Source organism: Ochotona princeps, chromosome 24 (assembly GCF_030435755.1).
Source record: "Ochotona princeps isolate mOchPri1 chromosome 24, mOchPri1.hap1, whole genome shotgun sequence".
Taxonomy (NCBI): domain Eukaryota; kingdom Metazoa; phylum Chordata; class Mammalia; order Lagomorpha; family Ochotonidae; genus Ochotona; species Ochotona princeps.
The window spans coordinates 28,111,990-28,386,948 of record NC_080855.1 but is presented as its reverse complement, the minus strand read 5'-3'; the positions used below and the strand labels follow the sequence as shown (position 1 = coordinate 28,386,948).

The following is a 274,959-nucleotide window of genomic DNA, read 5'->3' as shown; positions in this document are numbered from 1 at the left end:
CAGGTGGAGGGATGCTCCAGAAGTCTATAAACAAGGGACTAACTTGAAGCAGCCACAGAGCCTCAGGTTTGGCTGCCTTGATGGGAGATGGGGGGCACAGGTGAAGATGGAGAACTGGCATCTTACAGATGAGTAGGTGGCACCTGTGCCAGGAATGCTTGGCAGACTCAGTCCTTGGGACTCCTGATCTGCCACCTCCTGGCTCTGCCTCTCTCTTTCTCTGTCCCTGCCTCTCGATTCAGTGAAAAGAATTCTTTACATAAATAAATAGATTTAGTCAAGATTTAAGACAACCTTAGGATCAGCCGGTGTTTGGCCTGGCAACTTAGAGATTTCCACTCCCCATAGCAGAGGATCCAGGTTCAAGTCTCACCACCTCCAGCTTCCTGCTATCACAGACCCTGGAAGGCACCTGTGATGGCTCAAGCGCTTGGACCCTTGTCATCCACTTGGGAGACCCAGATGGACTTCCTGGTCCTTGGCTGTGGCCCGGCCCAGCCCTGGCTGCTGTGGGCATTTGGGGAGTGAACCAGTCCACACAAGACTCAATAACTGAATTCAAAGTGAAAGACTCCCCCCACCGTGGCAATGTCAGCTCAGATGCCACAGGGGTGGGGACAAGGCCTGGGACTCTTGCTCTAGCACACAAACCCCCCAGTTTTTCCCATGCACACACGAATGTGGGGCACCACCAGCCTTTGTGTTCTTGCGGAATTGTCTGGGCTGGGGCGTTGGAGATTAGATCACAGCCATTCCCATGGCTGCAAGGAGCCAGTGGCTCACCAGGTCAGAGACATGATGACCTACAGTTGCGCCCCACCAACCCCAGAGTTTCTCTGCTGTACCCCCACTGCCCCAGAGCAAGGCACCCCACAGTCTCCTTCCCACCCCAACCTCCTATTCCCCCTGCCCAAGGAGGCCTCAGAATCAAAGCTTTTATTTTGAAAGATTTATTGGGCTAAAGTCCTTGCCTTGAACGCCCTGGGATCCCATATGGGCGCCGGTTCTAATCCCGGCAGCTCCACTTCCCATCCAGCTCCCTGCTTGTGCCCTGGGAGAGCAGTCAAGGACGGCCCAGAGCTTTGGGACCCTGCACCTGTGTGGGAGACCTGGGGGAGGTTCCTGGTTCCTGGCTTCAGATCGGCACAGCACCGGCCGTGGCGGCTCACTTGGGGAGTGAATCATCGGATGGAAGATCTTCCTCTCTGTCTCTCCTCCTCTCTGTATATCTAACTTTGTAATAAAATAAATAAATCTTAAAAAAAAGAGAAAGATTTATTTATTTGAAAGGCAGAGTTTAAAGAGAGAAGAAAAGACAGAGAGAGAGAGAGAGAGAGACCCTTTCCATTCACTGGTTCACTTTCCCCAAAAGCTGCAACAGCCAGCCCTGGAACAAGCCAAAGAGGAGCTTGGAACTCCACCTCTCCATCTCGCATGTGAGTGTAGGAGCCCAAACATTTGGACCATCTTCTGCTGCCTTCTCAGGCGCTTTATCAGGGAGCCGGATTGACAATAGAGCAGCCATAGGTGCTTGGAACCAAGTCTGTTTTCCACTGGTGAGTGGGTGTGGCCCCTGCACACTGAATCCTCTCACCCACTCTCGTCGAGGGCCCAGCCTTCCTGATCATCCTGGCCGGGCTGCCTGCTGACCCAGGCTTATAGAGCCTCTTGGCTCCTGGGAGAAGCCGGCCCTGGGGAGACTGCTTGAATGAGTGACTGGTGCCTGTCTGACTTACCCGCTGCTGTGTTTTGCATGTGGTCTTGAACTTGAGTGCCCCCAGGGCTCACGTTCAACCCTCCTTGTAGTAAGAGGCTGGAAACACCACTCCACTGGTGTTTCAGGGGTGAGGGCTGTGATCATGAGGGTGGTGTCCCAGGCATATCCCCACACACACACACACACACACATATGCTCCCTGCCATGTGATGCCCTGTGAAGTCTCAAAGATGCCATCACCAGGTGCCACCGCTTGTATCTCCAGAGCTGTTGGCTGCATGAACTTTTTTCCTTGATAAAGTTTCCCAGGCTGGGGACTCTCATCTAGGGAACACAAATGAGCTCATTCAGCTCTAAGATCCCTGGGAGCACAGGCTGGGGGTGTGAGCCCTGAGGTCAACAAACCATGAGACTGCAGACTGTGGATGCACAGACAGGTGGGTGGACAGACTGGTGGACGAAGGGATGAGTGGATGGAGGGAGAGACAGATAAATGAAAGGTGAGTGAAAGGATGGATGATGGATAATGGATAGATGGTGGATGATGAATGGATGGTTGGGTGGGTGGTGGATGAATGGATGGATGGATGGATAGATGGTGGATGATGGGTGGGTGGGTGGTGGATGGATGGATGGATGGATGGATGAATGGATGGATGAATGGATGGATGGGTTGGTGGACATACAATAGATGGAACAATGGACAGACAGATGAAAGAATAAATGGAAGGATGGATAAAGGGTGACTGACGGATGGATGAGTACATGATACATGGATGGAAGCATGGACAGACGGGAGGACAAGAGGGTAAATAGGGGAATGGACAACTGGGTGAATGGATGGATGTTTGCATAGATGGATGGGTGAACTACAGATGGGTAGAAGGATGGACTTGTGAATAAGGAATAGAACATGGGCCTCTCTCTGCTATCAGGAAATGACATGAGTCTCCATCTTCCCCTCTTTCTATCAGTTTCTTCTGATGTAGCTCTTTCCAGTAACTGTGTGTGTGTGTGTGTGTGTGTGTGTGTGTGCACTTCTAGCCCCTGTTTCTGCCCTGGCCCCTATTTCTCTCCTTGCACTTACTCTGTCCAGCCATTACCCCAGCCCATGCCCACCACCCCATTCTCTCTGTCCCTCTCCCTTGCTCCTCCACGGTGTGTCTCCCACTGTGAGCCGTGTCTCTCCCAGCTCTCCGGGATCTGTTCTCTCTCTGGGTCTCTCTCTCCCTCTGGGTGAATCCTGCTCCCCATCTCTGCCAGGGTGGAGAACTGTCATCCCCCTCCACCCTGAGCCTCTATCTCCGGCGTTGTCTCTCTCTCCTCTCCCCCATCTCCTGCCTCTCCACCACTGCCTCCTCTCCTCCCCGCTCTCCTCCGCTGGAATCTTTAAAGAACAGAGAGAGGCGTGTAATTGAGCCGGGGCCGTCTCCATGGTTGCAGCTGTGGAGTAACTGAAAGATCAATTTGGAACTACCGGCTCCGTAATAATTGCACCTTAACAGTTTGTGGCGAGGCAAGCACAGGGGGGCTCTGTGTGTGGTGGTTGGGGGACAGCCCCCGGACGCTGACGGGAAACACCACCTGTAGCCGTCCAGGAGTCCGGGGCCAGGCCTCCGGAGGGGCAGCTGGGCCTGAGTCAGCCGGCAGGAGGGAGAAGGAGGGAGGCCCGTCTCAGCCCTCCGCAGCGGCGCCGCCGTCCTGGTGTGTCTGCCTCCTGCCCCTCCCCACGGCGCCCTGCTCCTGTTTATAATTTATGCTCGCGATCGGAATTATCAGCAATAATGATAACATGATTATAATTGCCAAGCTGCCTGGCTCAATTGCAGCTCTGTTGGTAAATGTTATGATAGGGGAAAGCGCGAGGCCACTGCCTCCCAGAGCTGGGACGAGCGTGGTGGGGGGATGGGAGGGCTGACCCAGGGAGGGGGGGGTTCCACACCCTCCCCCACAACGCTGAACTCACGTCCCCTCCCCCACTTCACGCCATTTCCCAGGGAAGTTGCTGCTGGACCCTTGTTGCCTCGCTTTAGATATCCCCACCACCCTCCCTGTGTCTAACCTAAGCGGCTCCTGCTTTAGGCTCAGCAGGGGCCATTTAGCAGCCTGCTGGAACTGGTGGGGGGAGGGGGCGCTGGGGCATCTGACCCCCTCCCCCCCCACACACACGCATAGGAGGGCACTAGCCTGTGGCCTGGGAAGCACCTGGGGCTGAGAGCAGGACAGAACTGGTGCTTCGGGCACAGTTCCTGGGAGCGGAGCCATCTTAGGCCTGCCGAGGTCTCCCCTGCTTCTTGCCCAGGGTAGGTACAGCCAGCCTAGAAAACGGACCCTTGGGGCAGGTGTCTGGCATGCCCTAAGGTGCTGCTTAGTACTCCTCCTCTTGAACTGCCCAGATTTGTGTCTCAGATCCACTTCCACTTCCGGCTGCTTGCTCGTGTCTGTCCTGGGAGGCGGCAGGTGGGGGGCTCAATGTTTGTGCCCCTGCCACCCACATGGGAGACCCGGATGGAGCTCTGGGCTCCTGACTTCAGCCTGGCCCAGCCCTGGCTGTTGCAGGCATTTGGGGTGTGAACCAGGGGATAGAAATTCTTTCTTGGGGCTCCTGGTCTCTCTGGCCTTTCGAATAAAATGAAGACAATGCTTTTTAATGCCCCTTCCCCATTTTTATTGGAAAGGTAGACCTGCAGAGAGAAGGAGAGACCAAGAGAAAGATCTTCTGTCCACCGATTTGCTTCCCAGATGACTTCAATAGTCAGAGCTGAGCTATCCAAAACCAGGAGCTTATTCCTGGTTTACTGTGTGGTACAGGGTCCCAAGGTCTTGAGTTATCCTCTACTGCTTTCCCAGTCCACAGGCAGGGAGCTTAATGGGAAGTGGAGCAGCTAGGACATGATCCAGCGCCCCTAGGGCATCCTGGCACTCAGAGGTGGAGGATTTGCTTGTTCAGCCACAGTGCCAGCCCCAATGGCCCCCCAACTGAGGTCAACACAAACCCACTTCTGTCACCCACTGTCCAGCTCAGGGCATGCCCTGTTCTACTCTGATGCGCCTGGGGCCCTTGCTGGGCTGTACTCTCTGGCTGCCACATCTCCCGATCTGTCTACAGGGTGCTTGACACAAGCTTGCTAGAACCTGGAAGCCCATTCGGAAGTCAGTGGATCCATGCCTGGGGCCAGGACTCAGTGCTTCCCTATTGCAGCCGGGAATGCTGAAGCTCCAAGGGTCTGACCTCAACCACAGAGCAGCGAGGAGCAGGGCCCACTCCGTGTGGCGGGCAGGAGCCTTTCCCAGGACAGCATGAGCCCAGCATGGCCCCCTGGCAGTCTGTGGCTGCATTCTTCCTGAGCCACAAAATAGTATGGCAGATCTGCTTTCTCAAGCTGGAAATATGTGAGTGAAGGAAAATGCACCTGCACATGGAGGTGATGGGACTGCGGCACCTGCTAGCAGCCCTGGGGAAGCTCACAGATGCCTCTACACCAGGCACCCCTAGAGGGCAGGGACAGAAAGCTGGGTTGGCAAACTAGACTGATCTGGGGCCAGCCCGGCCTCCCTGCCCTAGTGCAAAGTCAACCACCACCACTTCCCTGCCTCCCACGGGACCCTGGTCCCTCTGGAACTAGGAAGTTGTTCAGGGCCCAGAGGAAGCCCCTTCAGCTACTGGGAGGGGTTAACACATGAAGTATCATCCCAGAAACACATGGAAAATACACAAGCAAGGAGCTTGAACAGGCAAGGCCACCAAAGAAAATCATCTCTTCACCTTGTATTCATGTGAACTTTTGCTTGGCAGGTTTTTTGTTTGGTTTTGCTTTTTAAATCCTAAGAGAGGCACAGCACTCCCTTCTTCAAGGCCCAGGAAGTGTCCCCACAGATGTAGTCTCCTTGATCCCCCAGCTTCCTCTGCCTTTGGCGGGTACCTGTGACACAGAAGACCTTCATGCAGACAGATGACCTGGAACCCCACAGGAGACAGGGATCCCATGAAAAGGAGAAAATAAGGGGGTGGCTGGTGTGTGGCTGCCTGTGACACTGTATCCCACATGGGCGCTGGTTCCAGTCCCGCAGCTCCACTTCCAATCCAGCTTCCTGCTAATGCACTTGAGAAAGCAGGAGAAGATGGCCCCCAGTTTGGGCCCTTGGGCTCCTGGCTTCAGTGTGTCCCCACTCTGGCTATTGTAACCATTTAAGTAGTGAATGAGTGGATGGAAGCTCTCTCTCTCTTGCCTTTCAAATGCATCAATAAATCTTAAAAAAATAAAAAATAAAAAAGCCGGTAACGTGAAAAGGAGAAAAAGCTTTTTTTGGTGGGAGTGTTAGAAAAAGCCACAGGAACATAAGTGTCTTCCCCATCCCAGAGTCCTTCCCAGAAGAGGTCCAAGTGGGAAATGTCAGTTAAACTGAAACTACTGTTTCAAAGACCAGGACTCCAGACCAAGGTCACGGACGAGGGTGTGGCTTGCAAACAGCAGGAGGGCAAAGGAGAACTGTATGGGTCCCAGCATGATGGCTCAATTGGCTAATCCTCTCCTGGTAAGCACTGTCAGCATCCCATATGGGCACTGGTTCGTGTCCTGGCTACTCCACTTCCCATTCAGCTCCTTGCTTATGGCCTTGGAAAGTAGAGGAGGCTGACTCAGGTCCTTGTGATTTTGCACCTGCGTTGGAAACCTGGAAGAAGCTCTTGGCTCCTGGCTTCAGGTTCACTTTGGCTGTCTCTGTCTCTCCTTTTCTCTGTAAATCTGCCTTTCCAACAAAAATAAAGCTTTATTTTATTTTTTTTAAAGGAGAGCTGGCATTAGAAGATCAGGGAGGCGGTCAGGGAGGGGGCAGGACGGTTAAAGAAATCAGTCAGCTCTCCGTCCAGATCCCCCTAGTTCCAGAGGGGCTGTGATACTGGAAAGAGGGTGGAGACAAGGGGAACCAGGATCCTCCCCTCTCCTGAGGGTCTTCTAAGGCTGAAGACCCTCAGAGAGCTCAGACAGGGAGGGTCCAGAAAACAGTGAAGATCTAGAGTTGCTGTGCAACCGCAGGCAAGGGCCTTTCCCTCTCCGAGCCCTCTGTTCCTCATGTTGGCAACCGGAGAGGCTTCTCCAGCATTTTAAGGCATTTCCCTCATCTTTGCCAAGAATGGCGTTTTGTTAAAAGGAAAGCAGACCAGTGCAGTGACTCAACAGGTGAATCCTCCACCGACAGGTGACAGCATCTCATATGGGTGCCGATTCATGTCCTGGCTGCTCCACTTCCCATCCAGCTCCCTGCTTGTGACCTGGGAAAACAATGGAGGGACGGCCCAAGTCCTTGGGACCCTGAACCCGCGTGGGAGAGCCGGGTGGAGTTCACGTTTCTGGCTTTGGCCTGGCCAGGCCTTGGCTGTTGTGGCCATTTGGGGAGTGAACCTGAAGATGGAAGAGCGATCTCTCTCTCTCTCCCCCTCTCTCTCACTCTATTCATAACCATTACCTCCAGATCAGGGTCTCTGCCCCCACCTGCCAATGACCTGCAGCTCCTCTTGCTTCCCCAGTCCCACCTCCCACCCCTACCCCTGCTGCCCACCAGCAACACCACCTTGGGGTGTCACCTCCCCCACCCTGGCACTCTGTTTCCCCGAGGTGGGTGGGGCACAGCAGAGGTACTGTGGGCCCACACCTCTCTGAGTCACCTCTTTGTCTCCTGTCCACCCCTTTGCCACATCTGGCCATGTGAGAACCTTCACAGCTCTGGGTCACGGGCTGCTCAGGCCAGGGTGGGGTGGGGTATGAGTGCTGTAAGTCTCCCAGCATGCCATTCCCCCTGCCCTGGCTGGCGTCTCTGTTCTCGCAGCCCGTGCTGGCGTTCTGCTGGATTTAGGTCAGGCCTATTTTAATTCCGCTGGGGACCAGGGCTGCACTGAGATCTCCTTCCGGGGCTGACCCGGAGCGGTGCTGGATTCTGTGGGGGCCGGAGGGGTTGTAGGGGAGATAGGGCAGGCAGAGGGGAGAGGGAGGTGTGGAGGAAGGCAGAAAAGGCAGGTGCCTTGGCTCCCAAGTCCTGTCCCATGTGCACCCCTCCTTCTCTGTGCCTTTCTGCCAGGGTGCCTCCCCATGAGGCACACGTGCACACGTGCAGTTTCAGATTTCTGGCAAGCACCTCAGGGGTACAGGCCACATCTCCATAGCCTGAGTGTGACTGCAGCCCTTGCCTGCCATGCTTCCCCATGCATGTCACCAGGGGTGGCTTTGAGGGTATCAGGCCACTAGTCCAGGACCCTGTCTGTGTGTCTGTCCTTTGCAGTTAAAAGCGGAGTGGACGGTGGGCATTGTAGTGCAGTGAGGTAAACAACTGCAAGCCGCCCCAGCATCCCATATGAACAGCAGTCCTGGCTGCTCCACTTCTGGTCCAGCTCCCTGCTAATGTACCCAGGAAGGCAGTAGAAGATGACCCACCTTGCATCCACGTGGGAGACTTGGACGGAGCTCCTGGCTCCTGGTTTCGAACTGGCTCAGCCCCATGGCCAGTTAGAGAATGAACCAGTGGGTAAAAGACCTATGTTTCCCTCTCTTTATAACTCTGCTTTTCAGAAATATAAACACATCTTAAAAATGGGAGAGGGGGCACTGGCACTGCACCTACTGGCTGCGTGACACCGCCACCCACCTCCAAGTGGCCATGCCTCTCTGCGTTCTGCAAAGTCCTCAGCTACAAAATGGGGATGAGAGGAGCCACATGGGGGCAGGCACCTGCTGGGTGTGGGCGAGAGGTGTCTGGGGATGTGAATGCTATTTCCATCTCCAAGGGCGCTCTCTTGCAGTCCCCACTCCCCCACCTCGGAGTCTGTTGCTCACTTCTCTTGTAGCCACAACGAATCTTCCCGGGGCTGAGTCACCCCAGCCAGCCCGTGTCTATCTCCAGATCTGGTCATTAATACCCTTGACGGTTTTTATTGGAATGAAGCAGGACCTGCACATGACTTGCTTTTTAATTAATAACCAGCCTCCCTCGGCTGTCCTTGAGGACAGGCTAACAGTGGACAAGAGGGTGGCAGAGGGAGGCCGTCCCGTGGCCTTCCACCTTCTCTGTGTGGCCTGGAGGAGCTGACTGTGAGTAGGGCCAGGCCAGGTAATTACAGCGACCACGCTGGCCCCTGACGTCAGGATCGGCAGGGATGGGGAGTGGAGCCAACAAGCTCACAAACACATCTGGATCTCCAGAGCAGGTGCTAGAGAAGTTTCCGGAAGGTGCGGAAGAGGTGGGGAGTGGAGCCAACAAGCTCACAAACACATCTGGATCTCCAGAGCAGGTGCTAGAGAAGTTTCCGGAAGGTGCGGAAGAGGTGGGGAGAGCAAAACCAGAGCTGACTAGTGTGGAACAGCGGTACCGGTGTTTTAAGATGCTGTTGCCCGTTCTTGCTGTTCCAGGTGGCCTCTGTGAAGGCTTAGAGGCAGGGTGGGACTGTGGTCATCAGATTGGAGGTCCTTCCTGCCCCCCAGGCTGGAACATGGGGCTAAGAGCTGAGCCGATGAGAGAGAGAGAGATGGCAAGTTTCCATGTACTGGTTTACTCCCCAAACGCCTACCACAGGCAGAGCTGGGCCAGGCTGAAACTGGCAGCTGGGAACTCCATCTGGGTCTCCCATGCAGGTGGCAGGGACCCAAGGACTTGAGCCCCCTCCCAGGATGCGCATCAGCAGGGAACTGAGTCAGAAGCAACGGAGACACAGGTGATGGGACGCCAGCCCAGCACCTGCCGCTCTACTCTCAGAGTTCTGGCTTGAGGGTCCAGGGTGTGAAAGGCACAGGGCTGCAGGGGTCTCGGCTTTTGCAGCTGGAGCCCAGCTCGAGCCATGGCCCCCTTCCCCCCCAAAAGCCCCTCAGCTCGCCTCGCTCCAGCCCGACAGGGGCGGCTTCCTCCTGCTGTTTCTAAGGTCGCCACCTTGTGGAGGTTCAGGTGAACGTCCCATCCAGCTCCCTGCCTGTGGCCTGGGAAAGCAGTCAAGGACGGCCCAAAGCTGTGGGACCCTGCACCTATGTGTGGGGCCTGGAGGAGGTTCCTGGCTCCTGGCTTCAGATTGGCACAGCACCAGCCATTGTAGCTGCTTGGGGAGTGAGCCAAAAGATGGAAGATCTTTCTCTTGGTTTCTCCTCCTCTCTTGTATATCTGACTTTGCAATAAAACAAAAACAAAAAACAAAACTTATTTTAACCATGACCATTTTTCTAATGTGATGTATTTCCTTATTTTACATTTTCTTTAAAAAGTTCTACAACTTTATTTTTCACACCTTGTTCTTTAATTCAGCTGGAGTTGATTATCACTTATGTGGGAGGTGAGAATCTAATTTTATTCTTTTTCCATATGGACAGCTAATTGTCCTAGCACCAGTGCTTGAGTACATCCAAACAAAACACGAGGTTCTTTGGAATAAATTTACAAAATAATAAATTTGGAAAAATGCTACTGAGGGACTTTATAGATTACGTTGTAACATTAAGTTAGGGATTTATTCATTTATTTATTTATATTGGAAATGCAGATTTACAGAGAGGAGAGACAGAGAAACAGATTTTCTGTCCAATGATTCACTCCCCAAGTGACCACAGCAGCCAGAGTTTAGCCGATCCAAAGCCAGGAGCCAGGAGTTTCTTCTCAGTCTCCCATGCAGGTACAGGGTCCCAAGGCTTTGGGCCGTTCTCGACTGCTTTCCCAGGTCACAAGCAGGGAGCTGGTGGGAAACAGAGCCGCCAGGATTAGAACCAGCATCCCTATGGGATGTTAGCACTGCAATGTGGAGGATTAGCCAGTGGGTTATTATGTCAACCCTATTTAAAAAAAAAAAAATAAAAAGATTTGTATTTTTTGAAACCCAGAGAGAGAGAGAGAGTTGGTTTACTCCCTAAGCAACTATAGCAACCTGAGCTGGTCTGATCTGAAAGCAGGACTTCTCCTGTGTCTCCCGCAAGGGTGCAGGGACCCCAGCATTTACACCGTCTTCTGCTGCTTCCCCAGGTGCCTTAGCAGGGAGCTGGATGGGGAGTGAAGCAGCTGAGACACAAGCTGGTGCCCACATGGGATGCCAGCATCCCAGGCAGTGGTTTTACCTGCTACGCCGACTTTTTCTGTTCTTTACGGACTGGGATGAGTGGGGCGAGGGGGAGGGGACCATGCTGGGGTTGGCCCCACGTGCAGTAGCCACAGGGGTTCCCTAAGGTGAGTGCTCCTTGTGGGACCAGCAGTCCACAGGAGAGTCCTCGCTTCAGTGGGATCTGTACGCACAAGGTGGCGCCCCCTCCTCCCCGGAGGTGTGCACAGTAGCATGCCTGTCTGTGCACAGCTGTGCCACAAACAGGGCTGAGGGCCCGGCACCATAGCCTAGTGGTGAAATCTTTGCCTTGCATGCCCCGGAATCCTATGTGTGGGTATCAGTTCGAGTCCCAGCTGCTCCACTTCCCATCCAGCTCCCTGCTTGCAACCTGGGAAAGCAGTCAAGGGTGGCTCCAAGCCTTGGGACCCGGCACCCACATGGGAGACTGGGAGGAAGCTCCTGGCTCCTGGCTGTGGATTGGTTCAGCTCGGGTTGTTGTGGCCACTTGGGAAGTGAACCAGCGGATGGAAGATCTTTTTCTCTCTCTCTCCTTCTCTCTCTAAACCTGCCTTTCCAATAAAAATAAATCTATACTTTTTCTTTTTCCACTTTTTTATTATATTTTTGACAATCTTTAATTAGGGTAAAAAGGTTCAAGAGCTACAGGAAAGTGGGTAAGACTATTATTTCCATATTGTTTCCTTCGTGTAAAAATAAATATTTTTTAAAAAATAACAATAATAAAGTAGTAACAGGGCTGAGCCACGCGGGCAGTGTCATAGCAGCCAGGCCCAGAGCTGCCCCGGCCTGTGTTAGCCTCCCTCAGAGCAACCATCAGGACTCTAGCAGCAGGTGGGCCTGGGGCTGTCCCCTGGAGCAGGTGCACTCTGTGACCTTTCGCCCAACAGTCCCTTTCCCCTCCCCATCTCCCATGGCTGTGTCAGAGCAGCAGGTTCACAAGAGGCCAGGCAGCCGTAGTTAGTAATTCAAGGACGAGCCTGCCTTCCCAATAAAAAATAGATACACTTTTTTTAAAGAAGCAAAACTAGTAAAGAAGAAAGTCAAAACCAGCAGGAAGGAAATGAACAAACGATAAGAAAGAAGGTGAGAGCATAATACCGAGTGGAAATTGGCAAATAAACGTAGGAGGATGGGCCACAAATGACACTTAAGGGAGCAAAGTTAGGAGGCTGAAAGGGATGAGGACGGTGAAGGAATGTGATGTGAGCAGGCAGAATATCCGAGCCTGGAGTGCGGATGCAAAGATGAAAGACACCAGGATCCAATTTGATGCAGACGGCCACCCACAAGGGGATGAGAAGGCTCCGGGAGCATGGTCCCATAGCCAGCGCTAAGAAGGTGGGCATCACATGCATTTGCTAAACAAGGTAAAAACTGTCCCATAAAGGGGGCTGCAGGAAAACCTGGCTTTCAAAAACCATGTTTGCAAATATTTATTTACTTTCATCTGAGAGAGACCACCCATCCAATGGCTCACTCCCCAAATGCCTGCCATAGCCCAGGCAAAACCCAGGAGCTGCATCCGGGTCTCCCATGTGCATAGCAGGCGCCCAAGCACTTGAACTGCCTCCCAGGGTGTGCGTGAGCAGGAAGCTGGGACGGAAGCAGAGCCGGGACTCTGCGCCCAGGGACTCTGGTATGACCGTGGGCATCCCACGCTGGGTCCCTGCTGCTGTGCTGCGTGACCACCCCAAAGAACCTATTTGAAACAGAGCAAATGCCAACAGCATCACAATTTCAGACAAACGTGGCTGAATCAGCTTGGAGCGGCCCACACAGGGGAATAGATTGAAGGAAGATTTTTTTGTTTGTTTGTTTTATAACACACGGGAACCTGGGAGTGGTGGGAGTCCAGGAAGGGTGTGGCCCAGGGGAGGTTTAGTTGTGCTCACATATATATGCACATGTGTAACCTCATGGAGGGGCCAGTGATGAGGCACAGCGGGTTAAACTGTTGCCTGGGACATACCATCCCACATCACAGCGCCAGGTAGATCTTCCTCGATTCTCTGCCGACACACTGGGGCAGGCAGCCAGCGCTGGCCCAAGGCCTGGGGCCCCTGCACCCAAGTGGGAGACCCGGATCCGGAGTTCCCGGCTCCTGCTCTCGGCATGGCGTAGCCCTGGTTGTTGCAGCCACTTGTAAGGTGAATCAAGGAATGAAAGATCTCTCTGTTAGTTAGAAAAGGCAGATCCTGAACAGCAAGAGTGGAGCTGAGGGGTGTGCCTCTGGAATGAGGCTGGTGAGGTCTCCTGGGTAGGTCCACATCCAGGGCTTCCAGCAAACAGGTAGGGTTGTCATGTGCAGTGCAGGGGAGGGAGGGCGCCAGGGGCTCCCAGCAGGTGCTCCTCTTCCTCAGCGGCTTGCTTTAGCAGCCTTGCCCAAACTTCCAAGGAAGGTTCTAGAACTCTTCTGGTTGCCTCCTATAGTCACACGAGACCCAACCTTAGTTATTTCTTCCTTCCTTCCTTTCTTTCTTCTTTCCTTTCTTTAGATTGATGTATTTAGAACTGCTGAGTTACATAGAGCGCTTCCACCAGCTGGGTTCACTCCCTCAAATGACCACAATGTCCAGGGCATCTGGGTCTCCCGTGTGGGTGCAGGAACCCAAGCACTGGGGCATTTTCCACTGATTTTCCAGACACATTAGCAGGGAGCTGGGTCAGAAGTAGAGCAGTCAGGACTCGAACTGGTGCCCAAATCAGATGCAGACACTGAAGGTGGAAGATTGACTTGTACTGGGCTGTGAACTTGGCCTAAGCAGAAGGGCCAGCTGGTGGACCAGAGCAGCAGCAGAGCAAGGGCCCAGCGTGCCACCTGGTGGTAAGCTAGCGGAATCACAGTCAAGACGGCTTTGTCTCCTGGGAGAGGGGTGCCAGGTGTCGCCCCAAAAACTGCTGCTCTTCACTTTCACGCAAAGTTCCTTTGGGTGGAGCAGACCCTGACCAGGCGGCCAATGTCTTCTGGGGCAGACAGGGCCGAGAGAGGAAGAGGGACCGGAAGGGCAGGATGCGTCCCAGCCTCTGCGCCTCGAAACTGGGGGTGGGGGCGTCTTTGTCTCAACAGCCCTGGCCGGCACCTCCCTCTTTCCTCAATGCCACCACCATCCGGGACAGGTCAGGGGACCATGCCACATGCAGGAGATGAGCGAGCAGAGCGGAGCGCGGCTCAGGCCAAACCCCTCTGCCCTAGTCTGTTCTGTCATTCTGGCTGCTAGCGGTTCAGGCATGTCCATTGTCAGGATGGAGCCGGTGCTCAGTTCTGGCCCCCCGCTGGTAACCGCCACCATGCCCTGCCCCCAGGACCCTAAGATGCACAACCGCTCCCAGCTGAGGGCTCCCAGCTTCCGGTTGAGGTGGGGGCGTCTCTGAGAAGACCCTTGGGGTGATGTCTGGGCCAGTGGTGAAGAAGTTGTTGGGGGGCAGGGGAGGTGCCATGCTGTGGCATACAGTGGAAAGTCGCCACTTGCAGCATCAGCTTCCCACATGGTTTGAGTTCTGGCTGCTCCACTTCCAATCCAGCCCCCTGCTAATGTGCCTGGAGAAGCAGCAGAGGATAATCCAAGTGCTTAGGCCCTTGCACCCGCATAGAAGACCTGAAGAAAGCTCCTGGCTTTTGGTATTAGACCAGCCAGGCTCCAGCTCCCTGCTAACGCACCCTGGAAGGCAGTGAAGGGCTCTCTAGGTACATACGCCCTTGCCATCCATGTGGAAGACCCCGATGGAGTTCCTGGCTTTAGGTGGGCCCATCCTTGGCCCTTGTGACCATTTGGAGAGTGGACTTGTTGCTGAAAATTCTCTCTCTTTACTGCTTTGCCTTTCAAATACATAAATCTTAGAAATAAAACTCGGGGGGAGTGGCTGGTACAGTGGCATAATAGGCTAATCTTACACCTATAGCACGGGCATTCTGTGTTGGCACTGGTTCAAGTCCTGGCTGCTCCACTTCCAGTCCAGATGCCTGTTAATGTGCCTAGGAAAGCAGCAGAGGATGGCTCAAGTTCATGGGCCCCTGAACTCAAGTGGGAGACCAGAAGAAGCTCCTGGGTCCTGGCTTCGGATTGGCTGTAATGCCCATTTGGAGAGTGAACAAGTGGATGAAAAATCTGTCCCTCCTGGGGGCCCAGCATGGGCTAAAGTCCTCACCTTGAACGCGTCAGGATCCCATACGGGCGCTGGTTCTAATCCCAGTGGCCCCGCTTCCCATCCAGCTCCCTGTTTGTGGCCTGGGAAAGCAGCTGAGAACGGCCCAAAGCTTTGGGACCCTGCACCCGCGTGGAAGACCTGGAAGAGGCTCCTGGCTCCTGGTTTGGGACTGGCTCAGCTCCAGCCATTGCGGTCATTTGGGGAGTGAATCATCGGACAAAGATCTTTCTATCTCTCCTCCCCTGTATATCTGCCTTTCCAATAACATTAAATCAATCTTTTTAAAAAAATCTGTCCCTCCTTATGGACTCACAATGTGTTCACAGGACACTCTGCTCTTCCCACTCCAAGATGCCCCCCAGATTTTCCTACCCTAGAGGTTTGCAGGCAAGGGCTGTGTGTCAGCAACCTCTCCACATCCACTTTCTGTCCCCGCCTTCTACCCTGAGCCTCCTGGACACCAAGCCCGGGGCAGATGAAGGCTCAGGGTGCAGGCCTGGCCTTGTGCCTCGGGGTCCTCGGGTGACAGTCAGCCGGCCTTGTGTTCCAGCCTGTCCCCAGGCTGGTGGTGACAATGAGGCCTTCCTCCCCAGCCCCCTCCTCTTCATGGCTGTCCACACTGCGCCACACCTGCACGAAGTGACTGTGACCAGGGAGGCACTGTTCACCCATCCTCCTGTGGGCATGTGTGAGCTGGCATCTGGCTCTCCTCCTCTCCCATGTCCCCAGCACCCTTGGCCATGGCCTTCATTGTACAGGTGACTGGGCCAACCCGGTGCTGGGGGCCACGGGTCATAGAGGAGAGAGTCCCATGTGTGGACACCGTTAGAACACCGGATGGTGGGCTGTCCGGAGGAAGTGCTGTCCACGCCCTCCATGGCTCTGCTTAAGATGCTGCGGGAAGGGCGAGAGGGATGAGGGGGGTGGGTCGGGGATGACTGAGCTACCCCTCGGGGAGCAGAGTTGGGGAATCCCTCCTCCTGTGCTCTCCTCTGCCCCTCTCCCACGCCTTGTCTTCCTGTACTTTTAAAATGTGCAAACTCCGCCTTACCCTTCAACAGCTGCACATCTCAGCACGGGCTCATCAACCCGGGTGATCAGCTTCTTCCCCCCCAACCCCTTTCCCTCTGGGGTCACCACAGCTGGTGACCTTCACCTGACTGCGACCCGGCACCCAGGGCCCCTCGCCATCACCATGTGGATCTTCATCCACTGAGAGGGCAGATGCCGCAGCCGACCTGGGGGAGGGAGGAGGGCAGGCGGGGGTGGCCACACCTGCCAGTTCTGCTTCCAGGAACAACAGCCCCTTAACAGCCCCTGGGCCATCTGCACTACCTCCTCCAGGATGCGGCTCCTACAGGGTCCTATTTAGGGCCCACGGCCCCCTGGTCCATCTCTCCGCAGAGCCTCCACCTGCCACGTGTAGAAGCAGGTGCCTTGCACCTGCTCTGGAGAGAACTTGGGAGGACAGAAGTGGAACTCACTCTCCAACGGGAAGCACTCTCCTCCAAGGGGGCACTTGTTTTTGCTGTGTGTCAACAACCCTGGGCAGATGAGGGCACAGGGTGCAGGCCTGGCCTTGCTCCTTGGGGGTCATCAGATGACCCTTCTCCACGCCTAGGCTCTCATTTAGCCCGGATTCAAGGGCAAAGCCAGGCAGCTCTGGCCCATTCTGCCCTGGGAGACCTTCATAGGACATTCACACCCATACAGGGGTTAGGGGACAGCTGAGAGCCGCCTCTGCGCTGGGTGGCAACTTCCCTGGGGGGCGGGAAGAGAAGCTAGGAATTCAGGAATCCTGCCTCAGTCACAAGCTTTATTGTCCCGAAATGGACTCGCCACACTTCAACAATTCCACTGTGTAGGAGGGAGGGACTGGGGGAGGGGCTCAGAGGGAGCGAGGCCGAGCTGACCCGGGGAAGCAGTGTACACCTGCCATCTGCCCGTGGTGGGTGGACTTCGGCTGTAAAAATTGCCTCCTGACTTTGCAGACAGAAGCCACAGGGCTCGGCTGGGTTAGGCCAACGAGCATCGTTTCTAGGTTGCTGTTAGTAACACTGCAAGCGACAACTACCGATAAGCCAGTGGGCTGCGTGGGGCATGTGGCAGCGTGAGGCGCCTCGCCTGGGCACACCTGATGAAGGGGACTGCGGAGGGCGCAGTCGGGGTCCCCCACACGCCCTCTCAGGCCTAAGGTGGAAGTAGCCGCGGTTCCAGGAGTGCCCTCAGGATGCCGGGGTAGGCAGTTTGATTTCTCAGGCTGGGCCATGCTTCCAGGCCCTATAGGTTGCCCCCTGGCTCGGGGATAGTGAGGACCAATGCTTGAAAAGAGTTGCAAGGGCCCTGGTGAACCATTAGCACTGAGATGCTGGCAGGTGTCTCCCGCGCGGTTCATGGTGGCTGCACATCCACCCCTGGTCCCTATGAATGTGTCACTGTAGTGTGTATGTTGGGGTCATAGTTTGGAGCCATCTGATCCACCCAGGGTGGGGCCACCTCAGCTGGGCCTGCCTTGGCCAGGGATCATCAAGTTGGGGGTAGGGCTTAAGGGAGGGGGTTCCCAAAACTTGCGTAACACTGTGACTCCGGGCCTTGGTGACCACCCTCTGGTCAGCAGTTCGGAGGTGCTGGTGTTGAGGGACAGGAAGAAGGTCACTGTCCCCCAACACCCTGAGCCTGGGGGCCTCACTGAAGAAAGCTCAGGATGGGGGCATGGAGCCTCGGGCAGGAAGCGGCTGGAGAACCAGGGGTCCCCGCTCAGGCCCCGCAGGAGCTGGCCCTTCTCAGCGCTCCCGACACACGCAAACTCCGCAAGCTTCTGGGGATGTTCAAGCTGCCGGCTCTGGGACAGGCTGGGGCTGTGCTGCTGTCCTGGTCCAGCAGGCAGTCCATGGTGGACAGGCAGCGTTGTGTCCACAGGCGGCAAGGATGCTCATGGTACACTGTCTGATGTCCCCGGAGACAGTCCTGGCTTCTGCCTGGAGGAGGCGCCGCTGGGCAGCCTGGGTGGGCTTGCTGTGGACAGGGCCGCTCGGCGGTGTTCTCCCAGGGTCAGTGCTTGTCCTAGAAAGAGCAGGGGCCGAGTCACCAAGAGTCTCCAAGGCGTGGAGGGACAAGGAGGCGCAGACAGCACATGCCAAGGTCCTGGGGCGGGTGTGTGTGTGTGGGGAGCCTGCTGTGTCTGGGGTGGGTGGGTGGGTGAGCTGCTGGTGGGAAGGGGTGGTGGAGTGGGGTCCCCAAGAGCTTGGAGCACCCAGAAATGGAAACTGGAGGACCCAAGCCTCAATGTTCCCACCTGCAAAATGGGTTTGGCATGTGCCATGGCATTGGCCTTCCTGGACCCTCCCCTCCCCGACAGGCTTGGTAGTCCCACACATGGGAACAGTGTGTGTGTGTGTGTGTGTGTGTGTGTGTGTGAGAGAGAGAGAGAGAGAGTTGGGAGAAAGAGAAGGGAGCAGGTTCGCACCTCACTTCTTCCTCAAGCATTTCTGGGAACTCCTGTATTGTTTAAATCATGGCTGGAAGAAGTGGCTTTCTAGAACTTCCTGGGCCGGAGGGCTGCCCCCTCACCCCTGCCATAAGTCCCATGCCGGGTTCCGTCCTTGCCAGACACTGTCCTTGCTAAAGGGGTGCTGGCCTCAGCGGCAGTGGAGAACTCCCCAAAAATGGTTGTGGGCCAGGCTCTGGTTGCCTGGTGCTTCTCACCTTTGGTAGGTGGTGCCTGGGCAGTGAGGGGCTTGGGATATTGTGAGGATTGGGGGAGAGGACAGGGCAGGGTACAAGCCACCAGGTGCCCCCCCCATAAGTGACGCCAGTAAGCCAGCGCACCTTCTGGAGTTCCTTAGGCCCGTGGAAGGCAACATCACCAGGGCAGCTGTGTGAAGTGCAGGAAAGACAGAAAATGCTCTGGTTTCAAATATTTTGTGGCTAAAAATACCCCAAAACACAGATACGGCAAAGGGGACACGAGGGCGGGGCCTGCCAGGTGAGAAACGGGTCTCTCACAGACCCACGGTCATCCCTGTGGCACACACATAGACACCGCGGTGGCAGTGTGGAGACCACACGTGGAATCTGCTCCAGGGGACTGCTGAGGCCAGGCCGATGGACACGGGGTACCCTTGGAGAGCCATGACCTTGCCGGCGCCGGCGGCAAGACCGACCCCAGATGTGGGAATCTCTTGTGTTTTGACCTGTGTTGTGGCTGCACCTGCCAGGCATGCGCAGAACCATACCCCTCCTGTGGAAGCTGGGCATAGAGCATTTCAGGCCCTGAGATGCGGTCACTCTCAGAAATTTAACACAAGTGCAGCACTATACAGCTTTCAACAAGTTCACGGAGCAATGGAACAAAAACCCATTAAGACAGAGGTTAGGACATTCACACCCCATTGTCACAGTGCCTGGGTTTGAGACCCAGCTGTGGCTCCCGTCTCCAGCCTCCTGCTGCTATAGTCCCTGGGAAGCAGCTGTGAGGCCTGCGGGGATGGGGCTCATGCCTCTCTCCCTGCCCCTGCATCCCTGGCATGGGGGAGATGTCGGGGAGTGCCCTGGCTCCCAGCCCACCCTGGCCCAGCCCCGGGCCACTGCAGACATTTGCTGAGTAGACCAGCAGGGGGAGCACTTTCTTGCATCAAGTTCATAAAAATCTTTTCAAAATGATATTTTGGTGTGGAAAAAAAATTCTGAAATGCACTATGCGTTTCTATTAGCTCTGCAAGGATTTCTTATGTAAACGATCTCTAAATATTTTCAGACCAACATAAGCCGTCCTTCAATTCCTCTGCTATGAGCTGTCAGGTGCCCTCCCGGGCACACACAGCCCTCCACATGGGAGACAAGAAACAAGGGAAATGGAACAGAGCCGTGGGCCAACAATGTACTGTGGGGCAGAAGGTGAAACACGATGTTCTAGATGCTGTTCTTAACACTTTTTTATATAAGTCTGAATTTTTCTCTACGTTAAAGATGTAAACACATACCATACACGGTGTGTGTTTGTGCAATGACATTTGTCATTTGCACAGGGGCATCATCAGCAAGTTCCAGATTCCGAGGGCCAGCTTACCGGATGTCCCTGAGTGGGGACACACCACCAGGCTCGTCCCTGTGTCCAGGTGCCTCACAGGTACACCTGTGCCGGTACTTCCAGATGTTAAACTCAAGGCCAACAGCGTGGTCTCCTTCGGGCACAGCCGGGGGCCACTCCCAGCAGTAGGGTCGCTCACAAAAGAGCAGGAAAACCCCAATGCTTGGCCAAGCGGGAGACTGTAGGGGGAGGGGGACCCTTGTTCACAGTGTGGTCCATGGGATGAGAAGGCAGAGCCCGGCCTGGCTCGGCCTCAGGTGGGAACCCAGGGCCACGAAGCTCCACACGCGTGCCTCTCTCTCTCTCTGCCTGTCTGCCTGGGGACAGCAAGCCAGGGCTTTCATTCTGGGAAGAGGCTTCCCAGCGGGTCCGCAGGTGTTGGATTCTCTGATAAAGAGGTCAACTGTGGGTGTCAATAGGAGAGAGGGTGCTTCCAAGCAGGTTATGGGAAAATGGACCGGGGGCCAGCACTGAGGTGCAGTAGGCTAAGCCTCCACCTGTGGCACTGGCATACCATCTGGGCGCAGGTTCGTGTCCCGGCTGCTCCACTTCCCATCCAAGTCCCTGCCTGTGGTCTGGGAAAGCACACGAGGGAAATCCGGATGAAGCTCCTGGTTCCTGGCTTCAGGCTGACCCAGCTCGGGCTGGTGCGGCCCTTTGGGGAGTGAGCCAGAGAATGCAATTTCTCTTTCTCCTTCTCTCTGGAATTCTGCCTTTCGAGTAAAAATAAATAAATCTTTTTAAAGGGGGGATAAAATACAAATTTTCAAGCAAAACTGTAAAAATCTGTGCATACAGAGGGTATTCTAAAAGGTCATAGAAACCTATATATGATGAAGAAACTGACTGGATTTCAACTTTTTTTTGCACTAAATCGCACTTTTTTTTTTTTTTTTTTTACAAAAAAGTATCTTATTTATTTGAAAGGCAGAGTTATGGAGAGGGAAGGGAGAACTAGAGAGAACCTTCCATCCACTGGATCACTCCCCAAATGGCTGCAACAGCCGGAGCTGGGCCACTTCAAAGCCAGGAGTCAGGTGTTTCGTCTGGTCTCCCTTGTGGGTGGCAGGGGCCCAAGTATTGCGACCATCTTCTGCTGCTTTCCCAAGTGCAGCAACAGGGAGCTGGATCGGAAGTGGAGCAGCTGGGACTCAAACCAGCGCCCACATATGGTACTGGTACCTTAGGAGGAGGCTTAACTTGCTATACCACAGCAACAGCCCCTAAACTTTTTTTTTTTTTAATGAGTTTATCCATTTAGTTGAAGACGAAGGGGAGAAAGAGAGAGCTCCCTCATCTGTTGGTTCACTCTTGAAATAGCTCCAACAGCCAGAGGTGGCACAAGGCTGAGACTGGGAGTCAGGACACCACCTGGGTCTCAGGAACCCAACGAGCTGAGCCATGGCTGTGGCTGCCCAGGGCCTGCCTGCACCGGGGAGGTGGGGACGCAGTGAAGACTCGGGAGCCCCTGCCTGGGCTGCCCAGGTCTCAACCCTAGGGCTGAGCGCCTGCCCCTCAACTCAGTTTTCAGCTCCACAGTTCGCTGGTACTTTACGAAGTCCCCAATCACACACACACACACACACAATTAGGAAAGTTCTGGAAACATGTCATTTTAAAGCATTCATCTTGATTGTCACCCTTCTCTGGGCAGAAAGAGGCTACTGGTGTTCTCATCATGCATGTGTGTGTGTGTGTGTGTGTGTGTGTGTGTGTTCCTAGAAACTTCCTCACAGGCACACATTCTTCTGCAAGCAGGGATCTGACCAATTCCTGGTAGACCCTGCCTTGTACTGCCCCTCACTTGGTTTCTGTTCTGGGGGTGGGGATCTCCGTGGTTTGGGGCGCCCTCACCTCCTGCTTGTGGGCCTTGTCCTGCTGGTGGATGCCGTTGGCCGAGCTGCCAGGGCCCAGGGTCTGCAAGAGGCACAGAGTGGCTCAGCAGCGGTTCCCAGCTCGCCCACCAGATGGGGCTGTCACCCTGCCAAGCCTCCACCCCATCGCGGCCACAGCTGGGGCGGGGACAGATGCACCTGCTCTGCCCGAGCTCACCTGGGCCTTGTCCACGCCGCCTCGCGTGGCCTCCACAAGCTTCTCCACCTGTTGCACTTGGTCGAGCGCCTCCCGCAGCGCGTCCTCCGTGCTCATCAGCTGGCGCTGTAGTCGCAGGAGCTCGGGCGCCGAGGACGGGTCGATGAGCGAATAGCGCCTCTGGTCCGCCAGCGACCGCTCCTTGTCCTGGGAGCAGAGGGAGAGCGTGTGCACAGACGCCCATGTGCTGAGGGTTGGGGTGGCGACTCCACACAGGCAGGAGACACGTAGGGCCTGGTTACCACCTCCTGTCCCCAAAGCCTCCCCTGGGGGAGGATGCAGCCCCTTCTCAACCTCCCCAAATCCTCGTGCACCACAGTCAGAACCTGTGCCCTAGACTCTGGCTGCCCCCGGGGCGCAGGTCCCGGGAGCTCACAGGTCTGGGCAGCTTGTCTGTCCCTGTCCCCACGTACCAGCCCGGTGAGCTTCTCGCGCAAGCCTCGGATGTCCTCTTTGAGCTTTTGCTCCTTGACTCGCCATTCGGCCTTATGAACCTCTCGGCTCAGGTCCCGCTCTGGCCCTGGTGAGTGGCGGTTGGCTTCCAGCAGCAGCACCCGCAGCTCATTCAGGCTCCTGCAGAAGGCCAGGGAGGGGTTGCGGTCAGGCCGGCTCCCCAGCATCACGGGCCAGGTGCCATGGCGGTAGGTAGGCATTGCATACCGTGCAAGGTGGAAGGCACTGCCCCGCAGCCCAGGAGCGGGCGGGATCTGGGCACAGATAGCTGGCATTTCCTGGCATGTTTGCAAAGAGAATATATTTATAGAAAGATGGGGCTGGTGTAGTGGCATAGCAGGTAAAGCTACTGGCCTGTAAGGCACAGCGCCAGCATCCCATAGGGGCACCAGTTTGAGTCTTGGCTGCTCCACTTCCCAACCATCTCCCTGCTGATGCACTTTTTTTTTTTTAAAGATTTATTTTTATTACAAAGTCAGATATACAGAGAGGAGGAGAGACAGAGAGGAAGATCTTCCGTCCGATGATTCACTCCCCAAGTGAGCCGCAACGGGCCGGTGCGCGCCGATCCAATGCTGGGAACCAGAAACCTCTTCCAGGTCTCCCACGCGGGTGCAGGGTCCCAATGCATTGGGCCGTCCTCGACTGCTTTCCCAGGCCACAAGCAGGGAGCTGGATGGGAAGTGGAGCTGCTGGGATTAGAACCGGCACCCATATGGGATCCCGGGCCGTTCAAGGCAAGGACTTAAGCCGCTAGGCCACGCCTCTGGGCCCTGCTGATGCACTTTTAGTGCCTAGGTGTTTGGGCCCCTGCAGCCATGTAGGAGGCCTGGAAGAAGTTCCTGGCTCCTGGCCACCTGGGGGAGTGAACCAGCAGATGCTAGATCTTTCTGTCTCTGTTGACTGACTCTATGAAATCCCTCCCCCATGGGATGGCAGAGGGTGTGGTAGAGAAGACAGCTTGGAGGCTCCTGGGACTGTAGCAGGTGCATCTGCCCAGGGCGGGGCTGCCTTCCTGTGTCTGTCTGGCTCCTTCCTGGGCAGGGCCCTGTTTGGCAGGGAAGTGCTGAAGTTAGAGCAGCGCTAGCACAGAAACATTTGATTTTATGGCACATCCACTGTGGGGGAGGAGTACACAGGGGGCCCGTGGATCACAGGGACTAGGTGGGGAGACCCAGATGGCTGGTTCCCCCTGGAAGAGACGGTGCTTCCCAGCTGTGGCAGAGGGTTGGGAAGGTGGGGTCGGGGGGGTGGGGAGTGAAGCTTGAGGGTAGCCTGGAATGACAGGTATTCAACAGTGTCTCTCACAACCTCGATTGCTAGCCTGGTCTTTTCACTCTCTTTTTAAAAGATGAATTTACTTTTTATTTGAAAGGCAAATATACAGAGAGAGAGAGGTTATCTTCCATCTGTTGGTTTACTCCCCAAATAGCTGCAATGGCCAGAATTGGGCTGGTCCAAAGCTGGGTGCCAGGAGCTTCTTCTGGGTCTCCCATGTGGGTGCAGGGGCCCAAGCACTTCGGTCATCCTCTGTTGCTTTCCCAGGTGTGTTAGCAGGGAGCTGGATCAGAAGTGGGGGCAACCGGGGCTCCCTTCAGAGCCCTTCTAGGATGCTAGAATTGCAGGGGGAGGCACTGACCCCTAGCCTGATATTATAAAGCTTCCCAGGGGTCCTAAATAAACTGTTTGCGGGAGGTGGGCCATTGGCACAGCACTTGAGTTTCCGCTTGGGAGACCCACAGCCTGTGCCTGGCTCGATCCCAGCTCCTCTGCTTCCAGCCCAGCTTTCTGCCAACGCACACTTGAGGAGCAGCAGGTGAGGGCTCTGGCACTAGCTCCCTGCCACCCACACTGGAGGCCTGGACGGAGCTCCAGGCTTCCGGCTTCAGCCTGGCTCCACCGTGGCTGCTGCAAGCATGTGGGGGAGTGTACCAGCAGGTGCAAGATCTCTCTGTGTCTCTCTGACTTTCAAACAAAAATAAGAAAAAAGTTTAAAAAAGCCTCATCCACACTTGGGCTGGCTTTAGGATACAGATGAAATCGCCACCCGTGATGCCAGCACTCCAAATTGGAGCTCCAGTTCGAGTTCCTGGCTGCTCCACTTCCTATCCACCTCCCTGCTAATGCACTTTTGGAAAGCAGTGGAGGATGACCCAACTTCTTGGGACCCTGCACCTACACGGAAGGCCCAGAAGAAGCTTCAGACCAGCCATGTGGGGAGTGAAGCAGCTGATGGAAGACCGATCTGTCTCTAAGCCTGCCCTTCGTATCCATCATCACGGTGTTAAGGGCCTTTGGGAGAACGCCGCGCAGCCCAACCCACTCACCGCTCTTTCTTGAGCAGCTCCTGGCTGATGAGGACCAGCTGGCCTGAGGCATCGTGCGTCTTCCGGGACACAGCCTCCAGCTCGGCCTCCAGCCGCCGCCTCTCCTTCAGCAGCGCCTCCATCTTCTTCTCTCCTGACTTGCACTTGCTCTCGAGTGCTGAGTAGAGAGAGAAGGCAGGGATGGCGCTGAGGACACCCCACATCAGAGGTCTTGGGGTATGGGGACCTCTGGAATGATATCTCAGGCAATCAGGGACCCCTGGAGGGTGGCACCACAAGGTGGCTGGAGCCCCGATGTCCAGCAGGCTGGGGGCGGGCATGTCCCGGCGCTGGAGGACATAGTGTGTCTGTTAGCTCCTGCACATGTTAGACCACAGCCTTCACCTTGACCATGCTGGGCCTGAGGTCACCTGAGCACCGCGGGGGGGGGGGGGGGCATTAGGTTACATGACAGATGGAGACAGAAGAGGGGTTAAGAGCCACTCCCCGGGCCCGGTGGCGTGGCCTAGCGGCTAAAGTCCTCGCCTTGAACGCACAGGGATCCCATATGGGCGCCAGTTCTAATCCCGGCAGCTCCACTTCCCATCCAGCTCGCTGCTTGTGGCCTGGGAAAGCAGTCGAGGACGGCCCAAAGCTTTGGGACCCTGCACCTGCGTCGGAGACCCGGAAGAGGTTCCTGGTTCCAGGCATCGGATCGGCGCGCACCGGCCCGTTGCGGCTCACTTGGGGAGTGAATCATCGGACGGAAGATCTTCCTCTCTGTCTCTCCTCCTCTCTGTATATCTGACTTTGTAATAAAATAAAATAAATCTTTAAAAAAAAAAAAAAGAGCCACTCCCCCACTCTCACAGCTGGGAAGAAGCCAACTCTAGCCCCCACCCACCTATCCCCAGGTGCTGTGCTCTGTGTATCTCACTCTGAGCTATAGCCTAGGTGAGGGACCAGGCCCTGGGCTCGCCTGGCTGGGACTGGGGGGGGCATGCCAGGCTGTGCAGGTGCAAGGGTGGCACAGAGGAACTGGCTTTCCTCCCCTAGATGCACTGGGGGAAGGGACAGGGTACCAGGGGCTGGCCCTCTCCCGCCTGATGGACCCCGCCCACCCTCCTTCCGGACCCCGCCCACATCTGCCCAGTGGGCAGGAGACTTACCACTTACTTGGGCCTTGAGCGTCTCGGTCTGGGATGTCAAGGCGGTCACCTCTTTGTCCCTCTTGTTTAATTTGTCCTGCAGGTCTGGGGAGGGGAGAGGGGACAGGGAAGAGAAAGAGTCATCCATGGTCAGGGACCAGTGGGTGAAGGACAGCCCCCCTGCCCCAGGCACCTGCAGGATTCCACACATGGTTGGGGCCAAGCTTGGTCCCCTGGGTTTGGGTGGTTCTTCCCAACAGCCCCCCCTCCCAGGCACCCGCTTTGAGGAAGCAGATGGAAGTGGATGGCCCAGGCGGTCTTGGGCCACCTGACTCCTGATCTGGATAAATGAAACAGGGGAGGGGTTGCTGGAGTAAGGGGCTGGGGAGTGAGCCTGTGGACACAATGGAAGATTTCTGTCAATCTGCCTCTCAAGTGAATGAAAACACACACACTTTTTTTTTAGTTCATGGAAAAACAGAATGAAAAGACAAGTAGCACAAAAAAATTGTTTTGAAAAAAATAGCCAAAAGACAGATCAGCCATGAAGGAAAAGTTTGCAGTGTCATACAGAAAGAGCTTCTAGAAACCAATGACAAGACCGATAACCCAGGCAGAAAACACAGGCAAAGGACACGGCTAGACAGAGAGATGGAGAATTACATCCTTGTTTCCGTCACAGCGAGAGCACGTGGAGCTGAAGCCAGCTCAGCCGACACCTCTACGGAGGGCAATCAGATGCCTCATCAATTACCGTGTCTGGAGGTCAGGGTCTCTCAGTCGGGAGTTCAAAGTGAACAGGGGTCCAGTGTGGGAGTGTAACACGCTAACCCTCCTGTAAGCACCAGTTATCACAACCTGCTATGGTCAGCAGGAAACTGACTTTACACGCAATGGCATTTTCACCCCAAAGAACATTCTAGATGCAGGAGGGTTTTCAAGGCACACTTTTTTTAAAAAGATTTTGTTTTAAATTAGAAACTCGGATTTACAGAGAGGAGCGAGAGATCTTCCATCTGTTGCTCACGCCACATGTAGCTGCAACGGGCCTCCCATGTAGGTGCAGGGTCCCAAGGCTTTGGGCTGTCCTCTACTGCTTTCCCAGGTCACAAACAGGGAGCTGGATGGGAAGTGGAGCAGCCAGCAGAGACACAAACCAGCGGATTTAGCAACTAGGCTATCACGCTGGGCCCTCAAGGCACACTCTTAAAGAGGTATCACTTTAGGGGTTGGCAGTGCGTGCCCATTTCTACCATTTCCTGGCTTGTCTGCGTTTTATTGCAAGACATTTCTGGGAAGGGTACAAAGTGGCCGACGCTGTGCTATCAGCAGGGGGAGCCTGGGGACCAGGCAATGCCTTGCTCCTGCATCCAGCTTGAGAAATGAAGCTGGGGCCCGGAGGCTTGGCCTAGCGGCTAAAGTCCTCAACTTGAACGCACAGGGATCCCATATGGGCGGTGCCGGTTCTAATCCCAGCAGCTCCACTTCCCATCCAGCTCCCTGCTTGTGGTCTGGGAAAGCAGTTGAGGACGGCCCAAAGCTTTGGGACCCTACACCCGCGTGGGAGACCTGGAGGAGGTTCCAGATTCCCAGCTTCGGATTGGCGCGCACCGGCTGTTGCGGCTCACTTGGGGAGTGAATCGTCGGACGGAAGATCTTCCTCTCTGTCTCTCCTCTTCTCTGTATATCTGACTTTGTAATAAAATAAATAAATCTTAAAAAAAAAAAAAAAGAAATGAAGCTGAAACCAGAGGACATGCGCTCTCAGCGCTCAAGGAAGTCAGCGGCGCCTTCCTCACCTGGAGGAGGAGGAGCTCCCAGCCCTGCGTACACAGCCCAGTCTCAGGCAGAGGTGGGTACAAGATACACACTACACCTAGATGGGCACCTGCTAGAAGCAGCCCAGCAGCTACTCACCCTGCACCGTCTCCTTAACCCGCATCTGCTCCTCTGTGAGGTCGTTCGACTCAATCATCTGCAAGAAGAGCCCCTATCAGGGGGTGGCCTGCCCCTCCACACTCACTCACCCCGGCCACGGCCCTGCCCAGCCACCTGCAGCTCGCATGCCTCACCCCTACTCAAAGGAGTGTGTGTGTGGAAGGGGGGTGACTCAGAGTCTCAACACAGGGTCCCATCTGGAATCTTCTAGAAACAGGCAGCAGTTCTCAGCACCTCCCGGATATGAGGACTTCCAGCCTCAGTTTCCCCTCCTTGAACACATATATTTCCCGCACCCCCTGAGGGTAGTGTGTGCATGGCAGACCATGGCCGACTGTAGCAGGGACGTCAGTATTGCCCCACTTCATCTCAGCGAAAAACCCAGAAACCAGGGGGAGAAGAGTGATGAAAACAAACAAATAAATAAATGAAGCCACAAACAGTCAGCCGGACAGCGGCGGCTTCTAGCCGGGGTCTGGGACCTCACACTCGCCTCTCACACCTCTGGCCCTGATGAGGCTCGGTCAGTTAGGATGACTAAGGAAGCCTTTGGGTCTCACCATCCCTACCTACACACTGTAGGAAGATGGGGTACACAGGGTACTCCCGTAGGCTTTAAAACCTAGTTGTTCCTGGACCCCCAACCTCAAAATCTAGGGAAGATACACAGGTCCCACTGGAGACCCCAATGTGCGTAAAAAACCATGAGAAGGGCCTCCCTGAGTCAGCTCCTTCTCCTGCCGGGATGAGGGCTGGGGGGCACTTCTCCAGCCTCTCTTCAGGGACCCTGGCAGCCCCACTCCTCTTGCTCCCCGGAGGCACTGGGGGTGGTAGACACCTCCCCCACAGGACAGTGGGGAGCCTCAACTTGTCCATCTGGGAAATAGGAGGTCACAGTGGACCCTGTCCGGTCCCACACTGCTATCCCTGGAGGGGCTAGGGATGTGGTCAGCTGAGGGCATAGGAGAACAGATGCTGGCGAGGTTTCTGGAAGTGCAGCCAGCCATCGGCATCTGACATGGAGGGGATGGAGTAGGGGGAGGTGAGGAAGCAGACTCTCAACCTCTCCTCCCATATTCTGGGCCATTCCATTGTGACTAAGCCTCATCAGGATCAGTGAAGTGGGAAGGGGGGCATCCTGTCTCCCCTACTCAGCACTTTGGCTCCCTGGGCCAGCCCCGAGGTCCTGGGTGCTGGGTGGGTGGGGGGTAATGGGAAGGACGGGATCAATGCCCAGGGAGGCCCAGAAGTTGAGCCTGGGTGAGCTAGCGGGCTGGGCTGCAGGAGCCCATGCCCCCACACCAGGTCTGCACAGACTACTCCCACCCTTGGGTCAGTCATCCACTCACTGCCCCTTCTCACGGGGACAACGGGCTTCTCTTGCGACCCCAGGTGCCTCTGGCCTCCCATGGGCATGCTCCTGGGGGAGGGGAGGGATGGGGGGGGACACTGAGTCCTCCAGCCACCCCCACCCCGGCAAAAGGAACGGCTGCCTACATGCGCGTGCTGCTCGGAGCACAGGGCCTCGGCAGCCTGCAGTCTGTTCTCAGCCACCAGCAGCTTCTCGCGCAGCCGCTCGGCCTCCTGCCGGCTCTGCGCCTCGGCCCGCTGCAGCCGCTCGTGGTCCAGCATCTTCTTTTCGGCCAGCGAGATCTGCTCCTTGAGGAACTCGATGGCCTGCGCCTGGTCCCGGTACTCGGCGTCCAGGCGCTCGAGCTCCTGCACGCGCAGCTCGGCGCGCCGCCTCTGCTCCTGCGCCTCCTGCAACTCCAGCCGCTGCTGGCCGGCCTGCGCCTCCAGCTGCGCCCGCCAGTGCTGCCGCAGCCCCGCCAGCTCGGCCTGTGCTTCCCGCAGCTGCTGCCGCAGGCTCTCCTTCTCCTTCACGTGCACGGCCGTCTCCAGGTCGTGCTTGGCCTGCAGGTTGCCCAGCTCCAGCTGGTGCTCCATTTTGATGCCTTCCATCACGGCCTTCAGCTCTCCGATCTCCTTCTGCTGGGCGCCGGGGCCTGAGTGCAAGGTGGCCTTGAGGTCCTCCAGGGACTTCTGGTGGTCGGATGCCAGCGAGTCCAGCTTGGACTTCCAGTTGTCCATGAGGCCCATGTTCTCGCTGGTGGCCTGCTGCACCTTGGCCTTGAGGTCGGCCACTTCCTGCGCGTACTTGTCGTTGGCGGCCCGCAGCTTCTCCACCTCCGCCTGGTAGGCCTTCAGGGCTTTCTCGTACTTGTCCCGCAGCGCCCCGCTCTCGCGCTGCTGCTGCTCCTGGCTGGCCGACAGCAGCCGCTCCCGCAGCAGCCTCTGTGTCTCGGCGGCCTCGGGATGGTCCGGCGGTGGAGGGCCCGACTGCAGCAGGCATTGCTGGAGTTCCTGGATCTCGCCTCGCCGCAGGTTCAACTCCTCTTCCAGCTGCAGCACCCGCGACTTCTCGGCCACCGTGGTCAGCTGTAGGAGGAGGGCGGGGGAGGAAGGGGGGAGGGCCAGAGGTCAGTGGGCAGCAGGGGTGGGGGCGGGGAGGTGATGGTGATGGGGGAGGTCACGGGAGGGAAGGGGGCACCTTGGCCACCGGTCCTCAGACACTCTCGCCCCTCCTGGCTGACTGGCTGGTGGGTTGCCCCTGTGACTGACCAATGTCCCCCGTGCCCCAGGTGGGTTGGGACAAAATGGGGGTTAATAGACAACATCTCTTGGAGGTTCTTGCTTTCGTTAAGCGAGTATTACAGCAGACCTGAATCCTACAACATACAAACACTACACGCATTTAGGGGCTTCTGTGGGTACTACACACTGACCAGTGAGCCGCCACTCAGGGGCAGAGTAGTTCTCATCTAGCATTTCTTTCTGGTGAAAAAAACCAAATGCTGTGTTGTGTGTGTGTGTGTGTGTGTGTGTTTCTTTTTTAAGCAGCAGAGGCAATGGAATGAATTTTGCATAATTCTGCTATAAAAAAAAAATCCCCAGCAGAACACACTAGCTCGTGGTGGGGCTGACTGAAGGGGGTGGTCCACCGGTCTCCTGTCCGGGACCCATCTGCCAGGCGAAGGCACCGGGGCCACAGCTCCGTCCTTCGGCCCACCTGTTTCTGATGTTGGTGAACCTGGGTAAACTGAGGCTGAGATGTCTGTGTGCTGGGAGGGCCTACCCCCCTTGGAGGGGATGGGTCAGTTTCAGCACATAGCCAGCACGCACACACACATACTGCGTGCTGCCCCAGTACATGCAGGCATTGGGCCAAGGGTAGGGTGTACCAACAGACCTTGACCGCAGGTCCTTGCATGCATGCACCATGGTCACCAAGCAGTAACTGACCCTGCATAGTTCATGTTGTTTCCACCAATTATGTCATTGCCTGGTCAGTTTCCCCGCCAGGAGAGTGGCCACCCAACTATGTGGCCGTGTGCAATGCACGGTGTATGTTTGTGCAGTTCCAGCCGTGTGGCTGTGCAAGGTGTTTGTGTGTGTGTGTGTGAGGGCCTAGCTGTGTGCAGTGTATGGTGTGTGTGTGTGTGACAGCACAGCCATGTGGCTGTGTGCAGTACACAGTGTGTGTATGTGTGTGTGTGTGTGCAGGCCCAGCCGTGTGGCCGTGTGCAGTGCCAGGTGCCTGCTGTGTGAACATGCACGCTGCATGGCGTGCCTGTTTAGAGCATGGACGTTGTGTGTACAGAGCCCCATAGGGCCTGGATGCTCAGACCATGCCTTCAAACTCAACTGTACCCTTCCTGGTGGCTCTGCAATGTGTTTTTATTCCAACAGCCTGCTGCAGGGTGTGGGCCCACCATGCATCCTATCCCCTGGGGCCACCCCTATTCCCCCCAAATCTGATCGCTCCCTCAGCCTCTGTTGCCACACCAGGGCAATGGGGTGAACACAGGGCATTCTCAACAATTGGGGCCATGAACTTGAGGACAAAGCCCCAGAGAAAACTGACCTTCACGCCCCCCGCCCACTCTCCCAGAAGTCTCACTTGACCTTGGCCCCTAGTGCCTTAAGTCTGAGCTTCTCTCCCAGAAGGGGTGCAAAGAACAGACAGGAGGCCAGTGGCCGCAGATGGAGAGAGCTGGAGGGGGCGTTGAGGGGACAGAGAAGCTGGAGGGGTGCGTTGAGGGGTCCCAGGCAGTGGTGGGCGGGCAGGTGGGTGCGTTACCCTGTTGTCCGCTAACTCCCTGAGCAGCCGCTCGGCCTGAGCCTTCTCCAGCAGCAGGCTCCGCTCCAGCTCCCCAATGCGCGCATGTTCCAACTGTGTCTGGGTCTGCTCCGCCCATGACAGGACAAAGGGCAGGGGTCAGGGGACAGGGCACAAGGGACAGGGGACAAAGTGGAAACCGGAGGAAGAAAGAGAGTGGGAGAGAGAGGGAAAGAGAAAGAGAGAAAGCAGGCGTCATTGTCCGGCCGGGCCGGAAGAGTTCAGGGCAAGAGATGAGGTCTGGGAATCGGGTGCAGGGCCTGGTGCCCACTCCTGGCTGGTCCCTGCTAGGCTGGCAGTGGGCACCCATTCCCTGTCAACCCCCTCTTCCTAGGCAGCTCCTGTCCTTGCCAGCCTGCGAGCTGTGTGAACTCATCCTGGGTGTAGCCAGGCTCTGTGTGGTGGACCCCGGGGCCCAAGCTGCAGATGAAAGAACAGGCAGGCTGCCCTGCCTCAGGCCACCCTGCCCCAATGCCCTCGGACTAGCCTCCTCGGTGGAGGGTTGGGCTGTGCCTCCCGCTGCCCTGCCCCGAGTTTGCCCCCCACCTCCCCACCCCACGCAGGGATGCCTGGTGCCCAGAGAGCACAGAGCATCTCTGTCTGAGCCAGACGACGCCCACTGCTCAGGCTAACAAAGCTGGCATTCTCAGGGTGTCCGGCCTGGCATCTGAATGGCAGCCAACTGAGGAAGGGGCCCAGTACCCTCACCCTAGGCACCCGGAGGGGCTTGGAAATAGCATCCATGCTAGGGAGAAGCAAGAGGTTCCTCGTGACCCTGTAGGAGAGAAGGTTCCAGCAAATCTTTGGGGGTGACACAGCAAGATGACACCCATGGCTGTCCCTTGTTTTTCTTGGGGGCTACCTCAGAAAGCAAAGGCTGTGGAAACTCAAGTCCCTTAGAAAAAGTCAGAGTGGCATCTGTGAATGGCACACAGCCTCCTGTACACTGTAGGGTTTTTTTTTTCCCAATGAATTTGAGAGGTACAGAAGTGTTTCCATTGGCTGGCTTATTCCCCAGCTGCCTGCAAGGTCAAGTTCTGGGCTAGGGCTGCCCCCAGGGAAGCATTCCAGGTCTCTCAGGAAGCAGCAGGAATCCAAGCACTTGAGCCTCCCAGGGTCTGTATTAGCGAGAACTGGGGATGGGGGAGCTGCCACTGGAAGGTTAAGCAACAGGAGCATCTCAAGGGTGCCGTTTGAGTCCCCGCTTCTCATCCAGCTCCCTGGTAATGCGTCAATGCGTCAGGAAAAGCAGAGCAGGAAATGGCTCCTGGGCGAGGAAACCCCTCTCCTGGCACAAGGTCAAAGGCACGGCCCCCTAGTCCCTCTCCTTCATTTCTGGCACTCAGGACTTGCTTAACATACAAATCCAACCGCAGGTGCCTCTGTGAGGGGGTGGCTTGATATTGGGAGGTGGTGGTGACGATACTGCTTGCACTCTGCCCAGGGTACTCAGATGGGGAGCCCCACGTTCCTACGTGACTAGAATTGATATTCCTAAGACTAGGGTGGAGTAGCCCTTGGGGGTGGGTGGTGTGAGGGTCATCTCAGAAACTGAGTCTTGTGGCGGGGGCAGCATGGGGCATCTGACATGCACACAGGAACCAGGTGTCCAAGGAAGAGAGGCAGACGGACAGACAGACACGGGGCTCAGACACACCAGGCGGCGCTGAGGACAGCAAGGCCCGGAATGCAAACCTCCGCAGTGAGATCCAGAATGCAAGCGCCGGATCCTTCTACCTTGGGATCAAAATCGCAGGAGGCCACTGCTCCCGGACTGAGCCCCCACCCCAGGCCCAGACACGCAAGGTGGGAAAACGGAAAAGAGAGAGTTGGTCACACCAAAGTTCTCCCCAACAAAAACAAAGCTGCTATGGGCTTGGCAGCGTGGCCTGGTGGCTAAGGTCCTCGCCTTGATCCCATATGGCTGCTGGTTCTAATCCCGGCGGCTCCACTTCCTCTCTGTCTCTCCTCCTCTCAGTATGTCTGACTTTGTAATGGAAATAAAATAAATCTTTAAAAAAAAAAAAAAAAAAAAAAAAACAAAGCTGCTCACACGAGCTCCTGGGAGCCAGGAGCAAAGATTGGTAAGGGCCTGACCTCCCATGTGGGCTGGGCTCAGTGGGCAGTGTGGGTCTGGTCACCTCTCCTGAGTTCTGCCCCGGGTGTTCACCAAGCAGGCATGCCACTGCGCTGACCCCCCCTCCAAGGAGGAAAGGTACTTGGCCATGGCCAGTCTCCGCGCTGCCCTTTGTATTTTTCGTCTAGGGCCAATCTTATGGGGCCTCATGTCCCACATCAGAGGAGCTGGGTCCTTCAGTGCACAGCCTGGGAGGCAGCAGGGAATGGCTCAAGTCCTGGGGTCCCTGCGAGATCTGGATGGAGTTCCTGGCTCCTGGCTCTGGGTTGGCCCAGCCCTCTAATTACAGGTGTTAGAGGAATGAATGAGCAAACAGGACATCTGTCTCTTTGCCTTTTCAAACGACATCGAACCAACCCATGTTCCCCAGCCCATGACTCAGCATGCCACTGATGATGAAAGTCACTGCTTTGTGCCTCCCTGTCTGGCAGTGGGGGACACTCAGGGGAGTGTGATGGATGGGGTCCTTATCCTCAAGGACCCGCATTCTGAGGGAGCGCCACAAATGAGCAGCAACGCCCATTATTTGAGCTGGGATGTATGCTACCAACAGTGAAGTGGGATTCAGGCTACCAACAGCGACTCGGAGAGAGAGAGAGGAGATCGCTGGATGGAGTCCGAGAGAAGGGATACAGAACTGCAGAAGGCTGGGGAGGAAGCTCCTACAGCAAGCACAGGTGGGGGAGAGGCAAGTGTTTCTGGCAGAGGAACCAGCAGGAGCGACATCCCGGAGGCAGGACCCAGCAGAACAGGGGTCCACCGTGCCTCCTATTTGACATGAAGGGGGGCAGCGGGAAGGGCAGAAACTGACAAGTGTCTATAAAAGCTGTGGTCAAAGATTGTACTGTGGCGGGCCGGGCGCAGTAGCATAATGGTTAAGGTCCTCGTCTTGAATGCGCCAGGATCCCATATGGGCACCAGTTCTAATCCCAGCGGCCCACTTCCCATCCAGCTCCCTGCTTGTGGCCTGGGAAAAGCAGTCGAGGACGGTCCAAAGCCTTGGGACCCTGCACCCGCGTGGGAGACCCAGTAAGAAGTTCCTGGCTCCTGGCTTCGGATAAGTGCAGCACCGGCTGTTGCGGGCATTTGGAGTGAATCATTGGATGGAAGATTTTCCTCTCTGTCTCTCCTCCTCTCCGTACATCTGCCTTTCCAATAAAATAAATAAATCTTAAAAAAAAAAATACGAAAGGGCCCAGAGGCATGGCCTAGCGGCTAAAGTCCTCACCTTGAACGCCCCGGGATCCCATATGGACGCCGGTTCTAATCCCGGCAGCTCCACTTCCCATCCAGCTCCCTGCTTGTGGCCTGGGAAAGCAGTCGAGGACGGCCCACTGCATTGGGACCCTGGACCCGCGTGGGAGACCCGGAAGAGGTTCCAGATTCCCGGCATCGGATCGGCGCGCACCAGCCGTTGCGGCTCACTTGGGGAGTGAATCATCGGACGGAAGATCTTCCTCTCTGCCTCTCCTCCTCTCTGTATATCTGACTTTGTAAAAAAATAAATAAATATTTTAAAAAAAGAAGAACGTAAAAAAAAAATACAAAAAAAAAGATTGTATTGTGGTACAGTTCACTAAGCTGCCACCTGTGACGCTGGCACCCCACATTGGAGTGCTAGTTCAAATCCCGGCTGCTCCGTTCCCAATTCAGCTTCCTGATGATGCTCTGAGAGAAGCAGTGGAGGATGACCTGAACGTGTGGGCCCCTGCCACACAGGAAGCCAGGATGGAGTTGCAGGTCCTTCCTCTGGCCTTCAGCCTGGTCCAAGCCTGGCTGGTGCAGCCCTTTAGGGTTGGAAGACATCTCTCTGTGTGTCACTTGTTCCAATAAAAAAAAAAAAGGTTTGGTGCCAAGATGCTTGGAGCCTGAGGGGGCGGGGAATGGGAGTAGAGCCAACACAGATGGGCTGTGAGCTAGTAGCTGCTGCAACTGGATGGTGGCAGCATCCCACTTTCCGTACTTCTGCACAGCTAAAAAAATTTCCAATATTAAAAATTTAAAAAGACATTTTTTTAAAAAGACTATTTTGGCTTCAATGCAGAGAACATGCTAGAATAAAAGTGGCAGAGCCTGGCCAGTTACAGCAAAAGGGACAGCTGAGGGGGCTGGGGACGGGATGGGCAGGGAGAAGAGGGTGTGGCTTGGCTGTGTGTATAGGCTGCATCCACCCGGAATCCCAGGACAGAGTAGTGTGTGGAACAGGGTCCCGGGGCAGACGAAGTTGCACCGGGTAAGGGTGGGCCCAGTGAGGAAGGCCAGACAGGCAAGTGGCCAGGGGACAGCCACTGCCCGCTGAGGACCACCAAAGGGTGCCCGTAGGCCTGCCAGAAGGGGTTGGGGGGCTCTGGTGCTCATTCTAGACTTTCAGGATGAGCAAGGATGAACGTGACCACTGGGTTTGTACAATACTCAGTCCCGTTCTGACTGGTATGAGCTGTCTGTCACCATCTGTCCCACCCCTTTCTTCTCCCCCTCAAGGCTGATTGAACCTGAGGTAGACATGGGATCCAAAGCCTGCCATCCCATTGGGTAGCTCGGAACTAATCAGGATCTCTAAAGAGGACACCAAGCAGGTGTGGGCCCTGGTGGCCAGGCAGGGTCGGAGAAGGGAGTTGTTGGGCCAAGAGGCCAGAAGGGAGAGACAGACCAAACAAACCATGGGCCACTCTGCAGCTCCCCATTGGCTGGAGCTGGGGAGGGGACTGGCCTCCAGGCAACCACAGCTGCAGTTCCCAGAAGCCCACCTGGGGCGCTGCCCAAGAGAAAACCCAGCCTCACACAGCCACCTGACCACCCTGGCCTAGTCAGGGGATATGCATCAGAACACACTGATGCTGGCCAGGTCGTACCCCAGCAAGCAGCGAGCCCGGCTCCACAGAGCAGCTCACGCCCTGTGCCGCCCAAGCCAGGGGCTGTCCAGGGACATCCACCGCCCACTTTTGCTGGGTGACCCTCTTATAGTGTTAGAGCCCAGAAATTCACCCCCAGCTGTGAGTTCCCCCTCCCGGTCTGGTTTCACAGGGGAACAAGCCAGAAATGCAGATTCACAGGTTCCTTTGGAATCAGACACTCTGAGGGTGGCCCTGGCATTGTGGGTCTGAGCTAGCCCTCTAGGGAAGGACCACTCAAGTTTAAGAGTGTGCAACCTTTTCATTTTACAGAGGCCCGGGGCTGCCCCGAGCCAGGGAAGGCTGGCATTGGGGTTGGGCGCATGGCCCCGAACTGTTATGACAGCCCCTAAACCCCCTGAAGCTGGTCACCTCCCCAGGGAGCAGCAGGTAGGGACTTTATAACCCCTCAGTCTCCATGTGGGCTGGGGAGGAGTACTGGCGGAGGTGCAGGTGGGTGTCACTCAAGAGCTTTGCTAATGATCTGGGCATCCTCAATCCCTCAGCTAAAAACAAAAGGATTGGCCAATGCCCTGCCGCCAGCTCCAGGTCAGTGTGTCCAGGAGTTCTAACAGAGGTGGGGGGGGCTGTGGCACTCCCCGGCTGGGAAAGGGGCCAGGAGTGCTGGGCTCAACGGCTGGTGCCTTGCTCCAGACCTGGGTGTGTCCCTTTACTGCTTGCAGACTCAGTTTCCCCATCTGTAAATCCTGTGGTTCAACCAGCCAATACCCTACTTGCCGTCCACAAAGAACCAAACGCCCAAACTGCTCCACTTCCAGCAGGGTCATGAGGCCAGCCACACCCGGGCCCACTGTTGCATCCTCACATACTTGGGTCCGTCCTGCCCTGCACCTGCCTGCCCATACGCCCACCCAGAGTCCCTGGAGTGGAGCCAATCCCACCCCAATTGAATTGCTCAAGGCTTGCCCCTCCTCTCTCGCGCTCCAGGGTGTGACCTTTGACCTTGCCCCATTTCTCTCCAGTCATCCTCCCAGCTCCCTCCCAAGGAGTCCCTGTGAATCCCACAGCCATGTGCTAGGGCAGGAGCAGGGCCTTGACCTAAAGTTACCTCCAGGTCTCCCTTGGTGATGGACTCCTCTTCCACACGGAACTGCAGGTCCTCCACCTTCCTGCAGGGGGGGACAGGGGAAGAGAAGGGGGCTGACCGGGCCAGGCCCAGAGCGCTGGGCATTTCCAAGTCCATGGTGGCAGAGACAGGCAGGGCCACTGGGCTGCCCAGGTCCTGCCCAGACCACGCAGCAGGGACAGCAGCCCCGAGCTGGACCACAGAGACATCTAGCATGGAGCTATTTCACACCACAGGCAGAAAGCAAACATACAGAGGTAGACATGGCCACTTCTCTCTTCCCCACTATAGGGGCACCAGGGCTGTAGCGGCTACCCTGGGAAGACCATGGTTGGGGGATTGTTGGGGCATGGGGCGACGAGTATCGCCCTCTCCTGACACAGTGACCCCAAAGGCTCAAGATCCCCCAGACATGGAGGTCCCCAGGGTCCCGTGGTGGGCATTGGGTGCTATTCCAGTGCAGAACCCCGTTTACGACATACTTTACGAGGCTGCTCCAAGGGAGTCCCAGAGAAGGCAAGAGATCTGCCTGGGGTCACACAGCCAGCGTGGGGTGGGGCTGGGATTCACACACAGGCAGCAACTATATTAGCATCGGGGCTGTTGCCATGGGAAGCAGATGCGTGGGCCCCTGTTGGCTGGCTCTGGCAGATATAAATACACCAGACGTCACGGCAGCCTGGTGGGGAGGGTGGATGTGCTGGGCTCCAGCGGGGCTGCCATAGGCTTGGGAGGGTGGGGAGGGTGAGGCAGGGCCTGGGTGGGCCCTGGAGGTGACCAGGATCCTGGACCAAGACAAACCTCCATCTGCTATCACCAGGTAACCCTGGGGCAAGCCTGAGTAACCACCTGTTGTCTGACTGGGCGGAGGTTAGTGGTGCCCATGTCCTCAAGGAGGCTCCTCAGGACCTGTTAGAGCCCATCCGTCCCTGCCCCTGGCTGGAGGCTCCCTTGGGCGCAGGGTTCCAGGATCCCCCTTCCAGCCTCGGGCCTTAATGTTCTCCTCTATGACCTGGGCTGGCAGCCTGGCTGAAGGCAGCCAGCACCTGTGTGTGGGGCTGACACCTGGGCACAGGTGTTTCTCGGGGTATCTGGCTAGTGCTTCTCCAGTTCTCAGGGTCCTGACAATGTGGAATGGGAGAGCAGTTAGCTTCAGGCTGGGAGCCCTGAGTGGCACATTCAGGGGACCAGCCCGGGGCAGGCTCTCTGATTCATGATGGGTGGGTAGGGGTGTGGCTGCACACACCCCTGGGTGCTGTCCCGATGTACTGTCCTGTGAGATGGAGCCCATCACCCCACCTGGCAGATGAAAAGAATCGAGACCCACAGAATTCAAATTTCCAGTCCCAGGGGGAGTCAGGACTCGAACCTGGGGCCTCAGTCCCTCATCACTCCCACAGGGGGGAACCTGGGGGTGGGCATGGGGGTAGAGCGTACCTCCTTTCCTCCTCCAACTGATTGGACAGATCCACCTTCTCCTTCCGCACACTGTCCACCAGCAGCCGGGCCCGTTGCAGCTTCTCCTCTGCTTCTGCAACATACTGGGCCCCAAGCAAGGGCAGGGCATGGTCAGAGTCAGGGTCAGCCTCTTCCCGGGGGCAAGGGTTCCCCTCCCCACAGTCTAGCCTGGGATGTGCAGAAAGCATGATCCAAGATGTGGATGGCTGCACACCAGGAGTTTCCATGGCATTGTCATGACCACACCAGCTAGGACACAGTCCGGGGTGGATGTCAATGCAGCCAGTAAGACTTAGAAAAAGCTTGCCCCAGAGTGAGCAGTGTAGAGCAGAGTGCACACATTGGTAGCCCGGTTCTGGAATCCCATGTTTCCTTCCATGCACATAGAGAGAAAAGTCTGGAAGGAAATGGACAGAGCTCCTTGGGTTCTCTCTTCATTGGAGGTGGACAGGTGCAGCTCACCAACATCGTAGCAGTCTTTCCCCACCGTCCATGCCCCAGCCACACTATGAGACTGGCAGAAGTTGCCCCAGCGGCCCCACCTGCTCGTGCTGTGCCTTGAGCAGGGCGATCTCCTTCTCCACCTCGCAGATGTGGCTCGTGGCCTTGGCCACCTCAGCCCGCTCCAGATCCCGCTCAGCCAGCAACTGCTCGATATGCTGCTGCTTCTCCTTCAGGGCCTCCTGCAGGGCTGTGGTACCCGAGATCTTGCGGGCATAGCGCGAGGATGTCTCTGTGAGCTGCACAGAATGGGCAGGGACAGGGCAGGGCTCAGAGACCTGGGTGCTGGATGAGGGCAAGCCAGCTCCAACCAGCCCAGTCTGCACCACAGTAACCCTCGACTCCCTAGAGTTCCTGTTGCTCCTCTTGTCTGTGTCCTGGACACTCTGGTCATTCACCCAGACAGAAACATGGTTGAGCTCCAGAGATGACTCCAGATAGGACCCTTGGGGTTCTGCTCAGGCTGGGCTATTACCTTGGGACCACCCCCAGGCCAAGAAGAGCTTCATCTCCTAGAATGAGCCTGGACACGGGCTTTCTGCCCACACCCACTGACCATTCTCCTCTTCCTCCTTCATGAAGATTCCCTGAACATCTGCCTGTATTGGCACAGCCCCCCAAAACAGCAATAAATGTAAATGGATCAATTTTCCCTAACAGATGATATACGCTTTTGTCTTTAGTTTTTGTTGGAAAGCCCCAAGCTGAGGGACATCTGGGACCCAGAGCATAGTGAGAGTCAGACTGGAACAATCAGCTCCCACCCACATACCCTGCCCAGCTCTACCCTCACCAGGCCGCTGCGGCTGGGCCGGCCCCCAACAGAAGAGGCCACGGAGCTGACGGAACTGATGGAGGAACTGCTGGGGCTGTGGGTGAGCGCTGAGACGCCCATGGCCATCCGCTTGGTCTTCTTGGCCTTGGCCGGGCTTGTGGATGGGAAGCCGATACGGATGACCTTATGGATGGGTGCAAAGAGACCGAACTTGGGTGGGCACTGGAAGTACCTGAGGGAGCAGGAGAGACACTGGCTGCTGTGTGGTAGCCCCACAGTCTGGAGTTGTCCTATCCCCCTGACCTCTGTGGGGCTCAGCAGAAAGGTACCTCCTTGGGGCCCCATCATCCTACCCACCCCTCCCAGTGTGTATGAGGTCCTCCGGATACATAGCTGGGACTCCCCAACAGGGAAGAGAGGTGAGTGAAGCCCGAAGAGTCTCAAATCCTCTGCAGGTGAATTGCCAATCCCTAGGGCTCACACTATGCCAGTCCCTTGCTTGTGGATGCTTATTTCAATGGCCGCCCCCCTCCAAGCTAGGCACCAGCATTGTAGCAGTCTCTGAAATCCAGGCTCAGAGAGGTTAAGCAACTTGTTCACGGGCACACAGCTGCTTTGGTGGCAAAGCTGAGACTGGGGTACCCCAGTCTTCTGGGCTCCAATGCCCTCTGGAGGGCCCCCACTGGAGCTGCAACCCTTGAACACACTGTGTGCCCCAAGGCCAGCCCCAGGCCAGCTCTTCGCATGAAGAGGCAAAAGCCTGCAGGCTGGGGCCACTGCTGCCTCTACATTTTAAAATCATGAGTGAGTGCGGAGAACCAGCAATGGAAAACACAGGACAAAAAATCACAGAAACTAGATTCTCTTTGAAAATCTCTCTGATCAAGCCTGGATTGAGTTCCTGGCTCCTCCTGGCTTGAGCCTGGCTCAGACCTGACCATTGTGGGCACTTGGGGAGTGAGCCACAGGATGGGGGCACTGTTCCTCTGCCACAAATAAAAGTAACTTCAAAATCATCTCTCATTGTGCATACCACACCAGGCATGAGAATCTTTTCTTTTTAGATTTATTTTTCTTTTATTTGGAAGGCAGAGTTGACAGAGAGAGGGAGAGAGAGAAAAAGATTTTCAATCCACTGATTCACTCCCTCAAATGAACCACAATGGCAGGAGACAGCTCAGGCCAAAGCCAGGAGTCTAGAATTCCATTGGGTCTCCCATGTGCGTAGCAGGGGCCCAAGCACTTGAGCCAACATTTGCCACCCTCCCAGGTACATTAGCAAGGAGCTAGATTGGAAACACAGCTTCGGCCCTCCCTGACCCAGCAATTCCAGCTGTCAAGAGGTAGTGTGAAGCTTGCCGCCTGTGTGTGATGCCTGCCTCAGGCTGAGTGAGCTGGGCAGCCCCCCAGGAGGCAGGGACCTCAACTTGTCTTCCCTGACTCAGCCATGAATGTCAGGGTGACGCCAACACAGGGTGCTTGCATGACCTTGAGCAGTGACCTCTCCAGCACCTGGCCCCGCAACTGTCAAATGAGGCTCCCACCACTGCACTTGGTGGGTTCCCGGGGTAGAAGGGGAGACAGCTGTGGGATGGTGGTGCCTGGCCCCACATGCTCAGCCCTGGTTAACTCGAATGCTCTGTCCCCAGCGCCTGCCCCCTACCGTGTCCCGCGTTCCCCCACCCCTGAATGGCCAATCCCTCTCCCGCACACCCCTCTCCTTAGCCCTGGGATAGTGGAAGAAGTCCACTGCACCGTACCTGGTGCCTGCCACTGCCCCATCATTCTTCCCCAACGGCTCATCCAGCTCCACACCGCACCACTCGCCCTTGGCAAAGTCTGTTTCCCCAACATAGCGCACCACGCCAGTCTTCGTCCCGCCGACCTGTGGGCACACGGGGAGGTGTGTGTGGGGAGGAGACTCAGACCCAGCAGATGTGGTGGACAGTCAGGGGTCCCGGCTTAGCCCTCCCTACCTTCTGGATGAGGAAGGAAGAAGAGATGCCCACAGATGGCAATGAGGGAACAGATGAACTGGTGCCCCCTGGGCTGTCCCAGGACATCACCCCATTGGACTGTGTGAGTAGGGGTAAGTTGTCCACCCTCTTTAGGCCTCAGCATGTTCCAGTGGTTTCCGCAGGGACCAGCAATGCCTGCAGTGTGTTGGGCATAGCCTAGGGCCTCAGTGAATGAGATGCAGAAACAACGGGGACTGGGAGGGAAATGGGGAGCTACTGCTTAAGGGGAAGACAAACTCGAGGGTGTTTCAATCCTTTCCTTAAAAACATTTCTTAAAAAATTTTGATCCCAGTATGATGGCTTAATTGGCTAATCCTCCACCTCTAAGTGCCAGCATTCCACACAGACACCAATTCATGTCCCTATTGCTCCACTTGCCATCCAGCTTCCTGCCTGTGGCCTGGGAAAGCAGTCGAGAACGGCCCAAAGCCTTGGGACCCTTCACCTGTATGGGAGTTGGAGCCGGGACCTGAACCTGAACCTGGTGAAGGAGCCCTCGTCCCAAGTGGTGACAAGCCGGCATCACCCCCACCTCCCGTGTGCTGTGCTCTTGGAGACTTCCTTAACTTCCTCGCCTAACACTTCTGTAGAGTTTATTTCTGTGATCTCTGCATTTCCCAGAGCTTTTTGGTGTGCTGAATATTTATGATGTATGAATATTCATATTCTTATGAATATTCATAGCTAGCTCTCCAACAGAGTTTTGTTCAAATTTAATGCTTGTTTCTTTTATGTCTCGGAGGACTGGCCATTTCCCCCAAAGAAGTCTCTAGAAATGTCTATTGTGTGTGTTGAGGAATTGAGGGGGAGCAGAGGCCTGGTAACCAACGGTCAGGAGGCTGAGGGAGGAAGGAGCCGGTGGAGAAGAGGGTTCAGATCTCAGGACAGAACCCAGGGACCTTGGCTCCCCCTTCTGCGTCCAGCCCACCTGTAGCCTTGACCCAGCGGCTCTGTCTGCTCGTCTCAGCAGGGTCACAGTCAACCTGGGATGCCAGCATTGGGACCATCACCCGGCAGAGGGGAGCAGCCGCCAGGAGAGAGGTGAGGGTAGGGAGGCAACAAATTCCTTTTTAAAATAGAAAAAAAAAATGCATTTAGCAGGAAAAGAGAGAAATCTTCCATCTGCTCGTTGCTTCCTTAAATGTTCACAACACTTAGGGCTGGATTAAGTCAAAGTCAAGGGTCCAGAATTCCATCTGTGCCTCCCATGTGGGCGTAGGGGCCCAAGGCCTTGGGCCATCTTCTGCTATCTTCCCAGGTGCATCAGCAGGGAGCTGGATTGGAAGTGGAGCAGCCAGGACTTGAACCAGCACCCATGTAGGAGGCTGACACTGCAGATGGAGGCTTAACTCACTGCACCACAGCACCGTCTCCCATTCCTAACATCCCTTTAAGATTCTGTGCCAGGCACATCAAAGATAAAGATGTCAGACCTCCATGGCACCACCGTCCCACTTAGGGGGGTGGCGATCGAGGGTCAGAGTGGATGACAAGTAGAAGAACCCACGGGGCCTGGGTCCCCGCCCCCCACTGCAGCCTACTGCCTCTTCAGTTCCACCCAGGCCTCCTCCTCCACTGGGGTCTCCTCTCCTTGGGCAGCAGGGTTCAGGGAAGTTCTGTCCCTTCTCTAGCAGCCGAGAAGTCAGGGGGACCGCTCCTTCTCTGAGTGGAGCTCAAGGAGGAAATGACAGGAAAAATCCCAGAGGCGCAGGGGCTGGGGCTGGCCCCCACCTCAGGAGCCACACCTGCCAGAGTGAAGAAAATGGCCCCTTTTAAAGTGTTCAGCATCCTTGCATTTAAAAAAGCAAACAAACAAACAAAACTCTTTAAAGACTGCTTTCAGAGCAGTTTCAAATTCAACAGGCAAACAGGCTGCGGTAGAATTTCCACCCTCACCCTGCCATCCTGCCCTCCCATGGGAGTCTGCCTGCACCTGTCAGAGGGGAGTATTAGAAGGAGTTTGATCCCAGTGGCCATAGGGAGGGCAGGAGCCCACCGTGACAGCATCACCTATGACATTGGTTAGCACTAAAGATGCTCTTTTTTGGAGCCCAGCGCTGTGGGGCAGGTGAGTTAAACTGCTGCTTGCAACACATGCAAGTCCACAGGAGAACTTGGTCAAGTCTTGGCAGGCTCTGCTTTCAATCTAGTCTCCTTGCTATTGCGCCTGGGAGAGCAGCAGGTAGTGGCCCTGTCTCCCCCCCGCCATGGAAGACCAGGACCGAGTGCTTGGCTTTTTGGTCTGGCGCAGCTCTGACTGTGGTGGCCATTTGGGGGAACAAACCAGCAGCTGGAAGAGCTCTTCCTCTCTCTGTCAATAGGCTTTATTAATCAAAATAATACTGTTTCCTGCATATTCCCTCCTCCATCCCTTTTCATTGTCCCTTAATTGTGTTTTTCTAGAAGGCCAGTGTTAACACTGCACAGCAGATAGCCTTGCTGGTGCAGCTGGAGGGCAGAGGGAGCAAACTTCCTTCGATGATGAAGTCAGGCGCCACTGTTGGCATCCCTCCACCTGCTAGGGACACCTTGGCTGCATCCCGGTTCTGACTGCTAACACCCAGAGTTGTCCTAAACGTCCTCGCGCAGGAGGAAGTAGCTTCCAACTCCCATGAATCAACACCAGGGAACACAAGCGCTGGATTGCGTGGGAGGAGGCTGTGCAGTTTTGCCAAAAAAGTGAACACACACACACACACACACACTCAAATCTGCCAATGGGGCTGGCTGTCTAACCTGGCCGTTTAGACACCCAGGCACCCACACAGGAGTACCTGGAATTGCTTTTCCTGCTCCAGCCCCAACTCCTGGCCCCAGCTCCCTTCTGATGCTAGAGCAGCGTCAGAGGGCCCAAGGGCTTCAGTCCCTGCCACCCTCATGGGAGACCCGGTTGCCGGCTTCAGCCTGGCCCAGCCCTGGGGTCACTGCAGGCATTTGAGGAGTCAACCCATGGTTGGAAGTTTTCTTTTTGTCTCTCTGCCTCTCAGAATACATTTGGATAAAAGAACTTGCCATATCATCTCTCCACGTGGCTGTCTCATTTTGTATTCTGTTACTCTACACACACTCCAGCACCTGCTGCTCCAAGCACTGTTGGGGACCTCAGCTCCAGATGTTCCCAAGTGCAGGCCAGGCCCCTGCCTGCACCTTGGCCACCATCATGGCGGGGGATGGAGTTGGAGTCCCTCCCCGCCCCATCCCAGGCCTCACAAAGCAACATCCACAAGCAGGTAAAATTCACTTGTTTCTTGGGGACTCTGGTCCGTAGAGCTAAAACCAGGTCTGTCCCCACCTCAGACAGCCAGGGCCTGTTGGTGGCCACGCCCAGCGAGAGGTTCCCACGTGCACCAGGCCAAGTGTGGGAGGGGCAGAGAGCTAACAGGGATGGTGGTTTGGCTGCTGGATGGATGCTAAGCATAGGCCAGCAAGGTCCCGGGCAAGAAGCAGGGCTGGGGGTCACGGAGGGCAAAGATCAGACAGCTGACCTAGGCATTCCTCCTTCCCCCAGGTTGGGGACTCCTCCATAGGTCGAGGAGTCTCAATTTGCACCTGCTGTGTGGGCAGGGCGGGAAGCGAGACTCCATACCTGACAAGCCCTTTAGGTCTCAGGTGGTTGGGAGCAGGGAACAGGTAACACCTCAACAAGCAGGTGCAGGCATCATAGCGCTAAGAAGTGGAAGCACAGCCTGGTGGGAGGAACACAACTCCAACTCCCTGGACAGGAAGGTGCAGGGGGCCACAGGTCTGGCCTCTCCTGGATGGTGATGCTGCCCTTTGCTGTCTCCTAACTCCACTTCGACCCTCTGCCCCCGGGGACCAGGACCCCACCAGATAGGAGCTATGAGCTGCTTATGAACACATGGGGTCAGCCACGCTGCAGGCCTGTTGCAACCTCAGCTCTTAGAAGCAAAGCCTTAGGGCTACCACCCCACGGCCCCTGGTCCTGGGCCCTCCCATGCCAGTCTCTTGAGTATAGTCCTGCCCTGGCTATTTTAAAATCTTTTTTAAAAAGAGACTTATTTACTTGTTTGAAAGGCAGAGTGAGCGAGGGAGCAAGAAAGAGAGAGAGTGAGAGAGCGAGCTCTCAGCCATTGGTTTACTCTCCAAATACAACAGCAGGGACTGCATCAAGCCAAAGGCAGAAGCCAGGAACCCCCATCGGGGTCTTCCCCACAGCTGGCAGGGACCCAAGCACTTGGACCATCTTTTGGTGCTTTCCCACGTTCATCAGCAGAGAGCTACATGGGAAGGGGAGTAGCTGGGACTCTAATGAGCATCCTTATGGGATACAGGCATCACAAGCTCAGCCTCCTGCGTCCCATGCTCCATGCAGGACCTGAGCACCTGCTGAGCTGAGTGTCCGTGGGGATTCTGGAGCCAGTCCCCTGTGGTCACAGAGGGCCCTTGGTCCTGGCACTGCCGTCCTGTATGCTGGAGGTGGAGGAGGGGCATAGAGACCCAGCATGGCCATGCCCACCACCACAGCACCCTGGAGGAGTGGCACCTCTGACCTTTTGGCGCCGGAAAGAAGCAGATGTACCCCCTATCCCCAGCCCCAGGTCCAGCCCGCCTCCCCGCACTCACCAGGACGCGGTCTCCCAGGCGCAGGTCCTTGTCACCCCGCTTCACCGAGCCGCTGTCCGACAGGTTGGAGCCGGACTCGTTGCCGGTCTTGACGGCACTATTGAGGACACTCTCCCGCAACGGGATGACGCGGCTGCTGAGCGGAGGCGTGGCGGTGCCCGCGTGCAGGGACAGGTTCTGGGCCGTGAGCGACTCCACCGAGTGTGCGTCGCTGCCCGAGCCGTCGGCCGCCGGCTGCCGCGTAAGCTTGGACGGCCGCGTGAAGATGCCCTGCAGCGCCGGGCACTCGAAGTAGCGCACGCCGCCCACCGCGCCGTCGTTCTTGCCCACCGGCTCGTCCAGCACCACCCCGGCCCACTGGCCGGGCGCGAACTGTGTCTCGCCCAGGTACTGCACCACGCCCGGCTTCACGCCATTTACCCACACGCGCTCACCCACCACGAAGTCACCCAGGAAGTCATCGCCCACTTCGGCCACTTTCGGGCCAGGTTTCTCGGCAGCGGGGCCACCGGGGGCGGTGGTGGGGGGTGGGGTGGGGGTAGCTGTGGCCACGGAGGAGGGACCCGACGCCTGCTTGTGCAGGGGGGAGCCTGTGGATAAAGGAGGGAACACGGTCAGCGCCGGCGGGGAAACCGAGGCAGGCATGGTTGACAGGGAGGGCAAGAGCCACAGCCCAGGCATCCAAGCGCACAGAAAGTATCACAATGACCCTTTGCCCTCCTGAGCCTCCCTGAGCCATAGCTCCACGCCTCAAGGCCACACAGGGCTCTGAAGGAAGGGGGCAGGGGACCCCTGTTCCACCCTCAATCTCCTTTTTTTTTTTTTGGATTTATTTATTTTTATTGGAGAGTCAGATATACAGAGAGAAAAAGATCCTCCAATTGCTTGTTCACTCCCCAAGTGGCCGCAATGGCCGAAGCTGAGCTGATCTGAAACCAGGAACCTGCTCTGGGTCATCCATGTGAGTGCAGGGTCTCAAAGCTTTGGGCTGTCCTCGACTGCTTTCCCAGGCCACAGCAGGAAGCTGGATGGGAAGTGGAACAGCTGGGACTTGAACCGGTGCCTACATGGGATCCTAGCACATGCGGTGGCAGAGGTTCAGAGAGGCAGAGGCCTTGACCAGATGGCACAGCATAATGGGTGGAGAGGCAATTGCAGGGCCGGGGGCTGGACCCTGCTGAGCTGCACCTGCTCACTGCAGGACCCCCTGTGTGTCTGGCTTCAAGGAACAGGGTTACCTGGGACCTGGGCTCCACACAACGGGCCACTGTGCCCAGGCACTCCCCTGTCCTGGGTGGTGCCATGCCTCACTTCCCACCAGACCAAACATTCGCTCCAAACTTCGGTGGGGACTTGAGGAATAGGAGGAAGTCGCCTTGCCCCACTCAGAAATGCCTGCTTCCGGAGCTTCCTGCCAGGCCCCACCCCACCCTCACACCCACAGCTCCTGGAGTACTCCAGCCTCCTGGGGGTAGTTCACAGGACAGAAAAGGGGTGTTCCTTTTGGGAGGAGGCAGTGGTGGGGGAAGGCGTCGGGCAGGGGTTAGCAGGGGGGGCAGAGACATGCTGGGCGGGGCCCCAACTGCAGCCAGAGCAAGCTTCCAGGCTGGCCCTGACCCTAGCATTGTGGTCCTGGGCTCAGAGCTCCACATGCAGGATACGGGACTGTCTCAGCTGACCCATTCCACAGATGAGCTTGAGGCTCCTGGACGCTGGGCAACAGAGCCGAAGGCCCTTTCCTGGCTCTCTGGGTGTTGGCTATGTCCATTCACCCAACAGAGGCCTGCTAAGTTTGGGCCTCAAATCCCAAGATGTAGACTTGGGTCAGACAGGATCCCCATGCCCCACACAAGCTCCTTAAAAGTCCCGATCCTGAATGAACACAAACAGTTTCACACCAGTAATGGCGACTGAGACCCCCAACACACATGTGTTGTGCTGCCCCACTTCCCATCCAGCTCCCTGTTTGTGGCCTGGGAAAGCAGAGGAGGACGGCCCAAAGCCTTGGGACCCTGCACTCACATGGAAGACCTGGAAAAGGCTCCTGGCTCCTGGCTTTGGATCGGTTCAGTTTGGCCATTGTGACCATTTGCAGAGTTAATCAGTGATGGAAAATATTTGTCTCTCCTCCTCTCCATAAATTGGATTTGCCCTTCCAATACAAATAAATAAATCTCCCCCAATCAAAATGCTGGACTCAGAACCCTAACCAAGAAAAGACAGAAGACAAAACAAGTCAATCAACCACCTCAGCTGTATGCTGGCAGCGAAATACTGGGCAAACGGAGACTCTGTGATGGACTATGTCAATCAGTGGACTCTTCAATGACCTCATTATGCTTGGAGTGGCGAGACTGGCAGCAATTCACAACTGGTGAACTATCAAAACCACTTGAGCAAGTATCTCGGAGCATGCCCTACATCTGGGACTTGGGGTGAGTGGGAAACTGGGTGGGACTTCTCCCTCAATAACCCCCTTTACCTCAGATACATGAAGGAAACAATACGGAAATAATAGTCTTACCCACTTTCCTATAGCCCTTGAACCTTTTTACCCTAATTAACTATGTAAATAAAGATTGTCAAAAATATAATAAAAAACGAAAATAAATAAATAAATCTTTTAAGAAAGAAACTACAAATGGGCTTCAAAAATCTTCCATACCAAAATAGTTTTTTTCAGAACTACTTGATTAATATTTGTGTGGAGATTTGAAAAGTAGGGAAGCAGAGAGAACTCTTCCACCTGCTGGTTCAGTTCCCAGGTGCCCATAAGAACTGGGGCTGGGGCCAGGCGGAAGCCAGAAGCCAGGATCTCCCTCCAGGCCTCCCACGTGGATGGCAGGAACCCAAGTACTTGAGCTGCCTCCTGCTGCTGCCTCCTGGGGCATGCACGGGCTGGAAGCTGGAATCGGACCCTCGCAGCCAGGCGCTGTATGACAAGATGTGGGCATCACACACAGCAGCTTACACGGTCCCTTCTCTGCTGTACCTTTACATGGGATACTCTGTGCTGCTTCCCCATATGGAAGCAATAACCAATGATCAAACAGAATAGCTGACATTTCCAGTCCTTTACAATTTTTAATTTTTGGTTGACACATAAATGCCGGCATACGCCCCTGGGCTCCACGCGATGCCAGACATGTGAACAGGCGCATAACGTGCATGACCGACCTCAACAGCTGCCCTGACACCTCCCCGCAGACAAGAACATTCTGGAAGCCCAGGTAAGCACCTGTTCTGTTTGCTCAGAACAAGAGACCTCCCTGACCCCAGGGGAGTGGAGAGTGGGGCAGGGGGTTGCAAGGCTATTCTTAGCGAGGCTCTGCCTGCTCAGCTGTCCCTGCTCAGCTGTCCTGGCCCTGAAGGACCCTCAGGTAATCTTCCCTACCACCCCTCAGCTCTCCTTGGGGGATGGGAGGCAGTCCACAGATCCAGGGACCAGCTGTTCCAACAGCTGCTAAAATCCAGGTCCCCAAGTCTGGGGCCCCACAGGGGGTTGCTTGATCTCTTTTTTCCTCCTTGAAGCAGTTCTCCCAGCTGCCCCCTCCGACCCCCACTTCATGGGGACAGCATCAGGTTCCCTACCTACCCTAGAAGGTCAGTGTGCAGCTGGCCCATCTGAAAAAAAAAAACCCACCACCACCACCACTGAATCCCCAGTCCTCCATTGCAAAGGCCTGGGCAAACCCTTCCTGGATCCATGCCTCAGTTTCTCCAGGTGACCGGGTCAGAGACAGCCGGGACTTCATCCAGTACTGACATTCTGGCGTCTCACCTCTTCTCTAGGGGGGAGGTAGGGGAGTGGCAGTCAGAGCTGGGGGTGGGTGACATGGCCCGGGGTCTCACCGCCCCCCGTACATGCCCAGCCAGACCAGCGACACAGACTTCAAAGAGCAGCTCAGTTGTTCCCGGACAGCCACGCTTCCGGTCCAGACATAAAGTCACAAAGGGATTGAGGACTGGTCTCAAGTTCAAAGCAGAACTTCGATGAGCAGGACTAAGGGGCTCCCAGAGGAGGGGGTTGGTGGCAGTGGCGGTTGCTAGGGGTCAGGGTCCACAGCAGGTGTGGGGCCCCTCCTCCAAAGTGGGGATCCAGACCAAAAGACATTCTTCCGTCCACTCTGAGGGACTTGGGCCCTGCCCTCCCTGGGGAAGTGGGAACAACAGGTCTTTTCCATGTCTGCGGATGGCAGCCAATGGCAGTGACCCAAGTCACTGGCCCCATGCTGGACGCTGGCAGGGGCAGGGGCAAGATACACAGGGCTGACAGCCAGGGATCTCATCAACATACTCCATTGCCAGCTAAGGGACCAGGAGCCATGAAGCACCAGGCACGGGGGAGAGGGAGGGCTCAGTCTCAAATGTACTGGACAGCTTGACTCTCTCACCTCTTCCAGGAAACCTCCCTGACTGCCTCTTCCAGCACCCAGCACCCCAGTCCATCACCTCCACCTGCCTGCTCTCTCTCTCACTCTCTCTCTCTCTCTATATATATATATATATATCCTAGTCCTCCTCCGCCTTGGCACCTCCCTGATGCCTCTTGCTCTTCCTTAAATGCCCTTCTTTGGGGCACTGCCTCCCCCCATCCCAGGTCCTGAAACAGGAGCCTCACCCCGAGGCTTGAAGTCTCCCTCCCCATTGCCAGTCATGACTGACACATTGGTTACGTGCACCGTTCACGGCCACTGTCACGTGGGACACCACTGTCTTCAGGCCTCATCCCGGCACACACTGGAGTTTCCCAGGTCTTACACTATGTATACCTGCTCACGCCAGGTCCAAAACGGTTCATTTATGGGAATTTTCATCCCCCCAGGCAGCAGAGACAAGAGGGGCCTCGAGGGCCAGTGACCGCACTGTTGTTACAGGAGTAAAGCGGTCACTGTGAGAGCTGGTTTATTCTTAAAGTACCTTCAGACTGGTTTATTATTATTATTATTTAAAGTGGATGTTTATTTGAAAAGCAGACAGAGAGAAGAGAGAGAGAGCAGGATTTTCCACCCACTTCATTTCACCCACCCATTTCATTCTCCCAAATGTCTGGAGCAGCTGGGGCTGGACCAGGCTGAAGCCAGGAGCCCAGAACTTCATCCAGGTCTCCCACGTGGGGTGGCAGGGACCCAAGGACATCAGTAGTCACCCCTCGCAGGCTGCCTCCCCTCAGTGGCAGCACTATTGGGGGGCAGGTGTCTCTCAGTGCCCCCCATCCTTGCTCATCTGGTCCCCACCCCCACCTTGCCAAGGGGACAGTCACTATCCACTGTTGTCTCTACCCATGTGTTTGGGGCAGGGTGTGGCTGGCCAAGACTCACTCACCCGCCAGCTCTGCAGGAGAAAAACAGAGCCAAACCCTGCCTCGTGGGTTTGCCAGTTTCCATGGGATAAAGTTCTCCCAGCACAGCCAAGTTCAAGGGGCCCATGTTTAGTCACTGAGCACAGAGCTGGGAGGAAATTCTACAGCAGCATTTCTGCTGTAGCGGAAACCACCTCCCCAGATCTTATTGGACCTAACTGGTAGCAGACAGCGGTGTTTTTGTAGGATTTTGACCAGCAGTGGTACTGGCAGATGGCAGAAAGTGGCGATGAGACGCGTCGCTTGAGGACCCTCCAGAGACTGCAGAGGTCAAAACCACGACCCTGGCCTTGGTGCCACAGAGAACTTGGGCACCGTGGCACGGTGGGTAAAAAGCTGCCCCCATTGCCAACATCCCATTGGGCTTTACATCCTGAACCAGCTCCCTGCTGATATGCCTGGGGAAGGAATGGAAAATGGGCCAAGTGCTTGGGCCTCGGTCACCCACGTGGGCCTGGATGGGAGCTGCTGGCTCCTGGCTTCGGCTTGGCCCAGCCCTGGCTGTTGCAAGCCATTTGGAGAGTGATCCAGTCGATGGAAGATTCTCCCCCGTACCCCATAACTCTGCCTTGCAAATAAATAAACTCTTTTTAAAAAAAAAAAAAAAGCCTGGAAAAACAACAACAACAAAAAAAAAAGAAAGTGGATTTCAAGCATCCCCATATCCAGCATAAAAGACAGCTGGGGCTCAGGAAGACTTGCACAGATGCCTGACCATGAACTGAAGAATGAGATGTACTCTGCCCTCAGCCCCTACTCCCTGGCTTTCAAAAACAGTGTCCCCTGCTAGACCTGGTCCTCCAAAGAGGCAGTGACCTTCCCAGATGTTACCAGGCAAATAAACAACCAACCTCTGGGTTCTGTAAGTCTAAACAAGATCAGCTCCAATCAAGTCAAGTGTGTTTCCCTGCAGGACTTGTCAGAGCCGTTGCTGTGCCCACCAAGGAGGGGGCCGTACTCAAGGTGGGCCCACGACGGAGCATCCAATTCAGACCTCCCTGGGAGGGACAGGAATGGTCGATGCGTGACCCAGGCTGGAGACCAGGGCCAGCCCAGCCAAGCAGGAACAATTCCTTCCAGGCATCCAGACCCGCTCTGACACCCTCACTCCGCAGCCCTCCCATCCTGCAGGGCTCCTTTCTGTTGTGCTTTGCTCTGCTGCATCCGGGTCCCACCAGGAGCACCAGGGATGGGGTGGAGAGCGGGGCCTGCAGGAACCCGTTTCTCCATCCTCCAACCCTGGGACTGAGTGGTGATGCAGCCTGGCCACAGCCCACCTTCCTCTCCACGCAGCTATTCTGATAAGCCCCACTCCCGCAGCCTTCTGCTGGAACCCCCCCTCATTTTCCCAGCACTTGCTGGGAGCCACAGATGCAGGGAGTGGTCTCCTCAGCAAGCCTTAGAGGTGCCAGGCTGCCCCCCAACCCTGTTCATGGCATCTGCCGACAGGGCTCCACCCATCCCTGAATAAGGACCTAGGCAGGGTCCCTAAGCAGCTCACTGTCCCCCCAAAACCCCCGCAATGAATCTGCCTCTGCACCACCCATCCCTGAAGAAGGAACCCTGTGTCACCCCAAGCCCCAGGGACTGCTCAGCTCAGCAGACCTGTCCCAGACCTGGCAGGTCCAGCCCGCCTGGAGACCACGGGGGTGGGGGGGAAAGGGGACACAGCAGGGGTGCTTACCCTGGAAAGAGCAGAGCCAGCTCCCCATGGAGGAGCCCCGTGGAATGGAAGAGGCCACCAGGCAGGTGCTGGCCGCCAGGTCCCCACCCCCCCACACCGGGTCGATAACAGCTGACAACGTCAGGACCATTAGGGAAGCCGCTCCGCCCCACACCGCCTGGCAGTGCAGAGAAAACTCGGCTCGGCTTCCCAGTTCTGATGCCATTACAAAGTTTAGGATGTGGTTAGGGGAGGAGGGCTGGAGATGTTGACCTTGAAGGGATGAAGTTGCCCTTGGCTGCCTGCATGGGAATGGTGGCTGCGGGGGTCCAGGTTCTGGGTCTACACATGTGCACAGCATCCCTAACCAGTCCCTTATAATGAGGGCACATTCCCCTGGCCTACCAGGGGGCGAGGGGGGCTCTGCAAGTGAGGGATCTTGGACTACTCTGGTGGAGAGGGACTGGCGTCCAGGAATGGAGGCCAGCTCTGTGGACCTCTGGTCATCTATGGCCAGTGAGCAGGGAACGAAACCTCCTGGGGTCTGTCCCACTGTGCTCCAGGAACAGAGAAGCATGGCCACTGCTCTGGGGGACCTAGCTTCCTGCCTGGGGGGGGGGCTCCAGGCACTTTCACCCTCAACCACTTCAGTCCCCAGCATGACACAAAGTCACAGAGACCATTGGGGCAGTTGTGACCAACCTAAGTGTGGGGGGAGGCACAGAGAACCCCCACCCTGATCCACCTACTGGAGTAGGGATGCTAGCTGTAAGTATGATGCTGGGACTGGACTAGGCTCTCCAAGGCAGCAGCAGATGCTCTGAGCTTGCTTTGGACCCTACTGGTGCAAGGCCTGCACCCTGCCTCTCCCTGGTTCCCTGACTCTGGATGGCCCAGCTGAGAGCGCTCCTCCTCCGAGTGCAGGGGGTTCCCAATCGCTGGATGGTTAACAGGAGGGAAAGGCAACCAGACACAGGCTGAACCACAGTGGGTGTCAAACCCTAGGTCTCCCACATGGGACCCCTTCCTATCAGGACACACCTGCCCACTGAAGGAATGTTGATAGCGGTCCCACAAGTCCTCACTTGGGTCACTGTGGCCCAGCCCTTCTTCTTCTTCTTCTTTTTAAGATTTATTTATTTATTATTTGAAAGGCAGAGTTAGAAAGAGAAGAAGAGAAGTGGAGAGAGAGACAGGTCTTTCCAATATGCTTGTTCAGTCCCCCAAGTAGCCATAACAGCCAGAACTAGGCCTATCTAAAGCCAGGAGCGTCTTCCAGGTCTCCCACACAGGTGCAAGGGCCCAAGGACTTGGGTCATCCTCCACTGCTTTCCCAGGCATAAACAAAGAGACAGATGGGAAATAGAGCCACCGGGACTTGAACTGGTGCCCATAAGGGATACTGGTGCTGTCAGCCCCAGCCCAGCCCTTCTTACATTGGAGCCAACAGGGACAACTTAACCACAGCCTGCCCACCCCAGCCAAGCATGTGGCTCAGAACTGGACCCCATGGACCCCAACTCCTGCCCATCGAGCCGCTTTCTGGGCCTCTGACACGGCCCCTGCACCAGGCTCTCCCTTTACCACAGCCTGATCCGTCCCTGCTGGTTTCCTGAATCTGCCCTGTGGTCCCCACCTGTGTAAGGTGCTCCTCCCAGCAGCCAAAGCAGAGAACCTCTGACCCCTGTCCTTTGTTCTCTACCCACCACCACCAGGGCCCAGAGTGCCCCCCGACCCCTTCCCCTCCTCCCACCAGGGCCACCCTGTTCCTGTCATGTGAGTTCCCCTCCCAACTCTGACCCTGGAATTGCTGCCAGGCCCTGATGTTCCCTGTATGTCATGGCTCTGGGGACAACACAAGCTTGCCCAGCAACACGGGGTGGGCATGGGTCCCAGCCTGCCCCTTGCCAGACCCCCTACCAGGACCCTGAGCTCACACTTTGGGTGGCAGCCAGGGTGCCAATTCCCACAGTGCCTGCCAGTTCCCCGCACTGCACACCCCAGCTAGGCTCACTCCTCTGTTCTCCCATGCCCTCACCCCAGGCTGCTGCCAGCTCCCTGGGCTGGGGAAGGCAGACAGATGAACATGGGAAGGAAGGGTGGGCGGGACACTGCTCTTCCCTGGGAGTCCCCGCCTGCCCCTTCTCCCTAAGTTTCCTATTTCTCAAGACCACAGCATGGGAGAAAAGAGGCAGCCCTGGGCACCAGGGCCTGAAACGTTCCTTGCTTCTGCCAACTGCTGCAGCTACCATCTCCTCCCTTCCCCCGTCCCCAGCCTGTGGGGGTCTGGCCAAGACCCCAAAAGCAGCAGCAGGAACCGGATCGGGTCGGAAGGCAACAGCTAGCCAGACTGTCCTTGTCCCCAGTGTCAGGTGCAGGGTTGGGGCTCCCCAGTCAATCAGGCATTCGCAGGGGCAGGGACAGGGAGGGAGTGGCCCCTCCTCCTTCTGGCAAGCCATTCTGTACCCAGGGATGTCAGGTGACAGGGTGGACAGGGAGGCACTGCCCGCACCTGCGCTGGCCAGGTGGACCCCTGTACTGGGGAACAACCAGCAGAGGGCCTCAGATGGGCACAGGCTGAGAGGCCCAGTGGTAGGCGTGAGGGGTGTCTCCTCTCCCCATCACCTCTCTGCAGCCCAGATGGGCGGACCAGGTCTTGGAGAAGTTCTTGCACCTGCAGGCGCTTCCTGTTCCCGAGCTCACTGGACCATCAGGAGAGCTGGGAGTTGAGCCACTGAGGCCCAGGGAGCTTGATAAAAAAGAAAAAACTCTCGAGAGGGTGACATAGGGTCTGTGAGGGGCAGGATCTGAGCCAGAACCCAGGCCTTTCTCTCTCTCCATCAGGCAATGGGCAAAGAGGAAAGAACCCAACAGACACCACGAGGTTTTCTCTTCCCGAAGGTCATCCCGCACTATGGTCCTAACCCCAAGGTCGGGTCTGGCTGGTGTGTGGGCTATACCAGTGGACCAAGCACCGCCCACCTGTTGCCTTGGCCCCAGCTGCTCCCTAACCCTCATGACCTATAGGCCCCTCCTCTTCTTCACACTTGCAATCTGCCCCCATCCTCAAAGACAAGCTCATGCAGGCTTGTTCCAGGGTGTCTTCCCTGCTTGTCCCCAGCCTGGGCAGAGCCAGACGATGCCAAACCCGTTCCTGCCTTGGGGACCTGCACGTCCCCCCTCCTGGGCCTCGACCTGGAATGCCCCTTTTCCTGTGTCCTCCTGCCTGGCTCCCGTGCCTCCCTGACACTGAGGGGGGGTATGGGCCTCCCAGGAGGGGAAGCTTGGCACCTGCACAAGAGGCTGACCCTGGGCAGTACCCACAGCTACCTCATCCCTTCAATGTCTGGTGGGTTTTGCCAGAGACATGACTTTGCCAATGACACAGGAACCTCTAGCAGGGGCCCAGACTGGCTAATCTGGCCTCTGACCATCTCTCCTTCTGACTTCAGGGACCATGTCCTACTGGGTTAGCTGGAATCGTATCAAAGCCCAAAGATGTTCCTTACCGTATCATCCAGCTACAGGGAAAGACACGAACTCATCGCAGGGTTCACCTGTGGGCAGACACTCCTCATGGGCTAAAACCTTGTAGCACAAGCCCCAGCTGCCCACAGTCCAGTCAGCTCACCTCTCCAAATCCAATGTTCCCCTCTTTCCCAGCTGCACTGCCCCTTCTGCCACTGAGCCCTGGCACAGGCCATCCCCTCTGTCTGGGGCACTGTCTACTCCCATCCCTCCAGTGCCACCCTCCTCTTAACACACCTGCACCCCCTCTCCTCAGTGCAGACCTTGCAGACCCCCCACACCTGGTCAGATCCCTGCTACCGGGACTCATGGCACTGGGAATCCCACCAGGGCTGGCACCCCAGCCACTGGAGGTGCCAGGGATGAGGGCTCCATGGCTAAGGGTGGGCCCAGGATCTGCATTCATGGAATGAAAGGTACAATGTGCAGCCAGTGAAAATGATAGGCGAGTGTGCTTTCAACACCACGATACATGTGGCTACAGTCACTGACCAGCAAAAAGCGCTTTGCACCTGCATGGGCAACATGACGGCCAATGAGTAAGACAAGCGAAAGACAGTCACAGAAATGCTAATCCAGTTGGCCTTCCCTGTCCTCAGGTTCCCACACCACAGACTCAACTGATCGTAGATCAAAAATACCTGGAGGGCCAGCATAGTGGCATAACACATTAAGCCGCCACCTGAGATACCAGCATCCCATATGGTCACCAGTTCAAGCCCTGGCTGCTCAGCTTCCCATTCAGCTCCTGCTAATATGTCTGAGCAGAAGATGGCCCAAGTACTTAAGCGCTGGCCACCCACATGGGAGATCTGGATGAAGCTCCTGCCTCCAGGCTTTGGCTGGTCCATGCCTCCTCCTCCTCTTCACACTTAACAATCTGCCCCTCACCCTCAAGGTGAGCTCATGTAGGCTTCTCCCAGAGTGTCTTCCCTGACTGCCCCCAGCCAGGGCATGGAGTCAAATCAGTGTCTTCTCTTTCTTAATAAAGCTTTACCTGCTATTTAGGGGGAGTGAACCAGTGGCTGGATGATCTCTCCCTTTGTATCGCTCTGACTTCCAGGTAAATGAAACTTTGTTTACAATGATATTCAAGCATTGGGGAGGCTGGGCACAGGATCTATGCTAAAACTGTACCGAGTTACCCAAGATGTGAGCATCTTGGCACTGTGGGCCCCTCAGGGGTCCCTGCAACCACTCCTCGAGGACACGCAGGGACAAGCACAGGGAGTGGGATGGGGGTGGCCAATGTATCCTGGCACCAGCTTTCTCAGGACAAGCCATTGTCAGCCACGCTACACCCAACGGCCCTCAGTCCTCCGCCCCCCAGAAGGAAGGCCAAAGGTCAGCTGAGGAAGGATCCAGGGACACAGAGGTGATGCAAGGCAGGTGGGAAGATGGCGTGGGGCACTCTAGGGACCCAGCAGGGGAATGGATGGGGCAACAGGTAGGCACACAGCTCCCAGCAGCATCCACCAGCTCAGGGCCCATAGGTGACCTCTGCCCAGACTCTACTTCCTCACCTCCCTGAGCCCAATGACAAGGGGTGATGCACACAGAGCCTGCATCAGAGCCTGCTCCATGGTGACTTTCTCAAGAGCTCACAACGAAACATCAAGAAGGACTTCCAGGGAACCCCGCCCCTACCCTCCTCACAGCCCCACACACCTTCCTTGGAGCCGGCAGCTGCAGCTGCCGCCGAGGACGAAGCCGACCCAGTGGACGCGCGGCCCACAGGGCTGGAATGCTTCCCCCCACGGCCGGGGGGCTTCAGGCCACTGGGCTTCTGCATGGCGCTGCCCCTTGGAGGGTGGACGAGGGCCGGTACAGGTCACCTCCTCTCTGCCATCCTTGCACACCTGCAGACAGAACATAAAGGAGAGGCCGTATATCACCTGGTACAGGGCCAGGAAGGTGAGGATGGCAGCCAGCATAACCTGCCCAGGGATTCTAGCGCCCCTCCCCTTTCAGGGCAGTGGGTCATCCTGGACAGGAAACAGACAGAAAGCCTGTAGACCCAGGGCAGCAGGCATCCCAGTCTGCTGGGTTCCAAAGTTGTCCCAGAAACAGAAGCAAACAGTCCAGCTGTTGTGTCCACCCCAGGCATACATACTTCCCTCGCTCCCTCAACAGGTGTACCACCTGCCCGGGCCCACAGCAGATAACACTTACTATGCCCACTGCCTGCCTCTCTGCACCACACCAGAAGGGGTCATGGGCATGGCTTGCAAGTGCGCAGGGGCATTCAGCCCACGGGACTGCCACCACCTTGGAGGATGGCAGGTGCGGGCAGGGTGGGAGCACGTAGGGGTGGGACTCAGGTATCCTGCCCCTGTAGCTTCACAATGTCCTGCTCCCAGCTGGCCTCAAGTAGTCAGGGAGTGGCCAGTCCTGGAGACAGAGTCCCAGCAGCCACTTGACCCACTGTCCTGGGACCTGCAGCCTCCCCCGTGCTGGCCCGCCCTACCTCAGAGCCGCAGGCAGGAGTGGGCGTGTCCTGGGGAAGGTACAGGCCCGGCTGGGGCCCCAGGGGATTCCGGGCAGAGAACTCCGGGAAGAGGTACCGCCAGCCAGTCTGTGGCCCGTCAGCCACATCCGGGTCCCACCCCCACTGAGTTCAGAACATCACTTCCTCTCTCTAAACAACCCCATGTCCACCATGGAGCCCGTGGTCTCGGTTGGGTAGGACATCAGGGAACAGCGTCCTCCTTGCTCTGGGCTATCTGGGTGGGGACAGAAGCTGCAGGAGCCGCGCGGGTTCCCATGAGGTGGGGGGAGGGCATCCACAGAGGAGACAGGAAGCTTCCGTGGCTGGAAGCCTGGGTCCAGCTGAGCCTGAAGCTGGACGCTCAAGTAGCCTTTATGTCATTCACTGAATCTCTCTTCTTTTTCAAGCTTGCTGGCTAATGCAGAAGCGACCGGCCCTGCTCATGGCAGGAACGCTTCTCAGAACAGCAAGCAAGTGTCGAACCCCAGAAGGTGCCGCCCACCAGCCTGGCTGCTGCTGAGCCCAAACACACAGTCCAAGCTTCAGCCTTTTCCGCCACTTTTTTTGCTTCATCTGTGGAATCTCAGACTGCCTCCTCCAGGAAGTTTAGCAGGACTTTTGGCCCACAGACACTTCTGGGTCATGGGCAGTGCTTAGAAGGGGCGAGCATGCTGACTCCGTCTCCATCTTGACCCTGTGGGCCATCCACAGGGACTGCATGCAAGCTCTCGTCTTGGAGAACCCAGCCCACTGCTCCCCCCACTAACACATACACACAGGTGCACACAGCGGGGGTGCACGGGATGAAGGCCACAGATCCCTGGAGACGCCCCTCCTGGACGCCCTTGACCCTGGCAGTGGCCTTGTTTATTCTCAGGAATTCCTGATGAGGTCAAGGCTAACCTAACAGGCAGGGCTCCCAAGTTCAAAGTCAGACATCCGGCTTGGCGACCCTTCATTACCAACTCTCTGTCCTGCCCAGCTCGGCCAACTGGGAGAAAAAAAAAAAAAAAACATTTCCAAGACCCCTGGCCTCAAGAGACAGTGTCTGCTTGTCCCAGCTGACAAAAGGGACCAGCAGCTGGCGATGGCGGAGAGAAGTTAACCCTCTCTGCCCACGTTGCACTAAGGGGGAGGGGAAGGGAGGGGGAGCACCCGGAAGGGGGGAGGGGAAGGGGGGTGAGGCCCAGCTCTATGGCTCACCCAGCCCACTGGTGAGCAGCTGGCCTCAGGCCACCCTAGGAGGCTCAGCTGTGTCAGCAGCAAAGTAAGGGGTCCTGGGATGCGGAGGGTACTGCCCATGCAGTATGATCGCATCATACCTCCAAGAGTCTCTCCCAGAGCCCCTCTGTGAAGTCACCCAGGGGCCCAATCTCAGGGTTTTCATTTCAGTTGCCCGGGGCTGAGGGGAGGAGGGTGGTCTGAGAATTCGCTTCTGTCAGCTGGTGGTTCTAGCGGAAGCAGGCACAGTGCCAGGTAGGGCGGTGGGCAGCTTGGCTCAGGGTGGGCAGGGGGCCAGGAAGAGGGCACCCCAGATGGCCTCGCCTGCTGCACCCCTGGCTGTGCTCCACAGGGCAGACCCGTTACAGCCCCTCCGGGGGATCTGGCAGGACAAGTGGACTCAGCAGCATAGCCCCTGTTGACTGGCCACAAGCGCCAGAGGCCAGGAAGGGGCCGGGTCTGCATCCAGGAGCCAGGGGCAGGAGAGGAGTGGGGCTTGGGGAGTGGCAGGGATGGCTGGGGCTCAATGTGGCTGCAATGGTGGGTGGGAAGGGGCATCCGGGGATCAAGGTGGGACAGAGGAGGGGGTCTTCCCAGCATGGAAGCTGCTAAGGACAGATAGGGAGAGGAGGGGTCAGGAAGGGGACAGGTGGCAGGGGTCTGCTGGAACAAATGAGGAAGCAAGGGCAAGGAGGGGACAAGAGGGTATGGGGATGCTGTGCTGGATTTTGAAATCCCCAGCTAATCATGAAGTCTGAAGTCGGTGTTAGGGCATAAAGGTGGTTTATTCAGGTTAACCTAGGTCTCCCAGCCACCTCCCCCAGCATGGCTGAGCTGGGGGAGGGGCAGCCACAGCCAAGGCTGCTGCAGGATCCACAGGGAAGGGGAAAAAGGAGAGAGCCCCCTGGTTGAACAGCCCAGCGTTCTTATACATTTTAGGATATTAATTATACAGTCATGATTTAGTAGGCTTCTACTGGTGGATTTGAAACAAGCAACTTTCAAAAAGTACAAGTCGATGAGCTATAGGGCGGTGAATCTCATCAAACACCAGGTACCTCCTTCCTGAGGAGTGGTCTGCCTACGTGACCGGCCAGGTGTCCTGCCGGGCGTCAGGGCATCAAGTAGACTATCAGGCCTGGAGTTCACACAGCCCCCAGCCAAGCCATTAAGGCAGAATCACAAAGGCAGAAAACATTTAGGTTCTTCAGGGACAGGTGAGGACAGGGCTCAGGCTGCTGGAGGGAGATGGGACACTTGGGTGGGGAGGGGAGGGGAGCAGGAGTCAGAGGGGTGGGTGTGGCCCTTGGCTGGGGAGAGGCAAGAACCTCCCTCCCCAAAGATGACCTATCCGCAGGTGCGGGGAGGGTGAGACTGAGAGCTGCCGGTCCTCCCTAGGAATTAGGAAACACGAGCCTGGGATGCCCCATCAGATGGGCACACGGCCGGCCGGCTGGCCTGGCAGTGCCAGCTATGGGAAGGGCCCCACAGCAATGGGCTGGGGGGAAAGGTGGGCACAGACAGCAGGGTCCTTCAGGAGGATTGGGTTCCAGGATGTGGATTGCATGTGCCATGTGACCATGGCATGGGTGGGGGGTCTGGGGTGGGATAACAGGCATGAGGGAGGGGAGGGGAGAGGAGGGAAGGTCTGCGCCCGGTTCTCTCTGTGGGTGCTGCCAGCTCTCGGGCGGAAGCCAGAGCGCAGGGCCTCATGCCAGCTGCCCCTTGGGCCTGAGAGAAGGCGCCCGTCTGCCCCGTGCCCTCTGTTCTCACCCCAAGAAGCAGGGCCCTCGGGAGCCTGAGGCAGCCCTAGCTCTCCAGGCTCCACGTTCCTGTGGCTGCAGTTGGCAGTGGGGATGCAGGGGGAACCCAAAGAACGGAGTGGGGACATGCGCAGGTCAAGGTACTGTCCTGCAGCCGCTGGCCCACAAAGGGGGGCAGGGCTTCCCCCCTCCTGGCCTGGGGGAGCAGTTGTGGCTCAGTCACCCTTTTATTCCCATTTCCCAGAATGATAAACTGAGGCCAGGGCTGGGATTGGCTTGAGGGCATAAGGTGAGTGAACAAGTCATGGAAATTGCAGGCAACTGGTGAGGGCAACGAGGGGCCTTCTGAAAATAGTTAAGGGGCTGGGGTGGGGGTAGGGCACCCAGGCCAGGCTGCTGAACGGGACTCTTCCACCATCGCCTCCTTCGTGTCTCACTTCTGGGGTGGCTGCAGGATGGGGAACCCTCCTCCCTGGGGTCAGAACCATATCAACAACCATGGCCAAGCAGGGTTCCCGATCAGCGATGCTGGGTCAACTGATGAACAAGTCCACCCTGCCCTCCTCAGCCTTGGTGTCCCCTGTCACGTTCACTCCCAGGATCCACAGGCGGCCTGCAGCACCAGCCACCAGTCGGGACACGACATACCAGTGTTGGGCCTGCAGGCTCCGCCCCCATGCCATGCCTGCTGTTTCAGATGTCAATCACCAGCACAGGGAGGGAGGATCTTCCCTGTGCTCCTGACCCACCAGCTAGAAATGGGGTTCCTAAGACCTCCGCTGCAGGTCAAGATACCTGCCCAGACCCCAAAATACATTCCACCCACCCCACCTATGACCATCACAGCTCACACTATAGCACGCCAGAGGGCAGGGGGTCTCATGGGAGCAGGCCCTGCGCTTCACTGCTACCCAGTACCACACAAGTGCCAGGCAGGAAAAAAAAAAAAAAAAAAAACCAGGCCCAGCACAATGGATCAACTGGTTAATCCTTCACCTGCAAGCGCCAGCATCCCATATAGGGACACTGGTTCATGCCGCAGCTGCCCCACTTCCCTTCCAGCTCCTTGCTTGTGGCCTGGGAAAGCAATCAAGAATGGTCCAAAGCTTTGGGACTCTGCACACACATGGGAGACCTGGCTCCTGGCTCCTGGCTCCTGGCTTCAGGTCACCTCAGCTCCAGCCATTGCAGTCACTTGGGGAGTGGATCAGCTGATGGAAGATCTTTCTGCTTCTCCTTCTCTCTGGAAATCTGCCTTTCCAATAAAAATAAATAAACTCCTTTTTTAAATAAGAAAAGACCAAAATTCAAAATGTGGGGGCTTAGCACTGTGGCATGGCAGGAAACACCACTGCCTTGCATACACTGGGATCCCATATGGGCGCTGCTTTGTGTCCTGGCTGCTCCATTTCCGATCCAGCTCCCTGCTTGTGGCCTGGGAAAGCAGCAGAGGATGGCCCAAGGCATCAGGACCCTGTTATCCATAGGGGAAACTTGAATGAAACTCTTGGTTTCTGGTTTTGGCTACGTGTTGTAGTTATCTGGAGCACGAACCCACAAATGGAAAATGACTCTTGCTCTGTCTTTCCACATTGCTATAGCTCTAACTTTTAAAAACAAATACATCTCTAAAAAAATGTAAAATGTGCAGTCTGGGTTCCGCTTAGCGCATGGCACAGTCCATGCCCCATTTGCAAACAGTGAAGCCATGGCACGCCAGCCGCACCGGTCCACTCCCAACCATCCTGCCTGCCTGCCTGCCGCAGCCAGGCAGTACACTCAGTACCAATCACGCCACTCGTGCCAAAGATGCAGAGTCATCCAGGGACTCGGGCTTGGGGTGTGGGGGGTGATGCTAGTGACGTGAGTGAGCCTGGTGCAGTCATGGGGCTCCTCAAATGCACAAGAGGGGGCAGGAGAGAAGGACCCGCAGGAACAGCTGGCAGGGAAGGACTGGATCTAGTCCTGCTGGCTGTGAGGGTACAAGAAGACACCTTGAGTCAAGACATGCAGGGCAGCAGGGAGGCAGGAGACCAGCAAAGCAGAGGGGGCACACTTCACTCCCCACCAATCCCACCACAGTGTCCAGGATGGACACAGCCCTGGAGCTGGCCTCTGGAAGTTAGCCTAGTGGGATCTATCCCAGACTTCTGACTTCCGGAACCCTAAGTTCCCACGTCGGTGTGGCTATGAGCCAATGAGTTTGCAATACCCTGCTATGAATGGTGACAGGAAGTTAATATTTCATCGCTCCATTCCATGCACCCAGAAACCAAATCTAGACCAGTAGGGGTCTCGATGCGTAAGACTCGGTCAGGGTTTTGCGAAGAGGACGGAGATGATCTTCACAATATTCAGGGACAAAGGCTCCATGGGAAGAATGAGCTCACACCCAGGGAGGAGGGGCTAAGTTGGTCAGTGTTAAGAAGTTATAAGGGCCGGCACCATGGCATCCCATTATGGATGCCGGTTCAAGACCCGGCAGCTACACTTCCGATCCAGCTCCCTGCTAATGGTCTGGGAAAGCAGCAAAGGATGGCTCAAGGCCTTGGGCCCCTTAGCCCACCTGGGAGACCCAGAAGAAGCTCCTGGTTCCTGGCTATGGATTGGCTCAGCTCCAGCTCTTGCAGCCACTCAGGGAGTGAACCAGCAGACAGAAGCTCTCTCTCTCTCCCACTATCTCTTCTCTCTTTGGGCCGTCCTCAATTGCTTTCCCAGATGACAAGCAGGGAACTAGATGGGACATGAGCCAGCAACTATATGGGATCCCAGCAGATGCAAGGTGAGGATTTAGTCATTAGGCTACCACACTGGGCCCAAAAAGAAAATAAATCTTAAAAAGAAAAAATAAGGGTCTGGCGTGGTGGCCTAATGGCTAAAGTACTTGCCTTCAAAGTGCCAGGATCCCATATGGGCGCCGGTTCTAGTCTCGGCTACCCCACTTTGCGTCCAGCTCCCTGCTTGTGGCCTGGGAAAGCAGTCAAGCACAGCCCAAGGCCTTGGGATCCTGTACCTGTGTGGGAGACCTGGAGGAAGTTCCTGGCTCCTGGCTTCGGATCGGCACAGCACCTGCCACTGCGGCCACTTGAGGAGTGAACCATCGGATGGAAGATCTTTTTCTCTGTCTCTCCTCCTCTCTGTATATCTGACTTTGCAATAAAAATAAATCTTTAAAAAAAAGAAGAAAAAATAAGAAGTGCTAGTGGGGGCAGGGCAACGGGCACAGCGGTTAAGCTGCCACCCAGAACAACCACATTCCATATCAGAGTCCTTGGGTTGCAGTCCTGGCCCCAGTTCCAGTTCCGCTTCCTCCTCCTACACACCCCGGGAAGCAGCAGGTGAAGGTTCAAGTATTCGGACTGCCTGTGGCCTGGCTCAGCCCAGCTGCTGTAGGCACTGGGAAACGAACCAGTGGACGGAAAACTGTGTGTCCGTTTTATGAAGGGGGAAGCTGCCGCCTGGCTCACATTTTACAGAGGACGTGTATCCTGCATGGCAGCAAGAGGGAACAATGCCAGTGAAAGACCCTAACAAGCACTCCCGATCCAAGGACATTTCCAAGACCCCTAACCACACACTGAGCACAGTTTCATCATGACACCTCCCCCAGAACAAACATCATGAACAAGATGGGAGGGCTCTACAGAGCATCGACAAGGACGCACATAGCCAGATCGCTCCCATGCAATTAGTGGGAGCGCAAGCCGGCTCCAATCAACTGAAATGATGCCTGGTGCCCTGTACTAAGGCTGTGCAAAACCCATGACCGGTACCTGCTCGCCCAGCAGATACAAGGGCACTTTGCGAAGTTTGTGGGAAAAGCAATTAAAGGCTTATTTGGGTGCAAAACAATCATGTAATCCCTGCATAGCAGGTCTCCAAAAAGTTTAGGGAAAATGTTTCTTCTTTTTAAAAAAGTTATTTATTTTTATTGGAAAGTTAGATATACAGAGAGGAGGAGAGATAGATTTTTTTGTCCATTGATTCACTCCCCAAGTGACTGCAACGGACAGAGCTGCGCTGATACGAAGCCAGGAACAAGGAGTTCTTCCGGGTCTCCTACTTGGGTGCAGGGTCCCAAGGCTTTGGGCCATCCTCGACTGCTCTCCCAGGCCACAAGCAGGGAACTGGATGGGAAGCGGGACCCATATGGGATCCCAGCGCATGCAAGGCGAGGACTTTAGCTGCTAGGCTAGTGTGCCCAACCCCAAAAAAATATTTCCTCTGATCCAACGACGCATAGACTTCAAAAGAGTTTTGCATCAAGACCATCTTCTAACTGATTATGTATTTTTCTTTAAAGACATTTTTTAAATTTTACTTGTTTTTATTTCATTTGAAATGCCAAGTGGCAGAGAGAGAAAGCAAGAGAAAAACAGAATGTCCGGTGCTGAAGCCAGGAGCCAGGAACTCCATCTGGGTCTCCCATGTGGGTGCAGAGGCCCAAGTACTGGGCTCGTCTTCTGCTGCTTTCCCAGGTGCATTAACAGGGAGCTAGATCAGAAGTGGGGAGCAGGCAGGTTTCATGGTGGTGTTCATGTGGGATGGAGATGTTGCAGGCAGTGGCTTAGCCCGTTATACCACCGCTCCCAACGTCATCTTCATCAGTCTGCTGATTACTGGCTCCAACATTTTTCATGACCTTGCAGACTCACCCTCCAAAGTACAGCAAACAGGTGACCTCACAGGGCACCAACCTGCTTCCCAAAGGCAGCCCCTACACCAGCACCCCATAATTCTCCTGCACCTGCCAAGAGTGGCGGCTGTACCCTCTGAGGTGAGGAGGGACAGCAGCAGAGGCCCAGCCAAGCAGGGCTGCAAGGGCAAGCCAGGACATGGCAGCCAGCAGGCCAGGGCAATCTCCATCCCAGGGGTGGCCCCAGCACTGGAATGTTGGTGGAGGGGGTACACAGCCTTGGGAAGTGGGATAAGCTTAGCCAACTCAGCGTCAGCTGTTTCTGGTGCTGCTTCCAGAAATGCAACCTGACTCCCCCCACACACACATATACCCTCCCCCTCTGCCACAGGCATTGCATTCTGGCCCAGTGCCAGCAACTCCCCGCCCCCTCCCCTCACTCTGCCGCATCCCCTGCCCCAGGGCTTGGCACAGCTGTGCCCTCTACCCAAAAACGCCACTCCTTCCTCTCACTGGCTGGCAAACGCCCTTGGTCTCTCACCAAGGGCAGTCTAACCAGGGCAGGCTCCCTGCCTGCACAGCCTGTTCACGCTGGGCACTCAGGACCTAGGACAGCGCCTGGCCCAGCTGCAGCATGGACGACCCTGGTGTACTGACACTCCCCATCTCCCGCCAGCATCATCACATCATCGCTGCGCACCCAGGCTTGCCTGAGGTGATGAGCTCAGGGAAGAAAACTCCCAAGTTCCAACAGACTCAGATCCTGCTGGAAACTGTGGTTAGGAGCACACACAGTACTCCTCTCCAGGGGTGGGTCCCACACACAGAGCACCCCCGTAGCCTCCTCTTATGGGGCAGTTCCTGCTCCAGCTGGCACAGCTGTTCTGAGAGGCTCCCCCAAGATGCCCTAGGATTCTGGGGCAGCACAGATGCGTACACACACACACACACACACCCTCTCCCAGACCAGGCACAGGCCCAAACTTACACTGTCGTCAACTCTAAGGTAAAGCAGTGGTGCCCAGAGCTCTGGGTCTGAGAGGCTGCCCTCAGCTTGCCTGTAAGGAACTAGACACGGTGAGGCCTCCACGGGGACAAGTAGGGACCACGGGGATTTCAGTTTGCAGGGGTCAGTGCGACATCAACACCACCAAGAAGAGCAGGTGCACTGGAGCTGTGTCTTCCCCACGTCCATTCTTCAGGGGCATCTGTGTCCAAACACCCTCTCCTTACAAAGATGCCTGTTGCACTAGCCTAGAGCCCACCTTATGACCTCATGTGAACTTGACCTCTACACAGACCCTAATCCTTACAGAAGGCCACATTTCGTGGCCTGGGGGCTAGGGCTGGAACATGCTCAGTCTTACAGAGACAGGTGCCAAAACGATCTCAGGCAGGACAGACGAGCCGTCTACACTCGCCTGTGGGTGGGAGGAGACCACGTGGGTGCCTCTGGTGGCTTGAGTCAGAGGCTCAACCTCATCCCCAGGTGGGCTGCTCCAAGTGCCATCAGGAAATGTCAGCTCATCTGCTCTTCCATGCAGACACGCTCGGAAAGTATAGCATGAGCTATACTTTGTAACCAAGGGGGAAACTGAGGCACAGAGCCTTTGCCCAGGATTACACACAGAGAATGAATGGCAGACTGCGATTGAAACTTGGAACCTCTGGCCTGAGGGGCGTGCCAGCTTTGAGCCACTTCTGTTTATGTCCTAAGTCTCAGTTGGTTTTCTGCAGGCCCCCATGGTAGGGGACAAGGACAACAACTTAATGCAGTGGCCACCCACCCCCTGCCCTGGGGCAGGGGGCAAGTTCACTGCACACAAACCCTTGCCAGCTCTCCCCTGGTTTCCCAGGCACTTGCCTTCCAGTTCATCCTCTGGAACTTGGAGCCGCTTCTGAAGGCATCACCCCGCCTCCCTCTCTCCCTGTTACTGCCAGCCCCCTGCACTACCTAAGATGCTGTCCTCCTTCTCCTGGCCCTTAGCCAAGTGCCTGGCAAAGCTCTACAGAGGGCACACAAAGGTGCCATCCACTGCCCTTGAGTGCAGCCAGGGCCAAGCTTATCCCCACAACATCGCAGCCTTCTACCTGCCCGGTAGGGAGGACTTTTCTGGGCAAGCACTTGACCCACCGCCTCCCCTACCCCCAACACACACCCTTCCCCCGGACCCCCAGTGCTGGAACTGTCAGACCTCAAGGGAGGGGCTCTATGGGGAGCAAAGACCCTCCAGGAACAGGAGAAGGCTCTGCAGGCTTCCCTGTTTTCCCCTGAATCATTGTTGCCATCCTAGAAGCACACAGCCAGACCTGCCCTGGAGCACAGCCTTCCACAGCTTGGGATTGCATGGCAACCTGTGACCACACACACACACACGCGTGCACACACACACACACACGGCCCACCAGTGCCTGTGTTGCCACTGCCGCTGCCAAGCCAACTGCTAGAAAGTTCCGAGTCAAATTACCTCCACTGCAGGGCCGCGCAAGGGCCTTCCGGTGTCATCTGACTCCCGCCGACCCCGTTGTCCCCTTGCCCCAGTTTGCCCACTTGATTTTTTTTCATCTTGCTGCACACCACATGGCTCTCGGCCAACGGGCCTCCTGTCCTTTTGGAAAACAGATCAACACCCCAGATCTTTTCTGCCGTGGCCTTCCTCTCCCTGGCCTCCTCCCTGCAGCTCTTGGTCTGAAAGAAGCTGGCTAGAACTGGGCAAGTGAGTGAGTGAATGAATGAAGGAACAAACTATGCAGCGAGCAACTAGTAACTCTAGTGTAGAGGGAACACGTTGCTCTATGGGAAACATGCCATGCTATGCAGGGACTATCCTATGTTATAGAGGGACTAGGCTATGTAGTAGAGGAAACAGCCCATGTTCTAAACGGGGCCACCCATCCCCTTTTGTCCACGGGGACCTCTCCAATGAGCCTCCCAGCTGCTCCATTTCCAGCTATGTAAGCGTCCTCACTTTCCCTGACACCCCACACACATCCATCCTTCATGCCACAGGCTCCCCTTCCCTCCCCACAGGCGCCCCTGTGCAGGAGCACATTAAGAAGGTGGCCTCCTGGTGTGTGGGGGGGGCCTGGAAACCACCCCTCCACCAGCCTGTCCTTCCCTGCCCCCATCTGTCCCAAAAAAGGCAAAAAAGGGAAGTGAATCCGGGGTGGGCGCTTGAGACCCCAGCCTTGGAGCCGGGCGAAAGCCGCTGAGCTGAAGGTCCCCTAGATGGCCGCCTTGCTAATGAGTACCACCTGGCTGACCCTGCCCCCACCCCATCCCAGTCTGTCCGGAGGCAGGCAGCTTATTAACATGCGGAAGCGTCTCCCCCAAGCTCACGCGTTTTGTGCCCCTATGCCTGTTGCCATGGTCCTGGCCAGGCAGTCCAGAGATGGAGGAGAGGCTGGGACGGTTCTGGTGCAGCCACTGGAACCCCCAGGATACAGGACCCCAAAAGGGAACTGGCCTCTCCCCGCACCTGCAACACCGACCAGGTGGTGGTGGTGTCCCCATTCTCCCAGCACACCATGCTGCAGAGGATGGAGTCCCATGTGGTGGCTGGGGTGGGGAACTGACTGACCAGCACTGCTTCCCACAGCGTATCCTGAAGACCATGGGGCCTGTCCACTCCCTACCTCATCCCCCACAGCCAGGCTTTCTTCTGACACCCCAAGAGGGAGGGGGCAAGGCCATACTTGCCAACTCCAGGAGCGCCAGCCAGAAGGGAGGGATGAGGCTGAGGACATGAAACCCCCAGCCAGGCAGGGGAAACCGGTGGTGGGAAGGCCTAGGGCTGCCCACCAGCCTCCAGGGTCTCAGCAGGTTCTCCAGGCGCCCTGCCCAGCCTGTCACCCCACCCCACCCCCGGCTCTGACACTCTTCTTTCCTTCAGCTAACTGCAGGAAGGTCCTGGATAATACAATAAAATAATCCCCCGGAGGCGGCCCCCACCTGGCCCCGAAACCAGCTCTAAGCACCCAACCACGTGCCCAGCACTCCTGTTCTATCAAGGGTACCAGGGCAGCCAGTCTGGCTCTAGTTGGTGTGAGAGTGGGTCCTAAAAGCCACAGGGCATGTGTGGATTTTGTACCTGTGCCAGCCAGCCAGCCAGCCAGCCAGCTGGCTCGCCAGTGGAGTGGGATGCCTGAGCACTAGCAAGAACACAGCTGTGCATGAAGGAAATGAACTTGGGATGCAGGTAGAATGGTGGGGGCAGGGAGGGACCCAGGACAAACAGAGCTATATCCATGCACCACCACCGACCCATCTGTAAGACACAGATCATTAACACGCACACCCCACCCAGTGGGTGTTGGCACTCCCTACCTTCGTATGTGGGACAGAGGTCCAGGACAGCCACTCCGCCCCAGGGCTCCCCCTTCTGTCAATCACCATGCAGATTGCAACTTTACAGACAGGGAAACTGAAGTAGCCAGAGGCATCAGGCTTGTCCAAGGCCACACAGAGCCCTACCCGGTGTCCAGCTGTTGGGCACCAGGGAGCCCAGGCTCCACAGCCAAAGGCCAAAGCTCTCAGTGGGTGCTGGGGAAGGGCAGACCACCTGCCCTTCATGTTATCTCCAGCCCCCCCTCCCCTCTCCTGACACCTACAGACCCCAGGGCTTCCTGGGCTCAGGGGCACCTGTTAGGATGCACCAGGTTGGTCTCCATCCTTTCCTTCCAGGGGATCGCCCCTGCCTGACACCTGGAATCTCCTCGACTCAGGGCGGATGACTGGATAGAGTACCCAACTTTTGCTCCCCGCTGCTGCTGGCCAGGGGTAGAGGGTGGAGGGGAAGCCTCCCCTAGCACCTGGCCGTCCCCAGGTGGCAGCGCAGCAGGAGGAACCAAGGGCTGGTTGTTTTTGCTCACACACAGAGGAGATTTCCACGTGCTGATCCCTGCTCCCTTCTCAGTCCCCTGGTCCGGCCCCACCCATGACTCCCGCAGCTCACCCAGAAGGCTGGGGAGGAGGGAGTGTGTTGTCCACTACGCTGAGTGTGCCTCTCCCCCTCCCAAGGTGCCCCTCATGTCCGTCCTTCCCAGACAAGGGCTGGGGGCTGGGGAATGCGTGGCAGTGCCCAGCGGGGCACTGGCCCAAGCCCAGCCCCCGCCTGAAAGGGCCCCAAGCATCTTCAGCCACCACCACTTGCCCCTCCCTGGGGGTGGGGGGCGGGGAGGGAGGGCAGAAAATCTGCTGCCTCACCAGCCTCCGGTGCCAGCCGCGAGCTGGGGAGTGAAGAGGGAGAGTCCCCAGCTCGGAGCCACCCACCCCAGCTCTCACCCCATCACCCCCTACTCCCATAAGTTTTGCAAAACGGCAGTGGCCAGGCGACTGCAGGCAGGCAGGCAGGCAGGCAGGCGGCGGGGCGGAGGGGGGGCTCGGCCGCGCCCACCAGGCCGCACCCCCTCCATCCATCCACCCACCCACACCCCGAGACCCGGAGCACTGTGCCATGCGTGCGCCCCGGGAAGGGGGGGACGACAGTGGACCCTCCCTCCAGCCACCCAACCCCACCCACCCCACCCCAAACAGAGGGGTCAGTCCGCATCCCGGGGCAGGTGGGCACGGTCCGTGCCTTCCGCACGGGGACCCCTCCCAACCAAGGCCATGCCCGTAGCCCCCCAGGCGCGCGCCCCCATGCCCTGGCAAGCGACCACGGGGAAGTTGGGGACTCCCCGGGACGCTGCCGCCCACGCCCACCGCCTGTCCGGGGCTCGGCACCCCGGCCACCGCCACTCTTTGTTGCCCTTGCGACCCCCATCCCCATCCGACCTCACGCCCGCATCCCACCCCACCCCAACGCCGGCCGCTCCTACCTACCTTGCAGCCAGCCCTGCAAGCCCAGAGCCTCCGGGCCTCAGCTCCCCGGCCGGCCGGAGCCGGGAGGAGGCGGCGACGATGCTGATGCTGCGGCCGGTTGCTGCCCACCGCGGTTCCGGATGCACCGGTGGGTCCCCAGCCCGGCACGGCCCTCTCGGGCCTCCAGAGGCAGGCGGCAGCGCGGAGCGAGGGCCCCGAGCCGAGCGAGCCGAGCCGAGCGAGCCGAGCGAGCCGAGCAGCGGCCAAGCGAGCGGCCCGACGCCGGGAGGGAACAAAAGGGGCCGGCGCTGGGGCGGGCGCGGCGCGGGGCGGGCGAGCACACACACACACACACACACACACACACACACACACACACACAGGCGCGCGCCGACCGTCCCCGAGTTTCTCGGTCGCCGGCGCCAAGCGGGCGGGCGGGGAAGAGTTTGGGATTGACTCCCCCACTTCCCCGCCGCCTCGCCTTTGGGGTCAGCCTGACTATGTAAGGATAGAGAGAAGCAAGATCTTAGAGGTTTTCCTCCAAAGGCTTTCCGTTTGGGCTGGACAGGGGACGGGGACCTGGCTCCCTGAGCTGTGGTCAGCTGCCCAATGGGAGGAGCCAAGAAGAAACAGCCCCCCATGCTTAGGCTAGGGTGGGGGGTAGGGTCTGTTCTGCACCCTGATACTAGCTGTAAGAGAGGGCGGTGGGCTAAGGCCAGTGCCCAACGTCCAATGTGTGGCAGTGGCCTTGGCTTGAATGAGTGACACTCCCCACCGTCTTGCCATGGCTTGCTTAGTCCTGGAGGAATGAAGGATGAGTTTCTCCATCTGTAAAAGTGGGGAGTGGAGACGTTTCTATCCATTTCCACAAATGTGGAAAGGTTTGGAGGTAGAGGCTGCGCCCCTCCTCCCACCTGCTAAGCCCACACCCCTGTCCACCTCCCAGCTGGTAGGCACAGCTGGTGGAGCTTCTAGCGCTCGAAGGAAAGGGGGCTGGAGATGCAGAGGGGTGGGGTTTATTACAAGCCAGGACCCGAGTCTGAGGACAACTGCCAGACTCCAGTCCCTCATCATGAGTGGTCGAGCTGGTCGCCAGTCCTCAGTCTTCTTGTTTGCAGAATGGAGCTAATGCTCACCATCTCCTCCCACGGTTGCTGAAGGGTTGAACTTTTAACCTGCTGGGAGGAGTAGTACTTAGCAGCATTTAACAAATGTGTGCCGTGTTTCATACCCAGCTCTGGCCCCTGATTCATGCAAACCCTTGAAGGCAGTGGTGATGGCTCAGGTGGCTATAAGGTGGCCCTGTGATGGGAGGCCTGGATTGGGTGCCCTGCCTGCTCCTGGCTCTGGCCCCAGCCCAGCCCCAGCCATGATGAGGCACCTGGGGAGTGAACTTGCAGGTGGGAATTCTCTCTGTCTCTCAGTTCCTCTTAAATAAATACACTTTTAAAATGTGAACTTTGACAACAATCATAAAAAGCCTAAAAGGGGTAAGATAATATTCTAAGTGCAGGATAACCACTTCTAGTAGATCTTAATAAGTCAAAACTGTGGTTTAATCATGAGTGGAACCACTTTCAGTTTTTCTTTAACACGATTGTAAAACTAACAAGTTGATAGGGGCACAATGGATTAATTTTAAAAGACTAATTAATTTAAATGAAGCCAAACAAAGAGCCAGAGAGCAATGTTTACTAATTAAGCCAAAGAGTGACAAGCAGGAAGCTGGTGGAAACGATGTCAGATCTGCCATCATTAAGTTCCTCTCAAATAGTCAATTATTTTTAGGGAATATGTCACTTATTCTTTACAGTGAACAGATGAATGGTGGGTTCCTTGGATCTTCTCTGTTTTTTAATTTTTATTTTATTTATTTATTTGAAAAAGAGAGAAAGATCTTCCATACACCGGCTATTGCAGCCTTAAACAGGAAGTCTCTCCCCTCTGCCCCTCCCACCTAGGAAATGAAAAGTGAATGACTGATTCAGAAGAATAAAAGGCTTATTCAGAATTTGGGTTTTCTTCTGTGAGTATGTAATTTCTTTATTAGTAATAGCATTTTCCAGGATTCATTTATGTATTTGAAAAAGTTCAGAGAGTCTTCCATCCGCTAATTCACTCCCCTAAATAGCTTCAATGGCCAGGACCCTCTTCAGGGTCTCCCACGTGGGTGCAGGGTCACAAGGTTTTGGTCCATCCTCTGCTGCTTTCCTAGGCCATAAGCAGGGAGCTGGATGGGAAGTGGGGCCGCCAGAAGTGGAACTGGTGCCCATACGGGATCCTGGTGCCCGCAGCAAGCCACAGGAAGCATTCACAGGGCTTTGTCAGATCCACTTTCCCCTGAGGTTCAGCCTGGCTCCTGCCTGTGGTGGTGAGGTGAAGGGAGCTCCTGCTAGCCACTGGTAGGTGTGAGGTTGTGACCAGACAATTTACAAAGTCCTCCTGGCAGTGCAGCAAGGCCACCCTGAAGGTCCCAGGAAAGCAGCCTGAAGGGCCTTAGGGGACCGGCGGGAACTGGGGATTGTGGACACTGCCCCTGAGCAGGGGGAAGAAGGGTCAGCCATGCCCTCCAAGAATCCAACATTGGCCAAGTCGTTGGGCTCTGTCCTCCTACTCCTGCCCTGTGGGGATGGGGGACAGGCAGGACCCCCTTCCTTCACTATCAGCTCCAGTGACATTGGTGAAGGGGGCACAGCACTGACCTCCCTGCCCCCGAACCTTACCAAGCCGGGGGTGGGTGGTGGGTGGAGCATCTCAGGTTGCCTCCCTGGGAGGACTATCTGCCTTCTGTCCCTGCCTGATGGGGCTGTCTGTTGGGTGAGGCTGGGCTGCTACGTGCATTGGGGGCACTGGGTCTAGCGATGGGGGATTTGGGGGGACTGGAGGGGTGCCCTCCAGAAGCTGAACTCTAGCCAATCCCTTTGTCTCTGTAACAAGTGCCATCTCTCTGCTGGCACTGGCTGTGACTGCAGCCCCACGATGGGGGGAGGGGGAGACATTGGGAATAGTTAGGAATCAGCCCTGATATTCTCTGAGAATGACATCGGTGCTCCAGACAGCTGTGAAAGTTCCTACACCTGCCTGGGTGCCCTTGTTACTGATTCTTTTATATATATATTGGTCTTAGGGCCAGCAGTACACACTCTCCTGATGCCCCCCGCCCCTTACTCCCCGGGCATGGCTGCCAAGAAATGAGAGGAAAGTCTTCCATCCCAGTGTCCCACGTGTCCAGGGCATCTGGCACAGTAGCTAAGAGGCAGCCCTAGACCCCAGCACCCCTAGCCCAGTGACTGGCCACCCACCTGAATTTTTTGCCACTTTCTGCTAACATGCACCCTGAGAAGCGGCAGGGCTCAGTCTGGGTCCCTGCCAACCCACGGGGAAGAACCAGTTGGAGTTGCTGGCTCCTGGCTTTGGTTTGGCCCGGCCTAGGCTATTGTGAACATTTGGGGAGTAGACCAATGGGTGGGAGCTCCTAGGCTCCAGGTGGGGCCACCACTGGGGTTTCTCTCTCTCTCCACTCTGCTTCTGTTCTCTGAGCAGATTCCTGCTACTTTGTAACACCTGTAAAAGAAACAAAGCAGAAAACATGGTTTGGATTGTCCTGCCAGGGCCACCCCGCCACATGGCCTTTCTGTTGGGCAGGCAGAGCGAGCTTGCCACCGCCACCGCTGCTGGGTGAGGACAGGGAGGGGGCTGTGGGCAGCTCCGGGCTGGGCGTGGTGTTTCCATGGAGACATCAGCTGAGGCCAGCGCACGAGCTCCGACACATGGACACGTGGACTTGGCTGGATTTGCCTCCGTCCACGTGGAGGCCGGGCGTTTGGCAGTCGGGAGCCTCCTATAAGGTGAGAGGGGGATTGGGACTTCAAGGCCCTGGGGCTTTTTCCTTTGCGGCCTTGCTGGATTTTCTAAGGACAGAGGAAGAGCAGGTGCAAGCCCAGAAGAACTGGGAGTTGACTGCTGGGTCCTTAGGTACACACTGGGATTCCAGCTTAGGACTTGGAAGGTTGTGGTGATGAAGGAAGACAACCAACCTGAACGAGAAAACAGGCGCAGACAAAGGGGCTAAGCCAGCTTCACTTCTAAATGTCAAAGCAGGCTGGGGAGCGGAAGCGGGGAGACCCTGATGTAAGGCTCCTGGCTCAGGGGTACTTGCACGGTGATCCTCAGAGATGGAACATCTCATGAGCCATCTTCAAAAAGCTGACGGTGGGCCCAGTGCCATGGCCTAGCGGCTAAAGTCCTCGCCTTGAACGTGGTGGAATCCCCATATGGGTGCCGGTTCTAATTCCGGCAGCTCCGCTTCCTATCCAGCTCCCTGCTTGTGGCCTGGGAAAGCAGTCGAGGACAGCCCAAAGCCTTGGGACCCTGCACCTGTGTGGGAAACCCGGAAGAGCTCCTGGCTCCTGGCTTCGGATCAGCGCAGCACCGTCCGTTGCAGTCACTTGGGGAGTGAATCATCGGATGGAAGATCTTCCTCTCTGTCTCCCCTCCTCCCTGTATATCTGACTTTCCAATAAAAATAAATAAAATCTTAAAAAAAAAAGCTGATGGAGTGTAGGACATTGTGATCTGTAGAAGGACAGCGAACATAGGATGACAATTGATATCATAGGATATCATTTGCATGAGAACAACTGATTGGATATCATTTGCATGAGGATACTTGATTGAATATACAAAAGAAAAAGATAGTTTATCGTAGGCTCCATGCACCAAGTCCATCGCTGCAGGACAGCGAGCAATGGCGGGTCCAGCACAATCACTCAATTGGCTAATCCCTCACCTGCAAGTGCCAGGATCCCATATGGGTGACGCTTCATGTTTTGGCTGCTCCACTTCCCTTCCAGCCCCCTGTTTATGGCCCAAGTCCATGAGACCCTGAACCTGCTTGGGAGGCTTGGAGGAGGCTCCTGGCTATGGATTGGCTCAGCTCTAGTCATAGTGGTCATCTGGTGAGTGAACCAATGAATGGAAACTCTTTCTCTCTGTTTCTCCTTCTCTCTGTAAATCTGCCTTTCTAATAAAAATAAACAAATCTATAAAAATTAAAAAAAAAAGTTCATTGAGGTGGGACTGGCATGATGGCTCAACAGGCTAATCCTCTGCCTGCAAACGCTGGTATCCCATATGGGAGCGCCGGTTCAAGTCCTGGCGGCTCCACTTCCTATCCAGCTGTCTGTGGCCTGGGAAAACAGTAGAGGACGGTCCAAAGCCTTGGGTTTAAGGATTAGAATTTACAGATGGGATGCCGGCCTCACTGTCGCAGACATGTCTGAACCTGTTGTCCCACTACACGGGCCCCCAGGCAGCATTTCTCAGTCACAGTCATCGTCCTGGCATGTACACACTTGGCTAGCTTCCAGCTGCCCTGTCATACGGATCTGAGTTAGTCACAGTCATACCGCTAGTCAGCGCAGTGGAACTGAATGGAATCTGTCTGTCTCCTTCCCTGTGAGTGATCTCTGGGGACATGCCTGGGGCAGACGCCTAGGAGCTGCAGCAGTTTCCTCCACAGAATACCTGTGGGCCAGGGGCCTGGTGGATATAGCAAGGGGAGGTCCCAGAACCCTTACATACTGCTGCTGTGGTTCCTGCCAGATGGGAAAAGGCCTTCCAATCTTCAAGACTTGAGCCAGCAAGGTGGCACAGTGCATTAAGCTGCCACCTGCAATGTCAGCATCCCCTGTGGGATCACAGGCCTGGCTGCTGCTCCACTTCTGATCTAGCTCCCTGCGAATGCACCTAGGAAAGCAGTGGAGGACGGCCTTGGTGCTTGGACCCCTGGGTAGGAGACCACAGGTGAAACTCCAGGCTCTTGGCTTTGGCCTGGCTCGGCTCCAGCCACTGGGGCTCTTTGCAAGGAGGGACTCATAGTTAGAAGATTTCTCTCAGGCCCGGCACCATGGCCTAGCAGCTAAAGTCCTCGCCTTGAATGCACCAGGATCCCATATGGGTGCCGGTTCTAATCCTGGCAGTTCCACTTCCCATCCAGCTCCCTGCTTGTGGCCTGGGAAAGCAGTCGAGGACGGCCCAAAGCTTTGGGACCCTGCACCCACGTGGGAGATCCGGAAGAGGATCTAGGTTTCTGGCTTTGGATCGGTGCAGCACTGGGCGTTGCGGTCACTTGGGGAGTGAATCATCGGACGGAAGATCTTCCTCTCTGTCTCTCCTCCTCTCTGTATATATCTGACTTTGCAATAAAAATAAATAAATCTTTTTTTTTTTTTAAAAAAAGATTTCTTTCTTTCCATCACTGTGTCTTTCAAATGACTTCCCAAAAAACTCCCCCCCAAAAAAAAACAAACAAAAAAAAACCCCAGAAAAATCCCCAAGGTTTTTCCTGTGCCCTGGGCTTAGCTTGTGCTGAGATCCTGGGGTCCTCTTGGCAGGACAGGCCTCTGTGTAATGTCGCCATCCGTACCTGTTGCAGAGGGGAAGGGTTCCTGGCCCAGCCCTTCTCTCTCTCTGAATCCCGCCTTCACACATCTGGCATGCCTGTGGCTGGGCCAGGGCAGTGATGCCTCTTGGCAGCATGCCTGCTGTGTGCTGCTGAGAGTCCTTAGCCATGGGGACGGGAGCAAGGCTGCTCCTCCTGATGCTGTCCCCGAGTCCAGCTATCCCTCGCTTCCCCTCCTACATGTACACCCCTGGGACTTGGATGTCATTTACACCCCCAGGGACCTGGACTGGATGTTTGGGAAGAAGCTAGGAGTATCATTCGCCCAATTTTTTAAAAAGGTATATTTATTTTTATTGAAAAGGTAGTTATACAGAGAGATGGAGAACCAGAGAGAAAGATCTTCCTTCCACTGGTCCACTCCCACAATGGCTGTAACTGCTGAAGCTAAGCCAGTCTGAAACCAAGAGCCAGGAGCATCTTCTGGGTCTCACACGTGGGTGCAAGATCCCAAGACTTTGGGCCATCATCCTTGATTGCTTTCCCAGGCAACAAGCAGGGAGCAAAATGGGACTCGAACCGGCACTCATATGGGATGCCGGCACACCTCAGGCAGAGGACTAGCCTATTGAGGCATTGCAGCAGCCCCATCATTTGTCTAATTTAAACTGCTGTTCAGCAGGAAGGATTCAGCACCAACAGGCAAAGCTCTCTCTCTCTTTCCTAATCTGTTTGGAAAGCCCTAAGACATATCAAGATCTTCCATCTATTGATTCATACTCCAAATGTCTACAACAGCCAGGGTGGGTCAGGCCGAAGCTGAGAACCTGGAATGCCATCCAGGTCTCCCACGTGGATGCCAGGAAGTCGAGGACCTGGACCATCCATGCCCCTCCTGCCTCCCACAGTGCCAGCTGTGGCAGCGGGGCTGGGACTTGTGTGAGTCACTGGTTGTGCAATGCAGATGTTCCAAGCAGGAAGCAGCTTAACTGCTGTGCCCAATGCCCAGCCCAGCAACCTCCTTTCTTTTCAGTCTACATTTGTGGCTTCATCGTCTATAACCTGTTCCTTCATCCCACAGGTGGCATCCCACACGTGCCAAAGTTAGAACTCCTCTTCCAACCACTATTGTCCCAACACAAAAGCCCTTTTGTCATTTAAAAAATATATATGTATGTATTAACATTTGGAAGCCAGATTTTACAGAGAGAGGAGATATGAAGAGAGATTTTCCATCCACTTGTCCATTTACCAAATGGCCACAAAGGTCAGAGCTGAGCTGAGCTGAAGATGGGTGCCAGGAACTTCCTCCATGTCTCCAACATGCATGCGGGGACCCAAGGACTTGCGCCATCCTCAGCTGCTTTCTCAGTGTATAAGCAGGGAGCTGGATCAGAAGTGGAGCAGTTGGAACATGAAGTGGCCCCCCTATGGGATGCTAGCACCGCAGGGCAGAGGCTGCACCACATTGCTGGCCCCTGTGGCAGGAGGTTTTGCTCCACATCTGATTCTTCATCAGTGGGGCTTCAGGGTGGCTGCCTGGAGGAGGTGAGAGTCCAGGTATGTCTCTGTGGACACGCAGAGGGCGTCAGCAGAAAGAATCCCCCACCCAGCACAGTACCAGGGAGCTGGCAGCCTTGGTCAGGCAGGAACACCCAAGGGTGGGCTCTGCATTTGGACTTTCCCTTGAGGAGCAGTGGGGAGCCCTGCAGGGCTCTAGACAGAAGGAGGGGCAGGCGTTGGTAGACCTGACACCTGAAGCCTGGCTTCCCAGGCATGTGGGTGGTGACAGACACAAGAGGTGGGACAGTCGGCGGGGGGGTGCGGGGGGACAGCGTGCATTGGAGCAATAGCTCCAGTGCCTGGCAGGCAGTGAACTGCAAGCAGGATCCCCATACTTGTGGACCCCCAGGACCTTCTGAAGGGCAGAGGGATCCCCAGCCCTCAGCTCTGGTTGGTATTGAAATGTGGCCAGTGTTTTGGTACCTGCTGCAGAGGGAGAACTCAGTTGTCGGCCCAAGATGACTGCCAATGCGGCAGGAACTTGGTGCAGTCATTATGGTGCAACTTGGCAGCGAAAAGCCCCAAGTCCTTGGGCCCCTGCACCCACATGGGAGACCCAGAGGAAGCCCCAGGCTTCTGGCTTGGAACTGGCGCAGCCCTGGATCTTATGGGCTTTCGGGAAGTGAACTAGCAAGCAAAAGATCTCTCTCTCTTTCTCTCTCTCCTTCCCTCTCCTCTCACTGTAATTCTCCCTTTCAAATAAAAATAAATATATTTTTTAAATGCCCCCTTTAGGATTCTCACTTCCCGCGTACAGGTGTCTGAGGTCAAGTCCCAGCTCCACTTTCAAAACCAGCTTCCTGCTGCTGTGCACACTGGGACACAGCAGGGATGGCCTGGGTCCTTGGGTCTCTACCATCCACATGGGAGACCTGGCCGCTGGGGTTCTAGGGCTCCCGGCTTTGTTTTTGGTGGTTGTTGTGAGTGTTCACAAAGTGCACCCATCAATAGCCGTGTGTGTTCTGTCCCTCTGCCTGTCAAACAAGAGAAAAACAAATGAAAACAGCGTCAAGAAACAAACCCACAAGTGAGTTCCTTGCGGCCTGGGTGGTAATGGCTCCTGGCTGCACCAGGCCAGGGACAAAGCCGCGCTTGTTGGGCTGTGAGGCCAGCAGCTTGCTGTGAACTACCCACATTCTCTGAGAATTGCTGGGGTCAGAGGTTCTTGTAGTGTGTGGGGATGGGCGCTGGACCCAGAGAGGAGAGGTACCCTAGACAGGAACCAATCTCAAGGGGTCCTGATTAGGCAGGGGGAAAAGAGAAGGGGTGGAGTTAGAGATGCCCGCCCCACCTCACACCTTGGAGGAGTCGTGCCAGGGAGAGGGCCATGGCAGGAGGAGGATCAGCTCCCCCCAACCCCAGATGCAAGACTCACAACCCAGCCTCAGTTTCTCTGTCTGCAAAATGGAAACAGCACATGCCAGTCCTCAGCAGTGAGCACTGTGATGGAGGCCCTGCTGGGGATGGATCTCCAGGAGACATGGGGCTCACACAGGGTGGAGGCTGAGGCGGGGGTGGTGGTGGAGAGGGGCATTGGACCAAAGCATTTCAGCCTGGCTGGTATGTGGGAAGCAGAAGTGGTAATCTTGGGCCCCAGAGCTTAGCTCTGGCCAAAGACGGAACCAGGGAGCCAAAAAGCGGGGCAGCAGAGTAGGACAGGGGAGGTGGCAGGTGGCACAGTAGCGAGCTGGCTGGCAGGCTGTTGTCCCTCCAGCACCCGTTGAGCACACCTCAGCACTGGGCTCGCTCAGTTTTAAGTGTTACCCCCAGGGGTACAGTGCTAGGGGCTGGGTACCCACTGTGGCAGGCTAATATTGTGGCAGTGGGTTAAAGCTTCCACTCACCACCCTGGCATCCGACAATGAGACCACCGGTTTGAGTCCGAGCTGCTCCACTTCTTCTCCGGCTCCCTGTGGAAGCAGCCCAAGATGGCCCCAGGGCTTAGGCCCCTGCTACCCATGTAGGAGACCCGGATGAAGCTCTCGAGACTCCTCACTTTTGCTGACCTTTCAACATGTCTTAGACACAAACCCAGGCCATCAGTGGACTGTACCTTTAGAAAGCACCCACCTGAGGCATGTCACGGGGCCCAGGCTACGCTCATGACTGATCTGTACCTCAATTTCCCCATCTGGCCGTGCCACTGTTTCTCCTCTTGGGTCACCACTGTACCCCCACTGGGCAGGACCCTGAGGCAGTTGAGGGGAGGGAGGGCTCTGGCCACATCCAGGGAGGAGTAGCTGCTGGTTCCCACAGCACAGCCCTCCCAGGACTCATTTCTATTCTATTGACCGTGACCTCACAGCCGGAAGTTCCTGCAGCCCTTCTAACCCTTCCAGTCACCCCCAGCTTATGAACAAGCCTGGAGATAGGGGCATAGCTGCTGTGTGCACCACGAACCTTGGCTCATGCCTAAGGCACAGACACCCCCCCAGCAGCCTCACCCAGGACTTGACTACTTTTTTTCATGTTTATTTATTTATTTATTTATTTTAAAGATTTATTTATTTTTTATTGCAAAGTCAGATACACAAAGAGGAGGAGAGACAGAGAGGAAGATCTTCCATCTGATGATTCACTCCCCAAGTGAATGCAATGGCCGGTGCTGAGTCAATCTGAAGCCAGGAGCCAGGAACCTCTTCCGGGTCTCCCACGCAGATGCAGGGTCCAAAAGTTTTGGGTCCGTCCTCCACTGCTTTCCCAGGCCACAAGCAGGGAGCAGGATGGGAAGCGGGGCTGCTGGGGTTAGAACCGGTGCCCATATGGGATCCCGGCCCGTGCAAGGTGAGGACTTTAGCCGCTAGGCCATGGCATCGGGCCCTTAAAAAAAGATTTATTTGTTTTTATTGGAAAGGCAGATATATACAGAGAGCAGGAGAGACAGAGAGAAATATCTTCTGTCTGATGATTCACTTCCCAAGTGGTTGAAACATCGGAGCTGAGCTGACGCGAAGCCAGGTGCCTACAGCCTCTTCTGGGTCTCCCACAGGGTGCAGGGCCATCCTCGACTGCTTTCCCAGACCACAAGCAGGGAGCTGGATGGGAAGGGCACCACTGGGATTAGAACCAGCATCCACATGGGATCCTGTTGTGTGCAAGACAAGAACTTTATCCACTAGACTACCATGCTGGATCCCAGACTTAACTTGTTAAATGGAATGTATAAATAAATGAACGAATGCATTTTTAGTTTTTATTTGTAAATCAAAGAGACAGACTGACATAGAAAAAAAAAAAAGGTCTTCCATTTGCTGGTGTGTTCCTCAAATGTATGCAAATATATGCCACAGCCAAAGCTGGCTCAGGCCCAAGCCAGGAGGCGCCTGGGATGCTATCCAAGTCTCCCATGTAAGTGACAGGGCTGAAGCGCTGAAGTGAGCACCTGGTAGCTGTCAGGGTACCTTGGCAGGAAGCTAGATCATAAGTGGAGGAGCTGGACACACACAAAGACACCGCTGGCTCAGTGCCCAGTGCTCTTCGGTCATCACCGTACCTCACTGGGTGCAGGGCTGTGTGGCATGCACTACCGTAACACCTGCGTCCACGGCCCCCGCAAGTTGCAAGGTGTTAGGGCCTGCATGCCTTCTTCCCGGGAGTTTCTGGAGTGCTTGCTTCAACGAACTCTCCCATGTTTGGCCCTGTGTCCATAACAACACTTTGCATGGTCAGACCATTTAAAAAAAGAAGAGAGAGAGATTATTTATTTGAAAGACAGAATTAAGAGGAAGAGACACAGAGAAACATCTCCACCCACTGGTTCATTCCCCAAATGGCCGCAACAAGTCGAGCTGAGCCAATCCAAAGCCAGAAGCCAGGAGCTTCTTCCAGGTCTCCCTGGAAGAAGTGGAGCAGCTGGAACTCAAACTGGTGCTCCCGTATGGGATACTGGCACCACAGACAGAGGAAGAGCAGGCTATGCCTCACTCATTAGTCACTTGGGTTTTATTATTATTATTATTATTATTATTATTCATAAGTTTTGAAATTATTCAAAAGCCCTGGGTCTGATGCCCTTAGGAGCTGGAAGAGTCGTCAGCAACTTCCCTGGTTCGTGGCTTTGTCATTTGATTCTGTCTCGTGTTCCTGGAGATGGACAGATGTTCTTAATTTTCCATGTGGTCCAACACATCATCGTCTTTTTCATGGGTGAATCAGCAGGGACTTGTTCGCATCGGCAGCGGGTCCCTTGGTTAAAAAAAAAAAAAACGGCTGTAGGGTCTGAGGCAGTAGCCTGGTGGCTAAGGTCCTCGCCTTGCATGCGCTGGGATCCCATATGGGTGCCAGTTCTAATCCCAGCAGCCCTGCTTCCCATCCAGCTCCCTGCTTGTGGCCTGGGAAAGTGATGAGCAAGTGTCTGGCACAGTGCTGAAGGCATGCCTGGGGGTATCTGTATCTCATACTTGAGGGTTTCGGTTCAAATCCCAGCTCTGCTGACAACTCTGGCTTCCTGTGTGTGCACATCCTGAGAGGCAGCAGGTGGCGAGGTGCACAGTAGTGTCCCTGTCCTTCCTGCTTGCTGGCTTCAGCATTTGGGGTGAATCAGTAAACAGGAATTTTCTGCCCCCCTTTCTTTCTCATCCTTTCCAATAAATTAAATAGGTCAAAAAAAAAAAGGAATGAAAATGATCACACACACACACTCCTATACCACAGCCCTCCCAGGACTCACTTGAGCTCTGCTGACCCATCGGACGTATCAGTAAGTCCACCTTTATGTCAGGGCAGGCATTCTGAAACGGCAGGTTGAGCTTTGCCGCTTGGGCTGCCTGCACTCAATTGTCGGAAAGCCCATTTGAGTCCTGGCTGCTCCACTTCTGAGGCAGCTCCCTGCTGATGCGCCTGGGATGCAGAGGATGCCCCAAATGCTGGGGTTTGTACCGCTCTTGTGAGAGACCTGGATGGAGTTCCTGGCTCCTGGCTTCAGATCAGCCCAGCCACAGCTATTGTGGCCATTAGTGGAATAAACCAGTGGATGAGATCTCTCTCCCTCTCTCTGTAACTCTGCCTTTCAAAGGAATAAAAACACATCTTTTTTTTTTTTTTTTTTCCCATTGGAAAGGCAAAACAGAAAGAGACACAGAGAGAAAGATCTTCCATTTGCTGGTTCATTACCCAAATGGCCACAATGGCTGAAGCTGAGCCAATCTGAAGCCAGGAGCCAGGAGTTTCTTCCAGGTCTCCCACACAGGTGCAGGGTTCCAAGGTTTTGGGGTCGTCCTCCACTGCTTTCCCAGGCCACAAGCAGGGAGCTGGATGAGCAGTGGAACAGCTGGGACTCAAACCTGGTGCCCATATGGGATCTAGGCTTATGCATGGTGAGGATTTAGTTATTGAGCACCAGGCCCAAATCTTAAAAAGTTTTTAAGCAAAATACAAAAAAAGACACAACCTTTGGAAGAAGGGTGTTCTTGCACCGAAGCTAGACGGCCGGCTGGGGTTTCATGGATATCCGACACTGGGCTTGTGGTTGGGGAACTACAGGCACAAGGCTCCCTGGGGGGATGAGGGTGATTCCAGCACATTCCAGAAGCCTCCCTCAGGCTGACCCAGGCAGCGTGGCCTTCCTCTGGGTGCACAGCTGCCCACGCAAGCTGATTCATCTTGCAGTCTGACATCGGCACTGTCCCCAGCCTGGAGCCGCAGGCTCCCGGCACACCAACCTGCTCCTCCGCTCCCGGTACCCGGATGTGGCCCCTCCAGCAACCCCCAGGGGAGGCAGATCCTCCTCAGCTTCCCCGCCCCCTCCAGGGTGTGTGTCCTTCTGCTGGGCCGCAGGGGGGCTGATTCTACCACATTCCCAGATGGGCTGTTTAAGGAAGGAATGTTTGACTTCCTGTTTTGTTTTCCCTGCAGCAGTCCTGAACCAGAACTTTCTTTCCCATAAACGTTGTGGATTCAGGTTACCCAGGGTCTGTGACGCTACTTTGAAAAGGCAGGGTGTGGGTGGGATTTGGCTCAAAATGAAAATGGGAAGGTCTGTCCAGGAGGAGGAAGTATATGTGTGTATGTGTGTGGGGGGGTCTGATACCCCTCATCTGGTCCCTGGGAACTTCATTTTAAGCCCTCCCCCCAACTCCCCAACACTCCTGGCAAGTCTCCCTGGACCTCACTCTTGTCTTCACGGATACACAGGGTTGTGCCAGAGTGAGAGGGTACAGACTGATTTAAAGGTTTGATAAGATGGCTTCTGACACAGGGCCTGGCAGAAACTGTCTCCCAAATCCACTCCCAACAAGGCTTTTAGGTTAGGAGGGCAAGGGGCCAGCACTGTGGTGCATCAGGTAAAGCTTCTGTCTGCAATACTGGCATCCCATGTTGGAGCACAAGTTCGAGTCCCAGCTGCTCCACTTCTGATCCAGCCTCTTGCTAAAGCACCTGGGAAAGCTGCCACTGAGGATGACCAAGTACTTGGGCCACTGCCACTTCTGTGGGAGACCCAGAAGAAACTTGGCTCTTGGCTCATATCAGACTCAGTCCCAGTCACTGGAGCAATTGGGGGAGTAAAGCAGTAGATAGAAAATTCTCTCTCTAACTCTGCTTTTCAAATACAGTTAAATTAAAATAAATAAATAAACACACAGAGAACAAGACCAGGTAAGAGAACTACTTGGTGAAGCATGACTTTGAAAGAAGCCATTGGGGTCCGGTGCCATGGCCTAGCGCAAGGAGCCCATATGGGCGCCAGTTCTAGTCCCAGGAGCTCCACTTCCCATCCAGCTCCCTGCTTGTGGCCTGGGAAAGCAGTGGAGGACGGGCCCAAAGCCTTGGGACCCTGCACTCACATGGAAAAAGTTCCTGCCTCCTGGCTTTGGATCGGTGCAGCACCGGCCGTTGAGGTTACTTGGGGAGTGAATCATCGGATGGGTGATTTCTCTGCCTCTCCTCCTCTCTGTATATATCTGACTTTGCGATACAAAAAATGAATCTTAGAAAAAGAAAGGAAGGAAGGAAGGAAGGAAGGAAGGAAGGAAGGAAGGAAGGAAGGAAGGAAGAAAGAAAGAAAGAAAGAAAGAAAGAAAGAAAGAAAGAAAGAAAGAAAGAAACCATTGGAAAGGCAAGGAGGGAAAAGCTCCAAGGGTTAGTGGAACCTGTCCAGGCACCAACTGGAATCCTGCTGGACTTTCAATGAAGGGAGAATTCGCTGCTGGCCGACTTCCACAAAGAATGTCATTCCCCTCCCCCTCATCCGCTACCCCACACCCCTACGATCTCCAGCACACACTAAGCAAGTTCCTATGGGGATCTGCATCAGGTGACAGCAAGCAGAACAGGGTCACCCTCCACTGCTTTCCCAGGCCACCAGCAGGGAGCTGGACGGGAAGTGGAGCAGCTGGGACATGAACTGGTGCCCCAGATGCGATTCTGGTGCTTGGAGGTGGAGGAATAACCAGCCAAGGTGCCACAAAAATAGACTTTCTTAGAAAGGAGAAAGGAATTGGGGGGAGGGGAATCCCAGACTATACAGAATTATACGATAAAATTCAAAAATTAAAATAAATTTTTTTGGGGGCCCGGCAGCGTGGCCTAGCAGCTGAAGTCCTCGCCTTGAACGCGCTGGAATCCCATATGGGCGCCGGTTCTAATCCCGGCTGCTCCACTTCCCATCCAGCTCCCTGCCTATGTGGCCTGGGAAAGCAGTCGAGGACGGCCCAAAGCCTTGGGACCCTGCACCTGTGTGGGAGACCCAGAAGTGGCTCCTGGCTTCAGATTGGCTCAGCTTCAGCCATTGTGGCCATTTGGGGAGTGAACCAGCTGGGGGAAGATCTTTCTGTCTTTCCTCTCTGTAATCTGACTTGCCAATAAAAATAATCTTTTAAAAAAATGAATCTTGTTTTAAACAAAATAAAATGAGGAAATTGTTCAAGTTGGGCTAGCTGTACCCCTTCTGGCTATGAAAACCTCCAGGTTTCAGTAGCTTTTCAGAAGAACAAATGAACACAAGTCTCTGAGTTTCTCAAGAAAGATTCTAAGGCAAGCGACTCCGGGGGATTTAGTTCCAGGAACCCTCAGAGACTAGAAAAGAGTTTGTAAAAATCCGCTCGCGGTCACCTTGAGCGGCTGCGGGAAATTTTCCTCCAGATCCCGCGCGCGCGGCGACAGCAACCGAAAGACTAAAAACGGCCTGCGAGCCCCACCAGCTGGCGGGTTGGTTTTATTTTTTTCCCTCCTTGGCTCGGCCTAGAAACTCATATTTTATTCACGGCGATTGAGGCCCTGGGAGGCCTCGATGTAAACAGGATGTAAATATTTGGGGGTGTGAAGGGGGGAGTGTAGGGACCCCGCGGTCACGGCCCCGCCCACCTCCACGGCTTCTGATGGTTGGGGGTGGGGACATCACCAGCGCTGTGCCACGGGAGTTTGGGGGCCCAGGCGTCAGATTCAAGGTGCACCCTGTTCTTCTCCGGCCCTCACCTGTCTCCCCTCCAACTCAGACTTCCTTTCTGCCAGCTCCTTCCCTCTTTCCTAAAGCAAAACTGTCCCCTGCTCCCCTGTTCTCCCCCACCGCCCCAGACTGCACCTGCAGGACCTGGCTGAGCCCCTGTCTAACTGCTCCCCAACTCTGATAGGGCCTCCAGACAGTTCTGTCCTATTCGGAGCATATGAGCAGGTGGAGAAACGGGATGTATTATACTCAGTGGGCAAGGGTGCCATTGATAGGGGGCAGGTGGTCACCCTGGGCATAGGTGCCAGCTCCTATTTGTCACCATCGCCAGATGGATGGCTGTGTGACACATACAGGGCATTTGGGGCTCCCCCAGCCCGCCTCAGCCTCTGCTTTCTCCTTTACTCCCCACCCTGCCCCAAGGCGGTTCTTGAAACAGCGCAAATTGCAGCCTTTGAGCACAGTCAGGGTTTTCAAAATTGCACCCTGTGCCAGCAGCCCTGGGAAATGAGGTGAGTGACAGGTGAGCGGGCAGCAGGAGGAGGACTGGGCTGAGCCTAAACTGCTCCCGGGGACCATTTCTCTCAATGAGCCCCAGGCTTGGAGGCTTCTGGGAGTTGGGTTAGAACATACACTGAGCCCCACCCCCACCAGCATGGGGAGACCTGGAGCAGGTGCCTGGGTGTGGAAGCTCTGGGGGTGATAGTGACAGAGTGGGAGCATGTCCCCACATTCAGAAATCATAACGGATGGTGATCTCCTGAGCTGACATCCGTAGTTATTTCAGAGAAAGAAAGAGAATGACCCCCTCTGTATGCAACGGCCTTGGTTTCATTGGACCTAAGCAATGTTACTTGACCAGAAAAGCAGCTATTAGTTGGCTGGCAATTTGGGCCTGGTTAATGCCAAATTTGTGTTAACTGTATCAGTGTGCCAACTTATATACTATTTAAGACTTATTTTTTTTTTTAATTGGAAAGTCAGATTTACAGGGAGAAGAAGAGACAGAGAGAAATATCTTCCATCTGCTGGGTAACTCCCTGAGTGGCTACAATGGCCAGAACTGATCTGATCTGAAGCCAGGAGCCTCCTCCAGGCCTCCCATGTGGATGCAAGGTCCCAAGACCCTAGGTTGTCCTCAACTGAATGGGATGTGGGATAGACTGGACTAGTCTGTTACACACACGGGCCTGTGCGGGAACCAGGGCTGGGGACAGGCCTCAGACTGGGCTGCAGTTCTCACTGATGTAGGTGAGGGTCTAGTGTATGGTGGGCAGGGTTAGGCTGGGCTGCAGCATCCATTGGTTTGCATATGAGACGGGGCTAGAGACAGAACTGACCATGTGACTCCAACACCAGTTGAGTGTTATATAGGTTACATGGGTTTATGGACTGAGCCGGACCCCACACTGGCTGGCATACACAGGAGTAAGTTTGGGGCCACCTCTGGTGAGATTTCTTTGGCCCCAACCCAAATGGATCACTGGACTCAGAACTCCAACTACAGTGAAAATTCACAGGATCTGTGGTCTGACTGTGGAGTGCATGTGTCAGAGCTGAGTCTGCACAGTTGCTGAGGCCTGTGCAGTGGATGGCATACCCAGATGCTCATGGAAGGACATGACTGCCAGTTCACTGAGACCTGCAGGGGATGTCTGGTACCATGGAAGGCAGAACAGATTGCTCAGCTCTCCCAGTCAAGCTTGGACAGTATCTGTGCAAATTGAGACTCTAAGATGGACTATGTCAGCCAGTGGCCCTTGGAAGGATTTCCTCAACCTCAGGGCAACAAAATCAACAGCACCTCAGAACTATCAAAGCCATTTAAGCAGGACCCTCAGAACAGGCTCCACATTGGGAATTCAGGGATGACAATGGGTGGCCGGAGCCCATTCCTGGGTATTGATGCGATTGGGCTGCTAGGAGCGGTGTGGTGCTAGGCCTACACTGTTAGGAGTGGTGGCATAGTGACACAGTGGGTAAAGCTGCTGCCTGCAGCACCAGCATCCACAAAAGGTGCCAGATCAAATCCAGGCTGCTCCACTTACCCTCCAGCTCACTGCTTGTGACCTGGGGAAGCAGCAGAGGATGGCCCAAGTGTTTGAGCTCCTGCACCTATGTGGGAGACCCAGATGAGGCTTCTGGCTCCTGGCATCACTCTGGTCTATCCCCAGCAGCTAGGGCCATTTGGGGAGTAAAATAGCAGATGGATAATCTGTCTATGCGGGTGTGTGTGTCTCTCTCTCTGTAACTCCTTCAAATAAATAAAATAAAATCCAGGGACTGGCACGTGATGGTTCAATTGGCTAATCCACTGCGTGCAAGAACCAGAATCCCATATGGGCACCCTGTGCATGTCCCAGCTGTTCCGCTTCCCAACCAGCTCCCTGTTTGTGGCCTGGGGAAAGAGCAGATGATCCAAGGCCTTGGGACCTTGCACCCAGATGGGAGACCTGGAAGAAGCTCCTGGCCCCTGGCTTTGGCTCAGCTCAGCTCCATTGGCGGCCATTTGGGGAGTGAACCAGCAGACAAAAGATCTTTCTCTCTGCCTCTTCTTGTCTATGTGGATCTACTTTTCTAATAAAAACAAACTGTGGCCTGGCATGATGGCTCAGTGGTTACATCCTTGCCAGGCACTCCCCAGGATCCCATATGGGCACCATTTCATGTCCCGGCAGCTCCACTTCCCCTCCAGCTCCCTGCCTGTGGCCTGGGAAAGCAGTTGAGGACAGCCCAAAGCTTTGGGACCCTGCACCTATGTAAGAGACCTGGAGGAAGTTCCTGACTCCTGCCTTTGGATCAGCTCAGCACCAGCGACTGCAGTCACTTAGGGAGTGAATCAGATCTTAAATTTTAAATTTTAAGTGAAACAGATAAATTATACAGTTATACACAGAATGTTTCCACTTACTAGAAAAAAATTTTTAGATTTGTTTTCATTTGAAAGGCAAATTTACAGAAAGAAAGATCTTCCACCCACTGTTTTACTCCCAAGATCATAACGGCCAGAGCTAAGTGAATCCGAAGCCAGGAGCCAGGAGCCTCTTCCAGATTTTCCACCTAGGTGCAGGATCCCAAGTCTTTATCCATCCTCTGCTACTTTCCCAGGCCACAAGCGGGGGTAGCGGGAGGGGAAGTAGAGCAGCTAGGACACAAACCAGTGTCTATGTGTGGGGTTCTGTTACCACAGGAAGAACTTAGCCTACGATGCCTTGGTGCTGGCTCCTACTTACTAGAAGCAGATGGCTTATTGTGCTGCTCCCCTGCCTGTGGTGCCAGCATCCCATTTAGGCACCGATTTGGGTCCCGACTACTGCACCAGCTCCCAGTTTGTGGTCCGGGAAAACAGCAGAGGATGGTCCGCATGCTTGGGACCCTGTAGCCACATGGGCGATCTGGAAGAAGCTCTTGATTTCCAGCTTCAGACAGGTCTAGCTGAAGTTGTTGTAGACGTTTGGGGAGTGAACCAACAGACAGAAGATCTCTTTCTCTCTCCTTCTAGGTCTCTAACTCTGACAGTAAAATAAAATGAAGTGAAATCAACTAAATAAATCTGAAGAAAAAAATCCTGGCTCGCAGTAGTACTTCATGGTCACATGTCACCTTTGTCTCATGAATACATGCAAAATATGAGGGCCCTGGGTGTGGAACCCCTGGCTTGGTCCAGACAGCACATCCCACTCCTGCCCGGATAGCTCTGTGCCTCAGTTTGCTCCTCTGTTCAGTGGGCATGGGAAAGGGAAAGGCAGGGACTCCCCATTGCTTTGTTTCCTTTGGTTGAAAAGCAGGTTAACTTCTCCTGTGTCCTGGCCCAGGGGCTGTGGCCAGTGGTTCAGTCGCACTTGCTTTCTGTCACACTTCCTGCTTTGGGAGGCAGTGGACAAGGGACAGCTTAAGTGCTTGGGTCCCTGCCACCCACATGGGAGACCCAGACAGAGTTCTGACCTCCTTGTGTTGGCCTAACTCAGCTCCTCCAGCTGTGGGTGGTGGCTCCATGAATGTTGATGTTATTTTCTGGTTATCTGAAATATTTTAGAGCCAAAAGATCAGAGATGAAAAGCTCACGAAGAGAACGGCTGCCGACTGACACACACATTTCCCCACCTCGACCCTGCGCCACCTCCCCAGTGTCAAGTCCTGCACACAGCACCCAGAGTGACCCAGAAGGTAAACTGAGACATGGAGCCCTTTGCCAGTGCTCTCTGGGGCCTTCTCCTTACTCTGTAGAGGCCTGTGTGGGTCCTGCTGGACAGGCCCCTGTGTGCCCCCTCTCCCCGTTCCCCTCAATTCCTGATCCATCCAGCTCCTGGGTGTTCTGGTTGTGCTGTGTTCATTCTTTCATAGATTTTGCCCTTTTGTTGGTGTGTGTATTTGTGTGTGTTGGGGGGGGGGTGTCTGCAGCCCCTCCCTGGGTCAGCTGCTACAGGCAGCCTTGGAGACCTTGCTGAACAGGACAGACAAGGGAGAAAGGACAACACACAGGCCAGAAGTCCAGGTGAGCATAGATTGAGGATAAGACCCACAGGCCCTGGGGTGGAGAGCAGGGGGCAGACAGTACCAGCAGGCAGGTGCTCCTCCCAGGCTGTGAGCAGGTGTTTCAATTTACGGGTCAGGGGTCAGATGCCCCTCCCAGGTAAAGCCCTTCCTGACCTCACAGCTGGGTGCTGCCCTGTTGCTGGTATCCTAACCTCCCAGACATCCCTTTGTCTAGCGCTAAGAGTAAACTTCTGATTGGCGGCTGCTGGGCAGGTCGTGTCTGTTTCCTTCCCTGCAGGGCAGGTACTGAAAGGCTCAGGTTGCACTCCATCAGTACTGGCGAAGGGCAGAAAGCAAGTCAGACTAGCTGACTCCTCTCTTATTAGATGAAAAAACTGAAATTAAAAAAGTTAGAAAAAAGTTTAAAAAAAGATTTTAATTGGAAAGGCATATTTACAGAGGCAAAGATCTTCCATCCATTGATTCACTCCCCAGTGGCTGCAATGGCTGGAGCTGAACCAATCTAGAACCAGGAGCCTGGAGCTTCACCCAGGGGTGGCAGGGACCCGAGCTGCTGCTTTCCCAGGTGCAGGGAGCTGGGGACCTGAACTGGTGCTCTCTGACATGGGATGGTTGTATTGCAACCAGTGGCTTAACACACTATGTTGCAAAGCAAGCTCCATTTAAGAAAAAAAAAAAAAAAAAAAAAAATATATATATATATATATATATATGGCAGAGTTATAGTAAGAATGAGTGGGGCTAAAGTCCTCGCCTTGAAAGCCCTGGGATCCCTTACGCGCGCCGGTTCTAATCCCGGCAGCCCCACTTCCCATCCAGCTCCCTGCTTGTGGCCTGGGAAAGCAGTCGAGGACGGCCCAAAGCCTTGGGACCCTGCACCCGCGTGGGAGACCCGGAGGAGGTTCCAGGTTCCTGGCTTCGGATCGGCGCGCATCCGCCCGTTGCGGCTCACTTGGGGGGTGAATCATCGGATGGAAGATCTTCCTCTCTGTCTCTCCTTCTCTGTGTATATCTGACTTTCCAATAAAAATAAATAAATCTTTTAAAGATTTATTCATTTTATTACAGCCAGATGTAAGGCTTTGGGCCGTCCTCGACTGCTTTCCCAGGCCACAAGCAGGGAGCTGGATGGGAAGTGGAGCTGCCGGGATTAGAACCGGCGCCCGTATGGGATCCCAGGGCTTTCAAGGCGAGGACTTTAGCCGCTAGGCCACGCCTCCGGGCCCTAAAAAATTAAATAAATAAATCTTAAAAAAAAAAAAAAGAGAGAGAGAATGAGTGGTACAGTGAGAGAGATCGTCCATCTGCTGATTCACTCCCCAAATGGCCGTAACAGCTGAAACTGAGTCAGTCTGAAGCCTCTTCCAGTTTTCCCAAGCGGGTGCAGGGACCCAAACACTCTGCTGCTTTCCCAGGCTATAAGCAAGGAGGGAGCTGGATGGGAAATGGAGAAGCTGGGACTCCAATCAGCTCCCATATGAAGGGCAGACTTCGACTACTCCGCCCCCGCCCTGGACTAAGCCCTGGGGGCAGCAACAGAGGACGTCCCCAGACTAGCCTGGGAGGGGTCGGATTTGGGGCCGGGACAACTGACACACTCAGCCCCGGATGTAGGAATCCGCCCTGCCCGCGGCGGTCACTCAGGACGACACCTGGACACAGGCCGGTCCACGTCCACCCATCCTGGGACCCGGCTCTTCCTCGCTAGCGCCCTCCAGGGACACGCCGCTCCCCCTGGCCAGCGCGCGGCCTCGGATGACAACGGTCTACCCGACAAATCACACAGAGGCCCGCGGCCACCGGCTGCTTTCTTGCCGTCCGGGACCAGCGGCCACCAGAGACGCCGCGTCCACCACAGCCACCACGGCACCTAGCGACGGACGCCCAACCATGCTGGAACACACTGCGCAGGCGCACACAGGTACACGGCAGCGTGCTCGTGCCCGCGCCCGGCCTTCCCTGCCCTTAAGGGGGCGGGCCGTGCGCGATGGCGTCATGAGGCGGCGCCCTGGACGGCGCGAAGAGGAGGCGCGGGAATGGAGGTGGAGGAGAACGGCGGGGTTCCGGCCACTGCTCCTGCAGCCAGCAAGGCTCCCGGCAGCGCCGGCCACTACGAGCTGCCGTGGTGAGGGCCCAGGCACTGGTGGGCGGGCCGAGTCAGGGGACCCCGAAGTTGAGGGGGCGGGCAGGAGGTCCCGGGGCGGCATCGAAATTACTGGAGAAGGCGAGGTTGGCCGTGCTGACCCCCGCAGGGGACGCAGGCTGGAAAGTGTTCACAAGGATGAGGGCCACTGTAGTTTAAGAAATTTCCTCGTTCGTATTGTTTACATGTTGAGAGTGATAGCTCTGTGTTTGTTTTAGGGTCGCTAAGATAGTCAAATCGACTCCACCTTTTATATGTATATATATGTTTGTTTATATTGGAAAAGCAGATTCACAGAGAGAAAGACAGAGAAAGATCTTCCATCGCTGGTTCACTCTCCAGGTGCCCAGCACGGCCACAGCTGAGCTGATCTGAAGCTAGGAGCCTGGAGCCTCTTTCTGGTCTCCCATGCAGGTGCAGGGTCCCAAGGCTTTGGGCCATCCTCTGCTGCTTTCCCAGGCCAAAGGCAGGAAGCTGATTGGGAAGTGGAGCAGCTGTGATATGAACCAGCACCTATATGGGATTTGGGCAAGTGCCGGTAGAGGATTAGGCTGTTTAGCCATCACGCCAGGCCCCACCTCTCTTTGTATTCTGGTGGGGAAAGCCCATTTTTTAGTTATGACCTGTGTGGTTTGCATTGTATTCTGTTGGCATGTTCAGGATGCTTCAGGTAACAAATGAGTTGGTACTGAGTGAGGTTGATGAGAAACAGACCAAGGAATACAGATACTGCTAGATGTGCCATTCATTTGACAAGAGAGAAAAAGAGGAGGCCGCTCTGAGGCTCTAAAGTTTGGACAGAGAGCTGTGAGACCCAGGAACAGAGCTGTGGCTTGATGGAGGAAGTGGGGCCAAGCGGGGAGCGTGGCCCTGCACAGGCTGTGGGCAGCATGTGGCCTTGTTTGCCATGTAGCTCCAGGGGCCTGCGCTGTGGGTGAAGCTTTTGCCTGCATGGCCCTCTGGCTAATCCTCCACCTCAAAATGTCAGCATCCCATATGGGCAACGGTTCAAATCCTGGCTGCTCCACTTCCCATCCTGCTCCCTGCTAATGTGCCAAGGAAAGAAGAGGAAGATGACCCAAAGCCTTGGACCTGCGTGGGAGACCCCCAGAAGAAGCTCCTGGCTCCAGCCTGGCTCAGCCCTGGTCATTGTGGCCATCTGGGGGTGTGAACCAGCAGATAGAAGATCTTTGTCTCTGTGTAAATCTGCCATTCAAATAGAAACAAGTAAATTTAAGTATATGTGCATATACACGTTTTATTAAGAAATAGATAGAGCTGTTGGTGTGTACAGGCCGCTGGCCCGTCCACATTGCATCATGAGCTAAGCCATCCCACCAGCCTCGCCGTGCACTTGACACGTGACTGTGGGAACCCACAGGTGAAGAGGGTGGCCAAGGGGCTCAGCATCCCCTACCCCCATCTGTCGCCCCTGGTGATGTCAACGCTGTGTGTGCTGAGCTGTGACAGGCAGGCTGTGTCGCCCGCAGCATCACAGAGCTGCAGATGGCCACTGCTGGCCCTCCACCAAGGACCACAGTACTTGTTCCTGGTGTGAGGACAAAGGCTTTGGCGGACATCGCTTGTATGCTTCAAACCTCCTGCCCCTTGGTGTGTCTTTATTCACTGCAAAAATCCTCTCACAGTCCGCCCTGTCACGCTTTCATTTTAGGGTGCCCTTGCCAGCATTAAAAAAAAAAAAAAAAATTTTTTTTTTCATTTCGTTGAAAAGGCAGCGAGACAGTTATCTTCATCCGCCGCCTACCTGCAAGACAGCCCATGACATCCAGGCCAGAGCCAGGAGCCCAGGGCTGAATCCAGGCCCCTCCCACAGTGGTGGAGACCCAGGCATTTGAGCCCTCATCCCGCACCTCCTTGCCCCCGTCCACATTCACAGAGGGCTGCAGCAGAAGCAGGGCCGGGCCTTGAACCGGATGCTCCTGTGTGGGATGCGGGATGTACTGAGACTGCCATGTCAACGTGCTTCCGTGCTTCCCACGAAACAGGGTTGAAAAGTACAGGCCGGTGAAGCTGAGTGAGGTTGTTGGGAACGAAGACACGGTGAGCAGGCTGGAGGTGAGTGTGTGTCTGCTGTCCTCACTGTGGCTCTGCAGCCACATGAAGCCTCTGTCTGCCGTCCTTTCGTGTCAGAACTGTTCAGCTAAGAGACTCACGAACACAGGTGTCAGGCAGCTTCCTACCCCACCTTCCAGCCACAGCCAGGGCCTGCCCGGAAGCTGCGTGGCTGAGTGGCAAAGCCAAGACACCCGCAAGAGGAGTGAGCAGAAGTGCTCAGCTGTAGAGCTGTAGAGCAGCTGGGAACATCTCAACTTAGAGACAGATCGTCTATCTACTGGTTCATTCCCCAGGTGGCCTGGCAGGCGGTCCATGTGGCTCTCCCACAAGGGTGCCCGCTGGCAGGCAGCTGGAGTCAGGAGCTGCAGTGGGAGCGGGACCCAGGCACCCCCCTGTGGGGTACAGGAGCATCCTGGTAGTGTCTTAGCCGTGTTGCCAGCGCCGGCCCTGGAGCCAGCCCACCGTACCTCATGTTTTCTCTCCAGGTCTTTGCCAGAGAAGGGAACGTGCCCAACATCATCATTGCGGTGAGTGGCAGTCCCCGTTTCATGTCCTGCCTCTCTCCGGGGTTGGTGGGACAGCCTGTGGGGCGGATGCTGTGAGGCCTGGGGTTGGGGGGTGCAGAGGGGAGGCTAGTGCCTGCTGTGCTGAGCATGGAAGTCACAGTCGAGCTGGTGACAGCAAGCACTCATTGGGACTTTTTCCCCCAGGGCCCCCCCGGGACAGGCAAGACCACCAGCATCCTGTGTTTGGCACGAGCGCTTCTGGGCCCGGCTCTGAAGGATGCAGTTCTGGAGCTGAACGCTTCCAACGACAGGTGCGTGTGGGGGTGTGAGGGCAGCGGCAGGGGCCAGTCCCGGTTGCGCACGCGCTGGCTCTGCTGGCTGAGTCCTGCAGCCTTTCCAGGGAGAGCGTGGGAGCCAGCACGGGAGCCACCTGCTTCTCACCGCCGTCTCAGAAGTGCTTCATTTGTCTCCAGGTTGAATTCCTGGTTTAGAGTGGGACTTTCACTTAAGTATTCATTGCAGTAAAATCCACACGGAGCTTGCAATCTTAAATTGCAAGAATTATATGTTTATTTACTTGAAGGGCAGAGTGAGTTTCTACATCCACTGATTTATTCGCCAAATGACAGCAATGGTCTGGGTTGGGCTCGGCCGGAGCCAGGAGCCTGGAACTCTATTTGGGTCACCACACGGGTGCAGGGTCCCAAAGCATTGGGCCATCCTTGACTGCTTTCCCAGGCCACAAGCAGGGAGCTGGATGGGAAGTGGAGCAGCCAGGACATGATCTGGCGCCCACATAGGATCTGGAGCTTGCAAGGTGAGGATTTAGCTATTCAGCCATCAGGTCGAGCCCTGCAGCTGACAGTTCAACTGCTACACTAAACACTCACTTTCAGAAGCATTGGTGACTCATGATTTTTTTGAAAAGGCTCTATGATTGCCAAGTGTTTTCTATTTCAGACTTATAATAAATTCCCTTCACAACCATCAGTATAGTGATCCCACTGTCTCCCTCTAATCAATCCTGCGCACATCCCTGCCTTCCTTCAGCTCTTTTAGTCACTCCCAGGGTTAGCTGTGTAAAGACAAAGCACAGTGTCAAGGTGAAATGTCTGGGTTCTCATTGCCACACAGCGTGGAGGGGCCAGCGCCATAGTGTAGCCCTTTCAGGTGCCACCTGTGGCGCCAGCATCCCATACAGCTGCTCCACTTCCCATCCAGCTCCCTGCCTGTGACCTGGGAAAGCAGTGGAGGATAGGCCAAAACTTTGGGATACTGCATCTGCATGGGAGACCTGGAAGAAGCGCCTGACTCCTGCTGGCTTTGGATCGTCTAACCATCGGGTCCTGGAGTTCCTGGCCCCTGGCGGCTCTGCAAGCTCTTGTGAGGGTCACTGGGCTAGGATTAGGTTCTCCCGTGGTGACATGGAGACCCCCACTTACTGTTTCAGGGGCATTGACGTCGTGAGGAATAAAATCAAAATGTTCGCCCAGCAGAAGGTCACCCTCCCCAAGGGCCGGCACAAGATCATCATCCTGGACGAGGCAGACAGGTAGGGAGCCGTGACCTCAGCCGTGACCGGAGGCACAGGGCCATGCTGGGGATACTCACTCAGCATGTGTCCAGCGGCAGCAGGGCCTTGCCTCCTGCCTTCCCTTTGTTAGATAGCTCACCCATGCTAGAGAGTCCCTGGCCCGGCACAGCACAGGGGCGTTCCGTGGGCCGTCCAGATGGTGAGAGTTACATACCAACCTCACTAGTGCAGGTGCGACAGATGGAAGGGAGGTCTGTACCATACAGCCATCAGTCACGTCCCCGAAGTCAGTTCTTACATGATCCTCTCTTGCCACACTGTGCGTTTCTGCATCATCAAGATGGTAGTACTGATCATTGTCCAGTCCTGACCATTGTTTATAATGTTAGAGGCTGTGTTCCACATTGTTAGTCTCACTGTGAACATAGTTTGTAATATTAAGTTCTGTGGTATGGCTTCACCTTAGCCATTTTCATATAATAATATCAGCTGGGCTTGTTCACACCTACACGTGTTCTCTTGTGATATGCCAGGCACTCGGCTAAACGCTGTATAGGTAAGTACTTTGTTTAGTTACCAGAGCAAGTGTCTGGTACCGATGGTGAGCTCATCTCCACCTTGCACCCTGAGGCTCCAGGAATTGCCTGAGGCTCCAGGTAGCAGGTGGTGGCCCACGGGACCCCATCTGAACACCTGTGTGACCCCACCCCAGGTGGGGGTCCTGTATAGACTGGGCATGCTCAGCTAGGGACTCAGGGACTCCTGGATCTCACTGGGGAAGTTGATAGCCATCTTCACGAGTCTTACCCATGGAGGCCCTCTTGGGATGCTGTTGGTCCCAAATGCCGTTTGTACGGTCTTTAAAGGGTTGGCTGGGCCTGCTGCCTCCCAACAGTCCAGCCCAGGCACTGGGGGCCTGTTGCTTGGGTTCCTCCACAGGCAGGGGGCGCTGTCCATCACCCTGGGCTGTGGTTGTGAGCTGCCTGCCTATGTCTTGTCTTTCCAGCATGACGGATGGGGCCCAGCAAGCCTTGAGGAGAACCATGGAAATCTACTCCAAGACGACTCGTTTTGCCCTGGCATGCAATGCCTCAGATAAAATCATAGGTGCGTGGGAGCTCCAGGCCCATCTCAGGGCGCTGCCGCTGTCTGCGTGCCTGCCGGTGGGCTCCTGGACCTAGCTCCATGTGGCCAGCTTCCTAAAACTTAGGGCTGTTGGTTGGTTTGGCTTTTTTTTAATCAACAAATGGAAGTGGTATATCTTTATCATGGTCAGCTTGACATTTTGAGATATAATTAGCTTGTTCCTTTACTTGTATGAGGAAGTAGTATTAACTTCCCTCTGGAGATGCAGAAAGTGGAGCTGAGGTGGACTAGATTTGGGGACCCTCTACAGATGTCCCACGTGGAGTATCAGGGCCCCAATCACCCATGTTGTCCCCGCTGCTGCCCAGGAGGTAGAAGCACCTGGGCCTGCTGCGATGGAGTGTGTCCATCCCAGGCCATCCTGGGCCGTGCCAGTTTGCTGGTGGACAGCATGAGTCACTGCTGAGCTGCTGCTGGCCAGGCCGTCGGGGAGCTGACACAGCTTGGGCCAGGGACCTTCACCCCCGCCTGTCCCCCACAGAGCCCATCCAGTCGAGGTGCGCAGTCCTGCGCTACACCAAGCTCAGTGACGCACAGATCCTGGCGCGGCTCCTGAACGTGATCCAGAAGGAGGAGGTGCCCTACACAGATGACGGCCTCGAGGCCATCATCTTCACCGCGCAGGGTGACATGCGGCAGGTGCGTGGGGGTGGGGGGAGTGTCAGCTGTGGGGCAGGAGGACAGGAGGACAGGAAGGTCACGCCACCTGTGTCTGCCGTCCTTGCCAGGCACTCAACAACCTGCAGTCTACCTTCTCGGGGTTTGGCTTCATTAACAGTGAGAACGTGTTCAAGGTACCACGGCTGCCACCCGCATGGTGGCCCGGGGATGGTGCGGGGGGGCAGGTGGGAGGGCTGGGGCATTGGGCCCATGTCGGGTGGGGGGAGTGGGATAGTGAGCCCACGTGGCCTCCCAATTCCTTCGTGGGTCCCCTGGGCTCCCCACCACCCCTGAGGAAGCCGCCCTAGTGCCTGTGGTGGCTGTGGTGATCATTGCCCTCTGGTCAGCATCTTGTGACCGTGACCCAGAAGCGGGTTCTGTGTGTGACCACTGCCCGGTCACGGGTGAAAGCGGCCCAGCGCCTCCCTGGCTCTCGTTCAGGTCTGTGACGAACCTCACCCTCTGCTCGTGAAAGAGATGATCCAGCACTGTGTGGATGCCAACATCGACGAAGCCTACAAGGTGGGCCCCTGCCGGCCCCTGTGGCGTGTGCGGGCAGGGTGGGGGTGGGGTTGTGCCCAGGCAGGCGGAACTCCTCAGCCCATGTCACATGGCATCACTTTGCCTGAGAAGCAAGGAGCGAGAGCTTCCACTCACTGGTTCACTCCCTAAATGGCTGCAGCAGTCAGGGCTGGGCCAGGATGAAGCCCAGAGCCAGGAGCTCCATCTGGGTCTCCCCTGTGGGTGGCAGGGGCCCACGCACACCGTCACCTGATACCTCCCTGGATTCACAGTAGCAGGTAACTGGGTTAGAAATAGGGCAGCCGTGGCTCAGGCACTCTGATCTGGGAGGCAGCTGTGTCCAGCGCCTGCCCTTAAATCACGCTGGTCAAGTGCCACAGACCTGCCAGAACCAGGCCTGTCTTCCGGCTACGCTCTGGTCCTGGGCAATGGGAAAGCCCTGCCCCTTCTCCAGAAATATTGCCCCCGCATGGGGGTGCCTCCCACATCCTCCAGAGCCACACGGAGTGAGGAGTGAACCCCTCCCCGGGTCATGCTGTCCCAAGGCAGCCAAGAACACAGTGCCTGCAGGTTGACTGGGCTTAGGGCAGGGACACAGAGGCATAGTCCGAGAGCCAGGCTGTCCTGCAGAACGTTGGCAACACTGCCCTCTGCCTTCCTTGAATCATTCCATGGTGACCTGGCCACTAGCTGCTGTCTGGTGAGTGGGGTGACAGGAGTGACTCCCCCGTGATGCCCAGTAGCCTCATGGCCTGTCTACCATGCCTGCCCTGGTCCAGATTCTTGCGCACCTGTGGCACCTGGGCTACTCCCCAGAGGATGTCATTGGCAACATCTTCCGCGTGTGCAAAACCTTCCAGATGGCAGAGTACTTGAAACTGGAATTCATCAAGGTCAGTAGCAGGAGGTGGGGAGGCACCCTGTAGGTGCTGTGGGGGCTGGGAGGGCTTCACCCCCCTTCCGCAGCAGCAGCCTGGCTGCCCTCACTGGAGTTCTCTCCTTCATTTTTTCTTAGCTATAACCTAGTGTTGTTTGTCACTGGAAGGCGTGGGCACATATGCACACACACACACAGACCTTACACTTACTTTATACTCCTTAAATGCCCACAACTCTTGGGTTTAGACCAGGCTGAACCCAGGGCTCCCATGTGGGTGCAGGGGCCCAAGCACATGGGACATCCCCTGCGGCTTCCCCAGGGAGCCGGATCAGAAGTAGAGCAGCCAGGACTCCCGGCTCCGCTGTGGGATCCCAGCACTGCAGGCGGAGGCTTAGGGTGCTACGCCATGCTGGTCACCACAGGTGGAACTCAGTCTCTTAGCTGCATCCTGCTGAGAAGGGCATCGCCGGTCCTGTTACCCCCACCACAGTCGAAGTATCAGCAGTCCGTCACCCCAGAAGCTTCCGTGCCCCCGTTGGGAGCCAGCTCCACCCCTCACCACCTGGGAACCACCCATCTGTTTTCTGTTGTGGGGACAGGAATTTCCTGAATCTCCAGGGAATGGAATTGGGCAGAATCTCAGGTTTCCGGCCTGCAGCCACATAGCTCCGTACCCTGTTGTCTGTGTGATCCCAGTGACTCAGTTGCCTTTTCCGGCTGAGTTGGATTCCGTTGTTCTTCTTGGGCAAATTCGTAGCAGTGAGCGTGCTTGGTCACCTGTGATGCGACCATTTAACCCCGGAAGGGCAACTCTCCGCCCCCTCACTAACCAGCCGCCACTGGGGCTTGCTTTGCAGGAGATCGGGTACACCCACATGAAGGTCGCGGAAGGCGTGAACTCCCTGCTGCAGATGGCCGGGCTGCTGGCCAGGCTGTGTCAGAAAACCATGGCGCCCGTGGCCAGTTAGCGCTGAGAGCTCTCGCAGGCCATGCCCGTGTGACCCAGAAGTCCCTGTGCCCGAAGCCCAGGAGCCTCGGCCTCAGGGCAGGGAGGGGGGCAATGCAGGCTCTGTGGATGGAGGTTGTGGCTTGCCATGGCTCTCCGTTGCTCCTGGCACACATGCGGCACAAGTGTGTGCATCCGGCATGAGAGCCATGGGGGGACAGGCGTGTGTGTGTGTGTGTGTGTGTGCTCGCCCTAAAGCTAGTAAAGATTTCCTTTGTGCACATGCTGGCCTCCCGGCTAATAAAACCTCACCGTGTGGTTCAGCAAGAAGCAACAGCGCCAGGCCACAGGAAGACCGGCTTCCTGTCCCAGCCTGTCCCTGGCCTCCCCAAAGTAGAAAAGGCGCCAGGGATGGCGGGCAGCATGCACACGCCTGATGGTCCCTGTGAGGGGCTGGGTGCACCTGACGCCCTTCCTGCTGAGACCGACTCCTCGGGCAGCAGGGAGCAGCTCACCCCGAGGGCCACCCCCACGGAGCATGTGCTCCATCCGTGTCACCTTTCCTGTGAGGTCACAAGTGCTCGTTGCTTTAGAACTCTTAAGATTTGGGCCATTTTTTGGTTTTGTTTTGTTTTAAGATTTATTGGGATCCTGTGCTGCCATTTAGTTGGTAAAGCCACTTACCTGCAACATCAGCATCCCATATGGGCACCGGTTCAAGTCCCGGCTGCTCTACTTCCAATCCAGCTCCCTGCTAATGCACCTGGGAAAGTAGCAGAGGATGGCCCAAAGGCTTGGGGGTTTCTTCCTCTCTTGGTAACTCTGCCTTTCAAATAAAGTATCTGTTTGTCTACTTAAGTATCTATTTAAAGTATCTATTTAATTGAAAGGCAAAGTGGCGCATTGAGATCTTCTGTCCTTGGTTTTAGTCCTGAAATGGCTGCAGCAGTCAGGACTGGGTCAGACCACAGCCTGAGAGTTTGGAAGTCCATCCGGGTCTCCAACCTGAGTGGCAGGAACCCAAGCATTTGTGCCATCATTCACTTCCTGTGTGTATCAGTGGGAAGCTGGACTGGCGGGGCAGCAGCCGGGACTCGAACCAGCGCTTTGACATAGGCAGTTTAAGTTTTAACACACTGTGCCACAACCCCAGTGACGGCTCTGCTGACCGTAGAGTTGCTGTTTGTTGGTCATATACATACAGTTTGTTCCATTTTTTGAAATGATGCACAATGCCAGTTGTGTGGTTCTGCGCATGCTTGCCACCTGTACAGTTCATCATTTGGGATCCAGCCCATAGCCTGCTCACCACCCCCACACCATGAGTCCCAGGCTGAGAAGGGTGGTGAGTGTGTGTGTGGGAATATCTTGTGTGGGAAGCTTTAATACTCACTTGTGAGTTGCACTGGCCACTGTCACCAAGGCCTCAGGATGGTGGGCTGTGGCTGGGGGTGGGTGGGTTGGGGGTAGAATGTTGTCTGTAGGGAGTGCCAGGACAGCTGGGAACTGGCACCTGGAGCAGGGCGGTAGAACCTGCCAGCCCTCCAGCTCCGTGCCATGGCTCGCCCAGGCCACACAAACACCAGGATAGCTGTTGGGGTTAGGGCCTCAGTGAGGGAGCGCTAGGGAGGGGGTCCCTGGAGACCTTTGGGAGCTGAAGGCATGCCCATCCAAACCTGCTCAGGCCTCGGGCAGGTGTGTGGGTTCCCGCTGCTGGTGGCTGAGGCAGTCCTCGCTGGAGACCACCCCCCCGGTGGTCCCCAGCACCCCCACACAGGCCTCAGTCATGGTGGAAGCGCTTTTGCATTTTAGTGTTTATATTTTATTGGAAAGAGTGACAGAGATCTTCCACCCACTGATAAACCAAATGTCCCAAACAGCCAGCCTGGGCCAGGCCAGAGCCTGAAGTCAGGTGCTCCATGCGTTACCCATGTGGGTGCAGGGACCCACCCGAGACTTGGGCCATCATTGGCTGCCTCCGTAACTTGATAGTGAGAGCCAAGATTCCAGATGTGGGGTACCAGCCCCCAGTGGCATAGCTAGGGATGCCACAGCACCTGCCCTGCATGGAGGGGTCGGGGGCTCCTCTTGCCTCCCTGTGAGGTCATGGCTTCTGGTGTAGAGTGGCAAGTGGCCAACACTTGGCTTCTGGATGTATCACTGGGGAAAGTTCCGGGGCAGCCTAGGAAGAGGGTCAGGTGTGCACACAGGTTCCTGCCTGTGGCACGGCCCACAAGGCCTTAATCTTCATCCTGTAAGGCAGAAGCTGGCGAGCTGCAGTGGTTTATGGAGACATTTTGCCTGGAGTGGGGGTGCCTTGCCTCAACCTCAGGTCTCTGTGGGCTCCTGTCCTTTCCACCCCACAGTCATGCGCGGTTGTCTCTGCTGCTCAAGCCACAGGCAGCCCTGGAGCAGAGCAGGGGGCGCCCCTGGCCACTGTCCCAGCTTCCTCTCCATGTTGTGTCCCTTTTGTCCCCAGCAAGTCCCATGTCCACTGCTGGCCCCTGAGAATGACCTCTGGTCTTGGTTCTTTGCAACAAAGTCAAGGCCTCCACCGGGGCATGGGGAAGGCAGGTGCCCCAAACTCCCACAGGGAGCAGAGAGCGCGGAAGGAGCGGAGAGCTTCCTGAAGAGCAAGACAGAACTCTGGCCTGGATAGGGACTTCTGCCCATATACGTGAAAAGTAAGCCTGGGAGGGTGCATGGGTTCCAGGATGCCAGAGTATGGCAGACCTGGGGAGGGCACACATCCCAGAGTCCTGGGGGTCCCAGCATCACAAGAACTGGGAACCGACTGCACCAGTCACCTGCCTTGTCTCAGGGTGGTCCTGATCCTAGCAGAGGGGGCGGCTGTCACTCCACCTGTTCTCAGACAGGGTCTGCCAGGCTGTGTGTGGTCCTCAGAGACCCCATAGTGTGGCCACCACCAGGGCTCAAGGTCATCCAGTGCTGGGGAGTTCTGGGCTTCCTGCAACAGGGAGGAAGTTTGTTCAAAGGGGATGCTGCCTGACAGTTTCTTCTTTCCCCACCCCCCTCGGGGTGTGGGTGGGGAGATGGAAGACAAGCTGAGCAGCTAGTCTAGGGCCAGCACTCAGCTGCCCTCCTGCACCCTGGTTGTGAACAGAACCACCTGGCAAGCACGCCTTGTTGTCCTGTGTAACAGAGACTTCGGCTCTGACTTTGGAAAACTACCACAGAGGCGGGGCGGGTGTCTGGCCACACAGCAAGGGTACTGCTAGGATGGCCTGTCTCTTGTCTTCTGACCCGGCGTCCTGCTAACGCACACCCCAGAGGGAGGCAGCAGTGACAGCTCAAGTGACTGGATTTCTGCCAGCCACACAGGGGACCTGGCTCCTGGCGGGGCAAGTGTTGGCACTGGGAAAATCAGTGGAGGGAAACTCGCTCCATCTCCGCCTCCCTGTGCCCCTTAACTCAGCCACAACTTCAAGGGCAGGAATCTTTCCTGCAGTGGCCAGGAGCCAACACCTGACCGTACCCAGGCCGGTACTTCGGCCCATATAGCACAGCAAGGACCCTGTCTCGCAGCCAAGCTGAGCCCGCCTGGCCTGAGGGACCCTTGCCCTTTCCTGGGCTGGAGGGAACTGCCAGCACCTGGCTCCACACTCTCAGCGCCTGTGTCACACACACAGAGACACCTCTTCTCCCTCCTACATGCTGGGCTCCCCTCTAAAGTGAAGCTTGTCAGTTCAGCAGGTGACACTGCCTGGTAGGGCCAGCACCTGGTGACGCCTGTAATCCTTATGGGCCCCGGTTCAAGTCCCGGCTGCTCCACTTCCCATCCAGCTCCCTGCTGATGTGCCGGAGAAAGCAATGGAAAATGGTCCAAGTGCTTGAACCTCTGCAGGCAACGTGGAAGACCTGGATGGAGTCCCTAGTCCCGCAGGTGGCAGCTCTGAGCTGGTGGGATGCTAGGGGAAGACTTCCCCTTGTGAGAAGCAGCATCACCCACACCCTTCTGAGTACCCATGGGTGCTGCCTCATGACCCCCCTCCAGTGAGCTCCTAGCTCCTGCCCTGGATAGCAAACTCAGGAGCCAGATAACAGCCCCCTCCCCAGCATCCTTAGTGAAAACAGCCGCAGTGGGGACCTTATACCTTCCTTCCAGTCTTGCCTAGGCTTTGGGCACTGCCGGGTCCTGGTTCACATAATCGGGCTCTCCGTTGTCCTCATCAGGGCTTTCTGGTGGGAAGGGAGCCGCCGTTCCACCTGCTCCTTGCTCTGGGGGCCAATGGGCACGCAGCGGTCAGTGCACACTAGCCCCATTCCCAGCCCCCAACGGGAGAGCCCTCGGGACAGCTACACAGGTTGGGACCAGGCAGTCAGCTGTCCCTGTCTGGCATTTGTGTGGGCACCACCCTGGCTGGAGGGTTACCCATCTGCCCCCCCCCCACCACCACCACGGCACCCAGGTTAGCCCTGCCTAGCTTCTGTCCCCAACCCTGGCCACTACCCTTGATCCTCCTCGACTCATGCCACAGGTGGATGGAAGCCGAGTTCTGATAATCTTCTGAATCCTCACCGCCTGCAGGGGATTGGAGGGCCAAGGTGGGGCTGGGGGAGAAGCCTGGCCAGGATTCCAGGGCTTACTGACTCCCCTTGGGGCACTGGGAGCCAATGGGGGCACTCCCAGGAGACCTGGGCCCCCAGCCTCCCTGACGGGCCTCACCTGACTCGGGTGCCTTGGGTTTGCAGATAAGCACATTCTCGTAGGCCCCAGTGTCGTCGTCATCATCTGCCCGGGAGAGAGAGGGGCAGCACTTGTGAGCTAGGGGTGCAGGGAAACCGCCAGACCTGGCTCTTCCTCCTCCCGACGTCCCGCCAAGCCCCTAGACCCTCAGTACCCCCTCGGTACCCAAGCTTACAAGGTCCCATCCAAAAGCCCCGGGAAGGGCGGCCACTCCCCACCCTCCAGGAGCGCTGTTGGACTGTCGGGGTCTCAGGGATCAAGGCTGGCTGTGGGGCTCCAGAGCCAGGCACCCTGTCATCACCCTGGGGGAAGCTAAGCTTGAACTCTACCTCCCCAGTGTACACCTGTTACAATGCCTGCAAGAAAGGAGTCCCCTACCTTACAGTTTGGACATAGCAGAAAAGGACTGGAAGCCCCAGGCCTGTGTACCTGCCACAAGGCACCGCCCTCCCTCACTGTCTTTGTAAAGGGGCCAAGAGCCCCAGAGCACCAGCATCCCCAGGCCTGGGGAGCTCAGTTTCACTGGCAAACTGCCCCGTTCAGGGCTTTCCCAAAGGCCTCTCTGCTGCCAGCAGCAGCCTCCTGACCCTAGCAGCAAGCGACCCTGTCTTCCCACTGGCCCCTCCTTCCTCCATTCCCACCCCTCCCTCGGTTCCCCACACAATTCTGCAGGTGCATTTGGCCCCAGGCTGCTGCAGCCTCTCATCTGCGACAGCCCCCACCCCCAGGACCCTGCCTCACCTTCCTGGGGCCTCAGGAGCGGCCCCCAGTTGTAATAGTCGGCAGTATTGGAGTGTCTGTCCCAGGAAAATGCGCAATGAAGGTTGCTGGGCAGGCCTGACTCGGAGTCCCAGGGGCCAAAGCTGCTGATGGGGTCCCTCCTCCTCCCTGCCACCCCCACCTTCACCTCCATGAGGACCATAAGGGGACTTTCCACATTGTTAGGTGACCACAGGGGATACCTTCTGCCCTGGGGTACAGGGCACCCTTTTCACAAAGGCAGAGTCTCCCCATGCACGGCCCCTCCCCGCTCGGAGCAGGGCCACCCTGGGTCCCTACAAAGTCACAATCGCCTGGGGGACAACAGCGCCACCTGCAGTCCTGCCGTGACATTGCTTAGGGTGGGAAGGGTGACAGTTGAGAGAGCTGAGGGTGCAGCAGGGGCAGGGTCATCTGGGTAGGGGTGAGGGGAGGGAGCGGGGCCTCCCGGGGCAGGGGTGAGACCACTCACTGGTAAGATGCCTCTGGCTCTGTTCTGTTTTCTGCGGAAGAAGGAGGAAGTGGGACTTCGACCTGGAGCCCCATGGATCCTACCTCAGCCCCCCGACCCTCGGAATACACCCACCTCTGCTGAAGTGCTGGTACCTGGAGGAGGCAGGGTCTGGAAGGAAGGCCACCCCGCTCAGCGCTCCCCTCCACCACACCCACCCCACCCCATCCCTGCCCTGCCTCCCAGCCTTGAGGTCTCCAATATGCACCTGTTGGATGCTGGTGGACCTCTACGGGAGCGTGCATGTGTGTGCGCGTGTGCCAGAGCCGCCTGCCCTAGCTTGCGTCTCTCTCCATCCACATCCCCCCCCACCGGGTGCGCCCCTGCTTTAGCCCAGTGTCACTCACCCTGGAGGTTGGGCGGGAACTCCAGTAGCTTGTCCTTCCTGCTGGTTGGTGGGGTCAGGTGGGGCTGAGGCAGGGGGCGGGGTCCCAGGCTGCCCTATCTCCCCTCATCCCCACCCCCAGCAGCCTCCTGTTGGGCCCTCAGCTTGGGTCTGAGCTCAGCCAGGTGGGGACTCTACCCCCACCCAAGCACCCTTTCCTTTGTTTCTTATGCTAGGGGGCTGAGACGGGGCTCCATCCTACCTTGTGGACCCCTGGTCAGGGCCAGCGAGCCCCAGGGGCCTGACCACTGCGGAGATAAGAACAGTTATCAGCCAGGAAGGGGTATGTGGAGGGAGAGCCCAGCCCAGCCACCTGCTCGCCCCAGCAGATGCTGCCTGCCCCACCCATGCCCTCAAGGCCAGAGGGGACAGAAGGGACGTGGATGGGGACAGCACCAGACACCTCCAGGGACTCACAGGAATAGGTCCGGGTCACTGCAAAGCTCTGGGGTCCCTCTTGCCTGCAAACACACACAGGACAAGGTTGACCAAGGGCTTGTCCAAGACAAGGGGCCAAGGGTGGGGGTGCTCAGGGGCTGCTGCCCAATGGCTACCCACCCCAGGCCCACCCTTCACAAGGGACTGGGGCTGGAGCCTGGGCCCTCAGCCACACCCTCCTCTATACTGAAAGCAGGGCCTGTGGGGGCCCCAGGCCCCTGGAGACGGGCAGGGTAAAGTGAGCGGGCACCTGTAGGAAGGGGTGGGGAGGTGGCCACTTAGAGACCCAGAGGTGACTCTGGCAGGGAAATCGGTCAGCCTAAGGGGCTCTCCCATCTCCACTGCTAGCACCTCCCCAAGGGGACAGAGCCTCCTGGGGTCTCTCACTGCCTAAGTGCTTGGGACATTGCTACCCACAAGGGGCTCCTGGCTTCAAGGGCTCAGCTGCTGCCATTGTGGCCGTTTGGGGAGTGAACCAGCAGATGGAAGATCTCTGATTTTTAAGTAAATGCATAAATAAAGGACGCCAGAGGCCTCTGCCCTTGTGGCCATGCCCTCTCACCTTCCTGGGCACTTGTGGGCCCTCCCTGACGCTGCCACAGCCCACCCAGGGATCCCCGAGTCACAGGCCCATGTCCCTACCCAGCTGTGGGGTCACAGGTACAGCTGTCACAACCTGCTTTATGCCAGGGTCCCTGTTCTCCAGTGCCAGCCTAGTGAGTGACTGGGGTCAGGGGTCAAGGCCACAGGAGCCTGGACGTATGGAGAAGCCCTTTGGGCAAAGTAGCTGAAGAGAGAATGGGGCTGGTCCAATGGCCTGGGCATCTCAGAGCCAAGGCTGGGGCGGGGTTTTCTTGGGCTAGCGCTTCCCCCTGCCCCTCCGCTCACTGCTGGGGAAGTGCGAATGAAGTAGGGCAGGGGCACCTATGCCAACATCCTGTGTGGGACAGCGAGACAACTTACAGACTCCTCCGCTCGTAGATTTTTTCGGGCCTCTTGGGCTCTGCAAGAATAGGCCTGGATCAGCAGGCATCGGTCCTGAGACCCCAACCTACCCATCTCATCTCCCCTCCCTCCTCAACCCCATGCCCTCTGCAGGCCTCAGATCGCAAGGATCTTTGTGAGTTCTTCGCCCAGGACAGATGGCCCCAACCCCCTCTCATAGAGTCCTATCCACCCCCAACAAACTGCCCTGAACACCTCCAAACCAAAGCTTCCCCCTACGTCCCGGGAACCAGCAGCCTGTGAGGCCTCTGGGCACACGCTGCCACTGTGGCTCCGTCCATCACGCCCCAGCCCTGTGCTTACCTGTTTGGGGGCAACGCACACAGAGCCCAGCCGCCATCCCCAGTAGCAGCAGCAACAGCAGTGCTGCGCCTAGCCACAGCAGCTCGCTCTGGCCGCTCATGGCCGTTCCTGGTACCTGTACCCCGCCTGGAACACTGCAATGGGAAGGGGGTGGCCATGAGCAGGGGGACACCCCCACAGCCCCAGCCCAGCCCCAGCCCAGCCCCAGCCCAGCCCAAGGGCCCAGGTTCTGGTCTCCATTCAACCCTGACAGCTCCAAGCTGAAAGGCTACCGCCTTGCCTCCTTGGGTTATCATCATGCTTCGAAAGCGCTGGAAGGTTCTGGAGACCATGGCAGGGCAGCACATGCTCACAGCACTAAGTGTATCCCACTTAACCCTCCGTGGATGGAGCACACCTGCCTCACATGGCGGGGATGGGGGTAGTGACGGAGGCTGCAGAAGCCAAGGCTGCTCCAACCGCCTACTCCAACCTGTCACCTCCTTGGAACAATGTATCAGGGCCGAGCGCAGTGGCCTAGCGGCTACTAAAGTCCTCACCTTTCACGTGCCAGGATCCCACATGGGCGCTGGTTTTAATCCCAGCTCCCTGCTTGTGGCCTGGGAAAACAGCAGAGGACGGCCCAAAGCCTTGGGACCCTGCACCTGCATGGGAGACCCAGAGGAAGCTCCTGGCTCCTGACTTCAGGTCGGTTCAGGTCCAGCCGTTGCAGCCACTTGGGGAGTAAGTCAGTGGACAGAAGATCTCCCTCTCTGTCTCTCCTCCTATCTGTATATCTGACTTTCCAATAAATAAACAAAATAGAATAAAGAATATATCTGAAAGAGAAAGATCCTTCATCTGCGGGTTCACTTCACAGCTGCAGAAGGTGAGACTCACAGTGGTTGAGGGGAGCAGGGAGGGAGAGGAGGAGCTGCCGGGCGGTGGGGGGATGACACACTGTGGCACAGGAAGTGAAGCATCCCATGTGGATGCCGGTTCGAGTCCCAATTGGTTGCTGTCCCCTCCAGCTCCCTGCTAATGCACCTGGGAAAGCGGCGGAGGATGATCCAAGGCCTTGGGACCTTGTACCCACATGGGAGACCCAGAAGATGCCCCAGGCTCCTGCTTTGAGCCTGGCCCAACCCTGGCTATTGTGGTCATTTAGGGAAATGAACCAGCGTATGGAAGATCTCTCTCTCCCTCTCTCTCATTTTCTCTGTTACTCCACCCTGGGCTCCGCCTAGACTCTAGCTACCCACCTCGCTTGCTGTGTGATCCTGCAACCTCTCTGGGCTCTGCCAAGACAAGGAGGAATGTGGGGACACGTGAGCCAAGACACTCAGCAGGGACAAATGAGTCCCTGGCCTCATGACTGGCATGCCCCACGCCACCACCCAGGATGACGTCCCACTCCTGGCCACACTTCCCTTGCCCACAACCCTACCGCCGACCTTGCCCTGCAACTTCTGGCAGCCACCCAGGGGAGCCTACACCCCAGCGCTTGTTCATCTCCTGCTGCTGTGTAAAGCTGGGGGCCCCTGTCCTGGTGGGGAGCACTCCTGAGAGCCTACCCTTGCCTGTGTCCCAGCACCTCAGTGGTCTGGTCTATAAAGTGGGCAGCATAACCCAGTGCTTTCCTCAAGGACATGTGGGGAGGGAGAGGGGCGGACATCTGGGGCCTAGGTTCAAGTCCTGGCTCTGCTCCTGATCCGGTGAACTGCCACCCTGGGAGGCAGCAGTGATGGCCAGAGCTGTGGCACAGCAGACAAAGCCAGTGCTTGTGACGCCAGCCTCCCTTGCGGTTGCTGGTTCAAGCCCTGGTGGCTGCACTTCCCATCCAGCTCCCCCTGGCTCCTGACAGCTAAAGGAGCTCCCTGTCTCTGTTTCTCCATTTTGATCTTTGTAATTCTTTGAAAGCAATCAATCAGCATTCGGGGGCTCTCACATGGGCACTGGTTCAAGTCCCAATTACTCCACTTTCCATCCAGATCCCTGCTTGTGGCCTGGGAAAGCAGCAGAGGATGGCCCAAACCTTGGGACCCTGAGCCTGTGTGGGAGACACATTAGAGGCTCCTGGCTTCGGAGCAGCTCAGCTCTGGCTGTGGCAGCCATCTGGGGAGTGAACTAGTGGATGGATCTTTTTTTTTTTTTTTTTAAAGATTTGTTTTATCTTTATTGCAAAGTCAGATATACAGAGAAGAGGAGAGACAGAGAGGAAGATCTTCTGTCCGATGATTCACTCCCCAAGGGAGCACAACGGCCAGTGCTGCACCGATCCGAAGTCAGGAGGCAGGAACTTTTTCCAGGCCTCCCACATGGGTACAGGGTCCCAAGGCTTTGGGCCATCCTCGACTGCTTTCCCAGGCCACAAGCAGGGAGCTGGATGGGAAGTGGAGCTGCCGGGATTAGAACCAGTGCCCATATAGGATCCCGGTGCGTTCAAGGTGAGGACTTTAGCTGCTAGGCCACCGCGACGTGTCCATAGTGGATGAATCTTTCTCTGTTCTCTCTCTCTATAACTCTGGCTTTCAAATAAATGTTTTAATCAATCAGTACGTGAAAATACACCAACCAGGCTGCGCGCGTGCATGCGCGTGCACACACACACGTGACAGCCCCCCAGCCTGACCATGTCCTTGACCTGGCATTCAAGGTTTCAGGAAGCTAACAGCTGAGGTGCCTGAGCACTGGGCCACGAGGAGCAGGGACAGTCATCCCTTGGGTTTGTCACGCAAGGCGGTGCTGGAATCAGCGACTCTTTCTCATAGGCACAGTTTTCCTGGGGCCCCATGGGCTGGGGACCTAGGCCACACGCAAAGGCCGGAGCTTCCCTCCACAGTAGCAGTGGAGGGGAGGAGCTGAGGTCCAAGAGAGGCTGCGGCTGTCTAAAGTGCAGGTGCCTCCTTCTGCCCGGTTCCACACCCAGGTCCCCTAGTGGCCTCCCAGCCCAGCTTCTCTCCCTTGCAAGGCAGTCAAGCAGACAGAGAGGCACAGACCAATGTCTAACACCACACAGCAAGGAAGCCACAGCGGCCCAACCCCAATGCGATACACTCCCACTCCCTTCCTATTGGGAGTTGGAAAAAAATACTTGTAAAATATGGGGGCCTAGCGGTGTGGCCTAGCGGCTAAAGTCCTTGTCTTGAACACGCCAGGATCCCATATGGGCGCCAGTTCTAATCCCGGCAGCTCCACTTCCCATCCAGCTCCCTGCTTGTGGCCTGGGAAAGCAGTTGAGAATGGCCCAAAGCCTTGGGACCCTGCACCCGTGTGGGAGACCCGGAGGAGGTTCCTGGTTCCCTGCTTCGGATCGGCGCGCACTGGCCGTTGCGGCTCACTTGGGGAGTGAATCATCGGACGGAGGATCTTCTTTGTCTCTCCTCCTCTCTGTATGTCTGACTTTGTAATAAAAATAAATAAATCTAAAAAAAAAATTTGTAAAATTTCAAAAAGAGGTCAACTTGGAGCTGGCATTGTAGCACAGGAGGTTAAGCCCCCACCTGCTACATTGGCATCCCATATGGGCACCAGCTGGTTCGAGTCCTGGCTACTCCACTTCTGACCCAGCTCCCTGCTAATGTACCTGGGAAAGCAGTGGAGAATGGCCCGAGTGCATGGGTCCCTGCAATCACAAGGGAGACCAGGAAGAAGGTCCTGGTTCCTGACATCGGAGTGGCTCAGCTCTGGCTGTTGCAGCCTTTTGCGGAGTGAACCAGCAGATGGAAGCGCGCTCTCTCTCTCTCTCATTATCTACCTGTCACATAAATCAATCTTTGTTTAAAGAAAGAAGTGAACTTTATGGAACTAGGTCTGAACTCCTTGCAGTTTCTCTCTCGTTCTCCCTTTCTCTTTCTCTCTGCCGCCAAGCAGGCGGGGTAAGCTTGTAGGGACAGGAGGGTGGCCCACAGCCCTGAGCAGGCCCCAAGGGGCGGGCCAGGCCAGGTCAGGGAAGGGAGGGGACCGGCAGGCTGTGGCTCTGCAGGCCAAAATAGCATAAAGGGAAGTGGGTAGTTTTCGTATGAACGAAGGCTTGTGCAAGGCTGTGGGGGGAAGGGAAAGGGGAAGGGGAACCCATGGGTGGCCGAGCCCCCCGCGTGGAGCTACAGCCCTCGCAGACCATCTCGGCCCCTCTGCCAGACCTGTGCATGCTACACTTGGGGAAACTGAGTACAGCAGGAGCTGTGGGGGTGTAAAGGAGATATGGGCTTTGGGCTTGGGCCTCCTGGAGGGCTCCCTGAGGGGTGAGGGGAAGCAAGGTAGCAGACAGTACAGCAGGGGTGAGCGAGGGCTAGCAAGTGGCTCCAGTCCCCAGGGAGGGGCCCCCCCGCTCTGGGCAGGGTCTGGGGTGGTGCCAGGGGCAGTTACTTGCCACTGGCTTGGGGCAGGACCTGGGCCTGCTTGCCCAAGCCAGGGAAATGTAGAGTCCCATTTCACCAATGAAGAAACTGAGGCTGCGGAACTCGCCCTGGGCGGCAGCTGGCCACCCAAGCTCTGAGCCACCTGTGAGGGGTCTCAGACAGGAAGAGCATGAGGCTAGGGTCTTCTCAAGCGGATGGAGTCCCAGACCCAGGCCATCCCCTGCCTGGTTCCTGGCCCTGGTCTCCCATAGTCCCTACTGGCTGCTAAGTGTTCTTGTGGGGTCTGGCAGGGTAGAGGTGGGGGGAGGGAGAACAGGCCCCGGGGCTCCTTGCCTGCATCAGCCAGACCCCAGCCACCCCACCCTGGGAGAGGCTTACCTGAGAGTCAGGAGAGCATTGTGGGCCCGTGTACCTGCCCGAGGGGACGCCAGCGCCACTTACACTGGCAGGCAGTGGGGTGAGGCGTTGGTGGCTTCCTGTCAGTTCTTCCTCATACATCCGCCGCACGGCCGGACAGGCTCTAGGGACGAACCGACGAGGGTGACAGAGAGTCGAGGGGGCGGGGAGAGACGACCAGGCCCAGGCACGCGCAGGCAGAGCGCAACCGTGCGCGGGCGTGCTTGCACGAATGCAGAAATGCAGACGCAAAGATGGGTAGACAAGGTGAGGAGTACACACACACACACACACACACACACACACAGAGGCGGGCAGGCCCTCAGCCTGGGAGGGACCAGGAGACACAGGCAGGGCTGCTGCTATGGTGCAGCCAGTCAGCACCCGATCCGAGCGCCAGTTCTAGTCCTGACTGTCACGCTTCCCATGCGGCTTCCTGCTGGTGTGCCTAAGAGGAAACAGAGGGTTGGTGATTCCAGTGCTTGGGTCCTTGCCACTCAAGTGGGCGACCCAGCTAGGGTTCTGGGTACCTGGCTTTGGCCTGGCCCAGCCCTGGGTATGGGGATCTCTCTCTGGTGTGCAGAAAATACATGCCCAGGGCAGAGTTGATGGGCAAATAAGCAGACAGACGGACAGAGGGTGGGACAGTCAGGGGCACTGGAAGCAACAAAACAGGAGCCCTTCCTGACCCTGGCCCATTAGCAGAGGCCCTTCCCCACAGGACACAGGTGAGGCCCCTGGGCCGGGAAGGGCAGGAGCAGTGAGTACAGGACGCAGGCAGAGTTGGTCACCAGCCTGCACCTGCCCAGCAGCCCAACCACGGGTGCACAAACTGGCTGGAGTCACCTGCACTTTTGTTACATAGGTGACTGGCCCCGGAGCTTGGGATGTCCTGGCAGCTGGGAGAGGGCGGCAGGTGCACACCCAGGAAGCCGCAGGCAGGGAAGGGCTCTGTGCACAGGTCCCTAGCTCCTGACCCAAGGCTGGCAGACTGTGGGTGCTGTCCCACCTGCCTGGGGAAGCCAGGACAGCAGGGTTCTAACGTATGTTTCAGGAGCCAGGACTCCTCTAAGCCTGGGTTCTTTCTAGGGGACTCCCTCCCTTCATGGCCTTCAGTTTCTCATTCAGCCTTTGTCCCTAGAGGTGCTGACCTGGATGGGAACCTGGTTTGCCCACGGCTGCCACCTGGTGGAAGGGAAAGGCAGCACAGCTTAGGAGCTGGCTCTGCGTGGCAGGTGTTGGCGCCAGAAGGCAGCTTCAGCCAGCGCCACCTGCCTTTAGGGCCTATACTAACAGCAGCATAATCTACAATAGCAGACATGGAAACAATCCAGATGCCCATCCAAAGAGCAGTGGTTAAAGAAACTGTGGGGGCCCGGCGGTGTGGCCTAGCGGCTAAAGTCCTCGCCTTGAAAGCCCCGGGATCCCATATGGGTGCCGGTTCTAATCCTGGCAGCTCCACTTCCCATCCAGCTTCCTGCTTGTGGCCTGGGAAGGCAGTTGAGGACAGCCCAATGCATTGGGATACTGCACCCGCGTGGGAGACCTGGAAGAGGTTCCAGGTTCCCGGCTTCGGATCGGCGCGCATCGGCCCGTTGGGGCTCACTTGGGGAGTGAATCATCGGACGGAAGATCTTCCTCTCTGTCTCTCCTCCTCTGTGTATATCTGGCTGTAATAAAATGAATAAATCTTTAAAAAAAAAAAAACAAAACTGTGGAAGGGCCCGGCACGATAGTATAGTGGCTAAAGTCCTCACCTTGCACGCACCAGGATCCCATATGGGGACAGGTTCTAATCCTGGTGGCCAGCTTCCCATCCAGCTCCCTGCTTGTGGCCTGGGAAAGCAGCAGGGGACGGCCCAAAGCCTTGGGACCCTGCACCCACAGGGGAGACCCGGAAGAGCTCCTGGCTCCTGGCTCTGGATTGGCTCAGCTCCAATCGAGCCGTTTGGGGAGTGAACCATCGGACGGAAGATCTTCCTCTCTGTATATCCGCCTTTCCAATATAAAAGCTAATTTTTAAAAAAAGAATTTGTTAAAAAAAAAAACTGTGATACATCTACTGCATGGAATATTATTCAGCCATTAAGAATGAAATGACACAATTTGCAGCCAGCTGGTCCCAACTAGAGACCATTATGCTCAGTGAAATAAGTCAATCCCAAAAAGAGAAATACCTTATGTTCTCTCTAATATAAGGAAACCATTGTGCAAACTGGAATCTACAGTGATGGAGTAATGCAGACTACCGTATCCAGATGTGAAGACAATGCGCCCAAAGTGGGGCATGAAAAAAGAGACTTAGACGGGAGCCACGTGGCCCAACTCAACCAAGACTTCACAAGGGGTTTTCAGACTCCAGGTGGCCTTGAACATGTAAACTTGTATGGTGACCAGACCAACTTCTGCCACGGCAACTTGGAAGACCTGGACCATCTCTCTGTGGATCCCACATCTCCAGGGGCCCCTTACAACATCCCGTTTCAGCACGAAGCAGCCAGAAAACATCCGTGGCCCTTTACCCCTACAGAAGTAGGATGTGGGATTTCAAGAGGGGGGTCTGAGACCATCCAGGGCTGCTGAAGTCTTTGCCCACCTTCAGGTGGGCGGCACCAATGTTGCTTACCCATTTCCTAACTGATTAAGAGACCACCAATGGAGAACATCTTACGTGTAGGCCCCCTGCCCAACAAGGAGGGGTCAGGGAATGCTTAAAATCCCAAGACCCTTCCTCAAACCTTTGGTGTCTCTCCCTCCCCTTTCGAGAGGCAGCCTACCTCCTGGCTCTCTCTGGAGGTGCTTTCCCCTTCCCTGCTCACCTGGTCCCTCTGCAAATAAACTTTTCTGGCTGCAGCAGAAAAAAAAAAATCTGGGTCTCCCAGATAAAGTTGCAGGCTCCTGGCTTTGGGACTGGCCCAACCCTGGATATTGTGGCCATGTGTGGTGCCAACCAATGGGCACGAGACCTGCCACTGTCCTTCAGGGCGAGAAGGGCAGAGGGATGGGCAGAGGGATGCGCACAGAGCCCGCACAAGCTGCATCAGCCCAGATCCAGGGGTCAGGGCTCCATTCACAGCTGCCACCCAGCTGGCAGATGCCCCAGCGTGTGGACCCATTTGCTCGCTCCAAGGCAGAATCAGTAGGAAGCTGTAACAGCAAGGTGTGGTGGCGCCTTAGTCTGGGTGCCATGACACCTGCTCTGCTCACTTCCAGTCGCTGACAGCACCCTCCACGGAGAGGTCAAAACTCAAAAATAAAGACAAGCATTAAATATTACGTAAGGTTTTCTTTATTTAAAAGATCATTCACAAAATACCATATCCATAGATTCACTTTCTGTCATAGAGCTGAATGTGTTAAGTGTTTGGAATTCCATTCTTACATTTAAAAGTCATTTGGGCCACCCAGGAGTTTGGATGAATTTGCCTTGTTCTTTATCTTTTCCACATTGAAGATGTAAGTAGGTCATCGGAAAGCTTCGGGTTTGATTACAACCACGCAATGCATGTCTTTCTTAAGTTAAGTGTTGGTGTTACACAAATGGTTCTTATTGGAGAAGCAGGGGGGACAGGAGGAGGAGGGAGAGGAGAAGGGAGTTCTGGAAACTGCTGACACCTTGCAACCAAGACAAAGAGAAGCCAGGGCCGAGCCGGAGCCGGAGCCACCATCTACGCACGCTGCCCTGCCCTGCCCAGCAGCCCGGCCAGCCCCGGCTCCAGCTGCCCCCACAGCGCCTCTTGGGTGCTGGGGACTAACCACCTGTCCCCAGCCCCAAAGCTCCTGCCTTGGCCCAGTCCTGGGGAAGCGCCCACACCACACGCAGACACAGGCTGTCTCTCACAGTCTCTACAGCCACCTGTGGACCTCGCCTGCACTGCAGAGTGGACGCAGTTCTGAACTGAGTGAAGCCCGGGGCGGTGGGCAGCCCGACTTCTCTTCGTCACCTACGCTAGGGCCACAGAGAAGCACAAGGGAGACGCAACACGCAGGGACACGGGGTCTGGGGAAGGCCTCGTGGGCACAACTGCCCTGGGAGCACAGGGTGCCCCTATTTCCACACTGCTCTTCCTGGCTGTCCCCTCACCATGAGGAGCCCCAGGTCCTGGTGGCACACTGCCTTCCCCTTAGCTAACAGCTAATGCCCTCTTCAGTGCCCAGCAGTACAACTCCACAGGCAGGTCAGGAGAGTGGCACTGAGGGGCCCCGGCCAGCGGCCAGGAGGCTGGCTGGCATCCAAAATAACCAAAATAATCAAAATAAAGAGAAGTAGCCAGGGAGTGGAGGAGCAGCACCTGACCCAGCCACGCCCAAGGGGGGCCGCCCTGGACTCCCCCAGAAAGCCATGTGCTGGCGGGAAGACAAGGGGTGGCAGGGAGCAGCAAAAGAAAAAGGCATGGGACAGGCACAGAGAGCTACAGCAAAGCCAAGAATGTACTAAAAACCACTTGTCAACAGCTGACATGCATCCACAAGCCCCGTGCTTCCAGGGCCGGGAGCGGGGGCGCGGGGCGTGGCCGGGGAGCTGCGGGGGGCCACCCCGCCTCTCCTCTGCACCCTGCCCCAGGTCCCGCCCTCCCTCCCCACAACCCAAGCTCATTCTTGTTCCTTCTGAACCACTTCCTCTCTGGGCCGGGCTCCCCCGAAGATTGCAGAGTTAGGATTGGCGACTTGATTGAGGGGTGTGGCGACTGTCCGAGGTTTAAGCTGGAGCCGCGGTCTCTGTGCTCTCTCCTCTGGGGGAGGAAAACCACAAGGCTTACCGAGGCTTGCCTGAGAGGGGTCCGCCACTCCACGGCCAGCCCGACACCCGGAACGCCCGGCCTGGCCCGGGCACCGCGCGCCTACCTTCTGTAGGTTCTCTGAAATCCATGTTGGGGCCGCGCAGGGGCGGGCCGTCCCTGAAGCGACTCCCCATGGGCGGGCCTGCTCGCCGGTCCCCAGGGCGACTGCCACCCCGGCCTCCTAAGAAGTCATCCCTGTAGCCTGCGGAGAGAGGGGGACGCTGAAGGAAGTGTGCAGACCCGTGCCTTGGGAGGCCAAGCCTGGGGGAGCCCAGCAACTGCAAGGTGCCCCACATCAAGTTCCCACGTTAACAGAAGCTCCCGGGAAAAAGCCAGCCTGCTGTGAGCTGCACTCAAACCCGGCTTAAAGCCACTCTCAAAGATGTCCTGGCAGGCTTCAATCAATCTACAAGGCTGGGCAAAGGGGCAACATGGAATTCCCAGCTAGACAGCACAGTGTGCAAAGCCCGAGGCAAAGAAACGAAGACAAGGTAAGGGCGTGAAGTCACCACTGGGCGCCACTCCGGATGCCCAGTCGCTGCTGCAGCCACTCCACCAGCATGGGGCACACAAGGCTGGACAAGGTAGGTGCCTGGAGGTACAAGGCAAGCCCCTCCTCGGGCTCATTCCCCACCCCGCGGGCACCTGCTTCTCAGCAGGCACTGCATCTCACAAGGTGGGGGCGATCCACCTGATTCATGCATCCAGCGAGCTCACCGTGTGCTCAAAGGTGCCTGTGTTTACCCATTCCCGGAGGGAGCCTGAGCCCTGTCTTTACCACGTGCTTGTCCCAACCAGCCAGAATGCCTATTCACACATGCGCCTACCACCTAGAAAACACAGGCGTACCCCAGGTCTGTATGGGGGTGCACTGCAATGAGGAGGGCACAGGCTCCTAGCCAAGGGCAGAGGGAGGCACCACCTCTGCCTTCGCCACGGAGCAGAGCCAGCCATTTTGGTCTCCTGGAGCAATGGCTCCGTGTCCCATAGCAGCTCCACTACAAGTCAGCAATGGAACCGACTTGCGTGTGAGGGTTCTGCACTCCGATCAAGATGTCCGACACCCAGTTCTGGGACTGAGGGTGCGGGGGCACCTCACTTGAGCCTATCCCGGAGGAATCAGTGCTCCATACACTCAGACCCTCTTAGATGCTCAGAGCCAAGCACAAGGCCCCGGCCGAGGTCTTCTCATCGCAACACTACAGACCTGCCCAACACTCAGCAGATTTGCCAACATGGAACCCCACATGTTCCCCCAAGTCTGCTAAGAGGCACTGGGCATGGCGGCCGCGGAACTTGTCTTCCAGAGATGGAACAATCCCAGTGGGCAGCATTTTAGCCTGAAGCTCTCAGCATACACCCCGCATGGTGAGGCAAATCGACAACGGTCCTGGCTGCTCTGCCAGGCATGCGACAGGGCCAAGAGGGAAGTTGGCGCGCAGGACATGCCCGGTCCCAGGCTGCCTGCAAAGCCTCTTCTGAACAAGCCACGGCAGAGCCGAGCAGGAGAAACCAGACTCCCGGCAGCTGTGCCTGAAGGTAGGACGCTTTTAGTTGCTTGCTTCTTTGCAGCTTTCCTTGTTGCTCAGGTCTTCCTTCCTTCCTACCTACCTACCTAAGCATATGTCATTTTTAAAACCTGCATCACTCTAAAGGGGGAACATGACTCATTCCTGCAAACAGTGTATACAACACCTGAGTACCAACAAGCACATGAATCCTACAGTTCACATGCGCTCTGGGGAGGTGGGAGGGTGAGGCGGTGACTCGGGCTGTGGCCACTGTCACTGTCTGGCCACACAGCCCCGGCCGAGCCCACGGCAGCATGGCGCATGGGGAACGCCCAAGTCCCTGGAGCTTGGAACTGCCATGCTGTTTCTATGGCACCCACGACCCCACAAGTGGCAGCAGGTCAGCTGGGGCAGAGACCAGCTTATATGTGACACTACAGGCTTACTGGCTACGGCACCCTTTTAGGGACAAGCTGCCTTCTGATTGGCTAGAGGACACTTCAATCAACCCACAGGGCGAGTCCTGTTATCAGCTAGATCAGTGCTGCAAAGGAACTGTAGAAAATTCCAGAAGTGGGGAAGGTGACGGAGTCTGTGGGAGCATGGATGTTCCCATCTGACACAGGGCAAGTAGCCCTTGTCCAAACTGAGCAGGACCAGAGGGTTTAGATTCTGGAACACTGGCAAATATTTGCATGATGAGTCATCTTAGTATGTGACTCAAGCCTAAAGAAGAGCTCACTGGACGCACGTACACCTTGCAGATGCAGCCTGCAGGGGGCCTGTGTTCCGCGGGAGGGCGCACTGGGGGAGCTGGCACCTGTGGCACCAGGATTGAGGGTGTGCAGCCTGGGCTGCTGAGGGGGAGCCAACCACTCCCATTTGTAAGCAAGGAACTGAGCAGACCTGCCCTTCCTTTTTAAAAAAATTTACTTCTTTTACTTGGAAGTCAGAGTTAACAGAGAGAGAAGGAAAATTACGAGATCATCCATCTGCTAGTTCACCCTCCAAAATGCCGCGATAGCCAGGATTTAGCTGGTGCAAAGCTAGGAGCCAGGTCAGGTCTCTCACGTGGGTGAGTGCAGGGTCCCAGGGCCTTGGGACATCCTCTACTGCTTTCCTGGGCCATTAGCAAGGAGCTGGATGGACAGTGAAGCAGCCAGGACTCCAACTGGTGCACACATGGGGTGCCGATGCCATAGGTGGAGGACCAGCTTGCTGCACCAGCATACGGGCTCCTGGAATTGATGTGCTCATCATGTGTATGAATTATTTTCATGATGGAAAGGGCTGGGGTTATGGGGCGGCCAGTTAAGCCTCCATCTGTTACAGCAGCATTCCATTACAGACACCAGCTGGAGTTCCAGCTGCTGCATGTCAGCCCTGACTCCCTGCTGATGGCTGGGAAAGTGCTGGAAGCCAGTCCCAGCAGTTGGGCCCTGCCACCCGCGTGCAGGACCTGGACAGAGTTCCCAGCATCTGGCCTTCGCCTGACTCCGCCTTGGCCACTGTGGCCATTTGGGGTGTGGACCAGGGAATGAAGATCAATCTCCCTGTACCCCCTTGTCTTTCCAGTAAGAAAGAAAAGTAGAAAGAGCAGAGGTAAAGAAACGCATGGCTGGCCAATCTTTCAAGCAGAGGCCTGGCAGGCAAAGTGACCCTTGAATGGGGCCATCACTGGTGGTAAGCTGGGCCGCATTCACCTGTCACGGAGCGACAGGGCTCCCCACTCCTCACGGGCATAAGGCCTCCAGGACCACTCTTGACCAGATAGGAAGGAGTCCCAATGAAGAAGCTTCTAGAACCCCCACACTCCTTTTTTCTAGAAGTACCTGTTACCTTGTTCCGCCACATAGAAAAACACTGACAAGCATGCCTGATTAGTGGAGGCTGAGGGGTAGTGCTGGGTGGGCTTGAGGCCTGGGCCTGGCAGGAGGTAGCACAAGGTGACAATGCATGGTGCCCAGGACACAGGCTTTCTTGTTTTGCTTGCCTGCATGCCGCCAAGGCAAGCCACAACTGTGAAAGGCATGGAGGAAGCAGTCCAGTCAGGCCACCAGAGATGGGGTGTGCAGAGACACTTCCAAGGTTGCCAGGTCACAGTGCAAGTGTCGGCCCAAGTGTGATGGGAGCCCGAGGAAACCTGAGCAGTGGCCCCAGGGTCATGGCGACAGCAGCAGTGTTTATTCCAGCGTTCCCCCCGCCACCCCAGCTTTGGCAGAGCCAGTCACCTCTGTCATCTGGTCCACCTTTTCTGAATCCAAAACCACCTTTGTCTTGTTTTCTGCCTTCGGCGATATCCACACGAAGTGACCGATCGCCCAACAGCTAGCGTGACAAGAGGAGAAAAGTTATCAGTACGGGTGGGCAAGCAGAGCGAATGGGCCAGCTAACAGGACAGAAAGCCCGGGCCACTTACTGCACCGTCATACGTCAGAGCTTCCTTAAGGGAGTCCACTTCATCGAATTCTACATAGCAGAATCCTGGAAGAGAAAACAGAACCCCAGGCGCCCGGGTCAGGCCAGGCCGGCCATGGGAGTGCACCCGCTGCCCCCATCTCAGATGCCCGTTCAGCCGCACTCAGCCGTCACAGCCTTGCTGACCCCACCTGCCTGTGAGGAAGCAGATCTTAGGGCTGTGGTTCCCTCTCGGGGTTCTCCTGGCCAGGCCCACCCATCACACAGGTGCTGAGGCTGGCCTCTTCCCAAGCCTTCGTGCCTGGCCCCCCACCTTCCCTCTGCACAAAATCTGCCTGGATTACGACAGAGTGGTGCTGGCTTCTGGGTTAATCTAACTTGAGGAATGGATCTCAGAGAGCTTGGATTTGAAAAGGGCTAAAGCACCTATTAACTTGTTCCTCGGGTAGCGGATCCTAAAATTTGTCCCACAAAGCTAAGTATTACATTGCTAGCATCTAGTGCAATCTTCCTTGGGTGTTCATGAAAACGCAAGTCCAAGTGTGTGTTACTGCCACCCCGCGGCTGGGCTGGCCTTGCCCTTCACTGCTGCCTGAAGTTCAAGCCTGGTTAAGTAGTACTGCCATGCCCTGCTGCCCACTGGTGTGTCCTTGCCTTATGCACCTTTCAAGCCCAGCAGACTGCAAGGCCTTTTGAGGGCTAGAACCCAGACTTCTGCTCCCACCTGTGTGAAAGTGGGGCTGCCCTGGCTGCAGACCGACTCCCACCCCAGGCTGAATCGGCAAGGATAGCAACTGAAAAAATGATGTTCAAATTCAGAGTAGCCCCAGACATGCAAAGCTGAAGAGGACACTTGGAGTGCAAAACCTGTGGCTGCTGGCCCAGCCTGAGGCTGGCTCACCCCCGGATGGTCCTGAGTCTACACCTTAGCTCCTGCAGCATCCCAGGCCACTTCAAGCAGCCACCCCCTCCTCCACATGCAGTTCCCAACAAAGCTCCCAGGGGTGGACAGCCGGGACCTCACTGGCTCTCCAGGCAGCCAATCGCTGATGCAGGCCACGACTCTTGGCCAATCAGCACAGCGTGAAGCACTGTGATGTGAAGAGCCGAAGTGAAGCGCCCAGCTGCACCAGCGCTGATCACACAGGCAGTGCCCCCATCACATGAGCGTGTCCACCTGCACTCCCCCATACCCACCCCCATCCGAACCCTTTAACCTGGAGCAGTATGATAGATTGCTGATCCCCAAACTCACCTTTAAACTTGTCTGTGTCTTTGTCTCTGACTAGCCGTACACTCCTTATGCTGAGATCCTTAAAGATAGCGTCTATGTCGCCCTGCACCGTGTTAAAAGGTAGATTTCCTACATACGCTGTGTAGGGCGGCTCTGTGGGCAGCTCCTTCTGGCTACGGGACCCATGGCCTCCAGCACTGCCGCGGGACCTAGGAGGGGACAGGGACAGGATTCAGTGTGAGAGCAGGTGTCTTCCACACAGTACACCAGCACAGCACCCAGGCCTAATGTCCGGTGACACTGTCTTACCATGTGACAGAATCACAGGCTACCCCGCATGTCTGGGGGAGGGGGTTCCTGTTGGCGGGGAGAAGGGAACAGAAAGGTCTACAGCAACACATAACGTATGCAAACATCACACAGCACGCCCGCCTAAGACACCCAGCCGAGCCCAGGTCTGCAGGGCTTGCACACCTTGCACCTAAGCCTGCTCCTCCATGCTTCTGGGTCAGGAGGATGCTCGCACTCATGCCATGCGTGCAGCAGGGCCACAGGCATCCCGGACCCCGCTCTCTGTGCCCCGATGTATCTGCAGCTGTCATGGACCCACTTATACTGTGCCGTGCTACTGCACTCACCTGCTGTGCCGGGCCCGGGTTTACGGATCCCTAGCCAGCTTAACAGCCCTGCAGAGCCACTCCACCTTGTCAGGCTGTGTGTAACACCTACACAGCCCCTGCATTCCTGAAGGCTAACAACTTCTGGGAGCACACACACGGCCCAAGGCAGGGTACAGTGACGATGGCTATTGCCTAACCTATAACATGCTTGTCTAAAAAAGTTAACATAATTGAAACAAAACAAACACAAACAAACAAACAAAAAAAACCCAAGACCATCACTGGACATTTGTGCAAACCCAGGCCTGGGTGTGGGCCCCCTGTATTGGGCAGCAGGGCCCCCAGGGACACTGGCCTGTGTGGATGGGCTCAGGGCTGACAGGAAATGCAGCACACGGGAGGGCTGTTCCTTCTGCCTCATTTGCCTGGGGACCCATATGGCTCTAAAAATAACATTGATTGAAGCCAACAGGCAAGCAAGCAAACACACAAACGGGAGTGTCAACTGCACCGTGCGAGCCGCCCACACAGCTTGCGCGCGGCCTGAACCAGAGCCAGAGGCAAATAGCTTGGGGGCAACAAGATCTTCAAGTGCCCCTCAGTGATCACCCTACTAATGATTTATTATAGAAGACCTACCAGGTCTGACAGGTGCCAGCTTCACTAGACAAACTGCTTCCCAGTTTCCACGGACGCTCCAAATATATCCAGGGCAGGAAAGACCGACGCAACAGAGGGACTAGCAAACGTGACAACTAAGGCTTTGTGACACAGCTGATGGACAAACATTAGTAAGGTGGCCCTCATGTGGACACTACTGCTGGCCAGGTTAACTCAAAAGTCCCCACATTGCAATGTGGCTGGTTAAACTACCATCTGCATGTGACCCCATCCCATAAGTACTGGTTCAAGTCCTGGCTGCTCCACTTTTCATCCAGCTTCCTGCTAATGTGCGTGGCAAGACAGGATGATGGCCGGAGCTCTGGGCCACCACTCGGTGGGAGACCCAGATGGAATCCCACGCTCCTGCATTCCACCTGGCTCAGCCACTTGGGGAGTGAATCAGTGGATGGATGATCTCTATGTCAACCTCTCTCCCTCTGTCACTCTGTCTTTGAAATAACAAATGTTGAAGGAAAAAAAAAATAGTTGAGTAAAATGTTGAGAGTCAACATTTCCTTTCTAATGGGTCAAGGTCAAGAACCTATGTGCAGGGCCCGGAGCGATAGCATAATGGTTAAGGTCCTTGCCTTGAATGTGCTGGGATCCCATATGGGCGCCGGTTCTAATCCTGGCAGCTTCACTTCCTATCCAGCTTCCTGCCTGGGCCTGGGAAAGCAGTGGGGAGGATGGTCCAAAGCCTCGTGACCCTGCACCTGTGTGGGAGACCTGGAAGAGGCTCCTGGCTCTAGATAGGCTCAGCCCCAGCCACTGCAGCCATTTGAGAAGTGAACTAGCAGGTGGAAGATCCTTCTCTGTCTCTCCAGAGGTTTTGCCAACAAAAACAAATCAACCTTAAAAAAAATTCAGGATGGAAAACTTGAAAAGTAGTCACTCTGTTTAAAAAAAACCAGTGGGCACTCACCATCCTATGTGTCAACAGCTGACTGCTGGCCTGGGCAGCAGCTCTCCGCTGTCCTTAGGAGCACACTGCACGTGGCCACGCCACGTGGGTCTAATGCTGGTGTCTGTGGGCACACAGCAGTTTTCCTCATCCATGTGGACTGGGCCCCAAGACCCACCGAGGACCCAGAGTCAGCGCAAGGCCTTGTGTAAGCTGTGTTCCTCCCTACACACTCACACCTCTGATGAGTTGAGTCTACCAATCAGGCTGCGTGAGGGATGAGCAAGCCACAAGTGCAAGAGCCTGACAATAAGCTGCTAGGAGTTCCTTGAGTACAGTTCCGCAGAAGCTCTGGGCTATACTCAATGCCAGCAGGGCTCCAGGAGGGAGAAGGGCAGTGGGGTGAAGACGGGCTGCTGGGCATGGCCAGGAGGTGCCCCCAGCCCGCACATGGGTAGGCGGGTCTGGCAAAGGGAGGATTCAAGGCCCAGCAAAGTCTCACACTGGGAAGAGCTCATCAGGCTACTCGGATCGTCTTATCGTTTCAAATGCACTGTTTTCGGAATTTTCCGTTTCTCATTTTGGATGGCAGATCTGAAAACCTAGAGAATCAGGCCCTCATGTTAGGGGTGTTGGAGAACTCCAGTGTGTGCAAAAAAGCTAAATTGAAAAGAAAAAAAAAAAAGAGGCGAGAACGAGGAAGAGATGAGATGGCTGCTGGGTGTCTGCAAGGACAGTAGAGGCAGGGAGGGAGGCTTGTCAGTGACCGCATGGGGACTTCCGGAGGGTGACGAATGCAGGCCTGGACAGCTCAGGCTACCTCTGCCTGAGGACAGGAGGCAGCTGAGTGATGCTTTTAAGATGATGGGAGGGCCCGGTGGTGTGGCATAGCAGCTAAAGTCCTTGCCTTAAAGGCCCCAGGATCCCATATGGGCGCCAGTTCTAATCCCGCAACTCCACTTCCCATCCAGCTCCCTGCTTGTGGCCTGGGAAAGCAGTCGAGGACGGGCCAAAGCCTTGGGACCCTGCACCCGCGTGGGAGACCTGGAAGCGGTTCCAGGTTCCTGGCTTCGGATAGGCATAGCACTGGCCATTGCGCTCACTTGGGGAGTGAATCATCGGACAGAGGATCTTCCTCTCTGTCTCTCCTCCTCTCTGTATATCTGGCTTTGTAATAAAAAAATAAAACTTTAAAAAAAAATAAAAAATAAAACAACAACAACAAAAGATGATGGGAGTCTAGAAAAATGCAGGGCACAGTGGTGGCTCTGGTTATAGGGAAGACAGAAAGATCTGGTTCTGGCAGTTTTTGAAGTGAGCTCAACATTCGGAAGAATCGCCCAGCAGCCACCTGGTGACGTCATCCTGGAGCCTGGAGGCCACTCGCCACCGGTCGGCCTGCTGCAGTCAGCCCCATGGATTGCTCCTGGGGTCACCAGGGCAGGGGGGAAGTGCCTTCCAGGAGAGCTGGTGAGTCTCTATGTACCGGCACCGCAAGATACCCGATGGGGGACACACATAAGAGGACGGCACAATTCTTCCCTCCCCCCATCACTTCAATCCCTGAGACACAGTTGGCAGCAGATTTAAGCCCGGGGGGAGGGTGGGGATGAACTACCACAACACACACACAGCATCACATCACATCGCATTGCTTGCTTGCTTGGTTTTTAGCTTGCTCACGGACTCCCACGAGGAGCAGGTGCCCGGAGACTTGAACCATCCTCCACTGCTTTCCCAGGTCACATGCAGGGAATTGGGTTGGAAGTGGATCAGTGGGACTCCTCGCTGCTGGGGATACTGGAGCCACACAGACAGAGGCTTAGCCTGCGCTGTCAGCGCCCAGCCCCCGCTGCTGCTCTCTTAACAGGCTAGCAGAGAGCCCCTTCCTGTGTTAGCGCACCACGGGCACACTGCACCTCGGTTTTCACGTCCGCTACTTTATAAATATTTCACATCCTGACTTTATAAACAGGTTTAACTGACTATTAAAAAGTTCTTCAGAAACCACTGTGTGCCATATAAAAGCCTGATGACAATTCCCAAATGATCACGGGCACACAGAACATGCTTGAGGCTACACTGAGCAGCATCTCACGGCGGGCAAACAGAAATCGGGCACATGGAGCTGGGGTGGGCACGGGCCCTTCCCTGCCAAAGCACAGCCAACCCCTGCCTGCATCACCTGCCCGCCCCCAACCCCTACTTCTCAATGTGTCCAAGTTTTTACAGCAGCAAGTTACACTCAGGAAGATTTAGGAGGTGCAACTTTGAGCTCCAAGTGTGATCCATATCTTTCGTGGACAAAGCCCTTCTCTTTGCTCACCTCCACCCAAGTCAGAACACTCAACCCATGCTGAAACAGGCAAGAACCCCAGACTGCCTTCCTGCCCCCAGGGAAGCTTTAGGCCTGTGGACAGTAGACACATCATGAGCAGAAGCCACGAGGCTCCAGGGAGGCAGTGTGAACTGATTCCGTAGGGTGGGGCGACTGGAGCAGGCAGTCACAGGAACCCAGTCAGCAGGCAACAGGACACCAAGGCAAAGGGAGGAGAGGGGGGGGCCTACAGGAGAGTGTGGATGATGGAGGTGGGAGTTTGTCCAGTAAGCAGGTGAAACCAACCTGCAGTGTCCCACACTCCCAAAGTGGCAAAGAGAGGAAGGAAGGAAGGACAACCTGCTGAATTCTCCTGGGACAGGATTTTATAGATTTCCAGGGGAAAAAAAAAATAAAAACAGATTTCCAGGGGACTGAGACACGAAAGAGCTGAAGCACATCAACTCAAGACAATAGGAAAGAGGTGTGTGGTGGCTCAATAGGCTAGTCCTCCGTGGGCACTGGTTCTAATCCCAGCAGCCCTGCTTCCCATCCAGCTCCCTGCTTCGGATTGGTGCAGCTGTAGCCATTATGGCCGCTTGGGGAGTGAACAGTGGACGGAAGATCTTCCTCTCTGTCTCTCCTCCTCTCTGTATCTGCCTTTCCAATAAAAATAACTAAATCTTAAAAAAAAAAAAAAAAGCTAGTCCTCAACCCTGTGGCACCCACTTGCCATATGGGCACCAGTTCAAGTCCTGTCCAGCTCCAGCCACTTGGGGAGTGAAGCAGTGGATGGAAGATCTTTCTCTCCATCTTGCCTTCCCTCTGCAAATCTGCTTTTCCAATGAATACATATCTTTTTTTTAGAAGATTTATTTTTTTTTTTTAGAAAGGCAGATCACATTTACGTAGAAAAGCAGAGACAAGGACCCTCTACCCACTGGTTCAATCCCCAAGCAGCCACAATGGTTAGAGCTGAGCCAATCCAAAGCCAGGAGCTTCTTCTGGGTCTCCCCCATAGGTCCAGGGTCCCAAGGCTTTGGGCCATCCTCTATTGTTTTCTCAGACCATAAGCAGGGAGCAGAATGGGAAGTGGAGCAGCTACGGCACAAACTGACGCCGATATAGGATTCCAGTGCTTACAAGGTGAGAATTTGACCACTGAATCATTGCACGGGCCCTGAACACAAACCTTAAAAAGCGTTAGTTAACACTGAGGAGCACTGGAACCATCACCAGCCACACCTGAACGTGGCTTGCAATGGAGTCCCTGCTAATGCATCTGGGAAGGTGAGAGGGGACGGCCCAGCGCCTGGGCCCCTGCTGCCTCGAGAGACCTAGATGGAGCTTTGGGCTCCTGATCTTGGCCTGGGCCATGACCGGTCATTATGGTCAATTGGAGTGAACCAGCCAGATCTCTTTGGCAAGCTGCCTTTCAAGTGAATACACCTGTAGAATCCCAAGTGTTTGGGGCAGGAGTGAAGTAGAGTCAACCACTGTGACGCTGGGGAAAACGGAACATGGAATAGGTATTATGGAAACTTTGTTGTCATTTTTAAGCCCTTACCTGTTAGACACTCAAGTGTGGCAAGCATCTAAGACAGAATGACAGAATAAAGAGAGAAAGAGAGAGAGAGAGATGGATCCTCCACCTAACAGCTTTGTCCCCAAACACCAGCAAAGCCAGGGCTGGGTCAGGGCAAAGATAAGAGCTTAGAACTCTCCTATGTGAGTGGCAGGGGCACCTGCTGTGCCACAAAGCCCCCTTTAGTCAAGGGGTGTGCCATCCTGCCTCCCTGACAGACTGTGGCTTGCTAATGTCCTTACGGTACAGCTCACAAAACAAACATTCATCATAATATCCCACACTGAGCGGCGCAGTCCTACGCTGTTCTTAGCCTAGCACAGCCACTCATGAAGAGCCCACGATGAAGCTCCCAGGCTTGAGTCTGGCCCAGCCCTGGCAGCTGTTGTGGCCATTCGGGGAGTGAGCCAGTAGATGGAAGCTCTATCTAACCCTGCCTTCTAAATAAACTATTTTTTTTAAATCAAGTTTATTGGGTTGGCAACATGGCAGAGCAAATAAAGCTGCCATGTTAGTGACACCCCTTATGGGCGTCAGTCCCAGATGCTCCACTTCTGATCCAACTCCCTGCTTGTGGCTGGGAAAGCAGGAGAGGAAGGCAGTCAAAAGAACCTCCTCTAGGTTTCACACAAGGGTGCAGGGTCCCAAAGCATTGGGTCATCCTCGACTGCTTTCCCAGGCCACAAGCAGGGAGCTGGATGGGAAGTGGAGCTGCCGGGACTAGAATTGGTGCCCATATGGGATCCCGGTGCATTCAAGGCGAGGATTTTAGCTGCTAGGCCACACCACCAGGCCCCAAAATAAATAAATCTTAAAAAAAGAAAGAAAGAAAGAAAGAAAGGAAGGAAGGAAGGAAGGAAGGAAGAAAGAAAGAAAGAAAGAAAGAAAGAAATCAATCAATCAATCAATCATGCAGGTCACCCGCATGGGAGACCTGGAGGAAGTTCCTGGCTCCTGGCTTCAGAACGGCGCAGCACTGGCCGTAGTGGTCACTTGGGGAGTGAACCATCGGACGGAAGAGCTTCCTCACTGTCTCTCCTCTCTGTACATCTGACTTTCCAATAAAAATAATCACGCAGGTCCCAGGCCAGCTCGCCAGCCTTTAGTGTACAGACGTCCAAGGTGGTGGTGTCACCAAGGAGGTTCCTGCAGCCACAGGGCACGTGTCGACGTCTCACGACGCGCATGCTGTTCCTCCGTGAGTGGGCCACCCACTCACCACAAAGGCTAATTAACCAGTCACAGCTTAGTAGAGGATCCACCCAGAATCTGAGACACGGGGAGGAGACACTGGACAAGACAGTGGAGACAGTGAGATGTTGGGCTCCCCACAACAACCAGCAGCGAGGCAAGTGGGCACAGGCTCTGTCACCACAACCAGCGCCGAGGCTTTAGCACCCCTTGCCCTCCACGGATGCGGCCACAGAAGAGTGGATTGTCCCCATTAGTGCACCCTTCCCCACATTCTAAGGGGGCAGAAAGAGGCAGGCACCAGCAAGCAGGGGTGCTCACCAGCCAGCCTCCAACAAGGCCACTGGTAGTCACCCGCAGCGGAGCAGCGGGCGCTGGTGGCGGGGGGGGCAGTGGCTGCGAGGCCTGCCCTGCAGACGCCGTGTCCCTCAATTGGCACTTGCAGAAGGGGCCCTGGTCAAAACTGGGTATCACCACATGGGGAAACTCATGGAACCCAGGACGGTGAACTTAAGGCTTAGAGGTCACGGCTGCCACTCAATTCCAGACAATCCTGCTTAGTCCACATCTTGAGTGTGCCACCCAACCCCCCAAGTGACCCCCAGGACGCAGGAAGCCAGCCACCATGAATCAGAGTCCGATCTTGGACTGTGACCCACTAAGAGACTCAGGGTTGGGGTCCAAAGCCTCCCAGAATGCTACGGTTATTTTCCAACAGAAACATAAACTTCACCAAAGTAACTGGAAATATATTAATTTCTGGGAATCTCGGAAGTATATGAAATAACCCAAGCATAAATTCTATAAGAAATCAATTGCTCGGGGCCCGGCGGCGTGGCCTAGCGGCTAAAGTCCTTGCCTTGAAAGCCCCGGGATCCCATATGGGCGCCGGTTCTAATCCCGGCAGCTCCACTTCCCATCCAGCTCCCTGTTTGTGGCCTGGGAAAGCAGTCGAGGACGGCTCAAAGCTTTGGGACCCTGCACCCGCGTGGGAGACCTGAAAGAGGTTCCAGGTCCCGGCATCGGATTGGCGCGTACCAGCCCGTTGCGGCTCACTTGGGGAGTGAAACATCGGATGGAAGATCTTCCTCTCTGTCTCTCCTCCTCTCTGTATATCCGGCTTTCCAATAACAATAAAAAATCTTTAAAAAAAAAAAAAAGAAATCAATTGCTCACATGGACTCAGTACTCCCCATTGTGGATGTTACTCTAGTCCCAGAGGAAAACATTTCATGCCTGCAAAACACAACAGCTTCTTTCCTGGCTTCAGAAAGGCAGCCAGGGAAAGCTAGCTTCAGCTAATTCAAAAGGACTTTTCCCACCCTAAATAAGCCAGGGATTTAAGACATTTGGGAATCCTAGCTCCAGAGTTCCCAATTCCTCGGCATTTTCTGGGATACTCTGCCACACCGCCTCGGCTTCTGCCCTAGATGCCCCACACATAAGTCACCATCGCGCATGCGGGGAACTCACTCCAGACCACAGTGCTAGCGCGCAGTGCAGACACCCTCACGCTTAGCTGCCCGATTCCATTGCCAGGGCTTTGCCGCAGCTCTCGCACAGACCTCTCGTTAAACCCAGTGCTGTCTCTTTGGTGAGAATTTTCACAGAGGAGAAAAGTCCGGCCCTGTGGCGCCAGCACACCCAAACATGGTGGCACGTGCCAGCCCCAAGCGCCTTCAGCACAAGCTTGTCCACAGCCTGGCTGTCCCTCCTACTGAGTCAACATGTAGAAGGCTGGGTGCAAAGGATTTGGGTGCTCAGAAATTGAGACGCGAGATGCCAGGCCTAAGTCCCACAAAACTTGAAGGTCAGAATTCCACACTGCCTAAAGGAGACCCGAGAAGGCAAGCTGCATCTCCAGCCTCATCTTCTAGGATCCCAGTTCAGCTGTCTGAATTCTGGCTACCTTCCAGGCCCACCCCAGGAATGGTTAAGCACGCTGAAGGATGTTGCCATTAGAAATCTAAAATAAGGGCCTTACACAGTAGCCTAGTGGCTAAAGTCCTCCCTTGCACACTCCAGGATCCCATGTGAGCACCGGTTCTAATCCTGGCAGCCCCGCTTCCCATCCAGTTCCCTGTTTGCAGCCTGGGAAAGCAGTCGAGGATGGCCCAAAGCCTTGGGACCCTGCAGCCACGTCTGCAATCCAGAAGAGGCTCCTGGTTTCAGACTGGCATAGCACTGGCCATTGCAGCCACTTGGGGAGTGAATCATCGGATGGAAGATCTTCCTCTCTGTCTCTCCTCCTCTGTGTATATCCGACTTTCCAATAAAAATAAATTCTTAAAAAAAAAAAGTAAAATCAGTGTCATTCTACATGGCATGACCAAGAAAAATGAGAAGTTGGAGCCTCAGAAAGATAACTGAGCAAACCTGGCACAGGCAGCTCCTGATGCACTGGGACCTGCACACACCCCTGGGCTTCATGACTACTGGGAAGCACAGCCACCACAGGTTAACACACATCACCACCACAGAGTATCCAGAGCGGATCAAGAGCCATGCTTTCCAATGACAACTGCCCATTCCAGGGCTGCTGTGGATGGTCATTATCCACCTGGTGGGGGGGAGGGGAAGTGCCTCAGCAACCCCAAACAAGGTGGTCCAAAGTCAGCCCCGGTGGGGGACCCCAGTGCAGCAAGGAGATGCCTGATGATATAAACACTGTTCACGTGTCCAGCATCAAGCACGGGGCCAACCGAGTTTCAGAGATCCTACCATTAAGCCGGAGCCCCAATCCAGTGAGGTTCAAGTGCACTGACTGCGGGGTGAGGGGGAAGCAGCTTTTCCAAGGACCATGTCACTCCACATGGGGTCTTCTGGGAACTCCTGTCCCCCTCAACCCTGACTCAAACTAACAGGTTTCAAAAATGTCTTTTAGGAAACTGAGCCAACACTCTGTACTTTTACAGGACTATGAAGCCAAATGGAAAGTTCTGTGAACAAGACTCTTCCCGTGGGGCCGGCAGCCCACATGCACGCCAGTGTGAGTCCCAGATGCTTCACTTCCCATCCAGCTTCTTCTTGAGGTCTGGGAAAGTAGCAGAAAACAGTCCAGGTCCTTAAGGCCCTGCGCCCGCAGGGGAGACCTGGAAGAAGCTCCGGGCATCAGATCAGCTCAGCTCCGGCCATCGCGGCCAGTTGGGCAGTGAACCAGCAGATGGAAGATCTTTTCTCTCTATAAAATCTGCCTTTCAAATAAAAATGGATAAACCTTGGAAAAAAAAAAAGCCATAGTGACATAGGACTCTACCCAGCACTTCTACTTTTCCTCATCTGAAATGACTGGCATCTGAAAAGGACCTCATTTTTTCTTTAAAGATTTTATTTATTTTTATTGGAAAGTCAGATATACAGAAAAACAGAGATAGAGAAAAAGATCTTCCACCTGCTGGTTCACTGTCCAAGTGGCTACAACAGTCAGAGCTGAGCTGATACAGTGCCAGGAGACTCTTCCAGGTCTCCCACAGGCTGCGGGGTCGCAAAGCATTGGGCCGTCCTCGACTGCTTTCCCAGGCCACAAGCAGGGAGCTGGATGGGAAGCGGGGCTGCCAGCATTAGAACTAGCGCCCATGTGGGATCCCAGAGTGTGCAAGACGAGGACATTAGCCACTAGGCTATGGCACTGGGCCCCCCACTTGGTAGTCTCATCTCTGAAGAGAGAGTAAATAGAAAAAAAAAAGAAGTAAATTTAAAAAATACATAGGGAAGAGGATGGCACGACGGCCCAATTGGCTAAACCTCTGTCTGCAAGCATCAGCATCCCATACAGGTGCCGCTGGCTCAAGTCCTGGTTGCTCCACTTCCCATCCAGCTCCCTGCTTGTGGCCTGGGAAAGCAGTGGAGGACGGCCCAAAGCCTTGGGACCCTGCACCCGCGTGGGAGACCCAGAGGAAGCTCTGGGCTCCTGGCTTCGGGTTGGCTCAGTTCAGGCAGCTGCAGCCATGTGGGGAGTGAACCAGTGGATGGAAGATCTCTGTTTCTCCTCCTCTCTGTATACCTGCCTTTCCAACAAAAATAAACAAACCTTTAAAAAAAGATTTGATATAACAGAACCACCTCATCGCAGCCTCAGGGCACCACAGTATCTCCAATCTGAGTCCCTGAGTATCACTCTACCAGAAACAAGAACTTGTTTTCTGGGTGTTTCCAAAACGACTGGAACGGGGAGACCCCCCCACCCCAATCCCTAGTGACACCCAAACATTGGGATGACCCAGGCACAAACCTGATGGCAGGCAACCTACCCCAAAGGCAACACAGGCATGTGACCTGACCTCATCTTGGGTTTTTAATTAGCAAATAAAATTTTCTTTGAAATCAGAGGCAGTTCTACCTCTTGCACTGGCCTAGCTGTGGCACTGGGTGTGGGCTCCTGTCCCAACATAAGGTCCCCGAGTCTCTTCCAAACCCAGGCTCTCAAAAAACGATCCTTCTTCAGCCAGAAGTCACCTGGGTGACCACGGGTCACTTCGGCAGGTGCCATTGTGTGTGGTGTGGTCCTGGGAAAAATGCAACCCTTACCGGAAGAGCCCAGAGAGCCCCAGCGTGTCCTTGACAAACGGCACGGGGCGTGGACACGCTGGTGGGGGGGAAGTGAATCCGCTTTTATTCTTTTCAAATCCACAGCGGCTTCCTGGCATTCCCAACTAGTAATCACGAATTTTACCCCCCTTTTTAAACAAGACGCTTCACATTTTATATAGAGAGACAGTCTGCATTTGACCAGAATCAAAACTATTTCTTCTCCAGGCTGGGGGAGGAGGGAACAAAACAAAAAATTCTGCCAGCAAGCACGTAGCACGTGTCTGACCCAAGAAAAGATCTCGCAGGAAAACGCCACCCTGTGTATGTTTTGTTCGTCTTCCCGCTGCCTGCAGGGAGGTTGGGGGGGAACCCCGATTGTGTCCTGGGCTTGCAGCCGGCACATCCCTGACTCGCTCGGCCCGGACCGTCCCCAGGCTGTGTGGGCCCCATGGCTAAGGGGGCCAGGCACCCGCAGCGCCGGAGGCCGGCCAGGCTGTGGCCCGCAGCCCGCGCCGCACCCCGGGGCCCCGCGCCGGCTCTGCCGCAGGGAGACGCTGGGGCTTCGGGCAGGACAGCGGACACCCGTCTCCGGGCAATGGGCACCGCGGCGACCGGACTCCACCCCGGGAGACAGGAACACAGGGGATCCGCCCCACGAGCTAGATCCCCAGAGGCCTAACCGCCCGCCCGTGTCCCCCCGACCCCGAGCGCGCCATTTCCAGGCCCCGGCCCTCCCGGCCTCTCCTGCGGGGAGCCCCGGGCTGTGTGGCCCACCCCAGGGACGGACGCAGGGAGGTCGCCGCGCAGAGCAGGGGAGCCCCTCCGTCTCCGACCCCTTCTCCAAGCTCGGCTCTCCTGGCTCCCGCGCTCGGCGAGGGCCCGCGCACGCCCGGCCTGCCCGGCCGCCTCACCCTCTGCCACCGCCGAAGCTGCTGTAGGCCCGATCGTCGTAGGTATCGAAGTCCGCCATTTGCCGTCTCCGCTCCGAGGAGGAACCAGGCTGAGCGAGGAAGGACCCCGCAATATAACTCCCCCCACCCCCCGCCCCGCCGCCGGGGCTGTCCGCCGCGCCGCCTGATCGCAAATCGCACGCACGCACGCGCGCGCGCGCGCACGTACGCCGCGCCGCGCCCGGCCTGGGCCGACGGGGGCCGCTGCTGGGCCGGCGCGCTCTGCGGCCCACGTGGGATGGCGGCGGCGGCGCGGGGGTCGCGCGCCTGGTCGGCCGGCCTGACCCATTGTGTGCTGGCCCCGTGGCTTCAGCCGCGGACGCTCCTGCTCCCGTCGCCGCCCCGCCCTGCGGTGCGCGCCGGCTCCCTCACCCCCACTCCCACCGTGACCCCGGGAGCCTCAGCGGATGGGGGGATGAGGGTGTCTCCGGATCCGGGATCTCCTTGGGAACGTGCTGCCTGTGGTACCCTAAACCTTGCAGGACTTCCCCCTCCTCGTCCCCCGACGGCCTGTCCATCCCATACATCTCTTAGGACCGATTAGAAACCACCTGCCGCGCCGCCCCCCCGCAGCGGGCCACTTGCTCAGGGGCCAAGGGTGGTGAGGGGGTGTGAGGCGGTGTGGGTGCTTTGCAGGCAGGTGTCCTGTTCGATCTGCACACTGCCTGGCCCTGATGTGGGCGTTCGAGCCGCTCACTTAGGCCCATGTCGTCAAATTCACCCTTCCGCTGTGTATTTCGTTGGCCTTGTCGAGAAGGGGGATCCATCTCAGGTTTCGGACTGTGCTGAAAGCTCTGGCCTGGCTCTCCCCCTTGGGGTCCCACAGGGCTTGGTGCATGGCTAACAAACAGCTGGATCCAAAGTGGTGCAGCTAGGACTCAAAACTGCCCCATTGCAAGCAGTGACCACCTAGCCTACGGGGCCACAACTCCAGCCTCCTCCTCTTTTTTTTTTTTTTTTCAAGTAATAAAACATCATCAAATAAACAGATTAAACTTGGCCTGGGAGCCTCAGCCCCATCTCTTGGGTAAACACCTGCCAGGTTTGTAGTCTCTTTAGCATCTCAATGTTGTCAGCTGCAATCTATTTCAATCATGTGAGGAATAAAGTAAGTGTCTATACAATTCCTGGTGTGCATATATTGGTCAACCTGGTTAGGTGTATACCTATATAATTTACATTTCTGTAAGACAGCTGGGAGGAAGCTCCTGGCTCCCTGCTCCAGATCAGCTCAGCTGCAGCTGTTGCAGCCATTTGGGGATGAATCTCTGTCTCTCTTTTTAGGTCATAATAATAAAAGATGAAAAAATAGAGCAGGAGAGAGCTCCTGGCCCAGGGGCGTCACAGCAGAATGCATTCCTTGTGTGTTTGTGACATACCTGTGCAGCTGCCCCTTGCGCAAGGGCATAGCACACAAGTGACCTCCTGACAGTGACACTTCCTGAGGATCAGCAATGACTGACTGGTGGGGCAGGCGCGTGGTGCAGCAGTTAAAATGCCAGTTGACACTCCGTGGCATTAAAAGCCTCCAATCCTGCCAGGTCCCAGCCAGTGGGTGACTCAAGAGCTTGGGACCCCTGCTGTCCCCGTGGTAGAGCCAGATGGAGTTCTGAGCTCCTGTCTCCTGCCCAGGCCAGTCCTGAGGGTGGTAGACATTTGGCGAGTCCATCAGCGGGTAGAAGGTCTCCAACAAGATGAAATGAATTGAAAAATAACATCAGTTCCTGCTTTATGTGCTTATTGTACTTTCTGTCATTATTGTGTAGTATTCTCCCACTTAGAAGGTTTTTTTTCAAGATTTATTTATTTTATATAGCTTTTTTTTTTATTTGAAAAGCAGATTTAAAGGGAGAAGGAGGAATTTTTGATCCATTGTGTCATTACTGAAATGGCCGCAATGGCCAGAGCTGAGCTGACTCAAAGCCAGGAGCCAAGAGCTTCTTCCGGATCTCATGTGGGCACAGGGTCCCAAGACCTTGGGCCGTCTTCTGTTCCTTTCCCAGGCCACAAGCAGGAAGCTGGTGGATAAGGAAGTATCCAGACTCAAGCTGGTGCCCATACAGGATGCCGGTGTTTGGAGGTGGAGGATTAACCTATAGAACCAGGCACTGATTCCAGGAAAAGTTCTGAAGGTAGTATGACATACCTGCTCCTGTGGCAGCAAGCTCACACACCTTGTTGGCTCCCTGGCATAGAGTCACATCCACTGGTTGAATAATACCGTGTGTGTTCTGACATGTTTGCACAGTGATGACAGCTCAGCCCTGCCTTCCCAGGATGGGTCCCTGTCATCAGCTGGCACATGACTACTCTTCAGGTGAGTTGCTCAAGCTCTCAGTTCTGTGAGCACAACATGGGAGTAATGGCGGTTCTCATACTTGTATGGCTTTTTTTTTTTTTTAATTATTGGAAAGTCAGATATACAGAGAGGAAGAGAGACAGAAGAAGCTCTTCAGTATGTTGATTTACTCCCCAAATGGCTGCAACAGCTGGAGCTGAGCCAATCCAAGGCCAGGAGCCAGCAGCTAAGAGCCAGGAGCTTCTTCTAGGTCTCCCACGTGGTCCCAAGGCTTTGGGCTGTCTTCAACTGCTTTCCTAGGCCACAAGCAGGGAGCTGGATGGGAAGTGGGGCTGCTGGGATTAGAACCAGCACCCCTATATGATCTTGGCACATGCAAGCGAGGACTTTAGCCATTGAACTACTGCACTGGGCCCATATGTGTATGACTTGTAAGCATAATGACTTCTATGCACGTGACTGCAAACTTCTGAAGTAATTGCATTTGGTTTGTTGGCATATGTATATTAATGTATTCTCTGGAGTCATTTGAAATAGGGAAAAAAATTGTGGTTGTTGTTAAAGATTTTGTTTTGTTTTGTTTTGTTTTTTGGAAAGCAGAGTTACAGAGAGGAGAAAGAGAGAGTGATATCTTCCATTTGCTGGTCACTCCCCTGATGGCTGCAGTGCCCAGCGCTGGGCCAGTCCGAAGCCAGGAGCTTCTTCTGGACCTGCCATGTTACTGCAGGGGCCCAAACACTTGGACCATGCTCCACTGCCTTCCTAGGAGCATTAGCAAAGAGTTGGATAGGAAGTGGAGCAGCCAGGACTTGAACCAGTCTTCTGCTAAGAGATCTGTGGCAGGTTTAACTCACTGTGTAGGAGGACAATTGGTTGGATATTATTTGTAGGAGAACAACTGTTTGGATGTTATTTGAATGAGGACACTTGTTAGATATCCAAAATAAAAAGAGATACTTTTAGACAAGGGTGTGGAAACAAATGATGGGTTCCATACACAGGCTTATATAAGCTCCTCAAAGCCTCCTTTATCCTATAAAAGTGTGATGCCCAGCGAGGTACCATAGCGGCTTAAAGTCCTTGCGTTGAACGTGCTGGGATCCAACATGGGTGCCGGTTCTCATCCCAGCAGGCCCATTTCCCATCCAGCTCCCTGCTTGTGATCTGGGAAAGCAGTCGAGGATGACCCAAAGCACTGGGACCGTGCACCCGCATGGGAGACCTGGAAGAAGTTCCTGGCACCGGCCGTTGCGGTCACTTGGAGAGTGAATCATCAGACAGAAGATCTTCCTCTCTGTCTCTCCTCCTCTCTATATAATCTGACTTTGCAATAAAAATAAATGAATCTGGGGGCTCGGCAGCGTGGCCTAGTGGCTAAGGTCCTCGCCTTGATCCCATATGGCTGCTGGTTCTGGTCCCGGCGGCTCCACTTCCTCTCTATTTCTCCTCCTCTCAGTATGTCTGACTTTGTAATAAAAATAAAGTAAATCTTAAAAAAAAAAATAAATGAATCTTTAAAAAAAACACAGTAAGATTCACATATGATATCTCTAGATTTGACATCATACTAGAGCATGCATATGATATCTGACCTTTTGGGATTGGCTCATTTCCCTTAGCATTATGGTCTCTAGTTTGGCCCATTTGACCACAAGGTAATGCATTTCATTTTTTTTAAATGGCCAAGTAGTATTCCATAGTGTAGATGAACCACAGTTTCTTTATCCAGTCCTCCATTGATGGGTATTTAGGTTGCTTCAAGTTCTTGCCATTGTTGATTGTGCTGCAATAAACAGATGCATGTTGCTTTGTCGTATAACAGGTGTTTTGGATATATTCCTAGAAGTCGTATTGCTGGGTTGTATGGTAGGTGAATTTGTAATTGCCTAAGTGTTCTCCGTACTGACTTCCACAGTGGCTGCACTAGCCTGCATTCCTGGCAGCAATGGAGTAGGGTTCCCTTTTCTCCACAGTCTCGCCAGCAGGTGTTCTTGGTGGATTTCTGTACGTGGGCGATTCTTTCAGGCGTTAGGTGGAACCTCAGTGTTGTTTTTATTTGAATTTCCCTTATTGCCAGAGAGCTAAAGCATTTTTTCATGTGTTTGCTAGCCATTTGAATCTGCTCTTTTGTAAAGTGTCCTTTTGCTGTGCTCATTTCTTGACTGGTTTGTTTGTTTTGATGTTATTGTTGTTCTGGAGCTCTCTATATATTCTGGAAATTAGTCCTTTGTCTTCTGTGTAGTGTGCAAAAATCTTCTCCCACCCTGTTGGTTTTTATTTATTTTGTTGATTGTTTCCTTTGCTGTGCAGAAACTTCTTAGCTTAATGTAGTTCCATTTGTTTATTTTGGTCTTGACTTCTTTTTTCCCCACTCCTATGTGAACTTCTGTCTCTTGATTCACTCCCCAAGCAGCTGCAAAGGTCTTGAGCTGAGCCAGCAGCCAGGAACCTGGAGCCTCTTCCAGGCCTCCCACACAGGTACAGGGTCCCAAAGCTTTGGGCTGACCTTGACTGCTCTCCCAGGCCACAAGCAGGGAGCTGGATGGGAAGTAGAGCAGCTGGGACATGAACTGGCGTCCATATGGGATCTTGGGCGTGCAAGGTGAGGGTTTAGCCATTAGGCTACTGCACTGAGCCCAGTCAGCTTGCTTTTGCCTCACATATTTTTCTTTATTCTTTTGAATTTAGCTTTTCAGAAATTTCTGGGTGTAAATAGCATATGTGTAGCATATGGCTAGATATTACTAATAGCAAACCATCACATAATGTCTACTCTTTATTTGGCAAGCAAGTACACTTCGCTTCATTGGGATTACTAGTATATTTGGATTTATTTCTGTCTCATTTTTGTTTTCCATATGCTATACTTTTCTTTGACTCCCTTTGAGTCATTTTGATCTTCTCTTAAAATTGTTTGAACTTGGCCCGGTGCCGTGGTCTAGAAGCTAAAGTCCTCACTTTGACCGTACTGGGATTCCATATGAGGAGAGACAGAGAGGAAGATCTTCTGTCCGATGATTCACTCTCCAAGTGAGCACAACGGCCGGTACTGTGCCGATCTGAAGCCAGGAATCTGGAACCTTTTTTGGGTCTCCCACGCGGGTGCAGGGTCTCAAAGCTTTTGGGCCATCCTCGACTGCCTTCCCAGGCCAAAAGCAGGGAGCTGGATGGGAAGTGGAACTGCTAGACCAGAACCGGCGCCCATATGGGATCCTGGCACGTTCAAGGCAAGGACTTTAAGCCGCTATGGTACCACGCCGCTGGGCCCTCTCTGTATATCTTTGACTTTGCAATAAAAATAGATAAATCTTAAAAAAAAAAAAGAAAGAAAGAAAAAAAAAAGCTCCTGGTACCTAGCTTAGGATTCGGTCAACAGTGCCCATGGTGGCCATGTAGGGAGTGCACCAACGGAGTGAAGCTCTTTCTGTCTGTCCTTCTCTCTATATATCTGACTTTCCAATTAAAATAAATCTTAAAAAAACAAAAGGGCTGACATCCAAATATATCTGAAAGACTTTTTCAGCAAGAAAAATGAAAGCTGCTAAAATTACATTAAACAAGCAAACAAAAAAGAGCCAAGGACTCAAGGCTGGAGGAGGAGGTCCTGATGCCCAGCCCCCATTTTCAGTTTTTCTTTTGGTAGGGCTGGCATTGTGGTGTTGCGGGTTAAACTCCTGCTGTGACACTGGCATTTCAGGTGAGCAGTGACTCAAGCCCTGGCTGCTCCTCTTCTGATCCAGCTCCCTGCTAACACATCTGGGAAAGCAGCAGAAGATGGCCCAAGTCCTGGGGCCCCTGCACTCACTTGGGAGGCCTAGATGGAATTCCAGGCTCAGGTTGCGGTCATCTGGGGAGTGAACCAATGAATCTCTCTCTCTATGTAACTTGCTAAGGTTTTTTTTTTTTTTTTTTGTGACGCTGGAATTCAGCTTAGGCAGATCCAGTCTTTCCCCCAAGGGGAAAGCTCACACAACTACTGTGAAGGGGAATGGATGGGAGAGTTGGAGCCAAACAGAAGAAAGCGCAAGGCAGGGAAGAAGCAACAAGGGTGAGTGTCGGGATTGCCCTCGGCAAGCCAGCATCCAGCTGATCTCTGAATCAGTACTCTGAAGAGGGCAGGAGCACTGGGGGCTTCTGCCGGCTGGCCGATGTTGAGAAGGGAGAGGGGCTAGGAGATGGATAACAGTTACGGGAAAGCAGGTAGAAACCGACTGGATATAAAACAAGAGGGTGAGGGCCACGCCTGGAGGCTCCAGGCCAAGACTGTCCAGTCATCTTGGTCTTGTGAGACACCCGTGGTTAAAGGGTGTGGAGGTGGCCCAAGTTCACTCTGCAACCTAGTCCTGCCCTCTTAAGAGCCACCTGACCCGTTCACCAAGTGTTCGCTTTCGTTATGATCCTCCTTTTAATTCACAAACTTCCGGAGGCTCTATTAGAACGGGGGCTAGACACGTGGGGATTGGCATTTTAAAAGGTTAAAAACTTGCTCAAGCGGGGGGGGGGGCTCGAGCTCTCGCGGTTTTGGGTCTCAGCCCCTGCCCAGCCTCCTTCCCACCCTCTCCGCCTCTCCTCCAGGTCTGCACACACTCCAGTCCTTTGTCACCTCCCTGCCTTTCCCCAAGCGATTCCCACTTCCCAGAATGCCTATCTCCCTCCCTCTTGGCTCAGCAGGTGAGGGCTCTCTGCAGACCTGGCCTCCTTCAGGAGCCTCCCACAGCCTCGCCTCTCCCAGCCGTGTTTCTGAGGACGTGTCCGACTCTCCCACGGAGCCTAGGTCACCTTTGTGACTCTCTGGAATTGTCTCTAACCCTGCGAGACGTCAGCCTCCCCCGACACAGCAGAAAACACAACAGGGTACCCAGAGCCCCAGCTTAGCTCTCTCCCAGCGAAATGTGACTCCTGTCGGAGAAGGCAGCTGATTGGCCCTTTAGGAGTCAAGTGCACACGCTTGAACCAATCAGTGCACCTAGGGGCGGGTCCTGTGATCTGCCAGCCTTGGGTCCTGGACCCATCCGGTCCATGATATTTAAATACTGCACGGTGATTGGCAGTATCTGGCCACTTGGGATGGAAGAGGTGGCAGCTTCCCAGACGAGACGACGTGCTGGGAAGACAGAATCAGCAGACACGTTCCACTTGGCCTTGGCGATAGCGTTCAATATATCCTGCTAGTTCTAGCTCACTGCTGTCTCCAAAAATTTGGCACACATCTAGAGATTCCAAAATGCGCTTCCCACCTTCTCTCCCCCGCCCCAGTACTCTCTAGAAAGCAGCGGGTCGTGACTCAGGTACTGCTACTCACCAAAGAGACCACCTGGGGGAAATTCCTGGCTCAAACTTGGGCATGGTGCCGATTTGGAACTGTGCACAACTGGGAAGTGATACAACAGATGGGAGATCTTTCTGTATCTGTCGCTCTTTTGAATAAATAAAAATAATCCTCAAAAAAAAAAAATTGCGAATGCATAGTTCAACTAGCTAAAATTCCACCTGCAAGCACAGGCATCCCATGTGGATACCAGTTCGTGTTCCGCCTGCTCCACTTCTGATCCAACTCTCTGTTTATGCCCTGGGAAAGCAGAGGAGGATAGCCCAGGTCCTTAGGACCTTTTTAAAAATTATTATCGGAAAGGCAGATGTTTTTGAAGGTTGTCTTTTTTTTAAGATGTATTTTTATTTTATTTTTAAAAATATTTATTTATTTTTATTACAAAGTCAGATATACAGACAGGAGGAGAGACAGAGAGGAAGATCTTCCGTCCAATGACTCACTCCCCAAGTGACCGCAATGGCCGGTGCTGCATCGATCTGAAGCCGGGAACCAGGAACCTCTTCCAGGTCTCCCACACGGGTGCAGGTCCTAAAGCACTGGGCTGTCCTCGGCTGCTTTCCAGGGCACAAGCAGGGAGCTGGATGGGAAGTGGAGCTGCCGGGATTAGAACCAGTGCCCATATGGGATCTTGGCATGTTCAAGGCAAGAACTTTAGTCACTAGGCCACGCTGCCGGGCCCAAGATGTATTTTTAAAAATCTTTTCTTCATATAAATCTTTTTTTGAAGATTTATTTATTTTTATTGCAAAGTCTGAGATATACAGACAGAAGGAGAGACAGGCAGATCTTCTGTCTGTTGATTCACTCCTCAAGTGGTCAAAACAGTCGGAGCTGCACCGATCTGAAACCAGGAACTGAGAGCCTCCTCCAGATCTCCCATGCAGGTGCATGGTTCCAAAGCTTTGGGCTGTCCTCCACTGCTTTCCCAGGCCACAGGTGGGGAGCTGGATGGAAAGCGGGGCTGTTGGGATTAGAAGCAGTGCCTACATTGGGATCCCAGTGTGTGCAAGGCAAGGACCCTAGCTGCTAGGTTACATGCTGGGCGCAGGCAGATCAGATTTACAGAGAAAAGGAGAGACAGAAAGATCTTCCATCTGCTGGTTTACTCCCCAAATACCCACAACTGCAGCTAACCCAATCAGTAGCCAATCAGCCAGGAGTGGGAAGCTTGAGTGCTCCGAGGATCCAGGCTTCCTGGTGGTGGTGCGGGGTCCCAGGCCGCTTCTGAAGGGAGCAGCTGGGACACTGATTTTTATTTATTTTGTTTATTTTTGCCTTTGAAGGCTAAAAATGCACCTGGATGCAGTGACTTCCACAGTGGCAGCCAGAATTCTGTCTTCCACAGTTCCTGAAAGACAAACTTAACAACCAATCACGTTTTGGACATGGGGATTCTAGAATTCAGCGGCAGCAAGCAATAGGACGAGTGAGAACCCCTCACGCCGGGTGGGGTGGTGGAAGAGGGGACAGGCAATATTGACGCGGGAAGCCTGCTGGCCCAGAACACAGAAACCAGAGACGGAGAACGGCAGTGAGGCAGAGTCGGCCTGATGGGTTACGCCGGGTCAAATGGCCGTTTGTGATTGGCTGAGACTCACAGTGACGTATACTTGGAAACCTCAAGTTTGGTTACAGTTCACTAGACGGAAACCTGTAAGCCACTGTAAGGTGTGTGGAGGCCACCTGAAGCCGAACTTAGCCTGACGGGGACTCATTTCAAAAGGAAAGCAAAGCAGGACCCCGCAGGCAGGAGGCTGACGAGGCGGGCGCATCTGAATCCCGGGGAGGAGCGGAGGTGATGTAACAATGCAGGGGCAACTCTGGTAGCTACCCTCAAGTGGCAGGCAGGGTCCTAATTACTGAGCTCTGCAGAGGTGAACTCCCTCCGAAGACTCCTCGGTCATTGAGCAGTTTGGAAAGTCCAGGCCAACTCCCTGCTGCCTGCTGTGGGCTGCTGGGCGGGCCAAGATGGCGCTGGGGGCAGGTCTGGGGGCCTTGAAAGGACTTGTGGCCACAGCGCTGCCGAGGGCTCTGCGGCATGTGGGCCAATCGTATGCTTTCTCCCTGACCTTCATCCAGGACCTGGGAGACCTGGGGAAGGGCAGGGCTGGCATGCAGGTGGCCAGGCCTTCCCTCGGGGAAGGGAGCCTGACCCTGCTGTGGCGGAAGGAGGGGTCAGTGGTAGTAGCCCCTCCTTGCTGTTGTGGGGGAAGAGAAATCACCTTGACTGAGCTGTGTGCTGGGCTGAGTCATGGGTGATCCACTGGATCACAATAAGCCCCGTTTCACAGCAGGATGTGTTTGTTTGCCAAGGGATTTCTCAGAGGAGAAAATGCAAACCAAACGCACATGATGAGTTCATAGTTCAGAGATGTCAAAGTCAGCTCAGTGTGAGGGTTCAATTAGCTAATCCTATCTGTGCAAGTGCTGGTATCCCATATGACCAGCGGTTCATGTCCCACATGCTCCACTTTCCACCCAGCTCCCTCTTTGGGGCCTGGGAAAGTAGTGGAGGATGGCTTGGGCCCTTGTACCCACAAGGGAGACTCAGAAGAAGCTCCTGGCTTCAGATCAGCATGGCTCTGTCCATTGCAGCCATTTAGGGAGTGAACCAGTGGGTGTAAGATCTTTCTCTCTGTCTCTTCTTCTCTCTCTAACTCTGCCTACCCAATAAAAATAAATTAAGAAAAAAATGACAAGTTTACTAGGAAATAATTTTCCAGATTTCAGACTCACTTGGAACCACAATAAGTCCCTAGGTATGAAGAAAACATAAAATTCAGCATTTTGGGTGGCCTAGCGACTAAAGTCCTCGCCTTGAACGTGCCAGGATCCCATATGGGCACCAGTTCTAATCCTGGCAGCTCCACTTCCCATCCACCTCCCTGTCTGTGCCCTGGGAAAGCAGTCGAGGACGGCCCAAAGCCTTGGGTCTCTGCATCCGTGTGGGAGACCGGGAAGAGCCTCTGGCCTTTGCTGACGCTTAGGGAGTGAATCAGTGGATACAAGATCTTTCTTTGTCTCTCCTCCTCTCTTGTGTGTCTGACTTTCCAATAAAAAATAAATCTTTAAACAATTAATGGAAACTATTAAGCACAGGGGCCAGTGTGATGGCTCAACTGGCTAATCTTCCACCTGTAAGCACTGGTATCCTACTTGGGCGCCAGTTGCGTCCCAGCTGTTCCACTTCCTATCCCGCATCCTGATAATGAACTAAGAAAGCAGTGGAGGCCTCAAGGCCTCGGGCCTCTGTACCTGTCTAGGAGACCTGGAGGAGGGTCTTGGCTCTTGGCTTTGGATCAGCTTGGCTTCGCTGTTGTGGCCTTTTGCGGAGTGATCTTTCCTCTCTTTTCTCTGCAAATCTGCTTTTCCAATTAGAAAAATACAAAGAAGAAAAAAATAAATCATACACCCGGAAGCCAAGCCCCAAGAAAACAGTATAAGTAAAACATTCAAGGTTTTAAAAAAATTTTTTTACAAATGAAAAATGATGTCACTAAAACAAGTATTTTCTCAAATGCTCTCACTGTGTGGATTTTTTTTAAAGATTTAATTATTTTTATTGCAAAGTCAGATATACAGAGAGGAGGAGAGACAGAGAGCAAGATCTTCCATCCAATGATTCACTCCCCAAGTGACTGCAACAGCTGGAGCTGCACCGATCTGAAGCCAGGAGCTCTTCCAGGTCTCCCACATGGGTGCAGGGTCCCAAGACTTTGGGCCATCCTTGACTGCTTCCCCAGGACAAAAGCAGCGAACTGGATGGGAAGCGGAACTGCCGGGATTAGAACCAGCGCCCATATGGGGTCCTGGTGTGTTCAAGGTGAGGACTTTAGCCAGCCACTAGGCCACCGCACCAGGCCCAAATAAACACAATTTTAAAATATTTATTATTTTTGTTGGAAAGGCAGATTTATAGAGCAAAGGAGATAGACAGATCTTCCATCCACAGGTTCACTCTCCAAATGGCTACAACAGCCAGAGTTGAGCCGATCCGAAGCCAGGAGCCAGGAGCTTCTTTTGGGTCTCTCAATGTGGGTGTAGGATCCCAAGGTCTTGAGCTGTAGTCTGCTGCTTTCCCAGGCCATAAGCAAGGAGCTGGATGGGAAGTGGAGTGACCAGGACATGAATTGGCATCCATATGGGATGCTGGTGCTTATAGGTGGAGGATTAGCCAGCTGAGCCATCCTGTCAGCCCCCAGATGTGAACATCCTTGGTTGAATTCTAAAGCTTGGGTAGTTTGGAGTCCTCGGCGGGAGGAAGTAGGCCATGGATTGCCTTATTGCGTTAATGTGGTAGCTTGCAGGAAGAAATCCTTTGAAAGGAGGAAATTGTGTAATTTTAGCAGGCATATTCATTTGCACAAAACATCTGGCTCTGCCATAAAAGCTTTAGGCATTGCACAGTAAATGATCATGAAAAGAGGGCCAGCTGTGGAAATGATCAGGAAAAGAGTCATTTAGGCGCCAACAAAAACACAGCCTTATGGCATTACCAAGTCCTCAGTGTATCGGCCAAATTGGACAATTTGGACAAGGTAAATGCCTCTTTAAGCTTATGCTTGCAAATGTCTTTATGATTCAGAAGGCTGGATGAGAGGCCGGTAATGTTACCTGGAAAAACGATTACTTCTGTTTCGAGGCAGCCTGACTCTACACGTGCCACGTGCACATATCTTTCGTGGTTTACACCTGCCTGATTCATGAAATCACCATGTTTCAGCCACTTTTTAAAAAAAGGTATTTATTTTGGGCCTGTTGTGGTAGCCTGTTGTGGTAGCATGTGCTGGGATCCCATATGAGCATCAGTTCATGTCCTGGTTGTCCCACTCCCAGCTCCCTGCTTGTGGCCTGGGAAAGCAGTAGACGATGGTCCAAAGTCTTGGGTCCCTGGACCTGCGAGGGTGACTTGGAAGTGCTCCGGGCTCCTAGCTTCGGATCAGCTCTGCTCTGACTGTTGCAGACTTACAGAAAGGCAGATTTACAGGTAGGAGAGAGCGAAAGATCTGTCCACTGCTTTACTCCTCAAATAATCACAGCGGCAGGAGCTGAGCCGATCTAAAGCCAGGAGCCAAGAGCCTCTTCTGGGTCTCCCATGCAGGTACAGGGTCCCAAGGCTTTGGGGTGTCCTCTACTGCTTTTCCAGGTCACAAGCACAGAGCTGGATGGGAAGTAGAACAGCCAGGACACGAACCGGCACTCATAGGCAATGCTTGTGCTTGGAGGTGGAGGATTAGCCTACTAAGCTATTGTGCTAGGACCCAGTCACACTTCTATAATTGTTAAGGCAAATAAGGTTCTATTTTTGAGCTATAGTTTCATGTTGAACTAATTATGTTCACAAAACAGTACTTTCAAAGGAAACTTGAGCATATTTGATTTAGAAACGCCTCCCCCTGAACGCTGCCCAGCATAAATCCCTGGTACTAAATGCTTTTAATACTACAATGCCACAGTCATGAAAAGAAAATTAATCTACAGGAAGCACCAACCACACCGCAGAGGTTTTTACTCATGGGAAAATGTTTATTTCTGATGTCTAAAGGCTGGGCACCATTTTAAAAGCAAAACAATCAACGAATTTTGTTTCAAATCATTCTCAGCAATTAGAACAGTGTTTGTGGGATGGGCGTGGTGCAGTGAATGAAGTCGTTTGGGTTCTAACCATCTATGTGGAGACCAGGATGGAGTTCCTGGCTCCCGGCTTCAGCCTGATTCATCCCTGGCTGTTTAGACATTTGAAAAGTAAACATCAGATGGAAGGTCTCTCTCTCTGAAGTAAATAAGTAAATATCTTAATAATATTGATGGGGCAGGCATTGTGATGTGCATAGCAGGACAGCTGCCCGCCTGTAACAATGACATCCCAGAGGGGTGCTCCACTGCTGATGCAGCCCTTGTTAAAGCCCCTGGGGAGGCAGTGGAAGATGATGCATGTGGGTTGGCTCCCGTGCCCCTGTCAGAGATCTAGGCAAAGCTCCAAGTACTTGACTTTGGCCTTGCCTAGCCCTGTCTTGGCCATTTGAGGGGAGAGAACAAGTAGATGGAAGATTCATTCTGTTTCTTCTCCTTTCTAATTCTGCCTTTAAAATAAATAGAAAGAAAGAAAAAAAGAACAAAACCAGATACATACATCTTGGCGCGATTGCTGTGGTATAGCATGTTAGGCCTGCACCTGTGGTGCCAGCATCCCAAACAGGGCACCAGTTTGAGTTCTGGCTGCCCCATTTCCAGTCTAGTTCCCTGCTAATGGCCTGGGAAAGCAGCAGAGGATGGCTCAAGACCTGCACCCATGTGGGAGACCCAGAGGAAGCTCCTGGCTCCTGGCTTTGGACTGGCCCAGCTCTAGCCATTGTGGCCACTTGAGGGTAAAAATGGTGGATGGAAGTTTGCTTCCCTCTTTTTCCCCCTCTACCTTTCAAATGAAAATCAAGTCTTAAAAATAAATCCTTAAAAATATTCCTAGTTTTTAAAAAACTATTTTATTTTTATTGGAAAGTCAGATATACAGAGAGGAGACAGAGAGGAAGATCTGTTCGATGATTCACTCCCAAGTGGCCATATTATTTGGAGCTGAGCCAATCCGAAGCCAGGAACCTGAAGCATCTTCTGGGTCTCCAACACGGCTACAGGGTCCCAACATTTTGGGCCATCCTCAACTGCTTTCCCAGGCTACAAGCAGGGAGCTGGATAAGAAGTGGGGCCGCCAGGATTAGAACCGGTATCCATATGGGATCCTGGCACATGCAAGCTGAGGACTTTAGCCGCTAGGCTATCATGCTCAGCCCTTCCTAGTTTTGAAGGCTACTTGTTTGAATATTTATAACCAGTCTATGGACCCAGTACAATGGCTCAGTTGCCTAATCTTCCTCCTTCAAGTGCCAACAGCCCATATGGACACCGGTTTGTGTCCTGGCGGCTCCACTTCCCTTCCAGCTCACTGCTTGTGGCCTGGGAAAGCAGTAGAAGACAGTCCAAGGCCTTGGAACCCTGTGGCCGTACAGGAGGCCTGTAAGAAGCTCCTGGCTCTTGGCTTCAGATTGGCAAAGCTCTGGTCACTGAGGCCACTTGGGGAGTGAACCAGCAGATAGAAGATCTTTCTGTCGCTTCTTGTCTCCGTAAAATCTGATCTGCCTTTCCAATAAAAATAAGTAAATCTTTAAAAAAAGAAGGAAAGGAAGGTAGGAAAGAAGAAACCCGGACAGGCATGGGAGCCTAGTGGCTAAAGTCCTCGCCTTGCATGCGCTTAGCCGGTGCGTAACCCGGCTGCTCCACTTCCCTTCCAACTCCCTATTTGTGGCCTGGAAAAGCAACTGAGGATGGCCCAAAGCCTTGGGACCCTGCACCCATGTGGGAGATGTGGAAGAAGCTCCTGGCTTTGAATCAGCTCAACTCTGGCTGTTGTATGCACTTGGGTAGTGAACCAGCGGACAGAAGATCTGTCTCTCCTTCTCCTTGTATATCTGCCTTTCCAATAAAAAATATATACATTTTTTAAAAAATCAAATATCCTTGGCTGGCATTTGTGTGTGAAAACTGCCCTTTGAGCTATTTCCAGGGCTCTGGAAACAGACTTCATCTTCTCTCCTGTCAGTCTGACCTGCGGTTTTTTTCCGGTTTGGTGTTCCATCTGGGGGATGGTTTGCATTATCTTTTTTTTTTTCTTGTTCAGGAACATTTTTGTCTTGTGCCATTCCAATGATACCAACCTCAGAGATTCTGAGACCATCCTGTAGCCAGTGTGGTTTTGGTAGGGATGGCATGCATTCCCCATTCAATCCATCAATACGTGTGGGGTAGTATGGTCATCTAACCAACCCTAAGGCAATGTAGTGGGACGGGACGGCTGGCCAAGTGCTTAAATGCCTGTGCCTCACAGCGGGGTGCCTGGGTTGGGAGTCCCAGCCACTGCTCCTGATGCCACCCCAGGAAGGAGGAAGTGACAGCTCAAATCGTTGACCCTGCCCTGCCATTCGTGTGATGACCTGCATTGTGTTCCCGGCTTCTGGCAGCAGTGGGCACACACAGAATGATCTAGAAAGAGAACCTGCCTGTCTCTGCTTCTCCAGTCAACAGACTCCTAACCATCTAACCCTTACCCTCTCCTGAGTGCCCTTATTTAACAGTCCTGAGGATGCTGAAGAGGACTCTACATGGCCTGAAGGGGTACCATGTTTGGACTGGATCTCAGTGAGCCACACGGATGAGGGTGGTGGTCCTGGGCTAGCTCCTTTTCCAGGAATGACACCTCTGTGCATACAAGATCTTTGTCTTTTATAAAGGTTAATGCTGAGTAGTACCTGGCCGTGGCTCAAGCATGGTCATGGCAGGGTGTGTGGTGTGGTGTGTGTGTGTGTGTAGCTACAGTGGGGTCTGTGTTGACAAAGCCATATTCCATTTCCCAATCTTCTCTGCCAGTGATGGGGGAATGGAAAGGTGGGAGAGGAGGGATTTCCTGCTTCTCCCTGCTCTGCAGTGCTAGTGGACAGCAGCAGGAAGGCCACGCCAGCATCTGCTCCCAGAGCCCAGCCCTTCCCTTAACACACACCCACAAGCCCAGCATTGGTTCCCTGGCAGTAGACAGGCAGAAGGCTCCTTCCTGTGAGGTCCTGGTTGTTCTCAGGTGCGTGGTCCCCAGAGCTGAGGTGCCCTCCAAGCCTGGATCATCAAGGGCAGTGGCACCTGGGCTCGAGGCAGCTTGCTCCTGAGGGTGGTAGTGAGGATGCTCAAGGGTCCCGTGATTCCCATCCTGGGCAGGGGGATGGACCGAGCCCCAGATAAACATCCCAGAAGTGGATCCTCCAGTTCCCATCAGACCTGCTATAAACAGCAGCGGCCTCTGTCTGTATTTTAGCAACTTCTAGGGAGACTCCAGACCCCTACCTCCTATAATCCCAGCTACTCCCAGATCCTCAGCAAATTCCACCGACCAGAGGTCATGGTTAGGTAAAGCCACCAAGTTCAGGGAAGACTCGTCACCCAACATCAGCAAAATCCTTTCTTCAAATGTCCCAGTCTGTGAGGTGCCACCTGCTCCCTGCAGTTTCCTATCTGGGCACCTGGGCATCCAAGCGCAAGGCAGTGGGACCTTTCCATGGGAAGATAAATGCAGCAAGAACGAAGGCCCTACATCCCCTGGGACAGACACCCACCCTACCTACCAGATTGCTCCTTGCCCTGGCTGGGCCACCATGTCTGCTGCCCATGACACCACCATGTGTCCCCTCACTCTTCCTATCCCTCTCCAGGGCTGAGAAGCTAAGCACTGCGGCTCAAGCAACTCCAGACTCATGGATCTGGTCTGACCAGGCTTGGCCGCTGTGAGCCTTTCAGGGGGTGTAGAACTGGTTGGAAGCGCTGTCTCTCCTAAGTAAATATAGCTTGGGGTGGCTGGTGTCCTGGTGCAGTCCTGGTGTCCTGGGTGGCTGGGCACTGGTTTGAGTCCTGGCTGCTCTGTTTCTGATGCAGCTCCCTGCTAATGCACCTGGGGCAGGCATCAGATGGCCGAGGTGTGGTCCCCCGTCACCCATATGGGAGACGTGGACAGAGCTCCTGGTTTTGGCCTGGCCCAGTCATGGCAGTCATTTGCAATGCAAACAGCAGATGAAAGATCTTCTGTGTCTATCTGCCTTTCAAGTAAAAAATCAAAGATCTCAGAAAACAAAGAAAACATTCAATTCCTTTCCTGTGCGGGCAGGGTCCCTGTCCCCATGCATGGCCAGGCAGGACCCACATGGGGAGCACAGAATTGATTTTATTGTTCCGAGTCTGGGTTTCATTCTTGGACATCACCATTCCTGGCTTGAGAGGGGGTGAGGGGGAGTGGTCAGAGTCCCCTGGGGCCCTTCCGGAATATTCTCGAGGTTCAAAGTGCAATGAGAAGGCTTCACAGTTTTAATACTTCTGAGATGCTCAACTGAGGCAAAGTGACAAAATGGCCCTCCCACCCCCACCCGCTGGGAAAAAAAAATAAACCCCCTAAGTGCCCTCCCGCCCCCAGCAGCTGCTGCCGCAGCCGTTATGAAAAAATAATACAAACTCTTCTTAAAAAATAGATTACACAGAAAGAACCCAGAGGAAGAGGGGGAGGTGAAGAGAGGGGGTGGGGCCACTGAGATGAACCTCAGTGGGGCGGGGCTGCTGGTGGACAAGCCCCATCCCCTTGGCTCTGCTCAGCTTCCTGGGCCCAGGCGCCCCCATGCTCCCTTCTCCCATAACCAAACTCCGCTTCACCCCGAGGCCCAGTACCTGCTTCCCACTAAAGTGGCTTTGATCAAGAAATGAAAATGGCCCAAAGCGGGAGAAGGGGTTGCTGCCTGGTGCGTGGCACAATCAGGGTGGGATGGGGTGGGGAACTTATGTCCCCAGGGCCCTTCCCTGCTGGGGTGGGGGAGGTGTGGACACTGGTCAGTACCTGTTATTTCCAAGAGTCACCGTGGCCTCTTCCTTGACACACGGCACCCTCCCAGGCTGGGCTGGGCTGGGCATGCACCTGCAGCTGCCTCCCAGCCTGGGGTCATGGCACAGCAGCGAGCAGGGCAGCCAGTGCAGGGGCTGGCCTGTGGAAAGGGCATGGACTCACACTGAGGCTCCCTTCCCCCAGCTCATGCAGGGACACTGGAGGGCAGCCCCTGCCAGACAGAGGTAAGGCGGAAAGAGGAGGGCTATGGGGTGTGCGGCGGCATTGGCAGGCAGGAGGAGAGGCAAGGCAGGGCCTGGCCTGGTGGTGGTGGGCCAGGTCAGTCGGGGACCTCAGGGTGGGCTGGCAGTCCACTCTCGCCACGCCGGTAGGTCTCCCAGAATCCCCTGTCCAGCTGCTCCAGCTGCGGGCCCAGGGGGAGGTGGCCGGCCAAGTGCATGCGCAGGGTTTCCAGCCACTGCTCCAGCTTCGTGAAGGAGGGCCTGGGGTGACGGACAAAGTGGCTGCTGGAGCTGGCTCTTTTGGGGAGGGGGTGAGTGGGGACAGGTACCACCCTGGAGGCTGCCCCAGGCTGGGGTTCAACACTCCTCCCAACTGGACCCTGCCCTGCCCTGCCCTGCCCTCTTACCTCTTTTCAGGATCCAGGTCACAGCAGCGCACAGTGATGGGGAAGAAGCTTGGGGGGCAGTTTGGGGGGCAGTAGCGGTCCAGAAAGCCTCGAACATTGAGGCCAAAGTCCATGGTGCGGGGCAGGTAGTCAGGGTCGGCATTCACACGTCCGATGATCTGCACATGGTCAGACCTGGTGGTTACTGTGCGTGGTTTCTGGACTAGGAGGCTCTCATACTGGCCCCAACCCAGTCACACCCATATACCCTACTTGCTGCAGGCCCCTGTCCACAGCAGTCTACCCAGCTGGCCTGCAGAAATGGAGGTGAGGGTGGAGGGACCGGGAGTCCTCAAAGTGGTGGGTAAGGGAGGCTGGAGAAGAGCAGGTTCTAGGCCTTTTCCTGGGATCTCTGCTGCCCACCTTGGGACCTACCTCACACAGGACGATCCCAAAGGAAAACACGTCCACCTTCTCATCATAGCTGCGACCTGGACAGAGGGACTGAGTGTCAGCAGGGGTGGTGGGCCAGGGATGACCATGATGAGGGGACAGGCTGAAAACCCAGTGAGCTCAGGGATGTCCTGGTCCGAGAGCTGGGGTGGCCTACCTGGCCCCAGCCCAGATCAGGTCTAAGTGATAGCCAGAGGCGCACAGTAGTGTGTGGCCCTGGGTAGGGAGCTGTGGGAACTCCAAGTCCTGTTGGCTGTCACCTGTTGCAGGTCCCTGGGAGAGGACATGGGCTCCCCACTGGTCCCTAACACTGCCAAGTCAAGTCCCAGGAACCTGTGCCTGCGACTCTCCCAGCCAAGGGGTCTTTGCAGATGACATACAGCTAAGGGCCCTCAGATGTGGGCAGTCTGGGCTATCGGGGCCTGGAGGTGGGGTTGGTGGTAGGACCATCACAGGTGTCCCAGGGAGGGCAACATAGTCAGGGCAAGGGGCAGTCACAGGCCCAAAGGGGTTGAGACAGTTAGGGCTGGGACGAGTGTGGTTTGGCTACTGGGCCTGAGGCTGGACTTGTGATTCTGGGAGTCATTTGGGACTGAAGTCACCCAGGGCGTATGGCAGCCCCAGGCAATGGCCACTGGAGCCAAGGTTGCCCAGAGAGGCGGCAGCTGTATCCAGGGGGAGCTGGGGCTGAGGGTGGGGGCGTCCCCAGTGGGTGGGACCAGGGGTCTCACCATTGATCATCTCAGGTGCCATCCAGTAGGGGTTGCCCACCACAGTGTAGCGCTTCCTGCGGTCTGGCTTCTTGAGGCTGCGCAGGTCTTCGGCCTGTGTCTTCTCGTCCACCATGAGCCGCGCCAGCCCGAAGTCAGCCACCACCACATTCTTGTTCTGAGGTGCAGGAAGAAGCCAGGAAGCAGATGTGAGCAACTGAGCCGTGGTCCCTAACAGCACTGCCCGTGCTGACACCCATACAGGGCGGGAGTGGGAGGAGGTCAGGGCCCTGGACATCAGAGCCAAGGTGGGTTGGGGAGGACCCTGGGCACCTCACTTCTAGCCCCAGGTTTCGCTGCTGTTTGGTAGGCATCAGGAGGATGAGGACCTGGGTGTGGCAGATGGGGAACCTTAGCTGGGGTGCGAGTTAAGAGAAGGTGTCCCATGGGGTAGGGTGGGAGACCTTGAGCTGCTAGGGGGCAGTGACATGCAGGACAGCGAGGCTCCTGGAGGGATGTGTCCAGCACAGCTGCGTGCATCTTGGGCTCTGTTGCCTCAGGGGTAGTCCCAGGTGGCAGGTGGGGTACAGAGTCTTGCTCCAGGGTGATCTCTCCACCCCAGAGACTGCTCACCTCTCGCACCAGGCAATTGTGGGAGTTGAGGTCCCGGTGGATGATGTTCATGGAGTGGAGGTAGGCCTAGGGATGGGGAGAGAAAGAAGAGTTGCAGCAGTCAGGGGTCACTGCACAGAGGAATCCCCCACATCCCGCCAGCCTCAGCCTTCTCCACAGCTGCCTTGTGGGCTATGTTTTTCTTTTTCTCTTTTTTAAAAAACATTTAATCAGAGGCAGAGACAATGGAGATTCCCCCAACCTCACCATCCGCTGCTTCACTCCTCCAAACTCTTCTTGCCAACACCTAGGGGCTGATGCTGGGAATGGCATCCGGGTCTGCCACGTGGGTGACAGAGGTGCAACCATTTAGACCACTACCTGCTGCCACCTGCTGCCTCCCAGGGTCCCCGCTGGCCCCAACCCAGTCGCACTCATGCACCCTACTTGCTGCGGGCCCCTGTCCCCAGCAGTCTGCCCAGTTGTACCGGTACGCCAGCAGCAGCGGTCAAAACCAGGAGGCTCCGACCCGAGACGCCAGTACCCTGAGCTAACTAGGCCCGCACCTGCCCTAGAGGTGGCTCAGGGTGTCTGAGAGTGGGCGGGGGGGCCAGTTCACTCACCATCCCCGACGCGATGTCCTTAGCAAAGCTGACCCTCTGACTCCACGGGTACTGACTGTCCTGTGGCGGGAAGGAGGGATCAGAGAGAATGGCCAGAATGAGCTTGGTAAGGCTGGGAGCAGCGTGAGAGACTGTCTCGCAGGGTCTGTTGTGCCCCGGCTTCTGGGGGTGTGTGAGCAGCTCAAGGCGCTCTTTCCAATAGGTCCCCTATTTGCCCCTTCAAGGGGATTGAATGTTCCGTCAGAATTGTCGGCCTGCCTTGGTGGCAGAGTGGCAGCCCTTCACTTGTTAGGGCATAGTACATAATCTATGCACACCCTCCTGAGGTCTCGGATCCTCCCTAGACAAAGCCTAGGTCAAGGTCATGTGAGTGGTCGACAGGACCTCTCTAGGGGACAAGGATAAGGGAGGAAAAAAGCCTACAGTGTTTAGGATAAATGGCATCTTTCCCAGCCCCCAATTTGGTTTCCCCGCCCCCACAGTTGGTTGAATCCAGAGCCATGGATTATTACTTGTCTTCTAAAAATCTCTTCCAGTTTCATGGTCATAGGCAGGCCAAGGGCGGAGGCGCCAGGAAGCTGCCCGCAGTGGGCCAGCACCAATCCCTCCTGCAGGAGAATGGGGCTCTGGGTGCCAGGCCTCATTCTCTGGTCCTCTTCCCACTTGAAGCCCTCAGGGGACAGGGCTGGGTTCACAGGGAACCTGATTTGTAGAGGTCCAGAATTTCCAAACTGGTCTATACTCTGACCACAGTCCCCCTCTGAGAAGTTACACCCCTCAAGAGTGACTGGAGGCTGCAGGAAGGTCCCAGGGTGACTTGTCAGCGCTGGAAGGGAGGTCTGGAGCCATGGGGGCTCCGCCCTGTAAGCAAGAGAGCTGGTGGGCAAGCCCCACTCACTGATGTTTTTTTTCCCCCTGAGGACAGACTTGCATTTTCAGCCAGACCTCAAAGTGATGCATTTTATGGCTCCATGTTAAACAGGGAAACTGCTTTTGTTTTGTAAGGAAGACAAAGGTGTTCAAGGGTTGTAAGTGCAAGGTTTAAGTGCAAGGTGCTTCCCTCTTCCAGTGTCGGACCCCTGGCAGGGGCAGCTGAAGCAGCAGGTGTAACAGGCTCTGGCTAACCCAGAATGGCTGCCACCTTTACTGCACCCCGGCTTCTTCCTGGTTTGACATGGAGTGACCGGCTCCTCCCAGTGACTCAGCATTGGGGGCTCCTAGCCCCCTGCAACTGATCCCTCCGCAGAGGGACTCTGCCCAGGACCCTCACCATGCTCTTGATGATGCCCCGCAGGGTGCCGCCCTTGATGTACTCGGTGATGAAGTTGAGCCTCTTGTCCTTGTAGAGCACCCCGATGAACTTGAGCACGTTGGGGTGCTCCAAGCACCGCATGACTTTGACCTGATGGAGGACACCCAGGCTGGGCCCCACAAAGCGCCCAACACCCAGCCTGTGTCTCCTTCTCCCTAATGCATCCCAGTAGGGGCCACAGCCAGTTCTCCCCGCTCCCCACTCCCGGCTGGGCTGTTCCCACCCCAGGACCCGCCCAGCAGACACTTTCTCTTCCTCCAGGGCCCTGTGCACCTGCTCACAATGGGGCCCTGGTGGCAGGGCGTATGTGGGGGGATCTCCCTAGGAAGCAGGTGCCCCCTACCTCCTTGAGGAACGTCCTCTGGGTCTCCTCATCGAAGCGGATCAACTCCTTCATCACCATCACCTCGCCCGTCTCGCGGTGCGTCACCTGTGTGGGGGACACAGGGGCGCGTATCTTGAGGCAGAGACTCTGGGGAGATCCCAATCCTACCCCAGGACCAGGCTTTCCTGATGGCCCCAGAAGGATGACGCTGAGGCGCCAGCAGTTTCCTGACACAGTCCAAGGTCACCCCTTCGGCAGGGAAGGGGGGACTGTGGGGACTTGGGTTCATGACAGCCTGGCCCAGGGCCAGTTCTCTTTGTGTTCACACAGCAGCTCCCCCAGAGGACCAGGGATAGGAGGCTGTATGGACACTTGGGCAGGCTAGCCTGCACCTTCTGTGTTAACTCTGATCCCTGCAGCCTGGTCCCAGGCAGCTGACGTCAGAGCTGAGGAAGGTGCGCAGCAAGGGAGTAACCACACAGACCATGGGGCAGCCTCCTGCCCGGCAGGTCCCGTCCTCCCCTGATGAGCTCAAGGAGGCCACAGCAGAGAAGGAGAAACAGGGAGTCCAGATGTTTTCCTATCCAGCCTCCTGCCAGATTCCTGCAGAGCCTACTAGGACCTGAGGGAGGCCCGAGGACTGCACCCAGTCCGTACCTTGATGGCCTGGCCGAAGCAGCCCTTGCCCAGCACCTCCCCATGGATGAGGTCTGACGGGCGGAAGATGCGGTGTGGCCGGCAGACCACACGCAGGGACTCCGAGCGGCCCAGGTCCCTGTGCTGGGAGGCCGGGGAGCCCAGCGAGCTGGTCCCTGGAGACCTGTCGATGCTGCAGCTCCTCCTGGGGGAAGACATGGAGCACCTGGTGCTATAGGGGTGGGGGTGGGGGACCCTCCAATGGAGAGTGGGCAGTAGGTGCACAGCTTCACTTACAGGACGGGTTTCTGGCGGGAGGCACTGCCTGCCCCACTGCTGCTGGGAGTGTGCGTGGCCGGGGAGTCCAGGGGACTGGGCTCGGGCCCCAGCCCATGGCCCAGCGAGTCGTGAGGGTCATGCTCGAGGGTCAGCTGTAGTAAGCGGCTGGTCTCCTGGATCAACAGGTCAATCTGGGGAGAGTGGGGTTGGGGATGGATAAATCCTTTAAGGTGTTGGGAGTGAGGGAAGGGGTGACCACCTCTAACCTGGTCCCTATCCCGGCCACAGGGATCCCTACCTCATCCAGGGGCACGTTCCGGATGGGTGTGCCATTGATCTCCAAGATCCGGTCTCCAACGTGGATGGAATTCTTCACATCGGGGCTCATGCAGCCCGGGTCCACTCTGCGGGAAGAGCAGCAGTCAGATGTACACCCGCCCGGATCCCCTGGAGCCCCAGATGAATGCCATGACCAGGTGGATCACATGGGGTTTTCAGGTGGCAATTCTCCAGGTATGGTGGGAGGAACTCAGCAATTGCTGACTGATGTTTGCTGCGGGTGGGAATGGGAGGCAGCTGGCTCACCTGCAGGCATTTGCCACCCTGTGCCAGGCAATCAGCTGCTCCTAAAAGAAGGTCACGTCCACCATGGAAGACAGACACTGCCTGCTGCGTTCTAGGCAGACGAGTGTCCCGAGATGAGGCCATGGTGCCCAGTCTTGCTGTGCTGGCAGGTGGCGGCTAGCAGCCTGCCCAGAGCCATGGCTGCAGGTGGAGTCTGTGACGTGCTATGGCAGGTGACGTCACACCAGCTCATAGGACAGCCCTTGTGTGGTGTGGGCTGCTAGCAGCACCAGAATCCCACAGCGGCACTGCAGCTTGGAGTCCCCGACTGCTCTACTAGTTTTTCCTCTTCTTCTTTAAAGATTTATTTTGTTTTCATTCGAAAGGCAGATTTACAGAGAGACAGCAAGACAGAAAGACAGAGAGATCTCCCATCCACTGGTTCATGCCGCAGATGGCTGCGATGGCTGGAGTTGAGTCAAGCCAAAGCCAGCATCTTCTTTCAGGTCTCCCATGTGGGGCCAGGGACCCAAGGACTTGGGTCATCTTCCCCTGCTTTCCCAGCTGGATTGGAAGTGGAGCAGCAAGGACTTGAACTGGGACCCATATGGGATGCCGGTGCTACAGGCAGATTTCCTAATCTAGTTCCCTGCTAACGTAGCTGGGAAAGCAGCGGAGGATGGCCCACGCGCTTGGACCCTGACCCCATGTGGGAGACTGGGATAGAGTCCCCAGGCTCCCAGCTTTGGTCTGGCCCAGCTGTAAGCCCACTTGAGGAGTGAACCAGTCAATGGAAGATCTGAGTTGCCTTTTCTCTCTGTAACTCTACTTTTCAAATGGAAGGAAGGCAAGGAAGGGAACGAATGAACGAATGAATGAGCATCTCACTGGCTCCCGGTTTGTGTTAAGCAATCACTCAATCACTTGTCAGTCTCATGGCAATCACTGAGAACAGTTTCTTTCCTCCTGGTTCTTTTAAGGACTTTTCTCTTGCTTCCTGTGCAGTACAGTGTCTGGCAAGGCCATGGATGGACGTGTTTCTGTTTGGGGTCTTTAGGGTTGGGGTCTGTGGACTGGCTGCCGTCAGCCCACTGGCCTCTCCTCACCCAGGCCCCGTGGGTGCTCCTGGGATGCCAACTGCCTCATGCTCAGCTCCCCTCACCCTGCCCTCCACCTGTTGGAACCTCTCTCTCACAGCTTCTGTTTCCTCATCTCCCATAAGTCCTGCTCTCCTGTGGCGAGGATTTTTGCCACTGCATTCTTGCTTCCAGTCCCTTTACAGACTGCCTGTTGGTTCTTCCCCTGCTTTATTCAAGGCATCTCTCCCCCTTTTCAAACAGACTGGGCATCATTGTCTTCTGTCATCTGCAGCTCCCAACATCTGGGCGCTTGGCGGGGCCAGCTCTGCCCTTTGCCTGCTGCTCCTCTGGGCACCAGCTCCAGGTACCTGTCCTCTCATCCATGCCTCCTGATGAGGAACTGCTCAGTTTCCAGGGGGCTCTCATCCATACAGTGGTCCTGAGCCCGGGGGTGCACTCCCTGGGGCAAGGCACTGTATGTGAGCCTCTCAGGGCCTGGGGATGCTGCCACCAGGATTCTCAGTCTACATTTCTGAGTTTGCCTAGGTATTTTTTGAGGCACCGTAGTATGTACCCATGTGGCCTGCAAACCCAGGTTGACAAAGTCTTTGGGGACCAACCCTCATTTTCCATTCAGGCTCACACCAGCTTACTTAGCCAGAGAAGGGTTTGTCTCTCACTGACCCTCACCCTGAGGTCCCTCTAGGTCCCAGCTTTCTGGGAGAAGGACATGGCCTCTTCTTGGCTTCCTAGAGCCCCCCTCTTCTCCCTGGGCCATGCAAAGTTTGGAAGGAAAGTTCAGCATCAACTGATCCAGCTTTGTCCTCAGGAGCAGCCCCAAGTGTACTCTCCTGTCAGCTGGTTTTGTGTTCTGTCTGGCATGTGTAAGGGTTTTCTGTACTTGGCACACCTGCACCAGGGTCCTGGTATACCAGCTGTCAGAGGGGGCCTCTGGCTGCATCCAAACACCAGGTATTCTTGGGGGTCTCAAATGCGGGACATTTGTTTCCCGGCCACCCCCAGTGGCTGCCCCTGCCAATCACTCACCCCTGGACGCGGACGGTGTGGGAGTGCTCTGTGCCACAGCCCGTCGGGCCGACAGGGGGGTCGATGGATACCGAGAGGCCACGTTTGCCATGTGTTGAGGCTGGGATGGACACGAGGGTGACGGTGTGGGGCAGGTGGGAGCCGGGGGAGTCGGGCAGGATCTGCTCAATGACGGGGGTCACCACAGTCTGGTAGTAGCAGTGCCCACTGTGGGGGAGAGGAAGAGGGTGCGTTAAGTCCCCGCCCCCCATAGCCCCAGGCCACCCCTTCCATCCCCCACCAACTTCTCTCCAGTGGTGGAACTGGGAGCAACAGGAAGTGAGCTGTGCTTAGCAGTCCTCACCCCTCTGTGGAGTCAGTGCTTCTGGGTTAGTCTAGGTGAGAAACTGTGGTCAGGCCTGGCTGGGGCCAAGTCCAGCCTGGGGAGGAGTGGCATCGCACTGCAGATCCAGCTAGGCAGCCCAGACTTCTAGGGCCGGAGGGCAGGGGATGTGTAGCCTCTGGGAGGGGCTCAGTGCACCTCTACCCCCGCTACTGGCTAAGTGTTTGCCAACGAGATGATTCAGGCAGGGATACGATGACTCAGGTGGGGGCGGCCGCCACCAGGCCAGCGCAGTGAGCATAGGGCCCGGGCTGCCAATCAGCCCCACCTCCCACCTAGCACTGGGGGTGGTCCCCAAGGCCAGTGAGTCATGCATGGGGGACTATATGACAGAAGAACCCTGATAAGAACTGCGTGCCGAAGGCTGTGGAGGTGGGGGGGGAGGCCGGGGCATGTCTTCCAAACACAACACCCCGAGCTGCCGCTGCCTCTGTTAGTAGGAAACTGTGATCCTAAGTGCAACTTCTTGGCAAGGCCTGGTCAGGTCAGGGACCCATGAGTACGAGTGGCAAGGGAACCCTGAACTCATTAGCAGGTGTCTGCAGCCAGGATGGCCTTGCTGGGGACCAGCCTTAAGTGTGTGTGCTAGTAGGGAGTCCATGCCTACTCTGGTGGGTGGCAGTAGTCTTCCTTCTCCATCATTCCTATGGGGCGGGGGAGGAGGAGGAGGCCCTCGGGGTGGGAGGACAGCCATGCCCAGCCAGGCGGGGGATGCCGGGCACTCACCAGTACAGCTTGGAGTGCTCCACCAGCGTGTAGGTGTCCCCGTCGCCAATGAAGGTCCCACATGTGCGACACAGGAAGCACTCCGGGTGGTACTTCAGCTCGCCGGCCACCTGGATGGGGTGGTCGCATCCCTGGCTCAGCAGCCCCTAAGTACCCTCCAACCCCTCCTCGGGCTTCCCCTGTGCTGTGGGGATGTGGCTGGTTGGCTGGCTGGGCTCCAACAGCAGTAGGAGGGCTGAGTCGGCAAGGGTGGGACTGGGAGAGGTGTGTGGGACAGCTAAGCCTGCGCATGCGCACTGGTGCGGGGTGGGGGGCAGCAGTGGGCAGCAGGGGGGTGCTTACCATGACCAACCCCTTGGTGATGTGCTCCGAGCACCCATGGCAGGACTCGCCGTAGCGGGCCCAGTAGTCCTTCTTGCAGAACAGCTGCCCATCCTTCTCATAGTACTGGTGTGAAAGAGAGGCGCTGCAGTCACAGCACCTGGGGAGCAGTGGGAGGGGCAGGTGTGGCTGACACCAGTCTTGCCACCTGGGCCACGACAAGGTGTGCCCACTGGGTGGAAGCTGGGGTGCTGGATGTGGCAGGTGAAGGGAGAGTCCGAAGCCCCTCTCCTCTTCCATGCACAACCATCTGCACGCACGGTGGGAAAGGAACAGCACACAGCAGGCCCTGCTCTCTTCTGATCTTTTAGTCTCCCCCTCCCCACCTCAGCAAGAGGGGCAGCCGGCGCCAACTAACGTGGACGGCTACATGTGGACCCAGTGGGAGATGGCACCGCAAAGCCAGCAGGTGTGGCTGGTCTGCTTTTAGAGGTGAAGCAGGTGTTGAAGTGTTGGTTCCATGCTGCCTAAGGCGCATGCAGAGGAGCTCAGCCCCACCAAGCGACTCCCAGGTCCCTGGACACATAGGGGAGAATTCCACTCAGTCTGAACCAGCGAGGATTGCAGTCAAGGCCCAAGGCTCTAGGCCCCAGCTTCAGGGGTGCTGCCAGTCATATGGGCAGGGGCTCAGAAGCAGCCCACTCCTTCCAGCTGCCCCCATCCCGCCCCCTGGAGAAGCAGTGTGAAGTGCAGGTCTGAGGCCAGGGGTCCCCTGTGCCCTATGGCTTGTAGCTGCTAGGAGTTCCGGCTGGCCCGTCCTGTTCTGAAAGGGCTGGTGGGGAGAAGTGACCTCTCTTGGCCTCTAGGTGGCATATGGGAGCTGAAGCTGCACCTACCAGCTTGCAGCTTCTCTTGCGAGCATCCAGATGGAGGTCAAACAGCAAGACACCCCTCCCCGGACCCCCTTCCCCATGCACAATAACTGCACCAGCAGGGGCACAGTGCATCTGGACCCCAGCACAGTCGTGTAGACAGCAGGCCAGGGAGTCAGGCCAGACCCATGGTGTCAGGCGGACCCTTGATCTGCGGGCAGCAAAGACAGAGGGAGGGGAACCATGAGCCCACCCCTCACCCACAGCGGCAAGTTCACTGCCTGGGGGCAGGTAATCTTCTGGAACTCAGGGTAGGGGGGCAGGGCTAGGGTAAAAGGCAGCAGCCAGACAGTGGGTGGGACACTGTCCCTTTAAGAGGATCCAGTCAGTTCCTCATTGTCTGGGAGCCTAAGGGGGTGGGGATGAGGCTGCTGCAGCTGAAGGGGGTTGGGAAAGCCCCCAGTGTCAGGTTCAGAAGTCCGTGGGTGAGGCCGTGGGTGCTCCTGTAAAGCTGCCCCCACCTCTGAGGATGTGCATGGGTGAGAGGACCTGCAGGGGCGGGGACTCCCTCACCCCATAGGGCTATGATGTCAGGGCCACAGCCCAGGGCAGGGAGTGGGCCTCTGTGGATGGGGGGAGGAGCCGAAGCGGGGAGGTCCCCCCCACCGCAGCCCCCTGCACACCTGGGAGAGGGGTCGGGGAGAGCGGTTTCCCTCAGCATCCAACTTCCTACCCACAGTTGGCCACGGGAGGGTCCCAGGGCTAGGGGCCACTTGGGAACAGCTGCCTCCCTCCCAGCGGAGGATGCTCTCCGCCTGCCGGCCCGCTGCCCGGAAACAACTCCTCCTCGGGCTGAACATTCATCACCCTCGCTGCCCTGCTGGCCATGACTCACCAGAAGGCTCTCATGCTTCGGGGGTCCTGGCTTGCACCACCAGCCTGTGGTTGCCCCGTGCCCCGGCAGTCAGTCACAAAGCACGGCTTGGGAGAGCCGTTCAGTGTGGCTCCTGCCCAGGATCAGCAGTGGTTGCTCCACCCTCCTACCACCCTTCAGCAGCAGCATCAGGGGCTCAGGGGTGTGGGGAGGGGGCCTCTGCTGATGGGGGGGACATCCAGGAGCCTTCCTGCTGCCCAGCCAGGAGTCATGGGCAGCAGGTGGGGGCACCTATCTTCATTCACCAAGGAAGCCAAGAGGGGTGTGGCCAGGTCACAGACTGCCTAGAGAAAGCTACCCCCCCTTTCCCTTACAGAGACCTCTCTAGGAGCTTGGGGTGGTCAGCCAGGTGAGGAGGAGGCAGACAGCGGTGTTGGGACACAGTGCCTGTGCTCCCCGCCCCCAGCCTTGGCCTTGGAGGAAGCAGCCATGAGCTGCAAGGCCAACCTGCTGGGGAACGCGCAGGGGGAGCTCCCCCTGCAGCCTGCTGGCCCACACCGAGCACCTAGTTTCAGTTCTGTCTCACTGCAGCCAGCCAGGGCCTAGGTGGCTCAGCCCCACAGGGCCTGGAGGCCTGGCCCTCACCAGGGGGGCCTGGCCTGGTGCCTGCAACGGATGGGGTCGGGGAGGCTTGAGGCTGTCCACTTACTTAGGCCTCCGGAGGCCGGGCCTTCTCCTCAGGGTGCAAGCCGGCAGCATCCTTCGAGGAGCCTGGCAGCAGAGCAGGGTGGCCTGAGCAGTGCTTCCCTGTACTGCTGTGCAAGGGGCTCAGGATTGGAGGCTGCGGAGGGTGGGGCCAGTGTGGCCACACCACTGGGGAGGAGGACCCAGCACCCCGGGGTGCAGCAGGACATGGTCTGAGGCTACAACAGGAAGCAGCTGAAAGCTTCTGCGGGGTTTTGGTACTTACTCATGGGAAGGGGGAGGGATCCAGGCTCTCACCCAGTCCTGGCATCATCAGGATAGGTCCCTATATGTGCTTTGCCCTCTCTGGGGACAAGGACCAGTTCAAGAGCAGCTGCCTCTTCCTCCGCAGTCCCTAAGGGAGCAGAGTTGACTTCCCAGGGATAGTTTGTCCTTCTTGACCCCAGGTCCCTGTGAGAGGACAGGCTGGCTTGCCGCAGGCCCAGCAGGTTCTCCTGGTACACCTGGTCCTGGGGGCAGCCCCTGCGCTCCTGAGTCCTGCTCAGCCATGCCAAGCACGCTTTCACTGTGGGGCCTTGCATGTGCTCCCCTTTGCACTCAAGGCGCTCTGTAGTCCTTGGCCAGTATCTCCTTGCTGCCTGGGCTGGGGCTGCTGGAAGGCCAGGGCTTCTGTGTCCCAGGTCTGCTCCTTACTCACAGGCAGGTCCTTGTGGGATAGGAGTGGGATTGTCCGGTGCTCAGCAGGTGCAACCCGATTGTGCCTGTGAATCCTAAGAGGGCACAGCGCACAGGAGGCAGCTGGGAGGCAGGCAGGGGTGTGGCAGTGCCAGCAGACAGGCTGGGGCTCCTGTTACTGGGGCCTCAATACCCCTAATGGGCCTCAGAGCCCAGGGCCTGGTGCTGGCCCCCATATCATGGCCCTGGCATGTCTCCTGAGGGAAACCAGACGGAGCCCACGGCTCCGGGGCCAGCCCAGCTGCCTCTCCTGGCCAGCAGCCACTCTCTTGGAGCAGCTGTCATGGTGTGACCTGAGCTTCACGCAGCTCTGCTAGGACTGGTAGAAGTCACGATCTAGATGTGGCTCTTCCTGCTGTGGGCCCTCCCTCTGCATGGAACCTCAGTGGCCAACCAGGCTGGAGCCCCTAGCCAGGCCGCATCCCTGTGCATGTGAAGTGGCACACCTCCTGCCCCTCCCGGGGTTTCTGTAGCCATGCTTCTCCCCGCAGCCACCCTACGTCGCAGCCCAAGCTGTCTCCCTCCATGTTCTGGCCCAGGGGCCCTCAAAGTCCTTTCCTCAGTTTCTCTGGGCCCCACGGCCAACCTCCTCCAGTGTCTCAGTGCCAGTGCTGAGGGCGCCCTCTCTCCTGCCTTCTGGGCAAGGCACTGGTGCCGTCCTGAGTCCCTCCACACCCCAACCAGCTCCTTTCGGTGCCAGGTGTAAGACTGGAGCTGCGCTTCATCAACCTGCATCCCTCACCCCCAACTCCATTCCTGCAGAAGAAATACGGGGCCTTTCCTTGCACATGCTGATTCCATATGGGTGCTGGTTCATGTCCTGGCTGCTCCACTTCCCATCCAACTCCCTGTGGCCTGGGAAAGCAGTAGAGAATGACCCAAAGCCTTGAGATCCTGCACCTGTGTGGGGGACCCAGAGGGGCTTCCTGGCTCCTGGCTCTGGATCGGCTGTTTTGGCTGTTGCAACTATTTGAGGAGTCAACTAGCGGATGGAAGATCTTTCTCTTTGTTTCTCTTTCTCTCTATAAATCTGCCTCTCCGGGCCCGGTGGTGTGGCCTAGCCGCTGAAGTCCTCGCCTTGGACGCCCCAGGATCCCATGTGGGCGCCGGTTCTAGTCCCGGTAGCTCCACCTCCCATCCAGCTCCCTGCTTGTGGCCTGGGAAAGAGGTTGAGGACGGACCAATGCATTGGGACACTGCACCCTTGTGGGAGACCTGGGGGAGGTTCCTGGTTCCCGGCTTTGGATCGGCGCGCACAGGCCGTTGCGGCTCACTTGGGGGGTGAATCATTGGATGGAGGATCTTCCTCTCTGTCTTTTCTCTCTGTATATCTGACTTTGAAATAAAATAAATAAATCTTTTTAAAAAAAATCTGCCTCTCCAATAAAAATAAGTAAATCTTAAAGTAAGAAATTCGCATGGTTGGGTCCTGGCTCTGGCTGCTGCAACCTTGAGCCAGCTGTCTGATCTACGTGGCAGTTCTGACAAGAGCTAATGCCCTAATCCTCCAAGGGGACTTCATGGGCCTCGTGCTGTGGGTAGCAGGTTAAGGCTCTGCCTGTGGTCCCTGTATCCCATAAGGATGCCGGCGTGAGTCCTGGTTGCTCTACTCCCCATCCAGCTCCCTGCTAATGTGCCTGGGAAAAGCAACAGAAGACAGCCCAAGTATATGTGGACCCCTGCATCCACATGGGAGACGTGGATGAAGTTCTTGGCTCCTGGCTTCAGACCAGCTCAGCTTCAGATATTTATGGGGTCAATCAATGGATGGAAAACTTCTTTGTCTCTTTAACTCTTTCAAATAATTAAAATAAATCCTTAGAGTTAGTTGTATGGGACCACAAAGCATTTTGGATTTTCTTGGATTTGGGGCCATCTGTATTCCTCTCATGACACAACTTGGGGGACTTCAGTCTCAATGCTAAGCCCGTCTGTGTGTCATCCACATAGCCCAAGCGCCACTTTAACCTTCCCACCTCCTTCCTGCCCCTGCCCCTCAAGTGGCACCTGTCTTGGGGGGCTGGGGTGGCATCTCCCACTCTCAGTCTCACAGTTCAGATTTGGGAGCACTTCCGTTGACATCTGATGTGCTACTGGCTCCTGCCCTGCCCTGCCCCACGCCGTTCCCTTCTGCATCTGGAACCATCTGTACCTTCAGCCTCCATCCTGGCTCTTAACTTCACAGAGCACGGCACCCTGAGCCGCAGCTGGTTCCAAGTCACACCATCTGCCCCTCCCACTCCCCTGCTCCCCGGGGCTGGCACCTGCCAGCGGCATGCCCGCCCACGGCCCTTGCCTGGTATCTCCTGGGCAGGTTCCTGTCCTGACACTCAGGGACCCTTCCACATCACCTCCTTCCTGCTCCAGCCCAAGGCATGGCGGCACCTCCCCCCCCACCCCCTGCACACAGGTTCCTTATTCATCCCTGGCCACCCTCCCCGGGCTCCTGGGAAAGGCCTCTGCCCCTTCTGGGCACTGGAGCCGGAAGCCCGGGGTGCCCTGCCCGCCTCTGAGGGCCTCCTGTGCTGCCCACCTGCCCCACTCCATCCTGGTGTGTGTGTTTCCCTCACTGGCTGTGTGACTGCCACAGAGACTCCACTTCTCTGTGTATCACTCCTTTGCCTGGCAGGATGGGCATCGCTCCAGGCCTAACCAGCTACCCAGAGGGCTAAGAGCCTGCTGGCTTGGAGGCTGGGGGAGCATCGGTGGCACTGCCTCCTCGTGCCCCGCCTCCTACTCGCCTTGAACTTTGCTGGGTTGAGCCTGCTGCCCGGAAGTCCGTCTTCCCTAGGAAATCTCCCAGCCCTACAGACCCTAGCTCCTGGGTCCCACAGTCAGTTCCAAAGCTCCCGCCTGCACCTGAGCTGCAGGCGCTCTGCTCTGGGTCCCTAGCCACCACCCTGTCCACTCACCCCCTGCCCTGGGGGGTATCTACAGGCTGGGGCTGATCTTTCTTCCTGGGGGCCTGTGTGTGCTCACAGCCTGCCTGGGGTCCAGGGACTGTGGCTCAGCCACTTGCCTTTCTCCTGGGAGCATGTGCACGCAGAGGCAAGGGCACAGCTCCCCTGCCAGGTGCTGGCAGGCGGGGGGGGGGGGGGGCGGTGGCCCCAGAGGCACCTATCCAACCAACAACAGACCGGAAGTGGCAAAACAAAAACCCCAAACCAAAAAACCCCCACCAGCACAGTGTACTAACAGAGTTCTTATCTAAGTGATAGGCTAAACAATTGCTTACACAGTGATTAGATATTGGGGATTATCAGAAGGACCGGATGGGTCACTACACACGTAATGTGGGCAGATTTCGGTATGCGAGGAACACGGATGGCCCTGGAGCCAACGCCCCGAGGCCAGCCATCCTGCACTGGTCTCTCCAGCCTCTCCTTCGAGGTCTGCAATGGTCTGCAATGGCGGGCAAGTTGAAATGTCCATTTTATAGATGGGGAAAAGAGAGGTCAAGTGAAAGTTACAATCAGGGCCGGTATATTTGGTGAGTTGGGGGCAGAGAGGGGGGTGGAAGGGTCTGGGACTTCCATAGCTACTGCTAAGGCCCAGCCTGTTCCCTCTGGCTAGCCTGGCTTCGGGCAACACAGGCTCCCAGGCAGCTGATCTGCCCTGCCCTTACCTGAAGCAATCCGCGTGCCAGTCAGCACTCAGGGCCTGGAGGTACTGGCCGTCATAGATCCTCTGGCCGCAGCTTGCACACACGGGCAACTCGCTTCCTGCGCAGGTGGAGTGGTGGAGTCAGGAGCGGCTCTGAGTGCATAAGTGTGCGCCTGTGCTGTGAAGCCCCTCCCAGACTCCACATGCACGTTGGCATAGACCCCACCCTCCACCCTGCTGCCTCTTTGAGGGACTGAGGATTCTCTTGCTGGGCCGAGCTGGAGGTCACAGGACACCTGGCCTCAGAGTCCCTGACTGAAAACCCAGCCGGGGTGGGGAGTGTACCAGAAGCCCACCTCTGCCCCAGCAGGTCCATTCTTCAACACAGGGTTGGGCAGCGTGTATGGGAAGCAAGCGGGTGGTAGGATTAGGAAAAAAAAAAGGCAGTAGTGGGGCTCTTGCCAAAGCCCCAGGAAGAAGTGCCTGAAAGGGGCCTGGCAGAGGAGGGACTGCTCCAGCCAAGGTCTGCTCCTAGGGGAATCTCACCTATGCCTGGCTTGTCCAGAGCAGCAGAGCCAGGCGCTGTCAGGCACCTCCTCAGGCCAGCCACCAGGCCTGCTTAGTCATCCCTTGGAGCTGGTGGGCCCAGGCCTGCTGCCCCCCCTCCCCTCCACCGTAGAGCTAGGAGGACACGGAGTACCAGAGAGGGCAAGCCTGGCCAGGTCACACAGCCTGGCCCCTCTGGGAGGCCCCAAGCAGGCAGGGGCTACGGTGAGGGCTCCGCTGCCCCCCCAGGAGAGGGCTGGCAGTGTCCCAGGGAGGGAGTAGGTGGGCGCCAGGTGATACTGCAAGGAAATCCCAGGCCCTGTTCTGAGAGACGCTTGAGTGTGTGTGTGTGTGTGGGGGGGGATGACTCTGAACCTCAATTGCAGTGCAGCCCTAAGGGGAAGGGTTAAAGGATGGCGAGGACCCAGCCAAGGCTGTGGCAGGCAGGCTCTGAGCTCAGTACAGAGAACAGCAAGGGTTGTGGAGGTCCCACCGCCCACTGCCTTATACTACACTGCCCATGCAGCCCCTGGCCCAGGTCCCAACAACCCGATCCCTAACTGTGCATTTGGTGGAAGACTGAGATCTAGGGAGTTAGCTGAAGGTCACAGAGCGGGACAGGCACGCAAGGAGACAATCACTGTGGCCCCAGGACTGCGGCTCCCAACCCCCATGCCACACCATCCCCTACCCAACCCCAACATACACCCAAGCCGCTCTTTCTTCTTCCTAAGCCCTCCTGGCCAGAGACTGGCTCAAGGGCCAGGCCGCCGGTGGACAAGAGCGTGAAGTCCAAGCCGACGCCAGGCCGGCAGCCCCCGGACCTCCTTTGGGGGATGCGGGAACCAGCAGCCGGGAGACGGGGGGACGGGAGTGAGGGGAGAAGGTATGAAAAGGAGTCGGGGGCCCTGGGCGTGATGCGGGGTAGCCCACCCCCGGGGGCAGCGGGAGGACCGGCGGCGGCGGCGGGGAGGGGCCTGCGGGCGGCGCCGGGACGAGCTCATCCCCCTGGAGACAGGGGCGCGGCCTCGCGGCAGCCCGGAGCCCCTACAACGCCCCCCCACCGCTCCCTTCCCCTGCAGCGGCCCCGTTCCCCGCGCCCCGAGTCCGCGCCCGCGCCCCCGCGCACCTTCCTCTCCCATACGTTCTTCCCTCCAGGTGCAACAAAGTAGCGTCAACCTCATGCACTCGGCGGGGGGCGGGGCCCGGCGGGGCCGGGGCTGCGGGGCGGGGGGCGGCCGGGCCCCCCGAGCTCACCCGCCGCCGCCGCCGGCCCGGGGAGGCGGAGGCGGGGAGCGCGGGCCGGGCCGGAGAGGCTCGGGGCTCGCCAGCCGCCGCCTCCTCCTCCTCCTCCTCCTCTCGGACACCGGCTGGGACACACCGGCTGGCGGCGCCGCGGCGGCTCGGGGAGCGCGCGGAGGGGCGGGCCGAGGCGGGGCCTGCGAGCTGCGGCACCGGGTGGGGGCGCCGGCCACCGGCGGAACGGCCCTGCGCGGCTCCGCCTCCCGGTCAAGGCCCCGCCCCTTGCGGCCCGGCCGCGGCGCTGAGAGCCTGCGCGGCCCCGCCTCCCGGTTAAGGCCCCGCCCCCGACGCCGGCCCCGCCCCACCCTCTCTGTCTTTCTTCCATTCATCTTTCTGCCCCTCCTCGCCCAGGCGGGAGGCGGCTGGGCGCAGGACACGCACAGCGAGGCTGCGCGGCCACGCCTCCCGGTGCGGACAGGCCACGCCTCCTCGGAGGCTGCCCCGCCCCTGCAGCCTGCCGTGGAGCTGCGAGCCTGCGCGGCCACGCCCCTAGGGTGACGCCCCGCCCTCCCTGTCCCTTCTTCCATTCATCCTTCCCCACCCCGGAGCGGGCGACAGCTGGACGCGTCAGCCCAGATGGGTCTCTGGGTAAGACGCGCAGAGAAACGGTCACGGTGTCCCCCACCCCGCAAAGGAGTCCCCTTTATTGCGAGTCAGCTGGAAGCCAGGAGCACAGACTGAGGTTGGAGGAGACCATGGGGATGGACACGCTGCTGCTGGTTGCCTGGGGAGCTGCGCTGGCCCCATCCTCGCCCTCTCTTCCCAGGCGGAGGGAGGAAGGCAGTGATGCTGGACTCTCGGTGTCCATGAACCAGACCTGGGAGAAGGGGACCTTTCTAGAAGGCTAGACCGCGGCAGGGGACAGCCCATCCTCCCGCTTGAAGGAAGCTGTGAATTAGCCGGGCTGAACTAGTGAACAAGAGGCAAGACGAGGCCAGGCCCTGACTCTAAAGCTATCCTGTTCCTCCAGCAGGGAGCTGGATCCCATGTGGAGCAGTCAGGACATGACCTGATGCCAATATGGGTCGCTGGCGCTGCAAGGCAAGAATTAGCCTGATGAGCTACGGATGGTCCCATTTGTTGCTTTTTTATTTTATAGGATGCTTGGAAGAGTTGGTGGGAAACAAAATTCAAAGTTATATTTATTTTGAATTCAAAGGTATATTTATTTTGGTGCAAAAATAAGTTAAGGTCCAGGTTTAAAAAACTCAACAAGTTCATGAAAATGTGTCTGATGAAAAAAACTGTGCATGAAGTTCGACACTTTTTTTTTTTGGCACCAAAGCAAACTTTTAATTCAGTTTTCCATGAAGTGACCTTGTGTACCCATATCAGGCAGGAAACAGAAGCGGAACATGGTGGGATAATTCAGGAGCATTTCCCAGCCGGCATGTTTACCGTGCACTGGGCAGGGCCCAAGGAGGTCGCTGAGGACTGGCACAGTTGGAAGGAGACAGCAGTTACTGTCCTTGGGTGAAGGAGTGTGGATCAGGGTTCCAGAAGAAGAGAACTGCTGGGCAGGGGGGTAGCCAGCATGTACAACAACATCCCACTGGGTGCTGGTTCGAGTCCCAGCTGCTCCACTTCCCATGCAGCTCCCTGCTTATGGCCTGGGAAAAGCAGTTGAGGACGGCCCAAAGCCTTGGGACTCTACGTGCATGTGGGAGACCAGGAGGAAGCTCCTGGCTCCTGGCTTCAGATCAGCTCAGCCATTGCGGCCACTTGGGGAGTGAACCAGCAGGCCAAAGATCTTTCTATCACCCCTTCTCTCTGTAAATCTGCCTTTCAAATAAAAATCAATCAATCAATAACATATATTTTTAAGGCCAAGTAACAAAGAGAAAGACAGAGATCTCCCATCTCCTGGCTTACTCCCAAAATGGCTGCCAACTGCTGGGCCAGGGCCAGGCTGAAGACAGGAATCAGGAGCTTCCTCCAAGTCTCCTAGTTGGGTGCAGGGGCCCAAGCACCTGGGCCATCCTCTGCTGCTTTCCTAGTAGGGAGCTGGATGGGAAGTGGAGCAGCCAGGACTCCCGCGTGAGAGGTGGTTGTCTCTGGTTTAGTGCACCCACCACTGTGGCGACAAGTTTGTGTTTACTCAAAGCTGTTTTCCTGGTGGAGTTCATGGCCAGAGTTTTCTAGTGGCATGGAGACCCCGTGGAGAAGGCTCGTTTACTCCGGGTCAGCAATGAGGACTGGTCCAACCAAACTTGGCTGGATACAAGCTGGTGACAAACAAGAAGCTCCTTGGGCTCCCTGCTGCAGGATGTGCCGGCACCTGCTACCGCAGCCATCAAAAGCTCCAAGCTGCTGCACACTGGTCCTGCCCGTCTCTGCCGTCAGTCAGCCCTGGCCTGCCTCCTCCTCGGCCACTCAGGGACCTGACCCGGACACAGGGGTGGGTGTAACTCCTGGGACCTCTCATTGAGTCTGCAGACTCCTGGCTGGCGTCCCTCCTTGGCTGGCTGGCAGAGGGCACCTCCGGGCTGCAGTTCTTGCTCTGTGCCCGGGTTGGCTGATCCCCAGGGGTTTCTCAGTTCAGTAAAATGACCGCATCAATTTCCAGTTCAGGCCAAGTTCACCGCCTCCTCGCATAGCCACAGGCTCTAGGCAGGAACCAGGATTCCTTTCCTCTTTCCTGTCCGCCACTCTAGGCTCATCTCTGCTTCTCACTGTTGACCCTCCAGGGTATCTGAGCTTGTGCTCAGAGTCCCTTGTTCTCTAAAAACACACACCCTGGGGCTGGCACTGTGGCATAGCAAGCTATGCCTCCACCTGCAATGCCGGCATCCTACATGGGCACCGGTTCAAGTCTTGGCTGTTCATCACTTCCCATTTAGCTTCCTACTTATGGCCTGTGGAAAGCAGTGGAGGATGGCCCAAGCCCTTGGCACCCTGCAACCCCATGAGGGATCCAGAAGCTGGTACCCTTCCAACTTTGGATTGAGCCAGCTCTGGCTTTTGCAGCCATTTGGGGAGTGAACCAGTGAATGGAAGATCTCTCTCTCTCTCTCTTCTTTGTAACTCTGCTTTCAAATAAAAATAAAAGAGAAATAAATCCATATAGCTGACTTTGCTCCTACCTGCCACTTCTTCCTTATTTCTTCCTTCCGCAGTCACTGTTGTTTAAATGGGTACGGCCGCTGCTGTTCTAAGATTTTTTTTTTCTTTGAAACGCAGAGCCATAAGGAAAGAGAAATCCTCCTTTGCTGGTTCAGTCGCCACACATGAAACAATGTTAGCTTGGGCCGAAGCCCAGAGCCAGGAAGACAATCCAGGTCTCCCTTTTTGGGAAACCCAAGTCCTGAGCCCTCACTGAGGTCTCCCATGAGGTCAGGAGTGGGAGCCAGGGGTCTGATGTGGTCTTTCCAAGTGCAAGGTCAAATGCCTTCCCATGGTCAGGTCCCAGGTGATCCCAATACTTACCATTATTTATCATTGTCATCTTTGGGGTGGTCTCTTCATCATACTGACTCACCTGATTAGAGCTACTGATTTAATGCTTCTTTTCTTTTTTAATGATTTATTTTAATTTTATGCAAAGTCAGATGTACAGAGAGGAGGAGAGACAGAGAGGAAGATCTTCCACCCGATGGTTCACTCCCCAAGTGACTGCAACAGCTGGAGCTGAGCCAATCCGAAGCCAGGAGCCTTTTCCAGGTCTCCCATGCCGGTGCAAGGTCCCAAGGCGTTGGGCCGTCCTTGACTGCTTTCCCAGGCCACAAGCAGGGAGCTGGATGGGAAGTGGAGCTGCCGGGATTAGAACCGGCGCCCATATGGGATCCCGGCGCATTCAAGGCGAGGACTTTAAATGCTACGGTATTGCACCAGGCCCTCCAGGGCTCTTTGATCTCGCTGTTCTGACACTGTGTCTGCTTGCCAGACAACTCCCTGGTGCCCGCTCTCACAAGCCGTCCCACATTCTGTGTCTGTGGCTTTGATGACCTAAGGAAGGTCAGGGTCGAGTGCCGCAGTTGTGTGTGTCTGTGCAGTGTGATGTCACCGTGACATCACTGTGACATCACCTGAGACACTTGCCTGCTGCTGTGCGGGGCTGTATTGTTTTCCCGTGGGTTGGTTTGCTGCGCCACACGCAAGCAGGTGGATTTCTCCCACCTCTCAGCTTCGTGTGCATCCTGCCGCGGTGGGCGTGGGTGGGTGAGGCCCTCTCGGACCCTGTTTTCAGATCTTCCGGAGAGAGATTGCTGCATCACGTGTTCGCTCTGTTTTTAGTGGCTGAGAACTTTCCTCCTGTTTTGCATAATGGCCACACTATGTTACCATTCCACAGTCACAGCCAAGAGGTGCTAGTTTCTCATCCTCATTCTCAACAGTTTTTATTTTCCCCCTTTTTCTGTCTGTGTGTTTCCAAAGATTTATTTTTTATTAAAAAGGCAGATTTTGGGCCAAGCGCAATAGCCTAGCAGCTAAAGGCCTTGCCTTGAACGCGCTGGGATCCCATATGGGCACCAGTTCTAATCCCAGTAACCCTGCTTCCCATCCAGCTCCCTGCTTGTGGCCTGGGAAAGCAATTGAGCCTTGGGGCCCTGCACCCGCGTGGGAGACCTGGAGGAAGTTCCTGGCTCCTGCCTTCGGATTGGCGCAGCACCGGCCATTGTGATCACTTGGGGAGTGAATCATCGGATGGAAGATCTTCCTCTCTGTCTCTCCTCCTCTCTGTATATCTGACTTTGTAATAAAAATAAATAAATCTTAATAAATAAATAAGTAAGGTTTGGGGCCAGTGTCAACCATAGAATGCAAAGCCTGTGTGGCAGCAGGATCCCATGTGGGCGCCGGTTTGAGTCTCTGCAGCTCCACTTCCCATCCACTCCAGCTCCCTGTTTATGACCTGGGAAAGCCGCAGAGGATAGACCAAGTTCTTGGGATCCTGCACTCCACGTGGGAGACCTGGGAGAAGTTCCTGGCTCCTGGCCTTGGGTCAGCTCAGCTCTAGCCATTGCAGCCACTTGGGCAGTGAACCAGCAGCGGATGGAAGATCTTTCTCTGTCTCTTCTTCCTTCTCTCTAACTGCTTTTCAAATAAGAATAAGAACCAATCTTTCAAAATAAGTCTTAAAAAAAGGAAAAAAGCAGAAGCAAATTAGAGGACTTATCATACTTCCCGATTTCAAATCAAATCTTGCTACAAAGCTACAGTAATGAAAACAGTGTGTAATTGGCAAGGCAGCCAATAGACCAAGGCAGAAGGACAAAGAACGCATTGTCCAGGGCTAAGTGACCTTTAAGGAGTTTGCCAAGACCGCTCACTGGGAAAGGACACTCCAGCGACACTCGTACTTAGAGAAAACGGACATCCACACGCGCAGAAGGACCAGACTCAGCCAGAAGAGATTAAAGAGCTAAACCCCAAGCCCCCGGAGCATGAGACTCCTGAAAGAAGACATAGCAGGAAGTCGCCATGATGTGGAACTTGGCAAGGCTTTTTTTGGGAGATGACACCAAAAATCCAGGCAACCAAAGAAAAATATAAACAAATGAGCAACTGTGAAAACTTCTGATCAACAGAGTCCAAGAGGCAACAGGCGTGGCGTGGCGTGATGATTCAAAGGCTAAATTCTCACCTTGCAAGCAGTGGGATCTCATATGGGTGCTGGTTCAGGTCCCAGCTACTCCACTGCCCATCTAGCTCCCTGCTTGTGGCCTGGGAAAGCAGCAGAGGATGGTCCAAAGCCTTGGGACCCTGCACTGGTGTGGGAGACCCGGAAGAAGCTCTTGGCTCCTGGTTCTTGATAGGCTCAGCTCTGGCTGTTTGGGGAGTGAACCAGTAGATGGAAGACCTCTCTCTGTGTCTCTCCTACTCTCTGTAAAATCTTTCTTTTTTTAAAGATTTTATCTATTTTTATTGCAAAAGTCAGATATATAGAGAAGAAGAGAGACAGAGAGGAAGATCTTCTGTCCGATGATTCACTCCCCAAGTGACCACAACTTGGCCTGGGAAAGCAGTCGAGGATGGCCCAATGCTTTGGGATCCTGCACCCATGTGGGAGACCCAGAAGAGGTTCCTGGCTCCTGGCTTCGGATCGGCACAGCACCGGCCATTGTGATCACTTGGGGAGTGAATCATAGGACGGAAGATCTTCCTCTCTGTCTCTCCTCTCTGTATATCTGACTTTGTAATAAAAATAAATAAATATTCAAAAAAAAAAAAAAGAACTTAGGATACTGCTGCCCTGACAGAAGCAGACGGGCTCAGTTCTCCTTCTTTAGCTTTCGGATGAGCTGTGGGAAGAACAGGGTTAATTCTTGAAGTGTTTGGCAGAATTCACCACTGACGCCATCTGGTCCTGGGCCTGCCTTCGGTGGGAGACTTTCTATGATGGATTCAATTCCTTACTCATTATTGATAAGTTTAGATGTTCTGTTTCTTTATGATTCAGCCTCAGTAGGTTGTGCGTTTCTAGGAATTTGCTGATTTGGTCTACATTTGCCAGTTGGTTGGCAAATGCCTCCTGTAGCTTCTTTTTTGAAGGTTTATTTATGTATTTGAAAAGTTGAGTTATGGAGACAGAGATACAAAGAGTGCAAAAATCTTCCATCTGTTGGTTTACTCTTCAAATGGCTGTAGTGGTTGGGGCCGGGCCAGACTGAAGGCAGAAGTCTACAACTCTATGTGGGTCTCCCATGTGGTGTGCAGGACACCCAAGCACTTGGGCCCTCTTCCGATGCCCTCCCAGGCTCTTTAGCGGGGAGCTGGATGGAAAGTGGAGCAGCTGGCACATGAACTGGCTACTGTTTGGGATGCTGGCTTTACAGGTGGTGTTGTTTCGCCAGTATGCCACAGCAACAGCCCCTCTTCCGGTTTCTTGTAAGGGTCCTTGTGGTGGCATTTAGGGTTCATCCAGATGATTTTCTGACATAGCAGTGAAAGCTGCCAGCTGCTTTCCATCCAGGCATGTCGCAGCTGCTTCGCTCTGACCCAGCTCCCCGCTCACCTTCCTGGGCCATCAGCCGATGACGCAGGTGCTTGGGTCCTGCACGTACGTGGGAGACCCTGAAGAAGCTCCTGACTGCTGGCTTCAGCCTGGCCCAGCCCTGTTTGGTAGAGTCATTTGAGGAGTGAACCAGTGAATGGAAGGTCTCTTTCTTTGTATCTTTCTCTCCTTGCATCTCTGCCTTCAAATACATAACTTTTTTTTCCTTTTTTTTTTTTTTTTTTTTAGTTAAAAAGAAATTAGTGCCGGGCGCAGTACCCTAATGGCTAAAGTCCTCAGCTTGCATGTGCAGGGATCCCATATGGGTGCTGGTTTGTATCCTGGCTGCTCCACATCTTATCCAGCTCCCTGTTTGTGGCCTGCGAAAGCAGCTGAGGATGGCCCAAAGCCTTGGGACCTTGCACCTGTGTGGAGATCCAGAGGAAGCTCCTGGCTCCTTTGGATTGGCTTAGTTCCGGCCTTTGTGGCCCCTTGGGAAGTGAACCAGCTGATAGGAGATCTTTCTCTCTGTCTCTCCTCTCTATGTATCTGACTTGCCAATTAAAAAAAAAAAAAACTTAAAAAAAAATTTCTCCATGGAAATGACACTTCTGGGCTGGGTCGTGTTTCTGGAAAGTTCCCACGTGGTGTATTCGCCTCCATAGCTCAGAGCAGCTGTATGTGTAGATGTCACTTGCTGACACAGGCCATTTGGAGGCCATTCCCGTATGGCTGGGCTCCTTAGGACAGGAAGAAGACAGAGCACGGCACACACGGAGGTAGGAACACAGGGACAAGATGGTCACCCAGCACTAAGGAGTAAAACCTCACAAGGGACACACCTGCCAGCAGGGTTATCTTGGGTGCCTGGCCTTGGAGTGGTGGGAGAAGAAACTTTCTGTGGAGTTTCCTGGTTTTCCGAACATTGACTGGGAACACAGCAGATTCTGCTGCAAGGTGGCTCGGGGGAGCTGCAAGTGATTCAGGAAGGTTCTCATTTTAAAAAACAATTTATTTGAAAAGTAGTTATCACACACACATCCAGAGAGATCTCCCATCCACTTGGTCCATTCCCCAACGGCCACACCAACTATGGCTACTCCAGGCTGAAGCCAGGAGTCAGGAATTCTATCTGGGTCTCTCATGTGAGTGCCAGGGACCCAGGTTCCACCTGCTGCTTCCCAGGGTGCACACTGGCTGGCAGCTGGATGGGAAGCAGGGGACCTGGGACTCACATCCAGTCACTGCCACTTGGGCTGTGCACCTGCCGCTGGACTCTCAGAGGCATCACCTTCACCACCACCACAGCAGCGCCCCCTTGTGGATCTCCGGGAACTCCACTCTCCCAGGCTCCCTGTCCCTCCCACATCCTTGACCCTCAGCACGGTAAGGTCTTTTCCTGTGAATGCATGGACACGCGGGACCCCAAGAAAGCCCCTCACCATGGTCACACTTCCGGTTTCTAAGGGAGCACTCTGGTCACACTGTCTTAGCCATGGGCTGGATGTGGTGGGGGAGGAAATCCCAGCATCTGGTACCTGGAGCATGGCAGGGCAGACACCACCTGGGTCCCTGTGAATTCTGGGTCCTAGGGGAAGACGAGAGGAGCTCTTGCAGGTCAGGTTGGGTCTTAGGGTGTCATTTCCTGTAAGCCAGGAGGAAGTGAGGGTGGGTGTGGTAGCACAGGGGGCTGACACCCCAGCTGGGGACACCTGGACCCTCTCAGAGTGACTGATTCAAGTTCCCATCCAGCTTCCCCACGCATGCGCCCTGAGAGGTAGCCAGTGATGGCTTGGGTGCTTGGGTCCCTGCTCCCAAAGTGGGAGACCCAGATGGAGTTCCAGGATGCTGGTTTGGGCTTGGTTCAGCCTCTTATGGTCTGATGGGACATGGAACATCTCTTTCTCTCTCTCTCTCTCTTTTAAAGTAGTTGAAAATCAATAAACATAAAAATAGTAAGTGAGTAGGGTGGTCTTCCTACGAGGGGGCCATGTCAGAGGGAAGTGGGTGCTCTGGGCTGTTTTCTGTGTTTTCTTTTAAAATATTTATCTTTTAAAAAATTATTATTGGAAAGGTAGATTTACAGAGAGAAGGAGAGACAGAGAGAAAGATCTTCCATCTACTGGTTTACCCCTTAAGTGGCTCCAACAGCTGGAACTGAGCCGATCTGAAGCCAGGAGCTTCTTTTGGGTCTCCCACATGAGTGCAGGGTTCCAAGGTTTTGGGCTGCCCTCAACTGCCTTCCCAGGCCACAAGCAGGGAGCCAGATAGGAAGTAGGCAGCCGGGCTATGAACTGGTTGCCCATATGGGATCCTGACAGTTGTAAGGTGAGGACTTTAGCCACTAGGCTACCATGCTGGGCCCTTCTATGTGTTTTCTTTGAGGTGATTCTTCTCCAAGACCAAGGCCATGGTCTGGATAGAAAACCCTGTGGTTGAATCCAGGTCTGAGGCTTAAGGTGTATGGGAACCAACTGGACCCGGTAGGCGGGAAAAGGTGGAACTGTAGCTTTCGGTCAGACCACTCTGGCTACATCTTGGGTTCCGAGGCTGCCACCCCTGTCACCAGTAACCGTGTTCAGGGACATGGGGCTAGGGACATACGTAGGGACAGGCCTGGTACAGTGGGCCAGCAGGGGCTTCGGGCAGGAGTCCAGGGGTGGTTGGAGAGGGTGTTCTGTCCCCACCCAGGCCAGGAATCGAAGGCAGATGGAAAAGCACATGGGGTTACCACTGTTTCCTCTAAAAGGTTTTCCTTGATAAAGATTCTTGTGAAGCAATTTATTCGCTTCTTTAGAAAGGAAAAAAATATATAGAAAAGGGGCTGGTGCAGTAGCATACAGGCTAATCCTCCTAATGCTGTGGTGCCAGCATTCCACATGAGTGCCGGTTCGCATCCCAGGAGCTCCACTTCCCATCCAGCTCCCTGCTTGTGGTCTGGGAAAGCAGTCGAGGACGGCCCAAGGCCTTGGGACCCTGCACCCGTGTGGGAGACCTGGAAGAGGTTCCTGTCTCCTGGCTTTGGATCTGCTCAGCTTTAGCCATGGCAGCCACTTGGGATAATGAACCAGTGGATGGAAGATCTCTGTAAAATCTGCCCTTCCAATAAATATAAATCTTAAAAAAAAATAAAAGCTTGCTCTTCCAGACTGGCATCGGAGTGATTAAAGTGAGCTTTTTATTGGGGATGCAATCTTCCCCCTCCCCCACCTCTCACCCTCCACCCACTACATCCTCCCCTCTTCCCATCGTAGATTAAAGAGAACAATATTTTTGCATGTGTGTGTGTGCAAGAAACCACAAAAATAAAGCCCAAAGAGGGTGTCACTGGCAATGAAACATCATCCCCAAATATCCAGGACAAAAAATAAAATATTTATTGATCTATCACAGCGAGACACCAAGAGAGGGTTGGGGTGGGGGCCGGGCATGCTGGGGAGTACAGTGGCTCGAGGGCAGGACCGGGCATACAGTACTGCGTGTGGGAGACCCAGCTCGGGGGATGGGGAACTCTCCTGCTGCCCCCACCGGCCGCACACACCCCCTGGGCTGGTGTAGGGGGCAGGTAGTTAGGGTGGAGGCAGGACACGGGCCACCAGGATGGCTTGGCCAGGGTGTGGGTGAGGGGTAGGGTTTGGGGGATGCCCAGCCAGCTAACAGCACTGGTCGCTCAACTTGGGGATGAGGATGAATGGATGGATGGATGGATGGTTCCAATGGAGCAAGGGAGCTGTTCCCCGGGGAAGAAGGCTCTTCTAAATTGAAGGCACCCTGGAAGTGGGGCTCAGCCATCGGTGGTGGGTGGGTAGGGGCCCCCGGGGGAAGGAGATAAGAACCGTGTGGCCGAATCCAGGTCTGAGGCTTAAGGTGCATGGGAACCAACTGGACCCGGTGGGCGGGGAGAGGTGGGACTGTCCCGGACGTGTCGGCACCATCTTCAGAGGAGCCCCTAGGGATGAGGGTCCTCTGGGGGGGCGGGGCAGCCCTTCCCTCCTCCCTCCTCCCAGAAAGATGAAGAAGCACCAGCGTGTACGTAGCACCATGTTCCCCTGGAGATGGAGACTGTGTAAAGATGTGTGTAGGGGGGAGCTCCTGGGTGGGAAGGGGCTGGCCTCTGAAGTCGGGGGATCGGGCCCTCCTGGTGTGGGGGTTGTGGGGTTTCCAGCTCTGTTGCTTTCCTTGCCCTGTGGGTTCCCAAGGCCGCCCTGGCCCTGGCCCTGCCCGGCCCCTCCCGGGGTGGGGAGGAGAAGAAGGTGGGGGTGGGGATGGACGGAGTGGGGTCACGGAAGGGTTTACATTCTCCACCAAGCAGTAGCACCAACGTTGATGAGGTCGCAAGTCAGGGGTCCCGGGAGGCTCACTTCCTCTTCCGGCCACAAGATTTCCCCAGGCAAGCCCCAGCTGTGAGTGGGAGAGGCAGCAGGTCATTGAGGGGGTGTGGGCCGTTAGGAGCCCTGCCTGCCTACTGTGACCAAGGGTGCCTTGAAAAGTCCACCTCTGACCCACCCTGCCTGCTGGACAGAAGACTGGGAATGGGGTACAGAGAGAAGGCGGGGTTGAGGAAGGACCAGGAGTGGACGCTGTTGCCGGAAGCCTTCTAGAGATTGGCACAGAGCAGCCCCAATCTTCCACCAGGAAACCACTAGTGAAGGGACGGCAGTGTCTTCGGGAGAAGGGTGGGCTCGTAAAGGGGAGGAGGCCTTAGATAAGTAAACTGAGGCCCAGAGAGAGGGCGAGGGGGCTAGCTCAAGCACTGAGCCAGAACCCAGGGGCCGGTGTGGCTCATTACCACCACCTAGTGGCAGCCAGTGGGAGCAGGATGGCAGGAGACAGGAGACCTGCTCTCTTAACTGCTGGAGGTGGAAGGATTAGGTGCAGGGGAGGGGGTACGGGGGCACCATCCAGCTGTCCTCAACATCTCAGCTCCCTCCCAGTCCCTGGGCTGGGGGACCGTGTCCCCTCTGCCTTCGTCTTTGTCCCCCACTCCTGGCCCCTGCCTCTCCCAGGGGCTGGGGGACTCTACTCACCTTGGTATCCCAGGGCCCCCAGGGCCCCTCCGTAAGGCTTGGGTGGCTTGCCTGTAGAGGGGAGGGGGACGGTCGTGGGTGGGGAGGGGGCCTGGCTTCTGGGTCCCAAGGCTGAACTCGCTGCTTCAAGTGTTTCCCTCAACCCAGGGCTCCATGCCGGACTAGCTCCTGTGGCTGTTCATCTAACAGGACTCTCTCCCCGCTCCCCAAGGAGGAAGCTCTAGGCCCTGCTGCTTGCAAACGGGTCCATCTAGGCCCGAGATGCACACTTACCACCAACTCCCAGGCCTCCAGCACCGCCAGCTGCAAGGTAAAGGGAATGGCTCTGAGCCTGCCCGCCTAGACATCAGCGGGCGTGGGGTGGGCGTGGGTTGTGAGGAAGGAAGGAAGGAAGTAGGGGAAGCCCAGCAAGCCCTCCAGGATAGCCTGGGTGCAGGCAGGGCAAGCGGGGCTTTTATTCAGAGCCCTTGTGTGACCTTGGGACAGTCTCTAGTCCTCCCGAGCCCCCTCCTTTCCCTGTCAGTCCCCTTTCCTGTGTGCCTGTGGGTCTTAGGAAAGCAGGGCATGGAAGGGAAAGCGTTGGGTCAGCTGGGTCATGGGGTCCACCCCTGGGTGCTGGCTTGGCCCTTTGGAGCAGAAGAGGAGGTGGTGGTGGGGTGGGGAGAAGAATGGGCAGTGGGCCAAGGCGTACCTGGAAAGATGGGAGACAATCCAAAGCCAGGCCGTGCAGCAACTCCTGCGGGGAGGCGAGGAGAGGGGTTGATGTGGGGCGGGACGAGTGCAAGGCCAGACAGACCACGGGAGCTTTCCCATCTGCTTGACCCTTGCTCTGCACAAGCCCGCAGCAGCCAGAGGCTGCACCAGATTGGAAGCCAGGAGCCAGTAACACCATCCGGGTCTCCCACACAGGTAAGCAGGGACTTGGTAGCTGCCACCTGCTACCACTCAGGGTTCATGCCAGCAAAGAAGCTCAAATCAGGAGCAGGGATGGGATTCGAACCCAGGTCCTGGTGTTCTGGAAGCCCACCTCCACCTCCCCCCATCAACCTTGGGTCTCCAGGAGCCTCTGACGCTGCAGGCCTGCAACTAGAGCCTCTAGGCCCCAGCAAAGCCAAGGACTGCAAGGCAGAGCCAGCCCTTACCTCCTGGGAATGGCCTGGCGGCTCCAAGGACACCCCCAATGCCAGCAGCACCTGGAAGGAGGGAAGATGGGGGCAGCGGGGTCAAGACAAAGCAGAGTGGGAGGGCCTGGTCTGCTACTCCTGGTTGTGGGGGTCACTGCAAGTCCGGGTGGGGATGTGGGCAGACTCACCATATTTGGCTGCCTTAGCAGCTGCGGCTGGGGACACACCTGTGGAGAGGGACACAGGCAGCGCTCAGGAATGTCCCCTCCCGCCCTCAGCCAGGCCCTGTCTTCTGCCTCCAGTCGCCTACGGAGCTGTCCTGCGCTTTCACCCACCCGTCTTCCTAAGGGGTCTCTAGGAAGGTCCTACTGTGTGTCTGCTCTCAGGTGCAGATGGGAACGAGCCTAGTGGGTGATTTAAATCAGGCACACGGGCATGGTGAATCCTCTATTCTGGACAAGGAACTCCCATCCACTTGCTGGATGGTCAGGTGGAGTTGGGTCCCTGACTGCTGCTTGCTCGAGCGCCCTCTAGAAGCTGGAGGGGACAGCTGCAGGAAGCTGTGTTAGGTTGAAGGCTGGTGGGAGGGGAAGGGGCTCGCTATGGCTCCATCTCATCTTTCTCACACAGTACCCAGTGTGGCTCACAGATCCCCTGGGCAACCTCACCTCCCAAACCTCCTGGGACAACTCCACCGACTCCGGCTCCAAGGCCACCAGCTCCCAGCCCGCCGGGTACCCCTAAGCCTGTGGAGAGAGTCCCATGAGTTAATCTTCACTGGCCGTGCAAGGGAACGGGTGTTTACCCCATGACCCAGGTGGGACCTGGGTGGATTCCTCTGGATTTCTGAGGGTGTCGAGGGGCCAGCAGGGGATCCCGGAGATGGTAAAGGGTCCCCCACCCAAGCTGGGCAGTCCCTCCCCCCCCAGCCCCCACATCCAGCATGCGGTACCCACCATACTGGGCGGCCTTGGCAGCAGCTTTGGCTGCGGCAGCTGCTGCGGCAGGCCCACCTATTGGGGACAAGCAACAGCTTAGTGGGGGTTCTTCACCTTCCCTGCCTCGCTCCAAAAGGGTTCAGTCCCCGCCTTACCCTGGCCCCACCCCCAGTCTACTCTAGGGTAGGGGTGGCACTCCAACGCACCTGCTACACCGCCTGGGACACCTGCTGCACCAAGGCCACCAGGTACGCCAAGAACACCAGGGACGCCGCCAGGGACACCGCCAGGAACGCCACCAGGAACACCACCTGCAGAACCAGGGTTAAAGGTCAGTCTCTTACTTGGAAGGAGGCATCCCTCTGACCTGAGGACAGAGGGCTAAGGCAGCACAGGTGATCAAAGCAGCAGCAGGAGACACACTAGGCCTGACCTCTGCCAGCTTCAAGGCCTTGCCTGAGGGCACAGCTGCTGCGTGCCCCCATGACCATGAACCTGACAGCCTACCCTCAGTGGGGTCACTCAAGGTTCTAAGGGCCCACGAAAAATGTATTTGAAAGGCAGAGTGACAGAGTGAACCAGAAGGAAAGAGAGAGAGAAAAAAAAATCTTCTGTTTCTTTAATTCAGTCCCCAGCTAATTCAGTCCAGACTCTGGCCAGGTCTCTCATGGGGATGCTAAGGACCAAGCACTTGAGCCATCACCTGCTACCCTCCCCCGCCCGGGATGCACATTAGCAGGAAGTTGGATGGGAAGAGGGGTGGGGATTTGAACCCGGGCACTCAGACATGGAATGGGAGAAACCCAAGCTGCATCTTTTGTAACTGTTGTACCAAAATACCACCCTCTGCTTTGCTGTTTAGCATATTTATGGTGCATGGCAAGGGGAGAAGGCAGGATTGTCCCAACTGTCATTTAACGGAGGAGGTTGGGGTCCAGCAGAGGGTAAGCAGAGGGTGTGAGGTCCAGCAGGCAGAAGCCAGCTCAGCAGTCGGCATGTTGTACCACACCATGGAGCTTCCCTGGCAGCCTCTGGTGACTCAGGTCTGGCCCAGCAGCCCAGCAAGGAAGCCGAGAGGGGGCCGGTGGATTCCTGGCGGCCAGAGGGGTAGGGGATGGGGAGGGCAGGGCGGGGGCTGAGGAAGCCGGGATTTTCCAAGGTGGAAACTGGCCCCAAGTGGACCAGGCAGGCTGCTTGGCCGATCCCTGGAATGTGGGGGCCGTAAATGGGCACAGAGCTGGCCAGGCTGGGCTGCTGGAGTGCCACGTAGAGACCAGCCACGTCCTGGGACTGGCGGGTCTATAGGCGGGCGGGCACACACAGCCAGACTGCTGGGAAGCAAGCCGTGGGGGAACTGGAAACACCCATGGCCAGGACACTGGGTTAGTCCCGGGCTCTGGCCAGGGTCATGGTGAGTAGGTAGAGGGTAATGGGTTTGGAGACTGTAAGGATGGTGTGTGTGTGTGGGGGGCACTCTTTGGGCTGCCACTGGGGTTGGAGGTGCTGTAGGCATTTGGTGGTCCCAGCAATGTCTTGTCAACACCTCTTTCCTGTCTTAACCAAGCCTGCTGGTGCCTTCAGGGGGTGAGGCAACGGGACCTCAGGTGGCCGGGGTTGGGGCAGGTGCACTTACCATATTTCGCTGCCTTAGCGGCGGCCAACGATCCAGGTACTGGGAAAACAGAAAAAGAAGGGAGGGGAGAGAGCAGCAGTTGAGCTCCGCGCCTTCGTGCCTTCAGGAGCAGGATGGAGGGGGGAGCTCTGCTGCCTCCTCCAAGAAGCCCTTCTGATTTCTCCGAACCCTGAAGCAGTGACTCCCCGACCCTGGAGGTGCCAGAGACAGTGTCCCCACTCCTTCTCCAGATCTCCCAGTTCCTTCTATTATGTTCCTAACCCCCAATGTCCCCTGGACACCCAGTGCAGCCTGCTTGTGGCTGGGCAGGGTCAGATGACCACAAGGTAAAGAGCTAGAAGTCTCAGAAGACCCCTGGCCAGAGAATTACTGCAGGCGTACTGGACCAGCGTACCCTAACCCTAGGGAGCCCACCTTTCTTCCCTGTGTGTCAGGTGGGCTTGGGCTGAGTTTGGAGCCAGTTACCCTTCCACTGAGGAGGCAGACACCCCAAAATCTGGCAGCTAGGTGTCCCCTGGCCTGCCTCTCCCCTCTGTAACCCAAGTTGTCTCTGCTCAGGAAGAAAGAACAGAGGATTCACTATGCACCCCCAAGTTGGTAAGGCGAAGGTGGGGGGCACAGGAGGAGGAGCAGAAGGGAGTCTCCTTCCTTTGAATTCTGGGGACAGTTTCTGCGCCTGTCCCTCACCTGCACCAGCCCCGAAACCAGGAACGCCAGCACCTGCCCCGAACCCAGGAACGCCAGCACCAGCACCAAATCCAGGAACACCTGCACCCAGCCCAGCAGCAGCCCCTACAAAGAGACAGGTGGTTGCAGTGGCATCTGCAGGCAGCAGAGGGGACCGCCACTCTTGTTCTGCAGAGGGGACTCAGGCCCCAAGAGAAGAGGTCCCTGCCTGCCCTTGGCTTTGCGCCCCCCTCACCCCTCCAGGCTTGATTATCTCACTCCGTTTTCTCCACTGGATCCCTACCCAGGCAGGCACTAGGGGGCCACCCACTGTGGACGCTGCCCAGGCACATCTCTTGCCCTTCCTCAGCTTCTGCAAGTATGCCACCTGCATGTGACATCCGAGTATGGGACCACTTGGCTAAGGCAGGATCCAGGATCCAAACCTGGGCTGGCTGTACCACAAGTGTACTTCTAGCTCCTCTACGTGCTGCCTTGCTGGGAGGAGAGGGGGACGCAGGTCAGTTGCAGGGCAGGGCTAAGAAGCTGTAAATCCATGGGGCCCCTTTCAGGATGGGGAGGAGGGAGGCTGGAGGGTGAGGGAGACAGGACACTCACGGTACTGAGCCTTGGCAGCCGCTTTGGCAGCTGATTTAGCCGCAGCTGGGGTTCCTGCTCCTGGGGAGGACAGGAAGAGGGGGTGACCCATGGCATCCACAAGGGACTTCTCAGGGGACCCCCCTCAAGCCTTCTCACCCCTGTGGCTCACCAGGAATTCCTCCCACGCCAACGCCAACGCCGGGGCTAATAGCAATGCCACCAGGAACACCACCCACGCCAGGAACAATGCCACCAGGAACACCACCAGGAACACCGCCGACCCCCGCGCCTACCCCTGCCAGAGCAAGAAGAGCCAGGTCCATAGGTAAGGCCCAGCCAGGGAGAGGGGAAGCTGACATATGTGCAGAGCACAGGGCTGGGAGTCAGGAGGATTGGGTGGGTCCAGACTGACTAAATAACCTTGAATCAGGCACTTGGCTTAGACAGGCTTCACTTCCTCCAGCCTAATCCAAGGCAGGGACGAGTTCAGAAGCTCTTAACTTCTGGAGGAACCAGGACCCTGTGGCCACTCCAGGGGGTAGGAGGCAGAGGCAGGGAGGAAAAGACGTTTTGCCAGGCAGTTGGGCATGGATTTAAATCCCTGCTCCACCATCCCTGAGCCATGTGGCTGTGGGCAGCCAATATAAGCTGTGGGGACCTCACTTTGCACATCTGTACAATGGGAATACTAGCCCCAGATTCCTAAGATAGTTGGGCACTGGAGTTTGGGGAGGGTGGCGGCTGGTGAGATTGCACTTGACACTGTCTTGCTGCCAGGCCCCTGAGGCCAAAGCTCATAGCCCAAGGTCTGAGCTACAGTTGGGGTTATGGGACAGGTTGTCTGAGAACTTGGTGTTTGGGCATCCACCTCTCATCCAGTTCCCTGGATGAAGCTGAGCCCAGGGAACTTTCTGAGGGTACAGGAAGTGTTATAGTTGCTGGTTTGGGAGCCCAGCAGCAGATCTGGAGGGGGCTGCCTCATTGGATGGAGTGTGGGGGGGCAGGGGCATTGGAAAGTGGAGTGTGGGCTCCTCAAGGCATCTCTTCATCTTGCAACTCCCATCACACCCCTAAAGGTGACCTGGAGCAGTCAGGAAGGCCATGGCCCAGAATGTGGCAGACCCCAGAGGTGGGGATGCAGGCAGCAGGAGCAGCTAGGGGTGGGGGCATGGAGTCACTTACCAAACTGGGCAGCCTTGGCAGCGGCTTTGGCAGCTGCAGCTGCTGCTGGGGTCGCAGCTCCTGGAAACGGGAGGACAGGGGATGGGGAAATGGCCCCAGGACCCCCTTCTGCTTCCTCTACCTCATCATGGAAAGCCCTTCCAGAACCCATTTTTAGGCAACCAGCCCCTCCCAGAAGTCCCTCTATGTGCTCATCCTGCACATGGGAGGCAAAGAAAGAAGTGTGTGGAGTCCCAACTTGGCACAGGTGCCCCTGGATTCCAGGCCCAGCTCAGAGGGACACCACCTGGCTCCTGGCGACTACCTGCTTGCCCTTCCTTGCACAGGTTGGATGTGCCTCTGACTAATCCTGTGAATTTCCAGCTCTGGGCTATGGCAGAAAGGAGGCAAAAGCTATGGTTGAAGGAGGGCAGGAACACATGTCTTAAACCCAGTCTGAAAGATCAGTGAACCACGGGCAGGGTTTGGTGTAGCAGCTGAAGATGCTGGTTGGGATGCATCCCACATAGGAGGGCCCAGGTTCAAGTCCCACCTCTGCTTCCTATCCCAGCTTCTAGCTAAGGTGTGCCCTGGAAAGGCAGCAGGTGATGGCTCAAGCATTTGGGTCCCTGCCACCCATGTGGGAGACCCAGGTTGATTTCTGGGGTCCTGGTTTGGGCTGGTCCAGCCCTGACTGTTGCAGGCATTTGAGGGGTAGGGAGTGAGCAAGCAAAAGAAAAGATCTCTCTCCTACCCTTTCTCTCTTTGCCTTTCAAATAACAACCCAATGAAAATGACTGAAGTGCTATCTTAGTTCAGGAAATGACTTTAAAGGGGGATTTTTTTTTTCCTTTCCAGGAAAAAGAAATGCCAAAGAAAAAACTTCTGATGAGAAAGTTTAAAGACATGCAAAGTCGTCTCTGACTGTCCTGGTCCCTTCATCTTGCTGGCCCTTTGGCCTCCAACAGGTGGAGCACCATCAAAGGGTGAGGGTTCCCTACTTTTCTCCTTTCCCTTGGGGAACAGGAGCTCCTCCAACCACAGGGTGGGGACCTTGGATTCAGGCTCCCAGCTACTCAAGCTAGGGAGGGCTTCTCCCAGGACGGGCAGCAGATGCCCCTCCACAAGACCCCCGCCTTCCCCATGCCTCCCATTTGCCGCTGACCACAGTCACATCCCATTGGGACCAGGGCTCACCTGGCAGCCCTGCAGCGCCTGGCACCCCTGGTACTACGCCTCCAACACCTGGCACCAGCCCTCCCAGGGCTCCGGCTCCTGCAGCACCTGGGGCAGCAGAGGGGGAAGAGGGAGGGAACTGTGTCCAGTGCTGTCCCTCCTGGTACCCACCTCTTGGGAGGGGGCGGTGTTAAGGGTGAGGGCAGGAAGAGCAGGGTTGGGGCAATAAGCAAAGTGCCAGTGACCCTACCCAGGGGCAACTGAATGGGCAGGAGAGCCAAGTGTGGTTTTGGGAGGTAGGAGATGGGAGGACCAGGGCCTAGTGATCTTGCCCAGGCTCCTGGAGCCCTGGGTGCCTGCAGTGGGGAGTCGCTAGGGGCTGGGGCTCCTAGGGGAGCAAGGTTTAGGGGATGGGCAGGGGTGAGGCACTCACCATACTTAGCAGCTTTGGCTGCAGCTGCGGCTTGGGCGGCTGCTGTTAAGGAACAAGGAAGATAAGGACCCTCAGAGACCCTGCTGAGAAGGGCCTATCATTCTCTCTACCCCCTGTAGACCCTGCTGGATGCCATCCACCCCCCCCCCCCCCCCCGCACCTCACAGTGGGGGGCAGGGATAGAAGAGGCCATCCCTCCCTCTCCCACGGGTTCCCCAGGCTCACGGGAAACAGCTCCAGGGACTCCAGGGACCCCAGGGACTCCAGGGACTCCAGGGACTCCAACGCCATAGCCAGGAAAGCCCCCGGCACCCACCCCGTAGGTGGGGATGCCTCCCACTCCGACACCGGCTCCGGCTCCTGGGAGGAAAGAGGGTGCCGTGGGAGGGACCTGAGTGAAGGAGACTGGGAGGGCACTTGGGTAAGAGGGGATGGTCTTTGGCAGGAAGGCAGGGGATGCTGGGACCCTGAGCAGGCTCCTCCAGGAATCCTTCCTGTCTTCTCTGGGCACATGGGAAAGCACTCCATGGTGGCTGTAGGGAGGGCTCACACCTGAGAGGGTTCTGGACAGGAAAAGGAGGGTCAGGGTTACTGTCCTCCCTAGGGATGCCATCCTGAAACTGTCTGTCACTGTCCTTGGGTCCAGCAGGTGCAAGTCCTAGCTCTGCCCTTGCCCTCTGGGGTTGGCAAGGAAAGGGCAGGACAGGGCAGGGCAGGACTTCTAGCTGGCACTTACCATATTTGGCTGCCTTAGCGGCTGCTTTAGCAGCTGCAGGTTGTGACACGGCCCCTGCAGAGACACAAGGGGGAGGATGTGGCACAAATATTCAGGGAGGACAGAGGCTCTGTCTCCCTCCGCCGACCCGACCCACCTGTCTGCCACTCTATCACCTTTCTCTTCATGGAGCCCACACAGAGTTGTCTACTTGTCCTGTCTCCACCCACCCTGACTCACTTCCGTGTCTGTCTGTCATCCCTAGCCCTCAATCTCCCCACCCAGCCATCTAACTCTGCCCATCAATGAACCCAGCTAGCTGCCCACTTACCCACCCATCTGCCCATCCATCCATCTATCTATCCATTTACTATGTACTGACACGCCAACCCACTTCCTCATCCGTCGGTTTGTTTGCTCATCCACCGACCTGACCATTCAGTTGTCCCTCTCTCTCTCTCATACACATATACACATTGCCCAGCTCACCTGGTACACCTGGTACACCTGGCACACCTGGCACACCTGGTACACCTGCAATGCCTGGGATCCCAGCCCCTGGAATTCCAGCCCCTGGGATCCCAGCACCTGGGACCTGACCTGGGCCACCAGGTACTAAGCCTCCAGCAGCTCCTGTAGAAGAAAAAAAGACTGTTCTCCTGGCCCACACCTGCCAGGCCCTCAAGTGACTCCAAGGCACTGAGAAGTTGGGGATGGGCAGGGTGGGGTGAGGTGGGGAGGCTCCAGAGGTGGACAAGGAGGAAGTCATGCCAGCCCCGTAGGTCTGGGCTCTTTCCAGGGCCATGCAAAGGGTAGGTTGGCCCCAACTCCCTGGGCTCACACTCACCGTACTTGGCTGCCTTCGCAGCTGCCTTAGCAGCAGCCGCAGCAGCGGGAGTCCCAACCCCTAGAAAGACAAGGCCAGTGGGTGAGGCCCTTGCCCTGTGGCTTCTCGGGGACATCCCGGCCCCGCCTGGCACCCACCCAAACTACCTGCAATGCCACCGATCCCAGGAATTGCACCAGGAACTCCGCCCACTCCTACTCCAGGAACTCCGCCCACTCCAACACCAGGAACGCCTCCAACACCGGGAACGCCTCCGACACCCGGGATGACTCCGGCTCCTGCAGCACCTGCAGCAGGTGACGCGGACGCTCAATGTGGCGTCCTCTGAGCGCCAGTCAGGAGGACTACTGGGCTGCTGGCGTTCTAGCCAGCACCAAGCCAACCTCGTCCGGAAAAGGAGTTCCAGGTGTCAGCAACTGGGGTGTGCTTGGGGAAGGCGCGCACACACTGCCCGCCCTCCTTCTCCCCAACCCCTGTTCTTCCTGGACTGGCCTCCCCCCGAGTGTCCGTTTCAACACGCTCATTAAGAGAGACTTGGATGTTTTCAGACAAATCCCGGTTCTAATCGCTGCCACATACTGAGAAACCGCAAGCTGGCTGCTTCCCGGGCCAGAGAGGCCCCTGAAGGAATGTTTGAGCCATCCTCTCCATGTTCCGAGGACTCTGCCAAGTTTGTAATCCAAGTGCCTGGCCGCCTGGCGCTGGCAGCCCCTAGCTGCCTGCTTTCTTGCTCCTGCATTCCTGTGGAGCCCCAGGGCCTGGAAGCCTGGGGCTGGGGGGAGGGGCAGGGAGTAGCACCAGCTTCAGGAAGGTCTCCCTTGCGGCTAGCTGACCCTTCCCCCACAGCTGGGTGGGGTTGCTGAGGGTGTCCACTCCACCCTCTGCACCCACAGACGTACTCTCCAAGGAATTGTGGGCTCCAGGCACAACTTCAACTTTTTATGGGACACATTAAATTGATACATCACTATTAAGTTTTTTTGTTTTTAAGTGCTCGTATATGTGCCACCTAAAATTATCTTTCTAACCGCTGTGGAATGTGTGCCTCCAAGGGTTCCACCCTTCTGTTCCAGTAGTAAGCCCTGTCTGTATTTGCAGCCTTGGGTCTAATGTTGCCGTCTTGGGGACAGCCCATGGAGGTGACTCCCTTCTCTAGAGAGCTCTCAAGCACCCTTGACCTTGGGGTGTGAGCTGGGAAGGGGCTAGAGAGACGGAAGGAAGATGGATGAAGGGAGGGAGGGGTGAGGAGGGGGACAGAGAGAGGAAGGATGGATGGGTGGATGGGGGAAGTAGGGAGGGAGGAAGGGAATGGATGTATGGATGGAGAGATGTATGGAGGGAGGGAGGTGAGAGAGAAGGTTGCCTGGCTGAATGACTGAGGGGGGGATAGAAACAGAAGAGAGAGGGGCTGATACAGGTGTGGAGGGATGGATGGATGGAAGGGAAGGCTGGCTAGCTGGATAACTGAGGAAGGGTAGAGAGAGGCGTAGAAAGGGGAGGATGGATACATGGGAGGGTGGATGGGTGATGGATGTTTGGAGGGAGGGCGTTGACAGAGCTGGGTAAACAAGGGTTGGTTGTCTCTGGGCAGTGAGGATGGGAAGGCTGGGAGCGAGGCATCCAGAATACTCACCATACTTAGCTGCTTTGGCTGCGGCTGCGGCTGCGGCCTGGGAACCAACTCCTGGGGGTGGGGGAAGAGAGAGGAGGCAGGGGAGAGACTCAGCTCATCCCAGATCCCACCTGTCCCAGTTCCAGGCAAACCACTCAGACATGCGTGAGCTGGTGGGCGGGGCTGAGGCTGACAGAGACATGCCCACCTGGTACCAGCTTTAGGCTCAGATCAGGGTCTGCATGTGGTTGGGTAGGGAGGGAGTAGGAGTTGACCTGCTTTCTGGAGGGACCAGATAACCTCGGGCATCTCTAAAGCCAGAGAAGGTGAGGTTTTCTTACCTGTGCCTGTCGGGTAGCCAGCCTTGCCCCCTGCGCCTGCCACTCCTCCGGGGCCATAACCTGCAAAACAGAGGTGCCCAGGATGGTCAGCATCTAGACTTGACTGCTGCTGCCCTCCCTCCCTGCCCACCACGCTATACCCCTAGACAGAGCGAAAATGGAAAATCTGGAAGCCTCCTCTCCCCCAGAACGGCTGCACTCACTCACCATAGGGAAGTTTTCCAGTGCTGTAGGGTAGTCCATAGCCACCTACATGCAGAAAGGACAGGGGACCTCAAGGGCTGCTCGATGGCCACCCCAGGCCTTGTGGGGTTTCCCCCACGGGGACTGAGTCAGAGACCCTCACCAAGGCCACAAGCACCTCACAGGAGAACACAGCCACCCCCTACACCTTCAGGCCACCCCATGGCCCCGGCGCTGAGTAGCTTTCTCCCGTCCCCTCCCCAGTTAGGCAGCACCAGGCTAAGCTGATTGAGGAAGCAAAAGTGGAGATGGCCGTGATGATGGATGTCCCGGGGGGTCTTTCCAGTGAAGTGTGTTTCTTATTAGCTGCACGAATGCCTGCCCAGCAGAGTTACGGATCTTTGTGGCCATGTACATGTGTGTGTATATATGTGTGCATATAATGTACACATATGCCTGCATGTACATGAGTGCATGCTTGCATGCATGTGCTCGCATGGACATGCTGTGTGCTTGCATGTGTGGATGTGTGCCTATAAGCATGTGTGTGTGTATGTGTGCTCGTGAGCCGCCCATCTGCAGGACAGACCTCCCCTGCTCTCTTATGTTGGTGACAAGCAGTCACTTCAATATGCAGGCTTCCTCATACCACCTCCAGTGACACCTGTACCCTCCTCAGCACCCCTCTGCCCCAGGATGGCCCCTCAGTGCCTCCTGAAGCCTCCTTCTGACTTACCTGGCAGTTTGGGGGCTTTGATAGGGTACCCCAGTGGGACTCCAGGTTGCTGGCCCCCAAAGGGTCCAACCCCTGAAGAAACCAAGAAAGCAAGCTTAGAGCCCCCCTCCTGCAACCTGCAGCGTACCCCCTCTTCTAAGCCCTCCACCTCTTCCTGCATACAGCTTCTGCTCTGACCAAATGGACTCCCCTAAACATCCGGCCTGGTGGACCTCCCAGGGTCTCTTTCAGTGGTCAGCTAAGCATACCCCAGTACATGGGCCACTTCTGCCAGGAAGCTGCAGGGTTTTCTCTGTCCTAGGAGGTGGGGGAGGTGGGAGTGACTGATAGGTTTTCTGGGTCATGTGGGCTGCTTCACATTTTGAGGGTGGAAGTGCTGATTGGGCAGGGAGCATAGGTCTGAAGTTTGGTGCTACTCGGTTTGGAAGCCAAGTCCAGGCCTGGAGCAGTGGGCTTGAGGGGAGCTGAGAGCTGGATGGGACCCAGGGGGCTCAGCCCCAGATAAGGGTTCCTGTCTGTTCCTCCTCCTCCTCCCCCCACCTAGGAGGGGCTGCCTGGCTCACCTGGGATTCCAGCAAAAGCTCCTCCTGCACCTGCAAAAAAAAAAAAAAAAAAAAAAAAAAAAGAGAGAGCTGATGTTTGGAGCTCAGGATGTGGCCTACGGTGGCAGGTGGCACACGGAGGGCCCGTGCTCTGGGGTTGCCTGGCTCTCACTGCCCTGACACGGGCTCTGGGACCTCTGGCCAGCAACTGCTCATGATGTCAAGGGGAGCCAAGCCCAGGGTGCAACGGGTGCACCGTTGTCACTGAAGGACCCCCAGCCCAGCAAATCCCGGCAGTCCACTCCTCTTTGATAGTGGGCTGTCCCAGCACAGCCAGCTGCATCTGGATACCTGGGGCCTTGGCCTTGACTCCGGTGCCCGTGGGAACTCCAGGGAGCACCCCAACTCCAGGGAAGCGAGTTCCTGGGGGGAGCAGAGAGAAGGGAGTCCATGATGAGGGCGTGAAGGTCTCCACTCCTGCCATGGGTCCCACAGCTGTCTTCCTTCAACACTGATCAAAGATGGGCAGGGCTCCTTTGGCGTGTCGCCCCCAACCTTCTAGCATTGGGGCTGGGCCAGAAAGTAAGGAGATGAGGCCTGAGTGTCGACAAATCCTGTGCAGCGGTCTGAATGTGGGCTTTTGGGGGAATTCAGAAGGTCATGAATTAGGTGGTGGGGGCATGTCCTGACTGCCCGGCAGGGTACCCTGCAGGGGTGAGGTGGGGGTGGGGAGGAGTGCACCCCAGTGACTCATAGCATTTAGGAAACAGCTGGCTGCACTGAGAACTTGTTCTGTCCTTGGGCCCCCACCTTGGGTTGGGCCCCCCCCAGGGTCAGGGCTTGGGTGGGGCTGGGGCAAGCATGACAGATGACCAGGACTTCATGTCCATGAGCCTGAGGCTTGGCCACGACCTGGGGCCTCTGGTGGCCTCTGCTTTGGGGAGGGCCAAGGGACATGACCCCAGGGAGGTTGACCAGGGATGCTTCCCCACTCCCACCCCGGGCCCCCCAAATTAAGCTCCTCTTTTTATTCTCACTCTCACCTGTACCTGGAAGTACACCACCGGGATATACACCTGGGAGCCCCACACCTGCAAGGAGGAAGAAGAGAAGGAGGAGGAGAGGCTGTGAACAGTGGCTCAGCCTCCGGGGACCCCTGCCTGGTCATTCCAGCCCTATTCTACCCCGGGAGCCCCTGTGCCCACTGGGGATTATTGGGGACAAAATGTGGGGTGGCCGCGGCTGGCTTCTGCCAAGCTCCCGAAGGCATCGGCTGGCCCTCTGGTGTTATGGATTTATCTTCATCTCCTGGAGCCTGTTTACATGGGGCTCAGCCAGCCCACCTCCAGCTAACAGCTTCCAGATGTCCCCTCCCGCTGTTGGGACTTGAAATCACTTCCTAAAGGGTTTGGGGTGGGCCAATGAGCTCCAGATGTGGGATCGGAAGATGCTGTGGTTAGCAGGGGGGCCGTCCACCCTGACGCTGCCTCTGTTTCCCCATCTATATCCCCCATAGCCTGACCCCACTCCCACCCTACCTGCGGGCCTGTCTCTGCCTGCTTCAAGATGCTGGGAGAAGGACCCAGAGAGGCCTGGTACCTTCTTGGCTTCATTTGACAGATACAAGCACCTGTTTTTTGGACCTGGCCATCTGCCCTGTCCTGCTGCAGCCCCAGGGGCATGTCCTTTTTCCCATTGCTCCAGGGCCACAGGAGGCTCTGGTCCTTCCTCTCTGCCCTCCCACCCCAAGAACTTCTGAGCACCCCCTGTACTGACCTGGCACTTTCCCTGGTTTCGCTCCAGCTCCAACTCCAACTCCGGCTCCGACCTGAGGCACCACCGCACCTGATAAGGAAGTGAAGTCATCAGAGCTGGCTCCAACCTGGGCTGGCAGCCTGCCCGCAGGACCGTCAGGGCTAGCCACCATACCTGTGGACACTCCTAAGCCACCGACGCCACCAACGCCACCAACGCCGCCAACGCCACCAATGCCGCCAACACCACCAAGCCCTCCAACACCGCCTAGCCCAGCACCTACAGAACCGCAAAAGTGGGAGGGATAAGGGATGGTGTGAGACACAGCGGGGATAAAGCATGGCCCTGGGCTGGCTACCAACCAGATGAGGTAGTTGGCTTTTTCCTCCCTGAGCCTTTAGGGAATGAATGCGCCAAGGAGTACCACTTACCGGCCTTGGCGGCCTTATAGGCTGCAGCCGCACCTGCTACTCCGCCGGGCACCAGGGCTCCTGGATAGGCACCTGCGGGGAAGGCCCCCAGCCCTGTGGAAGAAAACAGCAGGTGAAACACTGAGCTGTCACACCCTGGGAGGGTCTTAAGCCTCTGGACCACCCAGGAAGCATATTCTACACTCCCATGATGCTCTGGGTAGGGCTTGAGGGCTGGGTAGGACCACATTCAGGGCAATAGACCTCTAGCCCTACAGTAGCCCCTAAGGCCAGCTCCCTCGAGCCCTGGTCACTGCAGTGGGCGAGTCATGCCACATCAGTGTTCTGGGGCATAGCCTGTGTGGCCTGGCTTCTTGTCCCCTGACTGTTCTGCTGGACAAGACTTGGGCACTGGCTCCCACAGTGATATCCTGTAGAAGGGTCAATGTCAATACTAACCTGCTCCAGGGCCAACACCTCCGGGAACTGTGGGAGGAGACAAATGCAGGTCAGGAGAAGCAGGTGTGCGCCTCTTCCCTGCATGTGACGAGGTGGGACGGCAGCCAGGCTGGTCCCAAAGCCTTGGCTGCTCAGATCCACCCGTTTCCTGGGCACCTACGGGGTATCACTCCCTCACCAGCTCCGGGTCAGCCCTGCCTGCCCCCACTGCTTCCTGGCAGGTGTCTCCTGACTCAGTTCCATCGCCTGTGTCCATGTCTGGAAGCCCTGTCTGTCCCCCCACTCCCTACCACCCCCACCACCATCTGTCCTGCCTGCCCCAAAGTCCAGGCGTCTCTTGCTACAATGATGATAAGACTCATGGGTCCCTCTGGCCACATCTGGGCCCAATCATGTCTTCTCCCCACCCCTTTTTCCCATTCGACTCCCACCAGGAGGCATTCCATGGTGGCTGTGGCCTGGATGGATGAGAGACCAAGTTGAAATTCACAACCACACCAGGTTGGTTTCCAGTTAGATGATAATTTCTCTTGCAAATGCCAGGGTCCTGAGTCCCAGAATTCATTCTCTCTCTGTCTCTCTCCTGGCCCTGAACATCGAGTGTCCTGGGCACTTCCAGGCGGTGGCTGGGCATGGTCCCCTCCTACTTCTGTGGCTTTGGCTATAAGTGCGGTTGGGGGGGGGGGGGCGGGGGCTCTAACTCCAGGCTTAGGCTTTCCTGGCTCTGTCGGCGGCTTCTCCCAAGCCTGTTTCCCGGAGTTCCGAGTGCAGGCAGGGGACACAGTGAAGCCCTTTCCTGTTCACAGAGGGACAGGGGAGAGAGGACACAGACCACATGGGAAGAGGAAGGAAGGAGGCTGGGCCAGGCCTTAGTGGGTAGGGGAGAAGGAGAAGGTGACAGCCACTCTGGGGTCTTCTGCCTTGGGTCACATTCCCTCCCATTCTGGTGGTCCTGCTCCCAGCACAGCCCCGTTCTCTGCTGGCTGTAGCTGTGCCTGTTCCACTTCCCCTCAACTCACCTGCTCCAAATGCTCCGAGGGCACCAGCACCTGGCAAAGGAAGAGAGAACAGCAGGCATTGAGTACCCCAGTTCTGAGTACCAAGTTCTGGGTTCCCATCTTGCTGCTGTCAGTCTTGTTCCTTGGGAAGCAGTGGCTGATATCACCCCAGTCTGTGTCCTAGTTTTCCGGCAAGCAGGGGGCCTGGGAGCAGAAAGCGCCTAGTGCATGCCACCTGCCAGGACTCAGTGGATGCCCGCCGGCTCCTTCTTGCCCTGGCTCACGCCCCTCTCCTCTCCTCTTGCAGGGCAGCTGGCCTCCAGCTGGCACTGTGCAGGGTTTGGTGGGGGGAGTGCCCGTTGCCCAGTCCCCTGCTGAGAGCTGAGGCAGGGTGGGGCTGGCCTGGGGCACCCTTGTGTGCAAGAGCAGCTGCCAGGCCACCCACCCACTATCACCACTACCGAGGGATTAATTGTTCCCAAGCACGACACTTGCTGCCTGTGCCCCCATTCCGTCCCGCCCTGGGGTCAGACCTGCAGCCCGGATATGAGTGGGTGGGTAGGTGGGGGGCACCCCGCTAAGGCCTGAGGCTTAAAGATGACCTATGCAAGGTCACAGAAGCTTTGCAGAGGCTGGGGGAAGATATTCATTGATTCTTGGTCTATTCCTTCTGCTGAGTTGGAAGTTCTTTCTGAAGTCTAATTTGAATCTTTCACTAGGAAAAGCATCGGGCCTACTATCAGAGTTTGGGTTAGGAACCCCAAGCCTGTAGGAAGGGCAGCAATGAGCCATGAACCTGGCCTTTGCCCATGCACCCAGCTCCTGGCCTGCCCCCATTGGCCTCAGCCCCGGGGTTTCACAACCTAGAAGGGCTTTCATCGCAGGGGTAAGGGGGTGGGGTGGGGTGGGTGGACTCTGGATCTTGTGGATTCATTTGCACTTGGATCATCGGCCACCAGGATTTCGTAAGAGCTGTTGGACATGCAACACACGTCCCGGCCCTTGGGGCCTGGAAGCCAGGGTTTGGGAGGTGGCGTCAAGGCCACATGTGGATCGGGTCATGCAGGAGATGCTATTTTCCCCACCTGCTCCTTGTCTAGCAGGGCCCCGTCCTCCCCTGGGGCCCACTCCCTGCCTTCCCGGGGGTGCTTCTGCTTGCAGCTCAGCGTGGGGTAGGCATGGGGTGGGATCCCTGGTGGTAGACCCCAGCACCATGGGGCGAGGCCCACATCGATCCAGCTATACCTCCTTACCAGCAAGCACCCTGGACTGGACACAGCTCGGAGGGGACTGGGGCCAAGGGGCAGTGCTCAGTCTGGGCTTGGGGCTGGGTGAAGGTCAGGGCTCCCTGGAAGCAGTGCTGAAGAAAAGGCTTTGATGAATGTCAAGGTCAGGGCTGTCTGAGGGTGGATGGGTAGAGTTTGAGGTCTGAACCCCTCCAACTCCTTCACCCGTGTGTCATTTTATAAGCTTAAGGGCTGGGAGACTGTCACTCCTCATTTCCATCTCTACACCAGGGCTTTTTGTCAGGTCCCCACGTATGTGCCATAGGATGCTTGCCATAGGACAGAGGGCATTGGAACTGACCCCTTTCCCCGCCTATGCCAGCCCCTCCTTATGTGGGCTTCTGCTTCCTGGTGGCTGTCCCTGGCCACGCCTTCCTCCCTGCTCCTGCTGCCTGGGGTTCCCTGGCTGTGCTCCCAGCTCTGCTCTGTAGACCCCATCTTCCTTGGGAGTCCTCCCCGGTCAGGCCTTCTTCCCTGTCTGGCTCTTACCTGTCTTGGGTGGCTTGCCTCCAGGCCCCAGCGCTGCAGAGGAAAGAGATGATGGTAAACAGGGAGTCACAGCCTGCCGGCTCTCTTCCACTGGGTAGACCCGTGAGTGTTGTGGTGGTGGTGGGGGTCCCACATCCCAAGGCCCACCCACTAGAGCTGCCAGGGAGTTCTGCGAGCTCTGCCTCTGTTCTGGAGGGGTGGGTGGGGGGTTGTACCTGCTGAGCCCCGATTTCCCAGCCTCAGAGGGAAGCAAGGCTCTATGTGTCCCCCCACCTGGCTCAGAGAACTGTGAGGGGAGGCAAGTGCCCATGGGCACCTCAGTCCTCAATCTCGTTTCTTTCCATTGGGATACTCAGTGTGCAGTGAGCCTTGCCCCTTACAAGGTGGGGAGGGTTTTGGGCTTCTCAGGTCTGAGGATGTGGGTGGGCTACAGGGGAGACACTCAAACTCCGTGGAGTTTGGTCTCTGAACTCACCTCCTCCTCCCAGGCCTCCGACACCAGCTCCTGTGTTACAGAGAGAACTGTCAGTAAGTACCCTGGCAGCAAACCTGCCCTTCCACTCATAATCCCATCATCGCTGCCTTAGCAACGTGCCCTCGAGTAAGCCCTGAGTAAGTCCAGGAGCTTCCGTAGTTCTAACCGTCTTCCTGGGTCCACAGCCCTGCCTGCACACTGTGGAGTATGGGTGAGGGTGGCAGAATCTTCCCATCGGTTCTGAATAGCCAAATACTAAGTCTGACTGATTTTTTTAAATTGACTTACAAATATTAGGCTTTATTTTTTCTACAAAACAAAACAAAGACCTCCCTCTCTCTCCCCTCCCCTCCCCCTCCCCACCTCCACCCCTTTGCCATAGCCCAGACACTTTCTTCTCCCTACTGGCCTACAGGGGGTCTCTCTCTGCACCTGTGCTCTGTTTTCTTAACAAACACTGTATGGCCTGACAGCACAAGGTGCCTAGCATCCCATGGAGAACTTGTCTGCACCCACTCTCTGTGCATTGGGTTTCTAGTTTGAAAGGTAAATACATATTTGTTTTGCAAGCAACCCTCCCACGGGCCTTGGGGCCAACTGTCCTTTTTCTCTTCTTTTGTCTCCTGGCTTTGGACGGGTCCAGCCCTGGCAATTGCAGTCACTTGGAGAGTGAACCAGTGGATGGAAGATCTCTCTCAGTAATTCTGCCTTTCAGATAAAATAAATATTTTAAAGAAAGGCAGTGTGGCGGGAGGAGTGGATGGGCAGGTCCTCAGTGGTGTTTTCTGCAGTGATGCGAACACAGTCCTGACTTGGGGAACCTCAGCTATGTTACCTGGATAGAAGACTCCTCCGGGCACCGCACCAGGGATCCCTCCGGGGATAGCTCCTGGCACCCCTGGAAGGAAAATAGAACAAGTTCTCCATCAGGCAGTCCTCCAGCGGGTGCTGGCCATGGTGGCTGTTGGCCAAAGTGGCTGTTTTCCCAATGCGACCCCGTGAGCAGTGGGACGGGTGAGAATTTAGTCTCCTAATCCTAACACCTGCTAAATCAGGCTGAGAGGGGGTAGGGGGCGTGACGGGGCCTGGATTGGAACCTCTGAGTCTGGTGGGATGGGGAGGGGAGTGGGGAAGGTCCTGTTTCAGTTTAGGTGTGAGAACCCGGCTGTGAACGGCAGGAGCAGGTCCCACAGAGCAGGGAGGGCAGGCTGGGTTGCAAGAGCATGCGTGGTAAGGAAACGCAGCTGGGGCCAGCAGAGCAGTCCTTCCCACACTGCTTGCTAGGAGCCGTGAGGTCAGCGCCCTTGCTGCTGCAGGGTGGGGTGCTGGCCGTCTGGCCCCCCCTCCCTTGCCTCCCCTCCCCCCCGCCAGCTGTCTTGGGAGGTGCTGTGCAGGGGGGTGGCCCCAGCTGGGGGACAGCCATGAATGAGCAAAGTGAATAATTTCCTAAGTCACTGGCCAAGGTCACGGGACGTCCTGGCCAAGGTCATGAGTTCAGCTTTCTGCACCAAGGGAGCTTTCCCTGGGGGAGGGGAGGAATGCCAGCCATGCTGGTCCCAGACTCAGGCCAGCTTGCGCCGTTGTCATGGCGACAGACGAGGCCCTGCATCCCGACCTTGAGGCGGCACCTCCCTTGTCCAGAATCCGTGGCTCTGCCGACCAGCTCGGGCCTGCCGAGGAGGAGGAGGCATGCGTGTGTGTGTGTGTGTGTGTGTGTGTGTGTGTGTTGGGGGGGTGCGGTTGCGTGTGTGCCCTGGCTGCGGAGCGTTGGAGCAGCCGTGTTGGACAGCTGTGCTCGGTGCCCAGGGAGGCCTGGCAGCCAAATGGCCAGCCTCCCTAGCCTGACGACACTGCCCGGTTAGGCCTAGCCACAGGACTGGGGTATGACCAGGCTGTCATGGCCTCACCGGTGCCAAAGTCTCGGCGCCACCCCCTTCTCTGACCTTCCCCAGGGAGCTCAGTCCCAGGCCAGCCGTGTGCTAGCAATCTGGATGAGGTTTGGGGCTCCGGGCGGTGGCTCTGTCATCAGCTGCCAAGTTCACACAGGGCCTGCCTGGAGCGACTGCAGCCTGGGGCCAGAGCCCTGTCTAGCTGTCTGCAGTTCTCTCCTCCCTCCCTCCCTCCCTCTCTCTCTCTCTCTCCTTCTCCCCCCCCCTGTGTCTCTCTCACTCTCCCTTGAGGGCTCCCCCTGAAGCCCCTTCCTCCTTTTCCAGCTGCAGAGTCAAGGGAGAACACAGTGGCAGGTGCTAGGAGAGCAGAGCGGAGGAGACCCCTCTGATTTTCTGAGCCCAGCTTTGCCACCTGTGTGACCTTGGGAATGCCGTTTGGTTTCTGTTTGTTCCCACATCATTGCAGGGTTTGATGTATACAGTAGGTGCTCGATAGATGCTGGGGGGTGGTAAAGGAGAGGAGAGGTAGGGAGCTCGCCTGTGGAACTAGATCTGAGCTGCTCCATCCTCATCTGCCCTTGGTGGGGGGTCTTCTTGCTTCCCTCCCATAACCCCCTGTGGCTAGGCCACCCTGCACCCCCACTTTCCAGAGACGCACGTTTCTCCATCACTGAAGTCCCAACAGGGCCTCAGCCATGACAGTACTGCAAATGGGGGCAGAAATGGTTGCAGGTCAGACTATCCCCCTCCTCCCCCCATCCCAGGTCTCTCTTCTTTCAGGCTCCAGCCATGTCTGCTGCCTGCAGTTAAATGCCCTGGCCTCTTGGTTCAGCTGGCCAGCCCAGTGCAGCCCAGCTGAACGCAAACTCCCAGCTCTCTCAGCCTGTGCTGCTCAGCTGGCCCAGGGCAGTTGGCCTGAAACTCTCCCTTGTCTTGTTTTATGTGGGTTTGGCTTGTTCCACCAACACCAGCAGCAGCACCAGCACTGGCCTGGGGTGGAGCTGGTCTCTGGTCTCTTTACATCTTTTAGTCTCCATCCTCAGCTCTCAGCAAGCCTCCCTCCCGCTCCTGCTCTCAAACCACTCTAGCCACAGGCGAGGAGCGACCTTGCAGGGTTCTGCTCCACCTGCTCCTTTTGCATGTGCTGGGAGTCCCACCTGTCAGCCAACGACAACCCCCAAATAAGTAAAAATGCCCGCTGGGAGGCTCCCCCGAGTTTCTTGTAGGGGGAGGGGAGACTTGTTGGCTTTCTTGATGGCTTTTATTATTTGGGCCAACCCCTCCTGACAGACAAAACATGGAGTGAGTAACCCCAGGGAGAATTAAACTTTGGAAATGTCTGCTCATTGCCCAGGATCCAGCAACCCCAGTTAGCAAACTCTGAATAAGAGAATACAGATTTTTTTTTTTTTCAAAAAAGCATTCCCACGGTCCTCTGATTTGATGCATTTTTGGCAGGCATGACATTGCTGGAACCTTCCACCGGCCCTGGGAGGTACATGAGGGGAGGGCAGGGCGGGGCAGGGGGGTGGTGGAGGGAAGGGGCGTTGTTCTTAGTTTTGTAGCCAGAGATACTGAGGGCCAAGGAGATGAAGGGTTTGGTTCTGGAACCTGCGGCTCAGCCCAGCCACATGCAGGTTCCCTCTGGCCCCAAGGGGCTGTGGATCTGGGAGAAGCCTGTTTGGGAACCAGCTGCCAGCCAGAGGGAAAAGGAGAGAGGAGACAGGAGTAATGTCAGCCTTAGCAGAGGCTCTCTCTCCCCTCCTCCACCCATCGCCCATTCCCTCCTCCCACCTTGCTCCGGCCACAGGACAGGGACCAGTGTGGCCAAGCAGATAAGACCGCATGCAGCCGGATGGACGTTGCTGCATGGAGATGCCTGCCAGGGGTTTTTCAAAAACAGCGCATCCTGGCATGAAGGACATTGCGTGGCTCTGTCTGTTCCCATAAGGGGGAGAGTTGGGGGGGGTGTGCTTGTTTGCTTTCCTGCCAGATGCATTGAGGGGTGGAGATGGGAGGGGTTCAGACCCTAAACTAGCACTTGTTGGATTCCCAATCACCAAGGAGTTAAAAAAAAAAAAGCAAGAAGAAAACAAAACTAAACTACAGGGCAGGTCTCCTCAGGGGTGGGCCGTGGCCAGTGGCGGTGAGGTGGGGGAGGGCATTAGGCAGTGTTGTCTTAGGTAGCTCCTACCGAGGGGCATCTAGGCTGTTGCTTTACTGCTGACCCGGGGTGTGGTGGGGAGCAGAGAGAAGGCTACCTGTTCTAATATCTCTTGCTGTTGAAGCAGCTGTCTGCGTCACTCCACTTCACAACCTCTCCCACCCCGCCCCAGCCTTGGACCTGAAAGCTTGCCCACTCGTGTGACACCCACGTCATTGAGCAGAGGGGTGGGGAGGAGGAGCTGGACTGTTTCAGGACAGCTGGCAGGGGGAGGAGAGGGTGAGTGACGCAGGTGCCTGCAACACCCAGGCCTCATGGGACAGGGGTCTCTAATGCACAGACCCCAGGGGACTCTGTCGAGTCAGTAGCCCCTGTCCTTGGAACCTAATTTCTCCAGCCATATGGGGCAGGTGGCACTGGGTATATGAAGAACACTGCCCATGTCCCCGAGGGACCCAGCCGACTCAGCCCCAGGCCTGTCCGTTCCCTCCCAACCTGTTGCCCCAGCACCCTGAAGCCCTCTACCTTTCTTCCAGGGCAGACGGCTGGCAGACCCTAACCCCAGGCTGCCTCAGTTTCCTCACTTGCCAAGTGCAGCTAATCCTGCTGAGCCGTGGGGCTCCCGTGATCCTTCACGGCTGGAAGTACCAGCTGGCGAAGAGGCTGGGCAGGTGTCTGGGGGTCCTCCTTGGCTGGGGTGGGGGAGTGGCTGTTTGTGCCCTCGTCCTTTGGTCCCACCCAGGTCCAGGAGTTGGAGCCCGCACAGGAAGCTCCAGCTCCTTGCAGCTGGACCAGCTGGTTGGTGTCACTAAAAACAGCTGTTGCTCCCGGCCAGCCCTCTGGCGTGGGTCCTGCAGCCCTCCCTGCGCCCCCTGACTGGAGGGCTGGTGTTGTAGCAGGGAGGACCCCTGGCAGGGGGACCAGACTCTACCCAGGCCACCTTGAGGGATGGCTCTAGATTCAGTGCCTCCCTGCCAGATTTACCTAATGGCAGTCCCATGGTGCTGGTGGGATGTCCTGAAACTTTGCAAGCAGTGGTACCAGGACACAGTCCGTCCAGACGGGTTCAACCATGCCCGGAGGTTCCATGGCAGCCCCCATCATTGGCAGCATTCAGGACCCCTTCGGAGGCAGCTGCCCTGCCCTGCGGCTATTCTATCTCCCACGCAGGTGGAATGAACAGCGCTGGGACTAGCTCCCTCCTGTCTGCATGGCTGTCCATGGCAGATTCTCCCAACTATCCCTCCCCAAGGCATGCACACATCCACCTGCCTCGCAATGACAGTTGTCCCCACCTGCAGCCAGCCCATCAGCCACATCCTTCCTGAACTGTGACATATCCAAGTGTGTCATCTACACACATATACACGCAGGGGCTGTGGCAGCTGCTTTCCAACCTGCCATCCATCATAAACTTCACCCTGACCTTCCCCAGCCTGGCATCCAGGGGACAAGGAACCAGCTAAGGGCACACAATTCACGGCAGCTGAAGGGTCTCTCACAGCCAGCTCCCCTGCCCCCGGGGTCAGGGTGGGGGGTCCACAGGTGTGCAAACAGCTGGTGTCTGCAGACCCTGGTCCCTCCGTGGGAAGGGCGTCTGGACAGAGCAAGGGTCCCTCTTTCTGAGTGGCATGGGGTGGCGCCAGCCTGAGTATTTATGTCTCTGACAGGTTCTTGGTCAGCATAGCTCGCTCCCACAGGAAGGCAGTTCCCAGGGACCCAGGGGCAGCGGGGTGCCTGGGGTTGCCACTAAGGGTGACAATCCTAGCCAGAGCGGGAAGGGTGCGCTCTGCAGGGGCTGTGATGGACCCCGGACAAGGATGGATGGTGCGTTCCTCCCCAGGGGGTACCTTACCTCCAGGCTGCGAGGGGTGGAGAAGCGAGAGTAGGAAGAACAGGAGCGTGGGCCTTGGGGCCGCTGCCGCCGTCAGACCCGCCATCTCGGGGAGAAATGCCCCGGTCTGCTCTCCACGCCTCGTTTTATCCCCAAAGCGTAATTGCTGCCTGGTCGGCTGTGAGGGAAGGAGGGAGGGAGGGAGGGAGGGAGGGAGGGAGGGAGGGCGGGAGGGCGGCAGGAGGGGGAGGCTAGGGGGAGGGGGCCACGGGGAGGGGGCAATTATGAAAGGCCCGGCTTGCGAGCCTCCTGGGCTGGGTCTGCCTGGGATTTGGGCTTTTTCCCTCCCCCCCACCCATGCACACACACACACACACACACACACACACTTTCCCCATCTCTCTCCCTCTATGCCTGTTCTTGCTGCTGGCCCCATTCCCGCTAGAAAGTGCGAGGGGGCCTCTGCCAGGACAGCCTTCGGGACAGGAAGCAGGAGGGAGGGCCGGCAGCCTCGGCCAAAAAATCCAGCCCCAGCCAAGGCCCGAGTGGCCAGGCCCCCGCCCCTCCGGCTGGGCCCCAGGCCCAGCATGGGGACACGGGCCAGCTGTCCCGGGCCTCAGCCCCCAACCCAGTCCTCTTGACTCCCCAACAATTCCCCCATCACCAATCCCACCCCCCTAGCCCTGGCCCCTGGACCAGGTCTGGCCAGAGGCAGACAGGGCGGGGGAGACGCTGGGCAAGGTCTGGGGTTTGGTGCCAATGTCTGCAGAGGTCAAGGGGCTAGAGGCAAAATGTTCTGGAAGGTGGGATGGGGTTGGGGCCCCTAGAGGGTGGTCGGGGGCCTGTGGGGATGGGAGACTGTTGATCTACTCTGGGGCTTTTCCATTCTGCACATGATGAGAGCAGAGCCTTCTGCCTGAAGCTGCGGAGAAGGGCTTGGCCAGGTTTTGAGTCATTGGCAATGCAGACCAGGGGTGCAGCTCGCAAATGAAGGCCGTGTGGGGACCCCAACACACTGGGCTGCATTCTGCATGGACCATGTCTGCCCAAATCAGGGACTGTGCAGGTTGCTCTGACTGTAGCCCAAGGACCCTAGGAACACAGGGACATAGGGACAGCCCCATCTTCTCTTCTTCCTCTTCGCCTCTGGGCCACCACCTGTCTCAATACTGGACCCCAGAATCTCCCTCGGCCCCGCTTGGGGAACGCGTGGGGGGTGCCACACCACCGGTGGCCAGAAGAGGGCGGCCTGCGCCGAGACAGCCCACGCGGCGATGCAAGCAAGAACTGGAGCAGGACGCGGGCCACAGCCTGTAGCTAGGAGCAGGTTGGGTCTTCCTAGAGGTTTTTTGGGGGGTGGGGTGGGGTGGGGTACGGGAGTGAAAGCAGAGACAGGTGAAGCACATTCATCCCTACCCCTGCAAATGGGGCAGAGCACAGAAGAAGGAAATAGCCCTAGGGCACGGCCAGCAAAAAGCCATAAAATCGAGAGTATGGAAACCCCCTGGGTCTTTCCTTGCACAAAGCCCCCTGGGTTGCCTGCCTGGCCAGGGGTGGTGAGGTCAGGGAGCAGGCACTGGACTCCAGTGGATGCAGAGCTAAATGCTGGCTCTAGTGTTTCCTAGAAGGGTCCAAGCAGGGCCCCAGCTTCCTGGGCATCTCAGAGGATGCTCCCACCCTGGGAGGCTGTGTCTGCCTCATCAGCCACAATTGGCAGGTGTTGGGGTCTCTTTGTGCTGACCCTGATGTAGCCAGCGCCGCTCCTGTCAGCAGAGTGGCTGGCAGTCTCTCTTCTTGGGGTCCACCCTGGAACCCCGACACTCTCTCCTTGGCACTTGGGCAGATTTTTGGGAGACTGGGCAGAGGCTAAGAGGAATTTCTAGAAGTTGTGTTCATTTGAGAGGGGCTGGATGATGGAGTTTATGGGGGGTTGGGGCTAAAGGTCCCCCACTAAGGCAAGACCTTGGTGCTGAGGGCGGCTCAGGGGCAGGGTCTAAGGCTTGATGTACCTGCTGGGAGAGGGGAGGAAAGGGGAGTTTCTGTGTCCTCACCCCCAGAAAATGAGAAAGGAAGAAGGTACTGGGGGAGGGGAACTGTACAGCTGGGCCCCACTCCTCCTGGGGCAGTGACGTGGGTAGGAACCGGCTCTCAGACTCACAAACCGCAGTCTGCTCCGTCTTTATTAATTCCAGGATCGGGAGAGAGGCTGAAGCCAGCGGGAGAGGGCTTAACTGTGGGAGATCCAGGAGAGGTGGCCTGGGGCGAGGAGGGCGGGTGGCAGCAGCAGGAAAAGGCTGGAGGCTGCCTGGCCAGATCTCTCCCCTCTCCAGGGCCAACACCCCATCACCCGGCCCCGGGGATTCCACACTCTAGTTCCTTGGAGGGAGCAATGCAGACCTGTCAGGACCAGGATTTGGGTTGGTCCTTTGTTTGTCCACTCAGGCACCTCCTGGTGTGCTGCGCCTTGAGGCTGTGTCCCCACCTGGCTGTGCAAGTGCTGGAGGGTGGCCCCTGGGGGTGGGGTATCAGCAGGTGCCTGGCCTCCTAGGTAATGGGGTCCCACAGCTGCCATCAGAGAGAGCTTCTCAGGGCTGCGCTTCCCCAACTGCCACCTCCTCTGGCATTTGGAGCCGCTCATCCATGCCCAGCCTTGTCCCAGATCTAGTTGCGTAGGTTAGTAATGCCAGCATGTCCCCTCTGAGCGCCCTCCCCAGCGAGGGTCCTGAGCATGGACATCCCAGAAATGGTTTTGAGGGTCTCCCCCTGGTACCTGAGGAATGCTGGGCAGTCAGCAAGGGATGGCTACTCTAGGGTCCTGGTGAGGGATAGGGTGGGAAGAGGCAGAGAGGAGCGAGTCGGCTTTCTTTTCAGCCCACATCTGCTCCCATGACCCACCGAGTACAGGAGGTACTGTGACCTGGGGCCTGCCTGGGCCTCCCTGGGCCTCCCTGGGCTGGTGGGAGGAATGAGGTCACCAGGAATGGGGTCAGCCAGATGGGCAACTCCCTGTTGTGCCTGGCAGGTGTCAGTCACTCACACTTGAGTGTGAGCAATGGTAATGAATGGGTTCCAGAGGAACAGGAATTCCTCATGGGGGCTGAACTGAGGTCTGGGAAGGGTAGGTATTTTTTGGAGGGGGAGGGGGACAGCCTCAGTGGCCAGGCCGAGAAAGGAGCCCCTGTATGTGCCTCCCCTCTCCCTCCCCCACCTCATCCATCTATTCCAGCTATGGGCATCATACTCTCCTCTGCTTTTCAGATCTCCCGCAGCCGCATAGAAACACACACGTGTGCAATGGATTGCCGTCATAGAGGAACTCAATCCAGTAAAACGGCGTTTCAATCCTCCATCAATACGCCCCTGATAGATGAGATAGTCTGTGTGTTTTTATACAGAGAGTGTGTCTCCAAACTGACTGGTCACTATGAAGGCTGAGAAGCCACACGTGACCTCGGGAGACCAAGTTCAAATGAGAAGGGACATCTTTGGGAGGGAGGGAGGGGGACTAGCAGGGAAGGGACTCTAGGAGAGGCCTGGCCCTTGGGCAGGTGACAAGCCAAGGAGGGCAGCCGTCACTGCCTGTGCTTCCCCTGGCAGACTCCACCCATGAGCCAGCAGCCCCACTGGAAACGGATGCAGGAGCTCCTGCTGTTTGTGCTCCCCCTGCACATAGCTGGGCACCCTTCTAGTGGGTGGTGGCAGTGATGGTGGTATTGGTGGGTCAGGAGGTGGGGGGAGGGTTCTGTGTGGACACAGGTGTACGACTCCTCCCTGGGCAGACGGCATTGGCTGCACCTCGCTGTTTCACACAGTCGGGATCAGCCCAAGAAAACACCAGGCTTGGGCGTTGTGTGAGGGGGAGGATGGGAGTTGACTTAGGTACGGGCAGCTCTCAGGCTGGGAGGGGGCATCACGTGGACTGCGATGAGTTCCAGAAAGTGTCAGTTAACACCTTTGGAGACAGGCCTTTAAGCTTGAAACCACAGGGGCCTAAGTTTGACACCACAGCCAGGACTATGTCTAAAATGCCCACATTCCATGTGGGAGGGTCTGAGTTCAAGTGCTGACATTGGTTCCTGATGTCTTGCTAAGGTAGCACGTTGGGAGGCAGTGGGGGATTGCTCAAATATCTGGGTCCATGGGAGTCCAGATTAAAAAATACATATTTATTTGTATTAGGTGAATCTGCAGAAAGATTGTTCATTCACTGGCTGACTTCCTAAAGGGCTGCAATGACTAGAGCTGAACCAGGCAGCCAAGAGCCTCTTCTGGGTCTCCCATGTGGGTGCAGGGTCCCAAGGGCCTTTGGGGCCATTCTCAGCTGCTTTTTCAGGCCACAAACAGGGAACTGGATAGGAAGTGGAACAGCCAGAACATAAACCAGCGCCTATATGGATGCTGGTGTTTGTAGGTGGAGGATTAGCCAACTGAGCCATCGCACTGGCCCTGGGAATCCCAGGTTTGAGTCCCCAGCTTCTGGTTTCAGACTGGCTCAGCCTCAGCCATTGTGGGTCCTTGAGGGAGTGAACCAATGGATGGATGAGAACTCTGGCTGGTCTCTGTCTCTTTGCCCTTTAGATTTCAAAGAAAAGATTGCCACTCTGCCATGGGCAGGGGTCTTCAGCAAGTGCTGCACAGGACGTGCGACTCTAATCAGGCAAGAGGGTGCTTGCGGCATAGGAGTGGGTGCAGAGGGGGAGCCCCCTTGGGTCGCCTCCCCACCCCTGCTGGCTGCCCACCAGCTGGGGTGCCTTGGCTCCCCCCTAGTTCCCTGCGTTTGACCCAGCAGCCTCTTGGCAAGGTTGCTCTTGCCCCCAGCTCAGGGGGTGAGTGTGTGTTTGTGTGTCTGAATCATTTATCAGTCTGGGCCACTGGTGGGAGCCGGGGGGCTGGAGGGTGACCCCGGAGGCTGTTCCCACAACGGCTCATGGGCTGTCTGTTGTCGTCTGGGGCTGTGGGGTGGAGACGAGGGGTATACACAGCTCAGGCTGTAGCGCTCTGGGCACCCACCCCGCCCCATGGGACCCTAGCCGGAGGAATCCAGAACACGCGTCTCATTTGCTTGGCACTTGACAGTTTACACAGCCCAGCTCCGTCCTCCATGGGGGGATATTATTATCCTGGTTTATAAACACAGGGGTTAGGAGCCGTGTCTGCACGCTCGGCTGGCCAGAGAGAGAAAAAGAGAGAGAGAGAGAAAGAGTGACTTTGGAGCGAAGCTCCTGTCACTTGGACAGGCAGTAGTTGAATTCCAAGCCAGGTTCAGGGCTGCTTCTGACCCCTCCTCACCCCCTGTCTGCCTGTTCCTGGGGACCCGAGACTGCAGAAGTCTTTCTTGGTTGGGGGAGTCCAGGTTGGAGATGAATGCTAGATGAGGGTGGGATGAGAAGTGGGTGTTGTGTGTTTGGATACACACATGGAATCCTCACTCCCTAAGCCTTCTGTTCCTATAGGAGTCAGACAGGTTCTGCCCAAGGTCGTTCAAAGGCACTGGGGCCATCAGCAGCTCCTGGGGATTTTGTTCCCTCCCTCTGGTTGCACTTGTTCATGGACTGAATAGTTAAAGTTCCCGGGGTGGGGTCCCTGGGCCATGCAGGCCACAGAGCCTGAAGCCGAATGAGCTGGTTTTTAGGACTGCTGGGCACAGCTGCCTGGCTCCCTCTACCCTTATCTGCTGGCTTCCCCCAGCCCCAGCGAGCAGCCAGGCCGTGCCCAGGAGACCTTCCAAGAGCCTGAGGTGGAGGGGGAAACTGCCGGGCGGGAGTTCTCTTCCTCCGTGGGTTTTGCCCGTCTCCATCCCCACACCACGTTTTTAGGCTCCCCGCCCTGGGCAGAGCCCTTCACCCATGCCCGAAACCCTCCGCCGGCCTGATCCCTGTGGCGCCAAGCAGGTGCCACGGGGCGGGCAGGGCAGGGGAGCTGCCAGGCTGGCAAGGCTGGGCCAGGGGCTCCTGCTAGGCCTGGGGTGGTCCGCATTCCTGAGCTGATTGCTAGGCTGGGGTTGGAGTGCAGAGCCCAGGGAGTGGGTGCCGATGGTTCCTGCAGTTCCAGGCATGGAAGGGCCAGATCCTCTGGGCAGTCAAGAAGGCTTCCCGGAAGAGGGGGTGTCAGAGCTGAGATGGTTTTCCTTCTCTCAGAGGGAGCAGAAGACACCTGGCTCTGTGACCTTCAGCCTCCTTCCCCCAAGGGCTGCTGCCTAGCGGGTTCACAGACTGTCTCCCTCAACCCTGGCCCATGAAGACCCCTTTATGCCATTCTTCCATCTTTATATTCACTCCCCAGATGACAGCAACAGCCAGGACTGAGCTAAGCTGAAGCCAGGAACCAGCAGCTTCATCTGGGTCTCCCACATGGGTGCAGGGACCCAAGGCTTTAGGCCGTCCTCTGCTGCTTACCCAGGCCACAAGCAGGGAGCTGGATGAGAAGTGGAGCAGCTGGGATGTGAACCCATGTCTATATGGGATGGGCTGTAGGTGGCGGTTCTATCCACTACACTACAACACTGGCCTCAGGAGTAGCATTTTAAGAGAAGAGGGAATGGGGCCCGGCGGCGTGGCTTAGCAGCTAAAGTCCTTGCCTTGAATACACCTGGGATCCCATATGGGCGCCGGTTCTAATCCCGGCAGCTCCACTTCCCATCCAGCTCCCTGCTTGTGGCCTGGGAAAGCAGTTGAGGACGGCCCAGTGCTTTGGGACCCTGCACCCGCGTGGGAGACCTGGAAGAGGTTCCAGGTTCCCGGCTTCGGATCGGCGCGCACCGGCCCTTGAGGCTCACTTGGGGAGTGAATCACCGGACGGAAGATCTTCCTCTCTGTCTCTCCTCCTCTGTGTATATCTGGCTGTAATAAAATGAATAAATCTTTAAAAAAAAAAAAAAAAGAGAAGAGGGAATGGAACTGACCAGGCAATTACAATCACCAGTGTGTGCGTAGGCTGATATTGGAGGTGGACTGACCTGGACCCTGTACTGGATAGCACATACAAGAGGTCTGGGGTCATTCCAGATGGTGTTTCTTGGGGGACTTCCCAAATGGACCACGGAACTCAAAACTCTGGGAGGATTCTAGGATTTGTGGTCCGACCTTGGAGTGCGTATATTGGGACTGGGCCTCCTCAATTGCTGATGCCTGTGCAGTGGATGGCATGCCCAGGTGCACCTGGAGGACAAGACGGCCAGCTCATTTGTTCCCACAGAGGATGCTGGGTGGCATGTCAGAAGGTGGAGAGCAGAGCAGGTTGGACAACTCACCTGGCCAAGCTTTGGCAGCAAGTGTCTGGGTGAGTGGCTGCACTGGGGTGGACTCTGTCAACCAATGGACCTTGGAAAGGTTTTCTCAGCCTTGGTGCAGTGATCCCCACAGCGTCTCAGAACTATCAAAACTGCTCAAGCAATGCCTTTAAAACATTCTCCACATCAGGGTTTCTAAGATGACATCAAGTAGACATCCCCATCCCTGGGTACTGATGTAGTTTGGCAGGTGGGAGCAGCCCCCTCCGTCTTGCTCACTCCCCCACCTCCCTAAAACAGGAGAAAAGGAAAGAAAAGAAAAGAAAAATTGGGAGCATTTGTCCCACCCGTGCCCCCTCCTGCTGCCTTGAGCCTGCTCTGTAATTGAAATCACCAGGTCACCTGCATGGTTGGCCCTATACCACCCTCTGCCCCTCACAGTGCAGGAACCTGGGAAGTGTCCCTGAATGTAAGGCTCCCTGTATCTGGGGGTGTCTGCTGTCTATGTGTGGCTTCCATTGACTTACCAGGAATCATCTCTGGGGTTAAGCCACTGCTCGTGATGTTGGTAGTCCATATCAGCATGCTGGTACAGTGTCCCAGCTGCTCCACTTCTGATCCAACTCCTGCTAATGTGCCTGGGAAAGCAGCAGAGAATAGCCCAAGTGCTTGGGCTTCTGCACCCATGTTGGAGACCTGGATGGAGTTCCTGGCTCCTGGCTTCAGCCTGGCCCAGCTCAGGCAGTTCGTGGCCATTTGAGGAATGAATCAGCTGATGGAACAGCTCTTTCTCTCTCTTTCAATCTTGCTCTCAGTTGCTCTGCCTTTCAATCAAAACAAAACAGAAAAAGAAAAAAAGTAAAAACTGTTCACCCAATCGCTAACTCAACTCCACATTTTAGAAGGAGAACAGGGTCTGGCGTGGTAGCCTAGTGGTTAAAGTCCTTGCCTCGTATGTGCCGGAATCCCATATGGGCGCCGGTTCATGTCCCAGCTGCCTCACTTCCCATCCAGTTCCCTGCTTGTGGCCTGGGAAAGCAGTTGAGTATGCCCAAAGCCTTGGGACCCTGCACCTATGTGGGGGACCCAGAGGAGGCTCCTGGCTCCTGGCTTCAGATCAGCTCAACTCTGGCCATTTCAGCCACCTGGGGATCAAACCAGTGGATGGAAGATCTTTCTGTGTCTGCTTCTCTCTGTAAATCTGACTTTCCAATAAAGATAAATAAATTTGAAAAACGAAAGCAAATTTCACTGAACATGGAATTAAAATGTAAGTTTATTTTGGTCCCCAAACTTTGAATTTATACAAACAAGAAGATCTTCTAGAAGTCCATGGGAAAAAATAATGTCTGATGAAAAAGAAAAAACAACAAACTATCTATGGACTTCAAAGTTGTTTTGCCCCAAAGACATTTTCTTTTTTTTTTTTTTAAGATTTATTTATTTTTATTACAAAGTCAGATATACACAGAGGAGGAGAGACAGAGAGGAAGATCCTCCGTCCAATGATTCACTCCCCAAGTGAGCTGCAACAGGCCGATGCGTGCCGATCCAAAGCCGGGAACCTGGAACCTCTTCCGGGTCTCCCACATGGGTGCAGGGTCCCAATGCATTGGGCCGTCCTCGACTGCTTTCCCAGGCCACAAGCAGGGAGCTGGATGGGAAGTGGAGCTGCCGGGATCAGAACTGGTGCCCATATGGGATCCCGGGGCGTTCAAGGCGAGGACTTCAGCCGCTAGGCCACGCCGCCGGGCCCGGACATTTTCTTTTTTTCAAGTGAAATTGCCTTGTGATGGTGCTTGGCTGGGCTGTGAGTTCTGATGTTGGAACCTCTCCTATCCAAGATATCCTAAAGTCTACTGCCAGAGCACCTTGAACTTGACCTCTGATCTGTAGGGTGATGACATCATTACCTCACATTGTTAGTTATGGCTAGTGACTGTGCCCTGACTGCAGCAACTCTATTTTGAACTCTTTGCATTGGGTGCCCACAATAGCCAGGTGGGAGCCAGGAGTCAAGAACTCCACCACATCTGCCACGTGGCTGGCAGGGCCCCAAGCATTTGGACCATCGCCTGCTGTCTCTCAGGGTGCGCGTTAGCAGGAAGCTGGATCGGAAGTGGAGCCATTGGGCTAGGAAAAGGTGCCCTGATACAGGCTACGGGTTTCCCAAGCAGTGAACTCATCAGCTGTACCCCATTGCCAGCCCTGTATTTGGCTTTCTGAGGCCCTATCACTCAGTTTTGCTTTTTTTTTTTTTTAAATAGTGACTGAACTGTTTTGCATTTCCACGCTCTGTATATGAGAGTTCTGGTTGTTGTACTCCCTCCAATTCTTAGAATGGCCGGGGTGGGAGTGGGGTGAGGCACCTTGTTTATAACTTGAATTTCCCTGGTGAATGAGGGTGATGATGGACTCCTTCCTACATCGGAATATCCTCACTTGAGGAGATCCTCTTTACATCTCAGGTTCATTTTTCAAAATCAGCTCATGGGATATTTTCAGCTTGCATAATATTCTTTATGCATGCAGATACATTTTGTGGTCCGACATGCATGCTGGATAGATCTCTCTGTGGCTGCTGTTCTTTTGAATTTTTTTTTTAAATTATTTATTTCTACTGGAAAGACAGAGTTACAGAGAGAGGAGAGACAGAGAGAGATCTTCCATTTACTGATTCACTCCCCAAAAGGCAGCAATGGTCAGAGCTGAGCTGGTTTTCTGGGTCTCTCTCAAGTGGGCGCAGGAGCCCACGGACTTGAGCCATCTTCCACTGCTTTCCCAGGCACATTAGCAGGGAGCTGGATCAGAAGCAGAGTGGCCAGGACTCAAATTGGTACCCAAATTGGATGTTGGCATCATAATCAGAGATTTAACCTACTATGCTATGGTGTCAACCCTTGAATGTGCTTTAAAAATATCTACTTTTTTATTTGTTGCAAGTCAGGCTGGCAGAGAGAGAGAGAGAGAGAGAGAGAGAGAGAGAGAAAGAGAGAGAGAGAATCTTCTCTCTTTACTCCCTGAGTGGCCACAATGGCTAGGCTTAAACCAAGGGCCTGGAACTCTATCCAGGTTTCCCATGTGGGTACAGGGGCCCAAATACTGAGACCATTTTTTTTTCTGCTGCTTTCCCAGGGGCATTAGCAGGGAGCTGGATCGGAAGTGGAGCATCCAGGACTCAAATCAGCATTCGTCTGGGTTGCCAGTGTTGCAGGCAGCAGCTCTACTTGCTGTGCCAAGCGCGTGAACTCTGGGTGTATTTGGATGAACCAAATTCTCTAATTTGAACAAAGCCAAATTTACTGGTCTTCCCTCTGGCGGTTGGATCTCTGTCTGTCCTGGGGTGAGAAGCCCGCTGGGTCCCCAGAGGTGACGGAGTTGACCACTGGGGTTTCCTCTGAGATGCTGTGGAGTTCTTTCCCACGTGGTCTGGATCTGTGTGGACACAGAGCCTTGGCAACCTTAGCAGCCACAGGGCTTAGCCTGCCTTCCCACGCCTGCCCGGAGCATTTGGAAGGAGCTCTCTCCTCCTGGGCCACCAGCCGTCCAGTCTGTCCCCACGGCCCTGCCCTAGCCTTTCCTCCAGGTTCTTTTTTTTTTTTTTTTTTTTTTAAGATTTATTTTATTTTCATTACAAAGCTGCCGGGATTAGAACCAGCGGCCATATGGGATCAAGGCGAGGACCTTAGCCACCAGGCCACGCTGCCGAGCCGTTTCCTCCAGGTTCTTAAGGAAAGCCCTGAGCTGCCTGTGGTCACCCAGGCTGAGAGCCTGTTCTAGGATTCAGGCAGTCGGCTGTGCCCCGCCTCTCCCTCTATGCCCTCTCTAGGGGTGCTTCTTTGCCCAGCCAGCGTGGGACAAGTGCACCTGCTCCTTGTCACCCTGGCAGTGGGGGTGGGGGCAGTGCGAGGAGGTTCCTAATCTCTAAGGAACCTGCTGATCTGTTGTTCCTTGCCAGAATGTAACCAGGCTCAGCAGATGAGAGGCTCACAGTCGATTGGTCATGCCTACCTGGGAACGGGAAGTGGGAACTGTGTAAGGACCTTGATCTAGTGGGAGTTGTGCCTTTAAATGAGGATCTTGGTCTACTTGCAAGTCTCTCGCCTCATTAGGGTTAATCTGACATGGAGTTGACATGTCCTGCTCCACAGCTCGCAGATTTGAACAAAGATGGTTTGGTGTTGAACCTAGAAGCACTGATTCATTTATGTAGCAAATAGGTTTTAGCACCTGCTTTCTGGGCTGCTTCAGAAAGTCAGTGGAGGAGGAGGCATTCAGGCTGGTGGACATGACAGTCGTGTCCCCTCTCTGAGCTCCTTTGTTCCAGTCCCAGCTCTGGCTTCGGACTCCAGGCAGGCCCTGGAAGAGCGGGTGGACGTGGGTGGATGCCGCCTACATAGGAGAGCTGGATGGAGTTTCCAGTTCCCAGGTTTGGCCCCAGCCCAGTTGTGTGATCATTGGGGGCATCTGAGGGGGAGTGAACCAGCAGATGGAAGCACTTGTTCTTTCTGCTTGTCAGGATTTACAAAGAAAAAAAATTTTTAAAGATTTATTTTTATTTGTATTACAAAGTCAGATATACAGAGAGGAGGAAAGACAGAGAGGAAGATCTTCTGTCCGATGATTCACTCTCCAAGTGAGTGCAATGGCTGGTGCTGTGCTGATTTGAAGCTGTGATTCAGGAACATTCTCCAGGTCACCCACGTGGGTGCAGGGTCCCAAAGCACTGGGCTGTCCTCGACTGCTTTCCCAGACCACAAGCAGGGAGCTGGATGGGAGGTGGAGCAGCCAGGATATGAACCAGCACCCATATGAGATCCCGGCACTTGCAAGGTAAGGATTTTAGCCATTGTGCCATCACATCAGCCCCAAATTAACTAATTTTTTAGAAAAATGAATGTATCCCTACCTCACACCACACACAAAAATTAATCACAGATGGATCATACATGGTTTTTTAGTACCAAAATAAGCATGCCTTCAATTTCGGTTTCCACAGATATCTTGGAGTACCCTCATACTTCTGGCTCTGTGCTGGACATCGAAACGGACGTAAGTGGTGAGACCTAGGTGAATCTACCCCGGGAGCCGCATTATTTCTTTTGACTCCAGTATTCAAAATAGAGTATTACTGTCTCAGTGGTTTCATGGGATGGTCATTTACTACCTGGCAAGATGACTGATTCCCTGCTCCAGACTCTGCAGTAGGATTTTAGTACAATTTTTTAAAAAACCCACACTAAGTAGGATGCTGGGATTCTGTGTCTGAAATGTTTCTCTCCAGGTAACTCAGGAAAGAAGTTCACTGAGTCCAGTGCTGTGGAATAACAGGTAAAGCCAACACCTTCGACACCAGCATCCCCTATGCATGAGGGTTCGAGTCTTGGCTGCTTCATTTCCAACCCAGCTACCTGCTCAAGCCTCTGGGAGAGCATCAGAAGACAGCCCAAGTGCTTGGAACCCTGCACCCATATGAGACCCAGAAGAAGTTCCAGACTGCTGGCTTTGGCCTAGCCCAGCTCCAGGCATTGCAACCCTTTGGGGAGTGAACCAGCAGATGGAAGATTTTTTTCTTCTCTCTCTTTCTCTGTAACTGACTTTCAAATAAAGAAAATTTAAAAATAAACAAGGGAGGAGTCCTTCAGTGAATGTTGCAGATAAAAGAGTGGAAAATAGGTTTTCTCTTGGAGAGAGAGGCTGGGGGGAAAACTCCACCCTGCACCTCCCCCTGAGCCCCCCAACCCAACCTGGTGCTTGACACTCCACCAGGGACGTGATGGAGACTGCAAGCGTGATTCAGGAGGGACAAACAGGCCTTTGCTCTCAGCTCTTTGCTCCTTTCCCCTCCAGCAAAGCCCTCCTTTGTTCCCCAGCAGCAAAGGGGCAGGGTTTGCCAGTTTCCTGGCCCTGGAAGGCTGGAGTAGGGGGTAGGTGGCAGCATGCCAAACTCCACAGGATAAGAGGGGCTCCAGGAAGGGGCCGAGTCCGGCCACAGAGCTGTTGACCAGGGCCCAGCTGGGCCCACGGCCGCCTCGGCCCATGTTCTAGGTTTTAATCATGTCCACCGCCCCAGCTGGGCTGCCGCCAAGCCCTCACTCACTCACGGGAAAGTGCCAAAGCCCAGGCCGTGCCAGGCTCAGCGGAGGCACCAAGCCAAGATCAGCAGAGCTGTTCTCAGGAAAGCTGGGAGATTAGGCAGACCGGCCAGTGGGGGGCTCAGGTGTCAGCCCTCTTGCCCCTGCCTGGAAACCAAGGGCAGGATTGCAACTTGGTGGTGGTGATGGTCGGGGGGCAAGGGCATGGATGTGCGTCACCAGCTGGGGACATGGGGACACTGACTGGGCAGCCTGAGCCAGGCCCAGGTCTCACGAACTCCAGTTCCCTGGGGCCCAGTTGATGCCAAGTCTGAATCCTGCACAGGTGGGACTGGGTGACAGTGGCCTTGGACTTGTCGCTGATCCTTTGTCAGATGCCTGGGCATCCCTGGAGGGATGGGTGGGAAAGGATGTGTGTGGCTGCAGCTGGGGTCATCTTGGTGCTCACCTGGGGTTTCCTCCTGCCCCTGCAAAGGGACTTCTGCCTCCCCCTCCCCAGGTGGGGTGTATCTGCCACTTCTGTCCTATGCAGCAAAATCCAAACCCTGCCATTGTTGGGGGAGGGGTTGGGTCTGGGGTTCCTTCTGGCTGCCCTAGACCCCTGCTTCACCTTTTGCTGGGCCCTGGCCATAGAGCATCCTCCTTATCCCAGCTGTAGCAGGACCACCCCTTCCTTGCCCTGCTCTCTCGGCCTTCCCCCTTACCTCTGGTGGTCACTCTGCCCCCTGAGCAGTGCTGTTCACCTTGCTGAGCAAGCTGGCTGCCTGACCTGGCCTGCTCTTCTGTCTGGGCCGCTGCAGCCTCTTTGCTGAGACCTGGCCGTGTGTGTTTGTGTGTGTGTGGGGGGGTGTCTGCTGGGACACACTGACTCACATGTTATTTTGGGCTCCCCTTGGGCTCGATGAGCACCGGGACCTTGGGCCTGTTTAGACGGCTGGGCCGGATGTGACCAGTTCCAGGCCCTGCAGCTTCCACCAGCATGGATGTAAAGCAGGCCAAGCCAAACGTGCTGGACACAGGGCAGGCCTGGCGGGCTGAAACATCCAGAGGGCCACCCAGCCTCTCTCCTGAACTTCCACCTGAGGCCTTGAACCGGTGGGCAGCTGCCCCTGGGCCCTGGAGTTTGCTGAGGGTTTGCCAGCTGGATTGGGAGGCCAGATAATGCACCTGTTCCCCTCCCCTTGGTGGGGATATGTGGGGCCCTCAGAGGGAGGGGCAGGACCCTGAGTCTCTGGCCTCCAGTTGATGTGCCCTCCTGTGAAGTGGTCACCTTAGAGATGTTATTTGGCCAAGGCCAAGTGCCCCGGGGCCGTCTCATGGACTCTGCTTTGCTCCTGGGCTCCAGGCTGCTCCTCGGAGCATCTCTACCTCTGCATAGAAGGCGACCTAACCCGTGACCTTGCCCTGAGATCCAGGCAGTGCAGGGGTGCAGCCTTCCAGGGGACCTCCTTACGCTCCACCCCTGGACTGCTGGCCTCAACATTCTCAGTGGCTCCTGCCCTGGGCGCCAGCCCAGAACTGTGGAAGGAAATGTAAATCCTGAAGCTGTGTCCATCACCGCTCGCAAATTGGAAACAGACAAGACCTGGAGAGCTATGGTTAACCCCTGTGGGGCAGGTGAGGGGCCTGGGTTGGGGCTGGAGGCTCCGGTTTCCTGACTATCTCTGCTTCTGACAGCCTCCTGCCCCTTCCCGTCTTCCTTGCCCACACAGACCTATTGTTGCCCACTCTGGAGCCTCCCACGGCTAACACATCCGGAAGTGGCTGGCAGGTGGATTTGTAGTCCCAGCCGGCTACCCAAAACTGTGACCTGAGTTGACAGGAGGAGAAGGGGACTGTGGCTGCAGCAATGCTGGGAGAGTTAACACCCTCTCTCTCTGGGGACCCCAAGGTAGGGGGAAGTCCTCCCACCCCAGAGGTGTTTTGGGACCCCCGTGGGCTGGTCAGTGTAGCACAGGACAGGACACCCACATGGGTGGGACTAATGGGATCCAGAGCGGAGGAGGACTGTGGCCTGGAGCTGGAGGAGAAAGGCAATCACGGACAGGTGGGAACCCACAGGTGCTGACACCAGGGTGTCCCTGCTGTCTTGGGGTGTGGGAGTGGCATCTGTGTCTCATTAGGCAAGGTGTACAGGACCAGGGACCTGGTAGGAGTGACTTGGGCATCTTGGAGATTCTTCCTTCATCCCCCACCCTCAGCAATCCTAGTCTTAGAATTGTTTCCAGGCCTGGTTTCCCAGGCAGGTGGTGGTAGCGGAGACTCAGTACTCTGGCAGCTGCCCAAACATGTGGCTGGCTGTGCAGACTGCTGCTCATCATGAACCAACACCACACACCAGAGCAACCGGGGATGTGTTACGGGGACAATGCAGGCTTCAACCAGAACCGGTGCAAGCCTGGGGGAGGGCGGTGAGGAGGGCGGCATGGCTGTCTGCAGGGGCCAGGAACTCCGCTCTCATGGGCACCTGGTCCTTGAGGGTGTGTGTCTGTTAGGGGCATCATAGTGTGACTGTGTGTGGGAACCTGGCTGCGTCCCCACCTGTATGGGTGATCAGAGATGGCCTTGCCTGTATCCCCAGCTGGCCCCGTAGCTCTGTTTCCTGTCCAAGATCCTTCAGCGCGCCCTTCTCTCCATTCCCCTGGGGACAACTGCTGTGACCCTACCTAAAAGGGTCATACAGCCCCCGATCTGGGGCATCACAGACCTTGCCCTGGCTGGGCAGGCTTGGTCAGGATGTCCTGCTGAGTGCCAGCAAGCATGTCCCCTGGCTTGACCTGTGCTGGTGGCAGAGGCTGTGCGTGCCAGCTGTGTTTGCCCAGGGTTCTTCACAGCACAGGGGACACACCTGGGGCCCTGGTGAACTAGGTTGGGGGTGGGGTGGATAGGCTGTAGCAGGTGCATTTGATGGGGAGGGGGAAACTGGGGTGGAGATTATTATGCTGTCATCTGATCTTTCTCCTGTTCCTGCAAGGCCTCTGTAAAAAAGAACGACTCTTGAACCTTGAACTTCCTGGGCCTTCTTAGCCCAAAGTGGAGATCTGGGAGCCCCAAGGGGACCTATCTAATGCCTCTGCCTTCTAGAATTTTCCTCTTTGCCTTGTAGAATAAGGAGGGCAGACTCAGGGGGCGGGGGAATGCTGAGTCCTACAGCTGAGGGGCTGGGTGTGGGGGAGGCTGTAGGAGTAGAGAGAAACCCTCTTCTCTGTGTTGGGGAGACAGAAGGGCACTTATGTCATGGGTTTTGAAGGTTGAATAGGAGTTTGCTAGCAAACCAAAGCAGGGCAGGGTCTTGAGTGTAGGGGCGGAGATCTTGAGTGTACAAAGGCCCAGAGGTGGGTGCCCTGGGTGGGTGTGCAGAGGGGTCAGCAGACTGCACTTGAGATGGCCATGAGGGGCCAAGGAGGAGGAGTAGGGCCAGGCTCGGGGGCTGGGATGTGGCTGGGAAGGCAGCAGGATGCCTTCCATAATAATCACACACCAGGAAGGTGGCGGCACAGGGCTGAGGGCAGCCTGGCCCCAGGAAGGGAAGGAAGGTTGGGAGTCAAGGACAGCCCTGGGCAGGCATGCTGGGCTGAGCTCCTGTGAGGCCAGCATGGGGCTCTTCCAGGAGCTGCAGCCAAGACTGGGGCATGGAGGCAACAACGAGGGGCCACGGAAGGGTCCAATCAGCCTGGGCTCCAGTGCTTCTGGCTGGTACGGGGTGGGGAATGGGGAGCCGCCACGTCCCTGCCCCCACCCTACCACTGTTTACGTGGCCCACATACTTCTGGGGCTCTTATCTCCAAGGGTCTGTCCTTCGTGCCCACCTTGCCAAGTGGTCCCATCACCACTTGCCTCGTAAATCAGTCGGCCGCTCCCCAACGCCTCTCTGTTCTTGCCACCCTATCCTGGGTGCCACCCTATCCTGGGTACCACCCAGTTTGGGAGGCAGAGAAAGAAAAGGCATAAGTGGGTGGCTGGGTGGGGTTTCTGGGGTGGTGGAGGGAGAGTGACAACCTGAGATCTCAGGAGTTCCTGACTCTGTGGAGCAGGTGACCTGGTGTGGGTGTCTCCCCCCACCCTCCAGGTGGGCTGTCCTCTCTCTTGTAGGAAGAACACAGGTTCTGGCTACTGTGAGGGTCCCAGAGGGGCTGAGACAGGGCTTGGGGGCAGGAGTGGGGTCTCCAGGGGCTTCACGGAGGAGGCAGATGTGATTCAAAGGGACCGGAGGGGAGGGACACTTGGATGATGGTGCATGACCTCAGTTATTCCCCATTCCCCGCCCGCCCCCAGTCCCGGCACAGACCTGGGGCCTGGGGAGGGAGTGTGTGTGTGGGGGGGGCAGGGGTCCAGGGAGCCGTAAGTGCATTATTCATGGGACAAAACTAGAAGACCAGAAGACAGTCTGGGTGTCAAAGGCAGTCTCTGTCCCCACCTGTCCTGCTCTTGCCACTCAACATCCTTCTGCCAGGGCCCTGGATGGAGACACCTCCTCTCCCTGCCAGCAAGGGGACTGTGGATATCCCCCAGGGCTGGGCCGTTCCTGAACTTCATCTTCCATTGTGCGTTCCTAGAGAGACCCCAGGGAATTCTGGGAACTGTCTATCTGGCCTCTCCTCTCTTTCCCACTGTCCAGTGTCAAGGGCACAGAGCGTTCAGCCTCAGAGAACCCCACCCTCCTGAGATGGCACAGAGCCGGTGCAGTGAAAGTAGGGCAGAGGTCAGGTGGGGGTTGTGCACAGGGCACAGCCTGCCCAAACTCAAAGAAAAGAATCTATCATAGACACTGTCAGCTGTGTGCCCCAGCACTGATGGGTCTGAGATGTGAATGTGTCCACACCCGCATGAGTGCTGTTTACAACAGGCTCAGAAACAGGCAGGGCTAATCTGTGGTGAGAAAAGTCAGAGACCCGGCGGCTAGAGTGGGTCCGGGCGGCAAAGCTTTTAAGGGAGCTTGAAAGGCCTGGCCAAGTCGGCTAGGGGGATCATGGTGCTGTCAGCCTGGGCGCTTTTTGCTAGTGAAAAGTTACATCTGATTCCCTGAGACTGGATGGGGGAGGAATGTGGCCCGCCACACATCATCTGGGATCTAGACTGCCAAGTCGGCCGTGAGCCTTGTTGCAGCGGAGGTAAGAAACGTGGGTGAAGGCTCTTTAGAAAGCCAGTGTAAGGCGCCACTGCTCTGGCACAGTGGCTAAATCTGCCACCTGCAGTGCCAGCAGCCTATCAGGGGTGTGGTTTGAATGCTGGTTGCTCCACTTCCAATCCTGCCTCTTGCTGGTGGCCTGGGAAAGCAGTGGAGGATGGCTCAAGTGCTTGAGCCCCTGTACTCATGTGGGAGACCTGGACTGACTCCTGGCTTTTAGCCTGGCCCATCTCTGACCCTTGTGGACATCTGGGAGAGAACCAGCAGGTGGACTCTGTCCCTCCCCTCTCTCTGTTAGCTCTGCCTTTCAAATGTGTAAAAATAGTCTTTTAAAAAAGAAGTCTGTGGAAAGAAATGGAAAGAACACATGTTGATTCTGGTGTAAAGATGTTGAAATCCGTGTGTACAATTGGTCTTCAAAAATGACGGTAGATGATGCCTGGTGGAATAACAGGTTAATCTTCCACCCTGTGTGCCAGTATCCCATGTAGACTCTGGTTTGAGTTCTGGCTGCTCCACTTCCCATGCAGCTTCCTGCTTATGGCCTGGGCAAGCAGCAGAGAATGGCCCAGGTCCTTGAGCCCATGCACCCACATGGGAGACCTTGAAGAAGCTCCTGGCATTCCATTTTAGGCCATTTGGGGAATGACCCAGTGCTGAAAGATCTCTTTCCTTCTGTCTCTGTAAAAACCTGCCTTTCAAATAGAAGTAAATAAATCCTCTTAAGTTGGTAGAGAATACATATCGTCAGAAACCAAGTACAGATTTAACCCTTTGCCCCAAAACTTGCTAACGTTTTTCCATTGTGTTTAAAAGGCAGAGAGAGAGAGAGAGAGAGTGAGTGAGTTCTGTTTGCTGGTTCACAGCCTGATTGCCTGTAACAGCAGGAGTTGGATCTTCACGAGTCTGGAACTCCATCTAGATCTTCCCTGGGGGTGACAGGGACCCATGTACTTGAGCCATCACCTACTGTCTGTCCGGTGCACATTAGCAGGGAGCTGGAACAAGGAACAGAAGAGCCAGAATTGGAACCAAGCACTCTGCTAGGAGCTGCAGGGGTCCCACCCCTCTGAGACAAAGAGCCACCCCTGCTTATCTTTCAGTTCCAGCTTCCGTGAACATCTGAATTAAGCATGTGTGTGTCTCTCTGTGTATCTGTACGTGTGTGCAACTGTGTGTATCTGCGTTCATGTATTGTGTGTGTCTAGGTGTATTTGTATGTGTGTACATGTGTCTGCCTGTGTGTTTGTGTGTATATCTCTGGGTGTACCTGTGTGTGCATCTCTGGGTGTATCTACATGTGTACGCGTGTGTGTATTTGTGAATTTATATCTGAGTGTGTGTGTGGATGTCTCTGTGTTGGTATCTATGCGTGTATCTGTGTGTGCATGCATGTGCACATATCCGTGTGTCTGTGTATTTATATCTACACGTGTGCACATGTGTACATCTGTGTTTTTGTATCTCTGTGTGCATGTGTGTATGTGTGTGTGTGTGCCTGTGTGTGCATGCATCTCTGTGTTATTTCTCCTCTGGGTCCTACGGGTTTTGGCTGCAAGAACCTGGCCATAAGGAGCCTTCAGATCTTTAGGAGAAGGTTCTGGAACAGCAAGGGACATGAATAGATTCTCAGGAGCCCAGGGTGCCACCTGTCCCCATTCCCCTCCCTCAGCCAGTGTGGGTCTGCCTTATTTCCCACACCCTTTGCCTGCAAAAAATTGCTGTAACCTTTGACCTCTCCCCGACCCACTGCTGTCTCCCGGCCCTGACCTCATGTCTGTGGCCAAGGGTGAGATAAGGTAGACACTGCCTGCTGTTCCCTTCTGGGTACCCACGGGAAGGGCGGGCCAGGCTGCCAGCCCCGGGAGCCGGAGGGTGGCCCATGAGTCATAGGTGGGCAGGGCTGTGGGCCGTATCCTGAAGGAAACACCACTTCCTCTGGGATAAGGCTGGAGGCCATGGCCTGTGCACATGGAGGTTTTCTCTGTCACCAATTGCTTGGCCACAGTCCGTCCTGGCGCCCGCAGCGGTGGCCTTTCTGGATAGCAGGCTCTATTTCTCAGAAACTGGGTTATAAGGCTCTTTCCTCGAGGGAACCCATCTGCAAACCCTCTCTCCCTGTACCACCGTCATTTGCTAGACTCCACCTCTCATTGGGCCATTTACCGCGTGCACCTGCTGGGTCTCTGGGCTTGCACTCATGGCGTCCTGTTAGCCTTCTTGTGACTATGCATTGAGTGCTGATGCTGGGTCGGACAAGCACCCCGGCACACTTGCTTCCAAACTCACTGTGCCATGTGTAGATTTTTGGCCTACTCTATAAAGTTGATAGTAAACTTACTAAGGTCCTTAAAGATAACCTGTTGGAATTAGAAATTTCTGTTCAGTTAGGCTTGCCACAACAAAGTGACATACGGGGGAATGAATTTGGAATTAAAAAAAAAAGATTTATTTTTTATTTGAAAGGTAGATGAGAGAGAGAGGGAGTGCGCAGTTCCATCTGCTGGTTCACTCCCCAAATGGCCGCACCTTCTGGGGAGGGGCTAGGCTGAAACTGAGAGCCTGGAACCCTATCTGGATCTCCTACATTGGGCATCAGGGACCCAGGCACTTGGTCCATCCTTCACTGCTTTCCCAGGCGTGTGAGTAGGGAGCTGGATCAGGAGTGGAGCACCCAGGACTGGAACCAGAACTTTGATGTGGAATGCTGACATCACACGCAGTGGCTTAACTTGCTGCACCACCATGTTGGTTTACGATTTTTAAAAAGTAATTATTTAAGACAGAGAGACAGACAGAGCTCTCACCTGCAACTATGAGGGTTGCACCGAACTGCAGCCATGGACGAGGAACTCAGCCCAGGTCTCCCAGGTGGGTGTCAGGGGTTCAAATACTTCAGCCGTCAACTGCTGACTCCTGCAGTGTGCATTAACAGGAAACTAGAACTAGCAGCAAAACAGACTTGAACTCAGGCACTCCAATAGGGGGTGTGGGTGTCCCCCACGGCATCTAAACCAAGAGGCTAAATCACCATCCCCATGAACCAGCATGGAATCCCTTGGCATGCCAGCCATGTCAGGCCATCATGTTGACCATGACACAGCTCCCAGAAGTGGCCATCAGCCCCGGAAGGAAACTCTGTACCTGCTGTGGTCCCTGGTGATCTGCACAGAATGGAAAGCGCCCACACGCCAGGCACACGAGGCACTGCCAGTGGGGAGGCCCAGAGGACACACGAGACCATAGGATGATGATTTTACTTTCTGGAGTTTCCGTTACCCAAGATTCACCAGGATCCCAACAATGGAATGGAAAGTTCTGGAAGTATAGTATTCGCTAGTGTTTTGAACCGTGCGCCATGCCAGCTGGTGTGATGAAATCAGAAGCCTTCTGCTCCATCCTGCCCCAGCTTGTGAGCCACTCCTGATTTCTGCGTTTCCCCGCTGTATGGGCTACCCTTTTAGGGATCATCTCTGTGGTGGTTGGATCAACTACCCTGGGGTCAAAGGGCTTGGCCTCGGGTCACGCCTCACCATGGCGCCGAAGGGCATGGGGAATGCTGCTGGTGACTTGGATGCGCCCCGGAGAAGCCTTCTTTGGGTGAAGAGCTGAAAGTAGGTGGAGACAAATGCCTGCTGGTTCAGGTATGCATTGAGGGGGTGTTGTGTTGTCTCCAGACTCCCCAAAGATAAGGTGTCTCTGTGTGTGTGTCTTTGTAAGGGCTGGGCACTTGGGGGCCAACAGAGGTTTAAAAATCTGCATATGTAAGTCAGAGAGCAGAGAACTCGGAGCCTCCCTTCTGCCATGGGCTGCATCCCCATCCTCTGCTCCCCAACCCCAAACACGAGATCAAGGCTGAGTAGGAGCTGGTTCTTGGGTCTGGGTGGGAGGGAAGCTGGGAGGTGTGGGCAGGGAGGATCAGCAGGTGTCGCAGGAAGGGGAGGCAGCAGGTGAGGGGGAGGTTGGTGAGGAGGGTAAGGATATGATCAAAGGGGACAGGCCTTCTTGTGGGGTGCGCTTGGGGTTGGAGAGGCAGGGATGTGGTACGCATGAGGTCTTGCACTCCTGGGCAAGCCAGGACTTCATTTTCTGAGCAAGAAATCCAGACGTGTGGTTTGCCAGAGCCCTTTTTTTTTTTCCTTTTCTCCCCTCCCCACCACCACACACTTTGGGTTTGAGAATTTATTTATATGAAAAGTCTTAGCAAGGTCTAAACACTTGGGGCCTTTGCACATGCCGCTGGCTGAGCTAGAGGGCCCCTCCCGGCCCTGCCCGCATGTCCGCCCATGAACTCTGGACACCTTTTCAGGGCACAGCTCTCTTGGGCCATGGTCCTTCCCTCGTCTCCTCTCCACTCCCTGCCATGGCAGCCACTCTGTCCTCAGGGGACCCACAGCTTCTCCACTCGCCCCGCCTGTCCTCCACCTCTCCCTCTGCCTCATTCTTCCCTTCTGGGTGCACACAGGGTCAGGTGCATGGGTGACCACGAGGCTGCTGATCTGGGGGCTCAGGTCGGGGTTGTCTTCCTCTGTTATCTGAATCCCCTGTGATGTCCGAGCATCTCCCTGACTCCCCCAGCTGGTAGGACGCCCCAGACCTTCAAGAAGCTATTGCCAGGCCACATCTTACTGCAACAGACCCAAAACTTCAGAGCCTGCGTGACAGGAGGCGACTCCAGCTTCTCGGGGTGGGGTGGGGGGAGGGTGTGTGTGTGTGTGTCGGGGAGGGGAGGGGATGTAGTCAGGATGCCCAGTGGCTAGCCATGGGGATATAGGCTTCCTTTTATAGGGGTTTTGGGGGCAAAGATGGGACTTGACTTCCGCTAGGTGGGTGCCCTGCCCATTACATCCCATGATCAGATCTGAGCCTGGGTGGGCCTCAGCTGCAGATCTTTGGAGGGTCCGAGGGACTCCAGACAGTTTCGCAGAGGGGATCCCGGAGTTTCAGGGTGACCTTGTGACCTCGTTTGAGTTCCCAAGTTGGGAACTTTAGGGAAAGTTTTTTTTTTTTTTTTTTTTTTTTAATACAAGGATTTTGGTTTTGTGCGCAACAAGCATCTCGAGCGGCGGCTCCCCCTCCTGCTTGGCAACGCTGCCCGCCGCACGCTGTTGACCTTGGCCACGGGGCCGTGGGGGCTGGAGCTCTCACACCATAAATTCCTGTCTTCTAGGAATCCAGCCCTGGGGAAGTCAGGAAACACGGAGGAGCGTGAGTGCTCCATGAACATTTTTCCAACGTGACCACATCACAGGGATGTGTGGCCGGAATTCTCACCCTGGATGGGGGGCTGGTGGCAGGGAGAGGAGGGTGTGCGGCTGGAGGGAGAACAGGATTTAGGAATGCCATTGTCCCTGGGAATAGAGAATTCTCAGACAGAATCTGGGCTGGGACAGATCCTTGGGCGTGTGAGCAGCCGAAGAGAGACTGAGAGCCCACCTTGAACTTGAAGTGATTACACTCGGAACCCAGAGACAGGGCCCTGGGGATAAGGGAGTGGTCCTGACTGTCTGCCTCCCATTCTGGACAAAGCCCTCTCTGGTCCCCAGACTGAGTTGGCAAACTTGAGCCCTGCTCCCCTGAGCCTGCCACCTGTCCCACAGCTATCTGATGCCAGCTCCAGAAACCTTCCCTTGTGAGTCCTCGACGAATCCTCATCTGCCGTGTTCCCCTGGCCACACCCTGCCCAGAGACTGTGCTTCAGCCGTCTTGCCTCCTCACTGTGGTCACCCACGTCCCACCCCCGCTGTCCTTGTCACCTCCCACCACATCATCTCTGCCCCCCACTCACCACCCACCTGCCCGTCTGGTCTCCCGCCTGTTCTGTCCCAGACACGCCAATCCTCTTTTAAACCAGTACTTTCATTTAGTTTTCAAGACTTTATTTGTTTGAAGGGCAGAGCAATAGAGAGAGAACAAGAGCGAGAGAGAGAGAGAGAGAGAGAGAGGAAAGGGGGGGTGCTTTCCATCTGTTGGTTCACTCCTCAAGTGGTCACAACAGCCAGAGTTGGGCCAGGCTGAACCAAGGACTCCATCTGGGTCTCCCACGCAGGTGTAGAAGCCCACGTGCTTGGACATCCTCCACTGCTTTCCCAGGAACATTACCAGGGGGCTGGATTGGGAAGGAGAGTAACCAGAACTCAAACCAGTGCTAAGGGGTGGCTTCATCTGCCTTGCCACCACAAGGATCCCCTCCTTCCTATATACCACGCCTCCAATACCAATTTGTATTTTAGAAATACAAATTGCATTTAGGGCACTTGCCTAAGCCCAGCAGCTTGAACAGCTCCCCAGCAGCTGCAGCGCAGCATCACACACCTTCAGTCCCTTTCTACTCCCACAGGGCCTGTGTGCCCAGCCCCCGAGTGCCTTCCAATCTCCCACCAGGGCCTCTCCCTACTCACCTTACCCTCCCTTCCTGTTCGCAACCCCTCACCCCTCTGTGGGGTCAGCTCAGCTCCTGTGAGATCTTCCTACTGCTTGGGCTTTGGGGTTTCTTCCCACCCTCTTCCCCCGGGGTCATTTATAATGTGCCTGGAGCACCTGCTGGGGTGGTGGGGAGTGGGGTGGGGGTGGTAAGGATGTATTTTTAAAAATAATTTTCATTTACTTAATCTGTTTATCACTTTATCCATATTTATCTATCTAACCATCTATCATATCTGTCAGTCTTGGTAATAGAGAAAGCTCCTATCCATTGGTTTGCTCCCCAAAACCTGCATCAGGTGGGGTTGGGCCAGGCTGAAGCCAGGAGCTCCAGTTGGTCCTCCGGGTGGCCGGCCGTGATCTGCTGCCTCTCAGAACTCATGTTTGTTCACAGAGTTGGGTCTGGATGCCAGGTTCCCTGGCATGGGATGTGGGGTCCAGTACTTCCTGGGGTAATCCCCTCTCTTCTCAGAAGTCCACATGATGATCCCACATGTCCTCTGCAAGTGACCCGGGAGGGATGCTGATTTTAGGATCTCAGGAATAGAGAGGAAAGAACCTAGGACAGGATGACGCTGGCACCTGCTGCATGTCAGGCAGTGAGCTACGTGCTTGCGTTCACTGTGGCCCTAGCAGGAGGCTGCCCCTTTGCAGGGCGTCTGGCGGAAGCCCCTGCTGCGCTGTCTCTCCATCCATTGTCATTTTATGAGGTGGGCTTTGCCAGGTAGGAGGGGAGGGAAGGATGGGGCTCAGGCATCAGTTTGTTCAGGAGCTTGGAGGCACCTAGGACAAGAGGAGTGGAGTGTGGGGATGCTCCCTGCCCCACCCTGCCAGCTTTGTGTCATCTTGACATGTCCAATCCCCACACCTTTCATTAATTTTTTTTTCAGTAGTGCATTGGCCAGCACTTGTACACAGCGCTGATGTCCAGTGCTAGCAGCGGGCGTCTAGCTCCTTTTTGTCCGTGTAAGGCTGATGTTTTACCTCTGCTGGCCTGACTCCGGAGTCTAGTTCTGAGTTCATTCTGATCTTGTGGGGAGAGCTAGTATTTGTAGGCCTCCTGATTACCCATTTTACAGGCAGGCACCTGTGAGGTGCCCGCCCATGGTTGCATACTCATCAAGTGGCAGAGTTCTTAAGTCATCAGTCTGACTTCGAAACCCACAGTCAGGGGTTGCGTTGCGGTACAGCAAGTTCAAGTCCTAGATACTCCACTTCCCATCCAGCTTCCTACTAATGGACCTGGGAAAGCAGCGGAGGATGATCCAAAGCCTTGGGATCCTCCACCTACATGGGAGACCTGAAAGAAGCTCTTGGATTCTGTGTTGGCCGTTGCAGCCACTTAAAAGAATGAATCAGTAGATGGAAGATCTCTCCCCTTCTCTCCTTTTCTCTAATTCTCACTTTCACAAAAAAATAAGTCTATAATTTTAACTCTTGGACTGTAAATGGTTCAATAAAATGTATCTAAAGGAACCATAATTTAATTGTGTGATACAGGATCAAAATCAGAAACACGCGCCATCGGAACAGAAGGTATAACAGCGATTGTACATGAAACCCAAGCATCTCTAAGAATGTACCTCAGGATGAAGCATGAGTTCCATGAAAACAGGAGGGCAGGCAACCTAGGGGGAGAGGAAATGAACTAACACTTCATATGTAACATTAAACACTCTCCAGACAGATTATAAACTTTAAAGTTATATAAATAAGGAATAAAATTCTAGACCTGCTGGTAGGAAAGGAACCAAATTCTTTCTTGCCCTCTGAAAAAGCATTTCTACATTTTTTTCTTGACTTCTTCCATGTTCCTTAGACATCCTAAGGAGATTTCTAAAGCTCTTAGAAATTGCGTAAGAAAAGGGAGGTTCTACTTGACTGGGGCAGGAAGGAGGGGTCCCTGGGAGACCCACTGCCACAGGAGCATCCAGCTGAGCAGAAGGGGGTCATAGGCATTGGCAGGGGTGCGAGTCTTGGAAGACGGAGAAATAGATGCAATACACTCACATGATGATTACATCACTGGTGCCTGGATTTACTGTCCACACACACTCACACCCTTATAGCTCCTGGCCCCATGCACCTGCACAGACTCCCACTCACACAGAGGTTGCTCTCAGGTTCATGTGTACACCTGCTGGGGTTGGGGTCGTAGCCTGGCTATCTATGTGGCATGGGCTTCTTCAAGCGGCTGTTACACTCTAGACGCATGTACAGCTGAAGGCCCTGAAGGTAACAGGGCTTGAGACAGAGCCAGACTGGCCTAGCGAGGGACTTGGAGCACCTCTCACTCTGTCACTCCACTCTGGCCCTTGCTGTCCCTGAAGTCATCTCTTATCCCTAAACCCTGCACCAGGCCCTTGCATGGGTTTGAAAGGAGGGGTCATGTTCTGAGCAGGGATTTAGGGTTCACACTGTCAGCTGCTCTGCAGCTCAACCCTGCTGTCTAAGTCCCCGTGTTCAGGATGGCAGGACGCATGATCATCTGTCACTCTGGGAGTGACTCTGGAAGTGAGGGCTGACTTCAGCCTTGTCCCTCCTGTCCATTCAGTCCCCAAACTGCCCTTTAGTCTCCTGTAAGAGTGGCCAGCTCCAGCCTCCATTGTCTTGAACTTGAACTCCACCTGCATCTTGACTGAGTCCTTGTCCCATCTCCAGCCACTTGCAAGCCCCTTTGTGGATCGACCAGGCCCTGAGATCTCTGTTGGATGCCTGGCACCCAGGGGACCTCAGTAGACTTGTTCCCAGGGAATCCTTTCCTCCCTCCACCCATACCCTCAGCCTTGCTTCAGGAATGGGCTGCCTAGGGTCAGGAGAAGAGAACCATGGAATGCAACTCAGTGCGCATGTGCTGCCCTGTCCCCTCCATTCCCTACCTATGTACCGTAACCATCCCCCATCCTTCCTGCTTCTTTCCCCAGGGAGTCTGTGTCCCCTCCAGTTTTTTTAAATTTCTTTTTATTATTATCATTCCAAAGTTCCAAAGGCCCTGGGATTTCCCTTATCCCCTCCACATGGCTGGCTTGAAGGGAGGGCAGATGCTTCACCCCTATTTATTTTTTTAAGATTTATTTATTTATTTTTATTGCAAAGTCAATATACAGAAAGGAGGAGAGACAGAGAGAAAGATCTTCCATCCACTGATTCACTCCCCAAATAACTGCAATGACTGGAGCTGAGCTGATCCAGAGCTAGGAACCAGGAGCTTCTTCTAGATCTCCCACACTGGTGCAGGGTCCCAAGGCTTTAGGCCATCCTCTACTGCTTTCCCAGGCCACAAGCAGGGAGCTGGATGGGAAGTGGAGCCCCCGGGACACGAACTGGTGTACATATGGGATGCCAGCCAATGGCCTGGAGCTCCATCTGGGTCTCCCATGTGGGTTGCAGGGGCCTAAGCACTTTGCAACTTTCCTGGGTGCACTAACACGGAGCTGGACCAAAAGTGGTTCAACCATGATAAGGGATGCTGGTGCTGCAGGGGACCACCCTGTGGTTCCTGGTTTTTCCTTTCTCATTTAAGTGTTCCCTTTGTTACCAGCTTTGTCCCAGTTGGAAGCACTCTGGGATCTCCTGGTCACGTTTAAAAGTGACCCCAACCTTGTCCCTCAGGAGCCCTTGCACAAAGTTGGTCATCTCTGGTCTCTGGGGAGTAGCTGCCCCTCAGCCCCAGCAGGTAACATGCCCTGTCCAGCTGGATGTCCTTTGTACAGAAGACCATTCTAGGAGATGACCCTTCCCCTGCTACTGCCTCCCTGCTGTGAGTCCCAGACAGCATGATGAGAGCTTTGTGTGACACAGGCACTCCTCAGAGCAAGCACAGAGCTGGGCTCCAGCTGGGCTTCCAGCGCACATGACCTTGGGGCTCCTCAAGGATACTGGCCTATGCTCAGGGACTCCCCCTCCCACCCCGCCCTCCGGCCAATGACTTCATCAACTCTCGCGCCAGGTCCTGGGCCCCAGCCCTGTGGCTGCCCCATGTCCCAATCTTCGCGGAGGGCAGAACATGTTTTGAAAACCCAAAAACTCCATCCTGTCTGAACTGAACATTTTCGGCTGCTTGTCCAGCACCAGGCTTCACGCTCCTGGCCCAGTCGGCGGCCAGGGGTATTTATAGCTCTGCCCTGGCACTCCGTCTTGCCTAATTGGCGTGGCCTGACAGGGCCCCCATCCGTCACGGTAAGTGGGCCTTTCACCAGTCGCCGGCCGGCTCCCAGCCAGCCCAGACGTTCCCAGGCCCGAGCTGGGGACACCGCCCGCCCTCCACCCTGCCTGCTCCCCAGGGTTCTTTGCAGCCACGCCGGGGGAGGCCCCCCTACTCCACCCTGCTGCCTACCCTGAAAGCCAGCCGGGGTGTGGTGGTGGCGGGTGACCATCCATGTTGCTGGCAAGGGGCCTTGTGGCCCTGGGGTTAGTCCTTCTAACTCACAAAGAAAGTCCTGTCCCAGAGCCACAGGGAAAAAGGCCTAGCTCTCCTCATCTGCCTAGGACCCTGGAGGCCTGCTCTCCCCACCTCTGATCCAAACACAGGCAGCTTCATGCTGCTTCCCCGACAAGCAAAGGTGTGTTCTGGGCCTCTGTGTGCTTCTGGGGACTCACCTGCCCTCCTCCCCACCCTCCCTGGCTGACACCTGCATTGCATCTGCCCCTCACCATCCCAACTGGGATCTCTCCTTGGGACCATGGAAGTCCTGACTCCTTCAGTCAAGATATTCCCCAACAAGGCATGGTCCTGGCCCCATTTCCTCCAGTGACCTTGAACTTTCCAGGACCAGGGGCAGGCCTTATTCCCTGCAGTTCCACGGACCCACTCTGCAATCCAGCTGTCCTGTTTCCTATTGGGTCCGAAGGACTGAATGGTTTTGCTTTTCAAATCCTGTATTTCACCAGTTCTCTGGAGGCATGATTTTCCCAGGGTGGAAACTGAGATGATAAAACTGAGTGATAGAGAGAAAGGAAGGGAGGGAGAGGAAGAGGAAGAAGAAGAGAAGGGCCCGGCGGCGTGGCTTAGCAGCTAAAGTCCTTGCCTTGAACACACCTGGATCCCATATGGGCGCCGGTTCTAGTCCTGGTGGTTCCACTTCCCATCCAGCTCCCTGCTTGTGGCCTGGGAAAGCAGTAGAGGACAGTCCAATGCCTTGGGACTCTGCACCCGTGTGGGAGACCTGGAAGAGGTTCCAGGTTCCTGGCTTCGGATCGGCATAGCATCGGCCGTTGCGCTCACTTGGGGAGTGAAACATTGGATGGAAGATCTTCCTCTCTGTCTCTCCTCCTCTCTGTATATCTGACTTTCCAATAAAAAATAAATAAATCTTTTAAAAAAAAAAGAAGAAGAGGAAGAGAGAGAGAGAGAGAGAGAGAGAGAGAGAGAGAGAGAGATCAATCTTCCATCTGTTGGTTCACTCCCCAAATGGCTACAATGGCCAGAGCTGAGCCAGTCTGAATCCATGATCCTGGAACTCCACTCAGGTCTCCCACACAAGTGGCAGGGACCCAAGCCCTTGGGCCATCTTCCACTGTATTGAAAGTGGAGCAAAACTGGATTGGGAGTGGAGGATTCAAAAGTGGTGCCCAAATGGGATGCTGGCGTTGTAGATGGTGGTGGAACGTGGAACCCCATCAGTGAGTGTCTAGAGGATCCTTCTGGTCTGTGGGTCCAGGAGGGGCTGGATGGGACAGAGCCAAGATGAGGAGGTGGCTATGCTGTCAACCAGGTGAGCAGGGTGGTGGTGTGGACCCCTGTGGTGGAGGGTGGTGAGAGAGGTGGATGTGGGGTTTTCTTTGGAGCGCAGATTGACAGGACTTGGCCATGGAGGGGATGGTGGGTGGCCAGCAGCTGGGGCGCCAAGGATGCCTCCCAGTGTTTCTGACCTGAGCTGCTAGGGGGAGGGTGGCACCACTTCCTAAGCCAGACACGGCTCAGTAGGGAGAAGAGGAGGATCAGGCTGGGGGTAGAAGGCCAGAGCCACCTTGGGGATGGGTTTTGTTCCAATTGTGGCTGGTCCTGCCTCGCTGATGCAGGCTAGAGCGGTTTTGTTCCAATTGTGGCTGGTCCTGCCTCGCTGATGCAGGCTAGAGCCCCATGTTGGGGTGGGAAAACTCCATCATGACGTGGTGAAAGTGACCGTGCCATTTTTTGTCCCCCTTCTTGTGCTGTCTGGAGCCAGAAGAAGCCATGCCTGGCAGCAGTGGGATGGACCCATCTTGACTTCTCCCTTCTGCAGCTGGGAAGGGCCACAGGGGTGGGGGATAAGGATGGCAAGCAGAGGACCCCACCCCCAACCTCCCTACTTCTGCCCAGTGCCCTGCTGCAGCCAACAACCCCTAGGCCCTGTCTCTGTAGAATACTTTAGAACAGCATACTCCATCCACAAGCTGTGAGCCAGTGTGGGTGTGGGGAGGGGGAGAGGTGGGAGCAGGCTCCTGTGACCTGGGCTGTCAGCGACATCCCCCTTGCCATCTGACATTATGCTGCTAAAGACTCCCCCCTCCCCCAATAAGGTAAATGACAAAGTCACCTGGCCTCCTCCCACAAACTTCGGTCTGAGTGTGGCATCCCCAAGCCAGGGTTCCCCAGGAACCGTCTCCTGCCTGCCCCCACCCCCAACCCCCTGCAGCACCCCTAAGCTTTGATGACTGATGGATGCATGGGCCAGGAGGAGTACTGAGTACTGAGTCACCACTGCTGGCGCAATGGCAACCGCAGGGGCCTTGTAGGCCGGGTGGGTCTTGTCTGAGGACTTGGGGCGGGCGCTGGCGGGGGACCGGGAAGGGGGACAATAAGCCCTTGTCTTTTGCCCATTGCTCTCCTTCCAAGATGCTCCAGCTCCCAGATAACTATGACCTCATTCCTTCTTCGGGTTCCAGGCCTGGAACTGGGCCTGTCTGCCCCATTTTGCAGACTGGAAAACTGAGTCACAGAGGAAAAGAGAACAAGAAGGCCCTGAGGTTCCTGGAGGAGGGCCCAAAGCTGAATCCATTCAACCCCCATCCAGGGTCACCAGCCCTTCCAGGTGCCTCCCAAGGGTCCAACTGAGAAGGTTCTCGCTCAGGCAGCCAAAGGCCTTGGAGAACGCCCTGCCGGCTCCCTGGTCATCCAGGCTGGGTCCCAGCTCTCCCGGTCACCACTGTCTCACCTTCGACATGTCACATACCTTCTCTGGACCCTGGTTTCCATTTGTGGCAGCTACCAGGCCACCCCCTTCTTGCAGGATGCCGGATCCTTGGGCATTTGGGCATCATTGCTATGGACAAGGACTCAGTCAGGTCTCCTTAACAATCACTGTATGCCCTTCTTCACCCAAGCAAGGTGGGATGTGGTCTTCCATGACAGATGGGCTTGACTGGCAGTTGAATCAGGGGGTTCATTCAAGCCACGCCTCCTGAGCCCTCCAATGTCCCCATGTCCTCAAGGGCCTCTAGACCCAGACCTTGGTAAGTTCTTACACACCTGCCCTCAGCAGCATCCCCTCTCTTTGCTACAGCCCCGTGCTACCTGCCCCAGAGGGTCTCCTCTAGCCACCTCTTCACCCCAGCGCTGGAGTGATTGCCACTTGAAACAACTCCAGATGCAAGTTGCCAGCCAGAGGAAAGTGGGGTCACCATCCAGAAGTGGGGTCACAGCAGTGGTTTCATGGAGGTGGTAACATATCAGGTCACACCAGGAACGTCAGAGGCCAGCTCAGGGGAGGGGAGGAGGAAGGGAACATAGGGTCAGTGCCTTAGGAAATGACCTGGATCATTATTGTTTACCAGGGTCTTTTGAGCACTCCCCACCTCTCTGGAAGCCAGCGAGGCCAGAGGGGGTCTGTCAGGTCTCTGCCAGCAGTGCTGGGGCACACTTAGGCTGGAGGGGTGGGGTGCGGTGAGGTGGGGGACTGGTTTAGGATTAGGTGTTGGTAGGGTTGTGGGGGAGCAGGGCAAGTGGGGCTGGACTTCCTGGAGGCTGTCCAGGCGCTGGCCTTTCCCTTGGCCCCGGCTTCCAGCGGGGCCGTGTTCCCAGTGAGATAAACAAGGGACCAGGGCAAGCAACATGGATGAAGTAACGGGGAAGATATGAACGGCCGCACCCAGCGCCCGCCGGCCGGCCCCACCAGGAGCAATCCGGAGGAGACCGGGCTGGCCTTGCCAACCTCAGCCTGTGCCAGGCACCGAGGGGGCTCAGCTCAGGCCAAGCACACTGGCTCCCTGGGGCTTCAGTCTGTAAGCCCCTTGGCCCTGAGAGTGGGGCAGTGGGGTCTTGTTCCTGCAGCCCCCACTCTTCCTCTTTCCTGAGCTGGAATTCTTGCTTTGAGAGAATCTGATGGCACTTTGCCCACATGCAAACTCATGGGGTACCAGAGCAGATCCCTCCAGTGGGGAGCGTTGCTTATGCCTGGACTCTGCCCTCTCCCTCACTGCCCCAGTACCAGCCCTCCTTGCTCATGCCAGGCTTTTTTCCTAATGGTTTTCCGATGAGCCCAGGAACCCAGGCGGGCATCTCCCAGAGCCGGATGGAAGGCTGGCACTGCTTCAGATCCCCGCCTGCATACCAACCTGGGGACCGCCCTCCATGGAGCCACAAAGAGCCAGTGTGTCTACTGCCATTGCTGCTGGGGGCACAGCAGAAGGAAAGGCAGGCAGCCTGCTCGGGCATCGCAGGACCCTTTAGGCTTAGTGGGTAAAGGTGGAAGTCAAGATAGGGAGGGGGTTTTGCTAGCTAAGAAGTATCACCCAGAGTGCCCACGAGCAGGACCCGGAGCTGGAAGCCTGGCACACACAGGAGGTGGGGTGGGCAGCTCCAGGTCTCTGGTACCTTCAGAAAAGAGAGACCCCTTTTCCCCTATACACACTGCTCTTGACCCTGGCTAATCTGCCATGGGCTGCTTCTCCTTCCTCACCATCCATGCAGCGGCCAGGAAAGAGCTGTAGGCCCAGGAATCTGCATTTTACAGCACCCAGGGCAGGCTCAGCTCTGCTCCCATAGCCAGGCTCTGCCAGGTTCTCTCCCTGAAACCTGCTGAACTTGCTTCACCCTGATACACCATATGGCTGCTCACTTCCTGTTGCCTCCTCTTCTCAACCCCATCCCCCCTAGCCCCAGCCGCTGGTCCTTTCTGGGCAGTCTGGCCTGACTGCGCAACCCACCTTCCTATCCAGGCCCAACATCACCTGTACTGCCGTCTAATCCATCTCAAGCCCGCGTCCTGATCCATGGGACCCTAAACAGCTCATCATGTGTAGCTAAGACCCCTCCCCTTCCAGCTGCCAACTCATGAGCCTGCCAATGAAACACGTGCCCAGAGTCCTGCATCTCAGGGGGCATCCCTTGTGGAGCCTGGGGCGCTGTGGCCTACAATGACCCTGGGTGGCTCTCTTTTCCATTACTCACACTAGGAAAGGGAAGGCTGACTTGCCTAGGACCCCAGCCTGTCGCCAGGGATGGAGCCGGCCCTGAAGACCCTGTGAAGGTCCCTTGACTGCACAGTTCCCTCAACCCTGGCTGGGCTTTGGCGGGACACATTGCATGAAGTTACACAGGTTCAAGTTTTTGGTTCCAGAGCCAGGGGCCTGAAATCTAGAGTGTGGACACATGTGTGACATATGCAGGCACATACATGGTGTCAGCTGTGAGACTCAGAAACACAGGACACCCCAATCCCCCTGCCACCCCCTTCCCAAGGCAGGATAACACAGTCTCAGACCGGCCGACAGGCGTGGGAGGCGCCCCCCAAAACGGGCTGGCGCTGTTTTGAGCAGAGCGCCGGCCATGAGGTGACCCCTGACTCTCTGCCAGGAAGCCACTTAGCGGCAGCCGCCGGCGCACCGGAGACACCCAATCTGTCAGCACGGGCCACGTGATGGGCTGCTGTCCAGCCCCCCAGAGAGGAGCCAGACTGGCCCAGGGCCCTGGCTCCGGCCTGGGGAAGAGACAGCTGAGGTCGCCGGTGGGCGAGACTACCTTTTCAGGAGGGGAGTGATCATGGAGCCCATCACCCAGGAATGCCACCTGCCATGTCCACGCTGCTCCCGGGAGCGTGGTGAACAAGTGGGAGCAGGGCATGGCCTCGAGCACTTCTAAGCTTTGTCTTCCTCATTGGTGAAATGGACCCCTTTGGAGGTTGTTGGTGGTGGTCGTGTGATGTGATGCTGACTCAGGTTTTCTATAGCCTCTGCTCCCAGCATCTTTGTCCCACTAGCCCAGCAGGCTGGCTCCAAGGCATGGTCTCACCATGCATCCGGCCTTGTGGCTTCCAGTGGGATGTGCAACAGGAAACCTGCATGGGATGCTGATGTCACACACGACAGCTTTCTCCTTTGCACCTCAAGGCTGGACCCTTATCTTTTTTTTTTTAATAGTAAGATATCATTTGCCATAATAAAATGCATGGATCTTGAGTGCATAATCCTTTTCTTTGAAAAAAAATGTGTACGTGATGCCACGCTTGCCCCTGCTTTCCCTTCCCTCCTGAAGTCTCTCCCTCCCTGTTTCTACTCAACACCGTTTGATCTCACTTGTAGTACCACGAATTCATTTCCCCTCAAGTCATGTCTTTGGGGAAGCAGAAGTTTCAAACTTTTACAAAGTTCCCTTGATCTTTTTTTTTCCTCTTGTAGTTACTGATTTTATGTCATTTATTAATAAATCTTTGCCTGCTCCAATGTCATAAAGATCTTCTCTCAATTTTGTGGTTTTAGGCTTCACTTTCAGGCCTGTGAAGGAGCTTCCACACGTTCATGGATAAATAGAATCAAGGATAAGAGTATTTTGGGGCAAAAAAAGAAGGGTTGAAATTCATGCATAGCTCTTTTTTTTAAAAAATATGATGTTTTTCATAAACTTTTTGAAGATTCCATGTATGATTCATCTGTGATTAATTTTTGTGTGTGGTGTGAGGTAGGGATACATTCGTTTTTTTAAAAATTAGTTAATTTGGGGCTGATGTGATGGCACAATGGCTAAAATCCTTACCTTGCAAGTGCTGGGATCTCATATGGATGTTGGTTCGTGTCCTGGCTGCTCCACTTCCTATCCAGCTCCCTGCTTGTGGCCTGGGAAAGCAGTCAAGGTTGGCCCAAAGCTTTGGGACCCTGAACCCAAATGGGAGACCCAGAAGATTCTCCTGTGTCCTGGCTTCGGATCAGCTCAGCTCTGGCTCTTACGGCCACTTGGGGAGTAAACCAATGGACAGAAGATCTTTTGTCTCTTCTCTCCATAAAATCTGATCTGCTTTTCCAATAAAAAGAAATAAATCAAAAAAGGCAAAGTGAGAAAGGGAGAGAGAGGAACTCTTATCCACTAGCTCCTTCCACAGATTGTCTGCAACCACCAGGGGACAGACCAAGCTCAAGTCAAGAGCTGGGAACTCCACCTGTAGCTCCCATGTGTGTGGCAGGGACCGAGTACTCAGGCCATCATCCACTGCCTGCCAGATGCCTTAGCAAGAGGAGGAGTGGAGGCGTGCAGCAGCTGTGGCTAGAACCGGTCCCTCTAACTTACAGGGCACCACAGGCACAAGGTTCCTGTTTTCCCGCCTCATGTACATGTAACACCCAGTTATCCCAGCAGCCCCTTCCCTGCAGTTGTGCCTTATGTCTTGTGACCCCCCAATTCCATTCTGTTCCTGTCCAATTTGCCCCACACCAAGGCCCCAGAGTCTCCTGACAGCTGACTACCATACTTGACGGCTGGGTATGGTAGTGGTACAGCTCAGCCCACATCCCATACTACCTCAGGTCCTGGCACCTGTGTTTCTGATCCAGTTTCTGGCCAATACATCCTTGGAAACGGAGCAGCCAGGAATCTAACCGTCAACGATACAAGATGCATCCCAGCCTGCAGCTTAACCTTCTGTGCAACAATGCCGGCCGCTGGAGATATTTCTGTGTGTGTGGTGTGAGGTAGGGCTTGTTTCCTCCAGGCTTGCCCCACCTCCTGGTTGAGAATTGTGACTGTGTTGCTCTCTCTGCTTCAACTGTCACAGTCAAGGCCACCCTAAACCTCCCAAGCCGGACTTTGTAGGTGCTTCAGATTACACCCAGACCAGTGGACATCTCTGGCTTTTTTCACCTCCCTGCCCTGTGGATGGGACCCTTTCCAAACTCAGGAAAGATTCTTCTCTTGCTGTTTTTTTTTTTTTTTTTTTTTTTTTGCCCATAGGGTTCTTCAGCCCCTCTTTGTCACTTGCAACCTTCACAGTCCTTATAAGCTGGCCCCTCACCCTACTGCAGTCCTGGGAGCCTTGAACAGGGCCAGGGACTGTCTTGGGAACCCTCAAGCCAGCGGTAGGTGTCCCCTTCATTCCAGACTTGAGTCTACCTCTTTAACAACTTGCCCCACTTTCTAAGCAAGACACCAGCTGGCAGGCAGCCTGGCCGTTATCTGGGTCTTGGCGGAGGCGGGTGTGGGGCTGGCTGTGGAGTGAATGACCCTGGTTACTGACCCCTGTACACAACCTCGCCTCCCCTGACCTCATGTCCATCCCTCCCCCAACTCCCCGCCCCAAGATCCTTGGGCTGAGGAGGGAGCTGGGGGTGTAAGAAGCTGAGGTTTTACAACACAACTTCGGAGTCAGAGAGCAGAAAGTCAGCTCCAGGGGTCAGCACCCTGCCTGCCCAGAGAGCCCACCCCTAGCCCCACCAGGCCACAGCAAGGAGCCATGCAAAGAGCCCCCTTGGCGGCTGTTGGATGTTTGCACAGTCCTCCTAGCTCAGACCAGGCAAGGGGTGAACACGAGGTCGCCCAAGGCCTCTCCACTTGTCAAATAGCCGCGTACCACAGGGGACCCAGGAGGCCAAGTCAATAACCCAGATCGTAAAATCTCGAAGGCGTTGATGGTTTGGATGGACCAGCAGACGCAACACATGAGGCTTTTTCCCAGGCAGCTCGTGTATGTAACAAACAGATTTATGAGCGTCTGGTCGACACGGGCTGGGGGCCCGTGATGGCGAGGGCTCCGGATACAGGAACTGGGGGGAATCCGTGTAAATCCAGCCCCAGCTCAACGACTGCAGATGTGTGAGAAACCAAATCTGTGACCATGGGATGTCAAGAACTACCAATGCAATCTGGGGTCGTCTGGTCGGGACCATTGTGTTCGGCCCTGGGACCTTTACAAGCCCAGGCCCCTTTCGTGGGAAAGGCGGGGCCACTGGGGAGTGGGCTGGGCGCCCGTCCTTGGCCCTGACCGTGGACTCCCAGATGTAGCCTGGACCAGCCCCAGCCCCTGAGCACGAGGCTGGAGCGAGGCCTGCCACTAGGTCACGGGCATGCAACTCAGTTCCTCTGCAGACAGCCAAGGTGGAGAGGCGGAGGCGGCTCACACATGTGGGCATGCAAGGTTCAGGTGCTCCCCCACCCCCGCCCCCTGTAATCTTTGAACCTGAGCTCCAGCACCATTCTTCCTTTTTACCTGCCTCTTGGGGGTGTAGCCCACATGAAGAGCCAGGGGTTCCTGACTCCTAAGGGGGGAGCCTCCCACCCACCTCTCTGCCTCCCTGCTTAGTCCAGAGGAACTGGGCTCCCACACACACGTGCTCTGGGCTGGTACAAAACAGGTAGGAGCTTCCCAGGGTGCCCCTGAGGCAGCCTCAGCAGCAGGGGGAGATGGGGTTGTGCAGATCTGGTTACCTCCAGCTCTGAGGGTCCTTGGGGAGAGCCCCTTGCCCACTTGGCTTGGTGGCAGTAAGTCAGATCTTTTGGAAGGGGGAAATGGGATGCTCCTCTGTCCTGACCCACTGCATCTGTCAGTCCCCAAGATGCCTAGACTGGCCCTTTCTCTGGGTTCCTGGGGGCAGGAAGGCAGCCCAGGCTGGGGGTCATCGAAGCACAAGGAACAGGTATGTGTGTGTGTGTGTGCTGGAAGCGCCCTGGGGAGACAGGGTGCAAGAATCCTACACGGGTGGCCCTGTGAGTCCATGTTCCTTAGCGGTCTACAAACTTCCAGGTCTACCTTTGAGAAGTCCCAGGAGGTGGCCATCTGTCCACCATGGGTGTGTCCAGCAAGAGCAGGCAAAACATGAAGAACAGGTGAGCTCCACAATGCCCCTCTCCTGGGCCTGGGGTCCCCACCAGCTGGGTCCCCTCTCCTGTTCTCAGGGCAGGGTCATGCAGCCCCATGAACTGCCAGTTTCTAGGGGTGGGAAGAGGCTTGGTCTTCTTTTTCTACCAAACTGGGGTCAAGCAGTGGCCACAGGTCACCTGCTGTGGCCAGGGCTGTGGCTGGCCTCGGGTTGTCTGAGCAATGTCCTGTGCTTATCTCCTGGAGGGCAGGATGGGATGGGACTCAGGGGGGCAGCTCTGGGCCTCTTGGTTGTCTCTAGGGACTTTCTGGTGTTGGCCAGCCCAGTGTCTCCACACCCCCAAGACAAGATTGTGAACCTGAAGTTTCAGAGAGGGATCTTGGGGGCTTGCCAGTTTGATGCATTTGTGTTCAGCTGTGTTTTTCTGGGCAGAGCCATTGCAACTGGACTTCTCATGCCCAGTGATCCACCTGAATGTGGACTCCAAGAAGGGAAATGAAGATCAGGAGAGGCAAATGAACTGTGCTGAGCTCACACACCTGTTAGCCTGGAAGGATCTGTGGACATCCAGAACTTTCCAGACTGAGGCTTGTCAGGTGCTTCTGAGGGGCAAATTTTCCCAAATCTTAATAGACACACACACACACATACATGTGTGTATGGCTGTATAGTGTATACCTACGCCAATGTTCAGAGCATGGGTACACACATGCAATAATGCAAGCACCCACAACATGCATGCACACATATGGACATGGCATAGACATAGGTGTGAGTGCACAGATAGACATGTACACACTGCATGGCTGTCTGTGCAAGCACACCATGTGTACACATACATGAATGCAGGAGCATAGCCCCCTCTTCTCCTCCTGCTCCTCCTGCTCCCTCTGGGGTGCTCCTTTGGGGGTGGAAAACCTTGCTCCCAGAACTGCTGCAAAGCTTAATGATGGATGAGCAGCCTAGGCCCCTGGGCCATGAGCAAGGCCTCAGCTGGATGGCATGCAGGCCACAGACTGGAGTGTGACCCAGAGTACAAATGCCCCAGCCAGTTCAAACTCAGCTGCACACATGGGCAGATGACAGGGGGCAGGGGCCCTGGGGCTCCATAAACGGCATCCGGCCAGGCTTGAGCGCAGGGCAGCCAAGGGGATGGTGGGCGGGGGGCTGCTCTGGGCTTGGCCAGGTTGGGCGTCTCGGGCCGCCGTGGCTGGCCCGTCCAGCTCCGAGTTGGCTGGGAGGCCTGGCCCGTGCACAATAAACAACAAAGATAAATCGCGAATGTGTCTGGAGCCGGTGGGGCCTGTGGAGAGGTGAGCAGGGGTCAGCAGGAGGCCTGGCTTCCAGCTTTGGCCATGGCCTTCCCCAACCCCACCTCACCGGGCGCTCCAGGGGGCTTGCTGGGAGGCCACGGGCTCCGAGCACAAGATGTTTTGGGTGTGCACAGCCAGAGAGGGCCTTGGAGCAGAGGTCCCACCTGGAAAATTCCACAGGCCAGTGAGGGCTCAGGGTGAGTCCGAAGGCTTGAGGGGAAGGGCTGGGGGTAGCAAAGTGGGGTAGCCTCAGGCCAAAGGAGGTCCAGACCAGGCCATGCTCAGCCCCCTCCTCTCTGGCTGGAGGGAGATGCCACTTGCTTCCTTGGCCATCTCTCTCTCTGGCTAGTTCAAGTCTAGGGAAAGGCCCCAGGATCAGGGACCCCAGATCCACCTCGTCTCTTGCATCACACCCGCTTATCCCTTCTCCTTCTGCCCTGGATGCCTTTCCTCCCTCACGATAGAACAACTTCAGGCTTTGGAGTTCACCAAGCTTCTCCCAACCATCACGTGCTTTTCATGCTACTTTCTTCCAGAATGTTCTTTATTGCTCTGTCTCCCCTCTGGTCTGGCCATAGGATATATGGACCTGCTCTGAAATGTCAGTCAGAGGTGGAAGAGACACGAACCTTCAGCTAGAAAAATCCCATTTGGGAGTCAGGCAGAGTGAGGCACAAGATCTCGCTGGGCTTTGGGGGGAGGGGCAATGATAAGCCTCGAGCCCCTATTCATAGGGCCTCCTTTGGGACAGTTAGTGGCAGCATGGGGCTTGGTCCCCAGGGGGATGTCAACACAAGCCTGTGTCCACCTGCAGTGCCAGTGGGGATGCCAGGCACAGGGCCAAGAGTCCATGACATATCAGCCCAGCTGTGGGGTGTGCCAGGCACCTGGCCTGGGGGCTGCTGAGGAGTGCAGAGGGGAGGGCAGCCTGTGGTTGGAGCCCTTTCTCCCAGGGTGCAGAGCCCTCCAGGGCCATGTTCCTAGAGGCTGGGGTGAATATATGAGTGCGTGGGTTTGTGTATGTGTTTGCGTTGCAGGGGTGTCCCCAAATTCCTCTTTCTTCAAAAGCAGGGCCCAAGCTTCCCAAGGCAAGGCAGAACCTCTCCTAAAGAAGGAGTGGGTATAGAGAGGACAGCGTGATGGCTCAGTGGCTAAATCCTTGCCTTGTACGTGCCAGTATCCCGTATGGGCACCGATTCATATCCTGGCTGCTCCACTTCCAGTCCAGTTCCCTGCCTGTGGCCTGGGAAAGCAGTAGAGAATGGCCCAAAACCTTGGCACCATGCACCTGCATGGGAGACTCAGAAGAAGCTCCTGGCTCTTGGCTTCAGATCGGTGCAACTCTGGCCTTTGAAGCCGTTTGGGGAGTAAACCAATGGATGAAAGATCTGTATCTCTTTCTCCCTGTAAGCTTGCCTTCCCAATAAAAATTTTTTTTTAAAAAAAAAGGAAGAAGAAAGAAGGTGAGACAGAGTGAGGGGGGCTGGAGTGGGGTAGGAGGTAGGGAAGTTTGTGGATAAAACTGAGTGATGGGGGAGCTATTAAGAGGGACTCAGGAGTCGGGTGAGCCGACAGGTTCATCCACTGAGACAAGACACCCCAAAGGGCCGAGGCCAGGGGGAGGTAGTGCACGGGGGATGAGAGACCAAGGCTACCACCGACACACCCAGTGACCATTGGCCCTGGATCCCTCTCCCATCTCATAGGTCACCAAGCAGGTGGGTAGTGGGCAGCACAAGCTCAAACCCAGAGGCCAGACCTCCCCCCAACCCCACTACCGCTCAATGGAACTGTGCATGTCCATGGGCGAACCCCAAGAATCCTGCATGCTGACACAGGCCCCATGGCTGGCCATGGCTGGCAGTGGCTTGCCTGGGGATGGTGCTTTGGGCCTCCGGGCCTCACTGGTGTTAGGGAGCTGTGTCATGCTGTGGGGAGAGAGGGTGGTAGCTCAGGAGCCTGCCTGGGGTACAGTGGGCAGGAACAGGCTGGATGGTGTGCAGGTAGCAAGGAGCCCTGGCTTGCATGAGTGACAATGGCACAGACAACCCCACGAAATATGACCTGCAGGTCGACCTGTTGTCTGAAAATCTCAGCCTTACACCATATCTTCTTCTAGGGGTGACTTCTGAGAATTCTGGATCCTTAAAAATAAGAGGGACCAGAACAGAGGAAGCCCAAGAAAGACCATGGCATCCCCAGGGGGCTGGGAGAGTGCAGCTTTCTGGGGTCTGGGCCTGGTTATGTACCTGTCTCACCCCCTCTCTGGTTCCCTGGCCCTCTGGAGTGACACAGATGAGCTGGAGGCCTCCAAGGACTCTTTCAGGTCCTCCCACCAGGATTTGGAATCTTTCTGAAGACCATAAGATGTTTACGTTATTGGCTCCACTCCGACCATGTCCACTGGGATATCCAGCACTGACTGGCTCCATGCCCCCATCCCAGGATATCCTGACCCCTCTTTTCTAATTTCCCAAGTTCACCCCAGGCTGTTTTTTTTTTTTTTTTTTTTTTTTCAGAATCCTTGTGCTTGAACTCCCTGAGTGCTGCCTGCCAAGTCCAGCTGCAGTTGTGATGCGGTATACTCCATCCAGCTCACGCTGCCACTGTAGGGCCTAGCCTTTCCCCTCACCCCCTGGGCCTGGCTGTGGGCTCCAGCACAGGGGCCGGGCAGTGGCACCTCCGGGTAACCCCTCAAACCAGCTGGGCATTCCCAGTTGCTTGGAAAAAGAATCAGGAGGTGCTGTTGTTTCTTATTTTTAAAGATATATGTGGAGGGTTTGGGGAGGGGTGGGGAGAACCCAAGTACCTATGTAACTGTGTCACATAATACAATGTAATTAATGAAATAAAAAAAAAAAGATATATGTGTTTATTTGAAAGGCAAAGTGAAGACAGCGAAAGTGAGAGAAAGAGCTTCTGTCAGTTGATACTCAAGACAGCCACAATGGCTGAGGGTTGGTCTGTGCCAAAACCAGGAACCCATTACTCTGTCCAGGTCTCCCACATGGGTGCAGATGCTCAAGCACTTGGGCCATCCTCTATTGCTTTCCCAGGCGCATTAGCAGGAAGCTGGATTGGAAGTGGAGCAGCCAGGACTCAAACCGGTGGCCACCACTGAGATATGCCGGTGTTGCGGACAGTGGCTTTGCTCATGCTGTCACACGCTGTCACCAGCTCTGTCCTGCCCATCATCCCCTGACCATAATCACTCCACCCTGCCAGCTCTGTGACCCCTTTACAGAATGGGATTCCATTGCCACTGCCTGCGTGGCTCACAGATGGGAACTGAAACCCAGTGCTGAACAGAGGTGGACTCAGTACAGCCTCACAGCCATGCCAAGAGATTCTCTCATTTGTCCCATTTGCAAATAGGGAAACTGAGGCCAGGTGCCTGCAAGAGACTTCCTCAGGAGCTCAGCGCTGCTGAGAGGGGAGCCCCCTGTGCAGTTCCACGAAGAGCAGAGCAGGGACTGTCCCAGCCAGCATGGTGATACCTGCTTCTAGCTTATCCCTTCCCTCAGCATCACCTGAGGTCAGAGGCGAGGAGAACAAGGCTCCTTAGCCCCAGAGTATGTGGACCAGGTGACCCTGGTGCCAAGCTGCCCACCCATTTCCAGTCTGAACATTCAGCACTGATGGTTGCCAGCTGGCCACTGTCCTCATGCAAGGACACAGGCAGGCACACACCTCTCCATCTGAGATTGTCCATCTGCACCAACACACGCCTGCTGTGAAGAGGCATTTCTCGGGACCTGGCACTATTGTGTTGATGGGAGTGCCAGTTCAAGTCCTGGCTGCTCTACTTCTGATCCGGCTTCCTGCTGATGTACCTGGGGAAGCAGCAGCAGATGACCCAAGTGCTTGGACTCCTGCCATCCACATGGAGGACCTGGAAGATGCTCCTGACTGCTGGCTTCAGCCTGGCTCAGCACTGGTCATAGCAGCCTGCCAGGGAGTGAACCAGCAAATGGAGGATATCTCTCTTTCTGCATCTCGCCCTGTTTATAACTCTGGATTTCAAAGCATCAATCCATATATATTTTTAAAAAGGCATTTGATGAGCTCAGGGCTCCAACCTGGGACTAAAAGGGTGCTGGAGATGGTGATACAGATGCAATGATGAAGATGATGAGTGTAAGGATGGGGGGCAGACAGAGGTCCCAGTGATAGTGTGACTGATGGAGACCCAGGAAGTACTGGGGGCAGCTCCTCAGCCGGGACCTTCACTCAACATCAAAGCTCATGTAGGTGCCAGGTGGGACCCTTGATTTCACTGCCCCCCATGTCCTGTGTCCAGCACTGGTAAGGTGCCTGCTGTTCCAGTGTGCCTATGCTGGGCGTCACGCAAGCCCTGGGTTTCAAAGCATGCAGGACAGGCTTTGCTGGTGGACACGGAGCAGCAATGGGCCAAGCTTGTGGGCAGCAGGGATGGTGAAGCTGCTGATGGTGTTGGAGACCTCAGGACCTCAGGGGTCTTGGGGCCATAGTGGCAGGTAGAGCCCACATATAGTCCACACGCATGTTGCAAGGTAACCGCTGGGATTCCTGGCATCTTTAACACAAGCTCCTCAACTCCTCTCCACCACACACAATGCCCATCTCAGAACCTACTGGAGGCCCCATGGGCCACTTGCCACTCCCCAGTACCACTCCCTATCTCCCCCAGCAAGCCTGCTGCTGGCCTCTGCCAGGGCCCCAATGAGGGAATGGTCTGTGCCAGGCTGCCCAGGGGTGCAGGCCAGGATTCCCAACTCGCTGCCCATGCTGTGAGCCTTGCCAGGTGTCAAGTTCAATTTCTCAACCCTTGTGCTTAAGGAACCAAACATCTTGTCCCTTCACCCTCTCCCCCCCTCACTGACCAGGCCACCTCCTTGGCAGTGGGAGACCCCCAGGAGGGTCAGCAAGACTCTTCAGGCATGCCAGGGTATGGGGACAGAACGTGGGGAGGCTATTCTTCCAAATTGTCACCCACCCTTTGGCAGGCTGTAGGCCAAGGGCTCAGACATGCTGTAGGGTGGAGCAGCAGGGCAGAGACAGGCAGCTATGGGCCAGGCCGCGGGAGGGAGTACAGGAAAGCCGGGCTGGGGGTCTGGCACTCAAGCCCCTGTCTCACCTTGTCCCAGGAGCAAGCATCAGGGCACAGGGCCCATGAACAAACTGGGGTTGTCAGGGGTGGAAGGCGGATAACACAGATCTCACAATCAAGCCCATACCCCTGGCACAATCCTGCCCTTGGCAATGTCATTCATTTGCCATAAAAGTCACCCATTCAAAACATACAATGCAAGGGTTTCTTAGCACAATCCAGCATTTGTAGCCCATTCTAGAACATTGTCAACCCCCTGACAAGGAACCGTGTACTTTTTGGCTGTCATATTCTCAGCCTCACCCCCCGAGCTGTCCCACCCCAGCCTCCAGTCCTTGGCAGTCCTTAGCCCCTCTCTATTTGTGGGATCTTCGGGTTAAGATGGAGGGTAGACTCTGGACCCACCTTGTTGCTTCCCAGTTGGCTCCCTTCCATCCTCAGCCCTAGGCTCCACGCTGTAGACTCCACCCACTCACTCTCACCTGCCCGCTGTGATGTCATTCCCTTCCCCCAGTAGCCAGAGCAATCCAGGGCACCCGTCTAGAGTTCCCCCGCCCTGACCCAGCATAAAACCTAACAATTGCGCACCACCACCTGCAGGGTACAGACCAAACTTCTGTCCCCAGATTTCCCAGCAGTGCAATGCACTGGGGCTGTTTCTGCCAGACAGGAGGTGGGCCCAGGAAGGACAGAGAGACCATGCGAGTGTGCTGTCCAGCTCTGCCTCCTGCTTTCCACTTGGGGGACTCTGGACTGCTGGAACCCATGAGAATTGTGCAGAAGGTTACCCTGGTGTGACAGATGGTGGGGCCTTGCTCCAGACTCCGTGGCTTCTGCTTCTCTCTTGACTAATGGGCGCCTACAGTTAATGACCAGTTGAGACAGGGTCGGAGGGCAGGGAATCCACACTGTGGTGGTGCAGTTAATGTTCTGGAATCTTTTTTAGGGGTCTGGTCAGGAATAGTCTCTGCCCTCTCCCAGGAGCTCCTGTGCAAGAAGGCCCTGACTGGGGTTCTGCGTCTGAGAAAGCCCAATGTAGCCATGCACGAGCTCAGGGGACTGCAGCTGCGGTGGCTGAGTGACCAGTGTTGGAACGTCCGGATTGAGAGGAAGAGTTCCAAGGCCAGCAACCACCAGGAAGGTGACGTCGGCTTCATCAGGAACATGGGTGGGGGACAGCTGAGAGGCTGGTGGGGCAGGTCATAGTTGGGGGAAGACAATTTGAGACAGGGTCTCAGAACTGTTCTCTAAGGCCCAGAAGCAGGACATGGGGTAAGGCTTGCCCTGTGGAATGAGGAATGCTCTAAGCCGTCAACTCTGCGTTCAGCTCCAGTGCCAGGGTGACTTGAGCTGCTGAGCCCGTGGGTAGTCTGTGGCTGCTTGAATTTCCCCTTGGCTTAAGGCAGGCCAAATTAGTCCAAAAGCCAGAAGAGGTACTGAACTAGAAGAGTTACTGAGCTGGAAGAAGTACTCTCACAGGTGAGAGAATAAGAGGCTCCAGCTATAGGGAGAGGAGGGCTGTGAAGAGCTGGAGGCCCGCAGTCCCATCCTACGTGGCCAGCAGTATGTATCCACATCTATTGACCAGGAGCTTCTGTAATCATAGTACAGGGGCCCTCATGGTCACAATCAGGGGCCCTAACTGTCATGGACTGGGACCCTTGTGGTCATGGACAGAGACCCACATGGTCACGATCAAGGGCCCTCATGGACAGGAGCCCTCATGGTCATGGACAGTGGCCTTCACTGTCATGGACAGGAGCCCTTTTGATTGTAGACAGGGGCCCTCATGGTCATGGATAGGAGCCCTCATGGTCATGGGCAAGGGGTCTCATGGTCCTGGACAGGGGTCCTCATGGTCATTGACATCACTCATCTCTTCTCATATGCTGTCCATTCTGAATCAGCAGCAAGGAACAGGTCACACCTGCGTGCCAGGGCATGAACCCAAGAGGGCGTGAACATCAGGAGCTGGGGGTTTTAGGGCTCCCCTAGAGCATCCTGCCCCAGTTGACCAAAGATTCAGCAGATCTCTCAACCAGAAAAGGTGGAGACTACATTACCGAAGGCCTCTGACTTACAGTGGTTCCACCCGGAGTTTGTGATGGTGCAGAAGTGCCCTGCACATCCCCACTCTGCTCAACCTTCACTGTGATGTGCAGTCAGTTCCACAAGTGGTCATCATTATAGTAGGCAGCGGGCTTTGCCTCTGTTTGCCTGACCGCAGGCTCCTATGTGTACTCTTGGCACAGTTGAGGCAGGTGAAGTGAAGCTGTGATGTTAGGCATGGCAAAAGCATTAAATGCATTTCTTAAGAAAAAGAATGTTTTATTTCTTTGAAAGGCTGAGTTACACAGAGAGAGAAGGATACACAGAGGCAGAGATCTTCCAGCCACTGATTCACTCCTTAAATGGCTGCAACAGCCACAGCGGGACTGGTCCAAAGGCCGGAGCTTGGAACTCCACACAGGTCTTCCACATGCACGTAGGAGCCCAAGCACTTGGGCTCTACTGTTTTCCTAGGCACATTATCTGATAGCTGGATTAGAAGTGGAGCAGCCAGGACTGGAACCAGTGCCCATATGGGATGTTGGCACTGCAGGTGGAGGCTCAACTTGCTATCCTGCAGTGCTGGCCCTGTCAAATGCATTTTTTTTTAACTTAAGGGATTTTTAATTTGTGATGTGTTTACTAGGACGGAACCCATCTTTCCTTCTCAACAATAATAATGAAAAAGAGATATCCTTAAAACTTCTATATGCATTCAACAGATGGTTAAGACCCCCTAGGATTAAAGTCACACAAGTGGAAGGGCCAAATCAGTTAAAGATCAGAATGAGCATGAGAACAAGAAGAGAGCTGTAGCTGTCAGAATGAGCACATGGTGTGGAGGATTGAGACTGTTGGAACATCTGCTGTGCCACATGGGAGTAGCCAGGGTTTGAGCCCTGGCGCTGCTGCTTATTCCAGCTTCCTGCTAATCTGCACCCTGAGAGGCAGCAGGTGATGGGCTGGGTGCTGGGTGCTGGGTGCTGGGTGCTGGGTCTTGTCACCGTGTGGGAGATGCAGACTGTACTTCTGGCTCCTGGGTTCAGCCTGGCCCAGCTCTGATTGTTGCGGGCATCTAGGGAGTGAAGGAGAGAATGGGAGAGTTATATCTCCCTCTCTCTTTGTCTCCATCTCTCTATCCTTCCCTCTCTCACATAACATTTTTTTTAATCTTTAATGAAGAAACATCGTAGCGTCAGCATGGTGGCACAGCCGGTTAAAGCACTGCTTGCGACAATGGAATCCCAAACTGGAGCACTGGCTCTAGTCCCAGCTACTCCACTTCCCATCCAGCTCCCTGCTAATGCACCTGGGAAAGTAGCAGAGGATGATCCAAGTGTTGGGGTCCCTGTCATGTGTGTGGGAGACTTAGATGGAGCTCCAGGCTCCTGGCTTTGGCCTGTTGTAGTTCTGACCTTTGTGGCCACTTTGGGTGAGAACCAGCAGACTGGAGAGCTCATTCTCTGTCTTCCATCTCTCTGTCCCTCTGCCTTTCAAATAAATAAAATCTAACCTTTTAAAAAATAAAGCTCTCGGGCCCGGCGGCGTGGTCTAGTGGCTAAAGTCCTCGCCTTGAAAGCCCCGGGATCCCATATGGGCGCCGGTTCTGATCCCGGCAGCTCCACTTCCCATCCAGCTCCCTGCTTGTGGCCTGGGAAAGCAGTTGAGGACGGCCCAATGCATTGGGACACTGCACCCGCGTGGGAGACCTGGAGGAGGTTCCAGGTTCCCGGCATCGGATCGGCGCGCATCGGCCTGTTGCGGCTCACTTGGGGAGTGAATCATCGGACGGAGGATCTTCCTCTCTGTCTCTCCTCCTCTGTGTATATCTGGCTGTAATAAAAATGAATAAATCTTTAAAAAAAAAAAAAAATAAAGCTCTCAAATCAACCACCTTGCTTCCATCTTAAGAAGCAAAAAAAGGAAGTTAAACTAAACCCCAAGTGAACAGAAGAAATAGTGCTAATTAAAGGAAAATTAATACAATAGAGGACAGAAAAGCAATAGAGAAATGAATGAAACCAAAGCTGATTCTTTGAAAAGATCAATAGACTTCACAACTCTTTAGCTAAGTTGACCAAGGGAAAAAAAAAAAAAAAAGAGAGAGAGAGAGAGAGAAACTCAAATGATGAACATTGGGAATGAGAGGAGAGACACCAAGACTAACCTCATAGCAGGAAGGTTTACCAAGGAATACCATGAACAGTGATGTCTCGTGATCCAGAGACCCCAAGATGGGGCAGGCAGACGCCCAGAATGACTCAAACACCAGAAGAAATTCACAATCGACAGCTAAAAGACTTGGATTAGGGACTGAAAAACAAAGTAACAACAGTCACCAGAGTTCCCACCGACAAAGGCCAAGGACCAGATGGCCTCCCTGCTGATGTTTGCCAAACACTGAAAGAATTAATATCAGAAATCCTTCCAAAAATTGGAAAGAACATTTCTCAACTCCTTCTCTGAGGTCTTGATTCCCAAATTGAGCTAAGGCCGCACAAAAGAAGAAAAGTCAGGGCTGGAGTTGTGGCGTCGTGCACTGAGCTTCTGCCTGGGACTCCGGCATCTCGCAAAGGTGCTGGTTCAAGTCCTAGCTGTCCCGCTTCCCATCCAGCTCCTTGCTCATGTTCCTGAGAAAGCAACAGAAGACGGCTCAGATGTTTGGACCCCCGCACTAAAATGGGAGACTTGGAAGAAACTCTGGGTGGCTTTGATTCAGCCACAGTCATTGTGGTAATTTTGTGGGGTGAGCCAGTGGATGGAAGATCTCTTTCTTTGCCTTCCCTCTCCTCCCTCTGTAACTTTGCCTTTTAAATAAGTAAAAAAAAAAAATCTTTTTAAAAAGATTTGTTTATTTTTATTGGAAAGTCAGATATAATGAAAGGAGGAGAGACAGAGAGAAAGAGCTTTTGTCCATTGATTCACTCTCCAAACGGCCGCAACAGTCGGAGCTGAGCCAATTTGAAGTCAGGAGCCAGGAGTCTCTTCTGGGTCTCCCACATAGGTGCAGGGTCCCAAGGCTTTTGGGCTGTTCTCTACTTCTTTCCCAGGCCACAAGTAGGGAGCTGGATGGGAAGCGGAGCTGCCAGGATTAGAACCGGTGCCCATGTGGGATCCTGGTGTATGCAAGGTGAGGACTTTAGCCACTGGGCTACCGCGCCAGGCCCAATCAAATACATCTTTAAGAAAAAAGAAAGAGGGAAAAGTACAGCTAATGGTCCTTAGGAAAAGAGCCAAAAAGATGCTCAACAAAATTAGTTCACTCACAGGAAACTCACTGCACAGAATGCCCCCTTGAGATTCACTCCAGGAAAGTAAGGTTGCTTAGCCCACAAAAATGTCAAGTACACAATTGTTGTAAAGGGCAGAACTCTAGGATCACCCCAATAGAGACAGAAAATGCCCTGTCCAAATCCAATCCCTTTTTAGATCAAAGTAACCAACAAACTAGGCATAGAAGGAGACTTTCTCAACCTGCTCGAGAAGCTCCATGAAGAACTCAGTTAGCATCATCCATAAGGAGACCAGGAACAAGACAAGGATATCCGCTCTCGCCATCTGTAGTCCATATTGTATTGGATGTTCTAGCCAGGGAAGTTTGGGGGGAAAAATAAATCAAGGCATCTGGATTCAACAAGCAGAATAGAACTCTGTTCACAGATAACATGCTCTTGTATACAGTACATTCTAAGGATTACAAACACACACACACAGACATACACGCATACAACCACGAGAACTAATACATGGCATTGGCTAGGTTATGGAATATAAGATAAACACACGAAAATCAATCGTACTATTTGGCAATGAAGAGTTCAAAAATAACAACATGAAATCATTTCTGTTTATAATAACGTCAAAACAGAATAAAATACTTAGGAACAGATTTCACCAAAGAAATGCAACACTCCAACTCCGAAAACCGCAAGACATAATTGAAAGAGGGTTGAAAAGATTTCAATAAATGAAAAGAATGCTCTGCATTTTTTTTTCTTCTGGTTACAAATCTTCATAATGTTAAAATGGCAACATCCCTAAACTATATACAGGTGCACAGCAAACCTGAATTCTGGCTGACTCTTTTGTGGCAATTCCTGTTAAAATTCACATGACAATCAAAGCAACCCCCAGATTACCAAAACAATCTTGAAAAAGGAAAAAAAAAATGAGAGGATTCAAATCTCTCAATGTAAAAACTGACTATAAATCTGGAAAGGCATTATGGTACTTTCAGGAGGATAGACATGAACATAGATGCGGTGGAATTGAAACCCTACATATCTGGAGCCCTACCTCACACCACACAGAAAAATTGACCCAAAGTGGATAACAAATGAGCTCAAAATGGATCCCTGACCTACACATAGGGGCTAAAAGCACAAAACTCTTAGGAGCAAATGTAAGTGTAAGTTCCAAAATTTCTCCAAAGACAAAATACATATGTCAGTCTCACACAATGGTCTCTTCTTTTTGTTTTGTCTTTTCTGTTTTTTTAAGCCTTTTAAAAATTTTATTGGAAAGTCAGATATACAGAGAGGAGGAGAGACAAAGAAGAAGGTCTTCTGTCCATTGATTCACTCCTCAAGCAGCTGCAATGGCCAGAGCTGTGCCGATCTGAAGCCAGGAGTCAGGAGCCTCTTCCGGGTCTCCCACATGGATGCAGGGTTTCAAGGGTTTGGACCATCCTCTACTGCTTTCCCAGGCCACAAGCAGGGAGCTGGAAGGGAAGCGGGGTTGCCAGGATTTAGAACTGGCACCCATTTGGGATCCTGTTGCTTGCAAGGTGAGGACTTTAGCTGCTAGGCTACTGTACTAGGTCTTGTCTTTCTTTCTTTCTTTCTTTCTTTTTTTTAAAGATTTATTCATTTTATTACAGCCAGATATGCACAGAGAAGGAGAGACAGAGAGGAAAATCCTCCTTCCGATGATTCATTCCCCAAGTGAGCCCCAATGGGCCGGTGCGCACTGATCCAAAGCCGGGAACCAGGAACCTCTTCCAGGTCTCCCACGCGGGTGCAGGGTCCCAATGCATTGGGCCGTCCTCCACTGCTTTCCCAGGCCACAAGCAGGGAGCTGGATGGGAAGTGGAGCTGCCGGGATTAGAACCGGCGCCCATATGGGATCCTGGAGCTTTCAAGGCGAGGACTTTAGCCACTAGGCCACGCCGCCAGGCCCAGCTTGTCTTTCTTAAGATTTGTTTATTTTTATTTGAAAGGTAGATTTGCAAAGAGAAGGAGAGACCGAGAGAAAGAACTTCCATCTGCTGGTTCACTCCCTAAGTGACTGCAATGGCCAGAGTTGAGTTGATTTGAAGCCAGGAATTTCTTCTGTATCTTTCACAAGGGTACAGGATCCCAAGGCTTTGGACCGTCCTGCTGTGCTTTCCCAGGCCACAAGCAAGGAGCTGTGTGGAGGTGGGATACGAACCTGCGCCCATATGGGCTGCTAATGTTTGCAGGTGAAACATTAACTATTGAACCATCGTGCTGGCCCCCAGGCAATGGTTTCTTAGGCAAGTCAATTAAAGCCCAAGTTTTAAAAAATGAAAGAATAAATTGGTGTTTATTAAACTGAAACATTTTGTATTTTAGAGTATTATCTAGAAAAAAAAATACACCCCCTAAAATGGGAATAATGTTTGGTAAGGTATTTATCTGATCAGGGACTAGTTTCTCTAAGACCTGAAGAACTCCTTACAAGGTAATCATAAAGACATGAAGCCCATTAACAACAACAACAAAAAAAGGTACAAGGATGTTAGTGGATATTTCACCAGAGAACACACACAAATGGTCAACAAACATGTGAAAGTCTTCAATCTCCTCACCTACTGCAGAAATGGTAAATCAGTGGGCCCGGCACGGTAGCCCAGTGGCTAAAGTCTTCACCTTGCACGCCCCGGGATCCCATATGGGCACCGGTTCTAATCCCAGCAGCTCCACTTCCCATCCAGCTCCCTGCTTGTGGCCTGGGAAAGCAGTCGAGGCAGGCCCAAAGTCTTGGGACTTTGCACCATTGTGGGAGATCCCAAAGAGGCTCCGGGCTCTTGGCTCCTGGCTTTGGATCAGTGCAGCTCTGGTCGTGTGGCCGCTTGGAGAGTGAATCAACGGATGGAAGATTTTCCTCTCTGTCTTCCTTCCTCTCTCTGTATATTTGACTTTCCAATAAAAATAAAATAAATCTAAAAAAAAAAAAAAAAGAAATGGAAAATCAAAACCGTGAGACAGGCACTGCAGCGACTATAATGAAAACCACAGACAATAACCCGTGTTGGCAAGCCTGGGATGTGAGCATGTAGAAAGAACCCTTGGTGAGCAGTTTGGCAATATTTCAGCAAGTTTCACACACACTTACCAAAGCAATAACTCCAAGAGAATTGAAAATAAGTTCACAGGGCCAGCGTCGTGGCATAGCGGAGAACCAGCATCCGTGATGCCACCATCCCATATGGGTTCTAGCGGGAGTCCTGGCTGGCTCCCTGCTGGCCCAGCTCCCTGCTCACGTGCCTGGGAAGGCAGCAGAGGGTGGGTCAAGTGCGTGGGATCCTGCACCCATGTAGGAGACCTGGAGGAAGCTTCCATATGTTCACACAAAAAAACAGCTCGTGGCAGTATTATGCATAATGGTCAAAAAAGTGGAAATGGCTTTTGTGTCCATCAACTGATGCGTGGGTACGCATAACATCCTCTACAAGAAGGAAAAGGACTCCTGGCACCATTACAGTGAGGATGACTTTGAACACCTAATGCTGAGAGTGCAGCCACACCTCACCTTGTGATTCCACTTACCTGAACTTGGGAATTAGGCAAGCTTTCAGAGACAGGACGAGGAGGAAGCAAGCTGAGGACTGATCTATGCCTAATTCGTTTGGATTTCTTTTGGAAAGATGGAAGTGTTATGGCATTACATGATGTTAATGGTCAGACCACTTTCGGAATATACTAAAAATCATCCACTTGTACATTTTTAAGCAGGTAAAATTGGGGGCAGGCATTACAGTCCGGCAGGGCAGGTTAAGCCACCATTTAGGAGCCACACAACTACATCGGAGTGCCAGTTCAGGTCCCAACAGTTCTACTTCCAATCCAATTTCTTGCTAGTGCACCTAGGGAGCAGCAAATGATCGTCTGAATGCTTGAGTCTCTACCACCATGTGGACAGCAGGGATGGCAGTTCTGGCTCATGGCTCTGACCTGGCCCAGCCCTGGGTGCTGCCAGGATTAGGAGACTGAGCCAGTGAACGGAAGATCCCTGGCTCTTGTCTCTCAGCTTTGAAATACAATGAAAAAAATAAACAAAAATGTTTTTTAAAACAGAAAACACTGAACAGATTATTTCCTAACGAATTTTATGAGGCCAAGGTTACTCCAATACCAAACCCAAACAAAGACATGGCAAGTGGGGAAGAAAACAACAAATGCAGACCAGGAGTGAGCAAGCTATGATCCCGTGGGCCCAAACCAGCCTGTGATCCATTTTTTTTGTAAATCAAGCTTCAGAAATAAACACAGCAACATCCAACCAATGACGTATTGTCTACTGCTGCTTTCACGCTATGGCGACAGACCTGAGTAGCTGTAGCCGAGACCAAGGTATGGAGTCTTTGATTCTTGACGGAAAAAGTTTACTGACTGCTGGTAGACACCCAGAGTCCTCATGAAGAAGGACGCAAATACCCACAAGAAAGATGAATGGGTCAAATCTAATCATTAAAATGAATAAAACAGTAAGACAAAGTGGAATTTATTCCAGAGGTATAATGCTAGTTCCACAACAGCAGCAACAAGAACAACAAAATCAACAACAACAACAACAAAGCAGGTGGGGCAGATGTTTAGCTTTGTGGCTCAAACACCTGTGTCCTACATCCAACTATCTGGATTTATTTCCAGGCCCAGGCTGCCGATTCCAGTTCCCTGCTAATGCAGACCCTGGGAGGCAATGGTGATGCTACTGGTGATGAACTTCCTGTTGCCCACATGGGAGACTTGATTGCGTTCCTAGTTTCCAGCTTTGACCTGACCTGACCCTGGCTATTGGAGCATTTGCAATGGGAGTGCTCTCTCTCCTTCTTCTTTAAAACAAAAGTCAGTGCAATATGGTACTACATGGACAAAATATGGGTTTAAAATAGTCAGCTAAGTAGCTGCAGGAAAGAAGCACTTGACAAACTTCAACACCCATTTATAATAATTGAAAAAAAAAGCTTCCAGCAAACTAAAAATAGAAGGGGAACTGTCTCAACCTGATACAGTACAGCCACAGAAAGTTACAGCTAATGTCATACTTAATGATAAAAGACCAAATTCTTCCTCCCTCAGACCAGAAACAAGGAGAAATGGACAATCTCATTGCTTGCATTTCACATGATCCTGGAGTCCAGTTCATAGTAAATCAAAGCCAATGATATGTAAAAGCGGTATTATATCTTGACCAATTTGGATTTATCGCAGGAATGCAAGTTTAGCTTAAGATTTGGAGATCAATTAATGGAATTTGTTATCCCAACAGACTAAACAAAAGCAAAAACAAAAATAAACCAGAAACAGAGGAAGTTTCCGTAGATATTAAAAAAAAAAGGCTTATGAAAGACTTTAACATCCTTCTCTGAAAACACTAAGTAAACATGGAAACTTCATAAATTTAATGAAGACTCAAAACTTTCCTCCTAAGATCAGAAACAAGCAAAAATGTCCACTCTCAGAGCTATTCCAAGTAGTGATGGAACTTCTGGCAAAAGAGCCATAAAGAGAGCTTAAGAGCTCTGGATTGAAAAGAAAGAGCCAATGGTGCGATATTTTGAATAGCAGACAACTTCATCACATATAAGAATAGCCTAGAGAATCTACAAAACCTAGTGGAGCTAAAACAGGAGAAAGATTAAAACTATGAGGTTAAATGTGTTTATCAAGATTTCAGGATATAAAATCATGGTGAAAACCCAATTATATTTCTACGTAGTCACAAGCAAACAGAAGCAGAAAATTTTAAAAAGATCCACTTCAAAAATGTATCATCAGGAGTAAGGATTTTAGAGTTAGTACATTGAAACCTTCAAAACATGGCTTAGAAATATTCAAGAAGACAGGCTATCCATTGTCCTTGAGACTGCAGAATGGGTATCACATGTAAGAGAAAAAAGCTCTTAAGGAGAGCTGTAGTGGAAAGTCTTACTGTTCTATACATATAAAGTGCAGTGTGTAAGTATTTCCTTAAAGTTTTATTTTATTTTTTTTAAAAGATTTATTCATTTTATTACAGACAGATATACACAGAGGAGGAGAGAGAAAGGAATATCTTCCGTCCGATGATTCACTCCCCAAGTGAGCCCCAACGGGCCGATGCGCGCCTATCCGAAGCCGGAAACCCGGAACCTCTTCCGGGTCTCCCACGCGGGTGCAGGGTCCCAATGCATTGGGCTGTCCTCAACTGCTTTCCCAGGCCACAAGCAGGGAGCTGGATGGGAAGTGGAGCTGCCGGGATTAGAACCGGCGCCCATATGGGATCCCGGGGCGTTCAAGGTGAGGACTTTAGCCGCTAGGCCATGCTGCCGGGCCCTCCTGAAAGTTTCATTGTGCAAATAACCAGGAAAGTGATCACTCAAAAAATAAAATCATAGGAAAAGGAAAAAAAAAGTTGAGAAACAATGACAAATAAATGGACAGATATACAATCTTCATGGATAGAAAGACAGTATTATCATGATGTCATTTCTCCCAAACTTGATCCATAATTTTATTTATTTTTGTTATTTTTTTTTATTTGAAAGGCAGATTTTACAGAAAGGAGAGACAGAAATGGAGAAAAGTGGGGAGAGAGATAGATATATGTATAAAGAGGTCTTCCATCTACTGGTTCACTCCCCAAATGGCCACAATAGCCAGAGCTGAGCTGATCTGAAGTTCAGGTCTCCCACATGGGTATAGCATCCCAAGCATTTTGGCCCTCCTCTACTGCTTCCCCATGTTATAAGCAGAAAGCTGTGATCTATAGTTTTAAAGTATTACCAGTAAAACTCACAGCATGAACTGTAAATTTAAATATAGCACAAAATGCATGAACATGAGCAAAAACCATGAACATAAAAAATATGTTCTTGTAACCACTGACATGCTGATTCTAAAACTGATATGGGAGCGTAAAGCCAAATAACTACAATAAGCAAAACAACGTAAAAAAAAAAAAAAAAGCAAGTCAGAGAGCTTGAACTACATTACTTCAGAATGTATTATGTAACGCAGTTAGCAATACCACGTAGTTAGCAATACCACGTAGTTAGCAATACCACGTAGTATCAGAAAAGGAAAGACATGTGGGTCAATGAAAGCGAAGAGAGACTATGAAAATAGTCTCACATATTCACAATCCGTTGACTTCCCACACAGTTGGAAGTTCAATCAAGGAGTGGGGGGTTCGATAGTCTTTTGCTCTAAAATAACTGGATATCTATTGGCAAATAGATACATAAGAATAGCATCACAGGGCTGGTGTTACGGTATAGCTTGTTAAGCTTTTGTCTGCAATATCAGCATCTCATAATGATGCTGGTTTGAGAGCCAAATGCTTCACTTCTGATCCAGCTTCCTGTTAATGAACTTGGGAAGGTAGCATGTCATGGTCCAAGTCCTTGGGCCCTTGCATTCACGTGGGAGACCTGGATGAAGCTCTAGACCCCTGGTTTCAGCCTGACCCAGTTGTAGTCATTTGGGGAGTGAACCCAGCAGACAGAAGATTCTCTGTCTCTCTCCTTTTCTTCTTCTGTCTGTGTAACTCTGACTTTCAAACAAACAAATAAACCCTTAAAACAGAATAATATCACTCCTCACCTGATATCATATTTAAAATTAAGTCAAACTGGGCCCGGCGACATGGCCTAGCGGCTAAAGTCCTCACCTTGAACCCCCCGGGATCCCATATGGGCGCCGGTTCTAATCCCGGCAGCTCCACTTCCCATCCAGCTCTCTGCTTGTGGCCTGGGAAAGCAGTCGAGGACGGCCCAATGCATTGGGACCCTGCACCCGCGTGGGAGACCCGGAAGAGGTTCCGGGTTTCCGGCTTCGGATAGGCGCGCATCGGCCCGTTGGGGCTCACTTGGGGAGTGAATCATCGGACGGAAGATATTCCTCTCTGTCTCTCCTCCTCTCTGTGTATATCTGTCTGTAATAAAATGAATAAATCTTTAAAAAAAATAAAATTAAGTCAAACTTCCAAGTATTTGGGAGTTTTATCGTTTTCTTTACTTTATACTTTCAGTTTCTGGGCAAATTCCAAAACAGAGCTAAAGTAACAAATTTTGACATGGAAAAAGAAGATAAAAATCTTCATATATTTTATAGCACACATACACACACAAAAACCATGAATTATCAAAGAAAACAATACCTCATACATCCTGGAAGTAAAAACTTTTGTTCTTAAAAGACACTGGTTGGATGGACCTAGTACAATGGCTCAATTGGCTAATCCTTCCCCATGCAAGCACCAGCATCTCATGCGGTCACTGGTTCATTTCCCAGCCACTCCACTTTCCATCCAGCTCCCTGCTTATGGCCTGGGAAAGCAGAGAAGGATGGTCCAATACCTTAGAACCTTGCAACTATGTGGGAGAACTGGAAGAAACTCCCGACTCCTGGCTTTGGATTGGCTCAGCTCCAGCTGTTGCGGCTGCTTGGGAAGTGAACCAGTGGATGGAAGATTTTTCTCTCCGTCTCTCCTTCTCTTTGTAAAATTTGTCTTGCCAATAAAAATGAACAACATTTTAAAAAGACACCATTTGTGATAGTTTCATTGCAACTTGCAATCTTATTTTTTCTTCCCCACTAAGTGTGGTTAGAAGGAAAGGGGGACCCAGGAGCAACAGTTCAAGCCGAGCCTCTTTCGTGGGGCGGGAACTCAGCAGCTTGACTCATCGCTGCTGCCTCCCGGTGTCTGCATTAGCAGCAAGCTGGAGTCAGGAGCCGGTAGTGAACCTATGTCCTGATATGTGGGACATGAGCATGTTCACCACTGGGCTGGCCTTCTGGCCTCCCCTGGGGTTTCTTGTTGTTTGTGGTATGTTTTGTTTGTCTGGTTGCTTGGTTGGTTTGTTTTGGATTTGTTTGTTTGTCCGCATGCTGTTCTAGCTTAGTATCCAGGCAATTCCACAGCGGTGATGTGGGACGGACCAAAGCCATTATGCTGAGTACTGGTGGGGTGCTTCCCCGTGGCTCCTCCTCTTTCTGTCCTCCTGCCACTTGGCATTGATGGAAGATGTCACGGGGAGCTCGGCACTCGGGAAACCAGTTTGTGCATGAGATCCAGAGCTCGTCTGGAGAACTGTACATGAGTGAGTCTGAACTGCAGGCATGTGGGCTTCGGGAGACGACCCGGGACAAGTCAGTGTCCACTGTGTCCAGGGTGCAGCACGCAAGGGACAGAGCTGGAGGGTACTGTCTCCATGATGACGTCTCATCACAGCCCACAGAGGACAGCTGGGAAATGCAGCTAGAACTGGACCAAAATCGACGGAAGAGATGAATCTATTCCTCAGAATTGTAGCAAGAGCCGGCACCATGTAAGAGTATATTCAAAACCTGCAAAATGCGAAGAACTAGAAGAATCAAACCTCTTACAAGGAAAAAGACCATTAACTGGTGCCAACCCCAAGAAGGTACAGGCAATCGGGAGTATCAAACCAAGATTTTAAAGCATCTACTTGAGGCTGGTACAGCAGGATGAGCACCCACCCACAATGCCACATAGGACCGACAGCAGAATTGCACTGAAAGAAATTCCAAAGGAAATTCTTCAGACAAAACCAAAATTATCTTGGATCTTCAGAGCAAAAGCAATGGCAAACACCTGGGTAAAGAGCTCAGGAGCGGTTTCTCATCTTAGGCTCCTTAGGATAAATGGGACCATTGAAATTGTAACACTAATGAGTTTTTTTTAAAGATTTTTTTTTTTTTTTTTGGAAAGGCAGGTATACAGAGAGGAGAGACAGAGAAGAAGATCTTTCATCTCCTGGTTCATGCCCCAAGTGGCAGCAACGGCCGCAGCTGAGCCAATCAGAAACCAAGAGCCAGGAGCCTCTTCCAGGTCTTCCACACAGGTGCAGGGTTCCAAAGCTTTCGGCCGTTCTCCACTGCCTTCCCAATCTACACGCAGGGAAATCGAGCAGCTGGGATAAGAGCTAGTGCCTATATTGGTGGTGGTGTTTGCAAGGTGAGGATTTAGCCACTAGGCGATCGTGCTGGGTCCCACTAATGAGCTTTTAAATTAGTTTTATTTTTAAGATAGTTTTAGATTCTAGTAGTTTTCATTGTATATAGACAGATATAATATGAATCACAAATACACCTTACAAAGGTGTATTTGTAACAAGGGTCCTACATTTCAGTGGAAGTGAAATAGCCTAAACAAAATGTGAGATGTCTTACATGTTTTACAATTCTCAGAACAACTGAAACAACTATACTATAATACAGATAGAGTAAAATAATTAAAAATTAAAATCAAATATTAATCAATATTCAAACAACCTAAGAAAGAGAGGGAAGGAGAAAAACATGCAAAAAAAATTAGTCAAATAACAGACCTGAATTCACCCCCCCATATAATTACAATAAATGTAAATGATCTATTCATTCCAACTAGAAAACAAAAAAAGGATATATTTGTTTCAAAGCCATAAGTTAAATGCTTTAGGTAGGTTTTAACTTAAAAATGGTGAAAGATATCACCTATAGATGTTAATCAAGAGGAATCTAAGTAGTCTTGTTACTATTAAAGATAGCTTACAGAAGAGTATGTCGTAGTTAGGCAGGGACGTTAAAGAATGGCAAAAACCCAATACAACAATGTTGTCAACATATGCACATCTCAAATAGAGCCTCAGACACGGGAAGCAAAACCAAGAGGACTTGAAGAGATGATGGGCTGTTTCAGCGCTCGCCTGTCAGTACATTTACAACAAGCAGAAGGAAA

The 274,959-nt window shown here is 55.2% G+C and overlaps 6 protein-coding genes and 1 long non-coding RNA gene across 12 annotated transcripts; 2 read left to right on the top strand and 5 right to left on the bottom strand.

Moving 5' to 3' along the window:
- Positions 1 to 16,924: 16,924 nt before the first annotated feature.
- CLIP2 (CAP-Gly domain containing linker protein 2) lies at positions 16,925 to 74,415 on the bottom strand. Of its 3 annotated transcripts, XM_058680858.1 has the most exons (17): positions 74,091 to 74,415; positions 59,827 to 60,017; positions 47,606 to 48,195; positions 42,763 to 42,887; positions 41,021 to 41,234; positions 40,269 to 40,466; positions 39,706 to 39,809; positions 38,251 to 38,311; positions 32,115 to 32,219; positions 29,471 to 30,412; positions 27,953 to 28,010; positions 26,057 to 26,140; positions 24,909 to 25,065; positions 22,542 to 22,701; positions 22,090 to 22,275; positions 21,892 to 21,954; positions 16,925 to 18,011 (listed from the first exon to the last, which is right to left on the bottom strand). In XM_058680858.1, exons 2-17 carry the CDS (start codon positions 59,948 to 59,950, stop codon positions 18,000 to 18,002), a joined length of 3,183 nt encoding a protein of 1,060 aa, XP_058536841.1. In that variant the 5' UTR covers positions 59,951 to 60,017; positions 74,091 to 74,415; the 3' UTR covers positions 16,925 to 17,999. The 3 variants fall into 3 exon arrangements, with proteins under 3 accessions (XP_058536841.1, XP_058536842.1, XP_058536843.1); XM_058680859.1 differs by lacking the exon at positions 21,892 to 21,954; XM_058680860.1 differs by lacking the exon at positions 32,115 to 32,219.
- Positions 74,416 to 95,695: 21,280 nt separating this feature from the next.
- Positions 95,696 to 243,872, top strand: LOC131483243 (uncharacterized). The gene is made up of 2 exons (XR_009247584.1): positions 95,696 to 95,816; positions 243,721 to 243,872. It is a non-coding gene; the product is annotated as an uncharacterized LOC131483243 (long non-coding RNA).
- RFC2 (replication factor C subunit 2) lies at positions 96,889 to 105,611 on the top strand. The gene is made up of 11 exons (XM_058680862.1): positions 96,889 to 97,040; positions 99,065 to 99,134; positions 99,620 to 99,661; positions 99,845 to 99,951; positions 101,091 to 101,192; positions 102,181 to 102,281; positions 102,802 to 102,959; positions 103,049 to 103,114; positions 103,422 to 103,502; positions 104,282 to 104,395; positions 105,240 to 105,611. Exons 1-11 carry the CDS (start codon positions 96,952 to 96,954, stop codon positions 105,348 to 105,350), a joined length of 1,041 nt encoding a protein of 346 aa, XP_058536845.1. The 5' UTR covers positions 96,889 to 96,951; the 3' UTR covers positions 105,351 to 105,611.
- Positions 107,567 to 113,553, bottom strand: LAT2 (linker for activation of T cells family member 2). Of its 3 annotated transcripts, none has more exons than XM_058680863.1 (12): positions 113,438 to 113,553; positions 113,093 to 113,132; positions 112,109 to 112,152; positions 111,894 to 111,939; positions 111,654 to 111,691; positions 111,382 to 111,417; positions 111,268 to 111,298; positions 110,778 to 110,833; positions 110,016 to 110,114; positions 109,800 to 109,871; positions 109,444 to 109,567; positions 107,567 to 108,296 (listed from the first exon to the last, which is right to left on the bottom strand). In XM_058680863.1, the coding sequence occupies exons 1-11, from the start codon at positions 113,535 to 113,537 to the stop codon at positions 109,461 to 109,463; spliced, it is 669 nt and encodes a 222-aa protein (XP_058536846.1). In that variant the 5' UTR covers positions 113,538 to 113,553; the 3' UTR covers positions 107,567 to 108,296; positions 109,444 to 109,460. The 3 variants fall into 3 exon arrangements, with proteins under 3 accessions (XP_058536846.1, XP_058536848.1, XP_058536847.1); XM_058680865.1 differs by having other exon boundaries at positions 107,568 to 108,296; positions 110,016 to 110,081; XM_058680864.1 differs by lacking the exon at positions 107,567 to 108,296 and having other exon boundaries at positions 109,443 to 109,567.
- Positions 121,445 to 141,006, bottom strand: EIF4H (eukaryotic translation initiation factor 4H). The gene is made up of 6 exons (XM_004587007.2): positions 140,836 to 141,006; positions 128,139 to 128,326; positions 126,885 to 126,949; positions 126,697 to 126,793; positions 123,019 to 123,156; positions 121,445 to 122,906 (listed from the first exon to the last, which is right to left on the bottom strand). Exons 1-6 carry the CDS (start codon positions 140,892 to 140,894, stop codon positions 122,767 to 122,769), a joined length of 687 nt encoding a protein of 228 aa, XP_004587064.1. The 5' UTR covers positions 140,895 to 141,006; the 3' UTR covers positions 121,445 to 122,766.
- LIMK1 (LIM domain kinase 1) lies at positions 158,240 to 177,360 on the bottom strand. 2 transcript variants are annotated; one of them, XM_004587006.4, is made up of 16 exons: positions 177,066 to 177,360; positions 175,413 to 175,509; positions 168,623 to 168,761; positions 168,281 to 168,390; positions 167,173 to 167,379; positions 164,781 to 164,886; positions 164,501 to 164,673; positions 164,225 to 164,408; positions 163,586 to 163,672; positions 163,201 to 163,332; positions 161,931 to 161,990; positions 161,329 to 161,394; positions 160,717 to 160,873; positions 159,968 to 160,023; positions 159,554 to 159,711; positions 158,240 to 159,407 (listed from the first exon to the last, which is right to left on the bottom strand). In XM_004587006.4, exons 1-16 carry the CDS (start codon positions 177,118 to 177,120, stop codon positions 159,245 to 159,247), a joined length of 1,950 nt encoding a protein of 649 aa, XP_004587063.1. In that variant the 5' UTR covers positions 177,121 to 177,360; the 3' UTR covers positions 158,240 to 159,244. The 2 variants fall into 2 exon arrangements, with proteins under 2 accessions (XP_004587063.1, XP_058536844.1); XM_058680861.1 differs by lacking the exons at positions 175,413 to 175,509; positions 177,066 to 177,360 and adding an exon at positions 171,057 to 171,170.
- On the bottom strand, positions 187,527 to 213,875 carry ELN (elastin). Its single transcript, XM_058680866.1, has 37 exons — positions 213,687 to 213,875; positions 208,614 to 208,676; positions 207,779 to 207,808; positions 207,304 to 207,336; positions 205,550 to 205,579; positions 204,531 to 204,557; positions 204,093 to 204,185; positions 203,836 to 203,940; positions 203,683 to 203,751; positions 202,950 to 202,997; positions 202,258 to 202,329; positions 201,928 to 201,957; positions 201,365 to 201,436; positions 200,653 to 200,694; positions 200,446 to 200,505; positions 200,126 to 200,176; positions 198,639 to 198,779; positions 198,493 to 198,552; positions 198,135 to 198,278; positions 197,667 to 197,720; positions 197,156 to 197,290; positions 196,931 to 196,972; positions 196,519 to 196,605; positions 195,343 to 195,402; positions 194,330 to 194,455; positions 194,179 to 194,238; positions 193,582 to 193,686; positions 192,895 to 192,933; positions 191,468 to 191,572; positions 191,280 to 191,336; positions 190,992 to 191,069; positions 190,512 to 190,550; positions 190,342 to 190,392; positions 189,891 to 189,935; positions 189,473 to 189,502; positions 189,200 to 189,250; positions 187,527 to 188,573 (listed from the first exon to the last, which is right to left on the bottom strand). The coding sequence occupies exons 1-37, from the start codon at positions 213,769 to 213,771 to the stop codon at positions 188,530 to 188,532; spliced, it is 2,463 nt and encodes an 820-aa protein (XP_058536849.1). The 5' UTR covers positions 213,772 to 213,875; the 3' UTR covers positions 187,527 to 188,529.
- Positions 243,873 to 274,959: the final 31,087 nt, after the last annotated feature.

What these genes read in the sequence shown, in the direction of transcription:
- CLIP2 (XM_058680858.1), bottom strand. Translation starts at nt 59,950, where the DNA reads ATGCAGAAGCCCAGTGGCCTGAAGCCCCCCGGCCGTGGGGGGAAGCAT. An exon ending in CAGTTGGAGGAGGAAAGGAG is followed by an intron (nt 38,312 to 39,705) that starts GTACGCTCTACC and finishes CCCCCCCTGCAG; the next exon opens with GAAGGTGGAGGACCTGCAGT. An exon ending in GCTCCGAGCAGCACGCGCAT is followed by an intron (nt 28,011 to 29,470) that starts GTAGGCAGCCGT and finishes CTCTTCTTGCAG; the next exon opens with ATGATTGAGTCGAACGACCT.
- RFC2 (XM_058680862.1), top strand. Translation starts at nt 96,952, where the DNA reads ATGGAGGTGGAGGAGAACGGCGGGGTTCCGGCCACTGCTCCTGCAGCC. An exon ending in CTGAACGCTTCCAACGACAG is followed by an intron (nt 99,952 to 101,090) that starts GTGCGTGTGGGG and finishes TTACTGTTTCAG; the next exon opens with GGGCATTGACGTCGTGAGGA. An exon ending in ACAGTGAGAACGTGTTCAAG is followed by an intron (nt 103,115 to 103,421) that starts GTACCACGGCTG and finishes GCTCTCGTTCAG; the next exon opens with GTCTGTGACGAACCTCACCC.
- LAT2 (XM_058680863.1), bottom strand. Translation starts at nt 113,537, where the DNA reads ATGAGCGGCCAGAGCGAGCTGCTGTGGCTAGGCGCAGCACTGCTGTTG. An exon ending in CCTGACCAGGGGTCCACAAG is followed by an intron (nt 111,692 to 111,893) that starts GTAGGATGGAGC and finishes ACCAACCAGCAG; the next exon opens with GAAGGACAAGCTACTGGAGT. An exon ending in GAGCCAGAGGCATCTTACCA is followed by an intron (nt 110,834 to 111,267) that starts GTGAGTGGTCTC and finishes TTCCTGGGACAG; the next exon opens with ACACTCCAATACTGCCGACT.
- EIF4H (XM_004587007.2), bottom strand. Translation starts at nt 140,894, where the DNA reads ATGGCGGACTTCGATACCTACGACGATCGGGCCTACAGCAGCTTCGGC. An exon ending in CTCTGACGTATGACGGTGCA is followed by an intron (nt 126,794 to 126,884) that starts GTAAGTGGCCCG and finishes TTGTCACGCTAG; the next exon opens with CTGTTGGGCGATCGGTCACT. An exon ending in TTTCAGAGAACCTACAGAAG is followed by an intron (nt 122,907 to 123,018) that starts GTAGGCGCGCGG and finishes TTCCTCCCCCAG; the next exon opens with AGGAGAGAGCACAGAGACCG.
- LIMK1 (XM_004587006.4), bottom strand. Translation starts at nt 177,120, where the DNA reads ATGAGGTTGACGCTACTTTGTTGCACCTGGAGGGAAGAACGTATGGGA. An exon ending in TCACCAAGGGGTTGGTCATG is followed by an intron (nt 168,391 to 168,622) that starts GTAAGCACCCCC and finishes CACCCCATCCAG; the next exon opens with GTGGCCGGCGAGCTGAAGTA. An exon ending in GGAACGTGCCCCTGGATGAG is followed by an intron (nt 164,674 to 164,780) that starts GTAGGGATCCCT and finishes CACTCTCCCCAG; the next exon opens with ATTGACCTGTTGATCCAGGA.
- ELN (XM_058680866.1), bottom strand. Translation starts at nt 213,771, where the DNA reads ATGGCGGGTCTGACGGCGGCAGCGGCCCCAAGGCCCACGCTCCTGTTC. An exon ending in CACTGGAAAACTTCCCTATG is followed by an intron (nt 200,506 to 200,652) that starts GTGAGTGAGTGC and finishes TCTGTTTTGCAG; the next exon opens with GTTATGGCCCCGGAGGAGTG. An exon ending in CGCTAAGGCAGCGAAATATG is followed by an intron (nt 191,573 to 192,894) that starts GTAAGTGCACCT and finishes CTGGTTCTGCAG; the next exon opens with GTGGTGTTCCTGGTGGCGTT.